Source organism: Mus caroli, unplaced genomic scaffold, assembly GCF_978045245.1.
Source record: "Mus caroli unplaced genomic scaffold, Mus_caroli_1 scaffold_3, whole genome shotgun sequence".
Classification (NCBI taxonomy): Eukaryota; Metazoa; Chordata; class Mammalia; order Rodentia; family Muridae; genus Mus; species Mus caroli.
Window position 1 is genome coordinate 51,392,761 of NW_028227258.1, and position 221,019 is coordinate 51,613,779.

Here is a 221,019-nt window from a genome sequence, read left to right on the forward strand (position 1 = left end):
TATGAGTGATTTACCTGGCCTGGTTTACATAATGAGTTCCAGCCAGCAAAGGCTGGGACCTCAAAAACAAACAGACAAAAAAAAAAAAAAAAAAATCCAGTTCAAGATAAATGGCCAGGTGAATCACAGCATTGTGTATGCACATAACATATCCAATAAATAAATACAATACTATAAAGACCAAGTATGTTGGTGCATGCCTGTAATTCCAGCAGGATAAAGAGTATTGCAGACTGGAGGCCAGTCTAAGCCCAGCTACATAGTAAGAGTCTGTCTCAAAGTAAGATGGGACTGCAGAGACGGGTCTGTGGTCAGTGTTTGCCATGCAGTCATGAAGAACAGGGTTTGGATCATCAGTAGTTATGCAAGGCTGGTGGCCACCTGTTAACCTGGAGCTTCAGAGGCAGAGATGGATCATGGGAGTGAGGGACACAAGCTGACTAACTGTCAAACTCTGTCAAGGAGAGACGTTGCCTTAATGAATAGGATAAAGAGTGATCAGAGTCAAGCACTATCAATTCTGGCTTCACACACACAAATTTCACACACATATACACATGCACAGAAGAGGGGGAGAAGAGGAAGGAGGAGGGAGAGGAGGAGGGAGAAGAAGAGAGGGAGGAGGAGGGAAACCCAAAAAGATAAGTCATAGTTTAAAAGTTGTAGAGAGAACATTTTTAATTTCAGGGAGAAATTAAAATATCTGAACTTCAAAACATCAATTGCCCAGTTCACCTAAATCCTAGAAGAAAATCATATAGTATCTTAGTCGCTATTCTATTGCTCTAAAGAGACCACCTGATGAAGGCAAGTGTTATAAGAAAAAGCTTCTAGGGATGGAGAGATGGCTCAGCAGTTAAGAGCACGGACTGCTCTTCCAGAGGTCCTGAGTTCAATTCCTAGCAACCACATGGTGCCTCACAACCATCTGTAATGAGATCTGATGCCCTCTTCTGGTGTGTCTGAAGAGAGCTACAATGTAATTGCATAAATAAAATAAATAAATTAAAAGGAAAAAGCTTTTTATCTGGGACTGGCTTACAGTTTCAGAGCTTCAGTCCATTATCAACATGACAAGAAGCAAGACAGCCTACAGGCAGATACTAGAGGAACAGCTGAAAACAGATATCCTGAATTTAGTCAGAGAGACTCTGGGCTTGGCATGGGCTTTTAAAATCTTAAACCCCACCCCCAGTGACACACTTCCTCCAACAAGGCAGCACCACCTAACTCTTTGAATTCTTTCTAATAGTGTGACTCCCTGGTAACTAAACATTCAAATATTTGAGCCTAGGGGGCCATTCTCATTCAGACCACCACAAGGAGCTTGGCAGGAATGAAGAAATTTTGAAGGGAAATGTGGGCCCCCTCCTTTCAGTTACCAGACTCTTGAGACAATAGTCGCTAGGAAATTAGAATTTCACTGGGAATCTCACGCTGGGAAAGGAAAAGACCTGGTGCCAGCCAGAGGAAGACTTTGTGTGTGTGTGTGGGGGGGGGGGGGTTTGCGGGGGAGGGGGAGAGATTTCCAACAATGTTGACATCTGGTTACACTGCCTGGTAGCAGAGGCAGAAATCCAGACCAAGAGGGCTTAGCCAATGCATGCTTCTGGCCCTCTGCTTGAACCTAGACTGTGAAGAGGGACTTGGAGGGTTCTTCTTTGTTCTTCTTTCTAATGTGGTCACATTGAAGAAATCTTTCTCTGCCTTTTGCTATTGCTTTCATTGGCATATTGAAGGGCCAGTGACTGAACCTTGGTTACTAGTGCTGCCAGGATCTAGGCTCTGCCCCTAATAACTCTGGTAACATTTATTATGAATCTTCTCAGTGTTTGGTTTTAGACCATGGGACAAGGGGCTGAGGTGTAAACTTTACTTATCAAAGCAGACTGGCCTCCAGGTCCTCTCAGCATCCTTCAGTCCCTACCAGGCATACCCTGCCCCCAACCCTGCACTTGCCAGCCCAGGGGCTGGGCTGCCCTTCCTCCAGAGGCTCTTCCCTATATAAGCCAGACATTTTGATCTCTTTCCTGCTCTCCCTCTCCCTACCCTCTCTGCACATGCCCTCACTCTTTCTCTTTCTCGTCCTCATTCCCTTTCTCCCTCCTCGAGGCAATAAACCTGCCTTTATATATTTTATATCTGATTTTTCTTCCACAAGTAGGGCCTCCTTTCCCCTCACCAGTTTGAACTGATCAGATATGTTCAAGGACAGTCCCGAACACATTCCTGAAGTGGTGGGCCTGTTAGCTCCCCTTTATTTGTCTCAATAGACCAACCTAATATCAGAGCGAGGGAAAAGTCCCTGCCCCATACCACTGTAAATACATGTTTACCTGAAGCTGGCTAACTCAAAATTAGGGGAAGGGGACCTATCTCAGGCCACCACAAGCACTTAAAACTCCCAGTCCTTCCCTGGAAAAACAGACCTGATGGCCCCCTCTGCTCTGTGGGGAGTCTTTCTCTGTACTTGTGGCCTGTGTTTCACTTGTAATAGTTTGTTGCATGCCATGTCTGAGATTTTTTTCCTGCCTTTTATTTCTTTAGTTGGCTGAGAAAAGCAAACATGATCAAGACCCCCACAGACAAAACATCTAACTCTTAAAACCTTACTCCTTATTCCCTGCCCTAATTCCTTGTATCAACCCCAAATTTTAACTTAAAGAAAATGAACCTTTTCAGGCAATGGTGGGGCACACCTTTAATCCCAGCCATGGGAAGGCAGTAGCAAGAGGAGTTTGAGGCCAGCCTGGAGTTCCAGGACAGCCAGGGAGGGCTACATACAGAAACCCTGTCTTAAAGAAAAAAAAACAGAAAGAAAATGAACCTTATTGTGATGAGTTAGGGAGGATTTGAGGTTGTGTGTTTATGTTCTCCATACCTTTGACAGCAGTTCAGCATACCTCTGAATTTTCAGTAAAACTCAGACTGTTAGAAGCAAATACAGACTCTTCATCCTTCTGGGAAAAGGAGGTACCAGAAAGAAAAGGACAAGACTGGAATAAGACAGCTGGTCTACCTTACCATTGTATGTTGGTAATGCAATGACTATTTGTATATTTGCTTCCTAATGTAACATCAGGTCTTACCACACAACCTTAATATCTGTAAGGCTAAGGTATCGCTTTTCAATACTCAGCCACAGGGCTAAGATTAGATCTTCTGGCCTTTCACTCTCCTAGCTGCATAGCAATGATCTGTTCAGAAAAGACAAAGCTTTCTTAGATGGACTGTCCTTAGTTCCTGAGGTGCAACCTCAGTCATTCACTAAACATCTGCTGAATGCCTACTGTGATTCAGGAACTAGGTCAGGCATCGCTTGAAAGCGCAGGTTCTAACACGACAAAATGACTCATGGCGCCTTATGACTTAAATGCCTACAGGCTTAGGTGGGTACCTTTGAATATGATTCTCAAATCTCACTTCTAAAAAGGTGAATAGAAGCTTTTGGTTTTCCCCAGATGTCACAAAGGAATCCGAGCACAAACCTAAACTAGGACATTTTAATCCAAGGTATTCAGAGAGAGAGAGTTCCGTGGAAATAAGAGGACTTATTTTAAAAGAGCCGCTCTTATGAAAACTTAAGCACACCAAAAGTTTTCTGCTTCAGGGTTAGCAGCCTCCTAGCCTTGGGAGAACAAATACTTTTAGCATGGCTTCTCCTTCAACAGATTCAAGGATTAAATCCAGGACCATGTGAGGTGGCCCATATCTGTACTCCCAACTAACAAGAGGCATGAAGATCAGAAATTCAAGGCCAGCCTCTTCTACATAGAGAGTTCCTGGAGAGCCTGGGCTACATGAGACCCTGTCATAACTCTTTCCCTTCCACTCCAACCTCCCCCAAACAACCAACCCAAAAACAAATGCACATGGATCTAGCCAAGGCTCCTTGACAAAAAGTTAAATTATACATGTATGATTAAACCTAGTTTAAAAAATACATCATTGTTTCAAATAAGGACATTTATATTTATATTAAGTAAATATATGAGCATTAATAAAAATTTTGTAAAAAAAGAAAAATCAATATTCTAGGGTCAGTAAGATGGCTCTTCAGTTTAAGGCACTTGCCACCAAGCCTGATGGCCTATGTTTGAACCCAGGGACCCACTTGATGGAAGAAAAGACCCAACTCGCATAAGTTGTCTTCTGATCTTCACATGAGTGCTACGGCACATGCATGCACATAGGCAAACACACACAAAATAAATAAGTGTAATAAAAAAAAATAAGGAATGAGCTTGAAGCTATTTAGTAGAACTTTCCATAAAGTCTGAATAGATACTGTATGCTATATGTTGTATTTGCTGCTTTTTTTTTTAATCAGTGCGATCAAATACATAACAAAAGCAACTTGGAAAGAGTACACACAGTTCCTAATTATGGTGGGAAAGAAGGATAAACCTCTAAACTCAATATTTAAATAAATTAGATATTCAAAGTCACATTAAAGAGATAAGTAGACCTGCATGGATAACTTTTGCTAATGACTCTTGCATAACTCTCGTAACACATCAAGCTAAATGGACCATCTGAGGGCATTCCCCAGACAACCTACCCCTCTGCACTGCTCAGATCTGGTGAGCTACTTTTCCCATGTCTACATTAACGATGTCTTAGCTTATGATACTCTGGCTGCATATCCCTATAATTTCTCTCATTGTGATTTAACCCCATACTACTGTTTCTGTTTCTGTGTGTGCCTGCCTAGAGGCAAGAAGACAAGCTTTATTTAAATCTCGAAGCTGATATTCACTTCTTTCCACCAGCCTTCTGAGCACGGTTTCTACGGCTGCTCCACTTTGTGAAATGGATGTGTTCTGCCTTTGCTGATGAAGTTGACTTAATACTGCTCTCAGAAGACAAGTTGGCAAAGAATTATTTATTTGCTGAAGCTGTGGCTCATTATGCTTTCCTATAATACTGTGTGTGTGTGTGTTTTAGTTACGGTTTCATTGTAGTGAAGAGACACCATGACGAAGAAAGAACATTTCATTGGGGCTGGCTTACAGATTCAGAGGCTCAGTCCACTATCGTCATGGCAGAAAGCATGGCAGCATACAGGCAGGCACGGTGCTGGAGAAAGAGCTGAGAGTTCTACATCTTGATTGGAAAGCAGCCAGGAGAGACTGTCTCACGGGCAGTTCCTAATAGTGCCACTCCCTGGACCAAGCCTACTGAAACTACCATAATGTGTTTATGCAAAACAGAGGAACTGAGTGGGGAGCACCTGTGCCCTCTAATCATCATTGTTCAATTTTCTTTTTTCTGTGAAAATGGAAACGTGTTAGGTCAGCTCTGTCCAATGCTACACCAGCTACTACCATGGGGTTGGGAACCCGGAATACATCCAGCAACTGAGAAACTAAGTTTTCAATTTTATTTATTTTAAAAGAAGTCGCCACATAGAGTTGACATCTAGTAGATGTTGGAAAATAGCTATAGAACTCAAAATTAATAAACTCTGCCTGTAACCTCCCCGGCATGTGGGAGACCAGAGCTGGAGGAGGATCCCTGAGTTCAATCATGGGCAGGTGGGTGATGGACTGAATAGTGAGACTCTGTCTTGGGGGGTTGTGGTGGGGGGAAGCAGTCACGAATCAATTCACTGTTCATCTGTTGTCTATCCAACCTCCCTTTCTTTTTGCTTTCCAGGCCTACTCTGTGCCATTTTTCTTGGAGGAGGGGGAGTCTTAAGGATCTCATGAACCCCAGGCTGGCCACCAACTCAGTGCTGCTGATCCTCCTGCTTCCATCTCCCAAGATCCAGATTACAGGTTTGACCTATACTAGGTTTATGAGGTGCTGAGGCTCTGGGCATGATTGGTAAGCACCCTACTAACTTAGTGACAGACATCTTCTCCACAGAGGTGGGACAGGAGGTCCTGGATTTTACACACTTCTTCCTGGCCAGAGTCAAGACAGTAGTAACTCTCGCTTGGAATTTTCTGTTTGGTTACTGTTATTGCTGTGAGGAGACACCATGACCAAAGCAAGAGAAGAGCATTTTAATAAGAAGCTTGCTCACAGTTTCAGAGGGTAAGTGCGTGGTCATCACGGTGAAAGTATGGCAGCAGGCAGGTAAACATGGTACTAGAACAATAGCTGAGAACTCATATAAGATCTGAACAGGGGAGACAGAGAGACAGAGATGGAGAGGGGAGGGTGACAGGGAGGAAACTGGGCCTAGTGTGGGCTTTTGAACTATCAAAGCCCAACCCCACTGACACATCTCCTCCAACCAAGCCACACCTCCGAATCCCCCTAGTCCACTAACTGAGGACTAACCATTCAAACAGGAGCTTATAGTGGCCATTCTCATTCAAACCACAGCTAAGAAGAACAACATTCTCAGGTTGTTAAGGATGGAACCCTAGAACTGCCAGCCATGTTTAAAGTCCATCAAGAGAGTAAAGACAGGTTACCATACAAAATGGAGATAGTCTTAAGTACCTGGGTCCAGTCAAGCCTGAAGTTAGCCCCATCCCTTCTTTCCCATGTTTCAACTAAGTAATGATCTTACTATCATTTTCTTTGCTGGGCGTGGTGGCGCACACCTTTAATCCCAGCACTTGGGAGGCAGAGGCAGGCGGATTTCTGAGTTCGAGGCCAGCCTGGTCTACAAAGTGAGTTTTAGGACAGCCAGGGCTACACAGAGAAACCCTGTCTCGAAACAAACAAAAATAGTAATTTTCTTCTTCTTTTTTTTTTTTTTTGTTTTTGAGTTAATTCAGGGTGCATACACTTTTCTGTATAAAGTGGGTAAAAATGGCGTAGTACTCAGTACAAATTCTTTAATACACTTTTCGGAATAAAACAGGCCCTGATTAGCAAAAATAGTGACAGATAGCCACTGGTATATGCCTTTATTCCCAGCACTGGAGAGGCAAAGGCAGGTAGATCTCTATGAGTTAAGGTCAGCCTGGTTTACATAGTGAATTCTAGAACAAACAGGGCTATGTAGAGACCCTGTATCAACCTCATCCACCCTCCCTCAAAATAGTGACAGATAATATCCCACTGCATGCTTTTCTTTAATATTTAAAATTACATTTATTGTTTATTCTGTGTCCATGTTGGGTAGACACTCATAGCAAGGAGTATGTACAGAGTTAGATGCCAACCCAAAGGCAGAACCCAAAAGTGGTTCTTCCTTCCACCATCTGGGTCCAAGGGATTAAACTCAAATTGCCATTCTTGGTAACAAGTCCATTTAATCAATGTGCCATCTTGTCAGCACTCAGCTGCCATTTTTTATTTTACTATAGAGTGAGGTAACTTTAACTGCTTCTTGTACATTTTAGTTTATGTATATGAGTATTTTCTTGTGAGCATGTTTGTGTACCACTTGCTTGCCTGGTACCTGAGAAGGCCAGAAGAGGACGCTGGATCGCCTGGAACTGGAGTTAGATGGTTGTGAGACACCATGTTGAGTGCTAGGATTGAACCTACATCCCTCTAGAAAAAGCAGCCAATGTTCTTAACCTCTAACCTATCTGAGCTCTGTCTCCAGCCCTTTCAACTGTTTTTTTTTTTCTCCAGCCTTTTCAATGTTTTTTTTTTTTTAAATAAAATGATCAGTCCAGTTATGCATTAAATCTCATCATCAACTGAGGTGCAATATAAAAATAACAGAAAACCAGAGCAAAGAGCTAGGACTATCATACAGTAGTGGGTGTAGTATCCTGAGAAGGGGTTAAATCACAAAATCAGCATGGTGTGATAGTGCAAGCCTTTAATCCCAGCACTAGGGAGGCAGAAGCAGATGGATCTCTGTGAGTTTGAGGCCTACCTGGTTCTACAAAGCTAGTTCCAGGACAGCCAGAGCTGCACAGAGAAACCCTGTCTCATAAGAACCATGCACAAACAAGCAAACACAAACTCAAGTACTGATGTGTTTAATTCCTCATTCTTTATTCCTTGTATCAGTAGATTAAACAGATAGTATTTCCCTAAGTACTGATTTAGATGTTAAAAGCACCAGTAAGTTTCAGAGTAACATTCAGTAACCTCTTTAAATGCAATTATCCTTATTATAAGCTAAGCAGAATAATAATTTAATACCGTAAGTGAACTACACACAAAGCCTGAACCACGAAAATGGTTTGCACAGCCACATACAGGTTTAATCAACTCTCCGTTCTCACATTGAAAGTACTTACATTTCTGTCACTAGAGCACAGACAGAAACACCTGTGCTGGCATCAGCTCTATAAGCCCTGCCGTTCCCACTACTGAGGCATTTGTATTGGAGGCTTTACAGTCAAGGAAGACGAGGACTGCTAACACTTAGCAAATATTAGTTTCTTTAAAAAAAAGTGTTCTTTAGAAAAGAATATTAAAAACAAATGATTAAGTCAAGAATTTTGTTTCTTAAAAAAAAACCCACAAGCCAGTTCATTCTCTTTAATAACTTCCCCCACCACTGTCCTCTAAAACCTTGAGATACACAAAGCACAGCCTCACCATTTATAAAATCAAAAGGACATTCAGATTGTATGTTATGCAGCAATGGTATACAGCTTGGAACACACACGTCTACCAGAAGAATAAATACTACTTCCACCCTTCCGGGTGGAACCGCATGGTTTGCAATGCTTTAACTTAGGAGTTATTAAAAGCCAGGAAGCAATTCAGATATGGTCAGATAAAGACAGGCAACGAGAGGCTCGAGTTGAAGACCTCTTTCATTGCATACCGAGCTATCATGTTACTGCAGACAACAACTTCAATGTATGGCTTCCACAGAAAATACCAAAATCTCGGGAATTACGAACGGTGTCAAGATCCATAGTTGGCTTCGTCAAAAGCTTTTCTAGCCCGTTTCAATTCTTCATTCATAGTTAGTAAGTCTTTAACTCTAGCAAATTTCCTTGGATCCTTTCGAATTAGGAAGACAATATCTTCAACTTGCACTCGACCTTGTCTTCCAATCGACATTGCCTTGTGAGTCTATGACAAGGAAACACATGAATTTTTAAAGGTTAAATATTTTTGTGTTTTAATTTGCTGTTAATCGTGCTGGTGTTTACATTTGTGAACCATCTGTCTGATCATATCCTTATCTCTTTTATTCCTTTAGGATTTATTTATTTTATGTAGGTGAGTACACTGTCTTCAGACACACCAGAAGAGGGCACTGGATCCCATTACAGATGGTTATGGCCACCATGTGTTTGTTGGGAATCGAACTCCAGACCTCTGGAAGAGCAGTCAGTGCTCTTAACCATTGAGCCACCTCTCCAGCCCTCCTTATCCATTTTTTTTTCTTCATACTTAGCAGCATTTTCTTTATGCTTTATAGGCTATTTTTTCATTAAGGACACTAAAACTACCAAAGTTAGCTGGACAGAGTGATGTGTACTTTTAATCCCAGCACTTGGAAGATTGAGACAGATAGATCTCTAGGAGTTCAGGATAAGCCTTGGTCTGCACAAGTTCCAAGTCAGCCAGAGTTATATAGTAAGACCCTGCCTTACTGATAGATAGATAGATAGATAGATAGATAGATAGATAGATAGACCGACCAGAACAACAAAACCTAGCAAATTTCTCTCTCTCTCTCTCTCTCTCTCTCTCTTTGGCTTTTCGAGACAGGGTTTCTCTGTGTAGCCCTGGCTGTCCTGGAACTTACTTTGTAGACCAGGCTGGCCTTGAACTCAGAAATCTGCCTGCCTCTGCCTTCCAAGTGCTGGGATTAAAGGCGTGTGCCACCACTTCCTGGCTTTAATGCAATACTTATATGGGAGAAATCAATATGTATGCATACACTTATACAGTAGAAATAGATATATATGTATAAACTGTCAATACAGTTGCTTCCTGGTATGGAAAGTTTTTATTGTAGATATGAGAAAAAGAACAGCCAGAGGCTAAAACATAGCAAATTTGAAGATACTTCTGTTTTGTTGTATGATATATGTGAAGTTTTTTGGTTTGGTTTGGTTTTCTTCCAGGAGGTTGTCTTGTTAAATGTTCTGGGGATGGCTAATGAATAGGTAATAGAGATTAGGCAAATAATATCAATTAGGCTTTAGTAGGCTGGAAGGAAGGAAGGAAAGTTTATGGAGGCTAAATAGTAAGTCTGGTCCTAAGACTGCTTAAGCCTTTTATATCAAAATCTATACTTGGAGATACAACGGTAATATTGTTTTTGTTGCTGCTTTTTTTTTTTTTTTTGAGATATGTTTTTGAGTTTCACTATATAACCTAGAACTCACTATGTAGACCAGCCTCGCCCTGAACTCAGACCAACTTGTCTCTGATTCCTGTTTTTTATTGAGACAGGATCCCGGAATATAGGCTAGTCTCAAATGAGGCAATCTTCCTGCCTCTGTTACAACTTCTAGAATTAAAAGCATGTACCATTATGCTTGGCTTTGGTTTTGTTTGTTGAGACAGGGTCTTACTGTGTAACCTAGCCTGGTCTTAAAACTGGGGTCCGAGAGCCGGGCGGTGGCGCACGCCTTTAATCCCAGCACTTGGGAGGCAGAGGCAGGCGGATTTCTGAATTCAAGGCCAGCCTGGTCTACAAAATGAGTTCCAGGACAGCCAGAGCTATACAGAGAAACCCTGTCTCGAAAAACCAAAAAAAAAAAAAAAAAAAAAAACTGGGGTCCGCCTACCACAGCCTCCTGAATGCTGAGGAATGCTGAGCACACTGAAATGACATCTTCTCATGCCTGGCTGCTTTGTGTTTTTTTGTTTGTTTGTTTGTTTGTTCTGTTTGTTTGTCTGTTGTTATGTAGCTCTGAATGGCCTAGAACTTACTACAAAAACCAGGTTGGATTTTTTAACTTGTAGTAGATCCTTCTTTCTATCTCTGGAATTCTGGGATTGCAGGTATGAGCCACCATGTCAGGCTCTGTCATTTAATGTGGTGCTGAGGACTGAAACCAGGGCCTCACACGTTCATATTAGCATGATCTAGCACTGCTACAGCTAATATTTTCCTTGAGCTGAGTTAAACTGGATTAAATAGTTGCCATATGTGCAGGCTCTTGCACACACACCAACCAGCCTCTGCCCTGGCTGAGTAATCTTTTCACTTTTATTCTGTAGTAAGGAGACATAGCCTAAAGTAAAGGGTGAGCACTCATAAGAACTAAAAATGACCAAACTCAGTAACCCCATCCCTGCTAATACAACCACACAAAGGAAAGGAAGAAAACCATAAAAGTGGTCATCCAAGATGTTAGACTGGCTGCTCTGCCAGAGGACCTGGGTTCAGTTCCCAGCACCTACAAGGCAGCCCACAGCTGTCTGTAACTCCAGTTCCAGAGGATCTGACACCCTCACACACACACACACACACACACACACATACATGCAGTAAAGCCAATGCACATGAAATAATTTTTTAAAAATCCCAAAGGTATTACATGAACTGTACATACCTTTAAATAAATACTAGAAGAAAAAGATCTTAGGCTGGATGAGATTATGGGCAGTACTTTTTTTTTTTTTTTTTTTGGTTTTTCGAGACAGGGTTTCTCTGTATAGCCCTGGCTGTCCTGGAACTCACTTTGTAGACCAGGCTGGCCTCGAACTCAGAAATTCGCCTGCCTCCGCCTCCCGAGTGCTGGGATTAAAGGCGTGCGCCACCACGCCCGGCTCATGGGCAGTACTTTTAATTTTACTTAAGGATATTATGCTTTTACAACTAAAACTCAGGGGCTGTAGAAACATGCCAGTCCTTAAGAACATTGGGATCCTTCCAGAGAACTGGAGTTCAGTTCCCAGCACCCGCAAGGCAGCTCACAAGTATCTGTATCTCCAGGTTCAGGGACTCCAACACCCTCCTCTGGCCTCTGAGAGAACCATACACACACACCATACACAGACATACTTGTAGGCGAAACACCTGTGCACACCAAGTGAAGTTAAATAAATAAATAATAAATAAAACAAGCTCTGAAGTGCTGGGATACATTTATGTGATATTCAGAGTAATGGCAAATAGAAGCCAGGAACTTGCACAAAGCAGGCACTCTAATGGATAGGTTACTTCAAAAGTGCTTGTGTTATCTAAAGGTTAACACTTCAAATCTTCAATTAACTAACAGTTACAAAAATAACCACAACAGAGAAGTTATAGTTACAAAGCGTCTTACCATTTCAGTGATGAACTCTATGACAAGGTCCTCGAGGATGTCCACGGACTCTGTGTAAGGATTCTGGTCGTCCCCAAACCCATACATCATACAGCGCACTGCGAGAGAGCAAGAGTGTTGCTTGACTCAGAGATTGACCAATGAAGCCACCAGTATACTTTCCATACCAACTAGGATTAAACTCAATTATAAACAATGGTTCAAACACAATTATAGCTGGGCATGGTACTATTTGGTTTTTAATCCCAGCAGTCAGGAATCAGAGACAAGTGGACCTAGTTTGGTCCAGGCTTGTCTATGCAGTAAGACAATGTTATTATATGCACACATACACACATATGCATACGCACACCTTTCAAGGCAAGGTTTCTCTGTGTAACAGCCATGGATGGCTGTCCTGGAACTCTCTCTGAAGATCAGGGTGGCCTCGTACTCACAGAAATGCACCTGCCTCTGCCTTCTGAGTGTTGGGATTAAAGGTGTGGACCACCACTGCCCAGATTAAAAAATTGTTTTGTTTTTTTTTTTTAATTTTTATTTATTATATGTAAGTACACTGTAGCTGTCTTCAGACACTCCAGAAGAGGGCGCCAGATCTCGTTACGGATGGTTGTGAGCCACCATGTGGTTGCTGGGATTTGAACTCTGGACCTTCGGAAGAGCAGTCGGGTGCTCTTACCCACTGAGCCATCTCACCAGCCCTAAAAAATTGTTTTTAAAAGAGGAAGTTGAAAAGATAGCAAGATGGCTCAGTGGCTAAAGAGCTTGCTGTCAGCCTGGCGGTGGTGGCACACACCTTTAATCCCAGCACTTGGGAGGCAGGGACAGGCAGATTTCTGAGTTCGAGGCCAGCCTGGTCTACAAAGTAAGTTCCAGGACAGCCAGGGCTACACAGAGAAACCCTGTCTCAAAAACAAAACAAAACAAAACGATGCTTGCTGTGCAATCCTGATGACCTAATTCAAGCCCTGGAACCCACATAAAGGCAGAAGAAGAGAATCAACTTCAGAGTTGTCCTCTGCTCCCAGTGTGCCTTGGCACGTGCACACCCACACATACACCAACGTGCACACCCACACATACACCAACAACTTTTTTCTTTTTTTTTAAGATGTATTTATTTCATATATGTTAGTTACTGTCTTCATACACACCAGAAGAGGGCACTGGATCCCATTACAGATGGTTGTGAGCCACCATGTGGTTCCTGGGAATTAAACTCAGGACCTCTGGAAGAGCAGTCGGTGCTCTTAACCACTGAGCCATCTCTCCAGCCCCACCAAATACTTTTTAAAAGACAGGGTCTCACTATGTAGCCCTGGCTGAGCTGGAACTCAGTAAATAGACCATGCTAGCCTAGAACTCAGAGATCCACCTGCCTCTGCTTCCCTAGTGCTGGGGTTAAGACAAGCAGCACCATGACCAACTATAATTGTTTTTAAAGGAACGCAGAATATACTTGTAAAAACAGAAATAAGTACATTAGCACGTCCTTTCACATTGTTTTAATTTTTTATTTTTTTTAAAGATTTATTTACTTATTTTATGTATATGAGTACACTGTAGCTATACAGATGGATGGTTGTGAGCCTTCATGTGGTTGTTGAGAAATGAATTTTTAGGACCTCTGTCAACCCCACTCGCTCTGGCCCAAAGATTAAGTACACTGTAGCTGTCTTCAGACGCACCAGAAGAGGGCATCAAATCTCATTACGGGTGGTTGTGAGCCACCATGTGGTTGCTGGGATTTGAACTCAGGACCTCTGGAAGAGCAGTCAGTGCTCTTACCAACTGAGCCATCTTGCCAGCCCCATAGTTTTTACTTTTATGACTATTATCATTATCTAACTAACTACTTGGGAGGAGAGGGACTTGAGACAGTGTCTGTCAGTGTAACCCACACTGACCTCAAACTCAGAATCCTCTCGCCTCAGTCTCCTGAGTATTGGGATTATAGGTGTATATCACTATATCCAGCCTTAGGATAATTCCTCTTTAGAAGTAAAAACTGGCCAGGCAGTGGTGGCGCTCGCCTTTAATCCCAGCACTTGGGAGGCAGAGGCAGATGGATTTCTAAGTTTGAGGCCAGCCTGGTCTAGAGTGAGTTCCAGGACTACACAGAGAAACCCTGTCTCGAAAACAAAAAACAAAACAAACTGGCAGAAGCAACAAAGAGAAGAAATGAATGGTGGGACTTGGAAGCCAGCTTGGAGTACAGTTATCTGATGGGTTCACAATGCCAAGAGACTTTAGGTCCCAACACAGAAGGAAGAAAACAACTAGAGCAGCCAAAATTCTATATATATTTTGAATTCTAGTTTTAAAACTTGTCTTTTTAAGAGATAATTTTAGACTTACAGATGAGTTTAAAAAAAAAAAAAAAAGGAGAGTTCCCATATGCCCCTAGCTTCCCCTTACTTTTATATAACAAATATTCATCAAAACTAAAAAATTAACACTAGTACCTTATTCAGATTGTACTGATTTTTCTGTTCAGGTTCCTTGTTTCAATCCCATCCCCTACCAGAGCTTCACACGTGCTAGGAAGATGCTCTTACCATGGAGCTACAGTGCCCAGGCCTCTTTTTCAGACTCCCATCAGACTCTACTCTGCTTACCCATTACACCTCTATAGTTTGTTCCATCCAACCTGTGGCAACTCCTTATCTCTTCCCTGTCCTTTAAGTCCTCAACAAGCATCCTAGTCAGATATTGCAGACGGTCCTGTCTGCTGGTTCCTTGTGATTACACTGAGGTTAGAATGCTTTGACATGCTATTGACAGAACACCAAAGTCAAGACACTCTCAGATCAGGGGTATATGCCAATGTATCATTGATGATGCTAGCTCTGATCATTAGCCAAAGTGATGTTTGTTATCATTTCCCACTACGAGCCGTTTTTTCCTTAAATATTTGAGGAAGATGCCCATCACTAACATTTTGATGGGCATAATTCACCTATCTCATTGGGAGTAGAAAATTTGTTATATAAGATACACATATTTGGCCAAAGGGTTAGTAAAGGCATAGACAAATGACAGTAGATCCTTTGAAACTCCATGTTACACTAAGAAAAAGAAACCTGTAGAGCTGGGCATGCGGCTCAGTCAGGAAGGTCCTATTTAGCATTCGTAGAGCCCTGGGTTTGATTCCCAGAAGTGAATAAAACTGTTATGGTGGCACACCCCTGAAATCTCAGCACTTGGGAAGTAAAGGCAGGAGGATCAGAAGTTCAAGTTCAGTGCCAAGGCAGCCTAGGCTATAGGAAACCCTGTCTCAAAACAATCAAGCTAGCCAGGGCAACAAAAACAGATACGCTAACGTGGAGTGGGGGAAGCCCAGGAGGCTTCAACTCTCTTAGAAGAACTGCAGGCAACTAAGGAATTCTGGGAAAGGGTGGAGTAGTCTTCCCAGCCTTGAGCACACCAACTGGCTGTCCAAACCAGTGGTAAGCCCTTGAAAACAAACAGAGCAAGTTGTACTGACATACTTAGAGAGAGAGAGAGAGAGTGTATGTACATATGTGTATATATACAACAACAATTAATAAAGAGCCTATGAATTTGAAAAAGCAAAGAGGAGTATATGGGAGGGTTTGGAGGGATGAAAGGGAAGGGGGAAAATGATGTAATATAATAATAATATGGTAGCCCAGGGAGATAGCGCAGCACATAAGGTCACCTGCTGCCAAGTCTGAAGACCTGAGTTCCATCCCTGGTACCTTCTGAGTACCATCACATGGTAGAAGGAGGGAATCGTGGAGACAAGAGAAACAATAGTTTAAGGTCAACCTGGACCACACAGCAAGACCCTGTCCAAAAAAAAAAAAAAAAAACCCAGCAAAAATAGAAGAGACATGAAGATTCTATTAAGTCAGTGAGAGAAGCCTGCGAAGATTCCAAATTTTTGTCATCACAAAAGTAGAGCAGTTGAAAATGAACTAAAGGTTTGGACAAGCAGCAGGGTGGATAGCATTTCTAGAGCACTTTAGTGTAAGGATCGTTTTCATATGTCCACATAATAAGGAGGAAAACCACACACAAATCACGTAACTAGCATCAGTGAGACAGAATGGGAAACGGTCAGACTTGAACGAAACTGGAAGGTACTGGAGAAGATGTCTCTGTTATGGTTGTAAGATACAGCCGAAGTTGCCTTCAAACTCACTGAGGAGGACCCTGAACTCCAGATTCTCCCGTCCCTATCTCTCCCAAGAGCTGGATCAAAAAAGATTTAGAGAGTTAAAGGCTGATCTTGCAGTTTCTAGAATTTTTCAATCCTACTGTATTCAGGCATTTATAAATCTCTGCCGCTGTACTTCCCAAGGCTCAGCCAAGGAGCCTGGGTTACAGGGATGGAGAGTGCAGTCTCATGGGGCCTTTCAGGAATTAGTATGGGCACGACAAGAGGACACCGCTCACCCTGCTGCTGCCCCAAGGGCTACCTGTCTGTTTAAGGAGCACGATGGAAGGCTAGTGCACTGTCATCTCCATAGCACACTTCATCACCTTCTTGCTCTGAGCAATGCCTTAGTCCAAAGCCTCAACTTACATCATTTGAAAGGTGGACACAAGAGGGATACAACGTCCAAAATGTCAACTGGGAACCATGGCATATGCCTGTACATCTAGAGCCAGGGAAACAGATAGGAGAGCAGAAGTTCAAGGTTACACGCATCTGCATACCAAGTTTGAAATCATGCTGGGATCTAAGAACCCTGCCTTAGCTGGGTGGTGGTGGTGGTTCACAGCTTTAATCCCACTACCCAGGAGGCAGAGGCAGGCGCATTTCTGTGAGTTCAAAACTAGCAGATCTTGATCTATTCTGAACTCTAGAAAGAGTTCTAGGACAGCCAGGGCTACACAGAAAAACCAAGCCTCAAAAACCTAAAACAAAAACAAAAACAAACAAACCAAAAACCCTGCCTCAAGAAGGAGGGCAGGGGTGATCACATTCATTATTTTATGTCACACAGAGAGAATTAGTAGACATGATAGAGACTTATACTGACCATGGGATGCACACCTGCAATCCCAGGACTTGAGAGGCTAAAGCAAGAGGACTACCACCAACCCAAGGCTAGCATGGGCCAAACAGTGAGCACCAGTATAGCCTCGGCTATACAGAGCCTATCTTTAAAACAAACAAACAAACAAACAAACAAACACCAAAGATAAAAATAGGCAACCTTATAGGCAACTCTGAGAACACTGTCCATATAAACAAACATATGCAGAACAATATATCTACTCTGAAAAGACATGTTCAAAAGCTTTCAGCACCTGTAATAAAAACACTAGAAAGTACAACTTACATTCTTTCGAGAAAAGTCTCTTTCTCTTCCCCTGGCCACCTTCCGCTCCTCCTCCGATTTCTTCATTCTCCTCCTCAAACTAGAAATGTAAAAATACGGACATGGCAAATGATTGCAGGGCGCGTGATATTCCCTCGACTCTCCTCCTGCTCACCCTCTTTGTGGAGTGCTGTGAATTGAACCCAGGAGCTCACAATGCTAAACAGATGCTTGACCACTGAGCTACACCTCCCACACTCTTTTCATTTCATCTTTTTTTTTTTTTTGAAAGGCATTTATTATTTACGTGTATTGTGTGTGCCTACATAAATGTGCCTGCAGTTGCCCATAGAGGCCAAACTAGGTCTAATCGCTGTAGGTTGCCAGATGTGACAGCAAATGCTCCTAAGCACTAAAGTTATCTCTCTAAACTTTTTTTTTTTTTTTTTGAGACAAAGTGGTCTCACTATGTGCGCTTGTCTGCCTGAACTCACGGAGATCCGCTTGCCTCTGCTCCTGAGTGCTGGGATTAAAGGTGTGAGCCACCACGCCCAATGACCCTTTTTCATTTTCGAAAGTGATAAGCTAAAACAAACTGCACAAAACCTAGCACCAAAGGGCTCATAAGCCCTAGTCCAATTCTCAAGCCGTGCAAGAAGGCTTTTATATTACGGCTGCTAACAACCTTACACCGTGCGTGTGTAAAGTTCTAACGATCTCAGGTTCTGGGTTTGGTTTTAGCCAATTTAATTGTCACACTGCTAAGCAAGACTACTGTAAAAACCTGGTAGTTTAAAATCTACTCTTTGCTGTCATCGGAAGCAACTGATACAGGGCTAAAAACTTTCCTTAACTGGGCTGGACTCTACAAGAAAACCGATGCCAAAGGAGAATTTGGATCCCAAGCTTCCTGTCTTTAGTTCATCGTTTCTCCGCTATCTTCACTAGTTTTGTCAGCATCTGGGCTGCTGGTTCCGCTTTAATCAGCTTTGACCTCCTATGACCCTGTAGATGTGTTAGTGTCGGGAAGATCCAGGTCAAAAAGAGACCCTTTCTACTCTTCCTTCCCGTCCTGTCCCACGCACTAAGGTAAACCTAAAAAGGGAAACACCGCGGAGCCCCCGAACTCTCGGCGGGATTCCCTAAGGCACAAGCGGGTCAGACTCTGCCTCCGCTAGTGATCCCGAGGGAGTGAGGAACCAGGCTGAGACGGGCGCTCACTCACGGTGGGGTCTTCCTCCTCATCTGCCATGCTAGCTGCTCGCCAGCCTTCTGAACCCGCCCACCGGCGGCTGGCGAGTTTTATAAGGTACGTGCGTCACTTCCGGCCTGGCCGGCTTTACGCAGAGAGGCGTGCACATTCATTCTCCTAACCCCGGCCTTGGGATTGGCTGGAAGTCAGTGACGTGTTCTTACGTATGGAATCCTGAAGGAGGAATTAAAAATTACAAAAAGCCAGGAGTGGTATACTGCGCCGGGAAATCTCTGCACTTGGCAGGCAGAGGCAAGAGGGCTTCGAGTTCGAGACCAGCTCAAGCTTCTTGAGCCCATGTCTCAGAAAACATAAATGATAAATTTGTGCATACTTATGGAGGCTCATAAATGCCTGTAATTCCAGCTCTGATGGAATAGGATGACTTTTTGGGGTTGATCCACTCAAGTACACAAGCCCCATAGATATTATATATAATATTTATATTATTATATAATTATATATATATACTTTATTTTATGTAAATAGGTGTTTTGCCAGCAAGTATGTGTACCATGTGTGCACAGCACCAAAGAAGCCAAAAGAGAGCAACCGATTCCCTGGAACTCGAGTTAGACGATTGTGAACCGCTATATAGGGGCTGGGAATCAAACTCAAGTCTCTTGAAAAGCAGCCAATGCTCTTAACCACGGAGCAATCTTTCCTGCCCCCGTTAATACGCATAATTATATATGTAGTTTGGGTTGGAAGGTTGTTTTTGCTTTTCGTTTTGTTTTGTTTTTTGTTTTTTTCAAGACAGGGTTTCTCTGTGTAGCCCTGGCTATCCTGGAACTCACTCTGTAGATCAGGCCGGCCTCGTACTCAGAAATCCGCTTGCCTCTGCCTCCCAAGTGCTGGGACTAAAGGCGTGTGCCACCACCGCCCAGCCATTTTTTGCTTTTTTTAAAATTACAAAAGATGTGCTAGAGAAATGGTTCCGTCAGTAAAAGCTCTAGCGGAATAAGCCTAAGGCTCAGGTTCAATCCCTCGGACCTGTATAAAAAGTGAAAGGTGAGAAGACAGACTCTGCAAGGTTGTCCTCTGGCTTCCATACACAATAATAAGAAAATATTTTAAAATTAAGAAAGAACTAAGTGTGGTGGCACATGCCTTTAATCCCTGCCTCGAGAGGCAGAAGCCAGAAGATCTCTTTGAGTTAGAGGCCAGCCACGGCTACATAGTCAAAACAAGAAAACCAAAGCCCGGCAGTGGTTGTCCATGCTTTTTGTCCCAGCACTTGGGAGGCTTGGGAGGCAGAGGCAGGCGGATTTCTGAGTTCAAAGCCAGCCTGGTCTACAGAGTGAGTTCTAGGACAGCCAAGGCTACACAGAAAAACCCTGTCTCGAAAAACCAAAACACACAAACAAATAAAACAAAAACAAAAAGCAGAGACATTAAATGTATCAGAAAGATGGCAACACAGAAAAGGTGGAAATAGGGCATAAATAAATATGTATAAATATGTATATGTATAAATAAAAAGGAAAGGACTATAGACACTTATGCTATCAGGCTATAAACTATGAAGCATGGATAATTCAACCCTCTTAACTCAAACTCCAAAACGGAAACTGGGAAAAACAAATGAGCAGAACAGATGCAAAGCAGAGTGAACAGCCCCGTGCTTCTTCTACAAGTTTAGAGTGGACTCCAGAGTCCAGTTTAGAGTTGGAGGAAAGATGTCAAATGACAGAAAAAAACGTCTCATAGCCAGCCATTGCTGAGGGTGGACAGGGCTCAGAGGGCAAGGACCCACAGAAATTAACCAAAATGAGGACCTTTAGAAAACGGAGTAGCAATGGCTGACAATCATTTATTTGCTATACTGTCGTTTGCCAATTTTCTCTGGATTGAAATATTCCACACAGGAGGGAGAGAGAGGCTCATATCTCACATATCTGGAGGACAGAAACACATGATTTTTGAGAGCCTGACCCCAGCAACTTAAAACAGAGTCATTAACAACTCAGGGAGTCACAGCCAGTCCAGCTCCCTGCCAGCTGCATTCAGAGCTGCAGGGGCGCAGGTTTTGTGAGTTATCATCTGTGTTGCAGTGGGCTTTGCGGTGATGCAGTTGCTTTTGAGTCATCTCCATCCCTCATACGTGAGCCCTCACCCATTACTGTTAGTAATCCCAACAAAGTTCAATCAGGTTACCAGGTAAGACATTGGTGCAATTGTTACTTGGGTTTGTTCTTGGCTCCCTTTCTGACCTAATAGATATGTGTGCCTGCATAAGTGTGTGTGTGTGTGTGTGTGTGTGTGTTGCCTCCCCAGGAAAAGTGTGTCACATCTTCCTCACAAATTCTGACATTCCAGTTCCATATGTATGACCACACTCAGCTATTCACGTAACAGATTTTCAAGTTTTTTACATTCACTTGTTTGTTCCTTTGCTGTCTGTTGTGTGCATCTGTACATATGTCCGGAGGTGCTTGTGTAAATGACAATTTCCTTCCTTCCACCACCTGGATTCCAGGGCTTGAACTCAGGATGTCAACCTTGGCAGCAAGTGGTAACCACTGAGCCATCTCCCAGCCCCCGAAACAAATAATTGACAAGCAACTGCCAAATATATTCAGGATCCATAAAATGACAAATAACACAAGAGAACATTACAGCGTAGCCGGCTCATGAATTTGATGGCATATACTTTCTAAGCGTCTGTTGGGGTCAGGGAGCCGATGTCTGAGGAAGCCTCCTTGGAGTGGGCGGGAATTCAGCTAAGAGGGATGCACGGAGTGAGCTAGTAAAGAAAGAAATGCAGCGTGCTCCAGACTGGTCTTGAACTTTCCCTCCCCAGCCTTTGATCAAGGCTCCTTTCCCACTGGAATGTTTTTCTTCCTATTGAGAGAGGCTGCATGCTTTTCAGGCCCAGTGAACAGTCTGTTCTTTCATAAAGCCTTCTCTGACTGAAGGCAGTGTCTCCTTCATCCTCCTGTGGCACTTAGTTTTGGTTTTTGACAACTCTCACTTTCTGCCCCATTTCCTGCTTGTTTCTCTCTATCTGTGGCTTACCTATAAGCAGTTTCTCCTAAACCTTAAACTAATGAAAAACAGTCTGTTTCTCACCCATCTCTTGAGAAACCCCTAAGGTTAGCTTATACCTTACACTTAAAAGTCTGGAAACGAAACAAATGTGCGTAGCATCCATGAATGCCTGTTTGAAATCCCTTTTCAAATAGTTTTCATTCAAAAGAAGCTATTGTTGCACGCTGCGCCTTCGGGACTGAACTTATCCTTGGGTTAAACCAGAATGCTCTGGTCATGGTCCCCAAGACTGATTGGCATTCACCACAATGACCACAATGATTCTAACAAACAGGCTACTGTTCTGGACTGACAGGCATTTGGCAAGAACGGGCAGCTCTCCGGTGTCCGCTGAGGTGAACTGACGAAGCATGAATTGAGATGCCGCAGTCCAGTGGGGCTCTGTTTATTCCTTGAATTTGTGCTCTAAGAGCCAGAGTGACTCAGGCCTTAGCCTGACAAGAAACATGTCTGTCCGGGACAGACCGCACTGAGGCCATCCGGGTGATCCAGCAAGACAAAAGCCTAATGCTTGGGACAAAATCCTCAAAGATGGATATGGGTGGAGAGAACAGAAATTTGAGGCAATGCAGTAACAAACAGAGGGGAGCTTTGAAGCTCCACAGACCTGTCTGGACCCCAGCTACCTACAGGATCTCATTCAAGTACCTACTTTCAGACCCTCTCTTAATGTTATTTAAAAATAGTCTGCAAATATTCTACAGAATAAAAAATAATGTCACATATATAATGTATATTCTTTCACTTTTTTTTTTTTTTTTTTTTTTTTGGTTTTTTGGTTTTTGTTTTTTTTCGAGACTGGGTTTCTCTGTATAGCCCTGGCTGTCCTGGAACTCACTTTGTAGACCAGGCTGGCCTCAAACTCAGAAATCCACCTGCCTCTGCCTCCCAAGTGCTGGGATTAAAGGCATGTGTCACCACTACCCGGCATAATGTATATTCTTAAATTTGTTTATTCATCTGTCTTACCCAGTATGTTTTGTTCTCTTGGCAGGCAGGGTCTTAATTTTGTCTGCAAAATCTAACAAGCCCTCAGCATGCCATGGATACTGGTTAATACTTTTTTGGTTGATTTATTTTTTAAAAAGTTTTTTTTTTTATATGAGTATACTGTAGCTGTCTTCAGACCCACCAGAAGAGTGCATCAGATCTCATTACAGATGGTTGTGAGCCACCATGTGGTTGGTGGGAACTGAACTCAGGACCCCTGGAAGAGCAGTCAGTGTTCTTGACCACTGAGCTATCTCTCCAGACCCTGTTTGTTTGATTTTGAGACAGGGTTTCCTCCACTCACTTTGTAGACCAGGCTGGCCTCAAATTCACAGAGATCCACCTGCCTCTGCCTCCTGAGTGCTGGATTAAGGCATGCACCACCATGCCTGATTGGTAAATACTTTTGTTTTGTTTTGTTTTGTTTTGTTTTGTTTTGTTTCGAGATAGGGATCCTCTGTATAGCCCTGGCTGTCCTGTAACTCACTCTGTAGACCAGACTGGTCTCGAACTCAGAAATCTGCCTGCCTCTGCCTCCCAAGTGCTGGGATTAAAGCCATGTGCCACCACTTCCTGGCTTTGATGCAATACTTATATGGGAGAAATCAATATGTATGTATACACTTATACAGTAGAAATAGATATATATGTATAAACTGACAACATAGTTGCTTCCTGGTATGGGAAGTTTTTATTGTAGATATGAGAAAAAGAACAGCCAGAGGCATCTGGAAGAGTCCAGAGAAGAGAGAGAAAGTAGTAGACTGGACAAGGCCAGGGCTAGGGATGTGGGAGAAAGTAAAGAAAGCATCTTGAGATAGCAGGAGCAGGAACCTAAGGGGAGAATCGTGAAAAATGCTGCATTTCAAGAAGGATAAGTAGCTGTCAGGAGGGAAGCCCGGGAACTAGAGGAAGTTTAGAGTAATGGAAGAAATGAGAAGAGCTCAGATGCTAGGATGGACTTTGAACTACATAACAGGTACTATAATACTGAGGGGGCCTGGAGGCCTTCATGTGCTTTGATTGCTAGGAGATGACTCCTATTGATAGACAGTAGCCGGCTTCACAAGTTCCCGAGGAATGCTGGCTTTTACCATGCTGCTGGAAACCCTCTTAGAGTCCAGATTGAGCTCATCTATAGATATTTGGGTTACCTTTTGGAGTTTGGGGAATTTGGGCCTGACACACATACACGCGAGCGCATGCGCAGCTGGCAAGGAGATAGAAACTAGTTAGTTATTTTGAGGGTAAGAACCTGTCTAAGTCATTATTCTGTTGCTATGAAGAGACATGACCATAGCAACTTTTACAAAGGAAAAGCATGTAATTGGGGCTTTGCTTACAGTTTCAAAATCTTTGTTCATTCTCATCATGTCGGGAAGTCTGGTGGAGGGAGCATGATGGCAGACAGGCAAAGGCTAGAGAACTAAGAGTTATGCCCTGATCCATAGACTCAGAGAGAGACTGTGCCTGCGGGTGGGGCAGCTTTTTAAATCTCAAAGCCCACCCCCCAGTGACACACTTCCTCCAACAAGGCCACACCTCCTAATCCTTCTCAAACAGTGCCACTCCTTGTTGACTAAACATTCAAATACAGGAGCCTATGAGGGCCATTCTTATTCAAACCACAACAGTCACCTAGAGCAAGTAGTTTTTTTCCACATTAAGGCTCTTCTCTTAAATGAATCTCCTGCTTTGTAAACTATGCTTGAATACCTACATGAAACCAGGAGGAAATTCCTAAATACTTCATGAGTGGGCCAACTGAAGTGACCACTCGATCCCCAACACCTCATTTTAGTTTTAGCCATGATTAAAATCCTCCAGGCTAGCAGCTTGATGGCAGGTACCCCACTTCTTGGTGTTTGGCCCTGCTGTCCAGGAGCTCTGCCTTCTTTCTCTTAAGCTTCCTCTGAGAAAACTTTTAAACTCACTCTCTGTGGGCTATGAGTTCCTTTTTTTCAAATTCAAGAGAGAACAGCCTGAAGTCACTGGGCTCCTGGCACCTTAACTCCTGGACTAACACCCATCTCTGGCAAGAGACAAGGCTTCCAGCAAGCTCAAAGGTAGTACTTTCCCAATTTTTTTTTTTTAAGCTCAAATGCAGATTAGCAACATAGCTTTATTTTCTTCAGCAACCAACATTGAAACACCAGATCAAATGGCTCCTAAGTGCCTGGGGAGCAAATCAGGAAAACAATATTAGGCCCCACATTTATGTAGTAGTTACTATTTCTAGAATCTTTTCCCTAGGGAAAATTGTATTGCTTAGGAGGAGGCGGAGATAAGGTCAGACATGGGTCCCCAGCCAGGCTTAATAGGAAACTGGGGGCACAAAGAGCTGTATGGTGTTCACCACTAGGGAAAGCTGGTCAAGAAAGTTGATGATGGAAATTCGGAGGAGGCGAGAATCTTCCGCGATCCAGCGTACCTCCAGCAGGCAGCCGCTCACTTTAAGCTCCTTCCCTACCAGTCCTCGGTGTGGTTCGACATCTGGAACGAGGGACCCACAGGCGATTTCTGCCTCCAAAGAGGTCGGGAAAGGCGCGAAGAAGGCGAATCTGTGATGTCCGACTCCAGGCCTTTGGGTTAAAGGCACCGTGCTTTTGCTGGAATTTCGGGAGGCTTCCAGTGCTCTTGCAACAGGGTGAGCTCCACTGGGAATAACTGCCTTTGTGCCTGCATTACCAGGACAGCAGCGGCTAGTCTGACCATCGGCGCCATCTGCAGTGTGGCTTAAACCTGTGTGTGCTGTCTGCATGTCTGCTGCTGTTCCTCCTTTCAACCCACCTTCGCGTTACCAGCCCGCCGCCACTGCCATTGCTGCGACCCAGAACCCGCCTTCAAAATATTTTTATTGAACATAGTTTTTAGAATATATAAATCTTTCTTGCTAAATAGGATATCAAATTACGAATTTTCTATCAAAGAGACCACTGTGACTAGTAAGATGGCTCAGAAGGAAGGAGGCTTGCTCCTAAGCCTGACAACCTGAGTTTGGTCCCCAGGCCCCTCGTGGTAGAAGGAGAAAACTCACTTCTTTGAGCCATCTTCTTATCTCTACATGTTCACACTCACACACACACACACACACACACACACACACACATGCGCATACACACAGAGACACACACAGAATAAAGAAATGCAAAAGAAAAGTGATATTTGCAAGCCGTGGAGCAGAATGGGTCACCAATGGAGTTAGCAATGAGAAAAATGGATTTTGTTTACAGATGTATTAAGAAAAAGTGAGAAATAACTTCTAAGAAAGGGAGGAATGCCTTTCTTTCCTTTGACACTACTGAGGATTGAATGCAGAACTTTGAACCCATTAGGCATGTGTTCTAAGCTGAGCCACATCTCTGGCCCTTGTTTTATTGAAATGAAGTCTCACTACATGGCAAAGGCTGATCTGAAACTCACTCACTCACTCACTCACTCACCCACCCAAGTTGGTTTCCAACTTGACATTCCCCCAGCTCAGCCTGTTTTAATTTATTTTTATGTACGTGTGAGTGGTTTGTCTGCGTGTGTATTTGTGTGCCACAAGCCTGCTTGTGTGCCCGCCGAGTCCAGAACAGCAGTGTGGGGCCCATGTAGAAGAAACTCAAAGTAATAAAATTAATGTTATAGAGGACTCAATGATAGATTTCCTTCACACAAGTAGAATTTAGCTACTTTTGCCTCCAAAATAATTAAAGGTAAGTAGCATGCTAACCAGCTCTGTTAGATAAATGGAGTTTTGGATGCTAGGATATAAGTGTTTATTCATCAAGAATGACCAGCACGCATTAGATCATATCTGCCATTAGACAGATATGATCTAAGGGGGTTGCTCAAGAGGGTATCTTAGGGTCACAACCACCACTAAGTCCTCCTGGTCTGTAAATAGGTCCCTGAGTTCTTAACAAGAAAGACATAATTCTGCCAGGTAGACAAGATAACCCTGGGCAACAACTATTCAAAAAGGAACAACACTGGTATCCTTAAAATAATTCTGGCAATAGGTAATATTTTTGCTCTCCTAATCTTTTATGAGCCCAAGTGGCAAGACTCACAGTCTCCTGTTTCTGTTTAAATTGATTGAAGTGTACTTTGGGACTGGGACCCAAGATGACAGTGTTTGTGAAATGCATGCTTGTGAGATGTATAAGCCAATGTGTATATGAGTTAGTGTCTTGGTTAGAGTTTCCATTGCTGTGAAGAGACACCACGGCCAAGGCAACTCTTACAAAGGTGCTGGCTTAGAGGTTCAGAGATTCTGTCCACTATCATCATGGTTGGAAGCATGGCAGTTGTCCAGGCAGGCATGGCTCTGCATCTCGATCTGACTACAGCCAGGAGAAAGGGTCTAAAAGCCCACCCTACAGTAGCCTACCTCCTCCAACAAGGCCACACCTCCTAATAGTGCCACTCCCTGGGCCAAGCATACTGAAGCTACCAGTTAGTACAATCCTGTCAAGGCTGACTCTAATTTAGGCATTAACCACAGTCAGCCAGGCACTTTAGTACAGATCTTTGCCTTCATCTCTAAGTGTGAGGAGCAATTTTTATTATTATTTCTACAACAGGATCTCCTGGAACTAGAGGAACATATAGTTGTGAGGCATCACTTGGATGCTGGAAACCTAACGAAGGTCTTAGCAAGAGAAGCAAATGCTGCCAACCACTAAGTCATCTCTGCAGTCCTGTCTTGGTTTGTGGAATGTCCTGTGTGTATACACACATATGTAATCCAAGTGATTGTATTAGTGATTATGTTAGGGTATTCCTATATATCTTTTGGTTTTTGATGCTGTAATTTCTTAATTTTAGTATATTTTTTTCAATGACTCTTTTTTTCTTCTTCTGGGTTTTCAAGACAGGGTTTCTCTGTGTAGCCCTAGCTGTCCTGGAACTGTCTCTGTAGAACAGGCTGGCCTCGAACTCAGAAATCCGCCTGCCTCTGCCTTCCAAGTGCTGGGATTAAAGGCGTGTGCCATCACTGCCCGGCTCAAGTACTCTTTCCTACATCAAACATTGTGGCTACTCTACTAGTGGTTTCCTCCTCTTGACTGTCCATTCCAAGTCTTCTGACAGTTTTGTTCTAGGTAGCCAGGCAGTTCACAGCCAGCAGATGGCACTGTAGCAGGAATGGACAGAATTCTGAGGTTTCTGAGTGCAGCACTTTCAGTCAGACTCTAGAAAACCAGACCCAACTGTCTATAATCGAAGGTCCCAGCTTACAAAGCAGAACCTAAAGCTTTGTCTCCTGCACGCCAGCCCACCATTAGACTGTCATCATCTAGTCAAAACATCTTCAGAGAAGCCATGGTAGGGTAGATTTCTAAGGAGGCGAGGCCAGCATGACTTAAACTCTGCAGATAAAGGAAACTATCCTGGTAATTTAAGGAAAAGAAAAAGTCATTCTAACAAACAGGAAGCTGTCTGAATGCTTCTGACAACCGAAAGCCTTAGGATCGGAAGCCTGTGGCTTTTCTTATAAAGTTTCTTATTCCGTTTACGAAAGTCAGAGGCAGCTTGGCTAGATTTCCACAAGAAGCCATCTAACAAGGGCTGTCCCAGGAGCCCGAGAAACTACTGTGGTATCCCCCTCCACACTCAAACTCTCGTCGGGTTTCAGATATTACAGGACATATTACTACTGCAGAGCATAGAAGCAAAACAAAAAAACAAAACAAACAAAAGCCGTGTCCCCAAGAACAGTCCAACTATCCTGAGAGTGGTGACGTTTTCAGCTTGGTATGGTAAGATAAAGTGACCCTGCTGTAGTATACACACGTGCGCCACCTTACGTGCCATTGCTTCGCATTATAGTCTGGTTCCCAAGTGTTTTCTCTTGGAACTGTACCTGATTTCGCTACCGGTTGTCACCTAAATAAGTTGGAGGAAACGGGATGGCTTTCTTTTGTTTCTTGGTCATGAATCACTGGAACCCTAAGTTTTGTTCTCAAGTAGATACGGCGGGGAACGACATGTTCTGGCACATTGAACATGTGTCGCAGAGCAAGCCCTACAGCCTTTATTTTTCAAACACACAGTCTGGGTCCAGTCGGTCTAGTTAGACAGGGGCAAGCAGGCGGACATCCGATTGCCATGACCACAAAGGAAGCCTCGCCCACCACGCTCTCCTCCGACTACGTAGGGACGCAGACGCTACGCAGGCAGGGCGAGGCTTTGGCTCGACGATCAGCTAATTACGCCTGATTGAGTTCGCCGTTTCTCTCGCTCGGCCCTCGCGCTTGCGTACTACGGCTCGTTCCCGTCACTACGTCCCGGATCGGGAAGTGTCAAGTGGGAGCCGGGTTCCCCCGCCTTTGCAGCCGCCACAGCTGAACCCGGACCCCTCACCCAAGCCGGGCACTATCGCCATGACGAACGGTGAGAGCTGGGGGCCCGAGCGGAGGATGGCGGTAGAGGACTGGGACCAAACGTGGCGGGCGTGGCTAGACTGACGTGGCCGTTCCCCCCGCCCCCTCCCAGCCCGGCCCCCCTGGACCTTGGGGAGCCCCTAACTCCTGTCTGGGATGCTCCTTGCAGTTTCTCTTTTCTCAAGCCCATCAAGGTACCCTAGTGCCACACCTGACTTTTTCGTTATCACCCTTTACTCTCTTTTCTTTCCTAGAAGTTGGTTCTGGCCGCTGGGGAGGTCGTTCACTAAAGAATTTTGTTGTTAGTCCCCAGGGGAGAGAAGCTGTTATCCAGTTCCCTAAGGTCTCATACTTTCTGACAGTAAGCTGGTTGAAAGGACCTAGTAATGGTATCAAATCCCACCGTTTGCGGGGGAGGTGATTGTAGACAACCCCCAAAGTTTTTTTGTTTTGTTTTGTTTTGTTTTGTTAATTTAAATGACAAAAAAAAAAAAAAGCCTTCATTCGTTTGACTAAAGTCCTAGTTGGGTGGCTCCATCTGGAGCTTCTGGTTAATATCGCAAAGGGTGGATTTAGAAGCCGCCTTTTATTAGTGATGGAGCACTTGTAATTTTTCCAGGTTGCCTCAAACAATTTTATAGTCATGATTTTCAGGTTCTAGAGCATGAATTAAGACCTTTATAGTCAGTCTTACAGGAACGGAAATAAGAAAGCCTTTTCTAGGTACTATGATTGGAGAAAGTATCTCTCATAGACTTCCATACGGCTCGACACTGAAGACTGAAATGTCATTTCCTTGTGAATTTTATAGGAGCAAAAGAGCAAGACATAAAGGCATCCATAGAAACTGTCTGTGAGCTGACTGATATACTGGAACTAGCTGTGAAATAGTTTCACTGGAAGAAGTCAGTATAGTCCAGAACTGGCGGGAACCGACAGAGACCCTGATTGTGTATAATATCCATTTGAAGCTTTCTGGGTAGTCAGTCTTACCATAGTACACAAAGTTAAAGAAGGAACAGAGGAAGACATAGTGTAAACTAGGAAATAAAATATTCTGGCACAGTTGAATACTGAATAAAATCTGCCTTTATGTAATTCATTTTGCTTACTTGGGTATCACATGTAAGAAGCAGAACTAAGAGCTTTCTGTGTCACCTAAGCATCAAATACAATTTTGTTTTGTTGAGAGTGGGCTTTGCAGGTTGTATTTGGCATGCCTCTAAGCCGAGCGTTGAGTAGGAGGAGGCAGGCAGACCACAAGTTTAAGGCCAGCCCTGCCTACCCAGCAGGACGCGCTGTCTGGAGCAGAAGCAGGATATGGGCTCCCTTTTCCCTTTGTAACTTGGGCTGCGCTTAGCTAACGCCAGTGTTCCAGGGGTGCTTCGTTCTGCCTCATGGATGTCAGTGCTTCCTGTCTTCCATTTTATGCCCATCTTTTGTACTGGCAAGAATATGATTTGTAAACTGTACTGTACTTGAAATAGCAACAGAGTATAGCAAAAGTGTAGCCATATGAGGTTTAACTCTTGGAATTTCCATTAATGTTTATGGTCCGCCGTAACATATGCTTTACCAACAGATGCAGATCTGAAAATCTTGGCTAAAGACTGAGCTTTCCTGCATCAGATGAGTGATTTATATCAAGAACATATGTAAATCTGTATGCTCAGACTCCTAGGACTAGCCGAGTACTAGCCTCAGTTACTTCCAAGAGTGCCACACAAATAAACGCGTGTCTTCTAGTTTGTAGTGAGGGCGGAGGAGTGGAGTGATAAAGGGGCTTTTTACAAGCAGGTTGGGGAAACAGTGCCAAGATCATGGACCCTTCCTGTTCACCATTGGCACTGTCGTTGAGGTCTGGGCAGCATCACCTCCCTAGGCACAGCAGCATCAAAGACTCTCTCTTCTCTTTGTGACAGTGTACTCCTTGGATGGGATCCTGGTGTTTGGTTTGCTCTTTGTTTGCACCTGTGCCTACTTCAAGAAAGTACCTCGTCTCAAAACCTGGCTGCTGTCGGAGAAGAAGGGAGTGTGGGGTGTATTCTACAAAGGTAAGGCCTTATCTGCATGCAGAGAGAGAACATACGTAGCTACTTCTCAGCAACGGAGTATAGCAAAAGTGTAGCCATATGAGATTTAACTCTTGGAATTTCCATTAACATTTATGGTCCACTGTAACATACGCTTTACCAACAGATGCAGAGCTGAAAATCTTGGCTAAAGATTTTTGTGGTTCTAGAATAGAAAGCGTAGGAACAGGGTGATATTTGGACTCATGTTTACTATATGAGTGTGTTTGTGATGTGTTGTAATTATGTGGTTGCTGCTGTGTACACTTGGCTAGCTGAGCTGTGAGCTTCTGGAACTTGTCCTGCCTACTTAGCTTAGCCTACAAGTACTGAGAGCACAGGTTTGTATTACTATAGCCATATTTTACGTGGCTTCTGGGATTTTGACTCAGGTCCTCATAATCGTGTGGTAAGTGCTTTGCTTAGGGTCTGCTAATAAGATAAAGTTGAGGGAAGAGGTAAATTTTAAATTAGCCGTTACTTAAGACATACTTGTTTGTTTTACTTTCTAGGTAATTTTGGTGTTCTAGGATTAAATAAAAGACACATAACAATGCCAGGTGTGGCACATGCTTGTAGTTCCAGCTACTTGGGAAGCCAAGAAGTGAGCTTGTTCTTGGCCAATATTTGGTCTCATGGGGTGAGGTGGAGATATTTTACAAGTTAGATCATTTTAGCCTGGCCTGAAACTCCTCTTAGCAGGAAGAATAGTTTTCCACTTATTTTTATTTTTAAGAGAACTCATTGGAACCTTAACTTTTACCTTATATTTTGGGCACCTTCATCAGGAATTCTATATAAATATTTTTTAAATAGGGTAAAATAAGGACCGGCATGGTGACACATCCCTAGAATTCTATTGCATAGTGAGCCTTTATCTCTAAAAGGGTTAGGGAGGACCGGCATGACAGCACACACCTTTAATCCCAGTACTGGGAGACGGAGGCAGATAGACAGGCAGATCTCTGAGTTCAAGGACATTCTTGTTCTAGGTACAAATTGGAGGCCAGCCAGGGCTACACAGTGCCGTTCTATCTCAAAAAGGGAAAAGGCCAGGGGTAAGCAATCCATGTAGAGCCTAGAGCATAAGGGTGTCCTTTAAGAACATTTCCAGACTCTAGAAACCCGTGGTTCTCTTTAGAAATTCAGAACGTGATTTGAAAGCAGCAAGGCTTTTGTGAAGAGCCTGGTATGACGTCTCTTTCCGTTTGTCCTCTAGCTGCTGTGATTGGAACCCGGCTGCATGCTGCTGTTGCAATCGCTTGCATCGTAATGGCCTTTTACGTCCTGTTTATCAAATGAATTCCAAACCCTCCAGCTCATCAACTGCCAACCAAGGGATAAAGATGAAGAACTTGTCGGAAACCTGGACCCAGTGTAGGAGAGTTGAGCTAAAATCATCAGTGTCTCCAAGATGACACTGAAGCCTCTGCCTGCCACATGTGGGGAAAACTCATGGTCACGAACATTTTTGCTTCAGGGGATTCCAGAAAGCCAACCTTTAGATCTCTGCGTTAATCAGCCCTCAGCAGCAAGTCTGTATGTCCAGATAAACCACATCCCACATTGATATGATTATCTATCTCCTGCTTAAACACCTACGCTGGGTGGTAGCTCAGTGGTAGAGCATTTGGTTAGCATTGGCAAGGTCTTGGGTTCATTCTCCAACACTGGTAAAAACAACCTACAGCTGGCCGTCTATTTGGCTCTTTAGTCCCTCATCAGAATCTTTGAAAACTGAGGCTCACTGGGGAATGATATAGGCTTTGTTCAGACTTCCCAGAAGGTAAAGAGAGTCATTCTGCATAGCCTTGGCTGTCCTGGAACTCTCTATGGAGAGCAGGCTAGCCTCAAACTCACAGAGAGCCACCTGCCTCTGCCTTCTGAATTAGAGGCATGTGCCAGGAGATAATTTTTTAGGCTTCATTTTCTTCATTGGCTAATTTGGATCTGGATCTGGTGAACTGAAGAGAGGGAGAGGGGCTGGATGAGAACTGGGAGTTACGAAAGGCAAAACAATTGTTTGGCTGTTGGAGTGTGTTCTTTCTGTGCATCTGGGAACTTGAGAGAGGGTGGTTCTCACTGCAGAGAGAACAGATTGCCACATACTGGCAGCCTGCGGGATTTCTCAAGAGAACCTGAGTGCATAGGAAAGCCAGGGTTATCAGTAAGAAGCAGTGACAGAAGCAAGCAAGGCAGCAGTCTTCCGCTTACCAGTGTCCCCAGAGAGGACTTCACTCGACCGACTGATAGAGAAAAAGAACCAACTCTCGCAATTTCCTAAATTACCTAGTGCTAAATACTGTTACTCGGTTTTAAATACGAATGCTGGGGGAGGGGACTATTGAAAAAATCATTGATTAATAATATTTGAAGTTCTGGTAGAAGAGATAAGTAAACTAGTATATCAGTTCATATACTAGTAAGCTCATCTAGTGTCAGAATTTGCTGTGATGAAAATGTATGTAGGTGGGAGTTTTGCCATGTTATAAAAGACACAAGCTTGTTCTCTAATCTGGTCTCCAGCAATTTTTAGTTGTGTCTCTGCCAACTCTTAGTGTTGTCCATACTGCAGTATTTCACTCTCTGTTAAGACCATGAGAAACTGAAATGAGAAAAACCACTGATACTAACATTTGGTCAGCTCGTAGAATTCATTAATAAAATGAGTATGTTTCTGAGGAAAGAAAAATGAAGCTTTGCAACTGAGTGTTGAGGGCTTTACCATGGAGTGGGGGGACTCCTGAGCAGGTGATGTCAGATGACTCTGCCTTTGAAGGGACAACTTCTTCCTTCCCTCCTTACACCTGCAAAAGACTCAGTTTGTAAATGTGAAGTCTACAACAGTGGAACAAAAAGTAGGTCTAATATTATAGTACACACGAGCCACACATGCTCCGTGGAATTGTGTGTCATAAAGCTTGAAAGAACAAGTCAAAAAAGCTTGACAGAACAAGTGCAGGGCTCACTCCCAGAAGTGAAATTCGCTTTTGTCTGTACTCTGCACCAGAACAGGCTGCTGGGAAGTGCAGGTCCTGATGCAGTTGACTGCTGTGAGGGTCTGCAGCAGTGTAGAAAGTCACCAAGCACACGATGCATGTGTAAGACTCGCTAGGAATTGGTCCACAGGCTAATTGCAATGATTGCTGTTTTCTGGCCATTCCTAAGCATCGTTCCTCAGGAGAGAGAAAAGTTTAATGGGTCTGGAGAGATCTTGTGGGTGGGGGTTTGAGACCTGTTGACCAACTGGGTGTCCCTTGGGAAGTAGGCACAACACTAGCTACTTAGTATTTAATGACTTGTTTTCAAATAGGGCTGGCTTCTCTTGACTGTGCTCTAGAAAACAGCTTCACTTCTTAAACAGCTTTCATTCTGCAGCTTCCTTCGTGGATCCTCTTGGCCTAAATGTTTTTGCATTATTATATTTTGAGATGTTTTCTTATCAGAATGTATTTAAAAAGTACAGGAAGAAACAAATGGCCTATTTCATTTTTTGGCTTTATGTAATCAGGTAAATAGAAACCTGCTGTACTTATTATTTAGGCTGATGTGTTTCATTTTTTTGGCAAAGAAAAAATGGTAAATTGTTGTAGGGGAGGTCCTTCAGGGGTGGAGGTATGAGGGTAACAATATTACTTCAGATTCAGGCTGGCGTGGGCACCAACCCTGTGCACCAGGGTTAGATGAACCCAGCTCCTTTTTTATAGTGGAATCAGCACCTTTTTTATTCACCATTGTTGGCACAATCCTTGAAAATAAACTTTTTTCCCTGTGTTTTTTGCCTGCTTTGTCATGTGTGTTTATTGAACCTCAGTGCTCTCTTGGGTTCTCCCCATGCTATAGCGTGTTGGCTCACTGGAGTAAATACTGCCATTCTGGAGAGCTCTAGGACACTTAGCCAACAGGCCCATTGCTAAAAGACAGTGTCCCAGCCATGGTGGCACCCGCCTTTAATCCCAGCATTTGGAGGATCTTTGTGAGTTTGAGGTCACCCTTGTCTACAGAGTTCCAGGACAGCCAGTGCTGTTACACAGAGAAGCCCTGTCTCAACAAAACAAAACAGAAAAAAAAGTGTCATTTGGCATTTTTGGTGAAGTTCTTCTTTCTGAGGTTATCAGGTTAACCACTCAAGCCCTGAGGGAATGTCTGAGCCAATGGGATTCTGGAGCAGTGGGGGGACTTTCCTCAGTATTTGTTTATTGAAAGCCAATTAGGACTGGGATAAATACAAATTACAGCTTCAGAAATAATTTTCTACTAATGGTTATTATTATTACTTTTTACTTTGCCACCCATCACCCCTTATGGAAAAGGGACAGGAGGGGGTGGAGTATTAACGCGCTTTCTATGGTGAGGGGCACATCTGTCTAATTGTTATTTCATTCATGGAATTTGAAAGTTAGGTTTTTTGTTTTGTTTTTTAATTTGGGCCTTATCCTGGCTGGCCTGGAATTTATAGTACGTACACTAGACTAGCCTTGAACTCAAGGGGTCCAACCTCCTTCTGCTTTTCAAGTGCTGGGGCCAAAGGATTGCACCATCAAGCCTGGCAAAAAGTCAGCTATATTTTAATGGAATGAATGTAAATGAAGGCTTAGCAATATGACTGTCAGCATCAAGTTCTGGGCAACCAGGAGGCTCTGTTAGTGAGGCTAGGCTAGTTATCCGGTCCCCGTTTTACAGATACCCTGTCTCTAAGTAATCAAAAATCCTTTGACTAAATGATACTTACTGAGTGGTTATTGGGTAAAAGTGTCTGTTTTTTGTTTGTTTGTTTGTTTGTCTTCGAGACAGGGTTTCTCTGTATAGCCCTGGCTGTCCTGGAACTCACTTTGTAGACTAGGCTGGCCTTGAACTCAGAAATCCGCCTGCCTCTGCCTCCCAAGTGCTGGGATTAAAGGCATGCGCCACCACCACCCCTCTAAAGGTGCCTGTTATTTAAGCCACCAGTCCACGTTTGATTCCAATCCAAGACTCACATGGTGGAAGAAGAAACCCGACTTTAGTAAGTTTGACCTTCACCTGTGTACCATGATACACTGCTCAGACTCTGCCAATAAATAAATAAAAACACATGATAAACGATAAACGTCTGTAAGAGTGTTCCTATGATGCTCTTTACATTTTATATAAAACTAGTACATAATAAGGAAGCATGGATGTATTCCTACTTGTAATCGCAGCACGCGGAGGCTGAAGTGGGAAGGATCTTGAGTGGGATACCAGGTTGGATAACTTAGACTTTCAAACAAAATGCAACAAAATCCAAGTCTATTTATGGAAATCAAGCCTGTGTCCCCCGGGACCTCCCAGCCTTTAGGTGGCAGAAGAGAATGCTTTGGATAAACAAGGTATGCGGAAGCCGCCTGATCGCTCTGTGGTTCCTCCCAGAATCCTTTGAGGCAAGACCGAGTGTTTAAAAGAGGGTGCACGAGCCACTTCCTCGCGAGTGGGAGTGCGGCTGGGGTTGTGGATGCTAGTGTGTGGTATTGTGTGGCGTGTATGGTGCCTTTGGGCCGAGTGCGAGCATGGATATAGGAGTGTGTGTGCGCGCGACTGGGAGGTGCAAGGCGAGTGTGTGTACCCCCCACTCCCCTCCCCTCGCCTACACCTTGATCTTATTTGATCGGGTCGTGACCCCTGCCCCGCCGGGCCGCCCCGAAATGAAAAGCAGCCCTCCTGCGAAGCCCCCTCGGTGGGGCGCTGTGCAGCGAGGCCCTCTGGGCGGTGGCAGCGTCGCGGTTCCCGGGGTTCCGGGATCGGTCCTGCGGGCCCGGCGCTCAGAAGTGATGAATTGATCAGATAGACGAGGCCGGGTCCGTCCCAGCCGCTGATTACCGAGCGATTCTGATCTGAGCCCGGCCCCAGGACCCCGCCGCCGAGCCCCGGCTCAGGTCTGTAGCCTCGTGTGCTGGTGAAGCCCAAGAGGCTCAAGGTGAAAGAGCCCAGGGCAGACGTCACGCCGCCCCTTGGTGGAGGCTTTGTTCCCGCTGCAGTTTTTCTTCCCACCGTGTGTGCGCGCGCGCGTGCGTGTGTTCCCACCGTGTATGTTTGTGTGTCCTTTTAATTGTCCTTTTGGTCTGGGCTTGTTTGATCTCTCTCAAAGATTTGTTTAATGTATATGAGCATCCTGTTTTGCTGGCACACCAGAAGAGGGCATCTAGATCCCATTACAGTTAGTTGTGAGCCACCTTGTGGTTGCTGGGAATTGAACTCTTGACCTCAGGAAGAGCAGACTTTGCTTTTAACCACTGAGCCATCTTTCCAGCCCTGATCTCTTCCTACTAACAGAGTTTCACCTAGGGCTAAAAGGTACCATGCCCTGTATAGACTCTGTTGAGGAATGTGTTCGTTAGAGAGCATACATTTATAAACTACTGGATGCAGGGACTTGTTCCATATATAGGGACTTAGAATGGGCTGTGTACGATTTAAGGCTTTAAGAGTGGATGTATTGTTTTGTCTTAAGGCGAGGACTCTTTCTACCTCAGGCTGGGAACTTGGTTAGTAGCTGAGGAAAACCTTGAATTCCTGAATGCCTGCCTCTACCTCCCGGGCTGCGATTAACACATTATTTAGCCATAATAATAAAGCCACATATAGTCACTTTATTAACACATTGAGTTAAAAGAAAAAAAACTTGTGCAAGTGTGTGTGGGGGGGTGTTTGTGAGAGTATAGGTGATTGTGTGCATGTGATGGCTTGAGGTTAGCGTCATGTCTTTTCCTACACCCACTCCCTGCAACACACACATCATTTTCTGAGGCAGAACCTCTCCTTGAATGACAAGCTGGTTGTACAGGCACACACACCCCTAACCCAGAATTACAGGTGCACCCACTGGCCTTTCTATGGTTTTGGAAATTTAAGAGCCCAATCCTCACCCTTGTGGCACTTTATTCACTGAGCCACTCTCTTAGCCCTAAAATAGATTTTATTATTAGATTTTTTTTTCTTTCTCAAGACAGGGTTTCTTTATGTAGTCTTGACTGTCCCGGAACTCACTCTGTAGACCATGCTGGCCTTGAACTCCGAGCGATCTGCCTGCCTCTGCCTACCAAATGTTGGGATGATAGGTGTGTGTCACCACCACCCTAAACTAATTTTAATTGGCACACAAATGTTCTTAAGAGGTTTAAGGCACATTTGTACATTGTGTAATGTCTACATACGGGTAAAAGTACCTGTCTCAAATATCATGTGCGTGTGTGTATTTTCCATAAAGGATGCATTATTGTTTGTAATCACCTCACCTTACAATAGATTGTCAGAAGTTTTTCTGATGCACAGCAATTGGCCAACCTTTCGCCCAGACCCCATCACTATTCTCCCAGCCTCTGGTAATTTACTGTTATACCGACAACCTGTAGGAGAGCAACTTGTTTAGATTCCACATGAGTAAGAGTATGTGTTTTTCTGTGCTGGGCTTATTTAATGGTCCTCAGTTCCTGATAAATTGTGTAACAGGATGTCATTCGTCTTTTATGGGCGTATACTCTTCTGTTGTGCTGGCTAGTTTAATGTGTACAGAAGCTAGAGTCATCTGAGAGAAAGGATACCCATCTGAGAAAGTGGCCTTCAGAAGATTGGCTTATGGGAAAGCCTGTAAGGTAGTTTCTTTTTTCTTTTCTCTTTCTTTTCTCTTTTTTCTCTTTTCTCTTTTCTCTTTTCTCTTTTCTCTTTTTTCTCTTTTCTCTTTTCTCTTTTTCTCTCTTCTCTCTTCTCTCTTCCCTCTTCTTCCCTCTTCTTCCCTCTTCTTCCCTCTTCCCTCTTCCCTCTTCCCTCTTTCCCTCTTTCCCTCTTTCCCTCTTCCCCTCTTCCCCTCTTCCCCTCTTCCCCTCTTCCCTTCCCTTTTCTTTCTTTCTTTCTTTCTTTCTTTCTTTCTTTCTTTCTTTCTTTCTTTCTTTCTTTCTTTCTTTCTTTCTTTTCAGAGACAGGGTTTCTCTGAAACCCTGGCTGTCCTGGAACTTACTCTGTAAACCAGGCTGGCCTTGAACTCAGAAATCCGCCTGCCTCTACTTCCCAAGTGCTGGGATTAATGTAAGGTATTTTCTTAATTAGTGATTGATGAAGAGAGTCCAACCCAATGTGGGTGGTGCCACTCTGGGCTGGTGGTCCTGCATTCTGTAAAAAAGCAGGCTGAGCAAGTCCCTAGGCAGCACCCCTCCATGGCCTCTGCATCCACTCTTGCCTTAGGAGCCTGCCCTGTTTGATTTCTTGTCCTGAGTTCCAGTGAAGTGTGGAAATGTCAGCCAAATCTTTTCTTCCCAAGTTGCTTTGGTCCTGGTTTTTCATCAACCAAAACAATTCCTGATGAAATCCTGAGACAATTGTGTACATGTAGCACATTTTTTTCTTGCAAACATTTTTCCACTGAGCTGTTTTCCCCCCACTTTATTTGTTTCTATGTGCACACAAGTGCTTATGAAGCCCATAGCCTGTGGAAGTCATTTCTCTCCACCATGTGTGGCTCCAGGGATCAAACACAGGTTGCTGCTGGGTAATTCACCAGAGATGACTGCTTAGACGTGGGTTTAAGCCAACAGAAAGTCTTTACTAGCTGGCTAACGATGACTATGGAGGTCTGGATTCCCTTCTCAAGGTGAGCTTGTAAGCACAAACAATGTCCTGGATTGGCAGAGTTCAGTTAACAAGAACAAGTAGCCAGCTGCAGAACTACTGAAGTCACAAAGCAAGGGTAGTACATTTCGAGACTTCCCCAGAACCATGGACTTTGATAGACTAGACTGTTTGTTTCCATTGTTGGTGGGTGGTGCTGTCTACATGGGTTTTACATCCTGAATGGCACCTGTATCATGGAGTCAGTTTGTTTCCATTGTTGGTGGGTGGTGCTATCTACATGGGCTTTACATCCTGAATGGCACTTGCATCATGGAGTCAGTTGTGCAAAGATCTGGGGGCCTTGTTACAACTGCCAGGCTTGGCAGCAAGTGCTTTTACCTGTTCAACCATCTCAGCCCATGTATGATAAAACATCATTTTATCCACTCATTCATCGATGGACATTTAAATTAACTCCATTTCTTAGCTGTTGTGAATGGTGCTGCAGTAAACATGGAGAGGTGGCTATCTCTTTAAATACTGATTTCATTTTCACTGATACATAACAAGTTATAGGCCTGCGGGATGGATCCTCTGGTTTGGCTTTATTTTGAGACAAGATCTCTGTGCTGCAGGGTTGATGTAGTCCTGTCTTGGAATCCCAAGAATAACTAGGTCCTCAAGCAAGCCACCAATCCTGGCTGGATGGTTGGTTGGCTTGTTTTTCCTTTTTTGAAATAAGTTTCACTGTTCTAACCTTGGCTGGCCTGGAACTCACTATGTAGAGCCTTGAACTCAGAGATGAGCCTGCCTCTCACCCTCCCCAAGTGATGGGATGGAAGGTGTGTGCCACCAAAGATCTGATTATGAACATGCTCTTCCACCACTCCTAGATTTTATTCGGTGCTGGAAAGCCAGCCTGGAGTTTTATGCATGCTGGACAAGCACTTGACTGAGTTAACATTCCCAGACCTGCTTCTGGGACTTGGGATTTTGATGGTCTTAATCCCGTCCTAACTGAAGTGGGGTGATATCCTATGGTGGTTTCGGTCTGCACTTCTCCATGATTAGTGAGACCCATCTTTCATATACTCACTGGCCAGTTGTATGTTGTCCTATATTGCCATCTATTGCTATGATAAACACTATGACCAAAAGCGCCTGGGGAGGATAGGATTGATCTTACACTTGTAAATCATAGTGATGCCTGACAGAAGTCACAACAAAAGTCCAAGCAGAACCCTGAAGTTAGGAACTGAAGCCAAGACCATGAAGGAATGGTGCTTACGAGCTTGTTCTCCAGGTGTGCATTCAGCCACCTTTTTAAAACCTTCCAGGACTGACTGCCCAGAGGTGGCACTGCCCACAGTAGGCTGTGCCTTCGCATATCATCCTACTGGCCAGACATGCGCCTTTCATCCCAGCACTTGGAAAACACAGGTAGATGGATCGCTCTGCACTTGAAGACAGCCTAGTCTACATAGCAAGTTCCAGAGCAGCTAGAGCTACTTAATAAAAGAGACTCTGTCTCAAAAAGTAAAGTATCCTACAGATGTGTCTTATTTCTAGGTTTTTTATTCTGCCCCATGGGTCTAGGTACATTTTTGTCAATACACGCAGTTTCTATTATACATTCATGATGTATTAAGACAGGTACCACGCTGACACCATTGCATACACTAGCAAGATTTTGCTGAAAGGACCCAGATATAGCTCTCTCTTGTGAGACGAAGCCGGGGCCTAGCAAACACAGGAGTGGATGCTCACAGTCAGCTATTGGATGTATCACAGGGCTCCCAATGGAGAAGCTAGAGAAAGTACCCAAGGAGCTAAAGGGATCTGCAACCCTATAGTTGGAACAACATGATGAACTAACCAGTACCCCGGAGCTCTTGTCTCTAGCTGCATATGTATCGAAAGATGGCCTAGTTGGCCATCACTGGAAAGAGAGGCCCATTGGACTTGCAAACTTTATATGCCCCAATACAGGGGAATGCCAGGGCCAAAAGAATGGGAATGGGTGGGTAGGGAAGGAGGGAGAGTATGGGGGACTTTTGGGATAGCATTGGAAATGTAATTGAGGAAAATACGTAATAAAAAAATATTAAAAATTAAAAAAAAAAAGAAAAAACAAACAAACAAAAGACAGGTACCATAAGCTCAGGATTTAGCTATTGTGATGGTTTGTATATTCTTGGACCATTTGGAGGTGTGGCCTTGTTGGAATAGGTGTGACCTGGTTGGAGTAGGTGTGTCACTGTGGGTGTGGGCTTAAGACTCTCACCCCAGTTGCCTGGAAGTCAGTCTTCCACTGGCAGCCTTTGGATGAAGACATAGAACTCTCAGCTCTGCCTGTGCCATGCCTGCCTGGATGCTGCCATGCTCCCACCTTGATGGTAATGGACTGAACCTCTGAACCTGTAAGCCAGCCCCAACTAAATGTTGTTTTTTTTTTTTTTTTTATAAGACTTGCTTTGGTCATGGTGTCTGTTCACAGCAGTAAAACCCTAACTAAGACAGCTATGCTGTGAGTACATGAGTGCTGTGCATATATGGGTGTGAGTACATGTGTATGGAGGCCAGAAGCACTGTCTGCTTCTCTTCTTCCTCTTCTCTTTTTCATCATCTTTTGGTTTTGTCTGTTTTTTTGTTTGTTTGTTTTGTTTTGTTTTGTTTTGTTTTGTTTTGTTTTGTTTTGTTTTGTTTTGAGCCAGGGTTTCTCTTTGAAACTCTGGCTGTCCGGGTACTCACTCTGTGGACCCAGGCTGTCCTCAGACTCAGAGATGGCCTGCCTCTGCTCCCCAGTGCTGAGATAAAAAGCATGCATCTCCACACTCGACTTCTACTTGTTTAATGTCTGTGTGCCACATGTGTGTGGCGTGGAGAGTCCAGGAGGGGGTCTCAGATCCCCTGAGTTCCAACTGTCCACTGCCACATGAGTGCTGGGAATCAGACCCTGGTCCTGGGAAAGCAGCCACTGCTCTTGACCACTGAGCCATCTGTCCAGGGCCCCCTCAGCTTTTTGAATGTGAGTTCTGAGATTGAACTCAGGTCCTTGGTTTTGTAAAGCAGCTTGCTACTGAGACCTCTCTTTTTTTGTAGTTCCATGTGATAGCATTGTCTTTCCCAGGTCTATGAAGAATGCTATTATTGTTTTGATAGGGATTGCATAGACTCTGTAGAATGCTTTGGACACTTCCACAGTACCGACTCTTCCAATGCATGGACACAGGATGCCTTTGCATGAGTGTTTGCCCTTTACAGTTTCTCAGTGTTTACAGTTTTCACAATAGAGATCATTCCCATCATGGTTTAAATTTATCACAAGTGGAATTGTTTCCTTGATTTCTTGTTCACCCATTTCCTATTGGTACACAGAAAAGCTACTCCTCCCACCCCCACCCTAGCCTTCCTTACTGAAGATCAATCCAGGGCCTTGTACATATTAGGCAAGTGTTCTATCATTGAGGTATATCCCCAACCCTTTTTATTTTGAGACAAGGTCTAAAACGCCCAGGCTAGCCTGAACTCATTCTATAAACTTAATGTTGGGGTCTTGTTTTGTTTTTTGTTTTTTTTAATTTTTCAAGACAGGGTTTCTCTGTGTTCCCCTGGTTGTCCTGGAACTCACTCTGTAGACCAGGCTGGCCTCGAACTAAGAAATCTGCCTGTCAGTGCCTCCCAAGTGCTGGGATTAAAGGCGTGTGCCACCATACCTGACTTAATGTTGGGGTCTTATCCTTTGTCTTAGGGTTTCTATTGCTGTGGTAAAATACCATGACCAAAACAACTTGGGGAGGAAAGAGTTTATTCAGCTTACACTTCCTTGGCACACTGTTCATCATTGAACAGGAAGTCAGGACTGGAACTCAAGCAGGGCAGGATGCTGGAGTCAAGAGCTGATGCAGAGGCCATGGAGGGATGCTGCTTACTGCCTTACTTTCAGGCTTGCTCAGCCTGTTTGCTTCTAGAACCCAGGACCAATAGTCCAGGGATAGAGCTACCTAGGACACCTGCCATGAGCAGAGCCCTTCTCCATCAATCACCAATTAAGAAAATGTCTGAGAGCTGGATTTTATGAGTTATTTTCTCAGTTGAAGTTCCTTTCAGATGATTCTAGCTTGTGTCAAGTTGACATAAAAGCAGCCAGGACATCCTTCCTTACTGAATCTCTTCCATTTTTTTCCTGAGGGAATGTTGGATTTTATGAAATGCCTTTTTCCATCTGGTGAGATGATCAGTGAGTTTTATCTTTCAGTCTGTTAACCTGTGGCTTCCTATTTATTGGTTTTTACATATTGAACTATCGTCCTTGGTATGAACCTCATTTGATCACAGAAAATAATCCTTTTAATGAGCCATTGGGCTTGGTTACCTTGCTGAGTTTTACATTTATGTTTGTCTTATTAATGTTCCAGTGCTGTGAAGAGACACCATAACCAAGGCAACCTTTTAAAGAAAACATTTGATTGAAATGTTGCTTGAAGTTTCAGAGGGTTAGTCCATGACCATCATGATAAGGAGCAGCAGCAGGCAGGCAGGCAGGCAGGCAGGCAGGGAGGCAGAGGCAGGCAGGCAGGCAGGCAGGCAGGCAGGCAGGCAGGCAGGCAGGCAGGCAGGGAGGCAGGCAGGCAGGCAGGCAGGCAGGGAGGCAGAGGCAGGCAGAGGCAGGCAGGCAGGCAGGCAGGCAGGCAGGGAGGCAGAGGCAGGCAGGCAGGCAGGCAGGCAGGCAGGCAGGCAGGCAGGGAGGCAGGCAGGCAGGCAGGCAGGCAGAGGCAGGCAGGCAGGCATGGTGCTGGAGCACAGCTGAGAGCTTCATCAGACCCACAAGTTAGAAGCAGGGAAGAGATGAGTCTGGGCCTGGTGTGGGCTTTTGAAACCTCAAAGCCACCTCCAGGGACATGCCTCCTTCAACAAGGCCACATCTCCTAATCCTTTCAGAACAGTTCTCCAACTGGGGAACATTCAAATATGTGGGCCTAGCCGGAAGAGATGGTGCACACCTTTAATCCCAGTCTGTCTTTATTCAGACCACCATAACATTTATTATAAATATAGGCCTTTCCTTTTTCCTGATTTTTAAAAAATATGTTTAAGTAATTGTGTGTGTATGTGTGTATAATATGTATTTAAGTGTGCGTAAGCGTGTGAATGTGAGCCTATGTGTGTATATATGTGTGAGAGCAATGTAGGTGTATATGTATAAGTGTGAACGTGTAAGTATATGTGTGTCTATATCTGGTTTTGGTGTCAGGCTAATGCTGCCCTGAGAAAAGAGATTGTAAGAATTGCTTCTTGTTCAACTTTTCAGAATAATGTTAAGATTTTATTTAGACAGTGCATCAAATAAGATATCTCAGGCTGGCCTCGAACTCACTATACAGACAAGGATGACCATGAATTCCTAACATTCCTACCTCAGCCTGCCAAGTGTGGAAACTTCATATTGCCACATGGCAGCAGATACTATCTGAGGAGACTGGAAGATTTATATAAAGGGATACAGGAGTTCCTGGAAGAACCCCCTTTGTATTTGAGTTATAAATAAAGTAAGACTGTCAGACTTAATTAGAAATGGAACTTGACAGTACAAGCTTTTTGTTTGTTTAAAATATTTTTGAGACAATGTTTATGTAACTCAGGCTAGCCTTGGACTAGCAATTCCTCTGTCTCTACCTGCTGAGTGCTGTGATTAAAGCTGTATACCACTACACATACCTTATAGTGTAATATTCAAAAGGCCATTGGGCCATTTTTTGCCCAATTTTTTTTTTTTTTTTTTTTTGGACAGATTCACATGCCTCTGTGTGTGCACTTGTGGAGGCCAGAGGTTGAAGTTGGGTGTCTTCCTCTCTCTGTCTGTCTGACTTATTGTATGTTTGCTTGTTTGTTTGTTTGAGATGGAGTCTCTCGCAGAGCCTAGAACTAAGTTAATTCAGCCAGACTGGCTGGTCAGCAAGGCCCTGGGATCTGCCTTTGTGCCTGCATAACCCCAGAATTACAGATGCGCTGGGGACCCAAACCTCAGGTCCTCATGCTTGCACAGCAAGCACTTTGTCCACTGAGCAATCCCCCAACCCCATGATTTATAAGATTAGAAACCATCTTACTGCATCACATTTTAGGGACCTTGAAATCTGAACACTATACATATATGTTTGAATATATATATATACATATACATACTATACATATATGTTTGAATGATGGTTATGAGAATCGGGTCTATATGTTACAGGCAAAATTGACACAGAAAAGACCGTTGACTTCCAGGAAGTGGCAGAGTCAGAGCTGAATGATAGCAAGGAGTAAGGCCAGGGAAATGGAGCTCTCAAAGAAAAGCAGATGATGAAACCCAAGAGGCCTACCATCTATAATGTGATGCTAGCAGTTAGCTATAGAGTATGTAGTACCATAGTGATACCTGGCTCATTAAGAGAACAGGCTGTGTCTATTTCCTGTTTCCCTGACTTGGTGCCAAATGTGGCTCTGTGTAGCTGTGACTTTAGTTTACAAACGTGTACACTAAGTACTGTGTCCCATCCAAACCTGTTGTGCTTCCGTCCTAAACCCTTACATCTGGCAAGAAGACTTTCCAAGGTGCAAATTTACCCAACAGGACTAGTTTCTAGAATTGGGGAATTTTCTTCCTTTTAAGAATGGTCAAAAGTGTCCTGGACAGCAGACACATGGGGCTTCATCTTGAACAAACCTATTTAATGAAGATGGGTGGCTGGATGTTCCACCATGTTGAAATTAGCCTGGTAGTCACCACTAGGTGGAGAAGAAGCCACCATCATTTTTCCGGGAGTAACCTCCATTGGTGGCCGCAGTGTGAGGAGACACTGTAGAGAAAAGAGAATGGGGTGAGCTGGGATTTCAGACCCTTTGCCCCAGCCCCCTTTTAATCCTTTAATCAATGCATTTATCGATACCATGAGAAAATTCTTGTAAAGGTAGGAAACTGAGATATGACAGACTGATGGAAGTGAACCAAGGTCTTCACTTCCACATTCATGTCCAGTGCTTGCCTGATCAAAATGCCACCTAGACTTAATCTAAATACATGGACTCCCCCAGTTTTACCGTCAGCAGGTCCCCTAGTGTTAGTACGATAGGTGACAGCCTAATCACTAATTCCTACCCTCTATAGTCTCTGATCTTTCCTATCAGCCAGTAACAAGGAGCCTCTGATCCTGGCCATCCTCTAGCAACCCCACTGCCGCCGCTACCATAAGCCCACGCTGTCGTCTAATCCTCACCTATGGATCCCTGAATGCTATGGATGGACTCTTTCTTAGGGTTGATCCAGTGCCTGATGGTGGTCCGGGAAGCAATGGGGGCTGAAGGAGCGTGGAAACATTCTCCAGGAAACTGGATCTTGGTTCTAGACAATGGTGGAAAGAGAGCAGAAGAGAGAGTCAATCAGAAAGGAGGTGGTGAGAGGGGAAATAGGCGTTCATAAGACCTCAGGGCCCCACTGCTCTTCTAGAATCATCAAAGCACATGTTTGTTTATCTCCATGAACTTAACTGGATAGAGAGGAACTATCGAGATGAGGACTTGTCATGTTTTAAAAATGAAATAAAGAAACGAGAGCTGAGGATGTAGCTCCGTGGTTACAGCACTTGCTTAGCATGCATGAGACCAAACAAACAGCTATGGACTTGTTCACAGCACCAGGTGTCCTTTTACCTTATGTAATTGATGCCGCACATCCTCAGGGTGGAGGGGCTCTGATTCCATCACTTACCCCTGCATATCCTCAATGGTCTCCTGGTGTAACAGTATCTCAGTTTTGTTCTTGAATGCCCCAGTGTGGTGGTCATACAAGGCTGCTAAGCGGAAGTCCAGGTCATCCTTTGGTATCTAGAGAGGAATCAGTCCTCCCAGAGTTAACTTTGCTGCTCTGTGCCTTGCCTCTCACCAGATTGCATCCAGCTATTGTATTCAGATCGGACTCAGCTCTCCTATCCCCCAGAAGCCCACCAGCTCTCAACACCACATTGTGTGTGATGAGACTTCTTGTCAATAGGAAGGGTCTCTTTTGGTTAAGGCTGTTTCTAGTGACATGGGAAAATTGTCTTTGATTTGGGTTTAACACACCCTACCTCATTTACAGTTATATTCAGCTTTGGAAGGTTTTTTTTTTTTTTTTGTTGTTGTTGTTGTTGTTGTTGTTGGTTTGTCTTTAGTTTTTGAGACAGGGTTTCTCTGTGTAGCCCTGGCTGTCCTGGAGCTTGCGCTGTAGACCAGGCTGGCTTCTAATTCGGAGATCTGCCTGCCTCTGCCTCCCAAGTGCTGGGATTAAAAGTGTGCATCACAACAGCCTGGAGCAGCCTTTGATTTGATACACTATGTGAGAAGAAATTTGATAAAAATGACTTGGACCAAGCCTTGTGACTTAATAGGTTGGTTTTGGATGGTAAGATTTTGAATTGGGAATGAATGGAGAGATGCTGAGGCACTTCAGACTATCTTTAGAAAAGGATATGAATGCCAGGTGTGCTGGCATATGCCTGCAATCGCAATCTCAGGATTTAGGAGGCTAAGACAGGAAGGATTGAGAGTCCAGGCTAGTCTGGGCTAAATACTAAGTTTGAGGTCAGCTTTGGCTATGTAGCAAGACTCTGTCTTAGAAAGAAAGAAAGAAAGAAAGAAAGAAAGAAAGAAAGAAAGAAAGAAAGAAAGAAAGAAAGAAAGAAAGAAAGAAAGGAAGGAAGGAAGGAAGGAAGGAAGGAAGGAAGGAAGGAAGGAAGGAAGAAAGAAAGGAAGGAAGGAAGGAAAGAAGGAAGGAAAGAAGGAAGAAAGAGAAAAAATAAATTTATTGAGACCTAAGTAGATGCAAAAAGAAGTAGTATTTTGTATTTCAATGCTAAGTACCTTAGAATCAAAAAAGAAGGTGTCTCGACTTCTGGACGTGGCTGTGGGGGTTGAGCTGAGCCGACTCCAGGGATCCTGCTGTTGCGCAAGGTGAGCTGGGTTCTTATACAGCGATTTCTGCAAGAGAAACCACACACAGGACCCAGTTACCAGACACCTTGCTGATGCAGTGTGGGTCATGTTGGTTCATCACTGTGCTTCATCCCGTTGTATGGAGAGGCACAGTAGCAGGGGCAGATTCCCTGAGCTTTCTGAGTGAGAAATCATTGAAATGGGCCTTGGAAACAAGAAACCGGTGGATCAGGATCCTGGAAATAAAGAAGGGGGCTCAAGGAGCAGGGCATAACGATGATATGGTCATGTTTACAAGTCCCAAGTTTGGAGTTCTAATTAACAGAAAACCGGAAGTGTATGGCTTGCTGGAGCGCTGGAAACAAATAAGATAAAGCAAGTTGTCCACATGCAGTAGTAGTTGAAGCGTGCAGAAGAGGAACTCAACTAAAAGGCTCTATTTTCACTAGGGCAGGAAGAGTCCCATGAGAGGCGATGGGGAACAAAGAATGTGTGTTGTCTAGGCGAGAAAAAGATTATGCAAGGAAGAATAACTCACGGAGGAAAGGAACATCACAAAAGAGGTCATTGGACACTCAGTTCTATAAACCCCACAGACATAGTGAGAAAAAAATTGGTTTTTTTCTTGTATATAGAAAATGAATATTTTTACCACTGCATGTGTCCTCAGTGGCAAGGACAATCACCTAACACAGGTACTTAAAAACTAGGGCCTGATCAAACCAGTGGCCGAACTCTACCAATAGCCTACTGTCTACCCTCCTCTCCCTCCATGTAGCAAACTGCTGTATGATTTAACTCAGATAAATCTTAGTTGAACAGCAGGATCAGACAAGTATGTGAAATATTATGTATACGTGATGCAAACACAGATTCAGCTACTGCCTTTGCTCTGCTGTGTCTCCGAGTGGCTCTGCCACATTCTACAAAAGCTATACAAGGCTCAACATCTTTTCTATTGGCACAAGGAGATGGCCTTTTACTAAGGCCAGGTGGTAGTGGTGCATGCCTTTGGCAGGCAGAGGCAGAGGCAGAGGCAGAGGCAGAGGCAGAGGCAGAGGCAGAGGCAGAGGCAGAGGCAGAGGCAGAGGCAGAGGCAGAGGCAGAGGCAGAGGCAGAGGCAGAGGCAGAGGCAGAGGCAGAGGCAGAGGCAGAGGCAGAGGCAGAGGCAGAGGCAGAGGCAGAGGCAGAGGCAGAGGCAGAGGCAGAGGCAGAGGCAGAGGCAGAGGCAGAGGCAGAGGCAGAGGCAGAGGCAGAGGCAGAGGCAGAGGCAGAGGCAGAGGCAGAGGCAGAGGCAGAGGCAGAGGCAGAGGCAGAGGCAGAGGCAGAGGCAGAGGCAGAGGCAGAGGCAGAGGCAGAGGCAGAGGCAGAGAGATCTCTGAATTAGAAGGCACCCTGGTCTACATAGCAAGTTCCAGGACAACCAGGGCTACATAGAGAAACCTTGTCCTCAAAATCAAAACCAAACAACAACAATAAAAATGAAAGGCTGAATATAAGTATAAATGAGAGGAGGCAGAAGCAGGTGGATCTCTGTGAGTTTGAGGATAGCCTGGTCTACAGACAAGTTCTAGGTCTGCCGGGGCTACATAGCAAAACCCTGTCTAAAACAAACAAACAAAAACAAACAGAAAAAAATCCAAGTATCAACACTGATGCCAGTCTGCAGACTCTCTCTCCTTTGATCATGGGGAGAAGTCTCTTCACTCAGGAGGAAGTTTCTCTAGACCCAGCCCTTTCCAGTCCTTTCCATATGTACTGTTCCCCATCCTCTCCTCTGGCTCCACCCTCTCTACCATCTATTTATGGTGCTGTATCTACCACCCTGTCATCTTCTCCACAGAAACACCCTTCTTCAAGGGTCAACAATTACTAACTCCCCTTCCTCCCCATTCCTGTCTCCAACCCTTTATGTTCTTGCCTCTCCTCCAATGTCCACTGAAACAGGTTATTGACCTATGACCTCTGTGGCGACTAGAAGGATCTTTCCAGCTCTCATCTTTTTTTGGTTCCTGAGACTTCTGGCACTGTAACTCTGAAACCCCACCAATACTTCTCCATCCTGTTGGCCAACTCCATCCGCTTTAACTCTGGTTTCTGGCTGTTATATCTTCCTTCTCTGCTCAGGTTTCTCAAGAAAGTATCTTTTTGTTTGTTTTATTTTTTTAACTATTTTTATTTTATGTGCATTGGTGCATGTATGTCTGTGTGAGGATGTCAGAGCCCGGAGTTACAGACACTTATGAGCTACCAAGTGGGTGCTGGGAATTGAACTCAAGACCTCTGAAAGACTAGTCAATGCTCTTAACCACTAAGCCATCTATTTCTCCATTCCCTCGTATCTTACTCTTATATTCACAGGATAGGCGGCTTTTCTACTACAATTTTAAACAGCACATAAGCTGTGTAGCTCCCAGACATACATTTTCAATCCTACCTTCTCAAGCTTGCATACCACACAATCATTTAAAGATTTCAGAGGCACCACACAAGCATCTACATAATTGATGTCAACATCTTTCTGTTCAAACCTGCTTCCTTAAGAAGCTCCTTTTCAGTGATGGTGTTAATTGAACCCTCGGAAATCCAGGAGTCTATCTTGTATTTATCCATTTCCTTATACCCATGTGGAGTCAGCCATCAAATCCCATGGCCCTTTGCATCCTTCTCAAATTCACATCTTATCACTTGTCTCTGATGTTGGCTACTCTTCTCTAGGGGTTCAGCACCTGCCCACCGGTTGACTACTGCACCTGCTTCCCATGACCACTGCACTTGCCTCCCAGCTGGTGCCTTTCTGTCTCCCTCCCAGCCTAGCCAGTCCACTGCTCCATATGATTGCTTCCCTTTTCTTTTTCAAGCCAGAAGAGCCTGATTTATTGGTCACCAATTCTGTAATAGGAGTCTCTGAACATTGACAAATGTAATCTTTTATTATTAGCACACACTAACTATACAAAACAGGCTTCATGGTGATAGTACACGGAACTCCGACCATATTTACCTCCAATTATCCTCTCTCATTCCTCTTCCAGTCAGTCCCCTTTCTACGCTCATATCTCAGTCCCACTTGCTTTGTTAGGGGTCAAACTCAGGCTAGGCCAGTTCAATCGCTTAGATACTGCAGTCTCACATCCTTAAATATAAGAGATTTTACATATGCCACATCTGCCTTTCTGAATCTGCCTCATCTGCCTTATTATGTTGCACCCAACTCCTGGAAAATATAACTGTCCTTTATGACTAAATGATACTTGGTTGTTTATGTCTCGCACATATAGCCATTCATGTGGGCAGATACCTAGGCTATTTTTTTTTTTAAACTGGGGACTGTGATTATCAGAGCCATAGTAAATACCTACATGTGTAGGCATCCTTCTGCTAACTCAATTCCTTTGGGTATCCAGGACTTCCACAGCAAGCTATCTTGAGACTCTAACTTCGCTTTCACTGCAGCTACATGCAGCTATTCATAGTTGTCAAGGATATAACCAAAGTACGTGTCTAGCAGCAGTGACTTATTTACAACAAACGTAATGGAGCTGAGCATATGATACTCGTAATACCAATCCCATAAGTGTTAACGGCATCCTCTCTTGATCAAGTTTATCCACATAGGCCACCAGTTTTGGTTTTTGGGACAGTGTCTCATATAATTTAGGCTAGTCTCGACCTTGCTATGAAGTCAAGCCTGTAGGCCCTCCATTTTGCTTATACTTATACATTTAACACACATTTACTAAAAGACATGTCACAGCTGTGTGTGCTTTCTAACACTCTGTGACACGCCAGTACTTGAAGTCTCGTGATTCCCAACAGCTCTGTGATGGCTCCTAGCCCACTAACACAATGCTCACAGCATTCAGCCACCGAGGTCGTCTCTAGCACCAGTCTGTGTGTCTCTGTTTCACACTGACATTTGACTTTTCTGGAGTTAGCAGTTCTCCAGGATGCTCTGTCTCTCGTTAGAGTGTATCCGCACCTACTGCTTCCTATCCCCCTCAGTAGCTGGTATTTCTTTCCTTCTTTCTAACTTCACACACACACACACACGCACACCCTTTTCACGTGTCTCAGGTAACTCATCAGATGTCTCTCACTTTCTTTGAGAAACCCCTCCTTCATGCCCCTATTCTCAGGCACTCTGCCTATGACTCCACCGCAGTGCATGTGCCTCTGAGGGAAGTACATTTTGGTTTTTGTTATGTCTGTGGGTTTGGCTGTTTGTTTGTAAACAGATTCTCATAGCTCCAGGCAGGCTGAGAGTTCCTGGTAGTCCCCATCACCCACCAAATATGAGGATCAGTTGTGCTACCCACTAAGTGACTGATGCAGGGGCTGGCCTGTCTTCCTTACTAAGCTAACTGGAAAGTAACTATATCTAAATTGAGGCTATGTGCTCTCAGTGTTTCCCAGCATGCCTGGCATATAAGCCGCAAATATTGAAGAAAAGGAAGTTCTTTAGTGTTGTTATCAAGCTCAAATTACCACTTAATTCACTTTATTGTGTATCTCTTCAAATATCCCAAATACTCAGACTAGGAAAAAGATGGTGTATATTTCCACTGAACATAATTAAACACACACATATATACAAATGTGTTCTTGCATCAACCAGAGGCCAGAGGTACCATGAAGACTTGCTTGAAGTATGACCTGGTGTCTTTCAGAGATTTTCTTCCATTCTACCTCTCATCTGTCTTTGGAATACACATGCCAAGACAAGACAAAAGGGTAGCTTGGTGGAACCCAGACTATTATTATATTTCCCCATCATTTATATTCCCCATCACTGCTTTGACAGACCTTGTTCTACATTAGAGTTCAGTTCCCTTCCCTCTGCTCAAAACCACTTCCAAAACGTTATCAGACGCAAATAGATGGCCTAGGAGACAGGCAGAAAACAGATTTCTTTGGTACTTGGTGATCTCATCAGTTAGGTTACCAAGAATCTCCTGCAGGCCCCACTGGGAATTTGCTGAGGAAACCTCAATGTACCTTAGAAGCCCACAGATTTCCCAAATGTTTGTCTTCGTCGCGTAAGGCAGGGTTCGAGAAAGATTCCTGAGGCTGAAGCATGTTTAAAGGCCCAGAGACGCACGCTTACTCCCTGGAGACTAGTGCAGCCTCAGCACGACCTGGTTCGCAGAGGATCCCGGGTCCCAATTGTTTGGAACGCCCGGTTTTTAGTTGCTAGGCAGCTATCCCTCCAGTTACGACAGATGTATTCTGATGCGCCACCTGGCGGTTCAACTAAGAAGGCTCCTTGGGAGGAGGCTGCTGTGAATGCGGAGGGAAGACGACCTGGATACGCACTCTGGAGCCTCAGTTGGAAAACGCTGGCTTCCCATGACATGGGATTTCTGCGAAAGCTGACGAAAGAAACACTAAAAGATGACCCAAATGTTTCCTTCTCGCTTTCACCTAAAAGAAAGCTTCCCCATTTTCAAATCAACGAGAGTGAGAGAATGTCAAAAAAAGAAAAAAAAAATCAAAGATCTCACGTGTCCTACTTGGAAAATTGTCGATTAGGTCATTCTCCTTGCTGCTTAACTATGCAGACGTCAGGGTTGCTCACTGAGACGGCTGTAAAAACGTGGATGGATTTGGTGGGGTGGAAGGATGGAACTAGATTTTGCAGTTAGTGCTGGGGCCACTCTAGGAGACGATCCCTGGAAGATAACGAAGACGCCTGTCTTCCCCTAATCGTTTTACCTGCCATGTTTACAAAATAAGATATGCTTAGAAATAGCCCCCTGCCCGGAAGAGTAATAGGTGCGAAATGAGCTGCTGCAGATGTTTTGGAGGGTTTCTCTACTGCGAGCTTTACGTAAGCCTGTTCGGTTAGTTGCAAACCCTGGCTCGTGCACTCCCACGCCGCGCGCCAGCGGTGGCGGCTGCCATGGAGACCGGCAGGTGAGCTGCACAGGCGCGCGTGGTCCCTGCCCCACCCGCGCTGAGCAAAGAGGATGCGGTTGTCAAGGCGACATGGTTAGGAGGAGGAGAGGACCGCGGGAGGAAGAAGGATGGGCTGCCTTGGCGTAGCCGCAGGGAGGTGACTGAAGCGAGTCCAGCCCCTTGCATCCTCCCCCTGTGTACCTCCTTCCTCGTTTTTTTTTTTTTTTTTTTTCCTCCTCCTGCCAGCATAAGCAGCCACCGCAGCACCTGAGCCGCTACTGCAGCTGGCTCAGGACAGAGCTATGGCTGAGCCTGGTCACAACCCCCATCCTTCTGCCAGAGACCGAGGAAAAACTGAAAGGTGCACACCCCGGCTTCTGTGGCTGTTGCTTTGGGCTGGGACCACCTTCCAGGTGACCCTGGGAACCGGACCCGAGCTTCATGCCTGCAAAGAGGTACTGTCCACTCCACCCCCTTGACCTGATCTCACTTTGGGAAAAAAAAAAAAAAAAAAAAAGAGCAAAAGAGCTTAGATCCAGATAGAGACCTTGGAGATCCAGTCACAGTTTCAGGGGCCATAGAGTTCAATTTTTTTTTTTTCCCTAGGGATGAGTAGGAGCTGGAACGAGGGAAGCAAGCTGGCGTCGTCATGGGGGAGGCCAGCCGATCGAAGGACTCCTAAAATAGATCACCCTCAGGAGCTCTCAGCAGCTCTGGCTCCGGGAGTAAGGTCCGAAAGAGTGACAGTTCTCAGAAAGAAAGAGAAAGAAGACAGTAGCTGCTTTCCAGATGGGTGAAATTACCTAGAGAGTGATTGGAAACACCGAGAGACCAAACAGAAAGAGGAAAGGAGGGAACTGGGATAAAAGTAAAGTTAGGGACTGGTAGTAGACTGGGGTAAGAAGCCCTTGGGTCTGAGGGTGGGAAGCTCGGGAGACCAGCCGTAGGATCCTACCTAGTAAGTGCCCTGTGTGTTAACATCCAGTTGCTCACAGCTGCTGACTGAGACCCTCCTGGAACGCTTCGCCTGTTCCCTTGCACACTTTGTTTAGTGTTTAGCACATGTCCCACCTTCTCTAGATTTTGAATTCTACAACATATTTCCCCCCACTCTCTCCTTTGAACTTATGTTAACATATGCCACAAGTCCTTTTCAAGGTGTCTCTAAAATGTTAACAACATAATTCACAAAAGAGGTAGTGAATGTCTTCTAACAACCACAACAACAAAAATGATTTTGAAAATTGGTTTTTGGGGGGCAAATGACAAGACATTAGGAATACCAAAGTTAAATAGTATTAGTGAAATAACGATATTTGGTTTGTGCTCTCAGTGACTTAAAAACATATGGTAGAGACGACATTGAAATATTTACAAGAACTATATTGGGGAAGGCAGAATAAAATTTATCTATGCAGAATGTGAGAGATTTGAAAACATGTCAGAAGTCTAGCACTGTAGGAGAGATGCTAAATATCAGACCTAGCTAAGGTTTTGAGGGGTTAAAATAGTCCTTTAAGTCACCAGTGTTAATTAACAATGCCAGTGCAGTCCCATAAATACAAGTATAATTATGGAGGGTCCTAACCACTAGCCTATCTACAACATAGCAAATCACAAAAGAAGCCAGTGGGATTCATTAATATTTGAGTGGCCCATGGGTACCGGCCTTGGTGGTGCATCCCTTTAATCTCAGCACTTGGGAGGCAGAGGCAGGTGGGTCTTTGTGAGTTTGAGGCCAGCCTAATCTACAAATCAGGTTCTAGGACATAGCATGTTCCACAAAGGGAGAAAAAAAAATGGCTCTGGCTCAGTGGTGAAGAGAACTTGCTGCCTTTGTAGAAAATCTGAACTCAGTTCTCAGAAGGCATAAGACAGCTCACAGCCATCTCTAAGTCCAGTTTCAGGGGATTTGACGCTCTCTCTTGGTCTCTGAGGGCACTGCAGGCGTGCAGTACACATTCATGCACACAGGCAAGCATTCATATACATAAAATAAAAAAAATTAAAAATGAACTGACCCCATGGCTGGGACCTAGCTACAAGGACTATTTGAACCCCTCAGCACCTCAACTACATTTGACCCTTGGCTTTCCTCCTGCAGTGCTAGACTTTTGTTTTCAAACCTCCCACATTTTGCAGAGTTGACAAAGTGCTCCCTTCGCATGCATGAAGCCCTGGGTTTGATTCTTCAGTACTGAGTAAACCAGATGGAGTGGCCTATGTCTGTAATCTTAGCACTTGGGAGGTAGGGGCAGCAGGACCAGAAATCCAAGGTCATTCACAGCTCCATAGTGAGACACAGGCTCCAGAGAGTCATCCTCTGACCTTCATGTGCACACTGTGGGATGTGTGCCCATATTCATATACATAGTATGAACACACAGAAAAAAAAAAAACCCCTGCAACCACTGGAAAATGACCCCAGTCAGCAGGCCTTTTAGAACTTTTGCTAGTCCCAATAATACCCTGGCCGTGACCATAAACAACTACATTTTTACCGAGCCACTTCACGATAGATTTTAAAGATGACCATGAACGGGATGATCTTCCCAGTGACCTCAGTTCACTGGCCTTGGTGGCCTGTGGCCTAGTTGCCTTGCCTAAGTGTTAAACACTGTCATTTCCTTTGTAGAAGATAAGAATTCTACCATACAACTGCCGCCTGTCATTTGTCCACTGTGACATATAAGACATTGAATTGAAGGCCTTGGACACTTACACCGTCCTGGTTAAGAGGGAGGGAAGAATATTAACATAAGAATTCTATGTTGTGTGCATATTCGGTCTTTAGACTTATTTAAACCACAAATATTTGCTTACGAGTAAGTGAGTCGAAGGCAGTGGAAAGGTGTTCAACACTCCACAGTTTGGGGAGCTGTGGAACGGGCATTCTGCTAACGACAACCCCAGGGATGCCTGTCCTGAAGATGGAAAGATAAAAATGGACCTCAAATACAAAATAGAGTTACTTCACCCCTACTTCTTGGCTCAGCCTCTTTAGCTAGACCCACACCTTTTGCCATGTTGAAATAGCTTTGGAGGCCTTCTCGTTGGCCAGGGGCATCAGCAAGCTCTGTTTACACTCTCCTGAGCAAACAGCCTCTGAACACCCTTGACTCCTAAATAATAAGGAAGAGAATGAGTCCAATATTACAAAGTTCTTCATTAAGCAATACGAGCTGATCCAGCGAGTTTGGGGGTTTCCAGTTCTTAAACGGTGAAAATCTAGTCCGAGGGAGACTGTCTCGTCTTAGTTCTTGATTTTCCTATGGATTTCTCAGGAGCCTCTGTAGGGTATCAATGCCATGGCCTCTTATAAAACCAAGACTGCTCCTAGTGATAGTACTGCTGCCACGGACTATTTATAAAAGCTGAGACCTCCAACCGGATTAAAGCAGGAAGAAGGGAGACTTGGTTGGAGGTTTTATTGAGGTGGCAGAGCACAGGGAGAGGAAACTGCTGGAGGTGTGCCAGGGCTTGGCACTCCTGTCTCAGGTTTACAATAATCAGGGTCACCAGTGGAACTAAACATCCTGGATGCTGTTTGTCCACATGAGTCACTCCTTTAGCTCTGTGCTGGCCCCGGCTAATTGCCGACTGAGACCCAAACAGTTTTTTTTTTTTTTTTAAACATAGTGCAACAAATCTAAATCAAAGGAGAGGAGCAGAAAACCGCCTCTGGTATGGTCTGCCTTGTCCGGAGGCTGTTGTGCTAATAGCCCCCAGAGGGACTTCCCAATCCATACTGAAAGGCCCAGGGGGCCCTAGGATTCTGGCAGACATGGATTGGAATACGATTTGTTGAGTGAGTGATGAGTCTGCCATTTAGTAAGGAATCAAGAGATCACTAACTTCTGACAGCCTCCGATTCCTGTCCTATAAAATGGAGGGAGTCCTCTGCCAGAGTGGTACAGTGCCCTTAAGCGAATGGGCCATCTCTCCAGTGCCATTACCCCCTGTCATTCCTAACACTCTGGAGGTGGAGGGAGAGGAATTCAAGGTAACCTTGGGCTATGCAGAAAATTCAAGAACAACCTGGGCTACAGGAGACCTTGTTTAGAAAATAAAAGGAGGGAGAGAGAGAGAGAGAGAGAAAGACTTTTACAATTAGAAGCCACCAAGGCTGGATGTTTAAAGCATCTGCCGAAACTAACGAAGAGGAGGCCATTCGCTATCAGAAGGGACTAAGGACACTGGGATCTGGACATTTGAGAAGCAATTTTGTGTATTTGTGTGACTGAACCCATACCAGAATCATGATTATCAGACTTAAGACATTTAAAAATCGGTACATATCATCTTCACGTAAATTGAAATACACTGGCAAGACCGAGAGAAGATTTAAAAAGAAAAACAAAACCAGCACCTAGAATCCCATCACTCAGAAGCTGTGTGTATACCTGCGAGGGAGGTTTACACCTCCCAGAGGCCCAGAGTGAGGAGGAGATCAAGCTAGCTCAGCTTTCTAGCACTTCCACTCCGTAGCTAGGAGGTTATTCCATCTCCGCAGCCGCTTCTCTTTGATATGGGGGTGTTGGGAGTCAGGGAGACCGTTTGGTATAAGACGCTTGTCTGGCCTGTGTGAGACCATGAGCCTGGTCTCTAGCACTGAAAGAAAAAGAGAAGGAAGATACTAATAACACTCCGTTCACTACAGCAATTTACGTGAGTTAATCATGGGCGGAACTTAGGTCAAATCTTGGCATAGTAAGTATCCAATAACTCTTAGTGGTTACAACTGTGTTTTAGAGAAAGTCAAACTGACCCTGACTTATGATAATAAAATTGTTAAGTGCTGAGGTTGGGGTAATGGCTCAGCAGTTGGGAGCATTGTCTGGACTTCCAGGGGACTAGGGTTCAATCCCCACAGTGTGACTCACAACCATCTATAAGTCCAGTTGACGGAAGTCCAGTGCCGTCTTCCAGCCTCCACAGGCACCAGGAACACACTTGGCTCACAGACGTCCATGCAGGCAAAATACCCATACATAAGAATACATTAAAAAGGAGTCACTATGGACCTAAGGGTGATGGAGGTGGGTTGACCTGAAAGCTGAGTGTGATGTCACTCACCTGCAGTCCTGGAAAACAGAAGCAGGGTGGGGGAAGGGGAGATGGAGGGAATGAGGGGTCAGGGCTTGTGAGGGGTGTGTGGGTGATTACAGAAGGTTTGATATCCTTGTCTTTAAAAAACAAAAACAAACAACAACAACAACAAAAAAAAACAACGAACGTGAGGCTAATGTGGGTAACCCCAGCACGTGGGACAGAAGAGCTGCCTCAAGTTACACAGGAGCATGGGCCACACTGGGAGTTTTAGGGGACCTTGGCTACATACAGAGTTAAACCCTATCTGAAAGCAGAGCAAACACATTTACTAAATAAGGAGAGGGAAACAGATGTGAAAGGCATTCTGGGAAAAGGTGGTGGAACTTGGTAAAGAGTCGGGGGCTGTGGCCCTCTGCTCTGTGGCCCCAGCTGTGGGAAGCAATGCCTAGGTATGTCTAGGACTCCAAGGAACTAGACCATTATTTTTGTTTCATCTTAATTAAGTGAAAGTTAAAATAGATACTGAACTACTGAAGACCTTTTTAACTCAGTTTGAGATGACTTGGGTAAATGAATAATTTTCTTCCTTTTTGTTTTTTCTGCTTTTTGTATTTTTGTTTTTTGGTTTTTGGTTTTTTTTTTTGGCTTTTTCGAGACAGGGTTTTTCTGTGTAGTCCTGGCTGTCCTGGAGCTCACTCTGTAGACCAGGCTGGATTTGAACTCAGAGATCTGCCTGCCTCTGCCTCCCAAGTGCTGGGATTAAAGGTGTGCGCCACTACTGCCCGGCATGAATATATTTTCTTAGCTACAGTTTTTATACAATCAAAATGGGGACCAGACGCTCTGGATGAATGTTTGGTGCTGAAATGAGCCATATCTTAATACCTACCAATTCTGAAGACTGAATATAAGAAGAGCACCACAATAGTTTATAATAACTATAAGTTGATATGGTCTAGATAGATACTATGTAAATGTAACCTACTATTAAAATCTCACCCTTTTCATTCTTTACATTTTTGAGAAAAATGGAAAAGTCTGTAGGAGGCTCACATTTCTCTGGGACATTGCTGGCCTGCAGATAGTGGATTCTGCCCGGTTCTATTTCAGCCACATGACCTTTTTCCTCTCCAGCTGGTCACTTCGCAGACAAGAGGGGCAACGTCCAGCTGTTTTGCCTGTGTGATTTGTTTCTGAGTCCCCTTCAGATTTCTACATAGCCAACCCACAGGGACAAAACCTCCTGGAGACTTCACTTCCAGTTCTAGCCTTGCCTTGCCTCGCCTCGCCTCGCCTCGCCTCGCCTCGCCTCGCCTCTCCTCTCCTCTCCTCTCCCCTCTCCCCTCTCCCCTCTCCCCTCTCCCCTCTCCCCTCTCCCCTCTCCCCTCTCCCCTCTCCCCTCTCCCCTCTCCCCTCTCCCCTCTCCCCTCTCCCCTCTCCCCTCTCCCCTCTCCCCTCTCCCCTCTCCCCTCTCCCCTCTCCCCTCTCCCCTCTCCCCTCTCCCCTCTCCCCTCTCCCCTCTCCCCTCTCCCCTCTCCCCTCTCCCCTCTCCCCTCTCCTCTCCTCTCCTCTCCTCTCCTACTGGGGCATATAAAGTTTGCAATACCAAGGGGCCTCTCTTCCAATGATGACCAACTAGGCCATCTTCTGCTACAGATGCAGCTAGAGACACGAGCTCTGGAGGGTACTGGTTAGTTCATATTGTTGTTCCACCTATAGGGTTGCAGACCCCTTCAGCACCTTGGGTGCTTTCTCTAGCTTCTCCATTGGGAGCTCTGTGTTCCATCTTATAGATGACTGTGAGCATCCACTTCTGTATTTGCCAGTCACTGGCATAGCCTCATACGAGACAGCTATATCAGGGTCCCTTCAGCAAAATTTTGCTGGCATATGCAATAGTGTCTGGGTTTGGTGGCTGATTATGGGATGGATCCCCAAGTGGGGTAGTCTCCGGATAGTCCATCCTTTCATCTTAGCTCCAAACTTTGTCTCTGTAACTCCTTTCATGGGTATTTTGTTCCCTATTCTAAGGAGGAATGAAGTATCCGTGCGTTGGTCTTCCTTCTTCTTGATTTTCATGTGTTTTGCAAATTGTATCTTGGGTATTCTAAGTTTCTGGGCTAATATCCACTTATCAGTGAGTGCATATCTAATGACTTCTTTTGTGATTGGCTTACCTCACTAAGGATGATATCCTCCAGATACATCCATTTGCCCAAGAATTTCATAAATTCATTGTTTTTAATAGTTGAGTAGTAAGTACTCAATTGTGTAAAAATGTACCACATTTTCTGTATTCATTCCTCTGTTGAGGGACATCTGGGTTCTTTCCAGCTTCTGGCTATTATAAATAAGGCTGCTATGAACATAGTGGAGCATGTGTTCTTATTACCAGTTCGAACATCTTCTGGGTATATGCCCAGGAGAGGTATTGCTGGATCTTCTGGTAGTACTATGTCCAATTTTCTGAGGAACTGCCAGACTGACTTCCAGAGTGGTTGTACAAGCTTGCAATCCCACCAGCAATGGAGGAGTGTTCCTCTTTCTCCACATCCTCACCAACATCTTCTGTCACCTGAATTTTTGATCTTAGCCATTCTGACTGGTGTGAGGTTGAATCTCAGGGTTGTTTTGATTTGCATTTCCTTGATGATTAAGAATGTTGAACATTAGCCGGGCGTGGTGGCACACGCCTTTAATCCCAGCACTCGGGAGGCAGAGGCAGGCGGATTTCTGAGTTCGAGGCCAGCCTGGTCTACAAAGTGAGTTCCAGGACAGCCAGGGCTATACAGAGAAACCCTGTCTCGAAAAACCAAAAAAAAAAAAAAAAAAAGAATGTTGAACATTTTTTCAGGTGCTTCTCAGCCATTCGGTATTCCTCAGGTGAGAATTCTTTGTTTAGCTCTGTACCCCATTTTTAATGGGGTTATTTGAATTTCTGGAGTCCAGCTTCTTGAGCTCTTTGTATATATTGGATATTAGTCCCCTATCAGATTTAGGATCGGTAAAAATCTTTTCCCAATCTGTTGGTGGCCTTTTTGTCTTATTGACAGTGTCTTTTGCCTTACAGAAACTTTGCAATTTTATGAGGTCCCATTTGTCAATTCTTGATCATACAGCACAAGGTATTGCTGTTTTGTTTAGGAATTTTTCCCCTGTGCCCATATCTTCAAGTCTTTCCCCCACTTTCTCCTCGATTAATTTCAGTGTCTCTGGTTTTATATGGAGGTCTTTGATCCACTTAGACTTGAGCTTTGTACAAGGAGATAAGAATGAATCAATTCGCATGTTCTACATGATAACCTTCAGTTGTGCCAGCACCATTTGTTGAAAATGCTGTCTTTTTTCCACTGGATGGTTTTAGCTCCCTTGTCAAAGATCAAGTGACCATAGATGTGTGGATTCATTTCTGAGTCTTCAATTTTATTCCATTGATCTACCTGTCTGTTGCTGTACCAGTACCATGCAGATTTTATCACAATTGCTCTGTAGTAAGGCTTAATGTCAGGCATGGTGATTCTACCAGAGGTTCTTTTATTGTTGAGAATAGTTTTTTGCTATCCTAGGTTTTTTATTATTCCAGATGAATTTGCAAATTGCCCTTTCTAACTTAGTGAAGAGTTGAGTTGGAATTTTGATGGGGATTGCATTGAATCTGCAGATTGCTTTTGGCAGGATGGACCCTTACATTTTCAACTCAGATGTAGCTTTTGATTAGATAACTTTTCAATTAAAAATGAAGAAAAGGAGGAGAAGGAAGATGAAGAGGAGGAAGATCTATATCAGCTTTTGCCATGCTATAAACCCTCCCTTAAGACTTAGTGTTTTAAAGGAGTAACTATTGTTTGGCTCAGAACTGTGTAGTTTCTCCAGGTTGATTGTTGAGGTCTAGGCAGGATGACTAATCGTTGCTAGGCTCCCATACAGGACTGTGGTAAGTTGGTGGTTGTGAGCTAGGGTACCGTGTCCAGGTGTCTAGCAGTTGGCAGGCTGTTAGTGGGACACCTCTGTTCCGTTCCTTGTTTCTTATTTTCCAGCTCAGACCCACTTACACTATGGTCTCAGAGTTCCAGGTCATGGGAAAGCAGCATATACCCAAGCACACACACATAAGCAAAATACATTTAAAGGTAATGTTCTGTTGTTGTTTAAAGACCAAAAGCAATTTAGGAGAAAAGGATGTCTTTTAACCTATAGGTTATATATAGCTCACTATTAAGAAAAACCAAGGCAAGAACTCAAAGCAGAAGGAACTCAAAGGAGCAGAAACCATGAAGGAATCCTCCTCATTTTCTACCGCTCATTCATCTTGCTTTCTTATATAACCCAAGATCAGCTGCTTAGGGATGGCACCATCCACAGTAGGCTGAGTATTCCCACATCGATCATTCATCAAGAAAATGCACCACAGACACGCCCGCAGGCCAGTTCTATGGAGGCACTTGAGGTTCCCAGGTGATTCTATAGCGTGTGGCATGTTGACAAAAACTAGCCAGCACGGTGGACCAGATTGGTTTTGGACCTCCAATCCTCCTTCGAATTTCAGCCATAAAGTTAAAATATCGAAATGAACATGTGCATACAAGTTTTAGATGTTTGCTTGATCGCCATTGGGGTAACTTTGGCCCTGCCCTTCCCTTCCTCTCCTGTTCTCTCCCCTCCTTCCCTTCCTTATTGAATGGCCCAGGTTTACTAGACAGCCAGTTTCTCTAGATAGATAAACCGAGAACTGCTAATTTTATGCCATAACTTCCGAGTGCTGGGATTACAGGAGTTTAACCACACCCAGTGTGACATTTCTTCAATTTTGAGACTATGTAGCCTTGGCTGTCCTAGAACTCACTCTGTAGACCAGGTTGGCCTTGAATTTATAAAGATCTGCCTGCTTCTGCGTGAGTGCTGGGACTAAAGGCATGTACCACCATCAGCCGGCTCATTTCTTCAGTCCTTAAATCATGTTCCTAGAAATGGGAATACCCTAGTCAAAGGATGAATTATATAGTTTATATTGCTTAATTTTTCTCAATTTCTCTTTTGGAGAAATTGTATCAGTTTTATTTCCCATTAATCTTGTATAGTCTTATCTTTTATCAAGTTGAAGTTTATGAATGAAAAATGTGAGATTTTAGCTGGTCGTGGTGGCGCATGCCTTTAATCCCAGCACTCGGGAGGTAGAGGCAGGTGGATTTCTGAGTTTGAGGCCAGCCTGGTCTACAAAGTGAGTTCTAGGACAGCCAGGGCTATACAGAGAAACCCTGTCTTGAAAAACAAACAAAAAGAAAAACAAAACAAAACAAAAAACAAAAACAGTGAGATTTTAATCAAAGCTGGAGGTGTGGGGGTTTGTCACTTTTTTCACTATAAAATGATCCACACCCATGGGTGTGTCTGGTGCCCATGAGGGTCAGAACGCTTGTGAGCCATTTTGTGGGTACTGGGACTGAACCCAGGTCCCCTGCAAGAACAAGAAGTGCTCTAAAACGCTGAGCCATCTCTTCAGTTTTATTTTTCTTTAGTTTTTTTACTGTGTGTGCATGCATGCCTGTTTGTGTGTCTCTATGGTGGGTGTGCATATAACACAGAGCGCTGTGGAGGTCAGAAGACGGCTTGTGGAAGTCAGTTCTTTTCTTCCACCATGTGAGTCCCTGGGAATTGAACTCAGGTGGTCAGGTGTGGAAGCAATGCCTTTACCTCTGAGCCATCCCAGACCCAAGCCTGTATTTTAGCTATCCATCTCTTCTGGCTAGAATGCAAACTCTGTATGGGCTAATATCTTCATATGCTTAAGTCATGTCTATACTTCTAAAGCTTATCATGATGGAAATACTTCAGTTACTTTTCCTGAATTAAGCCCAGTTTGGAGATGATGAAATTAAGGTACAAAGAGATATTAACCTGCCAGAAGTTACGCAGCAAGTTTTGGGTAGGAGCTCAGGCAGCTGGGTTCTTAGCCACCATGCTGTCTGCCTGTCCTTGCCCCAAATCCAAACAGTCAAATGGTATGAGCATTGTGTCTACAAGTCTCCAAAGACAAACACATGTCAGCACTTCCACATGACATCCTTTTTGTCTGTATGTTTTTCAAGACAGGGTTTCTCTGTGTATCCCTGGCTGTCTTGGAACTCATTATGTAGACCAGGCTGGCCTCGAACTCATAGAGATCTTCCTGCCTCTGCCTCCCAAATGCTGAGATCAAAGGTGTGTGCCTCAATCATCCAGACACTGTTTTGGGGATATTTTGTTCCCAAAGAAAATATATGCCCTTTTAAAAAGTTTATAAAAATTGCACCAGCATATCTTATTTATATTTTGTTTTCATTATGATAAATCTCATTAGTGTGTGAGCGTGATGTGCGTGTGGCCATCAGAGGACAGCTTTGTGAAGCTGGTTCTTGCCTTCCACCTTTACATAGGTTCTGGGGGTTGAACTCAGGTCATTAGGCTTGCACAACGGTTAACCAGCTGAGCCGTCTCCCCAGAGCTGAGCGTCATATATTGAAATTCACTTCTCAGTGATTGATTCCAGTCATGTATAGCAATGCTCCGGGGAATATCCTCTCACAGGTCGATGGAGATTTGAGCCCATCTCTAGAATAAATTCTTTAAAAATAAGACCGCTGTGTCAAAGAGTATGCTTAACATTTCTATAGGAGTCTAACGTCTAGTCAGCAGCACTGACTTAAAGACATCATTAGCCTTCTCTGTGACAGGCTCAGGGGAGATGTTGCCTGTGAGAACATCCCACAGAGCTAGTTGACCTCAGGGAATTACTGAGACATGAAGGGCAAGGCTAGAAGGCCTGTCAGCTTTAACAGGCTACCAGTTGTCTAAATCAAGGAAGTTAAGCAGTGGCTAATTTTTTTTAAATGTGTATGTCAAGTTCCTAGGTTTTGCTCAGTCTGTCCTGTTTTGTTTTTCTTTCTTGAGCTCCTGCTGTATATTGTCCCAGATTAAAGAACAGAACAGATCATTATAGTCAGGGCTTGACGGCTGGCTGAGACAAGTACACCTTCGTACTCGGCAAACGCCGAGTCTGGAACGTAATGTACGGTTATCATCTATCTATTCTTTACCTTTTGCTTGTCACGGATCATCACATACATTATTAAAGGCGGAGATAGCGATGTATCCAGAAAAGGAAATAGGTTAAAGCGCATGGCTTTCTACTTTTAGTGTGTATGCATGCTCGTGCACGTGAGCACCCCGTGCTCTGATCCAGGCGTGGAGGTCGGATGACAAGGTGTGAAGGTTGGCTCTTTCTGCCATGTGGATCTCAGGGATCAAACTTTAGTCTGTCGTGCTTGGCGGCAAGTGGCTTTACACACTGAGCCACGGTCCTGTGTCAGCTCAGGTTAAAGGTTTTCTAAACCTGCATCTTTCTAGTGATATGAAGTAAAAAGGAAAAATCAGACAATTGCATAATGCCTTCCTAGTGAGATGATGAGGGGATGAAGGATGTGTGGACCCAGGTGTGAGCAGCAAAGGTCGGACCAGCCGGAGTGTGCAAACTGGAGTTACTAGGAGTCTCTCACTATGAAAGAAGACACTCCTTCCACTTTTAGATAACCCTAAAATCTAAGGTAAAAAAGAAAGCCATTGATAACCCCAACTTACTATTATTACTTTGTATATGTGTACATGTTTGTATATGTTGTATATGTTTGTATATATACTACCATGGACATGTGGAGGTCAGAGGATAACCCTTGAGTGGCTGGCTTTTTCCTTCTCCCATGGGGACCAAACTCATCCTCAGGCTCAGCAGCTGATGCCTTTGCCAGTTGAACCATCTGTCTGTCTACCCTGATTGCACTTATTAACCTCTTAATTTTTTAATGTGCAAGACCTAAGGCCAAAGGAGGTCAACAGGTTTGCTTGTTCTAAGGAGCATCATCTGCACGGTGCCTTTAGAGGTTGATGTTGAGGGGGCATGGATGCGGGGACCTTTCTGTTCTTTCTCACCTTCTTAAAAAGTAGGTTCAGCCGAGATATATAGAAAGTTTAAGTTTATTTAGCAAAAAACAAAAACAAAACAAAACAAACAAAAAAAACCCCACAACAACAGAAGCAGCACAATGCAAAGCAGGCACCCTAAAGTGATCGTAGTGGGAGCCCAAGATGGGGAGCAGCTTGGTTGGTTCTGTGTTGTGGATCAGACAGGTAGCACATTCCTGAGGTAGGATGAGCCTTTTTCTGTCCCAAATCAGGGTGAGCTAGAGCTTTCTTCTAAGTCTTTCCTTTCATACTTGCCACAAAAAGGAGGGGTTATCAAAGCCACGATGCAAGAGCTGGTATAACGAGTGAGGTCCTTTAAGGAGTCGAACTTTTCATTAGTGTGCATGTGTGAGTGATGCCCTGGTGTGTTAATTGGTGATACAGTGGGAACAACCCAACTGCAACTTCAAGGGTTTTAATCACTTACTGGTTCTCTGATTGTCAGCAGCCACCAGACACCGCTGCAGTTTTCTTTGCCAACTTCATATCTAAATCCCAGCCTACAGCATGCTCTAGGGTGGACTCCTGTTTCTGGAATAAGTAGAAGCTTCTTAGAAATCATCCTTACAATTCAGTCTGGGCCAGGCAGACTGCATGCTTTAATCCCAGTACTCAGGAGGCAGAGGCAGGTGGATCTCTATAAGTTTGAGGCCAACTTGGTTTACCTATTGAGTCCCAGGCCAGCCAAGGCTGCACAGTGAAACCCTGTCTCCAACCAACCATCTAACCAGCCAGACGGCCAACAACCAGCAACAAAACAAATTTAGTCTGTTGCAATTCGACGTAAGGATATATAAAAGGACCACGTACCTGTGTGTGTTCCCTAGGAGAGGCTTTGCAAGAGCCAGCTGCAGCCTTCCGAGGACTGCTTTGTTGTTTACCCGTGAGCCCTGTCCTTCCTCTAACCCGTCAACTCACATGGCTTAGACTCAGCTGCAAGCTCTTTTGCTTCGCTTTTCTATCGTCCTGATCATGTCCCTTTAACCTTAACACTCATTTCAACTCACACACTGGTTTTCATTGTGACATTACAAGTCTGGACTTAGGGTAGCTCTTAGGGGAGATTCAGTCACAAGGCATGTGCAGTTCCTAGGAGTGTTTAACCTCTGGTCCTGAGCAATGAAGTGCTTGATGCATGCGTGTGTGTGCGTGTGTGTGTGTGTGTGTGTGTGTGTGTTTATGAGTGCACCAGTGCTTGTCTATGAGAAGGTCAGAGGATGACACCTGGAATCTTCCTCCAAATCCTTCTCGGCCTTATTGCCTTGAAGCTCTTTGTTTCAGTTAGGATGAGGGGTTGGTGAAAAAGCTTCCAGGATCTGCCTGTCTCTGAGCCCTAACTGCTGGACTACAGCCATGCACAGCTACATGTGCATGCTACACGTGCTTGTTACATGGGTTCTGGAGATTCAAATTCAGGTCTTCATGTGTGCACAGTGAGTGTTCTGAGCCACTGAGCCATTTTTCCAGCCCCATACATTTTAAAATATTTTGAACTGTCTTAGTCAGGGTTTCTATTCCTGCACAAACATCATGACCAAGAAGCAAGTTGGGGAGGAAAGGGTTTATTCGGCTTACACTTCCATACTGCTGTTCATCACTAAAGGAAGTCAGGACTGGAACTCAAGCAGGTCAGGAAGCAGGAGCTGATGCAGAGGCCATGGAGGGATGTTCTTTACTGGCTTGCTTCCCTGGATTGCTCAGCCTGCTCTCTTATAGAACCAAGATTACCAGCCCAGAGATGGTCCCACCCACAAGGGGCCTTTCCCCCTTGATCACTAATTGAGAAAAATGCCTTACAGTTGGATCTCATGGAGGCATTTCCTCAACTGAAGCTCCTTTCTCTGTGATAACTCCAGCTGTGTCAAGTTGACACACAAAACCAGCCAGTACAAGAACCAAAATGTATTAAGCCCCCTCCTTTCTACATTTCACATTTAGAACGTAGAATTTTCTCCTACTTGGAGATAAGGAGCCCAAATAGATCCAAGGAGGGATCATACCCAACTCCACAAAGTCTCTTCCTTTGTTCTCAATCAAGGGCACTTTCCCAAAACTCTATTTCCCAACTTATATCATAAGAGAACTGGTCAGGCTTTTGTTTTGTTTTGTTTTGTTTTTGAGCCAGTGTCTCAAACTAATTTTTGTAGCTTCAGATGACATTAAATTTATAATTTTTCTGCTTCCACTTCCCAAGTGGAATTATAAGAAATCTGATTTAGGGTCTCAGGCCCAATAGGCAGACACCTCACCCTCCCCACCCCCCATTTCCCCTTTGGATCTCTCGAGAAAGGGGTCTTACTTTGTAATTCTTGCTGTTTTAGAACATGCTATATAGATGAGGACAGCCTTATACTGGCACGGCCTTCCTGTCTCTGCCTCCCATGTGCTAGTGTTAATAGGAATGAGCCACAACAATAGACCGTCAGGTTCTTAAAGTCTTGGTTGGACTGAGAACCTGAACTCTGAACATTTTGGGGCGGGGTTCACTGATGCCTTACCCTGGGAAAAGAAATCAGAGTGTTAAGTGTATGTATATAATATGTACATATATGTGTGTATGTGTATGTGGTTAACCTCCTTAGTCACTGCACTATCAGAAAGTGCAGATTTCCCCTAATATGCGACTGTGAATTGTTAGCACACGAAGAAGGTTGTCAGACACTTAGGAAGCATCTTCAGTTTGGTCTGCACAGAAAGTTCCAGGCCAAACAGGGGCTACCTTTATAAAAGGACCTTGCCTTAAATAAACAACAGAGTGGACATTCTTCAACTGGAGTTCCTTAAAAATATCCTACTAATACCTGTTGTTCCTGATTAAGGAGATGGTTACATGAACTTGGGGGATCCTTTGGGATCCACACATCTGGTGCAGAGGAGGAGAAGCCTTTTCTTCCGAGAGGTTTCACCTTTGCCAGCCCAGCGGCAGAGCTGCTCTCTCAATGCTGCTCCCTTTGCTTGGAGCTCTAATTCCCTCCACAGTATACAGGCTCTGGGTTGTATTGATTGATTGATTGATTGATTGATTGGATTTCTTTGGACTATCAAGAAATATTGTGGGGCTGGAGAGATGGCTCAGTGGTTAAGAGTACTGACTGCTCTTCCTGAGGTCCTGAGTTCAATTCCCAGCAACCACATGGTGGCTCACAACCATCTGTAATGGGATCCGATGCCCTCTTCTGGTGTGTGTCTGAAGACAGCGACGGTGTACTCGCTAAATAACTCAATAACTAAATAAAATATTTTAAAAAAAGAAAAGAAATATTGTCCATATTGGTACCTGGCTCTGGAGAACAGAGCACTTCTCCTTTGAAAATATCAGTAACAAGTTCTCTCTAGAAATTGTGGGTTGGGGGTTATTATTTTTTATTCTGTAAGATATTTACCCTTTCTCTGATGTTTAAAAACTTTTGAAAAAAATTACATATTTTGTGTATGTGTGTGGGTGGTGCAGTTATGCACAGTATGGGTGTGGAGGTCTGAAGACAACTTGCAGGAGTCTGTTCCTTCCACCATAAGGGCCTTGGGGATCGAACTCAAGTTATCTGGCTTGACAGCAATCACCTTCATCCACTTAACCATCTCACTGGCCTCTTAGATTTAATAACTTTAATTTCCAAAGTTTTAAAATAATTTATTCACCAAGTTATCTCCTTTGTGTGTGTGTGTGTGTTTGTTTGTTTGAAACAGGCTTTCATTATGTAGCCCTGGCTGGCCAAGAACTCACTGTGTAGATCAGGATGGTTTTGAACCCACAGAGATCTACCTGCTTCTGCCTCTGGAGCACTAGTATTAAAGTCGTGCTCCGTCACACTGGTCTCTATGTTATTTACTAAACATGATGGACTAAGCCCAGAAAGATATGGTAGGAACTCCATGCCTGCAAGTATGTGGCTGTCAAAGGAACAGGCAGTTGCAGGAAGTTACAAAGAGAGATGAAGGATGTGACAGAAAGGGGTCAGATGGGTACCAGCAGCAGGCACAGCAGCCTCTGGGGCCCAGCATCAGATCCTAGCCCAACAGACAACCAGACTCAGGCATGCTGCAGCATCTCAAGGGTTCATTTATCCAGGAAGATCAAGAAGATGATGAGTGTCCTTTGAAAGGTCGTTGCAAAAATGAGGGGGAAAAGGCGCTCATGATGATTGTCTGTGGTAGTTGCTGGGTTGCTCTGACAAAGTGCTATACATCGAGGGCTTTAAAACAACCAAATATGGGGTGGAGAGACGGCTCAGTGTTTTAGAGCATTTGTTGCTCTTCTGAAGGTCCCAGCAACCACATGGTTGCTCACAATTGTCTGGTACTGTCTTCTGGTGTATAGATAGATGTACACGCAGACAAAATACTCATGTACATAAATAAACAAACCTAAAAACAACCAACCAAGATGCAGGCTTTAGATCCCAGCACTTTGGAGGAAGAGGCAGGCAGATCCATGAGTTTGAGGCCAGCTTGATCTATCTAGTGAGACCCTATCTCAAAAACAAAACTGGAAATTCTAGGCATGGTTGTACAGGCCTTTAATTCTAGCACAGCGTGGGGGTGGGGGGGGTGTCAGGGATTGGGGAGAGAGTTCCAGGCCAACCAGGACCACATAGTGAGACTCTGACTGAAAGAAAAAAAGCAAAAAACTGGAATTCTTTCAGAGTTCTGGGAAGCTAGAAGTCACAAGCTGATGTGGGCAGCAGGGGCTCTTCATCCTTGGGTCCTCTCCATCCTTGGGTGCTAGAGAGAATTCTCTCTTGCCTCTTCATTGATTCTGGTGTTTGCTGGCTATCCTGGTATTCCTTGGTTTTCAGACTCTATTAGGCCATGGTATTCTTCTTGTGTGTGATGCTATCTTCTCAAGAGCTAATGATACCAGGCAGTGAATTTAAGGCTCATCCTAGTTCTCCTCCTCCTCCTCCTCCTCCTCCTCCTTCTTCTTCTTCTTCAAGACAGGGTTTCTCTGTGTAGCCCTGGCTGTCCTGGAACTCACTCTGTAGACCAGGGTGGCCTTGAACTCAGAGATCTACCCACCTCTGCCTTCTGAGTGTTGGGATCAAGGGCATGTGCAACCACAGATTTGGGCCCATCCTAATTTAATATAACCTTAACTAATTATATCTTCAAAGATACTATTTCTATTAAAGTTACATTGTAAGTCCCAGGTGGCCAAGTGTTTTAGGTAGAAACAGCAGTACCCCAGAGGGAGCTATGGGAACTATCCAGTAGCAATATGCAGATGAGGGCTGGGGATGAACCTTGGCTGATGGAGTGCTTGCTTATCTTTCTTCTGAGTGCAGTCCCATAACCATGTGACTTGGGTGTGGTGGTGAAGGCAGGAGTATCAGGAGTTCAAAGGTCATTTTAGATCACATTGCAAGTTCCAGGACACATAAGACCTTCTCTAACAAACAAACAAACAAACCCCACCAGAGGAAGATACTTAGAAAACTTTTTTAAGCAAAGTCAATGTAAATTTCTTCCTTAAAAAAATATTTTATTTTATATGTGTGTGTGTGTGTGTATTTGTGTGCGCAAGGGCCAAACATTAGTCCTCTCTGAAAGACACAAGTGCTTTTAACTGCTGAGCCCTCTCTCAGCTCCCTAATCCTTACTTCTTCTATAACGTTCTCTTTAACACTCTAGTGTAGCCGGGCAGTGGTGGCACATGCCTTTAATCCCACCTAGATTTAAATCCACCTGGAGCTCACAACCACATGAACCACATGAACCACACGTGGGCAGGAGCTCTTGGAGGTCAGAGGAGGGCATCTAATTTCCTAGAACTAGAGTTGCAAGAGGCTGTGAGCTGCCATGTGGATGCTGGAAGCCAAACCTGGGTCCTCTGAAATAACAGACAGCTCTCTTAACAGCTGGTCCATCTTTCTAGACTCTATCAATGTTGGTGTCTTACAGAAAAGTGGAAACTCCTGTGTGTAAGGGTAAGGTGAACAAGAAAAGAATATCTGTAAGTAAAACAAATGCAGAATGCTGGAGAGACTAAGAGCACTGGCTACTCTTCCAAAGGACCCGGGTTCAAATAAAATGAGAGAGAGAGAGAGAGAGAGAGAGAGAGAGAGAGAGAGAGAGAGAGAGAGAGAGAGAGAGAGAGAGAGGAGACTGTTTTTAAGGGATTACATTTTTTAAAAAGAAAAATAATGCAAATAAACCAAAAATTCATTTCTTTAGAGTGTTTTTGTTTAGTTTTTTTCGAGACAGGGTTTCTCTGTATAGCCCTGGCTGTCCTGGAACTCACTCTGTTGGCCAGGGTGGCCTCGAACTCAGAAATCCACCTGCCTCTGCCTCCCAAGTGCTGGGATTAAAGGCGTGTGCCACCACTGCCCTGCTAGTCTAGAGTATTAAAGAGAACGTTATAGAAGAAGTAAGGATTAGGGGGCTGAGAGAGGGCTCAGCAGTTAAAAGCACTTGTGTCTTTCAGAGAGGACTAATGTTTGGTTCCTAGCACCCACCTGGAGCTCACAACCATCCATAAACTGAGTTGCAGGGGATTTGATACCCTGTTCTGACCTCTATAGGTGTCAAACACACATGTGGTGCACATGCACACAGACAAAACTCATACAAGTAAGACATTTTTAAAAGGACTTAATTGGTAAAGATTAGGGTTAGAGGGATGGCTCAGTGGGAATGGTGCGTGCTGCTCAAATGTAAGGACCTGCATTAGATCCCTAGCACCGAGTGGGGAAGCCTGACGTGGCAACTCTTGGAGAGACGGACTTGCAAAGGGCCTGGCTTGGGTGAGCACCATGTGGCAGCTCACGACCATCTGTAACTTTAGTCCCAGGGGATGTCATCTTCTGGCCTCTGTAGGCAACAGACACACTCACAGTGCACATACATACATCCAGGCAAAACACTCATACACATAAAAATTAAAACTTTTTAAAAATGAAGTCTGACATGATCGTGCACACCTGTGAACTCAGCGTTGGTGGCACAGGGACAGGAGAATCACTGGGTTCTGCTGATGACCAGGCTACCTCTAGGTTCAGTGTCACAAAGTAGAGAAGGCTTAGAGAAGATCTAACCTCTTCTTCATGCACACATGTGCACATGCGTACACACATGCATGCATGCACAGACACACAAACACACACACATACACACACATGCACACACACACACACACACACACACACATACACATACACATGGTAAAATTTTGATAAGTTCTGAAGCTGTAGCAGAGCATTTCAGGTGCAGAGAGAGCTGAGCGTATCATTGTTTCAACAATGGAATTACTAATTCCATAAAACCAACTGTTACTGAGGCAGAAACGTCTTTGTTCCCATCAGAATCCAAAAGTGCAATTCTCTGTAGAAATGGAGCATTTCGTTTAAACCACAGTAATTTCTTTTGTCTCAAATTTAAATAGAAGGGACTATGGTACTTAATTACCATCTATTAACCGTTCTAAATGCTGCCACTGATAAGAGCAGAGGGGAAAACTAGGCGGCTTGTTTATCGGTGGCCATAAAATAAAGGAGTGCCCTGACTGTTCTGTTCTCTCCAGTGACTGCTAAGCGGCCCTCCAAACCGTCCTGAAAGTGAGGTGTGTTTGGTGTCCCGCCCTAGTTCCTTCTACCAGATTTCACTCTTGGACCTAAGCCACTTGTGCTCCCACAACGTTCGTTCGAGGTGCTTGTGTGCACTCAGTCCTGGGTGATGCGCTGCCCTGAAGGGGTTGGGGTGAGGATGGGTGGGCTGGCAGGTGGTGGGAGGGGGACATGGGTCACAGAAGCAGCAGGGGTGTGCTCTCTGCTCTCACCAGCTTCAGTACAGGATAAAGGGACATTTCACCCGCTAGTAGAAGTCACAAAGAACATGACTTTGGAGGAGGGGGTGAGTTGAGGATCTCATGTCAGGTTCCTGTTTGAGGGAGAGTGGTGGTCCATACTTGTAATCCCAGTGTACAGGAGGCAGAGGCAGGAATAGACCAGGCAAGTTTGAGACCAGCTAGGTCTAAGTAGTTAGTTACAGGATACCAGCCAGGGTAACACACAGCTATCCTGTTTCAAAAAAAAAAAAAAAAAAAAAGTCTTAGAGAGAGAAAAAGAGCTGGAGAGAGATAGATGGCCCCATCAGCAAGCCAGAGAGCATGAGTTAATTCCAGAACTGGTGGAGAGGAAAAGACAGAGGATTCCTGGGGTTTACTGAGCAGGCAGTCTAACCCAAATCAGCAGGCTCCAGGTTCATTGACAACACTGTTCCAAAAAAAAAAAAAAAAAAAAAATCAGGTGGACGATGTTATAAAATATAATATGGTGAGGAGGTACCTGGCAGGCCCGTGCCAAGATGTCCCCTGAGTAATTATGCCAAGCAAACACATCTGGTATAAAGGAGGTTTGTTTGGTGGAAGGGAAGGGAAGTGAAGGAAGGGAAGGGAAGGGGGGAGGAGGGGAGGGGAGGGGGTGAGGGGAGGGGAGGGGAAGAGTGAGGGCCTAGAAAAGGGGTAGAGGCAGATAGGCAGGAGCAGAGTCCTAAGGGTGGAGAAAAGCAGATGGTGGGGAGGAGGGGAGAACTGGCTGGGAACTCATGGGAACAGAGAGGACTGGGGTGGTGCTCAGTCCTTTCTATGCTGCCTGCATCTGCAGCAGATGAGGATATAAGCCTTGCTAGGTCACTGGGAGGAGCCTAGTAGAGTTGTCTGCAAGCTAACAGACAGTTATTGAAGGCACCCAACATTCATCTATGGCATCCATGTACACACACACACACACACACACACACACGAGGTCCCTCTTCTTTGCATGGTGGATAATACTACAGTTTTGCTGAGGAAAACAGGAGGAGGGTGGAGTGAGGGCAGGGGGCAGGGCTCCCTCCTGTTGCTTTTTGCCTCTGATGCTTTCAGGGTTTGCCCCACAAACTTTCTACCCTTCTCCATAAGAGGTCAGTGAGCAGGTCTTGAACCAGTCTTTTAAGGACTCTGGCTGCTCTCCATTGCCTGCAGTCTGGATGCTACTGCCCTCCACTCCCAAAACTCCCAAGAAGAAAAGTGGCATCTTTCAAAACTCAGGTTGTAGGCCGCGCCTGGTGGTGTATGCCTGTAAACTCAGCTCTCATGAGGCTGGGGAAGGTTAGGAGTTCAAGGTTACCCTTGGCTGCTTTGCTAGTATAAGGCCATCCTGGGCTACATGGGAGTCTGTCTTTAAGAAAGGAAGAAAGAAAGAAAGTAAGAGAGAGAGAGAGGAAGGAAGGAAGGAAAGAAAGAAAAGAAAGAAGAGAACGAACAAGAACAAACGGGGAAAAGAACAACCATAAAATGAAACCATATTGCTCCTGGGTTAGGGATAAAGCTCAGTGACAGAGGCCTTTCCTGGCAAATGATGAAATGATGTTCTCCTGGTTCCTAAAAGAAGCAAAAAAACCAAAACAAAACAAAAACCTCTTGTCAAGGCTCCCAGAGCCCAGCCCTCTGTATAAGACATAGCAAACATCTGCTCAGTGAACAGCTGGCATGTATGCCCCATCCTGTTGGCTTACTGATAAGACATTCTGCCCGGCATCTGCTGCTCTCTTCATAGCTGATCTGTGTAGAGCCCAGTCAGTCCTTCCTCCACCGCCACAGCCTGAAGGCCTATGCCAGCTTTAAAAGCACCATCGCTGCCTTTTTTTTTTTTAAGTTTTTATTTTATGTGTATGGCTGTATTATTGTATGCTTGTATGTCTGTATATCACATATGCCCCTGCCAGAAGAGAGATTCAGATCCCCCTCGAACTGGAGTTACAAACGGTCATAAGCCACCATATAATGTCCTGGGAACTGAACCTGGATCCTCCCACCTCTCCAGCCCCATATCCTGGCTGTCTTATCCTAAACAAAAGCTGTGGCTGAATGGGGCTTCTCCTCATGACTGCCTCCCAGGAGCTCTCAACATTTATGGAGGAAACCTGGAGGAAGCTCTGATTTAAGGAGCTGTTCTGTCTGGTTTTGTGTCAAACTTGACACACGCTGGAGTTATCACAGAGAAAGGAGCTTCAGGTGAGGAAATGCCTCCATGAGATCCAGCTGTAAGGCATTTTCTCAATTAGTGATCAAGTACCTTGTGGGTGGTACCATCTCTGGGCTGGTAGTCTTGGGTTCTATAAGAAAGCAAGCTGAGGGGTTGGAGAGATGGCTCAGCCATTAAAGGCTAGGCTTACAGCCAAAAATATAAGAAAGCATGCTGAGCAAGCCAGGGGAAGCAAGCCAGTAAGACACATCCCTCCATGGCCTCCGTATAGGCTCCTGCTTCCTGACCTGCTTGAGTTCCAGTCCTGACTTCCTTTGGTGATATGCAGACAGCAGTATGGAAGTGTAAGCTGAATAAACCCTTTCCTCCCCAACTTGCTTCTTGGTCATGATGTTTTGTGCTGGAGTAGAAACCCTGACTAAGACAGGAGCCGTCTCTAAGCTCTCTTGTCTCCCTCCCTTCTGTTTCAAAAATAGTGCTGTGGTGGGGCTGAGGGTGCATCTCAGAGGCAGACCCGCTGAGTTTATAAGGTGGAGGGTTTATCCCCAGCTCTGGAAACAAACAAACAGACAGTGGAGGGTAAAAACCCCGGCTACATATCCAGTCTGAGGCCAGCTGGGGTTTGTGAGATCTTGTTTCCAAACAAATGAACATAGAGGAGTAATGTATTTCCAGCATGAAAAAGAAGACAACCATGGGAGTCAGAGGTGTGATGTAATTGGTAAAGCGCTTGCCACAGAGCCCTGGGTTTAGTCCCAGCTTTGTATAAAGCTGTGTGTCTTGGTTCAGGCCTGTGATGCCAGCGCTTGGGAGGTGGAGGCAGGAAGATTAGAAGGTCAAGGTCAACTCTAGCTATGTGATGAGTGTGTCGTCAGCTTAGAAACCTGAACCCTGTGTATGTGTGTGTGTGTGTGTGTAATTTAAAAAAAATACACACAATAGTTAGAGAAAGAATGGAAGTTTTTGGAAATCCTGTAATTGCATAGGACACGCAAAAGAAAAAACAGGACTGTGTCAGTTTAACTCCAGGCTGGCAACATTGCATGTCCTCTTGCCTTTGGGTCTAAATGCTGGGACTACAGCCGTACGCTTGGCCCTGCTTTGATCTTTTCGTTTTTAATTTTTTTTTTCTATCTAAGAAACCCTTGCTACATCTCACAGCACAGGACCAAGAACCTTGCTTGTCTTTATCTAGATAGAGAACTTGATTTGTGGACATTGTATTGAGGCCACTCATGTCCTCCAGATACTTCTGTAAATGGTATCCAGAGCGTACCCCAGTGTGACCTGATCTAGAAATGGGGTCTTTGCAGATGAAGTCCAAATGACATCCTTAGGGCAGGACCTAATCTGACTGATGCTCTTAAGGAGGGTTGGGGAGTTTAGGGGTACACACACGGTGAAAGTGCCACGTGAGGATAGGAGTTTTGCAAGGTATGGTACCACCTGTCTGAGTCAGAGGAATTATCAGTTCTAGGTCAGCCTGGTGTTACAAGTGGACACTGACTAAAAAAAAAAAACAAAAACCCAAAACGCAGTGTTATGCTGTAACAAACGCAGGAATGCCCCAGATTGCAGATTGCCACCACAAGCTAGGACAGGAATGCAGAACATTTTCTCCCTGTCAGCTTCAGGCATCTCTCCTGCCGAGTCCTTCATTTCAAGGGCTCCCAAACTGTGAGACAGCAAAAGCTTGTGGTTTAAGTCCACCCAGAAGCTACAAAGACAGAGAAGACCTGGTAGGAAGGAAGGGGTGGGAGGATCAAGACAGGGACACTCTGAATGATGTCGCATCCTGTATATGACACTACATAATGGACACAGCACTACACATTCAAAGCTACAGAACATACAATGCCACTTGACCCTGAGGTCGGGCAATGGATTTGAGTGGTTAGCGATACATCCATTGCTGCATCCACTTTGGTGGAGGAGGTCGATGGTGTTAGGGAACACCCAGAATGTCTATTTTCCTTTCAGGCTTGAGAACTTATAATTGTTGTTTGCTTGTCTGTGATTGTTTTCATTGTTATTTTATTTGTGGCTTTGCTGTTTGTTTATGAGACAAGGACTCACCACGTAGTCCTGGCTGGTCTAGAACTCACAGAGATCCTGTTGCCTCTGCCTCCCTAGTGCTAGGGATTAAAGGTGTGCACTAGCACACCCAGACAGGGTCTTATGTAGCCCAGTGTAGCCTCAAACTCAAACTGTGTAATACAGGATAACTCTGAACTTGTAATATTTCTGTCTTCATCTCTCCACTGCTAGGATCGTAGGTACCTGCCATGACCCCTGGTGGCTGAACTCTGTTTGCCTAGAGTCCTTGTTTATTTTAGGCAAACAAGCCATGTTCTCGGCCCAGAGAACCTATGATTGATTTTAAAAATAGTTTTTTTAAAAAAAGGTTTTGAGGAGACTTGAAAGCATATATGGGTGTCCTTGGGGACGTAGGAACCCCAGCTCGAGGAATACTCTTCTATTGTGGGGTTGTACCAGCTGGGAATTGTTTGCTGTAACTGTAGTGGAATTAAAGCCCTGTTGACTTGTATCTGTAGACACATGTCCTCCATGCCGAAGTTCCCAGTCTCAGACAGGTGACATCCAGACAGACCATGTCCTCAGACAGGTTTTCTTGGGCCAGGCCCTCGTTGACCCGGTGTTCTCGAGTCCAGTTACAAGCTCACGCAAAAACAATCGAATGGAACACGTTGCACTCATTAAAAAACAAGAGAAACCCATCTTTGAAGTACAGTGTCCGAGAGCCCCACCCCCTGGACAGATGTGTGCCCTCCTCTCACCTGTCAGAAAATGATGGGGTTTCCTAAAGTGGCATTTTGTCTCTTGGTGACAAAGCCCTTTCAATCCCAGGGACATTTTATGGCTGACACTGAAAAGCCCTTTGCACCTGGCCACCTGGCCGTGGTTACCAAGTGTCAGCAACCAGCCTTTGTCTGTGGGAGATTAGCTCTGGGGGGGGGGTGTTGTTGGGGTGAAAAACTGAGGGAGAGGACAGATGTTATTCCATATGTATGAGAAGACTTGGATTAGCAAGAGGGTGAGTCAGGCAGGAAGATCCAGTGAGGGCGAGGAGGCTGTCACCGCAGGTCGTCATGATAGGCAGCAATGTCAAGGGCTCCTTCTCTTGCTCTTGCTCCCTGACAAGGTCACCAGAAGTCTGAGGTGCCCGATAGGGTCCCCCTCAGGTATGTCCTAGTAAGAGGCAGCTTGCTTGCTTTCTTTCTTTCTTTCTTTCTTTCTTTCTTTCTTTCTTTCTTTCTTTCTTTCTTCTCTCTCTCTCTCTCTCTCTCTCTCTCTCCTTCCCTCCTCCCTCCCTCCCTTCCTTCCTTTCTTCCTTCCTTCCTTCCTTCCTTCCTTCCTTCCTTCCTTCCTTCCTTCCTCCCTCCCTCCCTCCCTCGCTTCCTTCCTTCCTCCTCCCTTCCTTCCTTCATTTCTTTCTGATCTTTCCTTTCTTCTGTACTAGAAGGTTGAACGTAAGCCACACACACGCTGTGTAGGCAAGGGTTCTACCACTGGTGAGTTTCATCCCTCTTTTACCTACCTTTAAAATTTTAGCTTCCAAAAACTTTCCCGAACAGACTCTGAGCATCATCCTCAGAGATGGTTGTTGCCATCCAGATTTCCGGGTGTGAAGTGGACTGTTTCGTCCTCTTAGCCGAGTGTGTGACATATCCAATTTATAGACTCGGGAGATCTGATGGACCCACAACCCTGCAGGGTAGCATGCTAGGACAAGAGCAGGGTCCAGACCTCTAGGCTCGAATCCCATCACTTTGCACAGCTGCAGAGATGCTCTTGTTATTCAGTCATTCAACAAATCCTTATGGCCAGCCACTATGGCCACACTTTGTGTAGCGTGTCTCTGGAGTGCCTGTGAGTGATGTCTTTTGGGTTTGGGTCAAAGGAGAAGCTTTGACCAATGCTAAGAACAATGCTAAGAACAATGCTAAGAATCAGTAATCTAAGGCCAGGATTCTCTCCCAGACTCCTTAACCTGGGACTCCCAGTCATCCTGGTACCATGTTGCTAGGCAACCTCACATGGTAAGGGACAGCTGGCTGGGACCAGCTCACTTGAGGCCTGTTGCTTGGTAGTTCCTGGGTCTGGTGGTGTCTGTGAGGGCAAGAGGTCTTATATGTTAGCAGACTGCACTTGGGGCATTCAGGAAAGCCCTAAGTCTGCCTTAACCCTATGAGTCTCCTTTAGTGCCCAACATTCATGTAAAGACTCTGGTACTCTGGGATGAGGTTGTTCAGTTGGCAGTAGAATGTTCTCCAGTCCCACATAACACCAAGCATGGGGCTCAGCATTTGCCGCCAAGTCTGACAAACTGAATTTGATTCCTGAAAACTACAGGGTGGAAGAGAGAACTGGCTTCTTCAAGTGGCCCTCTGATCACCACATAGCAGGGATACACTCCCACCCCCTCCCCACATATACATACATACATATGCACAAACAGAGATATACAATCTAACTTTAAAATGGGCATGATGCTACATGCCTGTAATCCTACCACTGATAGGACAGGAAGGTCAGAACTGAGTCCATAGTCAGCCTGGGTTACATGTGAGCTTTGGCTCAGAAAGACTCTGGCATCCTACCTGTTCTGATGTGTAAAACTTTCAATGTAAACAAATTTCACTTAAGGAGAGGTAGAAACATGTAATCCCACTAAAAAGACAGCTTTCTACTTCCTTTTGACGGGGCTATCCTTTTAAATCCTTGGGCTCTTGGTTAAAGTATTATAGCCTTGGTTTAGTAAAATATTAAATGACCTCACACTTCAAATCCGTCATTACATGTTTACATGTTTTTCTGGGTAGAGAGGAAGTGGCAATAAAATTAATGGAAAGTATGAGTCTGCTGGCCAGGAAAACACACAGGGCTGAATTCTGTGCCCTGTCATGCACAGAGGTGATCTATAAAGCACAGGCTAAGAACCATATCCTGTAGGAAATTTGTTTATCATCTAACAAATGGGACAAATAATTTATTTTTACATTCATGTATTTATGTGTGTATATGAATATTTTGCGTGCATGTATTTCTATGTATTATGCTTATGACTTTTGCCCTCTATGGACAGGAAAGGGTATCAGATCCCCTGGAAGTGGAGTTATAGATAGTTGTGAGCCATCATGTGGGTTCTTGGAATCCAACTCAGGACCTCTCTAACCAGTGCTCTTAACTCTGAGCCTCCTGCCCAGCACCAGTACTTAAGTTAATACTTAGAACACTAAGCCCTGAAAGAGGGAAGGTAACAGAGACCCAAACACACTGTCCAGGAAGTTTCAATGAGCAGACATATATACTACTGATGTATAGGTGGTCCTAATAGGGCGAGGATGGGGAGGCAGGTGGCTGCCATCCCTCCCCTCCTTCCTGTCTGGCAAGCTAGAGAATAATAGGGAAAGACCCTCCCACCACCACCTTCATAATGGATAAGAGAATTCAGGTTGCCTTGCTCCAGAGCCTCAACTCATGCACACACCACAACTCAAGCTGGGTCAATCCCAGTGCGAAAAACATAAAGAAGGTCACTCAAGAAAGGTCACTTTAGCCGGCAGTGTGCCCAGAAGACTCTTGGAGAGGACTGATGTTTCAAACTGTGACATTTCTCTGATTTTTTTCCAAGTTTCTGAGCAGAGTGGGCTTTATTCCTACTTCTCGGTAAACAGCAAGTCTCCTGACAAAGAGTGGAAGGACGGAGAGGGAACAGAAGGCTGCCAGTACCTGCCATTAATCCGTGGGATCCAAGAAGCAACTACCTACGGACCTGAGTCCCCAGCTCAGTGGCACTTGATACCTGAAACATCTTACTATTATGTCCTAAGGAGCTTCTTTTCAGGAACTCTGAGAGGAGGGAGAAATGACCTGGGTGTTGGAGGAACGGGAAGTGTCCTTCCTCAGAACAGGGATGTAGTCACTATTGGCTCCAGCAATAACTCAGGTTTGCTTAAGAACTTGTTCTCAAGAACCCGAGGCCGCCAAGACAAACCCTGGCGCTGCTGGTCTGCTTCCCGGTGTGACTGGGACCACACAACCTTGGCTTTGGGATTCAAAGACTCTGAAGGGGAGACACCTGCCTGGATCTAGGTTCTTCCTGAGGATAGGGGAGACTCTTTCACCAGCCACTTCTCAGAAGCTGTTAATGTTTTATTCAATAACATTCATTCACTAAAATGACATGGTTGGGACCTAGGCACCACAAATGTAAGTATATACATTTCACTGCAAAGGAATAATAGGATGTATATAAAATGCTCTCCAGTGGAGTGAGTAGAAGTTAGTAGGAAGTAGATGAAGTGAGAACACCAGAAACTGGAAAGTATTAAAACAGTAATGAGCCCAAGGGCCCACTGTACTATTTTGATATCTGGAAATATATATTTAATAAAAGCTTGACATGGTGGCATACATTCATACTTCCACCTCTAAGAATCAGGAGGTAGGTTGATGCCAACCTAGGTTACATAGCAAGACCTTGTCTCAAAAGAACAACAACAACAACAAACCTACAAAATCATACATTAGATCTTACCATAAGGAAGTCTTCACAAGTCTAAGACCAGCCTGAGCTACTTAAGACACTCTCTCGAACAAACAAACAAACAAACCAAAAACGTTTTAAAGGGATATCTGTCCCCTCCCGTAAGTTTCTCTTCTTGAACAGGAGTTTTAAAGGAACTCATCGTCTTAAACCTGACCGTCCCATCCTGGGACTCTTATCCAAAAGCAACAGCAAGAGAGACTCAGGTACCGTCACTGGAGTGTAGTCTAAAACAAGGAAACCCTGGGTGAAACTCGCTGTCCAGTGGCAGAAATGGTTAAGGACTGTGCAGAGAAATTGGTAAAGACATGGGAAAACAACCTCAACCACCTGAAAGCAAACCAAAAAAAGGCCTCATTTGCATAGTGCAGGACTGCCACGGACTACCCCACTCAGGTATGGGGTCCCTGGAATGAGGCTCCTCAAACCTAGGTGGGTAAGGATTTGATAGTGACAAACAGAAAGAGACACAGAAGCAGTTTGAATCTGAATATATTTTGCAGCTCTTAAGCAGGGGATTTTATACATTAAAAGACCAAGCATTACAACTCTTAGTAACTATATCCAGTGAAATAATCACAAATACCAAAACAAACAAACAAACAAAAAATCAAAATTTGGAAGAGTAAAGCACAAAAATCATCCAAGCATTACAACTCTGAAACTATGTATTCAGTGAATCACAAACAGAACAGGTAACATCATTATTAATATAAAGCATCAAAATATAACAATTCTAAAAGGATGTATTCAGTGAGGCAATCATCCAAAGCTAGTGGCATATTTCCAAGAGCAGGTTAATAAATCTTTATGGTCAGTGCTCTTAACCACTGAGCTAACTTTCCAGCCCCATATGGTCAATTATTATTCAACATCTAATGCCTAATTTTTTATAAATCTTCAATGTATAAACTTAAACTATTTTAATTCTTTCTAATTATGGCTTTCTTTACCATTTACCAAAACCCACCTCTGATGACACACATGTAGCCATATGGAATTTTATTGTTGGGAAAGTTTTTATCATAATAGTTTTGTAAATGATTTAGAAAGTAAAGCATTGGTTTCCCTGGGGATAAGGTCATGTTAGTGACCCCATCTCTAGGGATGGTTTCTTAACCATCCCTAGTCCCATTATTCTCGCTTAAGATCTTGGCCTAGGCTACCAGGAACATGTCAATAAGAAAAGGAATCAGAGAAAACAAAACAGATAGATTGCCATGAGGACTATGGCTCAATAATTTTTCTCCGGCAAAGAGTTCCACAACCGGTTCCAGGAGGCCTCCCCCTTTTGAGGTCGATCGCCTCAGTCTGTGGAACTTGTCACACTGATCCTGCTGGAGGTGGTGTGGCACAGGACCTTTGCTTTGTACTTGTTTGTGGTTCTAGGGACAACCCAAAGGCTCTGGGCATTGCCAAGCATCTGCTCAGCTGAGCCTCATCCCAGACCTTCAGTTTGTTTTAACAAAAACCTACACAGGAAACTGGAAATGTTGCTCACTGGTGGAGCACATGCAAGACCCCAGAGTTCAATCTCCGTCACCACTTCAGCATATGCACACACAGAAAAATAATCTGGAAAGAGAGACAGACAACAAAATATCAAAAGTAACTCTCGCAGGCCACCTTTCACCCAGCATGCAATGTGCATTTGTAGGGAACTTGACACATGGATAGATGACCTGCTTCTGGGTCTCAGACAGGGTCCTTGCTGTGACCAACTGAAAGTCAGCTTTGGGTTATAGGTTTACAACTACAGGAGAGAAGTAAAACTGGGAATGGGATGAATTATTTCTTTCTTATAGCAAATATACTTTTTCTTTTAAATTTTTTTATTACATCCTATCTATTATCTATGTATCTATCTATGTATCTGGCTGTGTATGTATGTGTGTGTATGTATGTATGTATCTACCCACTTGTACAACATGTCTGTACAGGTGCATATGCACATGTCTATGCCTGGGCGTGGCCAAAGACTGACACTGGCATCTCCTTGACTTATCTCCATCTCAGTTTTTTGAGTTAGGTCTCTCACTGAACCCGGAGCTTCCTGACCCAGCTGACGAGACACCTGGCAAGCCCGGGGATCCTTGACTTCCATCTCCCCAGTTCTGTGATTAGATGTCTGGCTTTTTAAAATGATATATAATATTTTTATTGATTCATTGAGAATTTCATACATATGCCTGGATTTTACTCAGGTTCCTGGTCTCACATTGGCCGCAGGTCCTCATGCTTGTCCTGCGAATACTTTACTGATTAAGTCATCACACCAGGCCCCCTGCCTGCCTTTGGACTCTGCTGCCAGCCCAGGCCATCTGTAGACAGCACCCTTGGCAGCCCCGCCAGAGGATTGCCCTGGCAGGAAGGAGGAGGGCATAGGATGCCCCACGGCCACTAGGCCGTCTAGTCTTGTCCCTTAGGCATTTCTGCCAGCCATCTGTCCTCTCTATTTCTAGCAGCAAAGCTAAGTATCTTTGGAGGCCTGCTTGCCACACCTTTAAAACCTCTCTCAGTCAGAAAAGAAGCAGGGTTGTTCACTGTTTAGTGACACCTTGGACTCTCTTGGCCTTAAGAGAGGTGTTCCTGTCTTTGGCAGAATCCTTAGGCATCAAGGCTTCTGCTGAAGAAATAGTGGATGGAGTGAGAGAGTGTGGTAAAAGGTAGGGGAGTGGGGTGGCAGTTACATTTCTTCGTATTTTATGACCTGTCTCTTCTCTACTTTATTCTCATCAGCAGACCGTACAGTTCAGCTATGATCTCTGTGAAAACTGGGACTCTTTCAGATCCTGGGCTTCAGACTCATACTGACTGCTGAGAGTGTCTCCCTAGAATGTGGAAGAGGCCCATGGCACCAAAATTGCCAGAGTTTAAATGATTTAATTGTAAAAGAATGGAATGCTTGAAAACAAAACATTTTTAGCAGTCAATTTTCCTCTTCTTCCTCCTCTTCCTCCTCCTCCTCCTCTTGTTCTTCCTCCTTCTCTTTTCCTCTTTCTCTTCTTTTGCACAGTTACAACAAAACTGCTTTAAAAATGCCTTAATAACAATCTGGTGAACCTCAGGGAGTCACCACTGCTCCTGCTTGGTGTCTTTTTGAGTTCAATTTAGTAGACTGAATGATAATTGAAAATACATTTTTTCCTAAAATAATTGGAGCTGTCTCTTGCTTTTAGACTGCCAGGTAATCAGATTTCCATTGGAAGGCATATTTAATAGACTAACTCTGAGGCTGGGATATTCTCCATGCCTCATGGCAAGATCCTTTTAAAATGTAAAGATTTAAAAATTCATCTCAGACGAGTCTTGCATTTGCCATCTTTTCCCCTCTACTTCCGGAGTATTGGGATTACAGGTTTGTGCTGCCACACCAAGTCATGATATCTGCCCACCCCTTTATTTACAGTATAGGGTTGATGAGATGGTTCAGTAGGTGTAGGTGCCTTCAACCAAGCCTGAGGACCCGAGTTCAATCCCTGGGACCCACACGGTGTTAGGAGAGAAATGACTCCCGAAGACTGTCCTCTGACCTCTATGCGCATACACATGGTGTCGCATAAATAAGTTACTTAATGTAATTTATTCTAAAATGTAGGGTTATTTTTTTTTAGTTTTACACACAGCAGAAGTTACCACCTTAGCCATTTTTATTTGTGTGTGTTTTATGCGCATGTGTGTCTATGCACCACTTTTACGCCCAGTCCCTGGAGAAACAGAACAGAGTGTCTGATTCTCTAGAGTTGGAGTTACAGATGGCTGGAAGCTGCCTGCGGGTGCTGGGGATCAAACCCAGATCCCGTGGAAGAGCAGCCAGTGCTCTTAACTGTCAACTCATTTCTTCAGTCCCCAAATTAGCCATTTTCCCATTAATTTGTTTATTCATTCACTTTATATTGCCATTGCTGTCCCCCCCACACACACATACACAGCCCCTCCACTCATCCCCCCTTCTCCCCTGAGAGGGCGAAGGCCCCACCCCTTGGGTATCCCTGCACCCTGGCACATCAAGTCTCTGCAGGGCTAGGTGCTCATTCTCCCTCTGAGGCCAGACAAGGCAGCCCAGTTAGGGGAATGGAATCCATAGACAGGCAACAGCTTGGGGACAGCCCCTGCTCCAGTTATTGGGGAACCCATATGAAGACCAAGGTACACAGAAACAGTGGTTAGACGCCACAAACTATGGTAGCAGTACCTTAACTGTATGCGTATTATTAGGCCCAAGGGCTTCTTCTGTCCTTGTCTAGGGGAGCGCTAACCCTATGCTCATACAACACCAAATTAGCCGTTTTTAAGTGATCCGCTCACTAGCTTTCGGACATGCATCCTGCTGCACTGTCATCAGCATGCCACAGACCTGTCTGTGAAACTGTCTCCATGAACACAACCCTTGTCTCCTTCTCTATCTCGTTCCTCCACGGATGCAGTTCTGCTGTCTCTCTGATCCCAACTACTTAGGGTACAGCATAGATGTGAATGCATCCAGCATTCTTCCCTCTCTGACCCGGCTCTTTCCCTTAGTATAATTGTTTTACCTCTGTGGACTCAGGTGGGTGGGGCTATGGCCAGGCAGAACTGAGAAGTAAGGAGGGCTTCTGGACAGTGGCTCCACCTCTCTGTCCCACCCCTGACTCAGTAACAACCCACTTCAGGCTCTTACTCAGTGACCAGATGTCCTCACTCCCTTCATCTCATCTCTCACTTATCCTAGGAGAGTGTCTGACGTGCAGTCCCATGGCAGGCAAGCCACCCACCTCACTCAACAGTCCCATCAAGCTGTCCACCTAATGCCAAGTCTTCCTAAAAGGGCCACCGTTTCCAGAGCAGAGGGCTGTAGTGGACACGGCAGGCTGCACCAGCATATGTTCACTGCTGAGGTGGTTCCCTATAAAGAGACAAGCATGTGACCAGCCCTTCTGCTCCACACTGCTATGACCTTTGTTTGAGAGATCTGTGAAACACTTTCCTTATCAAGTCCCCAGCATCCTGAGAGGCAGTGTAGGGGTCCAGACACACCCGTGAGTGTGATTGGTGCAAGGGCCGGCTGCTCTGAAACACTGGCAGCCTTACACATAGACTCCAATTCCAATGGCTGGGTCCAATCCTAGCTTGGTCATCTCCTGGCTATGTGGTATGAGGAGCAAGTGACTTCTACCTTTCTGAAGCCCAATTCTTTCTTCTGTAAAACTGTTCAGGGGTTGGGAACATTGCTTAGGGTAGGACACTTGCCTAGCATGCTCCAGCTCCTGGGCTCGTTCCCTAGCACCACACTGACTGATTGATTAATTGATAATAGTTTCTACCTTGTCAGAAACTATTTAACATTTTAAAAATTATTTTATGTGTATGAGTATTTTGCCTGCATGTATGAATAAACATCACATGTGTATGGTGCCAATGGAGGCCAAAAGAAGGCATTCAGTCTGGAACTGAAGTTAACACATTGTGTAAGCTACAACGTGAGCCCTGAGAGTCAAACCCAGAATCCTAGAGCAGGAACCCTTACCAACTGAGAGGCACCTCTGTCCCAGGACGGGCAGACTGCCATTCAAATACCATCCCGACCGGCTGATATTTATTTTTCCATTTGTGCTATACCCAAACAACATTGTGTGAGTGAATATAAACCCTGGAAGATCAGTACATGGAATGGGGTTCCTGACTGCTACCAACAGATAGTTCAGTACCAAGCGAAGGGAGCTCCAACCTAAAGGCTTTCCTTTCTTCTTTCTTGAGTCCCCAGGAGTGCTACTTGGCTGCGTGGTGTGGGATAGCTGGAGCATGGATTAATTAAAGGTCTATAAATCATTTCTAAACCCTCTCACTGATTTCCTAGGAACAGGGAATAGTCAATCCCGTTGTGCCCAACACTGGAGTGTCACACATCTGCATGGAGGGAGGAAGCAATTGTGTGCTAAATAGATGTGTGTGTGTGTGTGTGTGTGTATGTTAATCTGTGGCATATGCTGGTTGTACACTTTCAAAAGTAGCTGATTGGGGAATTTAAATATTGTTTGTTTGATGATGAATTGCATCACACTGATGGAATTAAGAAAAGCCTAGGACAATGGGGCTGGAGGGATGGTTCAGTGGTTAAGAGCACTTGTTGATCCCCAGGGTTTGATCCCCAGTACCCACATGGACTGCAGTTTCATATACATAACATTTTTTTAAAATCTAAAATGAAAAGAAATGCCCAGGACATTGGTGAGGCACACCTTTGAGTGGTACATCTGTGAAGATGTTTCTAGAGAGAATAATTAACTAAGGGGGATGTCCACACTGGCATCAGTACATGGAATGGGGTCCCTGACTGAATAAGAAGGGGCAGGAGAAAGCCAGACACGGGATGACATTCCCTTTTCTGTGCTTTCTGGTCCATTGAAATGGGAGCACACAGGCTCACGTTCCTGCTGCCACGTCTTCCCAGAGCACAAACCAAAGTCTACCCTTCCTCCCCTAAGTTGCCTTCTGTCAGCTATTTGGGCAGAGCGACGAGAAAAGCCACTAATAATCCTCGGGGAATTGATATGCTCATAGGAGAATGAGCAGAACAGGGAGAGCCTGCCAGGTCTTCTCTGCCCTAACTCTGCCTACGCTTGTCTTTCACGATGTGATCTTAAAGCACAGCTCGGCTTTCGGCAGCTGCAACAGAGCTAGCAATCACAGATGCTGTGACCCTCCCCAAGTGGCATGGAGAAAATTAACACACATTAGGAGGGAAACTTTCTAAGGCTCAGAGCAACCATTCTCCCAGAAAATCTCTTAGCCTCATAGCACCCGGAGACACCAAGTAAAAGCCAATGAAAAAGGAGAGATTTGTCCCCTGTGCCTTCAAAAGGCCAAACGCAATTAGAGTGAATTAAAATTATCTGCTTGAGTAGATTAGCTATTTTCACACCAATTCTCAGGCCTCAGAATTGAACCTAGCTTGGCTGCTGACAGGCCACTGATATCATCATATTTAATTTTTAGACTTGGCTGTGAAACTTGGCTCAATGTGAGTTTGTGTTTTGTCAGACCTTCAAAAGTGGGAGAGGATTCCTGCTGGCCAGTCTGAGTTTGGGCTCAGTGACTTACAGGTTGTGTGACCTTGGACAAGACAAGCAAGCCATTTCACCCCATGGACAGCCAACTCCACAATGAAGAAAACAGCCTCTGCCCTGTTGGCCTCCTAGGAAGCCCCGAAGCTCAGATGAGATGTGGTTCGGGAGATGTAAAAGCGCCACATGAACTGCCAGGGCAACTGGGTTCACAGATAAAATCCTTTCTGCATCAGTACCAAATCTCTGTTGAATGTGCATCCTGTGGATTTTACTTAGCCCTCATTCTGGCAACATGACCCTTTTGAAAGTGTCATTTTTAGAACTGAAAACAAGACATGCTTAGTCGGCCAACTTACCTCCCAGCGACAGGCTAGTTATCTCGGAGACAAGGAAACGATAGAAATCATGAAGAAAAGGAGGCCTAGAAAGGTTGGTAGCTTAGGCCACAATGAACTCTCATCCTTTCTTTCTCATCCTGATGCTCTCTCTTTCCCTACATTAAATGAAACCAACATTTAAATCCAAAGCTACAGATTCTGGTAAAACGTTAAGCTTCAGATGACAGGTATGGTACAGATTTGCATCTGTAGATCCCAGCATTTGACAGAGGCAAGAAGGTCAAGGAATTTAAGGCTATCCTTTGCTACACAGAGAATCCAAGGCCAGACCCAGTGGTGGCTCATTTCATGAAAGCAGCTGCTGCCAAGCCTGACAACCCGAGTTCAATCCCTGGGACCTTGTGCTGGATGGTTTTATGTCAACTTGACACAGGGTAGAGTCATCAGAGAGGAAAGACCTCTCAGTTGAGAAAATGCCTCTAAAAAGATTAGGCTACAGCAAACCTGTAGGGTATTTTCATAATTAGTGATTGATGTGGGAGGGCCCTGCCCATGGTGGGGAGGGCCATTCCTGGGTTCTATAAGAAAGTGTGTTGAACAAGCCAGTAAGCAACACCCTCCATGGTCTCTGCATGAGCTCCTGCCTCCAGGTTCATGCCCTGTTTTGAGTTTCTGTCCTAACTTCCTTCAGTGATGAACAGTGCTATGGAAGCCAAATAAGCCCTTCCCTCCCCAAGATGCTTCAGTCATGGTGTTTTATCATGCAATAGAATCCCTAAGACAGACTCACACATTGAAAGGTTTTGCAAGTCTTCTAACCTGCACATATGCAGCATAGTACATGCACCCACACATAAACACACAGGACAAATCAAGGTAGTTCTTAAAGACAGATCGGGGCTGGAGAACGGTTCAGCAGTTAAGATGGACTCTGGGGGGTATGAGAATACACATGGTGCACAGAGAAACATACAAGCAGAACTCTCATATACACAAAAATAAAATTAAAAATACATATACAGGTCAAAACTCAACCCAGGCTGTGTGAGACGCTGTCACAAACAAACAAACAAACATAAAGGCCTCGATTCTCCCAACTTTTTCTGTTCAGTTTTTGCCTGAAGGTGACCTGTCAAGTTCAGGTCACTGTCCAAGCCAAACTTACTGGTCCATCTAGAACTTGTACATGCTGGGCTAACAATATGTATTCAGCAAATATTTACGGGGGGGGGGAGAGGAAGATGTAACCTACAATTACTCTTTCTTTGTACTAAGTTTCTGGAATCCCAGAATTGGAAACACCATGCTCAAATCCATATTTCAGCAAATCTGGGATCCCCCTGCTTCTGAGACAGGCCATTGTTTTAAACATGGCACATAAGAAAAAGTTCTAGTCAGTTAAAAGATGACACAATGCTTTTCTTTAAAAACCACCTTACACTTTGATTTTTATAGATGTTAAGTAAATAAGTTACATATCCCAGGATAGATAAGACTGTGCTTAAAAAAAAAAAAAAAGGTCAAGCTTTGTCCTTCTCCTGACAGGACAGATTAGCAGGCTCCTTGTAATTATGCATCTTGCAGAATTGTCCTTTTGTGTGGTTGGAAGGAGGACATTTTGCTTCACTTATAAATACAGTAACACAAAATATAGGTGTGGACTCAAAACTTGGACCATGAAATACTTGAAGAGCAAAAGCGATCTTTTGGTTCTGAGGTTTATCAGGAGACTCTAAGGTGCGGAGGGCGCTCGCCTCGGCTGAAGGCGCCGCCATATTCGCTGTGTCTCCGTATGTAAGTGTGCTTTTGCTTTTGTTTTTGCTTTTGCTTGTTTTACTTCATCTTGATTTGGCGGCTGCACTTCTGTTTCCCTGACGTTCTAGTTCAGATAAAGCAGCTGGAAGGCGAGGCCCCCTCCCCCCCCCCACCTGGAGTTACACGTGGACAGGTGCATGTGATGGCAGCGACTCACCTGCTGGGCTAAAAATGACATTTGTGTGATGCAATGGGGGCTTCGGAGTCTGTCTGAGCAGAGAGTGCTAGAAATAAAGCTTGTATACCAATTGTAATTGTTTTTTTTGGGGGGGGCAGCCTCTCCGTTTAGAATGTCCTTGTTCTCTTTTGTTTTGAATTCTTCTCTCATACAATATATCCTGACTACAGCTTCCCCTCCCCCCACTCCTTCTAGTCCCTCCCCATCTCCCCAAGATCTACTCTTTCCCACCTCCCCACTTCCCAACCCCTGTCTCATCCCAGAAAAGAGCTGGCTTCCCAGGGACTTGTTTGTAAATTCTGTTTGGACTAGATGAACTCCTATTTCTAGCTGGTTTTTTATTTTTTTGAGCTTATTGGATTTTTTGTTTGTTTGTTTGTTTGTTTTTGACAGTCTTACGTAGCCAAGTTTCTCCCTGAACTTGAACATCCCAAAGGATGACTTTGAGCTGTGAATTACATGGCCAGCCTTAGTTTGTTGTTTAATCACCCCATTCCTACCATCCATTGGGACATTATGTAAACACAACAGCAAAGAGAATCATACACACACACACACACACACACACACTCACTCACTCACAAATGTTCTAAGTGACTAGACCACAGGCAGGTGGGGGAAAAATAATCCAAATTATTGTAGTTTTCCTAGGGGCCCTGTAACCACAGGGTACCATGATGCCTTGCTCTTTGCCAGGGTCATTGGGCCATTACTGTAATGAAAGGTGTCAGTAGCCCTCATACTGGGCAGAAAACTGTCAATGTTTGATCTCTGATGATGGACCATTTGCCCACTGTTCTCTCCCTTGCAGTCAGAGTACCATTTTGAGTACACAGCGTGTGACAGCACAGGTTCCAGGTGGAGGGTCGCCGTGCCACACAGCCCGGGCTTGTGCACCAGCCTCCCAGACCCCGTCAAGGGCACCGAGTGCTGTAAGCAGCCTTTCTGTTCTAGGGTCTCCCTGATACTTAGCTCTGACCTCTAATCTAAGCCTCTTGCCATCCAAGCCAGGCTCTTCCTGACAGCACAGACATCAGATTCCCCCCCCCCCTAGTTTTCTGCCCCCAGCCCTTCTGAAATGTGGTACAGCTGCAGAAATTTTATTTAGCCAGGAGTGGTGGCTCCTGCCTTTAAGCCTAGCACTTGGAAGCCAGAGGCAGATGAAGCTCTGTGAGTTAGAGGCCAGCCTGGTCTACATCATGAGCTCTAGAACAACTAGGACTACATAGAGAGGCCATGTCTCAAACACACACACACACACTCAAACACACACACACACACACAAACAAAGAAGAGGAAGAGAAGAAGAAAAAGAAGAGGAAGAGGAGGAGGCAGGAAAGAAAGGTTATTTAATTCAAATTACGTATCTGAATTCACTTTTTAAAAAAAATTCAGATCCAATTAATAGGATATAGACAATTCTGGCTGTCTCTCTCTCTCTCTCTCTCTTTCTCTCTCTCTCTCTCTCTCTCTCTCTCTCTCTCTCTCACACACACACACAGGTGCACTATTGAGTGCATGCTCATGCACACACACCCTTCATTTTTCTTTTCTGCCTGTCTGTGCATTTCTCTCTGACCTGCATCTACCAGCTACAGCAGTCATTAGGCAATATTCCAGTTTGCTTTTGTTCTTGGAAGGAAAACCAAAGAAAATGAGCTTGTGCAGGTCCGGGCTTTAAAATGCACTGGGCATCAATCATTTCAGGGAGCTAGGTCCTTCCCACTGTCGATGTGACCAGAAAGGCTGTGACTTGTAGCTCTAACCCCACCTCTCTGACTGTCTTTACAATTTTACTATTCCCAGTGCCCTGTTCTTTTAGGATGCAAAGGGAGTAGCAATAAATAACAGGGACTAGACTTGAGGGGTTATTTAAAGAGTTGCAAAGCAGATTAAGCACATTCAAATTTCAACACCATTTTAACCCACTGTCTGGTGCAGGGAATTTGAACACTGAAACACAGTTATGACTGAGATCTGGAGAGAACTGAGGTATAACTAATAGAAATAAAGGAGCAATCTTCAGTTGACTCAGTAGACATTAGTGAGCTCCTAGCACATGTAAGCACCTACTATGTGCACACATGATGTACTTATGCTGGGTGAGTCCTGCCTACAAGCACTGAGGACATAGAAAGATAATTCAGTTCATCTCTTCTGCAAACCTTTATGGTGTTCCTGTGATGGCAGTCTCCGCTCTGAGCCAGTCACTTCCTGGGGGAGCCCAGGGCCTCAAGGACACCAGGTAGATAGAACATGATAGTACAATGTGAGAAAGAATCAGAACTAAGGATGCTTATGATAAGGAGTAGCTAGGAGGACCAAAGCAGACATTTGGTGATGGAAAATTGGAGACACAGCAGGGCTGGGGTTAGGCATGAACTCAGCACAGAGAAAGCTTCAGCAAGCCAGGCTGGAAAGTTAGGGTCCAGGAAATTGTAAAAGTCAGGATTCCAGGCTCGATGCCATAACCCAAAAGCTGTGCCACACTGTTTGTTGTCTAATCTCTAATCTCTGTAATCTGACTATGTGATACCAAAACAAAACAAGCACTTATTTTAAAAGAGACACTGACACACACACACACACACACACACACACACACACACACACACACAGAGAGAGAGAGAGAGAGAGAGAGAGAGAGAGAAAGTCTGGAGAGATGGTTCAGTGGTTAAGGAAACTGGCTGCTCTTTCAGAGATCCTGAGTTCAATTCTCAGCCACCACATGGTGGCTCATAACCACCAATAATGAGATCTGGGGCCCTCTTCTGGCCTACAGGCATACATGCAGGCCGAACGTTGTATACATAATAAATAAACAAATCTTTGGGGGTGGGGGACTAATAATACAAATCCATGTTATAGAAAGATATCTAAGGCTATAGCATGAACTAAAACAGGAAATCAGGCAGTCAGGAAGGCATCGAAATGGTTTAGCAGATGCTGAGAAACTCAGCTCCAATGGCAATAGTAGAATCTAAAATGAAGAAGCAGAGGCCATAGGATAAGGAGAATGAAGGGTGAAGGACCTTACACGGTCCAGAAGGCCCAGCATCCTCCTGGCTGGAACTTTAAGAATAGCTGAAGCACCTTCAAGGAAACAGGTCATCAGAGATGTGCCCCAAAGTCCCCCAGCAAAGAAGAACCTGCTCTCTCGCCCTCTCTCTCCCTCTCTCTCCCTCTCTCTCTCAACAGGTCTAGAATTACAGGAGAGTTGTCACCTTGCCTGATTTTAAATCCTTTCTTTATAAAAATATTAGCTTTATTAAGACACAACTAGCCGGGCGTGGTGGCGCACGCCTTTAATCCCAGCACTCGGGAGGCAGAGGCAGGCGGATTTCTGAGTTCGAGGCCAGCCTGGTCTACAAAGTGAGCTCCAGGACAGCCAGAGCTATAAAGAGAAACCCTGTCTCGAAAAACCAAAAAAAAAAAAAAAAAAAAAGACACAACTATTTTTACTAGGCTGTTGTGTTCTATTTTTCTTAATTGAGATAGGATCTCTGGGTAGCCTTTCTGTATAGATAACACTGATCTTAAACTGACAACAATCCTTCCTCTGCTTCCACAGACACTACTTCTTACACACAATGAATTTCACCCCTTATTGAGCAAATTTGGGGGCTGTTATAATCTTCACAGCCATTCTTTTGTTTGTTTGTTTGTTTTGTTTTGTTTGTTTTTCAAAACAGGGTTTCTCTGTATAGCCCTGGCTGTTCTAGAACTCAAGCGATCCATCTGCTACTGCCTCCCCAAGTGCTGGGATTAAGGCGTGAGCCACCACCACCTGAGTCTTCGCAGCAACTCATAACCACTCAAGTTTGGGGGCATTAAGAGTCTGAAAAGATAGTTCCTAGTGACAGTCTTTCTGCAGTCTATTACCTCACCTGTGGTAACCACAAGTCTGCCCTATGTCTCTATGACTATTCTGTACAAATACCATCATACAAGATGTCCCTTAGCCCCAATCTTTAGTAGTCCAGACCCCAAGATCTTGACCCCGAGGTCCTAGCTTTAGATTGCCTTCAGCCATCACTCCTCCAGAAACCACAGCGATCTCAGCACCCCTCCCTTGTCCCTGCTCTGCCTTTCAGCCTTCTCTTGCAATGCCGGGGAATTTCTGGATATGAAGGACCAGTCCTGCAAGCCCTGCGCGGAGGGCCGCTACTCCCTCGGCACTGGCATCCGATTTGATGAGTGGGATGAGCTACCTCACGGCTTTGCCAGCCTCTCAGCCAACTTGGAGGTCGATGACAGCATCTCGGAGTCCACTGAGAACTGCACTTCGTGAGTTTGGGAAACAGCACACAAGTCTCCCGCGGAAGGGGCCGAGGTGCACTCTGGGTAGTGTTCTGTGATGCTGCTGAGGCTGGAGGGAGGAGGAGGACCCCATGGAGGCAGGGGTGGGAGTAAGGACTACTGGATGTGACCTCTACTTTGGCCTAGTCTGACCTAAGCTTACCATTGACTGACAGACATCTGTGAGAAGGAAACATGAAAGCAATAGAGGCAGGTAGATGAAGGATGACGGGCATCTAATGGCTTAGCAGGTTTTTTGTTTGTTTGTTTGTTTGTTTTAAGACAAAAAGCCAAACAAACCACACAATTGTATTTTCTCTGTGGAATCTTGAGTGACCACATAAACTTCATCAACCTGATTAGAACACAACGTATAAAGTATTGGTTGTATCACTGGCCTTGGTGCCAAACTTCTAGAACTGGTTTTGCCTGACATGCTGTTGTGGTTTGGAGAGGTTGGAGTGGGGTGAGCGCTTTGACTTGGGAATGAGATCCCCTAAATCCCTTGAGACCCCATGTCTTCGTTACTTTCTATTGGTGCGAAGAGATGCATACCCTGGGGCTTGCTTACAGGTTCAGAGAAGAAAGCAGAGGGTGACTCCATGCAGCAGGCAGGCAAGCATGGTCCTGGAGCAGTAGCTGAGATCTTATATCTAATCCACAAGCAGGAAACTGGGCCTCATGTGGGCTTTTAAAACCTTCTTCTACAAAGCCCCACCCCCAATCCTTCCCAAACAGGTCTACTAATTAGTAGATCACTTGATCTACTAATCAAGATCTCAATTATATGAGCCTATTGGGGCCACTGGCATCTGAATGAATCTCAGCTGAACACGTATTTCTGATGTGCCTTTTAGAGACTTGGCCCTGTGCTGGATGGATACGTGGAACACTTGTCTCGAACCTACACAGGAGCCGAGTACAGTTGGCATTGTGGTTTCCATTGCAGAGTGAGAAACTGGAGGCTCAGTGGGGTTAAGCGTTCCACCTTCATTCCCTAGCTTGAACCTGGAGAGATTGGTGCTCAAACCCAGCCCCAAGCTTTTTACTGCTCCACACCGCCACCTTCAAACAACACACGTTATTTATATATTTACTTACTTACTTATTTTGGTTGTTCAAGATAGGGTTTCTCTGCATACCCTTGGCTGACCTGAAATTCTTAGTTAGGGTTTTATTGCTGTGAACAGACACCATGACCAAGGCAAGACCTAAGTCTTATAAAGGACAACATTTAATTGAGGCTGGATTACAGGTTCAAAGGTTCAGTCCATAATGATCAAGGCAAGAAGTATGGCAGCATCTAGGCAGGCATGGTGCAGGAGGAGCTAGCAGAATACTGATTTCCAGGCAGCTAGGATGAGGGTTTTATAGCCCACACCCACAGTGACACACCTACTCCCACAGGGCCACACCTTCTAATCGTGCCACTCCCTAAATGTATACAAACCATCACACTGGGCTACACAGTGTAGCCCTGTCTTTTAAAACAACAACAACAACAACAAAACAAACAAACAAAAAACAAAGGCAGCTGCAGAGATGGCTCAGAACTTAAAAGCATTGGCTTGCTCTTCCAGAGGACTGGAGTTAGAGCCTCAGCACCTCCAGAGTGGCTCACAACTGTCTATAACTCCAGTTCTAGGGTATCTAATGCCCTCTCTGGTCTCTGCAGGCAACAGGAATGCATGTGGTGCACAAAGATAGACGTAAGCAAAACACCAGACACATAAAAATAAATACATCTAAAAGAAGCTTTGTTGTTGGTTTTGTTTTCATTTCTTTTTGTTTTTGTTTTTGTCTTGTTTTGTTTTGGAGACAGGGTTTCTTTGTGTAACCCTAGCTATCCTGGAACTTGCTCTAGAGACCAGGCTGGCCTCAAGCTCAAAGATCCATCTGCCCCTGCCTCTCAAATACTTAGATTAAAGGTTTTCGTCACCACTACCTGGCAAAAATGTTTAAGAAGAAAGAAGACCAGCTTATGGTTTATAGCTTAGTGGTAATGCACATGCCTGCCTAGTATGTTCAAGACTTTGAGTCCAGTCCCAGATCCCCAACACTGGTCAAGGGGTCACGAAGAATCTAGAGCGATGCCTCTGGCACTAGAGATCAATCAAACATGCTGTGATTGTGGGACATGAAGTGTCTTCAGCGGGGACAACACTAGCAAACCCCAGAATGCAAACGTGACCCACTTATAGCGTCCTTTAATTATTCATTAAACTTCAAGCGTTATTTATAGCTGATACTGTGGAGTGCATCAGCATTAGATGTCTCTTTCAACAAGGGAATCGATGCTGTCAGGGGAGCTGGGTCATTTGGGAGGGATTTGGTTTGTTATGTTCTATTTTGATAATAATACTGACTGTTGCCGAACAGTGATGGCACACACCTTTAACCCCAACCCTTTGGGAGGCAGAAGGAGGCAGAAGCAGATAAAGTCAAGGAAGGCTTTTATTTGTTTGGACAGGGTGCCACTATATATTCCTGGTTAACCTGGAATTTACTAAGTAGACCAGGCTGGCTTCAGGTTCACAGAACTTCACCTGCCTCTGCCTCTGAAGCACTGGGATTAAAGGTGTACATGACCGTGCTTGACACAAGACTGACTTTTTAATATTAAGTGGCTCTATCTATCTATCTATCTATTTATTATAACCCTACGGTGATAAATAAAGAGAAGGAGGAAAAAGTTTGTTTGAAGAAAAGGGCAAGCCCAGGGGCAGAGAAAGCTTGACATGGGAACTGAGAGAAATCCTGCAGGTTTGCTGTATAACACGTAGGCCAGAAATGTGGGCCCTCTCTCAAGAGCAACGGGAAGCCATAACAAGGGTTTAGAGCACTGAAGTGATTTGGTCACATTTTCCTTCTGGATGTTTCTAACCATGGTGTGAGAGGGTTTGGAGGATACAGGACCAGACACAAAATGAATTTAAAGGCTGTTCAAGAGCCAATGTGGTAGGGAGTGAGGAGTAGCCATTGGGCCAGGTGGATAGAGTAAGCCTGAACAGACAGGACAAGACTCTGGCTCTCCTGCCATTCCTTTCTGATAAAATGTAGCATTGTAAAGTGATGTTTCTGGAAAAAGAAGTGGGATTAGATTGGAAGAACTTGTGAGTTCTCAAGGATATGTTTGCTTATAGATTTGAGAACTTTGGGGATAAACAGTTTTGAACTTGAATCCTAGTCTTGTCAACTGAAGGGTTCCTGATGTTGGCCAAGGTGCTCTCCAAGCCTCAGTGTTCTCATCTATTAAATAATCCTCCCTCTTACTGATGAGCATAAATCATGAAGATGAAGCATGCAGCTCAATAGCTGGTTGATATATAGCTTCCTGACTTCCCTACCATCTACCTCCAGTCCAGCAAGGTGAAACACAGAGGCACACCCAGTTTCTTCCTCTTGTTGGCTGTGCCTTAGCCCCTTGATCTACCTCAGAGTACCTGATGTTGCTACTCTAACCTGAGCATGCTCAGATCTTTCTTAGTTTCTAAGAAATAGAATATTAATTTTAATATTTTAATATTAAGTGGCTCTATCTATCTATCTATCTATCTATCTATCTATCTATCTATCATAAGCCTACAGTGATAAATAAAGAGAAGGAGGAAAAAGTTTGTTTGAAGAAGAGGGCAAGCCCAGGGGCAGAGAAAGCTTGACATGGGAACTGAGAGAAATCCTGCAGGTTTGCTGTATAACACGTAGGCCAGAAATGTGGGCCCTCTCTCAAGAGCAACGGGAAGCCATAACAAGGGTTTAGAAGCAATATCATGACCAAGGCAACTTTTTGAGACAAGGTTTCTCTGTGTAGCCTTGTCTGTCTCAGAATTAGCTCTGTAGACCATGCTGGTCTCAAACTCCCAGAGATCCTCCTGCCTCTGCCTCAGCACTGCCAGAGTGCTGAGATTAAAGGTGCACACCACCATCATGCAGCCAAGGCAACTCTTAAAAGAAGGCATTTAATTGGGGTCTTGGTTAGGCCTTGACCATCATGGTAGAAAGAAGACTGGTATGACACTGGAACAGTCACTGAGGGCTTTACATCCTGATCTGAAGCCTAGATAGAGGTGGTGTGGGAGAACTGGCCTGGTGTGGGCTTCAGAAACCCCAAAGCCCACCTCCAGTGACACACCTCCTCCAACAAAGCCACACCTCCTAATCCTTACCAAACAGTTTCACTAACTGGAAACCAAGCTTTCAAATATATGAGCTTCTGGGGGCCTTGCTCATTCAAACCACAAGGAACAAGTTTCAGCTTTTGACTCCTAAGTCAAGTTCCCCCCACCCCCGCCCCGAAATCCTAACAGGAGGACATGGAGCCTAACGCGTGGCATGAAGCTTTGTGGGGGTGTGCTGCTGCCACAGCACTTGGTCCTTGTTCTTTCACAGGTCCAAGTGGGTTCCCCGGGGAGACTACATCGCCTCCAACACAGATGAATGCACAGCCACACTGATGTATGCCGTCAACCTAAAGCAGTCTGGCACCGTTAACTTTGAGTACTACTACCCGGACTCCAGCATCATCTTTGAATTTTTTGTAAGCTCCCAGGCAGGAGGGAAGGAAGAGAGGGTTGGGGGAGAGGTTGAGATTCCCCGAGGCTCAGATTCATTTTGTAGGGATCATTCACAAGTGTAGCCATGTCTGAGATTTTTTTTTCCTCTCTAGAGAAAACTGTGAGCAAAATGAGCTCAGGCCTGGGGGTCTGAGGAGAGAAGACACCAGGCAAAGGACACTGATGGGGAGGACAGAGCCTGTGAAGTCCCTAGGTGTTTCATCCTGTTCAGACTTGTTATGACACGCAAGGGGCTGAGCTGCAAATTCTTTCTCTGAGGTCCATGTTCAGCCATGATTGTGTGCAGCTTACTTGTTCTCAGTTTGGGCCTGTGGAGGGAATTGGCTGCTCCCCTCTGTGAGAACAGTGTTATAGAGCACCACACAGTACGGAGTAAGGCTCTCCTTTCCTCAGGAAACTGAACCTCTCCTCCCCAACCCCCTTCTGCCTCAGGTCCAGAATGACCAGTGCCAGCCCAGTGCTGATGACTCCAGGTGGATGAAGACTACGGAGAAAGGATGGGAATTCCACAGTGTGAGCATCATACCAGCTGTCCCCGGGATCCCAGTGGAGAGGCCGAGGGCCGTAACGGAGGGGGCAGGCTGAGACATAAGTGATTCCTCTTTTTGTGGTTGATAGATGATGCTATACAGTGGCTAGTTTGTCCCTATGACTTCATCCCCGGAGCCAGAGCGTCCCAGCTTTGAGGCTGTGTTTACTGGAAAACCATAGGAGAATGAGCGATCGTCAGTCTCCCTTATTGCCAGCCCCCTCTGGTCCTGTTCTGATCTCTCCATTAGAGATGCTTGTAGTGCATATGATGCATGGATCATATGTGGAGGATCAGGGAAGAGTGGGAGAGGGTTAAAAACACAAAGCTACAGAAGGCAAGTTAGCAATGCCCATTTTTGTGATGAATTAACACCTACCTTATGCCTTTTTGAAGGTTGAGCTAAATAGAGGCAATAACGTCCTCTATTGGAGAACCACAGCTTTCTCGGTGTGGTCCAAAGTGTCCAAACCCGTGCTTGTTAGAAACATCGCCATAACAGGTACAGAAAACAGCTTGGATCTGGGGTCTGCTGCTGGCCTCCTGGACTCTTGGCTTCTAAGGGAGGGATGGGCAATGGTCCCCAGGGCCTTGGTGTCTAGGCTCAAGCTTTGATCGTCTATACCATTCTTTCTTCCTAGGGGTGGCTTACACCTCCGAGTGTTTCCCCTGCAAGCCTGGCACATACGCTGCCAAGCAGGGCTCCCCTTTCTGCAAGCTTTGTCCAGCCAACTACTACTCAAACAAAGGAGAAACATCCTGCCATCCATGTGATGCTGACAAATACTCAGGTGATGTTTCTGAGGGTAGGGTGTGGGGGAGTAGTGGGGTACCAGTGAAGACACAAAGGAAACCAAGAGGCCCATCCTATTGGCCGCCCCAAAGATGATAATTCTTTGCTGCTGCTGCTGCTGTTTGGTAATGGCTTTACCCTCGGTGTGTATGTGGCAGAGGTTCAGAGGCTGGTTTTTATTTTGTTTTTGTTTGTGTGTTTGTTCTTTGAGATAGGGTTGTCCTCTGTAGCCCTGGCTGCCTGGCACTCACTCTATAGAGCAGGCTGGTCTCAAACACACAGAGATCCATTGCAAATGCCTCCTGAATACAGGAGTTAAAGATTCATGCTGCCAGGTCCCGCTTGACTTTGAACTTCTGCTCCCTCTGTCTTTATCTCCTACGTGCTGAGATTATGGGCAAATGCCATCATGCCTAATAGCTTAAAAACAAAACAAAACAAAACAAAAGAAAGCAAAACATTTACCATACTTAGTCTATGAAAACCAAGAGGCTATATTGACAAGCACAAACTTTTCAAATTTATTTTCGATAACAAATAGTAATTACATATGTATTGATGAACCCAGCTGCCTCCATTTCGGGCTTGAAAGCCATCTTATAATAAAGACAAGCTAGGTTCATTCCTGTTTACGACTAAATCTCTGTTTCTCTAAGTGGGGCTGTGCCTCACTTGTAACCTAACTACAAATGGTTCTGTTCTTGCCTGTTGCAGGAATGGCCAAAATGCCTTTGTTTCAGGAGGTGCTTATCACCACCTTGCAACTCTATATTTATTTCAAAAAGTTATTATGACCACCTTGTTATGTTCTGCTCTTGGAACCCCACCTCACCTATTTGCCAAATCGCCCACTTGGAAACCTCCTACCCGTGAGCTATAAAAACCCTTATCTGGCCCATGTCCGATACCAATCTCTTGAACCCTGCCTTAGCAGGGGGAGTCAGATCATGTACACAACTTTTTAAAAAAAAGTTTGTTTTAATTAATTTGGCCTCAGTAATTTGGGACAGTGGTCTTTCTCCTTAAATCTTTGAGGTTAACATTATGTATGAGATACAGTGTGGTATTTCAAAACAAACCTACCTTGTAGAACGGTCAGACCAGGGTACAAGCATAACCATTTTTTGGTTGTTGTTAAGACAAGTCTCAATGTTCTAAGAGAAACTCGAGAGATGCCTCCACAAACATTCTGATGTGAACAACGGAAAGATGGCTCAGTGGTGAGAAGTGTGTGTTGCTCTTGCAGGTGACCTGAGTTGGGTTCCCCAGAACCCGTGGCACTCATGTGTGGCAGCTCACACCTGCCTGTAACTCCAGCTCTAGGGAACCCCCTGACACCCTACTCTTCCACCGCAGTGGACACTGTACTCACATGCACAAACCCAACCACAAACAGACTTTTTTTAAGCTTATTTTTTTCAAGAGAAGGAAAAAACAAGACATGGTCATTTATTTAATAAAATGTCAGAACACCCATGTGAGAGTGGTAATGTCACCAAAGAGACAGCCCAGTGATGGGTATCAGATCTAGACCTCAGAGTAGGCTGTGAAACAAGCAAGAAATAGGAAGGAGAGTTCTGCTCTGAGCTCTCCCTAGGGACCCTCATCACGACTCTTATACAGAAACATGTACAAACCCAGCACCAGGCCCGTGTGTACAGACCCACACCCCTATAGATTTCCCCATGTGTCACACAGGTGTTAAGATGTGCAGTTGCTAACCCGGGACCAGCCATTGACCTGTGGCTCCCTTCTACACTCCTAATACAAAAGGCCTATTTTTCTACCCTGATCTTGTCAAACATGGGTAGTTTTTTTGTCAGGCAAGAAAGTTTAGATCTGGGAGGAAGTTTCTAGCCAAACATCTAAATTCCTGTTTTTCCACTTTAATCCTTATGCCTCTCCCCTGCTCCTCCTCTTATCAATGGTGGCCTTTGTTAGTCTATCTTTGGCTCCAGTTCTAACTCTGCAACTGTGCAAGGGTTTGAATGACAAGGTAGTTGTATAAAAAGCCTGTTTCGGTCAATGCTGTATAAACCGATTTCTATCCAAGAGTTGTCATGAAATTGTTAATCAGGAAGCCAAACTCATAGAACTCTGCTTCAGTCACCAATTTCTCAATCGGCCCCTCTGACTTAACCTCATCAACTTTCAGTACTAAGACAGTTGCATTTATTGGACATGCAACTCTTTCAAGGGGAGAGGCTGGGAAAGATGCAAAGAGTCTAATAAGAACATAGCGTGGAATGAACATGAATGAAGACAATGATGAAAGGCCAGTTCTCTCTCTCTCTCTCTCTCTCTCTCTCTCACACACACACACCTTGAGTACCTACAAGGACCAGCCTTGGTGCTACAGCCAGAGTTGGTGCCTGTCCTCCAGGTTGAACCAAATAGGAGAAATCTGCCCATGCGGGCACACAAATGTAGGAACTGTCCACGGTGCACTAGGGAACAGTGCCAGAACTCCAGAACACACTCACCAGGTTCAGATCTCAGCCTCACCCCTCATTAGTTGTGACATCTGGGCTACACTGCTTGCTCGTGCTGCAGTCCCTATACATGATCTTAGTGGAGGCCTGAGAAGCAACCGTGTCTCCACATCTTTACCTCCAAAATAGAAGTGATGATGATCATGTCCACCTCGAGCTGTTACCGCGGGGATTGGCTAATGCAGGAAAGGATCCAGAAATGGGCCTGGTATTTTGTAATTGCTTTTTTTGGTTTTTGTTCATTGTGTTTTGTTCTTTGAGACAGGGTTTTTCTGTGTAGACCTGGCTGTTACGGAACTCACTCTGTAGACCAGGCTGGTCTCGAACTCACAGAGATCCACTTGCCCCTGCCTCCTGAGTGCTGTGTAATCACTGTTTTAAACAATGTTTCTTGCAGTGTTGGGGATAGATCCCAGAGCCCTTGCACATGTTAGGCCAGCTCTCCTCTTCGGAGCTTCAGCTCTAGCCCAAGCACTAAGTACTATTACACTTATTTGTTTTATTGTATATGTGTGTGTGTGTATGTGTGGGTTCATGCATGAACATGTGTGCATGTGAACAACTTGCAGGAAGGAGTCAGGTGGTCAGGCTTGGTGGCAAGGACCTTTACCCACTGAGCCATTCTGTTCACCTTACCCCCTTCAGCATTAGTTTTGTTTTACCTTAAAAAAAAAAGATCTATTTATTTATTATATGTAAGTACACGATAGCTGTCTTCAGACACTTTTTCTTCTCTCTCCCAAGCCCTGCTCGCTCCAGCCGCAGAGTTAGTTTTACTAATTCACTTTAATGAAGGTCTGTCCAGATACCCCTCTTACAGGATGAAAATGTTCTCGGTATAGTTTACAATAATAGCTCACTTGTACAGAAGTTTACACTCAATACAACATTGTCTCATTTATGACTCAAAGCGTGGTGTGGGAGTGAGCCCTCCATTTACAAGTGAAAGGTAGGCTCCGAGAAGACCTTGGCATCTGAGCTGCTATGAGCTGTGCCCTTATGTGTGCTGGGGTTCTGTGCCTGCTGAGGAAATGTTTTCTTTTGATAAAATGGGCCCCAGAGAGAACACTGGACTAGAAGGGGGGCCAGATTGGCAGGAGAAGGGAGGTACAGAGAAAGCACCCCGGGCTCTGAGATCAATGTCGTCTTACGTGTTTTCCCACGAGCCTTCCTCCTCAACCCACACTCAATCCCTCGCCCTACCAAACATCTAGGTGACTTTTTCACACTTGACCAATGCCCAACTTAAACCTCTTGGTTTAAACCCGTGCTTGGAAAGTGAGGTCTGTCTCAACATTGCAGTTAATCATTTATTAAAGCCATTTTCACAGAGGTCTGTGTGTAAACAGCTGGACCATTTCTGCTAAAACTTAGACCTAGGGTGTCAGGTTAAGCAAATGTTTAACTAGCAGAACAAAGGTCTTTGTGCCAAATACATTTTCTAACACTTAACTTCTGCTCTGCCAGACCTGATCCACAAGGCCCTGGGAACTGGCATGTGTTCAGCACCTCTCTCCCCACCCCCAAATCTCTCCTGGCCAAGTCAGTCACCAACCGGAGTTTCTAGTTCCCTCTCTGAGGAATTGAACCTCCTGTGTGTTTACCAAATAAAGGCACTGAGCTGATTCCAGCTGTTTCCCAACATTTCCTTCTTGCCCAGCCTAATAAGACAGGGACAGAAGAGATGGAGAGATATTCAGTCTCTGAGCTCCCAGTACAGGCCAACAAGGCATCTTTAGAGTCTCTGACAGAGGAAGTCATCTGGGAAAGGGATGGAACCTGTTAAGAAGTAAAGTCACTAGAAAGGAGGGGAAGAGACACATAATCTATTAAATCTCCCTGGACAGTTCTCAAATAAAAAGAATATGCAAGCTTGCAGGCAAATAATAGTGACTGGCATTTTTTCTTTTCTTTTTTTCTTTGGCTTTTTTGTGTTTTTCGAGACAGGGTTTCTCTGTATAGCCCTGGCTGTCCTGGAACTCACTTTGTAGACCAGGCTGGCCTCGAACTCCGAAAAGGACTTATTTTGGCTTTTGAGACATTTGTAGTCCTGGCTACCCTGGAACTCACTATGTAGACCAGGCTAGCCTGGTCTGAACCCAGATTGATCTGCCTTTGCTTCCTGGGTGCTGGGATGAAAGTTGTGCACCACCACACCCTTTATATGTGTATGCATGATGTCATATACTTGTTTTCCTAGTACCTAAGGCAGTAAGATGAGGAGTTCCAGGTTAGCATAGGCTATGGGGTGGGCTATAGTTGTCTCTAACATCAAAAGGAAAATACGGCATCCATTGCTTTGATGCGGAGGAGGGTTCATTAGTTCTTCTGTAAAGGTCCACGGTATTGAAGCAACATTATATCATTATAAGGGTAACACAAAAAGCCTGGTAAAATGGCTAAGGACATGGGGTTCAGTGGTAAAACATGCCTGGAGCCCAGGGTTCAAACCCCAGTGCTGCCCAAGTGAGATAAAACTAACTGGGTGAGAGTCAGCACTAGGAGGCTGAGGCTGAGGCGAGTCAGAGGCAGCTTCATCTTGAGTTTATGCCAATTCCAACTTTATCTGTGTGGGGTGGTCTCATGGAGAAGGGGAAGTAACAGATGGTCTTCTTCACGTTTGTCATAGGCAAGAGAACTCTCAGACGAGGTCTAAGGATGGGGGCTGGAGAGACAGCTCAAAGGCTAAGAACACTGGCTTCTCTTCCAAGGGATCCTGGTTTGATTCCCAGAACCCACATGGCTCACTGCCAGCTCTAACTCCAGTTCTAGGGGAATCTGACACCCTCTTCTGGCCTCCATGGGAACCAGCCACACATGTGCAGAGACATGCATACATGCAGGCAGGCAAAACAGCATTACACATATAAGTAAAAGTAGGTTTAAGGGAAAAAAAATTCCTTGGTAGTGCACACTTTATTCCCAGCACGCAGGAGGCAGAGGCAGGCGGATTTCTGAATTCGAGGCCAGCCTGGTCTACAGAGGGAGTTCCAGGACAACCAGGGCTATACAGAGAAACCCCGTCTAAAAAAGCAAAACAACCACAAAACCAAAAACAACAAACAAACAAAAAACCAAAAAGCTAAACTTAAGACAAAAGAAAAAAGACCATGGTGGCTCACGCCTGTAGTCTTAGCCATCCAAGAGGATGAAGCAAGAAAATCCCCTCAAGTTTGAGGCCAGCCTCAACCGCATGGTGAGTCTCAGGTCAGCCTGTCTCAGAAGACCAGAAGAAGGCAAAGAAGTGAAAACAGAAAGCAAACACCTTCTGGAAGTTTGTGTGGTGACACACCCACGGGCTTGGGAGTTATCGGTCACTGGTCAGTGGCTAAGATAAGAGCCCTGCTCTCTTATGTAACTTGAAATTTTTTTTTTCTCACTTTGGTCATTTAGAAAAAGGATCTTCCACCTGCAAAGTGCGCCCAGCCTGCACAGACAAGGACTATTTCTACACCCACACAGCCTGTGATGCTCAGGGAGAGGTGGGTAGCACACTCAGAGCCCCTGTTCCCCGCTCCTTACGCCCAGTGGTCAGTGAACTCACTGGAGAAACCCCCCAAGACCTGCATGGTGAGCCCAGGCTAGCCAGGGGCCAAGAACATGGCATCCTTTTCCTGTGTGTGTAACCCAGAACTGACACGTTCTTTTTTTCCTTTTGCTTGGTTTCTTCCGTTTGCTCAATCCCAGGCCCCACTTGCCCATCCGTCCACACTGGCTGCATTCCATAGTGATACTCAGTCCCAAGCGCTAGCTGCTTCCGGGGAGAGCAGAGGGGGTCTTTTCCTACCCCAAAGTCTCTGGAAAATGGCCTAAGTCAGTGTTTCTCAATATGTGAGTCTTGACCCCTCTGAGATCACATAACCCTTTCACAGGGAAAGACTGTAGTTTATCCAATTTAAACCTATCCCCAACTAGTTCACAAATAAATGAGACTCAGACTATGGTTATCTTATTTGTTTTTGATGGTTACTGGGGAGTAACCGTTAATCTACTTTTCTAACTGCTGTCCGGTCACCGCCTCCCACCCGTGTTCCCCAAATCCTTGCTGTTTCTCCTGGCCATGAGCTCATGGTCCATCTCCTCTCAGGGCGCCTTCTCCTCTCTGCTCCTCATTCTCCCCATCTCTCAAACATTCAGCCAGGTAACTCAAAAACCCACCCACCTACCTCTAATCCCTCCAGTAATTGGCTGTAGCTATTTTTATTTAACCAACAGTTTTAAATTAAGGAGCAAGGTTTGCACAACAAAAGCTGGCCTAGACCTTCGGGTACACAATTTAGCATTACCATGCATAGCAACAGGCCAAACCTCGACATAAGACCACTGGAAAGCTTAGATATTAATATTATGATTCATAACAGCAGTAAAATTACAGTATGGATTTGAATTACTATATGACTTACTATTATGAAATAGCCATGAAAATGATTTTATGGTTGGAGGTCATCACAATATGAGGAACTGTATTAGAGGGTCACATGCACTTTAGGGATGGTGAGAACCACTGGCCTAACTGGCTTCAGTCCCAGCTGTTTCTCTCCAGCTTCCACCCACACCAAACCTTCAGGCTCAGGACAAAGCCTTCCCTTTGTACTTTCTCCATCTCTGGGCTGACAAACAGGGCTGGTGTGAACTGAGGTGTCAGGCAAGGAACAGAGAAAAACAGAGATGCATCTCTGTCCTCCCAGAGCTTCCAAGGGCTGCAGGGAGGCCAGCCATAAGGCAGTGGAGGTGATGTATACGGCCTGGGAGAATCCCAAAGAACAGAACAGGCATGAGGAGTCTGAGAAAGCCTTTTTGAAAAGACCATTCAACAGTCAACAGATATTGACGGGGCGGGGGGAGCTTTTGTTTTGATTATTTTTTTGAAACAGAGGCTTATTAATGTAGACAGTGTTAGCCTAGAATTTACAGAGATCTACTTACTTCTGCCTCCTGAGTACTGGGGTTAAAGGTGTGCACCACCATGCTCAGCTAATAAAAGTTTTTTGTTGTTGTTGTTGTTGTTGTTTTTCTGAAGACACCTGGCACACATTTCCTCTATCATAGAATCCTCAGCAGATACACCCTTTCTCCTCTGATCAGTGTTATTTGGCAGTTACTGTGCACAAATGTGTGACCAGAACTGAATTCTCTACTTTTTCTAGAATTCTCATCCCGGTCCAAATCTCTAGTATCCTCCAGCATTTTTGGTAGGGTCTATAACAGTGGTTCTTAACCTTCCTAGTGCTGTGTGTGACCCTTTAATACAGTTCTGGTTGTGGTGATATCCAGCCACAGAACTATTATTCATGGCTATTTCCTAACTGTAATTTGATAGCTATGAATGTAATATAAATATCTGATATGCAAGATATCTGAAACTCAAATGGGTCACAGGTTAAGCATCAGCGTTTAAAAACATAGGCTAAACTCTGTAAGTGATGAATCTTGCTGGATCCATTTTCTTTTTCTTTTCTATCTATTTATTTGTTTTAGACACAGCTCATGTACAAATGGGCCATGCCAAAAATCTGTGGTGAGGACCTGGAGGGGGCGGTGAAGCTGCCCGCCTCTGGTGTGAAGACCCGCTGCCCACCCTGTAACCCGGGCTTCTTCAAAACCGACAACAGCACCTGTGAACCTTGCCCATACGGCTCATACTCCAACGGCTCCGGTAACAGCCCGGGCGCTCGGCTTCTTACATCCTCTCCATCCTAATGCTGGCTGTCGGGTGGGCTACCTGAATACCCAGCGTAGCTAGCAGAATAGTGAAGGGCAGGCCAGTTCTGAGGACCAGGGTCAGGCGTCTGTAGGTCAGGGTCAGATTTAACCACTGCCCTCCTCCTTCCTCACTCCATCTGCAAACAGGACCTGGGTCTCAAGAGCCTCATCTCAGTCTTCACGACAGAGATGTTCAGTGTGTGGATGCTAAGTAGAAAGTTCAGGGGGCTAAGGCTTGACAGAATTGGAATCTTTGTTATACAAAGGAGTCAGGGGCGGGGGTGTGTGTGGGCGGGGGAGATTGTGAACCTGCAAATCTGAATGCAGTTGATGGCTATGTGGTAATCACATGAAGCACATGAGTAAGATTTAAGGGACATCGAAACGGATGTATTGATAAGTAAGGACGGTTGGCATACTGGCCTGTGTGTCTAATTGGAACGTGTTAAATATGTTTTGCGTCCCACTGACAAATCTTTGTGCCACTGCACTGCATCATCCACTGTTTGGCTGCTGCTTGGCTGCCGCCTGTCTGTCTGGTAGCAGTTTCAGACAGCGGTTGTCGATTTCCTCCTGGGTAGCCAACCGCTCTTGTGCTTCCCCTAGATTGTACCCACTGCCCAGCAGGAACTGAGCCTGCTGTGGGATTTGAGTACAAATGGTGGAACACACTGCCCTCCAACATGGAAACTACGGTTCTCAGTGGGATCAACTTTGAATACAAGGGCCTGACAGGTGACTGCCCCGCCCCACTTACCCTGCACTCTCACTCCCTGCATTCGACTGGGGGAGTGACCCATCCCCTTGAAAGCTCCACTCCTTACAGCAGACATGCCAATGATGCTCAGTTTCAGAGACAGCAAAAAAAAAAAAAAAAAAAAAAGGACGGTTTATGCCTTGTAACTCCAGCACTCAGGAGGCTGAGGCAGGAGCATTACTGTAAATAGGAGGCAATAGTGAGGTCCAGGCTGGCCTCAGGGTGAAATCCTTCTCAAAACAACAAAATTATTTAAAAATAATTTCCTTCCAATAATCCTTTCCAAAAAGGATTGCCACAAGATCTGGCCAGCCTGGGCTACAGAGGGAGAGAAAGGGGGTGGGGGAGAAAGAGAGGGAGAGGGAGCCAGGAAGGTACCTCAGAAGAAAGGACTAAGTAAGTCAGTTGCCAGAATAAGCAAAGAAAGGTCTGGATACCTTGAAGGACAGGGCTATTATCTCTAGAGTGTCACCTAATATACATTTGCCAATACCTGGGGGCATTAACCCTTTCCTCTCCTTCTCCAGGCTGGGAGGTGGCTGGTGACCACATTTATACAGCGGTTGGAGCCTCAGACAACGACTTCATGATTCTCACTCTGGTTGTACCAGGATTTAGGTGAGGAAAGCCCAAGCCAACCTGGCTGCATCCAAATCCCATGTACTCCAGAATGTGGTAGAGGAGAGGGCTCCAGAGTTGAATCAATCCAGAGGAACACAAACAGTGGCCATGTTAACTGGACTCTAGCACATTTTCCTTGTTATCACCAGTGGTCGTTACTTTTTTTAAAATTTATTTTTATTTCGTATGTGTATGAGTGTTTGCTGGACACTGGATTCCCTAGAACTGGAGTTCCAGGTGACTGCAATCCACCATGTGGGTGCTAGGAATCAAATCCCAGTCTCTGCAAGAGCAGCCAGCCAGTGTCCCCAATCTCTGTGCAGTCTCACCGGAGCCCTGCCCCCATCCCACACTCCACACCTCAGGGTAGATTAGTTTGAATGTCAACTTGATGAGATTTGAAATCACCCAGGAGGCATATCTCTAGGTATGTCAGGAAGGGCATTACCAGAGAGGCCTGACTATGGGGGAAGATCTATCTTGGATCTTGAGCCACCTCATGCTCCAGAGGCCACACTTCCCCAGCAAGTGGGCTTTTACCCCTCAACCCATGAGCCAAATAAACAAACCTTTCTTCTTAAGTTGCTTTTCATCAGGCATTTTGTCACAGCAATGAGAAAAATAACTAAATATTCTGCCCACGCAGTATTGGCCCACCTGGCTTCTCGACAGGCCGCTTGAATCCTTCCTCTTCACAATAGCCGAGAAAGTTTAAAAAGAGACGTAAACACAGGGCCACAGTCCCCTTTGCAGTTCACTTTTTGTGCATTTATTTATTAGACTTATATCTTTTACTTTGTGGGTATGCATGTTTTACATGGGTATGTATATGCACCTTGTGTGTGCCTATTGGATCCCCTGGGACTGGGGCTATGTATGGTTGTGAGCCACCATATAGGTTCTGGGAATTGAACCTGGGTCCTCGGCAAGAGCAGCAACAGCTCTAAACCACTGAGCCATCGCTCCAGCTCATATACAGTTAGTTCATTTTTACCAACTGAAGATTAGGCCAGAAGATTGAGCAGACCCGTTCCTATTATAAAGCGCATTCACACATGGTGTACTGTTGGATTTTAATACTATAATGAGAGATAAAGAAGACATTTACCACCTCCATGCAGTAGCTGACGGAGCTAGGTCAAGGTCATGTAGCTTGGGTGGCGTAATTGGACTTAGTTCCCATTTCTTTCCAACAAACGCCTTATCTAGGTCCCCCAAACCCCCAGCTAATCCTTTCTGTTGTCTAGACCCTCCGAATAGCACTTCCTGGCCTCTGAGATGACTTTCAATGTCTCTCTCACAGACCTCCACAGTCAGTGGTGGCAGACACAGAGAACAAAGAGGTGGCCAGGATCACATTTGTCTTCGAGACCATCTGCTCTGTGAACTGTGAGCTCTACTTCATGGTGGTAGGTTTCTTCTCCTAGCCAGACGGGGGCTTCCATGGGAGGGTTGTTCCCAGCATGGCCCAGCAGTGAGGCAGTATACTGGACACCCATCATGGTGATCCCACAGATCAAGAGCCTAGAGGGACTGCCAGGGACTCCCTAGTACTTAACACAGGTCTGACCAGTGTGTTAGCCCACAGCATAGTGATTGCCTCACGAAGCAATCCCGCCTTCCTCACTTGCCTCCCCTGGGCTCAGGGCATGAATTCCAGGACCAATACTCCAGTGGAGACGTGGAAGGGCACCAAAGGCAAGCAGTCCTATACCTACACCATCGAAGAGAATGCTACTGTGAGCTTCACATGGGCCTTCCAGAGGACCACCCTTCATGAAACAGTGAGTCCCTCCCATCCCCCTGTCCCGGGTGCAGACTGTGACCACAGGGCTCCTGCCATGAGCTCACGCTGGCTTCTGAGTTCATAATCTGCAGGAGCCAAGCAGGAATGCTAAGCATGGCCTCTGAGGGCTTCGAGCCTTTTCTAAATGACTTCCCCTTACAGTCTCTACCACAAGTGAAGCCAGACATATAGCTATTTTAAAAAATAATCACTCTGCCTTTCTTTCCTTTTTGAGACAGGGTCTTGGTCTGTAACCCAGGCTGACCTAGAACCTGTAATCCTCACGCCTTAGCTTTCCCAGAGCTAAGATTAAAAACTTTGCTTTATTTTCTTAACTCAAAAAAAAAAAAATACAGATGTACTGCAGAAAACAAATCAACCTGGGCTGTAAAGTGGGCCCTGTCTCAAAAAACAAACAAACAAATAAGCAAATCACCCATAATCCTGTTACCCAGAGATAACCCAATTGCTATCTTGGAGAGTGTGCATTCTTTGTTTCTATGTCTATCTCTGCCCCTCTCTGCATCCCTTATGTATACTAAGTCTATATTTTAATCCCCACTCCTCAGTCTCTGGCTTTTAGAGACAGGCCATTCTAATCCAGGCTGGTTGCCTTCTACCTTGAGATCCTCCTGCCTCTGCCCCCTGAGTGCTGGGATTCTAGGGTATTAAGATCACACCCAGTCCTAGTTTTTATTTCTTTTTAAGTACGTGGATTTTTTTTCTTTGACAAAGACCCCCCCATATTAGAATCTCCTATAAATTCCCCATGGCGCATAACATGGAACTTAAAATGGGCTAGTCTTGTTAATTACACAAAATATACCTTAAAAGCCATTGTTCTTTTTAAAGTTAAACTATTTATTTATTTACTTACTTAACTTTTGGTTTTTTTGAGACAGGGTTTTTTTGTGTAGAGCTCCACCTGCCTCTGCCTCCCAAGGGCTGGGATTAAAGGTGCACACCGCCACCACCCAGTTCTCTATTTTTGGTATCGTTCATCTTTAATTTTCATACAAAGAGCCACCATGAAATAAAGTGAGAAAGATGCTTCTAGTGGTTCAGTCAGTACCAGCTGTTGCCATGGAGCCCGAGGACTTGGATTTGATCTCTAGCATCCATGTAAAAGCCAGGACATGAGACAGTTCAGTGAGAGACCCTGTCTCAAAAAATGATGGAGAGTAATGAAAGTAATGTCTGATATCCACATCTGGCTTCTACATGCATGCTCACATATGTGCATGTACATTCACGTGCACATATACACATGTACACACGTACACACGTGTACATGCACAAGTAAAGTGAAAATAAACTCTGCTCTTCCTATGGCTGCTGCTGCTTCAGGCCTCTCCTTTCTCTGCTTTTGTTCCCTCATCTCCAGGGCAGAAAGTATACTAATGATGTCGCCAAGATCTACTCAATCAATGTCACCAACGTCATGGGGGGCGTGGCCTCCTACTGCCGTCCCTGTGCCCTAGAAGCCTCTGATTTGGGCTCCTCCTGCACCTCTTGTCCTGCTGGCCATTACATCAACCGGGATTCTGGGACCTGCCACCTCTGTCCCTCTAACACCATCCTGAAAGCTCACCAGCCTTACGGTGCACAGGCCTGTGTGCCCTGTGGTCCAGGGACCAAGAATAACAAGGTGCTGGGTTCTAAGTGGAATTCTCCAGGGGCTGAAACCCACATGCCCCTCCCTCTAAACACTCCCCCCCCCCAGCCCCACACTCAGGTTGTTGTGGAGGACACTAACCAGGAGGTGTCTGTGGGTGGTGAGTCCATAGCAGGAGGTCTTGTCTTCCCTCTGTAGCAGGCAAGTCACATTTTCAGTTGGTGGAGATCAGGGACCCTGTGGTCCAGAGGTTTGGCATCTGTGCAAAGACCTGAAGGGAAGAAGTAGTGGGGGTCTGTGGCCCATATTTAGCTCGTTAGCACAGTAATCTGCCCCCTCTGTTTTAGGAAGGTGAGTCAACCTTGGCTGGTGCCTACAGTTAATCAGCATTGCTGCCATCCATCCAAGGGGCTCCTCAGCTCTACGGATAGAAGAGGGGCCCAACAGTGACACTGCCCCCAAGTAGTTTTGCATCCATGTGCATACATGTACATGGTGGCTCCTATCAGTAATCCCTCACTTGGGAGGTAGAGGAGAGGAAGTCAGGAGCTCAAGGTTACTCTTGTCCTACACAGCAAGTTTGAGACCAGCATAGAACCCATGAGACCCTGTCTCAAAAAACAAAACAAAACAAAACCCAAAACAAAACAAGATAAAACCCCAAACAAAGTACATATGAAGAAAGGCTCTTAGATAGTTGTTAACATTTAGAATTAATTTGTATTTTGACTGCTCACACCAAAAAGACACCTATCAGATGTTATTCATTTATTTAAATTTATTTATGTATTTATGAGACCAGGTCCCATGTAGTCCAGACCAACCTCAAACACTATATAGTCTTGCTCTATTTATCTGCAAAGGATGTACATTCATTGTACAGACCCCTGAAAATTTTTTAGGGCAGTGGTTCTCAACTGTTGAGTGGGGGTGGCATGCCAGATATCCTGCATATCAGATATTCACATGACAATTTCTAATAGCAAAATTACAGTCGTGAGGTAGCAATCAAGATAATTTTATGGTTTGGTGTCTTAAAGGATCTTAAAGGGCCACAGCAGTAGGAAGGTTGAAGACCACTCACTGTCTTAGGGGTCACCTGAGACATTCTTCATAGTCCTTCCCTGGGGCGCCCTCTGCTGGTGGGGTAAGGGGAGAATGGCAGTATGTCAGACTGCCTCTGACTGGGGTCTCTGACACAAGGACCAGGAAACAAAGCTCCTTCCATAGTTGGGTTTCCTACAGAGAACTCCAGCAAAAGGAAGGGAGTTTCGGTGTGTTTGAAATGGGCATGTGTGCGCTGCACAGGCGGGGAAGAATGGAAGCCTCTTTCTTGCCACTCAGAAGCCCTTATTTCAGTTAAGGCTCTGCTGTCTTCTGCTTGAAAGACAGGGTTGGTCACAGAGCACATGCCCAGCCTGTACAAGGCTCTAGGTTTGGTCCCTAGCCCTATTAAAAACAAAATCAGACAGAGATCCCCCTGTGAATATTGGCACGGGAATGTCAGAGTCCTGCAGTGGAATACATGTGCCACAGTAAATCATAGATCTATTCAAAGACTGAGACAAGGGGACATTGAGCGGACATGAATGAAAAGTGTGTCGGCCATATTAGAACAGGGATCGCTGGCCACCGTGATTAACACAAGAGCGGCATCAGTCCAAGGCTGAGTGGACAGTTCCCGGGCAAATGTCCTTGTAAAAGTCCTTTGTGTATCCAAGGGGTGTCCTTTTAAGCATCTGCACACTGGTGCCTCTGTCAGTCTTTCATGACGGCCACCATTTCAGACATGTTCATCTTATATGTGCCAATAATCAATAGCAAGGTAAATCTTTTAGGGGTCTGCTTCACTCTGTCTAATGTACCTCAGTCCTTCCTTCCTCCTCTTTCATTTCATCCTGGCTGGCACAAGCTGGGGGGAGGCCTGCTACTCCACTGCAGCTCTCAAAGCCTGAGATTGGCCGCTGACTGGATCCTCTCCCCCTCAGATCCACTCTCTCTGCTACAACGACTGCACCTTCTCCCGAAACACCCCCAGCAGGATTTTCAACTACAACTTCTCGGCTCTGGCAGGCACCGTCTCTCTGGCAGGGGTGCCGAGCTTCACCTCAAAGGGGCTGAAATATTTTCATCATTTCACCCTGAGTCTCTGTGGAAACCAGGTAAGCTGTGTGAGCTAGCAGTGTGTGTGCACTGGAAAGTGGACAGGAGGCCAGATATGAGCACAGGAGGAAAAAACAAAAATAAAAAGACAAAACAAAAACAAAAACAAAAACAAAAAACCAACACAAACAAAGAAAAACAACAAACAAACAAACAAAAAACACAGAACCTCTGAGGCAGCCAGGGAAGGAGAGAATTAAAGAGGTTTAAATAGTTGAAGCCAGCCTCCCTCAGGGAGCTAGAAGTAACCTGGGAAATTTGGGGGGGGTGTCTTTCTATTCCTGCTTCAGCCTCCCAAGTACATGGTATACACTCATCTCCACGGCTGGTCACTGCAAGGTTAGTAAAGACCAGACATGCCAGGCAGGGTGGCACAGAAACAATCCCTGCCCTCAGACGGTTGAGGCAGGAGGATCTGGAATTTGAGGTCAGGCTACACAGGGCAACTATCTCAAAAAAAAAAAAAAAAAAAGTCAGGGGAGAGAAGCCAGTTTCCTTCTCAACACACAGTTTGCTTTGTTTTATGTTGCTCTTTCACAAAATAGAAGGGAGAGGCTGAGAGAACAGCGAACAGTTGAGAGGCCGAAACACTTTGGCAGGCGAAAGGCCCTAGTTCATTCTCCCAGAACCAAAAGACTATCCAGACTTAGGAGTCCTTAAGTACCTAGCAATCTCACGTATTTGGGGGAGGGGGGATGAAGCAGAGCAATCATTAGTTCTACTGTGTTACTCTGTTTGAACCTCTGGGAGTCGGTCTATACAGTGCTTCCAAGGCAGCAGAACCACAGCACCAAGGGAAACAAGAAGGGAGCAAACCCCAGCCCTAATGTTCCAGTAAATGTCATTGGCCTCGGGGCTCAGTTGCATGGCTCAGCTTCTGTCTAGAGGATGCTTGCAGATACATAAGGACCCTTGACCTGTTGGTTAGAAGGCCAAAGCAGCTGCTACCAGCACAGTCGAGGTGACCACAGGGAAGTACAAGGCCAGTGTCTAGAAACTGGGACAAATCTTTACCTTCTCCTCCACTCCCACCTCCCCCCACTTCAGTCTTCTTGTGAGCATCACTACTGCAGCACAGGATGGTGATGCTTATATTTTAGATGTGGGGGAATGGGGAATGTCCCCTGTTCCTTCTGGGACTCTTCTGTGATCATTTGCTTTCTTCCACGTGTGCCCTACCAGGGGAAAAAAATGGCTGTGTGCACAGACAATGTCACTGACCTCCGGATCCCTGATGGTGAGGCTGGCTTCTCTAAGTCCGTCACAGCCTATGTCTGCCAGGTTGTCATCATCCCCTCTGAGGTGATGGGCTACAAGGCCGGGGTGTCCTCACAGCCCGTCAGCCTTGCTGACCGACTTGTTGGTGAGTAAGCCAGCTACCCTAAGCTTGCTTGAGTGTATGTGTGTCTGTGTGCCTCTCTCAGTGTATGTGTGTCTCTTTGTGTATGTGTGTATCTATGTATGTGTTTCTGTGTGTCTGTTTGTATATATGTGTATGTGTCTCTCTGTGTGTTTATGTTTATGTAGGTGTCTCTGTGTGTAGGTTTGTGTGTCTCTGTGTGTATTTGTGTGTATCTGTGTTTGCATGTGTGTCTGTGTGTGTTTCTTTCTGTGTGTACGTGTGTGTCTCTGTTTGCATCTGTGTCTGTGTGCGTGCCTCTGTATATGTGTATCTCTCTGTGTATTTGTGTTTGTATTTGTGTGGATTTCTGTGTGCCTGTGTGTCTCTCTCTCTCTCTCTCTCTCTCTCTCTCTCTCTCTCTCTCTCTGTGTGTGTCTGTGTGTGTCTGTGTGTATTAGCAAATATGAGGCTGGTGGCTGGAAGATACATGGCCCCATGTGAGGGGTCCAACTTCCTGATCATTTTCTAATTTCATTCCATGTCCCCCTGGCATCACTTTTGCATGAGCCACTCCGTAATATGATGGAATAAAGGTTGGCTGTTGACAGGCCTTGAAAGCATTGAGGTAGTCACCAGCTAACACTATGAGCAAGAACTAATGGGAGCTCTGGTTTGACAGGAGTGTCAACAGACATGACCTTGAATGGAATCGTCTCCCCAGTTGAACTTTTTCACCCAGAGACCTCAGGAATTCCGGACATAGTCTTCTTTTTTAGGTGAGTATGAAAGACCAGGGTAAAGCAATCTCAGACTCTTCCACAAAATCGCCCTCCCCTCCCACCCCACCCCACAATCCACCTCCTACTTGTCAAGCCTGAGCAAGATTGAGGTCTAAGGCTACCCTGTCAACCGAGTAAAAGCTGGCTGTAACTTGACATGAGCATTTTGCATATTCCTGGGACCATGATGTACTGGCTCAGGGAGAAAGATGGAGGATCTGCCATGACCTTCCCTTCCCCGAAGGAGGTCCCAGTCTGTGCTAGCCTTTTCTTTCTTAGGCCAGGGCATTGCCCCCCTTGATTAGATTTCCCTGGTCTCTACTCTCTCCACATAAGGACCAAAGTTTGTACCCTCCCTGTCTGTTAAGGAGAACCTGAGTCCATACGTGCTTAAATCGCACCATGTTGATTCCATACAATGGCTGCCCGGTGACAGTGGAGTGAGCCTCCCCTAAGGCCTTGGCTTTCACTGCAGATCCAATGATGTGACTCAGTCCTGCAGTTCTGGAAGATCAACCACCATTCGCCTCAGATGCAATCCAATGAAAGCTGCTCCTGGCACCCTGCGGCTACCCAGGTAATCTCTGTGGCAAGAGGCTGCACCAGCCACAGCCTGCTCTTGCTGGGACTCACGCCACCCCGAGACACAGACACTATTTTTAAAAAGGAAAAAAAAAATCATTTTAGATCCATTCATGGGCTCTTGGGGGCACAGTCTTGGTCCCTGGATCTTAAATCAAAGTTAAAAAAAAAAGTAAAAAAAATAAGCAGGGTGTGGTGGTGAATGCCTTTAATCCCAGCACCTGGGAGGCAGAGAGTTAAATGGATCTTTGAGGCGAGGCCAGCTTAGTCTACAGATCAAGTTTTAGGCCACCAGGATGACATAGTGACATATTGTCTCAAAAGGGGAGAGGGACAGGATATTCGCTCTATCAATAGTGTGGAAGTAGAAAAAAGCCTCCTCTCCATTGTAAATATCATGCACAGCAAAGCTCAAGCTCATCTAAGAATCAAGCGTGGGAGTGCATGCCTGGAACCTCAGTGCTAGGTACAGACAGAAGGATCAAGATAGTGTTGCGTATTCCTAGGGCCATCGTACACTGGGGCAGGGAGAGATGTGGAGTATCTGTCACACTCTTCCCTTCCCTGAAGGATGACCCCGTATTTTTGTTTTGGCTAAGCCAGTACATTGCTGCCTTGACTAGCTCTCCCTGGTCTTCACTCTCTCTACGTAAAGACCAAAGTTTGTGCCCCAGCTGAGCTTGATCTCAGCTACATAATGAATTCAATGCCAGCCTGAGACACTATCTTAAAACAAAACAAAACAAACCAGAATACACACACACACACACACACACACACACACACACACGCACGCACATACACACACCCCTGCACTGGGCTGAGGAAATAATAGCTCAGTAGTGAAAGTGCTCACTCAGTGCATAAGCATGAAGACCTGAGTTTGCTCCCTAGCACCTACATCACATGCTAAGACATGGTGTTACATTTGGAATCTCAGTGTTGGAGAGCTAGGGACAGATCTGTGGAGCTCCCTGACAAGCTGACCTAGCCTAATCAGCATGCCCCAGGTCCCTCCCCCCAAACAAAGTGGACAGCTCCTGAGGAACCACACCCAAGCACAGGCATAGCACATATGTATGCCTGAACTCCATCTCGGCCACAATCCCACAACCAGGCAGCTGTATCAAAATAGCTACTGTGAAATATGGCACGTCCGTGGGGCGAACAGGAGCCTCCTAGGGGTTCTAGAGCCCAGACATCTTAGGCTGAGCTCTCATTTGACATCAGCAGAAGCAGGCAGGGATATTGGAGACTAAACTGTCAAGATTGCCATGAATGGCTCATTCATCCATTTCCAGCCCTCGGAAGGCCAGGACAGGGTATTACTGTGAGTGTAAGGCCTGTCCGGGTTACAGAGTGAGACCTTGTCTCAGAAAGAAATGGGAGAAAGAATATAGGAAGGAAGAAGGAAGGAAAGGAGGAAGGAAGGAAGGAAGGAGAGAGGGAGAAAGGGAGGGAGGGAGGAAGTGGGTGAGGGACCATCTAAGTTAAGGGCAGGTTGAGGGAGGCATTTTGGGGAGAGAGAAGATGGATCAGGCACGAAGTGTCACAGGCATCCAATGTGACAACTTGGTCTCCTTTCTACTTTGCTAGCATGTGCTCTGATGGGACCTGTGATGGCTGTAACTTCCACTTCCTGTGGGAGAGTGTGGCCGCTTGTCCACTCTGCTCGGCCTCTGACTACCACACTTTTGTCAGCAGCTGTGTGGCTGGGATCCAGGTAGGCTGTCCTCTGCTTGGGAACGCCCGGGAGACAAGGGGCTATGAGCTCTGAGGTCCTTGTTTTTCTCCCCAACAGAGGACTACTCACATGTGGCGAGAACCAAAGCTGTGCTCTGGGGGCATTTCCCTGCCCGAGCAGAGAGTGACCATCTGCAAAACGATCGATTTCTGGTTAAAAGTGGGCATCTCGGCTGGCACCTGCACCGCCATCCTGCTCACTGTCCTGACCTGCTACTTTTGGAAGAAGAATCAAAAGTACATGGTGGGGTGTTGGAGTCTGAGGGAGGTCGGAGTCGGCTCCTTGAGCCAGGGTATTTCTGAGAACATTTTTAGAGTTGGCTATTGACCCTGCGATTGCCCGGAGACTTTTAAAGATACTCATCCACTGCAGGTCTTTGTTACTTTCGTTCTTGAGCAGGGATGGCTATCTAAAAATGGCTATAAGATTCTCTAAGGAAAAATCAAAGCAGGTGAGGTGGTGCATGCCTTTAATGTCAGTACGTAGGAGGCAGAGACAAATAGAGTTCTCTGAGTTCAAGGCCAGCTTTGTCTATATAATGAGACACTATCTCAAAATAAAAAACAAACAAACAACAAAAAAACCCAAAAGAAAAGAAAAAGAAAAAGAAAAGGAAAGAAGGAAGGAAGAAGGAAGGAAGGAGGAAGGGAGGAAGGGAGGGAGGAAGGGAGGAAGGGAGGAAGGGAGGAAGGGAGGAAGGGAGGAAGGGAGGAAGGGAGGAAGGGAGGAAGGGAGGAAGGGAGGAAGGGAGGAAGGGAGGAAGGGAGGAAGGGAGGAAGGGAGGAAGGGAGGAAGGGAGGAAGGATCTATCCTTGGGACGAGGTTGTAGATTCATTGTACAGTATTTGCCTACCTAGCATGGATTCAAAATCCAGAAAAAAAAAAGAATGTTCTTAATTTGTGTTTTTTATTAACAATGAAAAAGGAAGATGTGGTACATGCCTGTAATCCCAACACTTGGGAGGTAGAGGTGAGAGGACTCAGAGTTCAGGATCATCTCCCAGCTACATATCAGTTCTGAGACAGCCTGGGCTACATGAAACCCTGTCTCATAAGACCCAAAACCAACCAACCAAGGCATGACTTTATAATTTCAATATTTCTGTTAACCTTTGATATCACAGAAACAAGCAGCCTTGAAGAAAAAAGATCACTAACCTGGGAAGCAAGATTCCCTCTGTTCACCTGCCCTCCACGCCATTTCACAAGGCTTTGCCCTTCCTGTGACAGACTCAATCTATGTGTAGCCCAACCTCTCCCCCTCGCTCCCACACTCTCATCCCCTGCCTCCTCCGCTTCCTTGTTTCACAGATTAGAATACAAATACTCCAAGTTGGTAATGAACGCTACTCTTAAAGACTGCGACCTGCCGGCAGCAGACAGCTGTGCCATCATGGAAGGAGAGGACGTGGAGGATGACTTCATCTTTACCAGCAAGAAGTCCCTCTTTGGGAAGATCAAATCCTTTACCTCCAAGGTAGGGAGAGATGAGAACTCAGCTTGGGGGTCAGGGGGTGGAGCGTGGTCACTGGGATACTGAGTGGCCCTGCTCCGTACAAGACCTCTACTTTGATTCCCCACTCCCAGAACTCTCCTGGCCTCTCCTAATCCCCTTCCCTCTGTAGCTCACGACCATAACTCTCTTCCCTGGAGCCAGTTCTTCACCAGGCTCCTTCCTGCCAGGGTGTATTCTAGTGGGTGGGTTGTTAGGGTCTTTTAACTTCCAGATGGAGTATTGAACCATTTGTGTGTAATAGTTACACACACACACACACACACACACACACACACAGAGAGAGAGAGAGAGAGAGAGAGAGAGAGAGAGAATTTCCTTTTCTTTTTTTCCTTGAGTGAAGAGGAAGCCATCTCTAGGTTTGATTCCTGATAGAAGCCAGGGCCTCAGAGCCTTTAGCCAGTGGAGGGTGCTATCCCCCAGGTGTGTGGGCCCCATCGTGAGTGGCTGAGTCATAGCCAAGCATAAACTGCGGCGGCTGCTATGTAATTCTGAACTGGGCGGGCTGACTAGGTGGTGCGGGTGTGTAGGTGCATATGAAGCTCATAAAGGCAACACAGACACCACTGTCTCTGGGCGTAGGGCCAGCAGAGGGCATCCGGACAGCCGAGCACACACCTGACTGCCCTGGCGCACAGGGGAGTCTTTTAAACAGGTGTGAATGAGGAGGGCACAGCGGCTAGGAGGGGGCAGGAAGCCTGCTGAAGAAGGGCTTGGCAGTCTGTCCAGTGCCTGGGTCTTGTTTCCTTTGTGCTGGCTTGTCAGGGTGACTCCCTTGGCCAACATGGGCCTTGATTTTTTTTTTTTTTTTCTCCCACCAGTGAGAGATAGTTAACCCTGGGGACCTCTTAGGGCTGTCTGGAACTTCTAGAACTCAGCAAGGATGCAAAGCAGCAATAAGTCTCTCACGCTCTGACTGAGTCTGCGGAGAGCAGGGAGGGGCAGAGGATAACTCGTTCCTGTGCTCCCCCCCCCCCCCCCCCCCGCAAAGCCACCGGAAGCAGGAAGTCCAGAAGGGTTCCTCTGTCACCTATTTTCCATTTCTCTTCTTTGTCCCCCTTAATGTGTCCCGGTGCAGCAGGCAGCTCCTGTCACCATCTCTCTTTCAGAGGACTCCTGATGGATTTGACTCGGTGCCGCTGAAGACGTCTTCAGGAGGCCCAGACATGGACATGTGAGAGGTGCTGGTCCTGCCTCGCCTGCCTCCTCACCTGGGCACTCTACCCTGCAGGCCTGTGGCAGTTTAGGTGCCAGCAACCCTGCGCTCCCCGCTGCTGGGAATCTCTTCATTGTGGCCTTATCAGAAGTTTGGATTTCAGACCCTTGTTTTTTATAGAGTACCCAAACCTGTCTCTCCGCTTGCCTCAAGCCTACCAAATATACCCACACTTCGTGTACTGTTTCCTTGCTTACATCTTGTTTTCTAAACACAGTCCACCCATGGGAGCCTCATCTACCCAGAATTCTTAGAGGTTTTGAGTGAAAGTATTTTTTTTTTCTAAGTATGAAATTGGCTTCTAGCCTCCTGTGTGAGGGCAGGGGCAGCTGGGAGGTTTTCTGGTCAGATACAGGCTTTCAGCTCATGATGTCTTTAGAAGGGGGCTGTGGTCTGAGGGACAATCCTCATGGCAGCCTCGACTTATTTCTCCTGGGTAATAAGTTGGAGCAGAGAGCAGTGGACAGTCTGAGGGCAAGGTGGGTAAAGCCTGTGTAAGAAAACACAAAGAACCCCCCCCAAAAGCAAAGTGTGGGGGGTGTTTGTTCTGTTTTATAACCAGGAACCTCATTTCCTTCTCTTTTAATGATAAATATTCTCATTAAAGGCAAAGGAAGTTATTTACCAAGAACTTGCCCAACGTTCAATAGATCTATCCTCCACGACTGTTTTTGTCAAATATCCCTCCCATTTCCTTATGACACTAGAAAGAACCAGGTAAGTCTAGCTATACCTTCCATTGGCTTTACTGGAAGGGAATAAACACTTGCCAGTGAGGAACACCCCCATCTGTGAGGACCTCAGTCCTAGAGGCCTATAGTATCAAGGGATGGAGCATCTTATTTAGAAAGAACACAGGGGGCCAAAGGTTTGATGGGGCAGTATAAGACTCCAGCCCACTGTGGCATGGACCAGCTATGGTCATATCTGTTTCTGTCTTTAACTTATTTGCTAGGCCAACAAAGTTAAAAACTTGCAGACTGACCAGAAAGGAGCTGAACATCAGGCAGATACAAACCAATCTTCAGGGAGAAAAAGTAGGGATGTCTTACAAGGCCTACACCCAACTGGGGCATTTATCACTCCTAAGCCTCTGTCCTGGCTGTGCCTATTCTCATTTCACTTGTGCACTAAATATCTAAAAGACTCCTGGCCCTCATTCTGGTAACACTCCTCTGAAAGGTAGATTAGGTACCAACTCGCAAGTAGAATGGGATTCCTCTTCCCATCTCCCTTTTACTCCATCTATAATCAGTGAAAAACCTAGAATAGAAAAACCAGAGAATAATTTCCAGTTAACTTTTCCCCCTACTACTGGGAATTGAACCTCTTTCATTCCATACCAGAATAGACATCTCTTGGTCAAGCCTGAGTTGCCCATGGTCTTCACCTGTGCCCTTCCCCCAGTGACAGGTAGTTGGTATAAGACAGAGAGGCATTTCTGAGGTGTTTTTCAGCCACAAAATGGCTTGCCCGTCTGACTAGCCATGGCTGCTCTCATGATGGCTTCTAAGAATCAGAAAGAAGTGAAGCTACGCCATGACTTTTGGCCATCAAAGGCATCAGTGATAGCTAGACAAACCTGGAAGCTTTTCTTTGGGAGTTCAAGTTGTCCCTCATTTTGTGGCTCTCAGCACTTTGATCATACTGGAATATTCTTGAGTGGCTATGTACACCCAGGCCATGAGCTCACAGCCAGTCTCCTGCAGCCTCTTAGGTGTCTGCTTCCCATGGAATAACTGCTTTCTGTGTTGAAAATCACAGGAGATATTTAGACTGTTCTGGAAGACATGGGGGAAAGTCCATCTCTTTGGACTTCTTTATTCAGACATCCTGGAATTGAGTGTCCTTCCTCCCTCGCATCCTCAAACAGCACTGATTCAATGATAGCACTTTTTGCACCTCTACCTTACTCTTTACTGGGATGGTTTCAAAAGGAAGAGGCTCACCTGTTGCTTCTCTGACAGCTCAACAACTTCAGATAATTTCAGGGGCTCTACTAACACATAATTCACACGTCACCCTTTCAAAGCAAACAACTTTGTGACTTTGGGTATATCAATTTTAGTTTTCTGTGCTGAAGATGAAACATTAGCATGTCTCACATGCTAAGCAAAGTGTTCTACCACTGAGCTACATCATTGACCATGAACACACAGTTCAGAACACATACACTAGGTCTGCGAGGGAGAATGGCTTTAGTCTTTGAGCCAGGACTGTGGTAGTCTACACAAACTTTAAGGCCAGAGAGTTGGCTCAGGAGATAATGTTTAATCTCTATTTGGATATATAGAGTCCTAGAATACATAATTTCATCCTGTAGTTAGTCATCACCTGTATTTGGCTGAGAATACATATGAAGATTATGGTATATCCAAGGCCCAGGGGATTTCTTATGCCATCAAACCTTTTTCTTTTTTGGTCCAACTATATTAAAGACTGACTATATTTATATAACAGAAGCTTTGTATAAGATTTTTCAGCTTTGTGAAATCATATTTGTGTCTCATCAAGACGGGTTGGATTCCCTTTTTATTCTGTATTTCAAGCATTTAGTTTGTTGGGGATGGGTATGCATGTCTCCCCCTCCCCCCAAATAAAAACATATCTTTTGAGCTGTCTTTCTTGAATTATGGAGTGGGTGGCTGGTTGGAAAGTGGTGCCTTTGAAGCCTAAGAAATAAAGAGCAGAAAAAGGAGCATAGATTTCAGAACAAGAACTAGAAAGTTCTTGGCACCTATTGAGGAATCAATGCCTAACACCTCAGTTTCCGTAATAATAAAGCATTAAGTGATATAATATAGGGAGGACAGAAGGTGCGACGAGCAAAAGATAGCTTGTTAGATCCCTTCCCAGGTAGGCTTCTCTCAAGTGGCATGAGGTAGCCACACAGCATATCCATAAAATACAAGTGAATTTAGCCTCTCCTAGTAGGAAGTGGATTATTGCAGAGTAGAGGTGGAGAAAGTTCCAGAGGACATTAAGGACCTACCATTTCCCAGGGCAGCTGGGGTCTCCTGATTCTGTACTTTCTTTTACTGTAGCTGAGTACACTTAGCACCCCAGGAGAATTGAACCTGCAAATGAGTTTAGCATGTCACTGGATTTTGAATATAACAGAGCAGTAATGTTCTACATCAATCAGTCTTTGGGGAAACTATTTAGTGCCCAAGTTTTTCTTCCAGCCCCTCCCAGTTCTCTGTCATGAGAACCTTTTATAATTTCTTCCTCCTCCTCAATCTCCCTTTTGTTTACTTTGGTAGTTTGGTTTGTTTTTGAGACACTGTAGCTTAGGCTGGCTAGAATTCATTGTGTAGCCCAGGCTGGCCTCAAGCTCACAGCAGTCCTGCTTCTGCCTCCCAAGTACTAAGCCCATAGGCATGAGTAACCATGTCTGTCTTGAGGGTTTTGGTTTGGTTTGTGTATAGGTCTGTCAGAGTGCAGTTATTGTGTGTATTTTAAAAGTTTTATTTTTAGTGTATATTTGTGGATCACATATACATCTGAAACCCCGAGGTGGCCAGAAGGAGATGTCAGATCTCTTTGGACTGGAGTTGGCGGTTTCAAGCCACCATGTAGGTGCTGGGAATCAAACCCACCTCCCCTGGAAGAGCAGCCAATGCTCTTAACTGCAAGGCCATCTCTCCAGTCCTGTTGCTCTTTTATGTTACAAAATAAAAAAGCACATTTATTCAGCAACAATGATGCATTTTAGAATTACAGCGTACAATGAAAAAGGGCAAGTTTCTCAGTGTTTCCAAATTCCTTGCAGGTTACTCTTTGAGATTCAGGAACACGAAGTCATTACTTAGTAGTGTTACAAAAATGACAGCCTGTTGTTTTGAGATAGGATCTCCTATGGTCTAGCTTGGGCCTGAATTGTTGGAAGCCAAGAATGACATTAACTCCTGAGCCTTCTGCTGTCATTTCCAGAGTGTGAGGTTAGGTAAATTCCCTGACAGGCAGACAGGGAGAAGAGCCATGACTAGAAAATAAACGTGTTGAACTTCCAAGATGGCTGGCTGGCTCACCGACTTGGCCTGAGACCAAAACCTGGAGATAAAAACAAAGGCCTAAGGGGCTTTTATCCTCCTTGGAGGGCCTCCTGCTTGTGGACTGGTCTGACAAGTTCAAGGCCTGACTAGGGTATGTTCACTCCAAATGGTGAACTGTTTTCTTGTCTTTGTTCAAAATGACCAATCCTTAACTGGGAGAAAAAGACCCTCTCAAAGACCCTTAACCGCACCCCAAACTCCTCCTCTCCCCTCTCCGTCTCTCACCCGCTCATATACCAACCTCCACCCCCCAAGGAAGAGACTGACTTCCTCCTGCTTTACTGAGGGTCTTTTTTTCCTGTGTGCCTTGCAGGGTAGTAAAAGTCTTTTTTCATTCTTTGTTGTTGTTTTGGTTTGTTTTTGGTTTCTGTTTTTGTTTTTGAAGACAGGGTTTCTGTGTAGCCTTGGCAGCCCTGAAACTCTCTCTGTAGACCAGGCTGGCTTTGAACTCTCAGAGATCCACCTGCCTCTGACTCCTGAGTGCTGGGATTCAAGGTGTGCACCTCTGTGCCCAGCAAAAGTCTTTACCAGGTAGTTTTGTTTGCTGTCTGAGATTTGTCAAGCTGCTACCTGTTCTGCTTGAGACTTCCTGCCTTCAAACTCTAACTGGCACAGAAAAGCCCCCTGCACAGTAACAGTATTCGAGTGCCATGGTGCACCTGTGGAGAGGTTAGAGGACAATTTATAGGAGCTGGTTCACCTTTTCCTCTCTGTGGGTCCCTGGGACTGAACTCGGGTCATCAGGTTTATCAGATTTACCCACTAAGCCATCTTGTAGGGTTGTCTTGTTCTGCTGAGACAGGGTCTCAGGATGCAGCCCCAGGCTAGTCTTGAACTGTGCAGCCCAAGCTGGCCTCAAACTTGAGATTCTTCTGCCCCTGTTTCCTGAGTGCTGGCCCTATGGGAGTCCACTGCTGAGTGGCTCAGTGTTCTTTTTCTGACTCATGTGGCCCTCAGATGAGCAAAAGTCTCTGTGACTCTCCTGTCAGGCAGTATATGACCCACTTCCTGACTGGGTGATACTGTTATGGAATGTGGGGTCCCAACTTGTGTCCCAACTCATATACTCAGGTCTAGCCATCCTCGGTAGGCCAATTTAAAAAGCCAAATTAAAAGCAGAAAGCAGGTCTGGTGGTGGTGGTTTACACCTTTAATCCCAGCACTCAGGAGGCAAAGACAAAATCAGAATGATCTCTGAGTTTGAGGCCAGCCTGGTCTACAGAACAAATACCAGGACACCCAGGGCTACACTAAGAAGCCCTGTCTTGAAAAACAAAACAAGTGAAAAGTGGAGCTGGTGTAGTGAATACCTTGAATCCCACCATGCTGGAGGCAGAGACAGGCAGGTCTCTGTGAGATCGAGGCCAGCCTGGTCTACAGAGTGAGTTCTAGGACAGCCAGAGTGAGACCTTGTCTCAAAACAAAACAATACAAATGTATTAGGAGGCAGAAAAAGATATTCTCAAGGTGACCACATTGGAAAGAGGGGCAGAGGAAAGCAGTGAGCTCTCGGAGTCGGTCTTCAGGATCCTAAAGTTTAAAAAGAGGGCCAAGGAGACAAACATCTAAGCAGTTTCAGTAAAGGTGTGGTGTGGTCCTGCCCACCACACAGGCTTCAGCCTCAGTCTATAAAGTGTGCTGTCAAGTTGTTAGAGCTCTGTGAAACCTCTTTCCAGATTTCCCCTTTCTTTCTCACAGTATGGAATTCCTGGGCAAATTGCTACTTCTTTGGGGTCCATTGCTTCCATAGTAAGATTGACAGACATGGTGTCTCTTTAGACTATATTTCCATCAGACCAGTTGCAGTCACTGGGTTGTACTGGCGGTTAAATACTTTGAATATCACTCCTGCTCATAGGATCAAGTGAAAAGGCTAAGAAGTAGAAAAGGGTAGGCATTGTTAAGTCTGAACTGAGAGCTTGGATGAAGCTGCCTCAGATCTCAGGAAAGCCTAGAGGCAGGATCTGTCCTCTTTGCAACAGAGGAAGAAATTCCAGTAATTGTGGCCTGCAGGGTCCCCAGTACCTCCACCCCACCCCCACTCCCCATCCTATCCGGTTCTCCCTGGGGCAGCCCATCCTCCTGAGGTACTACTACCTGGAGGCCCTTGCTCTCCCTTACCTAAGCTCCTCTCTTCATTGTTCCTTCAAGGTCACCAACTGAAAGGTTCTGTCTCTGCTATGGACATGCAACAGTGGAAGCCATATTACAACCACACAGTTATGCCGCTGTTGGTTTTACTACATTTAACATAGACTGTAAAACCCCAGGACAAAACTACAGACAAGCTTTTAACCCAAGCTTAAAATCAAATAGGGTAGGATAGAATTATGCAGATAAATTTAAAGATTTCCCAGTCACTGACGAGAGAGTCCAGTGAAGAAGATAACTTAACATCTTTGTGTAAACTTTTGTTGTTGTTTTGAGGCAGGATTTCTTTGTGTATCCTTAGCTGTCCTGGAACTCATTCTGTAGACCAGGCTGGCCTTGAACTCACAGATAGCCAAATGCCTCTGCCTCCTTAGTGCTGACCTCTGCTTGACTTACAACTTTGTCTAAACCTTTTAAAAAGACATTTAAGGGCTGAGGCTACAGTTCAGTTGATAGAGTGCTTCCTGGCACACTGGAGCAGCAGCATTAGGAATGGTGAGGGCTGCGACCCCTCTGTCACCTACTACGGGCTGGAGGAGGTGGCAAGTCTAAACTCTGAGGAGGAGTTATGGATGGTGATATCACATGGCGGGGAAGAGGTTCTGCTGGAACAAGCTGGTACTGCTGCAGCCGAAAGCTTTGAAGATGTCAGCCACTCCCGTGATGCTAGGGAAATGCTAAAGCAGTACTATATTGGTGATGTCCATTTGAGTGACCTTAAACGGAAAGGTGGTAACAAGGATCCTTCAGAAAGCAAAAATACCAAAGTAGCTGGGCATACTAGATTGTCCTCATCGTGGGCACTATTCTTATAGGTTTCCCGTGTCATCACTTCTCAACTGACTGCACATACTCCTGAGGAGACCATGTTGAAGTGTGGGAACACATGCTCCTGGGAGTGAGGAGTAGAGACTTGTTTTGGAGGGTCTAGCAGTACTTTCTCCTTCAATCCTGCCAGTTGTTTTCTTTCCCCTTGGCTGGTTGACCAGATATCTATCCTCCTTCAGTGTCGGACCAGAGTCTTTCATCAGCTAGAGCCTGACTCCCAAAGCACCTGCTCATGTTGTATCTTTGCTAGGGTTTCTTCTCATTGGTTCCCACTCCTTCCCTTCATTTCAAGAGTTTGTGCCAATGATTTAGCATTCTTATGTTGTAGTGACATGGCCTTTGGGGATAACACATGATTTCTGATACTTTGAATTTACAGTAGATACAGTTAAGGGAACAGCAGTCTAGTTTTGACTCTTTTCCCATTTTTCTTTATAAGTAAAATTTATTTTAAAAACAAACAAACAAACACACAAACACATACATATACACACACAAACACATACACACAAAAACACAAACACACACAAACACATACACACACAAACACATACATACACACACACACAAACATATACACACAAACACATACATACACACACACAAACACATACACACAAACACACACAAACACATACCCACACACAAACACATACACACAAACACACACACACACACAAACACATACACACACACAAACACACACATACACAAACACACACACACAAACACATACACACACACAAACAAACACACAAACAAACACACACACACACATCTTAAAAAAATAAAACCCAAATGTCTTGGGAAACCAGAAAGGTATTTAACCAGTCTGGGAGACAGGACAGACAGCACTGGAGAGGGCTTCCCAGGAGAAGGAAAAGCTAGTCAGAGCAAAGAAGGGGAAGAGAATTCCAGGTAAAAGGAGCTTGCGCAAAGAAGGCCCCAAGGCAAGGAGGGGAGCGTGTGTGTGTGTGTGTGTGTGTGTGTGTGTGTGTGTGGTAAGGAGAGAGGAAGGGGCATTTCCAGAAGTGAAACACCTCCCAGAAGCTGGTGGGCAGCAGGCAGAGGGAGTGCCATGTTTGGACAATCTCCCCAGGACATCAGGTGTTCCTCAGGTTGTGGTGACTCCCATCCATAAAATTATTTTTGTTGCTATTTCATAACTGTATTTTTGCGGCTGTTATGAATCAGTAATGTAAATATCTGAAATACATGATATCTGATATGAGTTCCCCGTAAGGGTTGTGAGCCACAGGCTGAAAACTTAGGGGATGGAGGTCAGAAGATCAAGAGTTTAAGGTCATCCTCAGCTGCACAATGAGTTTGAGATGCTATCCTCAAAACATACAAAAAAATAAAAACAAAATAGTTTGAATGGGGAGCACTGGCCTAATTCCACACAGTTGAATGAGGAGCACCAGTGGCTGGCCTAATTCCACACAGTTGAATGAGGAGCACCAGTGGCTGGCCTAATTCCACACAGTTGAATGAGGAGCACCAGTGGCTGGCCTAATCCATACAGTTGAATGAGGAGCACCAGTGGCTGGCCTAATCCCATACAGTTGTCTCTGGCTCTGTCACTTTAAATTGTTTTTTCCTCTCCTAAGTTTCTTTTGAAGTTACCTTGGGTTCCAGGAATTACAGACATGATTGATAAACATCTTTATGAACAAATGACCCAAACTACTTCCAAGCAGCCGCAGAAATCTACAGAAGAAACCCCTAGCCCCACCGGTGGGGGTGATTATCCTCAATGATAAGGTTGCCCCATAAAGCAGGCCTCATCGTAGCATCAGAACCAGACTGTTCTGGGCAAATGAGAACAGCCATCACAATCTCTCTAGGGTTCCTGGTAGAACCAGATTGAGATGATGACCAACCGAGCTGTGGTCTTAACCAGGACTACCTGTTTCATCTCTGTCCCCTAAACAGATCCCAAACCTTCCTTTCTGTCCCCTTTCTTGCCCTACCTCTCTCCTTTTCAGTGCTGGAATCTGAACCAGGGCCTTGAGTATGCGAGGCAAGGATTCTCTAGATGAGCTAAGTCCCTGTTCCTGTTAGTCTTGGAGACAGACTTGAGAGTCACTGGCCCCATTTCTCTGTTCTCCCCAAAGTGATCGTGTTGGTGAAAAACCTCCATCCTCTGTCCTTTGTGACTACTGTCTCTTTGGTGTGCTGAGTGGGTAGCTAGTCTCTTGGGACATTTGAAGCCTTGACTCAGTAACATGAGCACACTCGGGGACATGCCTGTTCCTAAAGTGACTTTCTGAGTACAGACAGGCTTCCTGCGAAGCCCTACCTCCAGGCCGCAAAGCCATTGCTTTGGGCAGTAACTGTGCTCTCCTTACTCATCCAAGGTATCGCATCTCCCTGTCTTTTAATTTGTGGGTTTGGGCTCTGTACTCACTCAGCTGTGAACATTTGGTTACAGGGTCACAGTCTCAGGCTAGCTTTAGAACAAAGTGAGATTTGAGAAAGTAAGGAAGGGAGGGAGGGAGGGAATGAGGGAGGGAGAGAGAAGGGAGGAATAAAGGGAGGGAAGGAGGACAAGAAAAGCAAGAGAAGGGAAAGAGGTAGCTGATTTCCTTCAGCACTAAAATCCTGATCTTTAGCTGACAAACGGACTGGGCTGTTCTGTCACTTGTTATGCTTCCCAGGTAGCACCAGATTTTAATTGTATTACGTTTTTATTTATGTTATACTTGTTGGGGGTGGTGTGCAACATGGGAGTCAGTTCTTTCCTTCCAATTTCTGGATCCCAGGGATTGAACGCAAGACTTTAAGGTTCCAGTCAAGCACCTTTTCCTGGTGAGTCATCTGACCAGCTAGCCTTAGCACAGCATTTTTAAAGACAGGTAGCTATTTATTTATTTATTTATTTATATTTTTCTTAAAAGACTATCTAGAATTACTTAGACTTATTTTTAATTAATTGATTTGTTAATTAACCTTAGTTTTCTTTTTTTTTTAAGATTTATTTATTTATTTAATGTATGTGAGTACACTGTCTTCAGACGCACCAGAAGAAGGCATCAGATCCCATTACAGATGGTTGTGAGCCACCATGTGGTTGCTGGGAATTGAACTCAGGACCTCTTGGAAGAGCAGTCAGTGCTCTTAACTGCTGAGCCCTTAGCTTTTGGTTTTTCAAGACAGAGTTTCTCTGTGTAACCTTGGCTGTCCTGGAACTTGCTCTGTAGACCAGGTTGGCCTCAAACTCATAGAGATCTGCCTGTCTCTGCCTCCCCAGTACTGGGATTAAATTAGTAAGCCATCACTGCCCAGTAATTAATTTATTTTTATTTCATATGCACTGATGGGGTTTGTCTGCATGCACGTCTATTTGAGGGTGCCAGATCCCCTGGAACTGGAGTTACACACAGTTGTGAGCTGCCACCTGGGTGCTGGGAATTGAACCTTGGTCCTCTGAAAGAGAAGCCATTGGTCTTATCTGCTGAGCCATCTCTCCAGCCCAAAGAGAGGTATTTATAAATAATAATAAAACTAATAGAAAAAAAAACCTGGAGTTTGTTTTGTTTGTTTTTGAGAGGCCAGAATTTCAAAGTGATTTCTGGAATTACACTATAAAGGACTGGTGCAGAGGCACTCCCTAGGCCTCACCCCACAAAGCACCTGCCATTGTTTTCATACCTTAGATTACACAGATCTTACCCTCTCAGGGGTTCAGTGACCCCAACATTTTGATGACAGTCTTCAAGTATTTTCTGCAAAGACTGCAGCTCTCTATCCTTAACACTTATTATTATAATTTCTTTTGACTGCTTTCCATTTTCCAGCCTTCTGACTGCTAGATATTCAGGAAACTGTTCTTTTTAGGAATAGGAGAAGACACAAGAAGGGTAGAGCAGGTTTGTGGGTTCTGTGTCAGTTAATGTTTTCTACTGTATGAGAGCGGTAGGTGTTTGGTTTGGTTGTATGTGTGTTTTGTTTTTGAGACGATTCTCACTACACAGCTCTGGCTGGCTTGGAACTCGGTATGTAGAACAGGCTGCCCTTGACTTTACAGAGCTCTCTATCTCCAATGTGGTAAAAGGCACCTACTACTAAGCCTGACTGGGTTTGGGTTTTTTGAGACAATGCTGGCCCTGAACTCACGCACCTGCTGCTCCCACTCACAAGGGATGCACATGGACATGCACTACCACATCTGGCCAAGAGAGGTAATTTCAAGCAAGGTCTTCTCACTTTAAGAGTAACAGGAGTGTGTAGGTTGGGCTTGGTGGCACACCCCTTTGATACCAGCACTCCCCAGAAAGAGGCAGGCATCTCTGTTTGAAGCCAGCCTGGTCTACATAGTGAGCTCCAGGACAGCCAGGCCTATAGATTCTATCTCAACAAACAAAACAAACAGACAAAAAGAGTAACTTGAACGTGTTGATAGAATAGCCTGGCAATGCTCAAATTACATAAACATAGAATAGTTTCAGTCGTAAATATAAGCTACAACTTCTTGCAAGGGTCTATTGGATTTGGGTGAGGGGTATGTGAGAAGAGAGGTGCTCATCTCATGGACTCATCTTCTGACACCCAGCCCTTCTTCCCCTGGTTTTCAACACAAAACTGTAGCCAAAGCTGCAGGAGACTGGGAGGGGACAAGCTCAGATTATCCTGCCTCCTAGCCTCCCTCAGTGTCTCTGTTTATTAAGTCCATCAGGGTCTCTAGCCTTGTCCTTTTATCTCAGGGGGGCTTGGCAAAGGTTTGTTGCGGGAGGAAGGGGGTAGGGCTAGTATAAAAAGAAAAATAAAGGGAGAAATGGCACACATCTTTAATCCCAACATTTTGTTGGAGGCTGGCCAGGTTTACATAGTTACTAGTCAGAGCTACACTGTGAGACCCTGTATCAAAACAAAAAGGCCCAGGGCTCGAGAATCTTGAGGGTAGGTAACTGGGTGAGTATGTAGCTGTGCTCTGTAATCAAGATAGAGGAAAACTGGCATCTGCAAAGGGCAGTGTCTTCCAAGTCAGCTTCGGTCCACACCGAGATACTCCCTTCAACAAGAGGAACCTGAGGCACTCACGATTTCACTGGGGGGGTGGGGGGGGTGGGGGGGATCAGAAGGCCTTACAGAAAGGACTTCAGAAGAGAAACACCCGGCAGAAGGCTACCACGCCCTTTTCACTTCTCACCACTCCCTCTGGCCCCTGCCTAACACTGCGGCTTCCGGCGAGCTAGGCGCCGCCCCCTCCCGGGCTGCCCCGTGCCTGCGCAGTGAGACCAGGTCAGCGCGCAGGCGCAGTGCATCGTCCACCCGCCGCTTACAGTCCTCTCTTAGTGTTAACTGGTGAGGTAGAAGGATGGTGCTGGACCTGGATTTGTTTCGGGTGGATAAAGGAGGGGACCCAGCCCTCATTCGAGAGACGCAGGAGAAGCGCTTCAAGGACCCGGGGCTGGTGGACCAGCTGGTGAAAGCAGACAGTGAGTGGCGACGATGTAAGTACCGGGAGCTCGCGTTATCCCTTGAATCCCCCATGGCTTCAGAGGTCACAGCTTACAGCTTTTGTCAGATGCTCCCGGGACTGGCCGGCTCTACCGTAGAACAAGCTGGGAACCGGGTTTGTCCCCCTCTCCCTGCAGCTCCCGCGGCCTGGGTCCCTCCCCGCGCGTGCTCTATGCTGACTGCCGCCAGTGCCTTAGGAAGGAGCTGCACGCACGCACGCGCAGGGAGAGCTGTCAGGCCCTTGCATAGCTACGAGCAAGCCAGAGCTGGAGTTTTACTTGGGGGCGGGCTGGGAATTTCTTTTCTATACGTTTTGGTCATTCCCAGTGTTTTATTCGTCTTTAGCAAACCCAGTGTAGTCCTCCGGGTTTTGCTGGGATCAAAGGCTGCTCTCTCAGACTGAGTGACTTCTGCAGCACCCTAGGATTACTCCACCCCAGTCGAACCATCTGGGGACTTTGGAGGCTACTCTTGGCTAAATGCAGTGACCCTGAAATTCGGGGTGGCCATTTCTCCAACCCTGAAGGCATACCTTTAAGAATCAGGCTTTTCCGTGCTAGATCAGATAGGACAGAGGGGCGCTGTAAGGCAAGAAAAAGCTTGTAATTACTGAGTATGGTTGTGATTTGTGGTAGTTTTCTGGAAAACACCTTGGCAGCGTAGAAGTGACCCACCGTCATTCAGGAAATTAAAAGAAGCCCTGGAATCCTCTGCCTCCCAAGTGATCACCTGGCAGACCGGATGTTGTCAGTGGCATGTGACTCGGGTTGTCTGATGCAATAGGTCTGCAACCAGCTGAGAACCGGGTTTATAGGAGCACTGCTAAGGCAATCGCACGATCCAAGAGTGTCTCCCTCCTACTCCCACCCTCCAAAATAAACAGGATTTCTTTCTCCCTGTAGCCCTGGCTATCCCGGAACTTGCTCTGTAGACCAGGCTGGCCTTGAACTCAGAGATCCACTTGCCTCTGCTTCGGCAGTGCTTAGATCAAGGGTGTGTGCCGCCATACCCATCTGGGTTTTTTGTGGACATGATATTACTGTTAAAAAGCTTCTCTGGTATCAAAACATATTTGCTTAGCTGACAGTTGTGTACCTGTTCTGTATGTCTCAGGTACTCTAATAGGGTAATTTGTCAGAGTTTACACTTGGACCTAAAGTTTTGAATTGGTCTAAACTGGACTCCCCTTTTTTGTTTAAGATAAAAAATATTTGGGGGTGGGGTACCTGCCTTTAATTTCAGGACTCTAGGGGTCAGAAAGAGATGGATGTCTGAGATTGAGACTAGCCTGGTCTACATAGTGAGTTTCAGGCCAGTCAGTGCTACATCGTGAGATCTTCTCTTGGAAGGAGATACTCTGAGGTGAAAAAGGAACTACTCTGAGGTGGACTTGGTGGCATTCACATATTATCCTAGCACAAGGTAGACGGAGGCAGGAGGATATGCATTTCAAGGCCCGCAGACCCTGCCTCAAAAACAAAACACCTTGGTTCCGAGCACCTTGCCTTGAATCATAATCAGAAATAGCAAGATTTCTGTACCTATCTATTCTGACTAATGCGATTTTAAATATGTTAGTGGTCTCTTGCATATAATGTGCACATATAGGAAATTTTGACCCTTACCTGAAGAGATATTGGTAGGTTCTTTAGGGATCAATAGAATAGACAGGCATTAAAGGACAACTTAAAAAAGCGAGCGTTTGTTTTCGAGATGAGGTCTGGCAGTTTTGTCCAGGCTAGTGTAGAACTCAGTGGGCCCAAGTAGACCTCTCCTCTCAGCTGGGGGTCCAGGTCTGCCCACACACCTGGCTTTAAAGGTGGTGAGCACTAACCATACCAGGAACTACTGACAGTTATAAAAAAGATAACCAGAAGTTGGGAGAGAAACAGGTGAGTGGGCCCTGAGCGGAACTGGAGAGGGGTAGATGGATAAAAATCTTTTTAAAAAGAAATGCATAGCGCCTGGAGAGATGGCTCAATGGTTAAGAGCACTGACTTGCTCTTCTAGAGGTCCTGAGTTCAATTCCCAGCAACCACACGGTGCCTCACAACCATCAGTAATGGGATTTAATGCCCTCTTCTGGTAGACAGAGACAATGTACTCAGATGCATAAAATAAATAAATCTTTTTAAAAATGCATATAAAAGGGAAGAGATTTTACTTTTTTCAAACAGGGTCTTATGTAGTCCCTTTGGAGTGAGGCTGGCCTTAAACTAATTCTGCTTCTCATGTCCATTATTCTGGAATTTCAAGTGTGTACCATCACAGCCGGCTTAAAGGTGTGTGTGTGTGTGTGTGTGTTTGCAGTGTTTGAACCTAGGTTTTAGTACATGCTAGATAAGTATGCTACCACCGAGTTATGCATGACTAACTTCCTTCCTTCCTTCCTTCCTTCCTTCCTTCCTTCCTTCCTTTCTTTGGAGCTAGGTTCTTGCTATGTTGCTTATTCTGTCTTTAAACTGGCAGTCTTGCTCTAGTGTCCCGAGCAGCTGGGAATACACTCACACACAGTCATGCTTCCTTATTTTCTAAATTTTATTTGAGACTGTCTCCACTCATTACAGTGCAGCTCCGGCTGCCCTCAGACTCATGTGAGACACCTTCTTCTGTGTTCGGGGATTAAAGGCCCCACACCCAGTTGTCAGTTTTAGGATCAGCAACACTTAATTCTGTAAAAGCAATTATGTATTTCAATGAGCTGAGCAGAAGGAGTTGGCTTTATAGATCCTGGTTGAAGACAGTAGAAACAAAGGCAAAAAGCAGATCGGCCAGCTGAAGTTTCCCTGTCAGACAGTAGGATACAGTGGAACTTTAACATGGGCTGTATCCATTTTGATTTTTAATATGGTGTGTTGCAGGAGCATAATCTTAAAACGGTGGCCTCCTATAGTTTTTAAAGATCATGCACAGACGTAAACACATGTGCAAATACCCACAATGTTCCAGTCCTCGGCAGCACACCTCATCCTTGGTAAGAGTGTGACAGACATTTGTCCCGTGTATAAAGATCTGTGCCAAGGTACTTCTAAAAATTACCATCTTTGCTATTGCTGGGCTGAGTATTAAATCCAGGGCCTTTAATAGGCCAGGCCAGTACTGGGCCACTGGTCTATGTCCAGAGCCCTCTTCTTACTTTTTTCTAAGGAGAGAAAAATCAGCATTTTGGGTTTTGATTGGCTATGAGATACATTAATGAACGTGATTATTGGAGTGGAGCAGCACAGAGGAAGCTGTCACTAGTGCCAGGCTGTCATTGTAAGGGACCAGTCCCTGGGGTAAGCTGCTTCTCAGCCACCAGGTCTTCAGATCCATCTGCAGTAAAAGGTGAAGCCTTACTTTGAGATATTGATCTTCTGGCAAGCAAGAAACTTGAACTTGGCCCCATGTAGGGTTTCCCTCACATGTGCCTTATTCTGCAAGATGGTGCAGTTGTACATGATGATCTGGCCAGTGTGAGCCTGGCCACTGTGTCCCTGAGGCTTAGCATTGCACTCTGCATACCTATCTAGAATCTAGACTGGGGACATCATGAGGTTAGAGGCATGAATATCCATCAGATAACGCTCTTTCTCTTAGAGCAATCCAACAAATCACAGACTGCGTATACTCCCAAGGAGGGTTCTGTTTGCAGCCATTGCACACCAGGTCGCCATGATGGAAGATACCGTGTTGGCTTAATTGGCTGTGAATATTTTAAAAATATTTATTTATCTTATGCGCATGTGCCTAAGTGTATGTGTATATGTATATCCCACATACATGCAAGAGCTTGTGGAGGGTCTTGGGTCTCCTTAGAACCTGAGTTACAGGTGGTTGTGACTGCCCTGTGGGTGCTAGGAACTAAACCTGGGCTGTTCAGGAGCAGTGAGCCCTCTTTAACTGTTGAGCAGTCCCTCCAGCCCTATAGATACTTATTGACAAGGTCTCCCTAAGGGACCAGAGTAGCCTTGAACCCACTCTGTACCCCAGGAAGACCTTGAACTTGTGATCTAACTGCCTCAGTCTCCTAATAGCCAGGATCCCAGGAGTCTCTGGCTGGTCATGGCAGACTCTGACCTGTGTGGCTGTTCTTTCACATCTTGAACTTCAGATTAGAGGATAAGGACAAGGTTCTTATTGATTTCGGTGTATCTGAAATATGCAGCCAACCCCAGGATTCTGTCCTCTGGAATGTACTATGCATCCTTATGGAGAATGAGATTTCTCCTTATCAGTTGAAACCCTGTCCTAAATCTTTGTTTTCCCAACAATTAGAAGAGCTTTCAAACAGCCCTCCTTTTTAGTTTAGTCCCTCGTAGATTTCTGCAATGCTGATCTCACCCTTGGGATTGCAGGCTAAGTCTTACACTCTTGTCTCAGAGGAATACCAAAGGCTAGGGTGTAAGTCACAGATACAATACTGACTCCAAAAAACTGTAAAGGGGACTGGAGCTAAAGAGGCCAGAAGTGCCTGTAGTGAGTGAGCCTCAGGAGAAGGTCCCACCTCAATCAGAAACAGGCCATCTTTGCCAGTGTGCTAATCAGAGGCTGGATGGAAGGTGTGACGAGCCACTTCACTCTCCTGTATCACAGTACAGAGCAGTTACACCTAGATTTTTCTAAACACCTTGGTTTCCTCAAAGTCTTCTTTAAGCCTATTTATTAAATACAAAAATTGTGTGTTTCATGATTAACCATATGAAGATTCACATTAATCCATACTCAGATTTGCTGAAATAGTTTACATCTTTTCTTTCTTCTTTACGAGTCATCAAAATCTAATGTGTGTTTTACACAGTCTCATTTAGGCCTTACTACATTTTAAATGCTCAGTGGTCGTCACATATATATCGCTAGACTACAGGGTGGACCACAACCTTAATCATAATATACCTCCAAGTTCTTCTTTGGCTCCCCATCTTCATTCCTCAACTGCAGATGGCCTCCACTCTGCTCTACCCTGTCACAGTCCTCAGACTGCTTTCCACTTCTGTGGCTTGGTTGGGGTGTGTGTGTCTGTGTGCGTGCACGCTGCCCCAGTTCATCCGCATGGCAGTGCCTCGGTTGTTGACTGTTCTCTATACTCTCCCTCTTCTCCTACAACAGGCTATGTTGATGGTCAGGATGCCTCCAGAGGACTAGGACTAAAAGTATATGTTTGTGTGCTGTGTGTGTGTGTGTGCGCACGTGACATGAAGGTCACGTATTTTGGGTATCTCAGTAACTCTCCACTTTTTTGTGTGTATGTGTGTGTTTTGGTTTTTGTTGGGTTTTTTTGTTTGATTTGATTTTTTTTTTTTTTTTTTTTTTTTTTTTTTTTTTTTTTGAGAGTGGATCTCTCTAGTTCTGGCTGTCCTGGAACTCACTGTGTAGACCAGGCTAGCCTTAAACGCAGAGAGATCAGCCTGCCTCTGCCTCCCAAGTGGGGGGTTAAAAGAGTGTGCCACTATTCCAGATTTCTTCCCTTTTCTTTTCCTTCATTCCTTTCTTCCTCTTCCTCCTTCTCCTCTTCTTCCTCCTCCTCCTCCTATTATTACTACTACTACTACTACATGGCATCTCTGTGTAGCCCTGGCTGCCTTGGAACTTCCTCTATAGACCAGCCTGGCCTTGAATTCAAGAGACTTTCCTGTCTCTGCCTCTCAAGTGCCAGGATTAAAGATGTGCACCACCTCTGTTTGGCTCTCCACTTATTTTTTGACATACGGTCTTTCAGTAAAACTGGACTATTCAGTAAAATTGGGCTATACTGGCTGGCCAACAAGCCCTAGAGTGGGAATTGGGTTGGTGGTGGCACATAGCTGCTGTAAAGCAGTTTTCCGGAGTTGTTGTAAGGACTGGTGTTCTGTGAGCAATATGAAGGCTTGCCACAGCCTCCCGAGTGTATGATTACACTTAGGACCACTCCCAGACCTGTCTCCGTGTTGACTGTAAATAGAGTTGGGCATTGTGTTAGTCAGATTCCACTGCCACGCCTGGCCATTATTACTTCTTGGTGGAGGTACCAGACCTTATGCTATGGTGCAAGAAACAGAGATTGGGGCAGAAGAAGCAAACTCATCATTTGCGTAGGACTTGATTGTAATGTGCAGAATTGGAATTACTCATTAACTTTAGCAAGACTACCGAGTATAATAAACAGTCAGCACTGTTTGTATAAATAGCAGTTGGGAAAGTATTATGGCCGGGCATGGTGGTGCGCGCCTGTAGTCCCAGTAGCTTGGGAGGCTGGGGCAGGATTCTGCCATGAGTTCAAGGCCAGGACCCTGGGTGTCAGGGAAAGTATTATGTAGTTCATGTAAGTGGACTTTAGGATAATTGGGCAGGCTTCAGAGACGTCTCTCCCAGGTAGCCTGGCTGTGCTCTGGTGATGTATAGAATGTGATGCCTTTTAAAACAAGATTTATTTGTATTATTTTTAATTGTGTGTGTGTGTGCACATGCTCTCGTGTCTATGGGATGCTATGTGAATGTAGGTGTCTGGAGGTCAGAGGTGTTGGATCCCCCGGAGCTGGAGTTAGGCGGTTGTGAGCTCCGTGGTGTGGATGCTGAGTACTGAACTCAGGTCCTCTATAGAAGATGTATATTCTCTTAACCCCTGAGCCATCTCTCCAGCCCCAGATTCTGGTACTTCAGTTTCAACTCCAGCCTGGCCTTTTCCTTGTCACCAAATCCTGGGATTCCCTACTGCAATCTGTCTCTGTCCACTAATATTATCAGTCTAAGCAGAGATCAGCACTGGGTTAGTAGACTTCTTGTTACTAACAATTAACTGAGAAGACTCAAAGAAATGGAAGATCTTGGTGTGGTGGTGCTAGCCTTTAATCTCAGCACTCAGGAGGCAGAGGCAGGCGGATCTCTGAGTTTGAGACCAGGTTTGAGACAGGCAGATCTCTGAGTTTGAGACCAACCTGGTCTCGAACTCAGAAATCCGCCTGCCTCTGCCTCCCGAGTGCTGGGATTAAAGGTGTGCACCACCACTGCCTGGCAAGAAACCCTGTCTTAAAAAAAAAAAAAGGAGGAAGAAGTCAAATATAGTGGTACCTGCCTGTAGTCCCAGCACTTGAGGTAGAGGCAAGAGGATTGTCAGCAAGTTCTAGGCCAGCCAAAGCTATGTAGTAAGACGTTGTCTAAAAAAAGAAAGAAAGGTTACCCACCTCAGCTGTTCACCTTGTGGCAGTTAGGAAGCAAAGAAAGAGGAAAGGTAAATATATCCCCTGCCCCTGGTGCACGATGCTAGCTAGTATCTGTGACCTCCTGCTAGGTTCCAGCTCTTAGAGCGTCTACCACCTTCAAAGTCTGCCACACTGAAAACCAGGTCTTTAATACACAGCACAGAGCATTTGCAGGAGGGACAGCGGTCAGTGGGTGTCTTAATGATGTGTGCAGGGTTGACATACACCTTTTTCAATTTTAGGCAGATTTCGGGCAGACAACTTGAACAAGCTGAAGAATTTATGCAGCAAAACTATTGGGGAGAAAATGAAGGTAAGAGAACTGACAGGCTTGAGAGCTTGAGCGGAGCTCCTCCGGCTTGTCTTAGCTGGAAGTAAATGAAGCTCTAACCCTGTGTCTGATGGCTGTGATACTGAATTTCTTACCAGGGAGAAATTATTTTATTTATTTATTTATTTATTTATTTATTTATTTATTTATTTATTTATTTGGTTAGTCAGTTTAGTTTTCCAAGGTACGGGGTCTCTCTGTGTACTCTATCAGGCTGGTCTTGAACTGGGAGACCTGCCTACCTCTGCCTCCCAGGTGCTGAGATTAAAGGTGTGCACCACCATTGCCCAGCTGAGAAGTGACCCTGTGGTGGCTTCATCTTTCATTTCCAGGAAGGCATCTTCCCACCAGGCTGCAGAGATCTTTGTCTTGGTGTAGTCCTGCTTTGAATGGAGCACATACATGCTGCCTGTATCTTGTTAGGCACTCTGCCAGTGAGCCTGTCTCTTTAAAATATCTTATTATGTGAATGCATGTGTGTATGAAGGCGTCCTTGGCGACTGGAATGTGCTTCATTTGTATACATACACGGGCTTGAAGGGCACAGCGTGAAGTGGGACCTGGAATCGCGGCACATTATTCTTCATGATATCTTGCATCCTTTGACAGTTTTTTTTGTTTGTTTGTTTTTTCTTTGTTTGTTTTTTCGAGACAGGGTTTCTCTGTATAGCCCTGGCTGTCCTGGAACTCACTCTGTAGACCAGGCTGGTCTGGAACTCAGAAATCCGCCTGCCTCTGCCTGTTATACTTTTGGCTGTGAAAATGGATATCAGTAACAGTTTTATTCCTACGGGACTCATGCTGATTAATCATTTACAGGTCGGAGATCCCTTAGTCATGAATACTTTTGTGCCATGTGTATCCCTACCTAAGTATTGTTTAGATCCCCTTCACAGACAGTGCCTGCTAAGTGTTTGCCTGTGTATGGGGATCAGAGGGGATGATCTGACAGACTGACAAGTAATGAGCACAGAAATCAATCGGAGGGAAGGAGGGAGCCCCCTGCAGTCTGTCTGTTGCCTTGATTTGTTTGTTCCTTTGCCCTACCTCGGGTCCATTTTTAACCCTTAGCCTATTGCTGGGGTTGTTCTTAGAGTTTAGCAAGATTCGTCCTCAGTGCCAGCTTTGACTACCACATTGATTTTTTTTGTTTTGTTTTTTTCTTTTGAGGCGTGGTCTTGCTATATAGCCCTGGTTGCCCTGGAACTGGCTCTATAGACCAGGCTAGTCTTTATCTCACAGTCATTCTCCCCCCTCTGTCTCCCAGATGTCCTGTGGTTTCTCTGCTGGTTCTGTGTGTGGCAAAAGCTGTTCTTACTTTCATGATATTAATGCTCTCACCCGACAGATTTATTGACTTGTCCAGGGGTCAGAAAGGAAGAAGTGATGAATAAGGACTTGAAACGTGGATTCCTGACTTTCAGTTAACTAATGTTGCAGCTTACTAAATACAATGCAGTGTGATTAGCTTATATGATGTGTTAATTTGGCATGTACTTATTAAAACAGTGTTAGAATTTTTATCTTGATTAAATTGCCTTTTCTTTCTCCCCTGCAGAAAAAAGAAGCAGTGGGAGACGACGAGTCCGTTCCAGAGAATGTGCTGAATTTTGATGACCTCACTGCAGACACGTTAGCTGTAGGTTTCTCTCCTCTTCTAAGATGACTCTGTTCCTGTGGTGACCTCATCCCTGGACAGGAAGAGCTGGAGCCTTATCCCTGCAGCAGGATGAGAGGCTCCATCCTGTGCTGGACTGTTCCTACCTGCTTCTGTTACGCTCTGTCCCTAAGACTCCTTAGTCACAGGAGAGAGGTGGACAGGGACAGTGAAGGAGGAAAAGAAAAGGCACGGACCTAGTTGGCCTGTGTTAGCTCCATTTTCTGCTTTCTTTCACAAAGGCAGGGGATTTCCCAATTTACTCTAGTTAAGCAGCGGTTTCGGGGTGGTAATTTTTTGTGTGTTTGTCACCAAACTGCTCTTTGAAATCCTTAGCACACTGCAAGAGTATAAACCAGAAATGCAGAGTGGCTGTGCGTGGAGGGCTGGCCTAGGGGCTCATTCCTCTAACTGGGTTTGGTAAGGGGTCCCCTGAGAAATTAGAGCACAGTTTGAAACATCTACAGTAAGGGATAGAAGACGAACTTAAGACAGGGTCTCTGGGTCCTTGTAAAGTTATTATCTTCCTGGAGAAATGTGAGTGGGAATACATCATAGAGCGGTAAACTGGCTCAATCTAGAAAATGAGAAGTTAAGGGGAAACACAGGGCCAGACTCCTGGTTCTCTGTATATGCACATGAGGGGAAGGAACGTCAGTCTACACATTTCTGTCCCTGAAAGAAAAGGAAAATGCTCAAGGATTAAAAGGCAAGACCGTCTGCCCTGTTGAATCAACCTCTCTTCTTAAATGCATTCATCTCTAGTGTGAGGTTTTAGACCCAGGGGGGTCCAGGCCTTCATGATCTCCCAGCATCTCTCAGTCCCTGCCTGTTACAGGTCATGGCTGGCACACCCCCTAAACTTTGCAGCCTAGAGGCTGGGGTTCCCTCCCCCCGAAGCTCCTCCCTATATAATCCAGGCAGTTTGGTCTCCCTCCTCCTCTCTGCATTTTCTCTGTCCCTACATGCACATGTTCTTTCTGTCTTTGTCGCCGCCGCACTCCTCCCACCGCCCCGTCTCCCTCTCCCTGGAGACTTCCCTGGCCTCCGTTCCTTAGGACCAGTGACCCCCGAGGAGAGAGAGCAGCTTCCCAGGAAGCCTGCCTTTCTGTACTTTAATTCAGCTTGAAGCAGCTCATTTCACCAGCGTAGAATAATTTGCCATTTAGTACTTACTGCTATTTTGAGATAGGGTCTCATAGAGCCCAGGCTGGTTTCAGACTAATTCAGGCTTACACTCCTGATTCCTTCGCCCACTGACTGCTGGGATTACAGGGGTGTGCCTTGTTTTGGAGACAGAATCACAGGTTGGCCTGGATTTGTAATCCTCCTAGTTGCTGGAACCAGCAGGGGCAGGGTACCATTCTTTTGAGGGTTTTTTGATTTGTTTTTGCTTTTTGTTTTATCAAGACAGGGTTTCTCTGTGTAGCCCTAGCTGGCCTAGAACTCACCTTGAAGATCTAGCTGGCCTCAAACTCAGATCTACCTGCCTCTGCCTTGAGTGCTGTGATTGTTGTTTTTAGAAATGATATCGTGGGCAGAGTGCTTGTCTAGCATATTCTAAACCCCAGCTGTGAAGCCTCTTAGGCTGCCCCTCCAGTAAAAACTGAGTTGTCACTAGAGGACAACAGTTAAGACGCTGATATGTTATGGATGCCCCGCCCTCCGGGTTTGTTCTTCCGCAGGCCCTGAAAGTCTCACAGATTAAAAAAGTCCGACTCCTCATTGATGAAGCCATCCAGAAGTGTGATGGGGAGCGGATAAAGCTGGAAGCAGAGCGCTTTGAGAACCTCCGCGAGATTGGGAACCTTCTGCACCCCTCTGTGCCCATTAGTAATGATGAGGTAGGTGGGGCTGGGCTGGGCCGCGCAGGGCCCCCCCTTCCTGACAGCCAGGTGGTGTGGGAGGAAAGACGTAAGGCTGGCGCTCAGTCAGAAAAGCCAACCTTTGTGTGTTCCCTTTGCCCACCAATTGAGCTTTGCGGGAGTCAGATCCCTGCCCGATTGGGAAGTGGCAGAGACAGCAGATAGGAGGGGACTCCCTGCCCAGAAATCTCTTCTAAATGGGGCTGCTGTCCTCCTTGGCCTGTTGCCCCTGGTAGCAGTAAGTCCTGTGGGAGGGATCTGTTAAATCAACCTAACCCCTCACCCACAGCCCACTGGGAAGCGGCAGGTTGAAGGGAAATCTGCATGATAAAAGTTTCCTGCAGAGCTGGAGCTTCCCCGGCACAAAGCTGCTCTGAGCCAGGCCTTTGTTCCCAGACACCCCAGCCTTGGCGGGGCCCATCTGTGCCTCTTTCATTCATTCCCTTGTGAACGCTGAACTCACAGCCGGCTGGGGTGCGATGAGGCCTGGGAGCCTGAGCAGACCGAGGTCAGGGCCTGGAGCCCACCCTCATGTGGCCCAGAGACCAATGAGAGCCCACAAAGAAAAAGTCCTGCATTCTCCTCTGTACCCCAGGTGATGCCAATTGTCAGAGGCGGTGTCTTGTGCAGGGTTTTTGGAAAACTATTTAAAAGGGTAAAGAAGAGAGTATACTGTAGGTTTCCGAGCAAGTCAAGGCTCCAAGTTCGCTGACTGGCACTGCTTCTGTGACTTTGTAACTTTCTTGTCTGTCAGTAGCAAATTCCCTTCTTCATTGGTCGTACATGAGACCCGAAGCTGGTGCTCGGTTTAATGGATGCACTCAAAGGCTCTGCTGGTCTCTGCTATATGCCCCTTCTCCATTGTTTCCTCAGGATGCAGACAACAAAGTAGAGCGTATTTGGGGAGATTGTACAGTCAGGAAGAAGTATTCCCATGTGGACCTGGTGGTGATGGTAGATGGCTTTGAAGGCGAAAAGGGAGCCGTGGTGGCTGGTAGTCGGGGGTACTTCCTGAAGGTAAGAGAGGGGAACCAGAAGGAACTATAAATATGTATATATGTACACACACACACAAACAAATAAATTGGAGACGCATGATCATACTTGAAGAGGCTCACAAATCCTCTACTTGAACCCGCTGCCTGCTTGTGAACTCCTGGCAATTAGACACAATTCTCTTTCTGAGGCAGGAGAGTGCTTACCCAGACTCCAAGAACAAAAGCCACTCAGTGATCCTTCATAATGAATATGTTTTGCTGACTGAATCAGAACAGTCTCTGCCTTTGAGGAGCTCAGTGTAATTGGACAGTCAGACAAGTAACAAAGACGCCGAGCCCAGTGTGGTAAGCCTGCACTCTGAGGCGACCCAGCATGCTTTGAGCTGTGGTAGGTGTGGGCAGCTGGCACAGACTAACTGGAACAGAGGGCATGTGAATTCAAGAATTCTTCCAAAAGGAAATGGCAGAATAATTTTGGAAGTGTTGTACACTTAAACATTGTACATTTACAAATGAGTCTAGTGTTTTAAGAATTAACACAGAAAACTCCGATCCATGTACCCTGGCTGAATAATTTCTTTACTTTGGTCTGTTTTCGTGGGGATGGGGTGGAGGTGAGAGGACTCTGAGACAAGGTCTCACTAAATACCCAGACTGGCTTCACGTTCACAGCAATGCTATCTCAGCCTCCCAGGTGCTAAGTTGGCTGGTGTGGATCACGACCACCAGCTACTTGAGTCTCTTAAACATGGCGTCCTGACCATGTGCTGGTGGCCTTGGGTGTTAAGAATTGCCTGGGTACTTGTGTTTGGATTTTTGGCGTGGTTACCTGTGATCGTATGAGTGAAGTTGAGTTGGAGAGGTACTCATCATGACAGTTCCACACACCAGTCCACACCACTTACATAGCAGTAAGGAGGCAAAACCGTCACTCACACAGCTTAAGAGAGGAACAAAGCCCATACATTGCTCGTCTGGACAGTCGCAACGGTAAATTCCCACCATTGTACCCAGATGCCAGCCCAGCATTAGGAATTTCCATTGGTGAGGTGAACAAATGTTCTCTCCTGACGCCCAAAACTGCATCGTGTGTAAACACCCTAAAACCAGACGTAATTTTGAACATAATTCTATTGACTGTCCTCTTCATATCTGGTATCGAGTTGTTAAAAAAAATTAATAACCCTGCAAGTTGGTCTCTTAGGTTGAGTTCAATTAATATTGTATATGTTTCCATACAAGAGTTTTTAATGGACCAACTAAATAAGATACCACTTTAAAACCAGTATCTCAGGCTATTTATTGTTGCAGTCTGGTCTCATCCACCTGCCTGTGCCTTTTGGTTTTGACTGGGCTGGTGACAAGACTCAATCCTATTTGTTGTGTATGGTCCTTAGGGGCCCCTGGTGTTCCTGGAGCAGGCGCTTATCCAATATGCACTGCGTACCTTGGGGAGTCGGGGCTACACTCCAATCTACACCCCCTTCTTCATGAGGAAAGAGGTCATGCAGGAAGTGGCCCAGCTCAGCCAGTTTGATGAAGAACTTTACAAGGTAAGTAGTGTGGTTGCGAAGCTCAACGGTGACATGATATGTTCTCCACCCTGCTTTCTGCTGTGGTAGAACACTTGTAGAGCTCCACTGGTTTTCCCCTCTTTTTTGAGTACATTGGGCTGACTATGAACTGTTTGTAAGTGGAACTGGCCTTAATTGCTGAACCTCCTGTCAGTCCACTGAGTAGTAGATTACTGGTGTATGCTACCATGTCTAGCACAACAGAAATGTATTGTCTTACAGTTCTGGAGCCCAGTGTGCAAGCTTAACATGTTGATTTCTTCTGATGCTTCTGTTCTTGGCTTGCACCTGCTCACTGTGTTCTTGCATGGTTTTCTGTGTACTTCTGATCACAAATGTATGTTTGGTGGTTTTGTTGTCTCTCTGTTTGCTCTGCAGTAAGTTAAGGCAGGGATTGAATCCTGGGTTTCTCGAGGCAAGTGTTCTACACCGAGTTATAGTCCCACCCACCCCTTGTTTTTATTTTGAAACAGTCTCAGTAAGTTGCCCAGGCTAGCCTCAAATTCACTTAACCCAGGCATACCTTGAATTTTATATTATCCTTCCTCACCGGGCAGTGGTGGCGCACGCCTTTAATCCCAGCACTTGGGAGGCAGAAGCAGGTGGATTTCTTGAGTTCAAGTCCAGCCTGGTTTACAGAGTGAGTTCCAGGATACCCAGGGCTACACAGAGAAACCCTGTCTCAAAAAAACAAAACAAAACAAAACAAACAAACAAAAAATCTCCTTCCTGAGTAGCAAGGGTTACAGGTCTGTGGCCTTTTTTTTATTTTTTATTTTTATTTTGATTTTTTTGAGAGAGGGAGAAGGAGGGAGCGGGGGAGAGAGAGAGAGAGAATATGAATGAATGAATGAATGAATGAATGAATGAATGAATGAATGAATGAATGAATGAGTGAATATTGGAGTTTCAGGAATGTGCACTATGCTTGCAAGATTGCTTGACAGTCTTGCTGCTTGCTTAGTCCTGGCTGGCCTCACACATCTGTGATTTCCTCCCTCTGTCTCCAGAGTACAGGGATTAGGATGTATGCAGAGTTGTCTGGCTTTCTTTTATGTTTTGGTGTTTTTGTTTGGTGTGGGGAGGCTTGTGCATGCCCTGGTGTGAAGGACAGTGGGTGGTTTTCTCCGCCCATGTGGGCCCTTGAGGATCCTGCTCAAGTTGTCAGGCACAGTAGTTCCCTGCTGAGGCATCTCACCAGCCCAGCAGGTTTTTAATGTTAGTTCATTTCAATGCTAAAACCACATGTGGTTGGTACCTACCATGTTAGTGTAGAACAGAAAACCCCTTTCATCTTTCCCCTAGAAACCTCTGTAACTCTTATCACTGGGAGCTTAGAAGAGAAGACCCTTAACCAGCTACAAACACAGACCGATTTCCTAGTCCACTTCCCGAGACTTCTGCTCTTGTCTGCAGACTAGAAACGTTCATCCTTGTACCTTCCGCTTGAACCTGGGACAACCAGAGGGTTCAAATTGAATTTCAGAATGTTTTTCTGATCAGCTGACTGACATTAAACACAGCTTCGATCTGCCTGGCACCCTGAGCTGGTTTCTCTTTGTTGACAGATGGACTTAGAAATATTTGTTGAGTGCATAAGATGTTGTACATGTGCCAGCATTGACCATGTAATATCATCCTATGTTTTGCAGTTGTTCAGTAAATTTTTAGGCTCTTCATTTGCATGCTTGTTTTTATGAGTGTTGGATTTCCTGTCTTGTTTGTTCGTTTTTATTTGTGTGTTTGTGTTAGGATGCTTTGGTCAGTGCTCTACATAGCCCAAGCTGACCTCAAACTCAAGGCCCTTATGGTTCAGATTCCTAAGTGCTGGGATTTCTTTTTTTTTTTTTTTTTTTTTTTTGGTTTTTCGAGACAGGGTTTCTCTGTGTAGCCCTGGCTGTCCTGGCACTCACTTTGTAGACCAGGCTGGCCTCGAACTCAGAAATCCGCCTGCCTCTGCCTCCCGAGTGCTGGGATTAAAGGCGTGCGCCACCACGCCCGGCTGGGATTTCTTTTAAACTCTCGAAGGGGCTCCTCTTTAGACAGACCTGTTGCCTCGCTGTTTTAGCCTCCACCCCAGGCATTGCTATATCTTTCCTGGGGCTTCGTACACAGTCTTTCCTCGCATGTATCCCTCCTCCAGGTGATTGGCAAAGGCAGCGAAAAGTCAGATGACAACTCCTATGACGAGAAATACTTGATTGCCACCTCAGAGCAGCCCATCGCGGCTCTGCACCGGGACGAGTGGCTGCGGCCAGAGGATCTGCCCATCAAGTACGCTGGCCTCTCCACCTGCTTTCGTCAGGAAGTGGGCTCGCATGGCCGTGACACCCGTGGTATCTTCCGAGTCCATCAGTTTGAGAAGGTGAGTGGATGGGAGGGGGAGGGGAGAGTCAGTTCCCCGTGCTTCCCTGTGTGTCCGGATCGTCTCAGGAGGAGCGTGATCTGCCTGCCCACTGGCTGCAGCTTTTATATTCATTAAGGATTTCTTGGTGGGGAAGAGCCTAGAGAACGCATGCAGTGCTTTGTGCACAGACTAGAGCAAGGCTTCCTAAATGTCCTGTGCCAGTTCCACCACTTACTAGCTGGGCGACCCCTGTAAAGAGAGCAAATGGCGGGAGCCGCCTCCCGAGGCTGGCCGAACAACCAGGCTGGTTAGGTTAGTGTATGTCGGGCACTTAGTGCGGTAGCTAGCACAAGATGGTGATGCTCTATAGACGCCATCGTCCTGGCTGTTGCAGTCCAGTTGAGAACAGATCTCCGCTGGGACCCAGCCTGGCCTGCACCCGGGGCTGTGGGACGAGCTCACTGTGAGAGCATCTCCACCTTTGTCCTTTGTTTTACTCACCCTCACTGCTGTCTGTCTCCTCGGCCCCTCTCTGCAGATTGAGCAGTTTGTGTACTCATCGCCCCATGACAATAAGTCGTGGGAGATGTTTGACGAGATGATCGCCACCGCAGAAGAATTCTACCAGTCTTTGGGGATCCCTTACCACATTGTGAATATTGTCTCAGGTATGGAGCCCCTCATCTCTTCCTCCCCCCTTTTCTGCATCTCACTGATCACTTTCACCAGCTGAGGCAGCGCACAAAGAGAGAGCTCGCAGTGCAAGTCATTACCCACTTTCATTAAAACGTCACTCCCTTCTCCCTGGAGCATTTGGTGACGAGATCTGAGTGTGATTTCCCTTCTGGGGATTCGATGTGATATGCAGGCTTCTTCAGGCTCGCTGCAGAGGGCCTCCTGAAACCCCGCCCGCCCTTCCTGAAGCTAGGGGTTTCCTTACAGGCTCCTTGAATCACGCTGCCAGTAAGAAGCTCGACCTGGAGGCCTGGTTCCCAGGCTCGGGTGCCTTCCGTGAGTTGGTGTCCTGTTCTAATTGCACGGATTACCAAGCTCGCCGCCTGCGAATCCGATATGGGCAGACCAAGAAGATGATGGACAAGGTAGTTAGCCCCCCGGGGAAGTGGGCAGCAGGGCTTCCTACACAGGGCACAGTTTTTCTGTTTCTAATTCCTGGGAGTGTATGTTTCCAGCATCATGAGAAAATCAGCTCAGTCGAGATCCAAAAGAAATAACTTCTGCTGAGTCAGACTGGGTTCTTATAGACAGAAACCTGAGCCTAGCTGTATTCTACACAGTAATTCAAGCTTTTCTCTCTTTGGCTTTGTTTTCCTTAACTCCAGAAAAAGAATAATCTCCGTTTCTCTACCCAGAACAAGTTGAAGGCAATGTCTTCCCTCTTTTCGCCCAAGAAGGTCAGATTGTCAGCTCCTCTCTTAAACCCGGTCTCCAGGGCTGGGCGTGGTGGCGCATGCCCTTAATCTCAGGACTCAAGAAGCTTAGGCAGGCTCTGTATGTTCGAGGCCAGCCTCATCTATCTAGTGTGTTCCAGGACAGCCAGACCTATACACCGAGACTTTGTCTCAAAAAAAGCAAAAATGACCCAGTGTTCAGACCCTGATCTCTGTCCCAAGTTGGGATGGGTTAAAAGGAGGGGCCACACTGGTGCTTGCTTCTTCCTCCACATCTCTGAAAGAACTGTAGCCTCTACTTGTCACAAGTGCGAACATGAGGAATCTCCCTAGGGTTACCTTAGAGGCAGTAAAAGAAAAATCAAGTTTTACAAAGTTGGAAATTGGGGGATTTATGGCTGAGCGGATGGTTCGAGGTCAGGAAGAGCAACTGAGGGATGACTTTAACCTTCCCCATGGGACCTGCTCTTCCAGGTGGAGTTTGTCCATATGCTTAATGCCACAATGTGTGCTACCACCCGGACCATCTGCGCCATCCTGGAGAACTACCAGGCAGAGAAGGGCATCGTTGTGCCAGAGAAGTTGAGGGAGTTCATGCCGCCAGGTATAGTCCTCCATCTTCACACCTCCTGAGGGGGCCCTTTGAAATCTGCACCCCATTTTCCTACAGTCTACATAATTCTGCCCTCCGCATGCTGCTGGGAACGGAGTGTGGGTGTCATATGCAGATCCTAACCTCAGAGTGGGGAAGAGAAGAGCAGAGCAGTCCCTCTCTCATGTGGGTACCCCTTCGTTGAAAGGATATTGTCTACATTCTCCACTGAGGTCTGTGGGCTTTGACAGAAGTAATAGGTCACTTACGGGCTCTTCCCTTCCTCCCAGGGCTCCAAGAGCTGATCCCATTTGTGAAGCCTGCACCCATTGACCAGGAGCCATCTAAGAAGCAGAAGAAGCAACATGAAGGCAGCAAAAAGAAAGCAAAAGAGGTCACCCTGGAGAACCAGCTGCAGAACATGGAGGTCACTGAGGCCTGAGCACTGCCAGACTTACTTACTAAGCCTGCTGGGATCCCAGGCCTGCCCTGGAACAGAGAGGCCGAGTACCACTCCTCACCCTGTCCCATCTGACTGCACAGCGGCTGGGGAGCCATCTGCCATGGACAGAGCAGGTGTTCCCTTCTCCTTGCACGGGCCAAGGGTCTCTTCACTGATGACTGGTGAAGCCACGCAATAAAGCATCTCTGGGGAGGGCACAAGGCTTCCCCAGTCTCCTCCCCTCCCCAGGCTTGAACCTTGTCTCTGCTGGGTCTCCCTGGGCCTGAACTACCCTCCCAGATAAGGCTTCTTTGAGAATGATACAGAGCCCTTCAGCCAAGGTGTTAGTGAAGAGGTGTATTTATTTAGTAAAGGCTTTTTAGAAAGCCTGGAGTTGTAACACAAGTTGTCAGGACAAGGCTTGGGATTCTCTGTAAAGTTACTCATGCTTGAAGGCTGTGAAGCATAGAGACCAGTATGATAGAAAAGCCTGTTAGCACGTACATTCCCTAGGAAGGGCTTCTCGCAAAGAGAAGGCTGAGTGTGGTAGCTGACACTCCTCCACAAGAGCCCCTAGGTTCCAAAGCATGAGCTGTGGTTATGAACAGCAGCTTCTGTCTTTATAGCTGTCCCCCTGTGGAGAGGCTTGCCACATAGCAGTCACTTGCTGTAGTGTCAGAGGCAGGGCAGAGGGGTGCAGGACGGGTCTGTCCTCAGGAACTCCCACTGTGTCCTAATAATAGCTGGGCACCTGCCCCCCCGGGAAGGTAGCAGTCAGGCTTTCTTCACCAGCTCTCTTTCATCTGTGATCTGTATCCTCCGCTCTAATGACACCTTAGGTCAGTCTGGAGCTTGCCTCCTAGCAGGTTAAAGCGCTTCCTCTAGATGCTGCCTTTTATCTTCGTGTGGCCCCAGAAGGTAGGGTGGGAGCATGATTATACCTGTCCCAGAGTGGGAGAATGAGGTAGCGTGGCCAGGTGGGAGTCTGGCTCAGAGTGACTTGGAGAGGTTGGGAGCTGAGTATGACCCGGCTTGTGACAGGGCTTCAGCTCAGCCCACCTCAACTGCTTTGGCCCAGTACCAAGCAAGGAAAGAGGCCGTGTGCTCATTTCTTCGAGGGAGTTGGGTAACCTTGCTCTTGGTAAGCCTGTCAAAACTGGGTGCCTACAAAGGGGAAACACCGAGGCTCTTCTGCCTACTGTGGCAGCTGGCTGCCCAGGCAGGCTCCATGGCCCCTTGGCTTCAGCCCTGGGAAACAGCCTGGACAAGAGGACAAAGAGCCAGGCTGCTCCTGTTTGTGATTAATTCACATTCCCATAACCTTAACATTCAGTTAAAAGAAAAGCAGCTTGAACCGTGATGGGGAGACTAGGCTGTCCTGCTTACAAGTTTGTCAGGAATAGCTAGGTGGTCCTGTGTTATCTCGGGCCTGACCTAGGTCTCCACAGCTGCTCCCCCCAACCCCGTCCTCCAATGCCTGTAGCCTTGGGCACAGGGTTCTGCCTTCCTGCATCCGCTCTTGTCTCCCCTTCACTAGCCAGCTTTACTCTCTACCTTGCCAGTTTCCTGGAGCAGCCTGCTCTTGGACTCTAGACACCCTGAGCAGTCAGTCATTTCTCCCCACATCTGTCTTCCCCAGAGAGGGCCAAGTAGTCTTCACAGAATGTGTGCCTCATTGCCAAACCAGAGGAGAGCAAAAAAAAAAAAAAAAAAAAAAAATGGCAGTCTTCCCATGTTTCATACAAATAGAAAATAGAACAGTGTCCCGTGCTCTCAGACAAGGGCTAACTCGGGTTCTCAACCTGTGAGTCGTGACCCCCGTGTCAAACCTTTTTCCCCAAATAATTATATTATGCTTTATGTAATTAGCAAAATTGCAGTTACAGCATGAGTTTTATGGTTGGGGGCCACCACAACACGTGGAACTGTATTTAAGGGTTGCAGCATTAAGAAGGCTAACCACTGTGGTTTATTCCCCAGAGTGAACCATACTCCTTACTTTGGAGCAGTGGCTTTGGCTGATGCAAGCCTTCTTTAGAGGATGGGCCGACCCACCTGGAAGTACTTGGGAATGAGCCCAGATAACCTTGTCTCCACCCTGGTAGTGCCTCCGCAGCCAATGCCCTCATCCCTGCCTGGCACCTTGACTGCCCCAGCTCCAACCTCAGCTACCCGGGTTACCTCAGCAAACAACCCCCCGAGGCCCTGTGGAGTGAGTCAGAACCCTGAGTCCCTTAGAAGGTTTTGGTTCCCACACCCAGGAATTCAGAGCCAAAATGCAGGTCTAGATGAGGGAAGTAATCTACTGGGACATGATGCGTGTCCTAACCACTGATCATCAACCAGAAGGCATGCTTTCCACCGCCGATTCTGAAAGGTCAGGCAAATGTGGAGGCCCAGCCTTTCCTAGGGACCATCCTGAGCTCAGCCTGCTCAACCAGACACACCCCTAGGGCTGAAACCCCACTCCTGGCTGCAGACTCCCTGCAGTCTGTACTGCTTTAACTTTCCTGAAGCTTTTCCGGTTTATCCTGGATCTATCAGATACAACTCCCATCCCTCCTACTGGGGGCCTAGAGCAGTCCTGGCTGTGCTCCCAGGGTAAGTCTGACAGGCTGAGCTGGGATGGGCCCCAAAGAAATGAGTTACATGTCAGAGCCTGTGCCAGGATGAGGGGCCCCTACCACTCTCCCAGCAGGGGCTTCCTCGGTAGCTCCTCCCAGATAGGCACAAAAGGGGTGCATCCTTGCAGACCCCACTTGAGCCTGATTGAGCTTAAGGCTCCGCCTCTGATTGTTGCCCTTTTAAGAGCCCTCCCAATGGGGGCGGGGTACTGCAAGCAGAGTCTTGCAGAAACCCAGCAATGTACAGCTCCCCTACCAAGGTGCCTGGAAAGACCTAGATCCAGGTTCTCAAGGCTCTGGTCAGAGGCTAGGGTTCCCGTGGTCAAGAGACCTCTGTTCTGGAGAGATGAGATGGATCCTCTCTGGCTGCTCTAACTGACTGGTCTGGAAAAGGCAGTGTTTTGGAGTCTCCTATCTAGTAACACTGCCCCCCTCCCCTACAGAAGCCTGCTGTCAGAAAGAGTCTGGGAAATTACATTTGTTGAGGTGTAAATTGCTGATAAGAAGGTATGACCCTTAAGGGACACTGAGATTCTAAATCCTGAACTGAAGAACTAAGCTCCTAGTTGAGAATACTATACACCTTCCATCTTGTGTCAGAGAAGACCATTTCTTTTTACTCTTCCAAACCAGCCCTACCCCCTTGTGCCTAGAGTCTGTCTCCTGGGCCTTAGTCTTTAGCTGCTGTGCCTAAATTTCTTCTTCTGCTTCATCTTCCTTTGCCTCCCCTTAATCTCAACCTGTTTACACTGTCCCCATCTGCAGACAGCATCCTATCTAGCTCTTCTTTTTTTTTCCTCGATTCATTCTCAGGGGACACTTGGCAGTTAGTTCTACTGTCTCATCAGCATCCCCAGTCCTCTGGTGTCTGCCCACTTAAGAGGGAATGCGGACTGCTCTGCTCAGCTGGAATCGCAAACTCTGAGTTGGGGCTGAGGAAGCAGCTTGGGAAAAAAAGCAACATGGCACTTGACTCCACGCGCTGGTTCCAAAAGCATCTGGTCCTTCCATATGCCTGCTCTTCAGTAACGTGTGGGGCTCCCCAACATGCTGACTGAGCCTCTCTCTGGGATGGCAAGCCCTTATTCCCACAACACATCCACATCTACCCCTGACCCAGACACCGGGGAGTCACCCTAGACAGCTTCCTGCTCCTACCCCAGGCCAGTTTGCTGCACAGTCCCGCTGAGTTTTCACCATGAGATCCGCTTCTCATTGCCCCGCTGTTCTACAGTCCTGCAGGGACAGCCTGTGATGGGTCAGCCATGATTCTCCCTCAGTAAGGGCTGGTAACATGACTCAGCTGGTGAAGGAACTTACTGCATATCAGGCCGAGTGTGATCCCCAGGACTCAACATTCAGAAGGAGAGGATCAACTCCTGCAGGTTGACCTCTTACCTCTGAAAGCACACATGTGTACACAATAGATAAATGAAGGGGGGGGGGTCACAAAAATATTAGTGAATATAGCCTGGTGTCTCAGCTTAACCTGGAACCAGAGTCTCATTCATTCTGTGTTGTCTACCTGTACACTCCTCTGTCTGCTTTGACAACTAAGTTACTGGAAGCATTGCTTTGGGGATTTCTACCCAAGCCTCAGCCCCAGGCTCCATCTTAGCCTTTCTGTACACAGATGACCTAAGCTGTGCACATGTGACAAACCACATATGCACTTAGCTGCATCTGCGATGGACTTTGCATCGTTTATAGAATGCCAGCTTTTTAAGTCATCCCTAGCAAACATTGCTGGCACTGTGGATGGAGCCTGCTATGGTGAAGACATCCATGCCATTTTTTATTGAGCCCAGTTGAAAGTTGGAGCATTGGGCCTGCCACCTCCAGGTACAGCTGGCTCGGAGAATTCAGTTTGTGGCTGAAGTGACACCCAACGGCCTGCCAGATAGAAGTTCAAAGCATGAAGAGACACCTGACATCTGTGCCATCCACCTATCATTTATTTATTCGTCTGATATTTATTGAGTGCCTACTATGTCTCTGGTCACATGCTAGATGTGAGGTATTTGTGGGACTCATTCTCCCTGGTCCTGAGAATAACAGATGTTAAGCAAGTAAATTGACAGGTGCAAATCCTATATAATTGCACATTGCCATTCGTGAAGAAGGAGGCACCAACTGGAAGGAGGCTCAGGTACCCAGAACAGAGTGGGGAGTAGGGAAAGGCTAGACCACTTCACACGGAGCTTTATGGGCTAAAAATGGAGGGGAGGGGGGTTGTCCAGTGTGCAACAGGGTAGGGTTCTCAGCAGGAAAGCAACATATTCAGACTTAAGTTCGAAATGTTACTCTGAGAAGAACATCATGAAGGGTCCTTAAATCACGTAACTCCTTATGGGGCTTGGTGGCATGCACCTTTAATCCCAGCACTTGGGATGCAGAAGTAGGGAGACCTCTGTGAGTTCAAGTCCTGCCTGGTCTACAGAGTGAATTCTAGAACAGCCAGGGCTATGTAGAGAGGTAGAGAAATCCTGTCGAACAGACACACACACACACACAGAGACAGAGAGAGACAGAGGGGGGGGGGGAGTGGAGGGGAGAGGAGAGGAGATCTGGATCGATCATGGCACCTAAACAAGAAAACTAGCCTGGACCCTTCAGACTATGTCATTAAAAAGAAAAACTGGTGGGGTAGGGAGCGGGGAGGGGATGACATTTGAGATGGCAACTCAAGGTAAAACAACCCTGCCAATCTAAGTTTGAACTCCAAATCCCATGAACCCGTGCCTGAAAGTTGACCTCTAACCTCCACAGGCATCTCGTGGCAAGCATGCACCTACACTCATGTAATACATTTTACATACCAAACATACATTAATAATAAGTTAAAAGGCAGCATATGGTATGTACAAAAATCTGCTTTGAAAGCAGAAACTTCAAGAGAGAGTTTGTCTTGGATTGGCTATGAGAGATGATTCTAGAGAGTCTCATTTCTGTTCCTGGCTGTGGTCATGGCAGAGGCCCAGTAGGTGATGGAGGAGGGAGAATCCTGCATCTCTGGCACAGCCTGATGAGGGGCCTAGAACACAGGTACTCCAAAAGCTGTGAAAGAAAAAGTAGTGCCGCCCGTTATTGTACCTAGGCAGAGAGTGTATATTATAGCCTAATTTTTTTTTTATTTTTAACTTTTCTCTTTTGAGACATGTTCACATGTATTCCAGGCTGACTTTAAACTCCCTATGCAGCCAGGAGTCATCTTGAGTTTTTGATCTCCCAAGGATGGCTTTGATGGCTTTCTGTCCTATCTCCTGAGTGTTGGGACTTCAGATTTGTACCACTGAGCCCAGGTTATGCAGTGCTGTGGACTGAGCCAAGGCTTCAGATGCACTAGACAAACATTCTTCCAATGGAGCTACACTCCCAGCCTTAAAGGTGCATGTTTCTTTTTGGTTTGTTTGTTTAAGGGACAGGGTCTCACTATGTAGCTCTGGCTAGCCTGGAACTTGCTCTACAGACCATGTTGCCCTTGAACAGAGTACTGGCATTAAAGGCACTTGCCAGCACACACGTCTCCCCATCCTCTGGCTCTTACACTCTTCCCACCCTCTCTTCTGCAATGTTCCCTGAGCCTTGGGTGACGGTAGGAGGATATAGACGTCCCGTTTAAGGCTGAGCACTGGTTATTTATTCTTAGCGGTTTGTCCAGTTGTGATCCGCTGGATTAATTAACTCTAAAGAAACTTCTCTAGTCAAAATTGACAACAGGGCTAACCCATTGATATAAATATTTAGAAGGCATCTTGACAATGGGACCATTCTGTGAAACAACAGTACTACGTTCCCCCTAAGACCCATGTCCTTGACAGCCATGAGGTTTTGACCAGGTTTACAGAGCCTGGTATGACTTCCTTTGTGTGAAATCCAATCCTCAAATCTAACCAGAAATCAGTTGGTTACTAATAACGCCCATGCCACTCTTGCCCCGGTGGGTACATCTTGCCTGGCAGGTCAACCACTCAGGATTATTGCTGTGGAAGGCGACGATGACCTTTCTCCCCCAGGGACCTGTACAGCACCTTCTGGCGCTATGAAAGCTAGTCAGCAGGGAAGACATTTCCAGGTCAGTTCTAGGGAGAATCCTCTGTGTCCTACAAGTCAAGTGTGTATGTCTTCAGCAGTAGGGTCTATTCATGTCTGTCTGCTTCTATTTTGAGACAGATCTCACTATATAGCCTTGGCTGTCAGGGAACAAAGTGTATGGACCAGGTTGGCCTCATTGAGATCCGCCTGCTTCTGTCTCCCTAGGCCTGGGATTGAAGGCATGCACCCAGTAGCAGTAAAGTCTCATCGAGTACTTCTGATGAACAATTGAGTGGAATGGCAATAATGTGTGTGTGTGTGTGTGTTGTGTGGGGAGCTCCATGGCTTGTCTGACCAATAATTCATAGGGAGAGGTCCACCACACCTAGCCATGAGATTTTCATTTAACAACATGTCTTCTAGGAGAAGCACTGTCCACCCATGCATGTGTTCAAGCTCCCCCCTAATGTGCGCGCGCACACACATTCTTCTAATTAACTTACAAAGTAGTAGGTTTCCATAAGGATTTTTCATACATCCTTTATTTTGGTTACCCTGTCCCCCTCCCTGTCTTCTCCTTTGTCCCCTCCCCCACCCTCACTTAAAAATTTTTTGTTTTTTAAACTTGAGTCTGTCCTGGCTGTCCTGGATCTCAATATGTAGATCAGGCCGGCCCTGAACTCACATTCTCTTGCCTCTGCCTTCTGAGTGCTAGGATTAAAGGTGTGTACCATGCACAGGCCAGAAAGCTTACATCTTAAACCTCAAGCAGGAAGCAGAGAGAACGAGAACTCAAAATGACTCTAAAAGTCTTAAAGCCCACCTTTAGTAACAAACTCCCAACAGCAAAGCTGGGCCTCCTAAACCTACCAAACAGTGCTATCAATGGGGATCAACAGTTCAGAGGGCACCCTATTCAAACCACTGTGTGTATGTGTGTGTGTGTGTGTGTGTGTGTGTGTGTGTGTGCGTGCGCGCGCGCGCAGTTCCGCAGTTTGTTTCTTTGTTCCACAGTTCCAGCTTTTCAAGTTACTGATTAGATCTGCCAGTTTCCACCTCCCCAGTGTTAAGATTATAAAATAAACAGACGGACACTTAGTTGTGTTTCATGTGGGTCCTGGGATGGAACGCAGGTCTTCGTGCTTGCAAGGCAAGCAGCTTACCTACTTGCCTCCCTGTCACCGTTGCTCCAGAAACCTTCTGCCAAAGCCACACCAGATCCATCTTACACCAGTATGAACTTGCCATAGGCCTAGAAACTAATTTCCAATACAGTAATACCTCCCCAGAGCCACCTCCACCCCTTGAATTAGGGTTTAGCTATATTGGGACTCTTATTCTCCTGTCTCAATGTTCCAACTGAGTCTACTATCCAAAGTTGCTGAGATTGAAGGCACGGTACATTCCCTTTTAAGTCGGTAAGACTTCATTGGACCTGGGTAGGAGCAGGTGGGAGGGAGACCCAAAGTTCCTGATAGTTGAAAGTCTCCATGAAGCAGGAAGCCCCTCTAGGGGGTCGCCACACTGGGCCACCCCCTTTTGAGTCTCCCAGTGATGAATATAAGGCTTGCAAATTTCCCTCCTGTTTTGGGGGAGGTGGAAAGGGCTGAGGGGGCCAGAAAGGAGGCAGCTGTCTGTCCTCCTCAGGGGCTGAGGTTAGGAGGGGATTAAGTACTATTAGCCAAATATGTGTGGAGGACGAGAAAGAAGGGAGGGTTCCTTTCATCCAGCACCCTGTCTACCTTGAGGAGAAAGGCCACTTACTTGGAGGAAGCTCTGAAAGCCTGAGTTTTCCCTGGCAGCCCTGCCCCCTCCCACACCCCTCTCCCGGGCCTTTTCAGAACCATGGCCACATTATAGAGTCCGAGTTGCTCTTTCCTCTACCCAGCAAGCCCATTTTAGTCCCACAGGGAGCCGATGAACGAAGAGCTACAGTTTCTCCATGCATTGGTTTGGGAACTTCATCAAAAACATTGCCCAACCACAACTCAAAGGATGATTAACAGACAGTATAATTTCCAAGCATTCTCTGTACCACATGCCTATGCAATGAAGAGCAAAAATGCCCACGCAATCCCCGGAAAACATAGTCTGCGGAAATGAGGAGAGGCAGAGCCCTGTGGAGACCACTTACACTCCTCTATCTAGAGAGACTTTGTCTAAAGGAAGGAAGTTCATCTTGGGTGAAACTGTAGGTTACTCCAGCAACCAGGAGTCCTCCACTAACCCTGGCCACCACCACTACCAGGAAAACAGTCCAACATGATCCTTCTATCCAGCTTCTCTTATATTCCCCTGCAGAGAGAGAAAAGCTGCCTTGTCGCCTCTGGTATAACTCTGAGGTCACATGGGGGTTCTCTGGTCTAGAGCAAAGGTGGGGGAGTCCTTTACTGTAGCTAGCTGACAGGGACTCTGTGTGACCAGAGGGTGACAGTGGGAGAGTAGCTGATACAGTGCTCTTTCAGATAGGTTCCTAAGGATACCCGGGTTCCACAGAGCAGCCCAGGGGTTCCGGATCTCATTCTCAGACAGCTCCTCATCTTCTTACAGCTGAAGCCTTGGGGCAGAGAGCTGGCCCAGCAGGTGAAAGTGTTCTCTGTGTAAGCCTGACAGTCCCTGAGACCCTCAGTGGAAGAAAAGCAACATTTCCCCAAAGATGCATTTAGCTATGGCACACCACCTTTAATCCTTGGGAGGCAGAGGGACTACCCTGGTTTATAGAGCAAGTTCAGGCTAGTCAAGGCTATACAGTGAGACTCTGCCAAAAAGGAGAGAGAGAGAGAGAGAGAGAGAGAGAGAGAGAAAGAGAGAGAGAGAAATTAAAAGACATCTCATACATGTAATAAGACAACAAATTAGTAAGAAATTTAAAAAACATTGCAGGTATAGTAATAAAAGAAATTGATTAATTTTGAGACAGGATCTCACTATGTAGCCTTGGATGGCCTTAAACCACAGAAATCCACCTGCCTCTTCCTCTCAATTGAGTGCTGTGATTAAAGGTGTATGCTACTATGCCCACTTAAAATTTTTTTGTATGTGTAAGGGGTATTTTGCCTACATGTATATTTGTGCTCTGAGTCTATGCAGGCCAAGAGAGGGCACTGGATCCCTCTCCAGCCCCTAAAAATTCTACTAAATAGTCCATCCCACCCACTCAACCCAGGACTAGAGAATTAACCTAGAACCTTGTATAGCTAGGCAAACACTGAGCTATATCCTATGCAGCTTCAATCTGTAGTGAAGGTGACCTTGAATTCCTGATCCACTAGCCTGTGCTTTCCAAATGCTGGGCTATAGTCCCAGCTTTTCCACCAGATCTGGTGTGTGTGTGTGTGTTGTGTGTGTACATGTGTGTGTGTGCATGAGTGTGCGTGCATGTGTCTATGTGTGTGCATGTATGCGTGCACATGCATGTCTCATGCACCCTTAGGATCCTCCTGTCTCTGCTTCCCTAACGTTGATGTAACAGATGTACACTCCTATGCCCAGGCTTTTAATTAATAATTACTTTTGAGTTTATAGTATAATTATATCATCTCTCCGGAGCTTTTCTTTCCTCTCTCCAAACCTTCCTATATACCTCTCCTTGCCCTCTTTCTTTCTTTTTTTTTTAAAAGATTTATTTATTTATTATATGTAAGTACACTGTAGTTGTCTTCAGACACTCCAGAAGAGGGAGTCAGATCTCATTACGGATGGTTGTGAGCCACCATGTGGTTGCTGGGTTTTGAACTCCAGACCTTTGGAAGAGCAGTCGGGTGCTCTTACCCACTGAGCCATCTCACCAGCCCTGTCCTTGCCCTCTTTCAAATTCATCACCTCTTTTTTCATTGCTGTTATATTCATATATGTATAGACATTTCTAAATAAAACCTGCTCCATCTGTAGAGTGTTACTTGAATGTATTTTCCAGGACTGACCATTGGTACAGGATAACAAATCAGCTCGCTCTTCCTTGGGGAAAGCCTGTTCTCCCACTCAGAATCCCCGAATCGCCTGTAGTTCTTGGACAGGGCTGAGGCCTCCTGGTCTGTCTCCTGTCTACTTTGGTTCATGTTTGGGCAGTCATGTTGGTGAGCCTGTGCCCAGCTTTCTAATGTGGGTGCTGGGAGTCCAGACTCAGCTCTTCATTCTTGCATGGTGGGGTCTCTCTACCCACTGAGCTATCTCCTCAGACCATATCATCACCTCCCTCGAGACTTCTGAAAATCCATTACTTTATTCAAGTCCCTCACTCTAGGAAAGGTGGCACATAGCTGGCATGTGAGAGTGGCCTCCTCTCTCATACACTCTGACATCCCTCGTTGCTCAGGTTACCAGAGGAGGAAGCCCCTGGCTTGCCCAGCCTCACTCTTCCTGCTTCTTTGGTCCCAACTTCTTGTGTGAACTCCACTTATGGGAAGATTCATCAGTTCTTCATACCCCTTCCAGAAGGTTCTGGGGTGGCATTCCATGAAGGGCTCAGTAGTCCTGTGCAATGGACAGGGCCATTTGCTAGTTACAAAGCCTCGGGTAGGAGAAGGACAGAGGTTGGACATTGATCTGGAAGGGAGGAGGGATAAAGAAAAAGGAACAGGTCCTAAGGTCCAGGAAGCTTGGGCCCTCTGGAACCAACTCACTCCGGCCCTAGGAATCTGGTATTTTAGTGCTCTTGCTGCTTTGGACATTCTGGTTCACTTCCCCTGCCCTGCCATGTGGTACCCAAGATGTATCCCAAATGAGCTTAGGGGTCCTTTTGTCCAAGATATCCAAGTGAGAGCACGACTTCTGGTATCTGGGGGAGACTGTAGTGTCGAGCAAAGTCGTCTTTACTTCTGACCCGGGACCTGTAGGATGGGACAGCAATGAGGGCTTTCAGGGATGGTAAGACTGGAAAGTTGCTTGCCTCTGTGTGTGTGTGTGTGTGTGTGTGTGTGTGTGTGTGTGTGTGTGTGTGTATCCACCCACCTCCCGCCCCCTGGTCACCTCCTGCAGACATTCAGACTATTTTGAAAGAGCGCTAGCCATTGAATTTTACAAGAGTATCAATTCCCTGTGTGGTTTCTGATTGTTCATTCCTCTTTAAGCTGTAGAAGGAATCCAGAAATGGGAAGGAGCAAGTCTGATGTGCTGGGAAGAAAAATTCTACCAGAGGCGGGAATCTTACTTAGAGCCGCCATGCAGAAGAGGGCGCTGGGTGGGGCCCACCTCCTCCGGCGCGTTGGGCGTCGCCGCTTTAAGACCGCGGCGGCGCGAGCAGGTCTATGGTAATGAGCCGCCGCCACCACCGCCGCTGCTCTGCAGAGCTCGCCCGCCCGCCCGGGAGGCGAGGGAACGCGGGTCTGGGCCCGGGACCGCGGCGACCGGTAGCTGCCGCGGCGGGGACGCAGGGCGCGAGCGGGTGGCGCAGGGCCATCGTTGGCAGCCGGGCCCGGGCCGGAGCGTGCGGCTCCGCAGACGCAGGTGGGCGACCTTACGCGGGCGGAGGGGACATTCTGGGGCTCGGGACCCGGGGACCGGGCAGAGCCAGAGATCCTCGCGGCCCGCGGGCGCAGGTAGAGAACGCTCAGAGCGCAGGTGGAAGCGCAGCGTGAACCCGCAGTGGTCGCGGCGACTCGGGAGCGGGCCCGGCTTCGAGAGTGGTGGGAGCCCGGCGCATCGTGGGCTAAGAGCGCGGCCCCGCCGAGCCATCTGGGTGCAGGCCCAGTGGGACGTACAGGTGGCCCCCGGGGACCGGCGCCCCGGCCCGGGCATGAGGCGCGGCGGGGCCCGCAGGAGCCGGAGGAAGAGCCGCCGCGGCTGTTGACCCGGCTGGCCGGGAACAGGGAGAGATGCGGAGCCGGGCTGCCAGCGCCCCCCTCCCAACGCCGCTGCTGCCGCTGCTACTGCTGTTGCTGCTGCTGCCACCGTCGCCACTACTGGGAGATCAAGTGGGGCCCTGTCGTTCTCTGGGGTCCGGGGGACGCAGCTCCTCTGGGGCCTGCGCCCCCGTGGGCTGGCTCTGCCCAGCCTCTGCTTCGAACCTCTGGCTCTACACCAGCCGCTGCAGAGAATCGGGCATTGAGCTGACCGGCCACCTGGTGCCCCACCACGATGGCCTGAGGGTTTGGTGTCCAGAATCAGGGGCTCATATCCCTCTTCCACCATCCTCTGAAGGCTGCCCCTGGAGCTGTCGTCTCCTGGGTATCGGAGGACACCTTTCTCCACAAGGCACGCTGACCCTGCCTGAAGAGCACCCTTGCTTAAAGGCCCCACGGCTCAGATGCCAGTCTTGCAAGCTGGCACAGGCCCCAGGGCTCAGGGCTGGGGAAGGCTCACCAGAGGAATCTCTGGGTGGGCGCAGGAAAAGGAATGTGAATACAGCTCCCCAGTTCCAGCCTCCCAGCTACCAGGCCACAGTGCCTGAGAACCAGCCTGCTGGTACCTCTGTTGCATCCTTAAGAGCCATTGATCCAGATGAGGGTGAGGCGGGTCGACTTGAGTACACCATGGATGCCCTCTTTGATAGCCGCTCCAATCATTTCTTCTCCTTGGACCCAATCACCGGTGCTGTCACCACAGCTGAGGAGCTGGATCGGGAGACCAAGAGCACCCACGTCTTCAGGGTCACTGCACAGGATCACGGTATGCCCCGACGGAGTGCCTTGGCCACGCTTACCATCTTGGTGACAGACACCAACGATCACGACCCTGTTTTTGAGCAGCAAGAGTACAAGGAGAGCCTCAGGGAGAACCTGGAGGTTGGCTATGAGGTGCTTACAGTCAGGGCCACCGACGGCGACGCCCCTCCCAATGCCAACATTCTGTACCGCCTGCTGGAGGGGGCCGGAGGCAGCCCCTCAGACGCCTTTGAGATTGATCCTCGCTCGGGGGTGATCCGAACCCGCGGCCCCGTAGACCGGGAGGAAGTGGAATCCTACAAGTTAACAGTGGAGGCGAGTGACCAGGGCCGGGACCCAGGCCCTCGGAGTTCCACAGCCGTTGTTTTCCTGTCGGTGGAGGATGATAATGACAACGCCCCCCAGTTTAGCGAGAAGCGTTATGTGGTCCAGGTGCGGGAGGATGTGACCCCAGGAGCCCCAGTTCTCCGAGTCACCGCCTCCGATAGAGACAAGGGCAGCAATGCCCTAGTGCACTACAGCATCATGAGTGGCAATGCTCGGGGCCAATTCTATCTGGATGCTCAGACTGGAGCCCTGGATGTGGTAAGCCCGCTCGACTATGAGACAACCAAAGAGTATACGCTTCGGATCCGGGCTCAGGACGGTGGCCGTCCTCCACTCTCCAACGTCTCTGGCCTAGTAACAGTGCAAGTCCTAGACATCAACGATAACGCCCCCATCTTTGTCAGCACCCCTTTCCAGGCCACCGTCCTAGAGAGTGTCCCTTTAGGCTACCTTGTTCTGCACGTCCAGGCAATTGATGCTGACGCTGGTGATAACGCCCGCCTTGAGTATAGCCTGGCCGGGGTTGGGCACGACTTCCCCTTCACCATTAACAATGGCACAGGCTGGATCTCTGTGGCTGCAGAGTTGGATCGGGAAGAGGTTGATTTCTACAGCTTTGGTGTAGAGGCCCGGGACCATGGCACCCCAGCGCTCACGGCCTCAGCCAGTGTCAGTGTAACCATCTTGGACGTCAATGACAACAACCCAACCTTCACGCAGCCAGAGTACACCGTGCGGCTCAACGAGGATGCTGCCGTGGGCACCAGTGTGGTGACCGTGTCAGCCGTGGATCGAGACGCTCACAGTGTCATTACCTACCAGATCACCAGCGGCAACACCCGCAACCGCTTCTCTATCACCAGCCAAAGTGGTGGTGGACTGGTCTCCCTTGCCTTACCGCTGGACTACAAACTTGAGCGGCAGTATGTGCTGGCAGTGACTGCCTCGGATGGCACAAGGCAGGACACAGCTCAGATAGTAGTGAATGTCACCGATGCCAACACCCACCGTCCCGTCTTCCAGAGCTCCCACTATACAGTCAACGTTAATGAAGACCGGCCAGCAGGCACCACGGTGGTGCTGATCAGCGCCACGGATGAGGACACGGGGGAGAATGCCCGAATCACCTACTTTATGGAGGATAGCATCCCCCAGTTCCGAATTGACGCGGACACTGGGGCTGTCACCACCCAGGCTGAGCTGGACTACGAGGACCAGGTGTCTTATACCCTGGCCATCACCGCTCGGGACAATGGCATTCCCCAGAAGTCTGACACCACCTACCTGGAGATCCTGGTGAATGATGTGAACGACAACGCCCCCCAGTTCCTCAGAGATTCCTACCAGGGGAGTGTCTACGAGGACGTGCCGCCTTTCACCAGCGTCCTACAGATCTCAGCCACAGATCGAGACTCCGGTCTGAACGGCAGGGTTTTCTACACCTTCCAAGGAGGAGATGATGGGGACGGTGACTTTATTGTAGAGTCGACATCGGGCATTGTGCGCACACTGCGGAGGCTGGATCGTGAGAATGTGGCCCAGTACATCCTGCGGGCCTATGCGGTGGACAAGGGCATGCCACCAGCCCGCACACCCATGGAAGTGACAGTTACTGTCCTAGATGTGAATGACAACCCCCCTGTCTTTGAACAGGATGAGTTTGACGTATTTGTGGAAGAGAACAGCCCCATTGGGCTGGCCGTGGCCCGGGTCACAGCCACTGACCCAGATGAGGGGACCAACGCACAGATCATGTACCAGATTGTGGAGGGCAATATCCCTGAGGTCTTTCAGTTGGATATCTTCTCTGGCGAGCTAACTGCCCTGGTAGATTTGGACTATGAGGACCGGCCTGAATATGTCCTGGTCATCCAGGCTACGTCTGCTCCCTTGGTGAGCAGGGCTACTGTCCATGTCCGCCTCCTTGACCGCAATGATAACCCGCCCGTGCTGGGCAACTTTGAGATTCTCTTCAACAACTATGTCACCAACCGCTCCAGCAGCTTCCCCGGTGGTGCCATAGGCCGTGTGCCTGCCCACGACCCCGATATCTCAGACAGCCTGACGTACAGCTTTGAGCGAGGAAATGAACTCAGCCTGGTCCTGCTCAATGCCTCCACCGGTGAGCTGAGACTGAGCCGGGCACTGGACAACAACCGGCCCCTGGAAGCCATCATGAGTGTGCTGGTGTCAGGTAAGGGAGATGCCCAGTGATGTTGGGGTGGGGATAGTGCTTCAGGGAGGTCTGGGCAGCCACCGGAGGTGGGGTGCCATCCAGGAGGAGCTGGTGACCCAACCCTCTACCCTGTGGACAGCTCAGAGGCTGAGAGATTGGGAACCTGGCCTGAGAAAAAAGCCCAGGACTTCTGGCAGCTGGCGCAGGCCCTGCCTGCTGCCCCAGGCTGGGCTGGGCTGCTTTGGTTGGCTGCCCCCCTGCCTACCAGACTGTGACGTGGTGGGGGGAAGTGTTGTGAGACTGCCCTGACTATGGCTGCCAAGAATTGTGAAAAAAAAAAAAAAAAGGGCGCGTGGAAGCCTGGAAGGCCCAAGAGCTGGGGGAGGTGGAGGGAAGACCTTGGCGAGGAAGGGGCGAGGCAAGTTGGCTCCTCAGCACCCTGGTACCCTCATTAGGATGGTCCTGTGATCTCACAAGGCCTTAGGCAGGTCAGAGGGCTTTAGGGACACAGGATTCCACCAAGGGGGTCAGGACCCTGCCGCCCTCTTCTCTCCCCCTCTGGCTCTCAGTAGAGCTGCAGCAGAGACTGACTTGGACTTTGTCTGAGGCATTGCTTTTCCCTCCAGGCAGAAGGAGCCTGCCTGCCTTGGCTCCCCCTCCAGAGCTCCAGGCAGGAAGTAAAGCCAGAGCTCATTGTCTCTGTCCAAACAGACCTCACTGTCCTGAGTTCTTGGTTGGGGTCTGGCTTGGTGGGAGGGCAGCAATGAAGTCAGGGCAGATGGACCTTTTGGGCCCCTAGACTTCCTGTGGCTTTTTCTTGGGGTGCTAGGCCTTCCCTGCTGACCATGGTGGCCCGGTCTCGGGAAAATAGACATGGGGATCAGAGTGCACTGCGACTTCTGAGCTTTAAGACTCCAGGGCCCTGACTTGGTGGAGAGAAAACAGACTTGTAGGGGTGTGGGAGCCTGGCCAGAACCCAGCCTGGGCATTCCTGCTGCTTGGTCAAGCGCTCAGCCTGTAGACTCCGCAGACAGCAGGACTTGGGGAAGGCAAGCAGGACTCGGTGACAGTATATTCTGTCCTTTCTGTCAGCTCTGGGGATGAGAAGCAAGGCGGGAGCGAGGCAGACTGGGTCACCAAGTCCTTTCTGGGAGTTGGGACTTGGAGTGAGGGGCGGGCGCGGGGGGGGGTGTTAATGATTTTTCCAGGGGCAAGGCCTGGCAGCCCCCTCCAGGCCCCCTTTGCACATCAGGGAAGGGAAGATAGCCTTACCCCCCCCCCTTCCTGCTCACACTTCTTACTGGACAGATACTTCCTGGTCCCACCCCTCAGGTCCCACCCTGCAAGGACCAGGGAGAAGGAGCTCTCCAAGCTATGGGTCAGGCTGTAAACCACCTGAAGCTTCCAGTTTTCCTCCAGGAGAAGGAAGCCAGGAGTACCCTCACCTGAGCCTGGCACTAGAGGCAGAAGAAAGGCCTCTCCCTCCTGCCCTCCATCCACAGCCTTCAGTAGTGAATCTGGCTAGATACCTAGGGACCGACCATGTGGAGGACAGCTCTGCTTAGCCTCTGCTGCCTCACCAGGGCACACGGCCCCAAACACAACGCTCTAGGCTAGAGGGAAGGCTGGGGCTGCAGCTAGGACACACTGTGGCTGCCTTTCTGCCCTTGTCCCCCTCCCCCATCAGCCCTGACCCTTAGAGTCAGTCACCAAGGCAACCCCAAAGTTCAGGAGGCTGGGTGAGGGGGACTGTCGCCCACTGTCCCTTTGTCTTCCTTCTCTGGTTCTTTGTCTCCTCCTTCCCTCCCACCCTGCCCATGGGGACCCTCCTGCACTGCCTGTCTGTCACCTTCTCTCCAGCTTCTGTGTCTCTCTCCTTCTCCCACGTTTCCTCCTCTGCTGGCTCTTTTCCTGGGTCTTTGTCTTCCCCTGTTGGTCTCTGTGTTTAGATCCTGTCTTCTCTTCTTCCCTCTGGCTGCAGCTGCCCCAGCCTGGGCTGGATGGGTCCTGCAGCCCAAATGGCCCCGGCTGCTGCCTTCTTCAGACACACAGGAGAACCTGCCCAAGGCCTGCTCACCTCCCAGACAGCAGACCCTCTGCCAGAAGAGGGAAGGCTGGGAGGCTGGCTCTGGCATCTTCTCGGGTGCAGCTGACTGAGGCCTAGACCGAGGTGGTATTTCCTGGGTCAGAGCCTACCCCAGCTCTCTCTTCTGTCTAAAACAAGTCAGGCAATGTACTGGCCACTCCTATTCCAACCTGCCTTTGCACCAAAGGAGTGACCCAGAGCAAGGCACGGGGGAAGGACAAAGAGGAAGGAGAGAGAGCAATGGGTTGGTTGCTGGGATGGGGACATTAGCAGAGGGGCAGGTGGCCACAGATGGTGGGCCAGATGGGAAGCAAGAGACATGCTGAGTGAGGGGCACAGACGGGCCTGGGTTGGTGGACAACAACATGCAGGAGTGCTGCTTCCCAAAACCAGGGGATGGCAAAGATTCTCTTGCTTGTTGGTCCAGGAGCACTGTTTGTAGAGCCCTGTGTTGTTACTTTCTGTCTGGAGGGAACATCATATCCAGAAAACACTGGGCTGTGACATCAGCTCCTGAACCCTGCTTCTGAAAGCAGTCAGATGGTGACCCATGGGCAGGCTAGAGGGCTCGGAGGACCATGACCTGCTGTCTTGGTACCCTGGGCAAAGCAGGAGGAACAAAGGTGACCACAGCAGTGAGGCCACAGGGCAGGTCAGCAGTGGGCCCAGGGCATCGCTGAGATGGGTGCCTGCCTTCAGTATGCTCAAGGTAGCAGCCACTCGAAGTGTGACATGTACAGAGTAGGGTCCCATATCTCCATCTCTCTTTTCTGCCTCAGTGACACTGGCTCCCATCCTATCCCATTTGGACGTCATATTTTGCATCTGGTTGGAGAGTTTGCTCTGTGTGTGTGTGTGTGTTTTCCTTTTGGGTTTTCAAGATAAGGTTTTTCTATGTAGCTCCGGCTGGCTGTCCTAGAACTTGGCTCTGTAGACCAAGCTGCCCTTGAACTCAGAGATCCTCCCGCCTCTGCCTCCTGAGCACTAGTATTAAAGACGAGTATAACCATCGCCTAGCTTGCTGCCATGTTTTCAAGATACTTTTATGTACAAGGGATTCCCATGAGCATCTTAGTTTTTACTGAACACTCATTACGTGTAAGGCGCTGTATTGACTAGGAACACCCTCTATGGCCTTCCAAGCCATTTCCCTTTCTCTGCCTTCCAGAATTCATTTTTAATCTAAGCACAGTCCATTGCCGTGTGTATGCAACATTCAGGTGTGCATGACACTTCTGAGCATAGCATGTGTGGGTGGAGTGAGACACCATTGAATGTGTTAGCACTTAGCTGTTTATAAGTGAGTTGGCTGCCGGGGGGAGGGAGGGTATGGCAGGCAGACCTTTGGGTACAACTTGGTGAGCCAAGTGAGTGATGAATAACAAGAGGCCCTAGTGCCAGAGGAGAGACCAGCCCAGTGGAGCTCAGGGTGAAAGCTGCCCACGTTCCCCACCCCCGCCTACCCTTTCTCCAGCTTGGAGCAGTGTGTGTCGCTACCACTGGCTGAGGTGGCTCAGCTGGACTTCTTGGGGTGGGGACCCCAGGCTACCCAGAGTTGTGTGGGTACAGGGCTCTGTGTAAGAGGTGTTGCCATGGGCTAGCAGGCTTGCACAGAAGCACTTGTGGAGCTGAGTGCGAGGGGAACCTGGCACCTCTGACCAGATTCACCTTCCATACAACCTGCTACAGCATGCTGAGAGGCAGGGTCACAGTGGGACTGAGAAGTACAGGGTAAGGGGAGGCAGCCTCTCATGGTACTCTGCGCCCTCTAGAAAAACAAGCAAAGAAAAAAGCACAGTGGTGGAGCAAAGAAACCCAAGGACTGGTCTCAGGGGGCAGGGTGTATACTGAGTGGGGTGACAGGCAGAGATGCTGGAAGGCGGTTCATGCGTCATGCCAAGGAGTACCGAGAAAACACACAAAGAACAGTTTTGAAAACCTCCTTTCCTTAAGCTCATATGAGGTAACCCCCTCAAGGAGAGACTTGTCCACAGGTGATTCATCCCATTGGCCGCCTTTATGCCGGCTAGAAAAAGGTTTTCTTGAGTACCTTGCAGGATATGGGCTGGATTTTAGCCTGCTTGCACCTTCTAGTTCTGATGCTTCCTCTTCCTGGTGCTCCCTCCTCCCGTGCTCCCTTCTCCTGGTGCTCTCTCCTCTTGGCCCTCTCTCCTCCTGGTGCTCCCTCCTCCTGATGCTTCTTCCTCCCATGCTCCCTCCTCCCGTGCTCCCTTCTCCTGGTGCTCTCTCCTCCTGGTGCTCCCTCCTCCTGATACTTCTTCCTCCCGTGCTCCCTTCTCCTGGCCCTCTCTCCTCCTGGTGCTCACTCTTCTGATTACTTCTTCTTCATCTTCTTAGTGCTCCCTCCTCCTGGTGCTCTCTCCTCCTGGCCCTCCTACTTCTCATCACTTCTTTTTCTTGGTGCTCCCCACTTTTTTTTTTTTTTTTTGTAGCCCTGCGTAGCCCTGGCTGTCCTGGAACTCACTCTGTAGACCAGGCTGACCTCGAACTCAGAAATCCACCTGCCTCTGCCTCCCAAGTGCTGGGATTAAAGGCGTGGGCCACCACTGCCCGGTGGTGCTCCCCACTTCTAATGTTCTCTCCTTATGGTGCTCCCTCTTCTCAGTACTTTTTTCTGATGGTGTTCCCTCCTCCTGATACTCCCTCCTCCTTGCTCCTTTTTCTTGACTCCTCCCCTGACTATCACATAAGCCTACTCCCTCCTTTGCTCTAAGTCAGGGTCTTGTGGCTTGGCACATCTGCTTCTGCCTGCCTCCCCCAGGGCTGTTGTTGATCTGTGTTGCTTCTCTTCAGATGGTGTCCACAGTGTGACAGCCCAGTGCTCTCTACGTGTCACCATCATCACGGACGAGATGCTCACACACAGCATCACGCTGCGCTTGGAAGACATGTCTCCAGAACGCTTTCTCTCACCACTTCTGGGACTCTTCATTCAGGCCGTGGCAGCCACGTTGGCCACACCCCCGGATCACGTGGTGGTCTTCAATGTGCAAAGGGATACTGATGCCCCAGGCGGCCATATCCTCAACGTAAGCCTATCGGTGGGCCAGCCTCCAGGACCCGGGGGTGGGCCACCCTTTCTGCCTTCAGAGGATCTCCAGGAGCGCCTGTACCTCAACCGCAGCCTGCTCACCGCCATCTCAGCGCAGCGCGTGCTCCCCTTCGACGACAACATTTGCCTGCGGGAGCCCTGCGAGAATTACATGCGCTGTGTGTCTGTGCTGCGGTTCGACTCCTCTGCGCCCTTCATCGCCTCCTCTTCGGTGCTCTTCCGGCCCATCCACCCTGTCGGGGGTCTGCGCTGTCGCTGCCCACCAGGCTTCACAGGCGACTACTGCGAGACCGAGGTGGACCTCTGTTACTCAAGACCTTGTGGACCCCATGGGCGCTGCCGCAGCCGAGAGGGCGGCTATACCTGCCTCTGTCAGGACGGCTACACGGGTGAGCCTAGGGCAAGGGACAATGGGGGCGGCCCTGCAGGGCTGACGCTCTGGGCCAAGCACCAATCAAGCTAATAATGGGGCTGCCTCGTTCCTTCTGAGCATATAACCTATAGAGGCGCATCAGCCGTTCTTAGATCCTATTGCTGTTTGGCAACCGCCTGCTTGGTAAGTCAGAATGAGGAGCCTTGTGTTCACTGTGCAAGCCCACACACCCACGCTGGCACATGCCGCCTGCACACAGACCCACTAAGACTGTGTAATTGAGGTCAGTCCAGCACCTGGCTTCGTGTTCCAGCTTTCCCACTAATAGCTGTGTGAAAATGAGCGAGCTACTTAGCTTCTCTTCCTTGTATTTAAGATGGAGATAACCAATTTATGTAGGTCAAAAGTTGCTTGGGAGGATTCATGTCAGTAATTTGACAGGAAGAGAAAGCTGGCTTGTGTGGTGAGAGTTGGCTTTTGTTTGAGGAAGTCCTGGGATGAGGTGACTTGATCCACTTCGAGGTGTTTCTGGCCGCGGACCAGGTCTTCATAACGCTGAGTGAATCCCTTCATTAACCTGGAGCCAGACTTTCCCCACCCAGGAACAGGAGGAAGGCACGGAAAAGCAGGGCTTTGGCGTCATGGGAGTTCCAGGACGCTGGACCTGTGTAACCCTGAGCAGCAAGGCTCCATTTCTGCCTCCCTATTGGTCTGTGGCTGCAGGTCTCTTCACACCCTGCCCCACCCTACTGGCTCCCTTGCTCCTTTTCCTTCCCAGACTCCCAGGCTTCATGTCTTCCAGCACCAGGCGCACTGGCTCTGCCAGTAGCGTAGGCAGGCTCGGTGCCTCCTGCTGCATCCTTCTGCTCAGAACTTGCCAGACTTGACTCTTCTGTGCTGCTGCTGGGGGCAGGGAGGGGGGGTGCTGGGGGAAGGGAGGAGAGGGGAGGGTGGGACTGAGAGAGGGGAAGGGAGTCTTTGTCCAGGAGGATGGGGAAGGGGGCTCCCGAGTAGGCGAACAACAGTTTCCATGGAAACAAGAGCCAGTCACTAGGCACAGGGAACAGAGAACCTATCTCTAGAATCAGAATTGGGAGGGAGAGAAGGGAGTGGCTTTCCCCATCTGATATCTGAGTTTTCAGTCCCCTGCTTCCTCGGCTGTCCTCCGGCTTAGGCCCCCACCCTCTCAGCCTTGTTTGGGTGCAGAGGGATCCTCAGTTCTGTTCTTGGGGGAGCCCAGGCTTGCTTCACGCCATCCACCCCAACCTGTAACTCAAATAGACATGGAAACCTGGTCACATCTCTAGGGAAGAAAACTAATCTCTGACCCGACAGGAACAAAAGCATCCGTGGGAAGCGGGGAATGGGAGAGTGGGGGCTGGCACAGCCCTTTGCTGTCCTCTAGATCCTTTCTGGCTTGGCATTTGCCTCTGCAGGGGCCAGGGCCTGGGGACCAAGGTTGTGGACAGGTGCGGGGAAGGGCTGAAAAACTTTGAGGAGCTTGCAACAGAGCATCTGTGGAGCTGCAGAGAGAATAGCGTGGTGGGCCAGTAAGAGGATCTGGTGTGTCATTGATTTCAGAGGAGAAAGTCACCAAGAGGAAGTAAGAACGCATGGGAGAATCTTGAGGATGGGTAGAGGTCTCAGGAGATGTCACCAGGGACGTGTTAAACTTCTCACCACCAGGCATGGTGGCACACGCCTTTAATCCCAGCACTCGGGAGGCAGAGGCAGGCAGATTTCTGAGTTCAAGGCCAGCCTGGTCTACAGAGTAAGTTACAGGACAGCCAGGGCTACACAGAGAAACCCTGTCTTGAAAAACACAAACAAACAAACAAACAAACAAACAAAAAACTTCTCACCACTGGATTACCCAAGAGAGACTGTTTAAAACAAGAAAGGTTAATTTTGTCTTGCAAGCTCTGCCGTGCCATTTCAGTTCTGGTGGCCGGTCCCACGCTATAAGAAAAGAACATCAGGGTGGCAAAGCTGCTCACCCAGATGACAAGGGTCCTGGGACAACATATAGCCCTTTATGGCACACTCCAGTGACTGGCTTCCTACACTCCTCCCGATGTTTCCAATACCTCCTAACAGAGTTCTCTCAACCAGAACCAAGCCTTTATTATAGGCGCTGGGAGAGGGAGGGGCACCTCACGCTCAGTTGCCTTCTCCTCGGGGCCTCACCCTGCCTGTCTTTCCTCCCCAGGCGAGCACTGTGAAGCGAGTACCCGCTCAGGCCGTTGTACTCCAGGTGTCTGCAAGAACGGGGGTACCTGTGTCAACCTGTTGGTGGGAGGTTTCAAATGTGACTGCCCCTCCGGGGACTTTGAGAAACCCTTCTGCCAGGTGACCACACGCAGCTTCCCTGCCCGCTCCTTCATCACCTTCCGTGGCCTGCGCCAGCGCTTCCACTTCACCCTGGCCCTCTCGTGAGTGTGACGAGGTCCCGGGGTTGCAGGGCACATGCAAGAGTGTGGAGTACCTCCTGGTCTAGTAGATGGGGTAGCAGCTCAGTGAACGCACTGGGAGCAGCTGTTGACAGAACTACCTGTCTGCTGAGCCAGCAGGCTGCCCTCACCATCAGGGTCTGGCTGGCACTCTTCCCCGACCCTTCAGGATGAGGAGTCAGAAGGCCAGGGTCCTCGTTTGGGCTCATTATCTGTGTTCTGACTCCATAGCCTTAGCCAAAGCGCCAGTTTTGCTATTGCTTAGATGTCTGGGGTACTAGTACACAGGTGGGTACCCCATTCCTTGCCCCCATGACCAACCCCCCTATATAGGTTTGCTACTAAGGAGCGTAACGGGCTACTGCTGTACAATGGGCGCTTCAATGAGAAGCATGACTTTGTGGCTCTGGAGGTGATCCAGGAACAGGTGCAGCTCACCTTCTCTGCAGGTGAGCCCAGCGCCTCATGTCCTTGCCCGTCTCCTAAGAGCTCATGCCTCTGACCCTCTGACCTCAAGCCACGCGCCTTCCCTCCCAGTCAAACCCTGACCTGGCCTCCATCCCTAGACATGCCCGCTGCTCTGCCACTCCCGACTCTCTTCCTGTGACCCAGCTAACCCTGTCCTTTCTCTAGGGGAATCGACCACCACCGTGTCTCCGTTCGTGCCGGGAGGGGTCAGTGATGGCCAGTGGCACACAGTGCAGCTGAAGTACTATAACAAGGTGGGTCTGGCTGAGGGACGGAGGAGTTAGAGGGTCCTGGTCTTGGTGCATGCGTTTTTCCAGCCTCGGTTGGTATTGTGAGTGGTGGGGGAGGCTGCTCACAGCTCTTGTGCCTGGGAGGGGGTGGGGATGTGCTGTGCAGGGCACCTCCATCCCTCTGGGCGGTCCTCGACTGTGGGTGGGTGTGTATGGAGAGGTGCAGCCCTATGCCGGGTGGTCTACTGCCTCCCTTCTCTGTCCACAGCCACTGTTGGGTCAGACAGGGCTTCCCCAAGGTCCATCTGAGCAGAAGGTAGCCGTGGTGTCTGTGGATGGCTGTGACACAGGGGTGGCTCTGCGCTTTGGAGCTATGCTGGGCAACTACTCCTGTGCTGCCCAGGGCACCCAAGGAGGCAGCAAGAAGTAAGCGGGGAAGGTGGGGGCAGGACCTAGGGAGAGGGTAGTGCAGGCCAAAGGGATGGGGCTCCAGAGCGGGAGCCAGTCAGATGCGCCCCTTCCTGACACTGGCAATGTTGGAGAGTTAGAGTCAGGTCGTGGCGGACTGTGAGGGAAGGGTATAGGCTGAGAGTACATTTGTCTATACTGCAGTGCCTCTACTTCCTGGGCATTGTTCTAAAAGGGCTCCTTAGCCTTGGTCCAAGTGCTCCTTTTCTTGGGCCTAGTGACAGGGTACGGGGTAAGAGAAGAGCCATAAACTTAAACCCCTGTGTCTTCACGCTTTCGTCCCCTAGGTCTCTGGACCTGACAGGGCCCTTGTTGCTGGGTGGGGTGCCGGATCTGCCCGAGAGCTTCCCCGTCCGAATGCGGCACTTTGTGGGCTGCATGAAGAACCTCCAGGTGGATAGCCGGCACATCGACATGGCCGACTTCATTGCCAACAATGGCACTGTGCCTGGTATGAGGACCCGGGGGTAGGGGCAAGGCTGGGAGCCAACTGCTGTGACCTGGACATACCAGCCTGTGTGGTCTTCCAGCCACTGCTGTTGGTCCCTGAGTCCCTTTCTCTTCCTTCCAGGCTGCCCCACCAAGAAGATCGTGTGCGACAGCAGCATTTGCCACAACGGTGGCACCTGTGTGAACCAGTGGGATGCGTTCAGCTGCGAGTGTCCACTAGGCTTCGGGGGCAAGAGCTGCACCCAGGGTAGGAGTGGCACCTGCCACAGGTTGGGGCCTGGGTTGTCTGGGATCACGGGCAGGGCTTGGGGCAGGCTCTGGGCAGGGTTCTGTGAGCTGGGCTGTGGGTGGAAAAGCGTGTCTGGGCAGAGTAAGGAGAAGCTAGGCAGGAGACAAAGGGCCTAGTCAGAGGCAGGCAGGCCCTGGGCACAATGTAGGGCGGGCCCGGGACAGGTATATGCTCTGGAGGGCGGGGCACTGAGAGGATTGGGTGTGAGGGGAGGCAAGGGTCCGACTCTCACAGAGCCGCCACGCTTCGGACTCCACTGCTCTGCCCTTGAGTCACTTTTCATTTTTGCCTTCCCAGAAATGGCCAACCCCCAGCGTTTCCTGGGCAGCAGCCTTGTGGCCTGGCATGGCCTCTCTCTGCCCATCTCTCAGCCCTGGCACCTCAGCCTCATGTTCCGCACACGCCAGGCAGATGGCGTCCTGCTGCAGGCCGTCACCAGGGGGCGCAGCACCATCACCCTGCAGGTGATGCAGGGCACGTGGGAGTGTGGCAAGCCCCGGCTTGGCTAGCATTGTAGGAGCCTTCAGGGGGTTGGACCCAGGTGGCTGGGCAGGGTTTGGCAGAAGCGAAGAGCTGGCTGGGCCCATTCCGTGGGTCAGTGCTGCCACCTACTGGGCTTAAGGGAAATAAGCAGCCTCCTCTGCCCTCAACCAGACAGATTGGAAGAGCCCATTGAGGTGGTCTGCTGATTTTTTCCCCCTCTTGTACAGCTTCGGGCAGGCCACGTAGTGCTAAGTGTGGAGGGCACAGGGCTCCAGGCGTCATCTCTACGTCTGGAGCCAGGCCGAGCCAATGATGGTGACTGGCATCATGCGCAGCTGGCACTGGGAGCCAGCGGGGGCCCTGGCCATGCCATTCTGTCCTTTGACTATGGGCAACAGAAGGCAGAGGGTAATCTGGGCCCTCGGCTGCATGGGCTGCACCTGAGCAATATTACAGTCGGGGGCGTTCCTGGGCCAGCCAGCGGAGTGGCCCGTGGCTTCCGGGGCTGTTTGCAGGTGAGTCTCCGCCCCTGACCTCCCGTTCCTACCTGGAGCCCTGCTCCACTGAAGGCTAATGCCAGCTCTTATCCCTCCAGGGCGTGAGGGTAAGCGAGACACCTGAGGGTATCAGCAGTCTAGATCCCAGCCGCGGGGAGAGCATCAATGTGGAGCCAGGCTGTAGCTGGCCAGATCCCTGTGATTCGAATCCATGCCCTACCAACAGCTACTGCAGCAATGACTGGGACAGCTATTCTTGTAGCTGTAATCTAGGTATGCTGAGGATGTGGGGGGAACGGGGCCAGTGCCACGGGTCACACTCCATCTCTAATATGTGGCCAGTCACTTCTTCTCTGAGCCGTCATCTCCTACAGGGTTATGGCTGCCTGGCGCAATGCTCAGAGTGGAAGTAGATAAGAGGAGATGGACAGAAGAGAATGCCAGTAGAGGGTGGGCCCTGAACCTTTCTGGTCCTTCTTGTCCAGGTTACTATGGTGACAACTGTACAAATGTGTGTGACCTGAACCCATGCGAACACCAGTCCGTGTGTACCCGAAAACCCAATGCACCCCACGGCTACATCTGCGAGTGTTTACCAAATTACCTTGGGCCATATTGTGAGACCAGGTAGGTGGGTCAGGGCTTATCTCTGCTGTCACTCTGAGCCCTGAGAGTCCGGCTGAGCTGCAGCCGAGGCTGAAAGGACCACCTGTGGTTGAACCAAGTGGAAGGAGATGTAGTGGCAGAGGGGGCTCATGCCTGTCTGGGTGTCTTTCTGCAGGATTGACCAACCTTGCCCCCGTGGCTGGTGGGGACACCCCACATGTGGTCCATGCAACTGTGATGTCAGCAAAGGCTTTGACCCAGATTGCAACAAGACAAGCGGCGAGTGCCACTGCAAGGTGAGAGTCCCGAGTGAGCCCCCACTGTGGCACCCTACCCTGTAGCTTCTAGCCCGCCGGGGAAAACAGAGGAGAAGAGGATCTGGGCCTTCCTCCAGAGAGCAGAGGGCCCCGTGCCTTTGCCATATCAGGCATGGCAAGTGGTCATTTGCCCTTATAGCTAGATGCAGGGGGATCCAGGACCAGTATTGAGGCAGGGATCCCTGGACTAGCTCTACGGGCTGGCTGGCTTCAGCCTATTCTGAATGCTTGGTTTCTCATTGATGAGTTCAACTCCAGGTCATTACCGGCTCTTGAGAATGTTAAGTCACATTCCCACGAGGACCCAGGGTAGGGGAAGACTCTCTCTAGGGAGGCCGCAGCTTGAAGCTCCACCAGCATCCAGGAACGACATCTCGACCCAGTGACCCCCCACGTCTTCCCTCCTAGGAGAATCACTACCGGCCCCCCGGCAGCCCCACTTGTCTCTTGTGTGACTGTTACCCCACTGGTTCTTTGTCCCGAGTCTGTGACCCTGAGGACGGCCAGTGTCCATGCAAGCCTGGAGTCATTGGGCGTCAGTGTGACCGCTGTGACAACCCTTTTGCTGAGGTCACCACCAATGGCTGTGAAGGTAGGACTCTTGGGGCAGGTAGGCTCCCTCCTCGCCGTATGCTAAGAGCTTATATTGCAGAGGCTAGAAATTGAGGCTGGTCATGGGTCAGTCGGGGACGTGGAAGGAAGGTTTTGGGGCCTGAATGGAACTGCTTATAGGTGACCATGTGCTCTTCTCCATAGTGAATTACGACAGCTGCCCACGGGCCATAGAGGCTGGGATCTGGTGGCCCCGCACGCGGTTCGGGCTACCTGCTGCTGCCCCCTGCCCCAAAGGCTCCTTTGGTAGGTCTTAGAGGACTACAATAAGATATTGAACCCTTGACCTTTACTGTCAGAGGAGTGAAGACAGCAACCCCCAGCGTGTAGCTCCTGGGGCCCCACTTTCTGGTTTCTAGCTCGCAGAGAGTCAATGTGTCACCTTCCTTCACTCACTTACCCTTCAACCTAGGCTGAGCGAACGTGCCTGTATCCAACCCAAACAGAACTGTTGAAAGTCCTGCATGTTCTGGGAATGGGGTTGGGCACTAAACTCAAAGGCGGATTGCATGAGGCTCCTGTCTTCAGCTAACTCTACCTTGTACTGGAGTTACACCACATTAAAGGGAGGCAGTCCTGAGGAGTGTGGAGTGCCGGGTCCTATCCCAAGAGATCCCAATTAGTGATGTACAGGATTCACGGCTAAGGGGCAAGGCAGGAGCTGGAGGGACAGGCGTGGTGGCTGAGGTTACAGACCTCTGTCCCATTGGACTGGTTTTGCTCAGATGTTTCGGCCGGCTCTGGGCTTCTGAACACCCACATTCTTACACATTCTTTTGGGCTGCTTGTACCTGGCCGGCTTCCTGTCTCCCTAAGTCCTGCCTTCTTGGCGTCTTCCCTCCAGGGACTGCTGTGCGCCACTGTGATGAGCACAGGGGTTGGCTCCCCCCAAACCTCTTCAACTGCACATCAGTCACCTTCTCAGAGCTAAAGGGCTTCGTAAGTTGACCCCGTGTCTTCTCCTCTTGTTCACACCCTTGTCTTTGGAAGTAGAGCTCCTGACTCCTGGTTCCTGTTTACCTGAGAGGACTCCTACCTGCAGAGGCCGCCTCTTCCCCCCCACCTACCTTTTGAAGCCCTTTTACTCCCGAGCCCCTCCGGTCATCTCCATCCTGTCTGACCCTCTGCAATTCTGGTCCTCCATGCAGGCTGAGCGGCTGCAGAGGAACGAATCAGGCCTGGACTCAGGACGCTCCCAGAGGCTAGCCCTGCTCCTGCGCAATGCCACCCAGCACACCTCTGGCTACTTCGGCAGTGATGTCAAGGTGGCCTACCAGCTGGCCACACGGCTCCTGGCTCATGAGAGTGCCCAGCGGGGCTTTGGGCTATCCGCCACACAGGATGTACACTTCACGGAGGTGGGGCTTGAAGTAGGCCTGGTGGGGGCCAGTGAGACAGCCTGTTCCTGGAGATCTTGGGGGAGGGAGATACTCCCCTACCGGGAGGAGCCCCATCCCTGGCACGAAGCCTCCATGCCAGCTTGTAAGCCATCGTGCAGCACAGTTGATGAAGAGTACTTCCGCCTACCATTATCAGCATCCTAGTACCTAGCAGAGGCACTTGTACTGAGGTGTGCGCTGACCTAAAGCAGAGCCCTGCCTATTATACCAAGAGCTCAGTCTTTTCAGGGAACCAGAGAGGCACGCAACAGAAGGAGGCATGCGAGGACACACTGGGTCCTCTGATTAAAGTGTGGAGGAAGGGTTAGAGGCGGGTACCCGTGTTGGAAGTGGACAGTATGATGCACAAGGCTTCCCAGGAGAGACTGTGGGGACTGCTGAGGGAAGGACACCGAGGGCGGGTCTGGGGCAGGCACAGGCTGGGACTTGGTATGAGGTTGACCACAAGCATATGCTACTGTGACCATGCCTGTCCCCAGAATCTGCTGAGGGTGGGCAGCGCCCTCCTGGATGCAGCCAACAAGAGGCACTGGGAACTGATCCAGCAGACAGAGGGTGGCACCGCCTGGCTGCTCCAGCACTATGAGGCTTACGCCAGCGCCCTTGCCCAGAATATGAGGCACACCTACCTAAGCCCCTTCACCATCGTCACACCCAACATTGGTGAGGTGGTGCTGGGCTGGGGTGGGGGTGGGGGGTTGTGGAGAGAGCCCTGCCCCTTTTTCAAAGGGCCGCTGTGCTTAGGGCCCGCCTGTCTCACTTGGTGAGTGACTGTGGCCGTGTTCCTTTCTAGTCATCTCTGTAGTGCGCCTGGATAAGGGGAACTTTGCTGGGACCAAGCTGCCCCGTTATGAGGCATTACGTGGGGAGCGCCCCCCAGATCTTGAGACCACAGTCATTTTGCCAGAATCTGTCTTCAGAGGTCAGCGGGGAACACGGATGTGGTAACGGCTTGGAGTGGGACGTCCATGCAGTGGGCAGGGCCAGCTGAGCATAGCAGCATTTACTTCCAGAGATGCCCTCCATGGTGAGGTCTGCAGGACCCGGCGAAGCCCAGGAGATGGAGGAGCTGGCCCGGCGGCAGCGGAGGCACCCAGAACTGAGTCAGGGAGAGGCAGTGGCCAGTGTCATCATCTACCACACGCTGGCTGGACTGCTGCCCCACAACTATGACCCTGATAAGCGTAGCCTGAGGTAAGCAGCTAGGACGAGACCTGGGAAGTTAGGGTTAGCAAGGGAACAGGAAACAGCTCCCAGTGATAAGGGTGTCTGGTGGCCACTTTGGTGACCATGTGCCTTCCTGTCATCAGAGTCCCCAAGCGCCCAGTCATCAACACCCCTGTGGTGAGCATCAGCGTTCACGATGATGAGGAACTCCTGCCTCGGGCTCTGGACAAGCCAGTCACCGTGCAGTTCCGGCTGCTGGAGACCGAGGAGCGGACCAAGCCCATCTGTGTCTTCTGGAACCATTCGATCCTGTGAGCCTGTACCACTCTTACCTCCATGACTTTGGACCAAGAGTCCCGGCTCCTGGCTGCCCACCCTTCTCCCTCCCTGACTCCGTCTTCCTCCCGCAGGGTCAGTGGCACTGGTGGCTGGTCCGCCCGAGGCTGCGAAGTTGTCTTCCGTAACGAGAGCCACGTCAGCTGCCAGTGCAACCATATGACAAGCTTTGCTGTGCTTATGGATGTGTCACGACGAGAGGTTGGACCCCGCAGGGGTAGCTCAGAGCGATGGGTGGGAAACAAATCCAGGGGCCAGGTGCCTGACGCCCTGCCACTCATCCCTCAGAACGGTGAGATCTTGCCACTGAAGACCCTGACATACGTGGCCCTTGGAGTCACCTTAGCTGCCCTGATGCTCACCTTCCTCTTCCTCACCCTCCTCCGTGCCCTCCGCTCCAACCAGCACGGCATCCGACGCAACCTCACAGCTGCCTTGGGCCTGGCCCAGCTGGTCTTTCTCCTGGGCATCAACCAGGCTGACCTCCCTGTAAGATTCTTCCTCTCTCAGAGACCCTCCCAACTTCCAGCCCCACCAAGGCTCCTGGTGTCGCCCCTGTGGCCCTCTCCCATCCCTGCTCCCATGGCAGTGAGCAGATAAAGGGCCCATCCCAGCACCTGGCCCACAGTATGCTCTTCTCTAGTTCTCTCATAATGTTCCAGCGTCCCAGATGTTCTTTCTTATATAGCCTGGGCTTCCTCCGAGGCAGCGCACACTACCAGGCTTCCCCACTGCCTCCCTCCTTCCCCTGGGTGCCCTCCCCGTATTAGCCGCCTTGGCTCCTGACTCTGTGTCCTGGCCCCCAGTTTGCCTGTACAGTCATCGCTATCCTGCTGCATTTCCTGTACCTCTGCACCTTCTCCTGGGCTCTGCTGGAGGCCTTACACCTGTACCGCGCGCTCACAGAGGTGCGCGACGTCAATGCCAGTCCCATGCGTTTCTACTACATGCTGGGCTGGGGCGTCCCCGCTTTCATCACAGGTATCCTGCCTCCTTTTCTGGCCTAGAGATCCCCTGTCCCTAGGCCCTAGCTCCACCTTCATGCATGTACCCCAAACCCATAGTTCGAGTCCTAAGAATTCCTTCCCCCTATACTTGGACAACCTGGTATTGAGTGTCAGGGGCTGGGCTTCTCCTTGGAGAGAGGAGTGGACAGACCTTATGTGTTCCATGCCTGGTTCTATGAGCTTTGATGGCAGCATAATTGCCTCCATCCTGAGCACCCTGTCTTGCTACTGTATCTATGCTTCAGGTCTTGCTGTGGGCTTGGATCCAGAAGGCTATGGGAACCCTGACTTCTGCTGGCTCTCTGTCTATGATACCCTCATCTGGAGCTTTGCTGGACCAGTGGCCTTTGCTGTTTCGGTAAGTGCTTAGAAAGTGATGTGCAGTAAGCAAGATGAGGGGGTCCTACAGATCCCCTTTAGGAAGAGCCAAGGCTTCTGGAGCCCCCAGGGCAAGGCAGAAAGTAAAGTGTCTCTGTTCTCTGGTCCTCTCACATCCCTCTCCACTGCCCAGATGAGTGTCTTCCTGTACATCCTGTCGGCCCGAGCCTCCTGTGCTGCCCAACGGCAGGGCTTCGAGAAGAAAGGGCCCGTGTGAGTACTGGCAGGTGGCCGGGCGTGGGGTGGGTGTTGGTGTGGAGGATGTCACAGCAGGACTCACATCTGCCCTGCCCTCCAGCTCGGGCCTGCGCTCCTCCTTCACGGTCCTCTTGCTGCTGAGTGCCACATGGCTGCTGGCACTGCTCTCTGTCAACAGCGACACTCTGCTCTTCCACTACCTCTTCGCTGCCTGCAATTGTGTCCAGGTACCTGCCCCCCCCCACACACACACCCCTACTGAGTGGATGCAAGCACGCCTGGGGGTGGGGTGCTGAGTGTGCCAACCGTGGCTGTCTCTGCCTGCCAGGGCCCCTTCATCTTCCTCTCCTACGTGGTGCTCAGCAAGGAGGTCCGGAAAGCACTCAAGTTTGCCTGCAGCCGGAAGCCCAGTCCCGACCCTGCCTTGACCACTAAGTCTACCCTGACCTCGGTGAGGGAGCCTGGGTCTGATGGAAGGGGAAGCAAGCCCGAGGAACCTGTTTGTTCTCTGTGCTTTTTTGACCTGGGCGTCCTTTTTCCCCATCTCCGCACACCTTCATGTTAGGAGGAGAGGGCAGAGTGGAATGTGTTCCCTTAGGAGGAAATGCTATCACTGGGTAAAAGAGATTTTGACTTGAGGGAGATGCAGGCAGAGATTGGTTGCCAGGTGGGACACCCTGTGCCAGAGAATTCCTCATGAATTTTGATAAATTTCCTGTCTCCTAGAATATTCTCAGGAGACAATTCCAAGTGCCTTTTTTTTTTTTTAAAAACCAGCAAGCCCTTATACAAGTCCAGGGCATTTGGAGTGTTCAATGCTACACAACTATGGTGTAGCTGTGCCCACTGCTAGGCCCTAGGGTGAAGGCAACACAGAAGGGGCCTTTCCACTTTAATCCCTGGGCATGTGGGAGGTAGGGTTTGGGGTAAGTTCCTGGGACCCTTTACTTTCTAGCCTGGGGCCACTCCCTCCTGCTCACTCACTCACTGACATGTCTGTCTCCGGCCTAGTCCTATAACTGCCCCAGCCCCTACGCAGACGGGAGGCTGTACCAGCCTTACGGAGATTCGGCTGGCTCGTTGCACAGTGCCAGCCGCTCGGGCAAGAGTCAGCCCAGCTACATCCCCTTCTTGCTGAGGTGAGTCCGAGAAACGGGAGAATTGGGAATGGGGGAAAGACCGTGAACGCTAGAACCAAGACCAGCCAGCTGCTAGGAGCTGAGCATCTCAGATGGTGGCCAGCACAGGTCGCAGCCTAGATTAGCAGCAGTAAGGGACACAAGGTAGGACCTGGGAATCCCTCTACAGCATAGTGTTGTCTTTTTAGGGAGGAGTCCACGCTGAACCCTGGCCAGGTTCCCCCTGGCCTAGGGGACCCAAGTGGCCTGTTCTTGGAAGGCCAAGCCCAACAACATGGTGAGGACAGAGGCCCTGGATGCCTAGCAGGGCAGGGGCCTGGCTTTTGCTGAGGGTGGGCCGGGGCAGGTGGGACAGTTGTGATCCCTCCCTGACCTCCCAGATCCCGACACGGACTCTGACAGTGACCTGTCCCTGGAAGATGACCAGAGTGGTTCCTATGCCTCCACCCACTCATCAGACAGCGAGGAAGAGGAGGAGGAGGCCGCCTTCCCTGGCGAGCAGGGCTGGGACAGCCTGCTGGGTCCTGGAGCTGAGAGACTGCCCCTTCACAGTACCCCCAAGGGTGGGCCAGCACCAGGGCTGCGGCCATTGGGGGGCAACAGAAGCCTAAGAGGCCAGGGCTTCTTGGAAAATAGCGCTGGGGTGGTGGCTATCCTAACTGTCTGCCCTCTCTGGGACTATCGGCTTCCTTTCTTTGACAGATGGGGGTCCAGGGTCTGGGAAGGTCCCTTGGCCGGGAGACTTTGGGACCACAACAAAGGAGAATAGTGGTAGTGGGCCCCTTGAAGAGCGGCCACGGGAGAATGGAGATGCCCTAACTCGGGAAGGGTCTCTGGGACCCCTTCCGGGCCCTTCTACCCAACCTCACAAAGGTGAGTGGAGTCTCTCCCATCAGCTCCACTCTCCTATTCTCTTGCCGGAGCTATTAGGACTTCCCATCTCATGATACCCACACCTTGTACCCAGGCATCCTCAAGAAGAAGTGTCTGCCCACCATCAGCGAAAAGAGCAGCCTTCTAAGGCTGCCCCTGGAGCAGGGCACAGGGTCTTCTCGGGGCTCCTCCATCAGTGAGGGCAGTCGTCACGGACCTCCTCCCCGCCCACCTCCTCGCCAGTCTCTGCAGGAACAGCTGAATGGGGTCATGCCTGTCGCCATGAGCATCAAGGCAGGCACGGTGGATGAGGACTCCTCTGGCTCTGAGTGAGTCGGGCAGGAGGGACGGGGGTGGGGTGGGGGAAACCTGCCTGAGGTCCTTGCTAACCCAAGCCACTGACCCACTGCTGCCTCTGAGCTTCACCAGGCTACTCTGCTTGGCAGTTGGGCTAAGCGGAGTCCAGCTCCCTTGTATGCCCAGACAACATGGTGCTCTGTTGGGGGTACACCAGACCCCCTGGGCTTTATGCACAATGCCTGTCCCCCATCTTGCGAGAGGGTGGGGGCTGGGGCTGCTTTTCTGTTTCTTTTTCTGGTGGAAGCTGCTCACTGTCCCTTCTGTTGCTCCAGCTAACCCTCTGTCTGCCTTCTCTGCCACTCTCCTCTCCTGCCTCTCCAGATTTCTCTTCTTTAACTTCCTGCATTAACCCTGGGCCGGTGTTCCTTCGTCCCCTTCCCCCGCTGCGCTCATGCCCCAATCCTGTCTTCTGCTTTATCCTGCCCCTGCTCCCTACCACCCACCTGCCTGCCTGCCTGCCGAAGCAGCAGCGACGAACCGTCCATCTGAGGAGCCTGGGCCTCGGGCCCAGAAGGCCAGCTAGTGCCAAGTCCCTCCCCCCACCTCCCCCCAACTGCACTTTGGACCCTCGGGAGGGCCAACATCTCCAAGACAAAGTTTTTCAGAAAAAAAAAAAAAAAGAGGAAAAAAGAATTTAAAAAAAGGATCTCCACTCTTCATGACTTCAGGGATTAATTTTGTTTTTATACGCTGGAAGTGGACTCCCCTTTCCCCTTCCCAAAGAGGACAGGACCACCCAGGACGCGTCCCAGCCTCTCTTCAGTTTCATCTCCTGTGCCTCTGGGAGGAGAGGGACTCTTAGGGGGCCTGCCCCTCATTTGCCATCACCAAAAGGAAAGGACAAAGCCACGTGCACCAGGGGCAGGAGCCCCTGCAAGGCTGCACCGGACAGACGGACAGACAGGCCTCAGTTGGTGAGGAGTCAGGACAAAAAAAAAAAACAAAACAAAACAAAAAAAAAACAAAGGCACTTTCCACCCGCCAGTTCCACCTCTCCCAGGAACTGACAAGCCCTGTCCGGCCAGGGGCAGAAGGACTCATGGCCCGTGGACCCCCCAAATGCTGCATGAACCGTTTTTTAAGGGGAAGCCTGTTGCCCCCATGATGGGGAAGGACTACCCCAGCCCCTCTCCTTTTCCTGGACTCTGGCCATGTGCTACAGCCCAGATGTTTGCTCAGTTTGCTGACCCCAAAGTGCTTCATTTCTCCTGCCCACCCTTGCAGGGAGGGCCAGTCACTCTTCCATTGCTTCTTTGCTGTGTGGGCGGCCCCAGGAGGAAGGGCAAGCACAGAGCTGGCATGGTGGCCCTGAGGGCCCCCAGCACAGGTGCCAGGTCTGGGTTCTGCTGTCCACTCACCCCCTCCCCGCCAAATCAGACAAATGCCATTATTTTGTCTGACCTGCTGTGGCCTCTGAGACATGTTCTATTTTTAACCCCTTCCTGGAATTGGCTCTCTTCTTCAAAGAACCAGGTCCTTGGTCCCCATTGTCCCCCTACTTGACCCCAGCTCCCTGTGAAGAGAGAGTTAATATATTTTTTATTTATTTGGGGTTTTTTTTTGTGTGTGTGTTGGGATGGGTTTGTGTCTGGTCCCCAGGGGTCTCATGTGGCCATCGCAGGCTGGGTGAGTCCCTGGCAGCCCTGGACTTGGGGCCTACCATCCTTCCTCTCGCTCCATTTGCTCTCCTCGGGTTTTTGCAACCACCATTCATTTGAGTCCCCCTCTCCTCTGAGCATGTATTCCAGACTTGTCACTGACTTCCCTTCTAGAGCAGGTGTAGAATAAAGGCTCGAGGCAGGAAAGATGTTCCTGTCCCTCACTTGGAAGGCTGGCCTCTGGCTTTTCTGCCATGGATTCTCACCTGTCCTCTGCCCTCTTCCCCTCAGCAATTCCTGTAAAGGGTTAAAAATTTAACTGGATTTTTTTTTTTTTAACTACTGATGACTTGACTTAAAAAACAAATACAAAGATGCTGGATGCTAACTTGATACTAACCATCAGATTGTACAGTTTGATTGTCGCTGTAAATATGGTAGAGTTTTGTTTTTGTTTTGTTTTGTTTTCCCCCCATACTACTGAATAAACTAGTTCTGTGCAGGAGCCGTGTCACCACTGGCTTCTGTAAAGCAGCCTGGGTTGAGGCCTGGATTTTGGGAACAGGGTAGGTAGAACCTTGACGATCCTGAGGACAGAGAGACTAAAGCCATAACAGCACAGAGCGCTGAGTCTGGCGGTTGGAAGGGAGAGAAGATAGGTGGGTAGGTGGGTATTGTTCTCCCCTAGGATATAAGCTTGTACCACTGGAGAGGCTGGAGAAGCTGGAGAGGCTGGAGAAGTTGGAGAGGCTGGGAAGGATGGAGAGAATGGAGAGGCTACACAAATCAGGCCGGGTCTCAGCCTGAGTCCCAGACAAACAACGTTTTCTAAGGCAGAATTCGGTAGATAGGAAGAAGTGGAGTGGGAGTTTCTGGGGCTTTTTTGTTTGTTTTCTTTTTTTTCCTTTCCTTTTTCTTTTTTCTTTCTTTTTTTTTTTTTTTTTTTTTTGAGTCAGGGTTTCTCTGTATAGTCCTGGCTGGAACTCATTCTATAGATCAGGCTGGCCTCGAGCTCAGAGATCTGTCTGCCTCTGCCTCCCAAGTGCTGGGATTAAAGGTATGTGCCACCACCACCTGGCTATTGTGGGCTGTCTGTCTGTCTGTTTTCTTGGGGGAATGAAGCGTACACTCATTCTGGGGATAAGTATGTGTTTGGTGACACTACTTCTAGTCCTAATTTTTGTTTTTGAAAGCTCCATCCAACAAATGAGGATATAATGAACCAACCCTGGAACCTCGAGCAGCAGCCTGATTTGTTTGTGCCTTGGTTCCTCTGTCTACAAAATGAGGGCAGTGGTAACAGCAGCCGCCTAATTGAGCTTTTAGGAGAATTAAATAACTTAACACCTGCAAAGTGCTTACAACTTTTCACAGTGCATAGCGAGAGGCCAATAAACACTGGCTTCTCCTGTTGTTGCGTGTGGAGTGGAAGAGGTGTGGTGGACGGAGAGAAAATTAGAAATCCAAGCCAGCGAGGAGGCGGCAAGCAGGTAGCTAAACAAGAAGGGCAGCTGTGGCAGGTAGGCACTACCACCAAGTGAGTTCGGCAGGTTTGGAGTCAGAGAGCCCTATTGGGTGGAGGCAGAAACGCCAAGATTGACCCAGTGAGAGAAAATGCCTTGCCGGCTTCAGCCACCAGGTGGCAGCAACACAAGGGATTGTGGCTGTCTTTGCTTCCCCACCCATAGGGGCTTGGCTCCAAAACCAAACAAAACCAACCAAACAAAACGGAACAAACCTGCCACCTACTGGCCATGCCGAGGTGTGTGTTCTTAGGCTTGGCTGCTACTGCAGACGTCTGCTTCCTGAGCTCTGTGCAGTGACTTATTCACTGGGATGGAGGCCCAGGACAAGCAAGCCTGGAAGACCCCAGGAGATCAAGGGGACTCAGCTACTGGCTGGTTGGTAAGCTTGACCTCACTATAGCCCACCCAGAAGACCTCCCCCTGAACCAGGCTGTTTGAGGGAAGATGAGATAGGCTGGAATCTGGGAAACACACCTGAGGCTTTCTTGCCTTGTACCGTATTTCTTCAAATCAGAACCCATGACATCTGTGTATCCGCTCCCTCCCGAGTGTCAGCTCTGAGAATTTCAGTGGCTGTAGAGGATGGAATGTAGAGGCAGCCACCACTGTGTATAGTCCCCGTGTATTTAAAGGTGTTATTAAATTAATCTTACGGACAGTCATAAGGGGAAACGCTATGGAGGGCCCCTGGATGTGGGGATAGGGGAGGAGAGCCGAAGGCCTAAGAGCACTTTTGGACACAGTAGCGGGCCACCCCTTGTCCTTTATGCTCAGTTGCCCTTAGAGACGTTTCTTCTTCATAAAGGACTGATTTAGTTCTGACTGCAAGAGTGAGTCAAAGGCTACAAACCGGATCCTAAGCTGGGCTTGTTAAAACCTTATTCTGTTTTCAGTAAGTACCCACTACCATGTGTCCTATCTGCAGTGTTCCACCAGACAAGCTATAACCCAAGGGCACAGTCAGCGTTACTAAATTGTGATGCCAGCCCTCGGATCCAGCAGAGGAGCAGAGAGGGAGCACAGGCAACTCTAAAGGCGTGAGGTAGAGGCAACCTCAGAAGCAACACCAACAAAGGGCCTCTATCCCCTAAGGGGTTCCATTGTCTTGTGGGAAATAATAGTTAAGTCTAAGGAGTGACAGGAGACTCACTTCCTACCATGACAGCCTCAGGCACTACAGGTGAGACCTCAGTTAACTTTGATCTGGACAATCTGTAAACACTGAACTGCAGAAAGGAGACTTGATTGCGATCGAAGGGCACCAAGGGACTAGTCACGGCTGGAGGAGCTGGAGGTTCAAATCCCTAGGGCCTGTGCCTGAGAGCTCACTAGAATTACACAGATGCTTATTTTAAAACTGTTAAAAATCTACTTTCAGATATACAGAAAAAACATTTTTTTAAATTCATTTATTTAAGAAAAATATGAAGATGTGAGTAAGCTTATAACTGATTGGCCTGTGAGAAGTCATAGAATTCATAGGAAACAAGTTCTGGACATCAGCTGTCCTCCTAGCCTTTCCAAACAGGCCAGAATCCAGTCAGGAAGACCTGTCCTAGAGAGCGGAGCCGGCGGGCTCCTAAGGCGGCTCATATGGGAATGGCCAGTGAACCGTGGTAGAAGATCAAGCTCTCTAGTCCTGACCACAAGATGGAAGGAGACAGATAGGTCACTCTGCCTGCATTTATTATTTTGTTTGTGAGTTTCTTCACGGGCAGATGACCTCTGCCCCTCTCTTCTTCTTTCAGGGCAGGGCAGGGTGGGGTTGAGTCTCCTCAAACTCAAGGCACCCGATCCTCCATAGTCTCTACTTCAGAGGTCAGCCCTGGAGGCATCTCTTCCTCCCATCTCTGGGCACAGAGCGACTGGAGTTAGGGACCGCTGGCAGAGGAGAGTCCAGACTGCTGGCTAAGATGGCAGTGGCTTGCTATTGAGTCTTTGTTTGCTGGCCTGCTCTTCTTACCTGAAAGGGGCGGGCGGGCTGCTTTAAAACACCTTCTTCCTCCAGAACCTGTCTGGTACCCAGCCAAATTCACACCCCCTCAGGATGGGAGAGTAGCACCCCTCACCCCTCTCCTCCCCACTCAACACAGAATTCGAGGATGCTGTGTGCACCGCAGCTTGGAAGCCCACGTGATGAGAACAGAGGGAACAGTCTTACTTACCTAGTCGGTCCAGGGACTGCAGCTTTCCTGAGGGGCTGCACCCTGCCTCGAGCGGCACTGGTGGCCCTGCCTCGAGCGGCACTGGTGGTTGGAAGATTTGTTTTCTGGGAAACAGAGGCTTGATGGAAATTAACAAGAGATGAGTTAGAACGAAGCTCAGCTGACATCATCAGAAAGACTGGATGAAGGTATGCGTTTCCTGACCAAGGTAAAACCATGAGCCATGTAGAAAGCAAGGCATTCCCTCCTTATCACAACTTTCCTACCTGAAGATAGTGTTAAACAGCAGTTACAGCTGTAGGGGGGGAAGATCAAGCTGTGTCACCGCAGACATTCTTCTATCTAAGGTTCTCTGCTTTTGTTTTGTTTCTTTGTTTTTTGAGACAGGATCTCCCCATAATAGCTATGGTTGTCCTGGAATTCACTCTGTAGACCAGGCTGGTCTTGAACTCAGAAATCTGCCTGCCTCTGCCTCCCAAGTGCTGGGATTAAAGGCATGTGCCACCACTGCCCGACTCTATTTTGTTTTTCTTTTTCTCCTGAGACATGGTTTTATATAGCTAAGGCTGGCCTTGAGCTTCTTATTCTCTGGTGTCTACCCTCTGAGTGCTGAGACTACAGAAATGTGCCACCATGTTAGCCTGACCATTTATTTGTTCACTCTATCTTACCTCTGTGCCCTATGGCGCTTGGATGTCCTTTCTGAGTTGAGAGAGAATCTGGAGCTAGGGCACCTTTTCCAGGTGGTAGACTCCGCCCAGTGAGTGGCACTCGGGTGGCAGGCTTGGGGATGGCTGAGGGGACAGGGAGTCGACTGGAAGACTTGGCAGCTGCTCCCTGGAGCCGGGATGAACATTGGGAGTTGCTAGCTGAGGACTGTGGAACTGGTCTGACAGGAATTGGTGGGCCTGTGGACAGGAGTGTAGTCAGGTCAGGGTGGGGCTCAGCTCCTCTCTTCCCCTTATCAGCCTCGCCCACATCTTTGCTGCCTGGGTCTCACTTGCTGTTGTCCGGGCACCGGACCCAGTTTTCCGCCGAGGTGGAAGAATTGGTTGTGCAAGAGGAGAGCGCCCTGGGCTTTTGGATGCAGGGAACAGATTGCAAGTGGGTGATTCCTGAAACAGAACAAGGAAGAAAAAAAGAACCAGAGTGGAGGCAGTCTGTGTTCTGCTGCCTTAAGGAGAGGAGATAGTAGGTAGGGCGTTGTCTAGAACCTGTAAGGAAGATATCAGCCAGCAAGATCTATCTTCCTTTCTTCCTTCCTCCCTCCCACTCTCTCTCTCTCTCATACTCTCTCTCTCTCCCTCTCTCTTTCTTTCTTTTTTTTTTTTTTAAGATTTATTTATGTATTATATGTAAGTACACTGTAGCTGTCTTCAGACACTCCAGAAGAGGGCATCAGATCCCATTACAGATGGTTGTGAGCCACCATGTGGTTGCTGGGAATTGAACTCAGGACCTCTGGAAGAGCAGTCAGTGCTCTTAACTGTTGAGCCATCTCTCCAGCCCTCCCTCTCTCTTTCAAAGCAGGGTTCCTCTGTGTAGCCCTGGCTGTCCTGGAACTCACTCTGTAGATCAGGCTGGCCTCAAACTCAGAGATTAGCCTGCCTCTGCCTCTGCCTCTAGAGTGCTGGGATTAATGGTGTGCGCCACCACTGCCACCCAGCTACTTTCTTTTTTTTAAAGTCACTTTATACTTATTTCTTTACTGTATGTGACATACACATATGTGGCAGCGTGCATGTGTAAGTCAGAGGACAGCATGTGGGAGTGTGCTCATCACAGTCCTCACATGTAGGTCACAAGGCTTGAACTCAGCTTCATCATCCCTGATGGAAAATGCTGTTACTCACGGAGCCACCCACCAACCTATTATTATTATTATTGTCGTTATTGTTTTGTTTTAAATGAGGGAGTCAAGTAGCCCAGGTTGGTCTCAAGCTCAGCATATAGCCCCCCTGGGAGTGACCCTGAATTTACATTTGCCACATCCATTCCTGTGATGCTGGAGAATCCAACCCAGGGCTTTGTTTAGGCTGGGCAAACACTAGCCACTTGGCCAGGTCTCCAACCCAATTTGCTTAATCCTAAAAATTCCAGGGGTTAATTAACTGTCTTCCTCTGCCCAGTATGGGAACGACACTGCGCCTTCAGTGTCTCCTGCACCTTGTCTAGGTGTGCACGTGGGTGCCCACTCCCCACACTCACCTTCTTTATGCTGGAGGGCTTCTTTCCAGATGCCACCCGGACAGCCCTGGCTGACCCCTTTTTATCACTGCTCCGGAGCCCAGCTAGGCTGCTTGGAGGCGGGGTGCTCCAAGAACTCACGGTGGGCAGCAGATCTCGGACAGGGCTGTCCTTCAGGACGAAGGTCTCCCGCCGAGGGCTGGGCTTCCCTCTGGGGCTGAGCCTTCCAGGGCCTGTACCAGCCCTCTCCCGATCTTTCAGGGCACACTCCTCCAGCTGAGCCGCCAGGCGGTTGGCTTCATCAAGAATCTCCTCCAGCTTCTCTGGGCTGAGGGGGCCCAAGCTGAACCGAACACCCTGGAGGGCGGGAGCTACTTCATTCGGGTTACTCCGATGGGCGAGGCCCCGTCGAAGTGGTTTCTCTGGACTCACTAATACTGTTATGTCTTCTTCCTCATGACTGAAAAACAAATATGGCACCATGCTGGACAACAGCTAGCAGAAGGCATTCCTGTAGACGAGTCGGGGACAGTCCCCAATCCTGACTCCATTTTGGCCATGAGAACTGCTTTTTAGGTGAGGAAAACTTGGTTCTACTCCCATTTTCTGAGACAAGGTCTCAACTCTATAGCCCAGAATGATCTCAAATTCAAAATCCCTCCTGCCTTCTCTCTCTCTGTCTCTCTCTTCCCCTCTCTCCCTCCCCCTCTCTGCACTCTAGTCTATCCTAGGGGTGTGGGGGTGGTCTGCAGGGCATGCCTCAACATGCCCAAGGACATTCATCTTTCATTTACATTTACCCCTAAATTTCCCTACAGCTTCTCCGTTCTCACCAGCATGTGTTCTAGAGGCCCAATTCTACCAGACTACTGCCATCAGAGGGTACCATACTCTGCTAGATTACCAACAACGGTTCTAGAGGCCCATAAGTTAGCAGTAAAGGGTTACAGATGTATTGCCGGAGGAAAATAATAAATGGATAAATAGGCTAGTACCTGTCAGATGGAGACAGCCCTCCGAAGTCCAAGGTCTCGTCCACAATGAACTTGATATCTGAAGGAATGAGAAGAATAAATGCCAGCTATCAGCTCTTGACAGACAGACTCTCAGGGCCCTGTTCCTCCCTCCATGGCTTCCTTACCCTCTTTCAGATCCTCCATGCTCAGCCAGCATAAGTGAGTCGGCTTAGACCTGAAAGAAAACATGCCTACCTCAGGTGTCTATCATCCTGCCTTAGGGCCCCATCAAGACTCGGAGTGCATTAGCTGGGGTGAAGAGGCATGGTGGTGGTAAAGCAGGATCAGCACGTGTCCCTGAAACTAGTCCATTATATTAGGGAAAGGTGCAGAAAGCTCGACACCTGATGTGCAATCCGCCAACTTGCTCCCTGGCCTCTCCTCAGTCGGTCAGCTCCACCTCCATCCTTACTATTATCCGGAATTTCGCTCCCCCCTTCCCCACCCATTTTCCACTCCGCGGCACCACATCCCCGCCACACCTCCAGCACACAGTCGGTTTCCACTCCCCACCTCGTTTCACAGTCTACGCAGGAAGCTTTTCTTCTACAATCTCCCAGTTCCCGGGAATGGGCTCCCGAGGGGCGGAGCTTCGTTCGAATTTCTTAGGCTCCACCCAGTCCCGCCACAAACGCACAGCGATTGGTGAGTCCAAGGGGGCGGGGCTGAGGCGGGAGCAGTCGGGATGTCAGCCCGAGAAGATCATCGCTTGGACCAAAGGGCACTTCCCAAAAAGACTCCACGGGGTGGGGGGCTACAGCGGGACGGCGGGAGGAGCCGTGAGTGCGCGGTGGCCTGTACCGGAGCGCCTCCTTACCGCGAGTCAGACAAGGGGAGAACTGTCGAACCAATGTGGGCTTGGAGCCCCGCCTCTTCCCCCACCTCCTGGATTCCAGCATCTGAGACTGGGTTTCCTTGCTGGGTTTCTCGCGTACTTGCAGAGACCACCAAATAGACCATCTCTCCAGCACCGGAGGCACAAGAATTCTTCATTTAGCATAAGGCCACTTCTCTGAGATATCTGGCATTTTTTTCTTCCTGATTCAACCCCAACCCCCAAACGATGAGTATGAGCAGCTATTTAAGAGTTTAAATAAATAACAAGTCATTCTTCCAGGCAAACAGTAAGTAGTAGTAATAATAAAAGATGTCAGAGCTGTGCTCCCTAAGTGCAAAAGGATTACCTATTGCTAGAGATCTTGTTCGTGTGAAGAATTTATTTCTTCGCCAGGATGCTGGAGATGTGTGCACTTTAATGGTGGGCCTGTAAAGGTTCAGCAAATAGCATGGTCTGGCGGATCCTTAGAGCACAGTCACTGGATATGCTACCACCTTCTACCCTAGGCCTGCTTCAGGTGGAAAGAAGCCTTTGCTGTTGTGAATGTTGTTGACTGGCTATGACCGGACCACTCCTCTCCATTCATTGATACACACACACACACACACACCCTCTGTCTCTTTTCCCTTTGTTTTTTGCTATTTTCTAAGGTAGCTCATGCTGGCCTTTGAATTAGCCAAGGATGACCTTGAAGTCCCGATCCTCCCGCCCCTACCTCCCAAGTGCTGGGACTAAAGGCCTGTGCCACTATACTCTAGGACCATCCTCTGAGACAACTGCAAACATCTGCAAGCATCTTCAGGAGTTCTGTTGTGCCTGCTCTGGAAAGACCATCACAGCTGGGCCTGTGGACGGTTTACCTTCCGTCATAGAAGGAGGAGGTGGGACAGAAGGTCACGGGACCTTCATCTGAGTATGCAGCCGTCCCTCTCAACCAGCTGTATGCAATTCTGTCCAATTCTGGTTTGGAGGGAGGGGCTAGAGGATAGAAGTAGGAAGAGGCAAGGGGAAGTATCCTCAGGGAAGTCACCAGAGCTGCTTCAAGGTCATCCGTGCCTACACCCCTAACCCACTGCTCTGTAAGTAAGCTTATCGCGTGCATTGGTTCCTCTGGATAAACTCTGGGTGGGGGATTCCTCCTGTTGTTTGACTTTGGGGTGATAAGAGAAGGTGTAGACAAGGTGGCTTATTTCTCTCCCAGGGAAGACATTTTAGCAGCAGCCACCAAACCTGGCTTTATCTAACAATTTCAAACTGGTGTTCCCTAAGGAAAATAGATTTGCTAATTGTCTTCTCAGTTTTCCCAAGGCTGGCTTGGAACTAGTAAGGCTTTAGTTGGGTAAGGAGCTAATTTACGACATATGGTAGCTATCATCACGTGGAAGCTGCACTCTCCCAGAACTTCAGTGAGAAAGAGGCAGAGTAGGTTCAGTGTTAATGGGAAAGTAGATCTCTTTGGTTTGAAGAAAAAAAGCCTTTGGATTCTTCTGAACCAATCAACATCCCTTTTCTTCTCAAAGGAAAAAAAAAAAGTGGCCTGATATTCGCCCCACCCCACCACCACCCCCAATCCTGAAATATTTTCTCTTTTAAGCCCATTTTTCCAATCCAGATTGTCTGGTCATAGATGAGAGAATATGGGGAAGCTCTGCCGCTTATTGGATTCTGGCTTGGGGGGGGGGTGTGAGCTTAACTTTCTCATTTGTAACATGAAGATTAAAAAGAGAGAAATCACTTCTGTTCAGTTCCCGATGCATAGAAGGCTCTGCCCTGCCCCCCCAGCCCCTACCCCATCCCTAACCCCCAGTCCCCCCTCCTGTTCTTGCTTTCCCTCCCTCACTCTAGCTCTTCACTAAGGTTCACTAACCCAGGACACCACAGGGACAGAAGGCAACCTCAGGCACCAGCAGGGTCCCATGTGCTCATGAGAGCCTTTGTCCTCCTATTGACAATCTCTAGCGTTGATTCTCACCGTTATCCATGTGCAATGCAATTGCTCTTAGGTTGACAAACTTCCCTAGAGCCTCCTGGGAAGATGCTAACTGTGGCCAGGCTTTAATGCTGAGGGAAACAAGGCGGCGGCTGCAATCCAATGCTCTACAACCCAGATACAGTTCTCTGTTATATAAGGCAGCAGCCTCTATTCTCTTTTATGTAACGTACCGCTTCAGACAATGATGGCTTAGAAGCCCGGCATGGGAGTGCATGCCTGTATGCCTGTCATCCCAGCACTTGGGAAATCAAGGTAGGAGAATTGTGAGTTGAGAGCCACCCACCCCCCCTTGATACTTCAAGACTGGGTTTTTCTCTGTAACAGCCCTGGCTGTCCTGGAACTCTCTGTGTAGACCAGGCTGGCCTCAAACTCAAACTCACAGAGATCCACCTGCCTCTGACTCCCAAGTGCTGGGATTAAAGGCAGGTGTCACCGCCTCCCACCTTGAGTTGAGACTCTTAAAAAAAAAAAATATATATATATATATATATATATATATATATATATATATATGTGTGTGTGTGTGTGTGTGTACACATATATATGTATAATTTATTTTTATGTGTATGTGTAACTGCCTGCCTGCATGTATGTGCCTGTCCCTGCAGAGGCCAGAAGAGGGCATCTGACCACCTGGAGCTGGATGGTCATGCGCCATCATGTGGGTACTAGGAACTGAATGAAGGCTCTCCATCTCTCCAGTCCTGGTTTGTGGCTCTTGTTGAGACGGGTACAATGGGCAGATAGGAGTGGGAGGGACCATCAGCATCTTTACAGAGTCTGTCACAGAGCATCTTCTGAATGTGACTTGTTATAAGATGCAGACAAACAGAAGCAAGAGGAACAACATCCTGAGGTGAGGCAAGGCGAGGCTCGGGGCTTGGGGCTCTGCCTTTATTGGTAGGATGATGTGTGCTGCTTGCTTCCTCTTGTTAGGCATGCATCCTGTGATACCAATTTACAAAGGGTATCATTCCCTTTGGGAATATGACAAATCATCTTCATCTTTTCCCAACACCTCATGCCTCGTAGAACTAAAGGCAACCCTGTCAAAAGTGGCCTGCGGTAAATGATAGTGTCAGAAAACTCTGTGGATAGGTGGGGGATGTGGCTCACTTTGTAGAGTGCTTGCCTAGTTTGCATGAAGTCCTAAATTCAACCCCTAGGATCCCATAAACTGTGTGTGGTGACACAGGCCTGTAATCCCAGCACTTAGGAAATACAGTTCAGAGCATTCGAAGTTCAAGGACATCATTAGTTTGCTTGTGGAGTTAAAAGGCCAGGCTGGAATATATAAAACTCTGTCTCAAAAGTAAGTCAGGTGACAGGGCAGACAGGAAGAATGCGACGCTGTAAGAGAGACTGGGTGGATTTGAGGTAGAACAGAAGAAAATGATGAATCTTAGGGCTCTGGGGCCATACAGACTGGCCGAAGGACTGTAGTAACCTTTGTAAGGTTTCTCCTTGTAGAAAGGCTTGGAAAGAGGACATTTCAAGAAATGAGGATGTAAAATTTATTTAGTCTAGGCCAAGCCAGCTAGTGCTCCTTGAGGACACAGTCTTGTCAGAGTCAGGCTCCCAGGAGGCCCTGAAAAGAGAGGGTGTATTATAGCCAACACAACAGACAAACAGGTTCCATCCGGGATGTGCTAAGACCATCCTTCTTCATGGTCCAGTGCTATAAATTCACTGCCCACCATGCTTTGCTTCTGAGCCCCGGCTGGGAGACAGAAGGGAGCCACAGATAAGTAAAAACCAAGACTGACATACTGTGGTACTGACAGGGAGGCGGGGAAGGAGAAAAGTGTCTATAAGCCAGCTGGCAGGGAGAGCTCTCCTGAGGAGAGTTTGTGCGTTTAATGTAGCATTTAGGGTTTTCATTTGCTATGTATCATTGATGAGCTTAAATCAATGGCTTCAGGGATTGAATTCATGCTCCGTATTCTTCAGCCTGGAGCTGAAAGTCAGAGGGAATGTTGAGAGCCAGGTCTCTGTTCTCTCTTGGGCCTTTCTTTCCCCTTTCCCATTGGTTTATATGTAGCATCTCTCCTGTGAGTGGCAGGGAATTTGAAGCAGCTACCACATTCTAGGTAATGATCCAAGTGGCTCTTTGCCAGTGATGAGCCGCTTGGGAAACACATACCCAAATGTTAAATTATTGTTGACATTTAACAAAAAAAAAAAAAAAAAGATTTTCGTCTGTTGAACAGGAAGAGATGTATAAAATTCAAGAGAATATGAGCAAGCAAAAAAAAAAAAAAAAAAAAAAAAAAAAAAAAAAAACCAAAAAACAAAAAAACTATGAACAAGCTGCCTTGTTTCTCACCCTGCTTATGATAATGAGGTAGAGAGACCAGCAGACCTGTCTCCACCCACAGTGTGGGGCTGTGGCGATGGAGACTCTCTTTTACTTCCCATGTTCCCTCAGAGGCCCCTGATTAGGTAGAGGCAGAGGCTCACATTCTCCAAGGATAATTGGCTTTCAGCCCTGTCACTGACCCGAGTAGGAACACACAGACTATGACAAGAGCAGACTTTATCTCTACCAGTTTCCTCTGCAGAGCTGATAGTGTTAGAATTAAAAAAAAAAAAAGTGGGTGGTGGTGCCAACTTGTGCCTTTCATCCTGGCACTCAGGAAGCAGAGGCAGGCAGAGCTCTGTAAGTTCAAGGCCAGCCTCACCTACAGAGTTAGTTTCAGGGCAGTTAAGGTTACACAGTGAAACCCTGTCTCAAAAGAGAAAAGAAAAAAAAAAAAAAAAGTCACCAGGGGCAGATGGTTGAGAGGCTCACATCCATCCCAAACTTGTCAGCATTTGCCAAGAACATGAAAGAATCCACTAAGTTGTCTTTGTCTCCTTCCTTACCTTCCTCAGATATCCTGTCTTCTTAGGACAGCCTTAATGAGGAGCTGCAAAATGCAGACATTTCTCAATGTTAACATTGCATAAAATCTCTGGGAAACTGTCTCTCAGAGCCCTGGGAACGGATGTCCCACTTACACTTCAGGGTGTCCATAATGTTAGCTGGGGAGTCTATACATAGAGAGTAGGATATATAAAGCCCACTTAATCCTGACTCATGCAACAACACCTAGCTACAGCCTTCTGTGTGTCAGCAACTAGGCTGGACTCTAGGGACAGAGAGCTTTGTTTATGGTTTAATTGGAAGACAAATATCTATTATAAGTAGATAATTATAAAACAATGTGCTGGGACGATATGGCCATATTTAGTGTATATAGGTATAAGATTCTGAAGATGAAGGAAAGATGTTTAAAAAAAAAAAAACCCAACCCCAAACCTTGTTGGAGATTCCAACAAGGTAGCAAGAAAGGAGAAATGAGTGGATCAGAGAGGAAGTGGGGCAGGGGGTACAGCATGACCTACAGCTAATAACCGTCCTCTGCAGCTCTCCTGCACTGGTACAAAGATCATAGAGCTCTTTGCCTCCAGAATGTCATCTCCCAGCTAACAAAGCAGCTACCTCCGCCTACTTCACACTTGTCCTTTAAAACAATTGAATTAGCGATTCTTCCTATACTATTGACTCGTGATGCACAGAAATGACACCTTAGGTGATAAGATGGGCTCCTGGTGCATCTACATGATGACAGTGATACTAGAGTCCTGGGCAGTTGTGGTGGTTAATTGTCATGTCTTTGTTACCTAGGAGACACATCTCTAGGCATGTCTGGAGGGTATTCCTAGAGGGTTTTCACTGAGGAGGGAAGACCCACTGTAATCCTGGGTGACATCACCTCACAGTGTGGGTGCCCAGGCCGAATAAAGGGGGATAGAAGGAAAACACCCGATGAGCATCAGCGTTCTGCTCTCTGCCTCCTGATGTGTCCATATGTGAGGATGCAGTCACCCAGTCCTCCTGCTGTTACCCAGCTCCACTCCTGCCCTATTGTCTACCCTGTCCCCACAGACAGTGCCCTCGAGCCATGAGCCAAATAAGCCCATGGTCAAGTTGCTTCTTGTTGGGTATTTGGTCACTGCAGCAGGTGACGATTATAAAGGGAGGACCTTTCCATCTCAGCTTGTGTGGAAGGAGGAGCTGACTGGTACCGGAGACACTAATTTCCCATCTTTACCTTTAACATCCACCCGACAGTCCACGGATGCCTCCCCCAGAGCATTGATGGCCTTGCAGGTGTAGATGCCTCCATCGAAGGGGCTAGGCTTGCGGATTTCCAGGGAGCAGATCCCCAGCTGACTGAGGGCTCTATACTTGGGGTTGCCTTGGAGGTCCACCTTGTTCTTTAGCCAGATGATCTTGGGCTGGAAGATGAAGATGAAGGGGCACAGAGCAGAGTAGAAGCCAATTATCCTTTCTGCACTTAGTGTCTGGGACCCTGCCTACAGGAGTGGAGATGGTGGCTTTCTGCAAGGTTCCCTGCCTCCATGCTGTGGGAAGATTCCCCTTTCAGTACCTTGAGCAAGCACTGGGGCTCCTTCCTAGGTTTGAAGACAGTGCCTGAACCCTAGTCCACATCAACAGATGTCCCTGACCTGGAAGAGATTGCTCAGGAGCTGTCATGGGCATCAAACTTTTTTTTTTTAAGATCTATTTTATTTTTATTTTTATGTATATAAGTACACTGTAGCTGTACCGATGGTTGTGAGCCTTCATGTGGTTGTTGGGAACTGAATTTTTAGGACCTCTGCTTGCTCCAGTCAACCCTGCTCGCTTCAGTCACCTCACTCACTCCAGCCCAGAGATTTGTTATTATAATTAAGTACACTGTAGCTGTCTTCAGATGCACCAGAAGAGGGTGTCAGATATCATTACAGGTGGTTGTGAGCCACCATGTGGTTGCTGGGATTTGAACTCAGAACCTTTGGTAGAGCAGTCAGTGTTCTTACCCGCTGAGCCATCTTGCCAGCCCTCAAAGTCTACTTTTTAAATTCTTTTTTTTTTAAGATTTATTTATTTATTATATGTAAGTAGCTGTCCTCAGATACTCCAGAAGAAGGCATCAGATTTCGTTACGGATGGTTGTGAGCCACCATGTGGTTGCTGGGACTTGAACTTGGGACCTTCGGAAGAGCAGTCGGCGCTCTTAACCACTGAGCCATCTCACCAGCCCCCTACTTTTTAAATTCTTAAAAAATATTTTTGTTTTAAGACAGGGTCTCACCATGTATGTAGCCTTGGCTGTTCTCACTATGTAGACTAGTCTAACTTCAGACTCACAGAGATCCACCTCTACTTCTGCCTCTGTAGTTCTGTGACTAAAGGTACGTATCTCCACACTGAGCTATGGGTTCCACTAAAAAACTATTTTTAAAATAACATTTGTTTGTCTAGAGGGGTATGCTGGTGCCACACACGTGTGGAGGTCAGAGGAAGACTTACCGGTTCTCTCCTCCCGCCGTGTGTGTTCAAGAGATTGAACTCAGGTGGTCAGGGAACCAGGGCCTTTACCCACTGAGCTACCTTGCCAGCTCAGGGTTTCCGTTTCTTGTTTGGTTTGTTTGTTTGCTTGTTTTTTATGTACACACAGTGATTCATTCCTTTTCAGTCCCCACTGTTTGTGAGTGGCTTCTGTGCCCTGTTTTGAAAGTGGCTTCTAGAGTTGCTTTATCACAAGTCTCCTTTCAAGGTCAAGGTGTTATCTCCACATAGTTTGACCTGTACTTGTAACCCAAGTTATTTGGTAAAAGCCACGAATGGGGTAGACTGCAAAGACCAGATTGCAAGCAGAGCAGTGTGCATGTCCACAGCCCTGTGCAGACAAGGCATGGGGAATGAATAAAGAGAAACCAGCGGGAATCAGACACTACTGGCAGATAACTAGCTGGAAGTGACATTTTTGTACTCGAGGACCCAACACTCGAAGGGAACACCATTTCCATCCATCCATCTTGAATTACAGATGCCCTCCCTGACAGTGCCTAAGTAACCCGCTGTCGAGGAGACATATGGTGGCTCTGGTAGCAGATGTTCAATTAGGATGCTCTGTGATATAGCTCAGGTTAGGATGGGATAGTGACAGGAAGCAGCCCAGGATAGCCCCGCCCAAGAAGCTCCCCACTCACCCTGGGAGAGGCACGCACACAGCAGAAGAGCTGGGTATCATAGCCAGTGACTGTAGTGCAGTCTGCCAGAGGCTGGGTGAACTTGGGAGCTTCTGAGAGGTCCCGCTGGGCAAACCCCTTGGCCTTGTAAACAGTAGCTGTGGGCATCAAGAGGAACCATGGGGCAGCACGTGAGAACTCTGTCCAGCTTCAGTTCTGTTTTCCTCCCTGTTGTCAGCACATAGTCTCAACTTCCTCACCTGCTTTCTGGATGTGGGCAAGGTCAGCTGTGACAGGGGCTGTGTCGCTGAGCCCACACTGGTTCTCCGCAAAGACCCGGAAGGCATAGGAGTTGCCAACAATGAGATCGGAGACTACGCAGCTGGTTCGGTGGTAACGCTCCAGGACTGTGAACCAGAGCTGTGGGGTCCCCAGTGGATGACACGTGTGAGACACCTGGGCTTTGTTTGGCTTTTTTTTTTTTTTTCTTTTCTAAATCTCACTCCACGTGGAGCTGCCAGAAGATCCTCCAGAATGCCTCCCTCCCTTCTTCCCAGGTGCACCTCACCCCAGATTTTTTGTCAGCCTTCTGCACCGTGTATCCCAGGAGAGCTGTATTGCCCGTATCTTGTGGAGGTGTCCATTCCAGAGTAGCATTGGCGCCCCAAACGTCCACCAACTTAATACTCTGAGGAGGGCCTGGCTTCTCTGGAAGAGCAAAGCCTTGGGTGGCAGTAGGCACTGGGCATCCCACATGTGGCGACCTCACTAGAGAATACCCTCGACCCCCTTCTCTGCTTGGATCCTTCCCATCACCTACCACCGTGTCTGAGACTCTCTGGGATAGCTCCTATTCAGCCCAGAGATGCTAGAGACTACCTCTTCCTTCTATCCCCCAGCCTCCTTACCGATCACCAGGATATTGATGGTGGCAGTGGCCCGCAGCCCACCAAGCTGCACACAGAGTTGGTAGCATCCTGAGTCAGTGCGTTGGGCCTCTCTGATGAAAAGAATAGAGTCATGCTCCCCATTCCGCACGCTGACACGGCTGCTGTCCAGGGCACAGCCATTGTGAGTCCAGAAGGTTTGAGGTTTGGGCTTACCCTGAGCAGTAGAGATAAGATAAGCATCCCCAAGATGCTCACACATCCCCCCCCCTTCTCCTCTCATTTCTGTCAGTCTACCCCAAATCCATGGGATATCTTGACATTCCTTGAGCTGGAGAGTTTTTTGGTAGACTCCTCCAGGAAGCTCCTGCCTTTCAGGGTATTCTCAAGAGACAGGGGGATGGCTTTTGAGACTTTCAGCCTCTGAGAGTTTTGGTCATGGATACTCAGGGTAGCTGAGTAGTTGCCCCAATTCCTAAGACCCCTCTAAAATTGAGGGTCTCCAGACCTCTCCAGACTGTAGAGCCTGCTTTGGCATTACCTCCTTTCATAGGACACACCTGTCCTAGCCAAACCCAACCTTGGGAGCATGGAATGGTGGTGAACTGTGGATCCTCATTCAAGGCCAGGAAGACTGCCTCACTCCTAGGTTATTTCAAAGTCAAAACCTTAACTTGGTGCCAACATGGGGCTGGTGTGGTCACCTGGAACGGGATTAGTAGATTTACTGTCTCCCCAGCCTTCCGGATGTAAGTCTGCTTCAAGGCCCGAGGTAGCCAGATCTTGGGGTGCTCTGAGTGATAGAGAGAGAGAGGATGGAAATGAATACATGGAAGAAGTGAGTACTGTGCCCAGTAGTACTCTGTGGGCAGTGGCCCAAGTGGTCACCAGATTAAGCCCTTATCATATGGAATATTCCTAGATCTTTCCGTTATACCAGGGATCAAATGCAGCAGTCTCAATCACTCTAGTGATCTACCATTAAACCATACACCCATGCCCTTCCCATGGTGCTGGGGTTCGAGGAGCAGTTGGCTGAAGGAGCCCCCAGAAAGGCTGAGGTCTCCAGAAAGAGCATGGGAGCTGGGTATGGTGGTGACTGCCTCTAACCTTGCCACCTAGGCAGGGAGGCAGGATGTGCTGCACAGTGAGGCTTTGTCCCACGCAACAACCCTTGCCTCCCCCAAAACCTGGGCTCGTAGACTGATACTTCTTTTGATCTCAGTACTCAGTACTCAGCTTTCCACCCATTTGAGTTTTGTTCCTCTCTGTGAGTAGACCAATCTTCACAGCTTGTCTTTCCAGTGATGTTTTTTGTTTTTTTTTTTTTTTTGTTTTGTTTTGTTTTGATTTTTTTGTTTTCTGGGTCCATAATAACATTGCTGTCTGAATGAATCTGACCTCCTGGTCAGGTACAGACCTCCAGTGAAGGCTTTCTGCCCTGCAGGAGTCAACATCCTGTCCTCACACAGAGGCACTACAGAGTCATCCCAGAGGAAGCCAGTGTCTGGGTCCCTACTTCTGCACGGCCACCCTGCAGTGTGGCATTATCATCGGTAATAGATCACTTCCTACAAGTAGAGTCTGGGGAATATGGGGCAGTCTGTGACTTGTCCTTGACCTCCATCCACATACGCACTGGGGAATTGGGTATCTTTGTTGCTCTCAGGATACAGGCAAGAGATGCTCAGGGGTTAGGAGCCTGGGTGTTCTGCTCTCAAGAGGATCTGTGGGCTACCTTGGTTGTGGAAGAGCAGACATCCCTCCTAGTTTACTTGGGGACCATTTTTCTACCTACCAGGGCTGCTCTTTCCTCCTTCCTCAAAGGCAGTCCCCTGCCACTTTTTTTATCTCAAGAAGAATGTGACAGCACCTAGGTTCCCACCAGCAACCCAAGACTTCCTGCCAGAATGTATTCCTTGCAGTTGAAGACATTCCACCCCTGGTACATTCCCGTGGCAAACAGCACGAGTGCCTGACAGGGCATTTCAAGCTTCCTGATAATACACATTTCCCTGAAGAGTACGTTCCTGTGCGTTCACCACAACACAAGTATGTTTACTTATAGATTGAACAGCTTAAATACATACATTGTATAAAGCAACCCTTTACGGGATGGCAGTTGAGAGAGAATAGACAGAGGTCCTACTGTGTTCCTCTTAGGCCCCACTTTGCAGACTACCCCCTTCCTCCCATTACGATCTCAAACCACCGTCTTAGAAGTTAATGAGAGTGCACAGTGCTTGCCGGCCACCTCCTTTATCTGGCTTTGCTATTTTGTTTTGCTCAGCTGTGTTGGACCTGGGCTGGTCTGTACCTTTGGAAGCATTAGTGTTCTCAGTAAGAACAGGGCAGGCAAGGCACCCAAGCTGCCCAGTGACCCTGCTCCCTCTGCTCTCTGCTGACTTTGGTGGCAGGGGGTGGGGTGGCAACAATGGAGTGTTGTATGATGCTCTCCTTTCCCGTGGCCATCTTGGCAAGCAACCAAGGGGTTGAACACAGGCGGATGTGAGGGATTTTTTTTTTTTTTTTAAGGAGGGAAGTGATTGGAAATGAAGGTCAAAAAACTTCATCTTGTTGGCCTTGGTTGTTCATTGTTGGGCAAGGGAATAACCTTTCACACTTGCCAAAGAATGGGCTCCTCTGTCCCTGTGCTATCTACAGAGTAGTGGAGTAAGACAGATCTCAGTGAACACCCAGAAAGGGAAGCCAACTGGAGGGAGGGGGGGCTCTGAGAGACATTGATTTGCTGATCTCCAAGCGAGGTGTGGAGTTGTGCCTGGCACGCAGGACTCCGGCACCCCTAGCTGGGATCAGATATCCAAAGGACCTGTTTCTGAAGCTTGGCTCATCCATCCAGCCTCCCACCCTCATCAGTATCTTCCTAGACCTAGGAGTCAGAGTCGGCCTGGTATGACCTCCAGTCACTCGGAGGAGGAGGAAGAAGAGGAGGAGGAGGAGGAGGAGGAGGAGGAGGCAGAAGGCTAGGCTCAAAGACCAAGAAAGGCTGAGTTGAGGGGACAGGACCAGGCTTCATGCTGGGAGATGTACTAACTAGCCCTAGGCTAGGCTTCAGTGTCTGGACTTCTTCTGATTGATGTGAGCTGATATCTGTTTCCACCCAGCATTTCTTATTTCTTAAAAATACATCTTAGAAAAAGTTAGCTTTCCTTCACCCACATTAGAGAGAAAAATGACAGGAGCAAAAGCTCGGGTGTGCAGAGCTGGGGGGATTTGTGAAGCAGCCTTTGAGGTTATTGGGGAGTCCCCTGGGGCAGCCGGAGGAGAGGCCACAGTGGAGATGGTGAGGTTGAGGAGGGTCTCCGTCCCTGCAGGGCTCCCTGATGCTCTTTATGTATAAGCAGCCCCTGACAAGATGATCATATTGAAGTCGCAAGGGTGTCCCTGATTCTCGGAGGGATGAAGAGACGCCCCAGAGGAGAGCCACAGATGGCCTTGAGAGTAACCACACGCTGGTCAGGAAAGAGGGTCTGGCAGCTAGAGGTGCCTTGTCAGCACTGAGTTCTGTCACCTCCCACATTCAACCTGGTCAGCAATCTGACCCTTTGCTTAGAATGGTAACTGAGGGCTCCTCGGAGGCCTCTCTCTTTGCACCTCCTGTCAAGTGAGGTGTAAATTGGACTGACCTTGGGGAGAGTTCCCCATCACACCCAAGGGCTTTTCCTGCTCTGATGTCAGGGAGCGCAGCCTCAATGTTCTTAGGCCAGGACTGTCGACCACAGGCCTGACAGGGGCTGGGGGTGGAACAGTTTGAAATGTCCTTTGAGAAACAGCGACTTCTGAGCTGGGTTCTCAACACTTTCTCTCCAAGGGAGAGATTAAGTCTCAAAAATGGAGAGCTTGTTTCAAGCTCTAAGATCTTGGTTACCCTACTGTCTACTGCACTTTTAATGTGCTGAAGTTCATGCCCAGTTTTTTTCAATTTTCAAAGGAAATAATTGGTCATATCCTCTCTCAATTTTCTTCTCCATGGTCCTTCAGTAGTCTTCTTGAGGTTGTATGGTGCATACATTGCTCCTTACTACGGCTTGGAGGGAGAAAAAAAAGAGTAGATGCCCTGGAGGTGCTGGGGAGACAGAGACTGAGACAGACAGAGACAGAGGGGAGAGATACAGAGACAAGAGAGACACACACACACAGACAGGTATATGTGTGTGCACATAAATGTGTAGATTTCCAAGTATGTATCCATGCATGCAGGCATGCAAACATACATAAACACAGGCCTGTGTGTGCACGTGGTTACCAAAACAAGGGCAAGAGGTTCGAAGTCATCTCTAGATTCGGAAGTAAATATTTCCAGGGATTCGAGAACTACGCACCAGAATTTCTTAGAGAAACACTTATGGCTGCCAAGGGTGTAGCCATCAAAACCTGTTTGGTAGAATATGGTCAGAAGAGAATGGGGAGCCTCACTCAGAAGCACCTCCTTGTAAAGGACAACAGTGTCACCCCCTTACAGACTATGAAAGCCAAATCAGGAAAAGCAAAATGATATAGAAGCAGAATATGGGTCTCTGTGATAGACCCATCATCCCTCGTCCGTCTTGCTCTCATGGTTGGTGGCTTCGGCCCCCCGCTCACTGCCTGAGTCTTCCACATTGCTCCACTGTAATGTGGTAATTTCAAAGTCTATCCTTCCGATCCATGCCAGACTCTCACAGCCTGGCTCATAAAAAAAAAAAAAAAAAAAAAAAATGGAGTGTGGCACCATATTTATGAAGTGAGGGCATGACAGCTCCGAGGTATGGTGGAGGGGGAAGGCCTTTATCACAGGTATGAGGGAGAGTACAGGCAGAGGCATCCAGAAGAGTCCAGAGCAGAGAGAAAAAGTAGTGAGTTAAACAGGACCAGCAAATGAAACCAGGGCCATGGCGGCAGGGCGGGGTGGGGGGACCCTAAAAGAGAGAAGGGCCAAGAGGTGGGGCAAGAGAAAAAGAGAGTGCAGGGCTGATTTGCAGGCTTATATAGGAAAGAGAAGCTGGAGGAAGCCTATGAGCTAGAGAAGTTTAGGGGAGGAGCAGAGGAGAAGAGCTGAGAAGGAGCCACAGGTGCTGAGGGAACCTGGAGGTCAGCAGACACTCTGCTCTGCTGATAGGAACCACAGTTAGCCGTGTGTCCTGAGTTTCTTTTGGACCTGACACTTGCTGGTTCAATGCCTGCTTCAGCCATTGTCTAGAGATGCGACCTTTCTGCCATCTGACTTACAAGTGTTCCACTCTTTCCACACCTCTATAACAGAGACGGCTCACTGACCACCAAGTCAGATGCTTCACAGTATCTCTGAGCATTGGCTGCCCCAGCAAGAACAGTTTCCAGTCCCCACTGCTGTGGCCTAGGTACTAACACTCTCCAGTGAAAGGGAGAGTACAACAAGGGGTGGGCATTGCTTCAGTGCCAGGGTTTGTAAGAAGCGACTTTTCTGTGTCCCCTCCCCCCACCAAATCTTGCTATCAGTAGGCAGGTGATCATAGGGCCCCTAAAGTGTCAAGGCCCCCATAGGAAAAAGGGCAGGATCCCTGAATTGCTTCTTGAAGAATTATCTACTTAACAGGGACAGTTCTTCACTAGCAGCAAGAAATTCAATTATTCTCCAGCTGTGCTCCCTTCTTCAGCTGGTACCCATCTGATAACAGACTCTTCCACATTGCCTCTCTTCCTGAATCCATGCCACCGAGACATGTTACCTCACCACGCACCCATTTCACAGTGCCTATTGCTCTCTCCCCCCACCAGGCTGGATCCATGGTCATGTGGCACTCACTTTCTTGCATCATCACCCAGATCCTTTATCTCTCTTTCACTTCACTACACCCTCTTGGCAATGCCTAATCCTAGTCAAATAGACTTTCCACCCACACGGTGTCTGTGTGTGCACAGTATCTGTGTATGCAAGCACTTAGGAGAAAACAACAACAACAACATACTAACTTGACATCAAAATACAATGTACATTTGTATGAAACTTGACAAATAGACAATGTACATATGAGATGTGACACCTTAGAAAGTGGTACCATAGTCCCTCCCTCCCACGAACTCCCTTAGCCTCTGAAAATCCAGATGTGAAGTGTGAATAGCAATATGTCAACCATCTATTAAAATCAAATTGGTTATTTGAGCAACTAAAAATACGCTGATTTGATTATTACGCTGCTCCTAGATGGACCTTAATATGTATATTTGAGACAGGGCTTTGTACATAGACCCAGGCTGGTTTTGAACTCACAAAGATCAGTCTGCCTCTGCCTACCAAGTACTGTGATTAAAGGTATGTGCCACCATACCTAGCATGACATCTTCCTGGCACTGCCTCCCTAGTCCTGGTATTAAAGGCATGTACCACTTGCACCATTCCCGATGGCCCTGGCAGCCCTGTCACACTGCCTTAGATGACTCTGCCTGTTGTCCCTCTTTCTCATCAGCAGATGATCTTGCTGCTAAGGAGCACCCACCCCCACCCCCACAAAAATCCCTGAAACCTGTAGTTGATCATGTCAGTTCTTATTTAAAACCCTGTTCTGGCTGCCCTTCCATCCCAGAATCAACCCATCCTTCAGTGCTTGCTTTGGCTTGGTACCTCTCTGCTCCTCTGGCCTAGCATTGTCTCCTCCCACATTGTCACTATAGCCACAATTGCCCAACCCTTTATGAAGAACATTCCTGTCCCAGGACCTTTGTACTTAGCCTATCTACAGAGAAAACAGTCCACTTACATATCTGTGATATAGCTGCTCACGTTGTACCCTGATTGTAAGGCCTTGGCTCACCATCCTGTTTGGAGCCTGAAGTTTGCCTGCCTCATTCACTGCAGCACCTTGCCTCCTTCCCTCTGTGGTGTTTGGCACTATCTGACCCACACTGTTGCTCTGTCTCTCTCCCTCCTTCTATTAGAATATACTTGAGGGCATCATTTTCATTTATTTTTCTAACTGCACCTAGGCTACTGTCTGGCGTATAACAGGTAAAGAAGCAACTATTTGTAGGGAAGGAAGGAAAACCTGCAGGCAGGCTGGTTCTACCTCGGCATGAGATCCATTCCCATGCCTAGAAGACCCTCAGAGGGATGCAGGTGCACAGTCTTTAGGAACGATGCTGTTGAAACGAGCAGTTGACTTTCCCTTCTCTGTCTCAGGGCCCATATTCTCCTACTCAAGAGTTCAGCCCCTTCCCTAGCCTTCCCTTCCGCTCTTTCCAGTCTTGACTCCCCGACACAGTACCTCTGTGGGGCACTGAGGACAAATGGCGCCAATGCCAGCTGGGTCATCCTGCCGATTTGGTCACGTGGTTAGACTGAAAGCCCTTTATTGGTCAGATGCAGCTTGTTCTGATTGTGCCAATGAATGCCTGCCTGCTTGCCCTTTCCTGCAGTCACACGCTCCCTTCACACCCTGTGCCCTCTGTGAGGAACAGGCAGTGTTAGGAAGCAGACAGTCCTTGGGACTCTAAGAGAACTTAGGAGTCAGCAGATCACATACCAAAATCCTTCAAAATTTTGGGGTGAGCTCCAGAGGCACTGTGAATCTCAGAAACCTTTTTTTTGGAGGGGGGGTTGCCTTTCCAGAGTTGAGATTCAGTCCATAGCTTTTTTATTTTAAATAGGGTTTCCCTGGGAGTCCACAGCCATCAAAGGGATAAGACATTGCTCACATTCAGCTCTCCAAATTTACAGAGGAGAAGATGAGGGCTCAGAGAAATGTCCTGAATCTTCTCTGGTAGCTGGCAGGATAAAGCTGAGATTTGAACTCACACCATGTCTTTCAAGAAGCTAATAGATGCATACAGATTTTGCAATATGTCAAAGGATATTCTTACTGCCACTTAGCTGTAGCCCTGAGGCCCACAGTACATGGAGTTGTATGTGGGAGGCTGGGGCTTCTGGCTGGGACCTGAAGCCTGAAATTGCCAAAGCGCCCTATGCTTTAAGCAGAGGAGAATGAAGGCTCAGAGATGTCCTGACCCTTCTCTGATGGCATGGTTGAAGTGGATGCTACTCACTTCAGAGCTGGGAGTTAGTGGCACTGGCTCTTCACACCCTCTTGGCCTTTCAGGAGAAGAAATTGGGTTTCTGTCTCTGCGGTCTCATCTTAGGATGCTCACAACATCACAACAGCTCTCCTATCTCAATGGCATAAACCCACCAGCTCTCGACATCAGGCAACTCCATTAGGATCTTCTTTAGGGTAAGGAGTGGACAGTTGTGCTTTTGGGTCCTAGTTGGAGAAAGAACTTGGTTGTCGTGTCATCAACTTCTTGGAAATGTTCCCATGTTGCTTTAGCCTCTTCCAGTGCTGATCAGCCATCCTTCTAACTGACCTTCCTGGGAGATGTTTAAAGTCATTTTACAGAGAAGAAACTAAAATGGAGCAGTTGAATTGATTTGTTCAAGGTCACTGTGCTGTTAGCGTCACTCCCAGAAAGGAGCCTGGGGTGTTGCCTGCCAGCCTAGACCGTCTATTTTTCTCCTACCTCTTTCCTTTCCAGGAGTTCATGGACTTCTCCTGTGTGTGGTTTTCAAATCTGCAAATTTAAGGGGTTATAATGCTAGGGCTTTGTTGGGCTAAATGTTTAGCACAGCCACAGGGCTGCTAAAGACCATCACAAAGAAGGGAAGAGCTATCTCCCATCTCTCCCCTGGAGACCCACGTACAGTGGAGACACACACAATTGCCTAGGTAAGCTGTGGTGGTGACAGGTGGTACTGGGGCAGGTGGCAGGATGATGGGGCTGGGTTAGGCACCACATACTCTCACCTGGAAACTGGAAATGGAGCGCTTTTCCCTGAAAGGCTCTTCTTCCTCAGAGCTCTGACTTTGAGAGGCCTTGGCCAGTGAGCCAGGGTGGGGTGTTAGGGTAGGCCCTGATGCTGCGGCATGACCCAGACAGAGGCCGGGTATCATGCTGTCCAAGATGTTCAACCTCCTCATAGCCAACAGTTTTGGAATCACTCTTTTCCTCTACAAATGGCCACTCTCCTCCATTCCCTTCCCCATGGGGTATTTAGTCTACTGGGTCCTCCAGGACCTGTGACTGGCTTTGATGGTGAAAATATAAACAGCTGGTCACTATAAAGTGCCACAAACACTGACTTCTCAGCTAAAGAATAAAAATACAACAGAGACATTTGAGTAGCAAGGCGCAATTTGAGAGGGAAGTAAGGACACCCAGAATATTCCTGCATTATCCTAACTAGAAGTTCCCTAAAGTTATTAAAGCTTACGCACAGGGGTGGGGGCGACCCCTAAGAGTATATTTAGAGCAGTAGGAAGTTCCCCTCTCCCACACCACTCAGCATCCCCACCCTTACAGACTGCCACAGATCACCTTCAATAGAGGGCAGGAGCTGCAGAGAAGGGCTGCCTGCCTCCTGTTGATGTGAAGTTCGGGGTCCTTTAGCATCCGCTGGGTCAACAGCTGCTTCTACCTGCTGCTGGGAGCATGAGGCTATCTCCAGTGTGGTGGCTGTCTCCATGCCGGGGGGGTCTAGCTGAAATTTTTCTTTGTTGCTGGTGAGGGAGGGGCTGTGCATCTGCTGTCCAGGCTGGTCTCCCTGGGGTCACAGCCACAGGCTTATGTAAGTGGGCTGGCTTTTCCCCACCCACTACTCCCACTGAAGGGAGAAGTAGGGGCCAGGAGAAGAGGAGGATCAGAGAGTGCCCAGAATAGCCGCGGGAGGAGGGCTAAGGTGGCCCTGTTATCTTGGGAGTGAGATGACACCCTACAGCATTAGGAGGGAGGGGAGAGTGTGAGCACAGAGTATATGAGAGGGACTTCTGGCTTTGAAGGAGGCCTGAGCTGCTGGCACCTCTGCTTCTGACCTCCAGCTCATTCAACAGGGCGTAAGGTCCGAAGAGCAGTGAACTCTCAGGTACACCGTTAGCGCTTGCCACACTTGTTGAACAGCAGGTCATTGAAGAGCTAGCTGGTCTCTATACCTTGGCCTTTATGGGGACCTCTGTTTGCTGTCCCAGCCCCAAGGGCAGGGGAGGGTTGGGGAGAAGTGGGGACAATCAGTCCCCTGTTGCCAGACTAGTTAGTGACACATGAGCTCTGTCATCAGCTAGCTATGTGACTAGTGATACCCCTTGATCTCTGCCCCTCTGTGTGTGTGTGTACTGGGGTTTTTCTCCCCTCCACCGTGTATGTGTGTGTGTCTATGTGTACTAGGACACCCCCCGTGTGTGTATGTGGTGTGTGTGTATGTCTGTGTATGTGTGTATGTGTGTACTAGGAACCCCCGTGTGTGAGAGTGTGTATGGGGGGTGTATTTGTATGGTGTGTGTGTTGCGTGTGTGCACACTCGCATGCGCACACATTGGGGCTTGAACCTGGGGCCTTGTGCTTGCTAGACAAGTCCTCTACTACAATGCCACTGAACTACACCTAACACCCCCCAGCCTCTCATAAATTGGGTTTCATTTGTGAGATGGAGATAATAATAACCATAGGGTTGTTGCGAGGATTAAAAGAGGTAATCTCTGGAAAGTGCTTAGCAGAATGTAGCTGACTAAGTGCTGGATAAATGGAAGCTATTTTTAGGTCAGGCTGGCATTTCCCCCTTTGAAAGCTCTCAATGGCTCTCTTCCTATGAGATAAAGCACAAATGAAGTGCGAGGCAGCCTCACAGGGAAGGAAGCTCCCCAGAGACAGGGATGTGTGACATTTGGCTGTACCATTCAGCCACCAGCTGATGGCTCTGAACCTCAGGTCTGTGTAACTAGGGGTGCTGATGCCAGGACTGTGCCTAGGATCCAAGGGCCAGCCCACAGTCAGCGCTCACTAAACCCAAGTGTCCCCAGCTGACTGCCGTGCTCATCCAGGCAGGCCACTCCACATTGGACCCTCCA

At 47.4% G+C, this 221,019-nt stretch overlaps 8 protein-coding genes, 2 non-coding genes and 3 pseudogenes across 17 annotated transcripts; 6 read left to right on the plus strand and 7 right to left on the minus strand.

Annotated features, from left to right (window-relative positions):
• Window positions 1-7,880: 7,880 nt before the first annotated feature.
• Taf13 (TATA-box binding protein associated factor 13) lies at window positions 7,881-18,716 on the minus strand. The gene is made up of 4 exons (XM_021158586.3): window positions 18,636-18,716; window positions 17,432-17,510; window positions 12,117-12,214; window positions 7,881-8,955 (listed from the first exon to the last, which is right to left on the minus strand). The coding sequence occupies exons 1-4, from the start codon at window positions 18,660-18,662 to the stop codon at window positions 8,785-8,787; spliced, it is 375 nt and encodes a 124-aa protein (XP_021014245.1). The 5' UTR covers window positions 18,663-18,716; the 3' UTR covers window positions 7,881-8,784.
• Window positions 18,717-25,017: 6,301 nt separating this feature from the next.
• On the minus strand, window positions 25,018-25,497 carry LOC110291903 (EKC/KEOPS complex subunit Lage3 pseudogene; annotated as a pseudogene).
• A 3,413-nt stretch (window positions 25,498-28,910) lies between these two features.
• Window positions 28,911-33,660, plus strand: Tmem167b (transmembrane protein 167B). The gene is made up of 3 exons (XM_021158866.3): window positions 28,911-29,084; window positions 30,997-31,128; window positions 32,366-33,660. The coding sequence occupies exons 1-3, from the start codon at window positions 29,075-29,077 to the stop codon at window positions 32,446-32,448; spliced, it is 225 nt and encodes a 74-aa protein (XP_021014525.1). The 5' UTR covers window positions 28,911-29,074; the 3' UTR covers window positions 32,449-33,660.
• A 2,927-nt stretch (window positions 33,661-36,587) lies between these two features.
• LOC115030804 (small Cajal body-specific RNA 2) lies at window positions 36,588-37,002 on the plus strand. Its single transcript, XR_003836377.1, has one exon.
• Window positions 37,003-46,404: 9,402 nt separating this feature from the next.
• On the minus strand, window positions 46,405-54,069 carry Cfap276 (cilia and flagella associated protein 276). Its single transcript, XM_021157509.3, has 5 exons — window positions 53,662-54,069; window positions 48,592-48,708; window positions 47,462-47,577; window positions 46,971-47,095; window positions 46,405-46,553 (listed from the first exon to the last, which is right to left on the minus strand). The coding sequence occupies exons 1-5, from the start codon at window positions 53,740-53,742 to the stop codon at window positions 46,483-46,485; spliced, it is 510 nt and encodes a 169-aa protein (XP_021013168.1). The 5' UTR covers window positions 53,743-54,069; the 3' UTR covers window positions 46,405-46,482.
• Window positions 54,070-54,641: 572 nt separating this feature from the next.
• Window positions 54,642-126,309, plus strand: Elapor1 (endosome-lysosome associated apoptosis and autophagy regulator 1). Of its 2 annotated transcripts, none has more exons than XM_029475414.2 (22): window positions 54,642-55,016; window positions 94,327-94,447; window positions 97,610-97,802; window positions 102,204-102,351; window positions 102,821-102,901; window positions 103,314-103,419; window positions 103,559-103,708; window positions 109,596-109,684; window positions 111,681-111,858; window positions 112,512-112,640; window positions 113,190-113,280; window positions 114,587-114,692; window positions 114,930-115,067; window positions 116,454-116,717; window positions 118,673-118,846; window positions 120,030-120,210; window positions 120,869-120,965; window positions 121,444-121,545; window positions 123,147-123,273; window positions 123,352-123,530; window positions 124,606-124,771; window positions 125,886-126,309. In XM_029475414.2, exons 1-22 carry the CDS (start codon window positions 54,864-54,866, stop codon window positions 125,925-125,927), a joined length of 3,015 nt encoding a protein of 1,004 aa, XP_029331274.1. In that variant the 5' UTR covers window positions 54,642-54,863; the 3' UTR covers window positions 125,928-126,309. The 2 variants fall into 2 exon arrangements, with proteins under 2 accessions (XP_029331274.1, XP_021013167.1); XM_021157508.3 differs by having other exon boundaries at window positions 125,917-126,309.
• LOC115030800 (U6atac minor spliceosomal RNA) lies at window positions 88,293-88,415 on the minus strand. The gene has a single exon (XR_003836373.1). It is a non-coding gene; the product is annotated as a U6atac minor spliceosomal RNA (small nuclear RNA).
• Window positions 126,310-126,392: 83 nt separating the features above from the next.
• LOC147005469 (cytochrome b5 type B pseudogene) lies at window positions 126,393-133,252 on the plus strand (annotated as a pseudogene).
• Window positions 133,253-138,287: 5,035 nt separating this feature from the next.
• On the plus strand, window positions 138,288-157,153 carry Sars1 (seryl-tRNA synthetase 1). 2 transcript variants are annotated; one of them, XM_021158196.3, is made up of 12 exons: window positions 138,288-138,513; window positions 145,920-145,990; window positions 147,567-147,647; window positions 149,351-149,509; window positions 150,404-150,547; window positions 151,926-152,081; window positions 154,246-154,467; window positions 154,988-155,117; window positions 155,392-155,549; window positions 155,790-155,861; window positions 156,333-156,462; window positions 156,741-157,153. In XM_021158196.3, the coding sequence occupies exons 1-12, from the start codon at window positions 138,378-138,380 to the stop codon at window positions 156,890-156,892; spliced, it is 1,611 nt and encodes a 536-aa protein (XP_021013855.1). In that variant the 5' UTR covers window positions 138,288-138,377; the 3' UTR covers window positions 156,893-157,153. The 2 variants fall into 2 exon arrangements, with proteins under 2 accessions (XP_021013855.1, XP_021013857.1); XM_021158198.3 differs by lacking the exon at window positions 155,790-155,861.
• On the minus strand, window positions 142,087-142,211 carry LOC115030710 (small nucleolar RNA SNORA70; annotated as a pseudogene).
• A 12,211-nt stretch (window positions 157,154-169,364) lies between the features above and the next one.
• On the plus strand, window positions 169,365-194,016 carry Celsr2 (cadherin EGF LAG seven-pass G-type receptor 2). 3 transcript variants are annotated; one of them, XM_021157751.3, is made up of 34 exons: window positions 169,365-172,674; window positions 177,557-178,204; window positions 180,398-180,620; window positions 180,972-181,087; window positions 181,272-181,360; window positions 181,605-181,762; window positions 182,092-182,255; window positions 182,376-182,501; window positions 182,841-183,007; window positions 183,254-183,541; window positions 183,622-183,796; window positions 184,009-184,150; window positions 184,305-184,425; window positions 184,855-185,038; window positions 185,203-185,304; window positions 185,903-185,997; window positions 186,207-186,416; window positions 186,938-187,121; window positions 187,252-187,380; window positions 187,472-187,652; window positions 187,769-187,936; window positions 188,036-188,162; window positions 188,250-188,450; window positions 188,768-188,942; window positions 189,214-189,326; window positions 189,480-189,559; window positions 189,645-189,771; window positions 189,873-189,995; window positions 190,556-190,683; window positions 190,872-190,960; window positions 191,064-191,246; window positions 191,386-191,556; window positions 191,651-191,885; window positions 192,238-194,016. In XM_021157751.3, exons 1-34 carry the CDS (start codon window positions 169,365-169,367, stop codon window positions 192,263-192,265), a joined length of 8,760 nt encoding a protein of 2,919 aa, XP_021013410.1. In that variant the 3' UTR covers window positions 192,266-194,016. The 3 variants fall into 3 exon arrangements, with proteins under 3 accessions (XP_021013410.1, XP_021013412.1, XP_029331120.1); XM_021157753.3 differs by having other exon boundaries at window positions 192,384-194,016; XM_029475260.2 differs by lacking the exon at window positions 191,064-191,246.
• Window positions 194,017-196,527: 2,511 nt separating this feature from the next.
• On the minus strand, window positions 196,528-200,977 carry Psrc1 (proline and serine rich coiled-coil 1). Of its 4 annotated transcripts, none has more exons than XM_085835253.1 (7): window positions 200,534-200,770; window positions 200,388-200,445; window positions 199,414-199,852; window positions 198,206-198,320; window positions 197,877-198,113; window positions 197,206-197,323; window positions 196,528-197,003 (listed from the first exon to the last, which is right to left on the minus strand). In XM_085835253.1, the coding sequence occupies exons 1-7, from the start codon at window positions 200,595-200,597 to the stop codon at window positions 197,000-197,002; spliced, it is 1,035 nt and encodes a 344-aa protein (XP_085691379.1). In that variant the 5' UTR covers window positions 200,598-200,770; the 3' UTR covers window positions 196,528-196,999. The 4 variants fall into 4 exon arrangements, with proteins under 4 accessions (XP_085691379.1, XP_021014523.1, XP_021014522.1 ...); XM_021158864.2 differs by lacking the exon at window positions 196,528-197,003 and adding an exon at window positions 200,922-200,977 and having other exon boundaries at window positions 197,202-197,323; window positions 200,534-200,583; XM_021158863.2 differs by lacking the exon at window positions 196,528-197,003 and adding an exon at window positions 200,891-200,960 and having other exon boundaries at window positions 197,202-197,323; window positions 200,534-200,583.
• Window positions 200,978-204,740: 3,763 nt separating this feature from the next.
• Window positions 204,741-219,761, minus strand: Mybphl (myosin binding protein H like). The gene is made up of 9 exons (XM_021158781.2): window positions 219,497-219,761; window positions 210,856-210,944; window positions 210,173-210,368; window positions 209,833-209,972; window positions 209,525-209,684; window positions 209,286-209,422; window positions 207,338-207,524; window positions 206,106-206,149; window positions 204,741-204,828 (listed from the first exon to the last, which is right to left on the minus strand). The coding sequence occupies exons 1-8, from the start codon at window positions 219,699-219,701 to the stop codon at window positions 206,139-206,141; spliced, it is 1,125 nt and encodes a 374-aa protein (XP_021014440.1). The 5' UTR covers window positions 219,702-219,761; the 3' UTR covers window positions 204,741-204,828; window positions 206,106-206,138.
• Window positions 219,762-221,019: the final 1,258 nt, after the last annotated feature.

Excerpts from the sequence above, each read along its gene's own strand:
- Cfap276 (XM_021157509.3), bottom strand. The coding sequence starts at position 53,742 with ATGCTTCAGCCTCAGGAATCTTTCTCGAACCCTGCCTTACGCGACGAA. Across the intron at positions 48,709-53,661 it reads GAAATCTGTGGGCTTCTAAG|AAATCGCTGTATAAGAACCC; the intron begins GTACATTGAGGT and ends TTTCTCTTGCAG. Across the intron at positions 46,554-46,970 it reads TAGCATTCAGGGATCCATAG|TGTCTCCTCACACTGCGGCC; the intron begins GTGAGGATTAGA and ends TTTTCTCTACAG.
- Elapor1 (XM_021157508.3), top strand. The coding sequence starts at position 54,864 with ATGGCTGAGCCTGGTCACAACCCCCATCCTTCTGCCAGAGACCGAGGA. Across the intron at positions 94,448-97,609 it reads CGTCAAGGGCACCGAGTGCT|CCTTCTCTTGCAATGCCGGG; the intron begins GTAAGCAGCCTT and ends TCTGCCTTTCAG. Across the intron at positions 124,772-125,916 it reads TCAAATCCTTTACCTCCAAG|AGGACTCCTGATGGATTTGA; the intron begins GTAGGGAGAGAT and ends TCTCTCTTTCAG.
- Taf13 (XM_021158586.3), bottom strand. The coding sequence starts at position 18,662 with ATGGCAGATGAGGAGGAAGACCCCACC. Across the intron at positions 17,511-18,635 it reads ATGAGGAGGAAGACCCCACC|TTTGAGGAGGAGAATGAAGA; the intron begins GTGAGTGAGCGC and ends TTACATTTCTAG. Across the intron at positions 8,956-12,116 it reads TAGAGTTCATCACTGAAATG|ACTCACAAGGCAATGTCGAT; the intron begins GTAAGACGCTTT and ends TCCTTGTCATAG.
- Tmem167b (XM_021158866.3), top strand. Across the intron at positions 31,129-32,365 it reads GTGGGGTGTATTCTACAAAG|CTGCTGTGATTGGAACCCGG; the intron begins GTAAGGCCTTAT and ends TTTGTCCTCTAG.
- Sars1 (XM_021158196.3), top strand. The coding sequence starts at position 138,378 with ATGGTGCTGGACCTGGATTTGTTTCGGGTGGATAAAGGAGGGGACCCA. Across the intron at positions 145,991-147,566 it reads CTATTGGGGAGAAAATGAAG|AAAAAAGAAGCAGTGGGAGA; the intron begins GTAAGAGAACTG and ends TCTCCCCTGCAG. Across the intron at positions 150,548-151,925 it reads GTCGGGGGTACTTCCTGAAG|GGGCCCCTGGTGTTCCTGGA; the intron begins GTAAGAGAGGGG and ends TATGGTCCTTAG.
- Psrc1 (XM_085835253.1), bottom strand. The coding sequence starts at position 200,597 with ATGTTTTCTTTCAGGTCTAAGCCGACTCACTTATGCTGGCTGAGCATG. Across the intron at positions 200,446-200,533 it reads CATGGAGGATCTGAAAGAGG|ATATCAAGTTCATTGTGGAC; the intron begins GTAAGGAAGCCA and ends TCATTCCTTCAG. Across the intron at positions 199,853-200,387 it reads GGGCTGTCTCCATCTGACAG|TCATGAGGAAGAAGACATAA; the intron begins GTACTAGCCTAT and ends TTTGTTTTTCAG.
- Mybphl (XM_021158781.2), bottom strand. The coding sequence starts at position 219,701 with ATGCACAGCCCCTCCCTCACCAGCAACAAAGAAAAATTTCAGCTAGAC. Across the intron at positions 210,945-219,496 it reads GCTCCTGCCCTCTATTGAAG|AGCACCCCAAGATCTGGCTA; the intron begins GTGATCTGTGGC and ends TCTATCACTCAG. Across the intron at positions 210,369-210,855 it reads ATCTACTAATCCCGTTCCAG|GGTAAGCCCAAACCTCAAAC; the intron begins GTGACCACACCA and ends TCTACTGCTCAG.
- Celsr2 (XM_021157751.3), top strand. The coding sequence starts at position 169,365 with ATGCGGAGCCGGGCTGCCAGCGCCCCCCTCCCAACGCCGCTGCTGCCG. Across the intron at positions 178,205-180,397 it reads CTGTCAGGACGGCTACACGG|GCGAGCACTGTGAAGCGAGT; the intron begins GTGAGCCTAGGG and ends TTTCCTCCCCAG. Across the intron at positions 180,621-180,971 it reads CACTTCACCCTGGCCCTCTC|GTTTGCTACTAAGGAGCGTA; the intron begins GTGAGTGTGACG and ends CCCCCTATATAG.